Source organism: Monodelphis domestica, chromosome 5 (assembly GCF_027887165.1).
Source record: "Monodelphis domestica isolate mMonDom1 chromosome 5, mMonDom1.pri, whole genome shotgun sequence".
NCBI classification, from domain to species: Eukaryota; Metazoa; Chordata; class Mammalia; order Didelphimorphia; family Didelphidae; genus Monodelphis; species Monodelphis domestica.
The window spans coordinates 13,170,885-13,456,370 of record NC_077231.1 but is presented as its reverse complement, the minus strand read 5'-3'; the positions used below and the strand labels follow the sequence as shown (position 1 = coordinate 13,456,370).

The 285,486-nt window shown below is 45.2% G+C and overlaps 6 protein-coding genes and 1 long non-coding RNA gene across 27 annotated transcripts; 4 read left to right on the top strand and 3 right to left on the bottom strand.

The window, feature by feature from the left end:
• Nucleotides 1-36,294: 36,294 nt before the first annotated feature.
• NUP50 (nucleoporin 50) lies at nt 36,295-61,413 on the top strand. 2 transcript variants are annotated; one of them, XM_007502591.3, is made up of 8 exons: nt 36,295-36,499; nt 50,219-50,297; nt 51,612-51,695; nt 54,440-54,638; nt 55,760-56,425; nt 57,092-57,173; nt 59,671-59,789; nt 61,039-61,413. In XM_007502591.3, exons 1-8 carry the CDS (start codon nt 36,468-36,470, stop codon nt 61,239-61,241), a joined length of 1,464 nt encoding a protein of 487 aa, XP_007502653.1. In that variant the 5' UTR covers nt 36,295-36,467; the 3' UTR covers nt 61,242-61,413. The 2 variants fall into 2 exon arrangements, with proteins under 2 accessions (XP_007502653.1, XP_001363984.1); XM_001363947.4 differs by lacking the exon at nt 36,295-36,499 and adding an exon at nt 49,480-49,761.
• Nucleotides 61,414-65,146: 3,733 nt separating this feature from the next.
• On the bottom strand, nt 65,147-104,594 carry KIAA0930 (KIAA0930 ortholog). 4 transcript variants are annotated; one of them, XM_056797634.1, is made up of 10 exons: nt 103,982-104,594; nt 77,050-77,207; nt 74,300-74,407; nt 74,091-74,168; nt 73,184-73,285; nt 72,534-72,674; nt 71,363-71,557; nt 70,694-70,856; nt 70,242-70,397; nt 65,147-68,353 (listed from the first exon to the last, which is right to left on the bottom strand). In XM_056797634.1, exons 1-10 carry the CDS (start codon nt 104,196-104,198, stop codon nt 68,313-68,315), a joined length of 1,359 nt encoding a protein of 452 aa, XP_056653612.1. In that variant the 5' UTR covers nt 104,199-104,594; the 3' UTR covers nt 65,147-68,312. The 4 variants fall into 4 exon arrangements, with proteins under 4 accessions (XP_056653612.1, XP_056653609.1, XP_056653611.1 ...); XM_056797631.1 differs by having other exon boundaries at nt 74,300-74,404; nt 103,982-104,446; XM_056797633.1 differs by lacking the exon at nt 71,363-71,557 and having other exon boundaries at nt 103,982-104,448.
• Nucleotides 104,595-120,186: 15,592 nt separating this feature from the next.
• LOC103106277 (uncharacterized) lies at nt 120,187-139,590 on the bottom strand. Its single transcript, XR_008911963.1, has 2 exons — nt 139,089-139,590; nt 120,187-122,096 (listed from the first exon to the last, which is right to left on the bottom strand). It is a non-coding gene; the product is annotated as an uncharacterized LOC103106277 (long non-coding RNA).
• On the top strand, nt 128,485-132,679 carry UPK3A (uroplakin 3A). Its single transcript, XM_007502600.3, has 6 exons — nt 128,485-128,566; nt 129,070-129,225; nt 130,716-130,995; nt 131,152-131,234; nt 132,118-132,250; nt 132,520-132,679. Exons 1-6 carry the CDS (start codon nt 128,515-128,517, stop codon nt 132,677-132,679), a joined length of 864 nt encoding a protein of 287 aa, XP_007502662.2. The 5' UTR covers nt 128,485-128,514.
• Nucleotides 136,632-150,464, top strand: FAM118A (family with sequence similarity 118 member A). Of its 12 annotated transcripts, none has more exons than XM_007502596.3 (10): nt 136,632-136,805; nt 140,714-140,769; nt 141,396-141,648; nt 142,194-142,286; nt 142,384-142,605; nt 143,547-143,723; nt 146,089-146,374; nt 149,754-149,786; nt 149,997-150,080; nt 150,190-150,464. In XM_007502596.3, exons 1-10 carry the CDS (start codon nt 136,731-136,733, stop codon nt 150,207-150,209), a joined length of 1,299 nt encoding a protein of 432 aa, XP_007502658.1. In that variant the 5' UTR covers nt 136,632-136,730; the 3' UTR covers nt 150,210-150,464. The 12 variants fall into 12 exon arrangements, with proteins under 12 accessions (XP_007502658.1, XP_056653603.1, XP_056653604.1 ...); XM_056797625.1 differs by having other exon boundaries at nt 140,633-140,769; XM_056797626.1 differs by lacking the exon at nt 136,632-136,805 and adding an exon at nt 137,582-138,777 and having other exon boundaries at nt 143,547-143,675.
• Nucleotides 150,465-155,204: 4,740 nt separating this feature from the next.
• SMC1B (structural maintenance of chromosomes 1B) lies at nt 155,205-232,396 on the bottom strand. 5 transcript variants are annotated; one of them, XM_056797622.1, is made up of 25 exons: nt 232,140-232,395; nt 231,729-231,917; nt 228,888-229,000; nt 227,884-228,087; nt 214,483-214,721; nt 213,991-214,249; nt 210,036-210,176; nt 208,608-208,690; nt 205,445-205,652; nt 203,244-203,429; nt 188,923-189,102; nt 184,187-184,333; nt 180,506-180,643; nt 178,474-178,590; nt 177,197-177,303; nt 172,884-173,025; nt 168,948-169,093; nt 167,281-167,434; nt 166,297-166,461; nt 166,055-166,211; nt 165,791-165,945; nt 164,267-164,418; nt 157,040-157,109; nt 155,865-155,975; nt 155,205-155,495 (listed from the first exon to the last, which is right to left on the bottom strand). In XM_056797622.1, exons 1-25 carry the CDS (start codon nt 232,375-232,377, stop codon nt 155,220-155,222), a joined length of 4,077 nt encoding a protein of 1,358 aa, XP_056653600.1. In that variant the 5' UTR covers nt 232,378-232,395; the 3' UTR covers nt 155,205-155,219. The 5 variants fall into 5 exon arrangements, with proteins under 5 accessions (XP_056653600.1, XP_016281036.1, XP_056653602.1 ...); XM_016425550.2 differs by having other exon boundaries at nt 166,297-166,398; nt 232,140-232,393; XM_056797623.1 differs by having other exon boundaries at nt 155,232-155,550; nt 232,140-232,393.
• Nucleotides 232,397-261,368, top strand: RIBC2 (RIB43A domain with coiled-coils 2). Of its 2 annotated transcripts, XM_007502603.3 has the most exons (7): nt 232,397-232,757; nt 233,835-233,916; nt 235,288-235,632; nt 237,137-237,255; nt 247,293-247,487; nt 257,554-257,720; nt 261,217-261,368. In XM_007502603.3, exons 1-7 carry the CDS (start codon nt 232,629-232,631, stop codon nt 261,296-261,298), a joined length of 1,119 nt encoding a protein of 372 aa, XP_007502665.1. In that variant the 5' UTR covers nt 232,397-232,628; the 3' UTR covers nt 261,299-261,368. The 2 variants fall into 2 exon arrangements, with proteins under 2 accessions (XP_007502665.1, XP_007502667.1); XM_007502605.3 differs by lacking the exon at nt 247,293-247,487 and having other exon boundaries at nt 232,399-232,757.
• Nucleotides 261,369-285,486: the final 24,118 nt, after the last annotated feature.

The following is a 285,486-nucleotide window of genomic DNA, read 5'->3' as shown; positions in this document are numbered from 1 at the left end:
AACACAGAACAGATCCCTCTGTCTTCATGAGAGGTCTCTTACAATAAAATCAAACAGTTAAGAAATACAAATAATATAATGACCTCATCTGAAAGGCCTATGGCATTTCACAAATGCAGCTTCCAAAAGCCACCCTATTTTATTTTTTAAATTTTATTTAATTAATTTAGAATTTTTTAATGGTTATATGATTCATGTTCTTTCCCTCCCCTCCCCCCCCCATAGCCAACATGCAATTCCACTGGGTTTTACATGTATCATTGATCAAGACCTATTTCCCTATTATTGATAATTGCACCAGGGTGATTGTTTTGAGTCTATATCCCCAATCATATCCCCATTGACCCATATGATCAAGCAGTTGCTTTTCTTCTGTGTTTCTATTCCCACAGTTCTTTCTCTGGATATGAAGAGTGTTCTTCCTCATAAGTCCCTCAGAATTGTACTGGATCATTGTACAGCTGCTAGTAAAGAAGTCCATTACATTCAGTTGTGCCACAGTGTATCAGTCTCTATGTATAATATTCTCCTTTCACTCTGCAGCAATTCCGGGAGGTCATTCCAGTTCACATGGAATTCCTCCAGTTCATTATTCCTTTGAGCACAATAGTATTCCATCACCAATATATACCAAAATTTGTTCAGCCATTCCCCAATTGAGGGGCATCCCCTCATTTTCCAATTTTTTGCCACCACAAAGAGCGGGGGTATAAATACTTTTGTGCAAGTCTTTTCCCCTTATAATCTCTTTGTGGTATAAACCCAGCAGTGGTATGGCTGGATTAAAGGGCGAGGAGTCTTTTAAAGCCCTTTGAAGTCACCCTATTAAAAAAAATTAACACAAATCTATTTCGTCTGCCATCTGATTGAAAAAGAAAGAAAAGAAAATCAAGTCTCATAACAAACATACACAATGAAGCAAAACAAACTCCCTCAATAGCTGTACACAAAAATTCACCCTGTCCCAAAGTTCATGCAGTTTTAGATGCCCTTTGGGAAAGCCTGTACATATGTGTCATTCTGCACCATAAAACCATAACCACTCTGTACAGGAGAACACATTTCAGTCCTAGTCCTCTGCAATCATGAATAATCACTGAGTTCCTTTGAAATTGTTTGTTTTTACAGTCTCATCACTCTCCCTGCCCTCTGCATCAGTTCAGACAAGTCTTCCCTTGGCTCTTAGGGATTATCTCCTTCCTCCTTTTTCACAGCACACAAGTTCACCTTCACATTCAGAACCATGATTTCTTCATCAGCTTCTTAATTGATGGGCATCTCTTCCACACACAAAAAGGACTACACAATTCATGGAGTTTCCCTGCAGATCCACTCAGATTGGATTAGAAGTATCAAAGACTCATGAAAGGGGAAGATTTGGCTCAAAATCTAGAACCCAGGAATTAGAACCAAGATTGTTGGTTAATTTCTGTGCATTCTGCTTTTTCTGTCATGCAATGTCCTTCCAAGGGAGTAGAGGCTAAAATAAAATGACAGGCATAGGAAGGTAGCTGAGAACATGGGACACAGAATGTCAGAGCTAGGAGGGACTCCAAGTAATAAAACATCAGAATTTAAAAGAACCTCGGAACATATAATGTCAAAACTGGAGAAGTCTTAGATCAGAGAATGTCAGAGCAGAGAGGGAGCTTAGAGCATAGAATGTCAAAACTGGGAGAGATCCCAGATTATGATCTCTGATTCTGTGGAACATCAGAGCTGGAGAGGACCTTAAAACACATAATATTCAGTCTGGAGAACCCTTAGCACAAAGAATGTCTGAGCAAGAAAGCAGTTTAGAACATTCTAGGAGAGACCTCAGCACATGGAATGTCAGAGCTGGGTGGATTCTTGGAGACCAATGAGTCTTTATTTTTTACATGAATACTGAGAGGTTCCTTTCAGTTTTCCCAGGCTGTGCTTGCTTTTGACTGAATTCATGTAGAGACTCAAAGCCCCAGAATCCAAGGAAGCTACTGAGTGACATTCTGGGACAGACTTCACCGTGCCTTGCAAAGGGAACCTCTGAAGGCAAAGGTGCAAAGTATACTTCCCAAGGCTTGGCTTGGGGCTCTTATACCACCCTAGGAGGAAGAGCCCTAAGTATCTGGGTCTTATTTGTTCCTAGAATGCCACCGTGTACCCCTGCACTGCAGCAAGGAGGCAAGCCAAGTGGTCACCTCTAAACCTATTCCTTTTGGTTTAAAAAACTAATTCCTGTTCCACTGCAGTGACCTCGGGAAACAGATCACAGAGAAAGTAGATCTTAGTTACTAGTAGTCTAGTGTGAATGAGTGATTAGGGTTTGGTCTATTTTAACAATAAGGTAGCTAGGCTGAGCAGTGATAGGCTGTGGGCTGGGAAGTAGCAAATTAAAATCTTGACTGAGACACTTAACTAGCTATGTGATCCTGGGCAAATCATTTAATTTCTATGTGCCTCAGTTTCCTTATTTGTAAAGTGGGAATATAACAATAGTACCTGCTTTCTAAAGTTATTGTAAGAATCAAATGTGTTAATCTTTGAAAAGTACTTTCTTGGCAAATTTTTGTTCAATATTATTGTTATTATTATTACCTTTATGTTGATTTACAGTTTACAAGGCCTAGATATTTGATGATCTCTCAATACTTCAATAGTCCTGTAAGGTCAACTTGACCACTTGTATAGGGTAGAGAACTAAGGCCTAGAGAAGAGAGGGAGCTAACCTAAGATTCTGGTGACAAAAGCAGTACTGAAGACAAGGTTTCTCCCATCAAAGTCAAGGCTCTTAGCACAGTGCCAGGCACATAGAGCAGACCTGACAAATTTGACTGCCTGCCTACCCTGCCTCTCTGAGGAATTAGAATTTAAAACAGTCTGTGTGTGTGTGTGTGTGTGTGTGTGTGTGCACATGCATGCATTGGGGAGTAGAAAGGTAGCATCTTATTTTAATTAAATTCACCTACTGAGAAAACTAAAAGACAGAAACAAATGGGATTTTCCAAAAATGTCTACTTTGAGATTAATGCTTGTTACAATAAAATCAGGCCTCTCAGACAATTCTTGTTGTTAAACTATGAGTTATGTTAAACTACGAAACTAGAGGAGAGAGAACTCTTTCCAGCATCTCTGGAGCTCAGGCAGGGCACAATGGGAGGTGCCACTCAGAAAAACTGAATGAGAACTGTCAAAGCTAAAAGGAACCTCACAGATAGTCTAGTCCAATCCGCTTTTTACAGAAGGGGAAACAAAAGCCCAGAAAGGAACAAGGCTCAGCCCTAGTGTTAATCAAGTGACAGGGCCAGGACATGAGCAGAAGTCTTCCTACTCCCAGCCCAGCACAAAGCACTCCTGTTTCTTCTAATTCACCAACTGTTTGGTGTGTCCAAAGACTGAAAACCTGTCCAAGAACTGAGAGCTGCAGAGGACCTCAAAAATTCTTGAATCCAATCCCCTCATTTGATAGAAGAAGGAAATCCAAAATAAACATGGGCAACACACAGGTATAGAAAGACAGAGGAAGGCAGAATGTCACTGAAGGCTCAAGAAAGGAATTCCAATATACAGGAGCTATATTCATCCTTAGGCACAAGTTTTCTATAGTTTGAGCCCATTTTTCCATGGTTCCATATGTCTTGTGCCTAGATCTTGGGGGAGGAAGGTTTCTTTCTGTATCACCTTAGTAAATCCTCTTCTCTCTCTAAAAGCTCATTGAAGAGTGGCTCACTGGCTTAAACAGGAATCCCACCCTTAAGTGACAAAATTCATCCCCAACCCCTTAGGGTTACTCCCTAGGGCCTGAAGGGGAATAACAATCAATGTACCCTGGGAGGAATCCAAGTCAAGCATGTGAATTTGAGTACAGGTTAGAAAAGTGACCCTTAGAAGGGACCTGAGTCATTCTTCTCTGGCCACCTCCTCACCAGCTGTTTCTCGTCTAAAATGGATCCATGAGCCACAATCAAGTCAAATCCACCATCATTCCCAGGTGAGATCTGAAACTCTTCTCCCCTCTGAACATCCCACCAACACTTTCCAGACCAAAGCATGGTCCCCGCTGTGGGAAGTGTCCTCCCATCTGGACATAAACTCTGGGAACATAGGCCCTGCCTTTATTTCTGTATCCTCTTTGTTGTCACATCATTAGTGCTGAACAACTCCCCTTTGGTTCCTTTCCTTCTCTTTATACAAGTTCCCCCATTCCTCCTCCAGAGAATTGTTTCTGTTTGGGCCACATTTCCATGGTGTTTTAAGCATGACAAAAGGCTTTCTTCAAAGGCAAAAAGACACTGAACATACTACTGTGCCAATTTTGCAGCTTAGGGTCCAAGAGGATGCTTGGTGTTTGTTATGTCCAATACCTCCCACTGCTCATTGTGAGGAGGTTTGTTTCATTCTCCTTTCTCAATTCTCAGCCACATTATCCATTATATTTTCTCTTGTCCTCCCTTGAATGCACCTAAGTAGTGAAGTCTCCAAGTATCAAGAAGTCTGTACGGGATTGGTTTGGGGAATTTTGTCAGATGCCTCATAAAGTGACTATGCCCTCATCCTCTAGGGAAGATGTTGGTTTAGAAGTGACCAGCTTCCTACTGGGTTGTTTTTATTCATCATGAACTCACACAGGGTAAAATGAAGATACTTCTTAAGGCCTTGGGCTACCACACTGTAAAAATCCCAAGCAGTTATGGGAGCACCCAGTGCTGCAGGCCCATACTAAAGTTGAGAGTAGGGGATATTGTTTCTCAAACTCCATCCCACAATGGATAAAATATCTTTGCTAGAAAAAAAAAACACCCCCTAGTAGGCCAATCCATTGCAAGCACTTTCCCTTTCTCCTCTTTTTCTTCTTGAAGGATGATGGGAATCCCAAAAGCTGTAACCATCCATCTGACAGTGTGACCTATAAAAAGACTCCCAGATGATGTGTTTAATGAAGGCTCCAGAATGATCAGGAATGGGTTCCTGGAGGAGGTGACCTAGAGACAACCTGAGAGGTGGGACAACTCCTCTGAAGTCAGAGGGCCTATCTCACCTCAGCCATAAATTACCTATGTGACTTGTGCAAGTCATTTATCTTCTCTCAGCCTCATTTTCCTCACCTATAAAATGAGCAGCTGGACTGGATGGTCTCTGACATCCCTTCTAGCAATAGACACGAGATCCTTTGAGTAGTTGAGTAGGCTGCTCTGCCCTGCAGGTTCTGTCTGCCTGTGGATGGGCTCCGAGTGCTTCCTGACAAGAGGAGACCTGTATTTGGAATGACAACCTGGGCACTAGCCCGAGGATCCCTACTGAACCCTTTCCCCATCAGGGGCACTGTTTACCCAGTGTCCTTTTCTCCTCTTCTTCCACTTCAAGGACTATGAAAAGCCCAAGAGTTATAAATGTGCCAAGAAGAAGCTTGGCAGCTGGTGTTCCACCTGTCTGCGAGTCTCAGCCAAAAGCCCAACAAGGAGAAAAAAGGGGCTCAGAGCTGCCTAAAGACCTGTTCGAGCAATTAGCCTTGTGTGTGAACAGAAGAAGATCAGTTTTTCAAGGCCTCTGGCTCTCTTTAGTCCCTTCTCCTGTCCTTTCTACTCTCTACTCTCTACTCTCTCTTCTCCTCCTTTCCATCTCTCCTTTCCCCTTCCATTTCTCTCTCTTCCTCCTCCATGTTTCCCACTCTATTCTCTCTTTCTCCCCTCTTCCCTTCTTTTTCTCTTTTCCCATTTCCTGCTTTCTGTCCCTTCTCTCATTTCTTTCTCCTCACCTGCTCCTGCCTTTCAATCAACCACCAAGCACATTAAGGACTTACTCTGTGCCAGACACAATGCTAAGCACTGGAAACATAAAGAGGACAACAGAAGAGGCCATAAAAAATCCATACTAAATTAGAGATTCATGGAAGAGTCACCATGTAAATAAATAGGTGCCTAGATGATAGGTGCCAAGGAGAAGGAAATAAACCTTAGAGGGACAGGCTAAATCAAGAAACTGGGGAACCTGGGTGGCCTCCTGTAGAAGGTGACATTGAAGATGAATTGGGAAAGAAATCTGTATATCTAAATAGGGAGGGCAGAGCATCATAGGCATGGTAGACAGCTAGTGCAAGACAGAGAGATGGAGCACCCTGCAGAAAGAACAGTAAGTTGGCTAGTACACAGATTGCACAGAGGGGCATAAGGCTCAAGGATATTTGAAAGGTAGAAAGGGGTCAGGTTACAAAGAGCTTTTCACACATCAAACTAGCAAGAAACTTTTTTACTGACAGAAAAAAAATAACAAAGTTCATTTGGAAGAACAAAAGATCAACGATATCAAGGGAAATAATGAAAAATGTGAAGGAAGGTAGCTTAGCAGTACGAGATCTCAAACTATACTATACAGCAGTGGTCATCAAAATCATCAATTTGGTACTGTAAAATTGGACTTGAACTCTAGACTTCAATCCCCACAATTCCTTGCTCCACTTCCCCAAAATGCTTTGTAATCTCATGAAAATTCTAAGGTGGGCAAGATTGAGAAGGTATTTAAGCTGATTACAAAGACGTGGCTCTTGGGACTTCCGTTTTGGAGCAGAGGCATCTCTTCCATGATGTGAGATTACCTTGTCTAGGCCACTCTGGCCTAGGCACGTGTTTTTTATCTTGTCTTTTCTTTAATCCTTAATCTTCAATAAACCTCTAAAAATATAATACTCCTTGCAGGGAGAAACTAATTTCTATCTCCCATAGACTCCCCTAAATTTTAACTGTTACAGATGGTGACCACTAGATTGGATGAGAACTTTTCAAATTTTTTAGCCTAGATAATGATTTTTTTAAAGCCACGTTTCTCCAAGATGCTCTTTAGAAAACCATCTTGATCAGCTCCTGCCTGCGGCCCTCTCCGGCTCCTGCTTCTGCTCCTGCTCCTGGCCTCTCACCTGGTGCCCGAGCTCCCGGCCCTGCTTGTCTGCGCTCTGGCTCCCAGCCCTACCTGTCTGTACTCCAGCTCCCGGCCCTACCCACCCTGGCAGTCTGTCTCTCACCCATCTGGCCTCTGACCCAGCCGGCTCATCACCCAGATCCTTGGAGCAGATCGCTCAGGACTCATTGCGACCAGCTGGTAACAGTATTGGCCATGTGGGCGAAGGGGAGAGAATAGAGGGAAAGGAGAATGAGAGGGAAAGGAGAACGGGTAATTTTCCCTTAGGCTGACCTCCATGTGGATGGGGGCATTGACCACAGGGGGTTCATAGCAGGGGAGAGAGAAGAAACAGACTTTTCAAACAGACTTTTAAGCAATGGGCTGTTTAAAAGGATACCTTTTATCCTTTTGGTTCTGGTAATAGCATTGACTTCACCTGCCTGTCCGGGAGAAGATTCAACTAACTTTGAAGGGGCAAATGGGTGGCTAAGCAAACTAAGAGCCAGGCCTACAGACATGCGGTCCTGGGTTAAAATCTGGCCTCAGATACTCCCCAGCTGTGGGGCCCTGAGCAGATCCCTTAACCCCCATTGCCTAGCCCTTACCACTCTGCCTTCTGACAATAGACATTTAACTGGATAAGAACCCAAGGAACTTAAAGACTGGAGGCTATATTTTAAGGCATTTCAGACTCCAATGGTTCATACAAATCTCTGTATTCTATTGCATTTTTCCTGATTGTTTTGTTATGGTTTAACTTTGTGATGTTAAATTCATATGTTACTGGATTCAATATTATACTCTTACACTGAAGGTTGATTGAATTTATTTTGAATGTACTGAGTTTTAAAATTCTGTTGCTTTCCCCCTATAACTGCTGAAAAAATATTAGTGATTAAGCCCATATATGAAAAAAGTTTTTCTATTTTGCCTTTGTAAAATTGTCATAGAGATAGATGGACTCCTTCAGAACTGGTTATAATTGTATAACAACCTTGGAAAATTTAATATGCTAAATATCTCAAATGATTTTAAGGGTTTTTTAAATATGATTTTTGTAATTTTTTTTAACAATCTCTGGTTATTTTTGCCTGCCCCTACCACAAGGTAAGGCCAATTGTAGCTGAAGGGAAATACATTTTATAACCTCAACCTTCCCACATGTGAATGGAAATTGGGCAGTTAATCTCAGGGCATTTGTATCCCTATAAGCCTCCAAGAAAAAGGAGCATCCCTTTATTTATACTCTTCAGCTCACTACTTTACTTGTACCAGAGTGATATATAGATTTCTTGATTATATTCTTAACCCAAGATGAGTTTTACTTTGTTTTAAAAATATGTTTAATTACCAAGGTTGAAAGATTGCTATGATTGTAAAAATTGTGACAAATATCCATCAATTCATAGGTTTTAAAATGCCATACAGCAACATGTGAAATATGAAAAGTGTGTTTGTTTGCTATTGTAATTAATTGGGCTATTGAGAATTTTGGGGATTTTGATAACTACATATTTGTATTACTGTATTTTTAAAGATGAAAAATTGTTAACCTTGTTCAATTCATTTGCCTTCTACTCACAGTGAGCATGGCCAGAAATTAAGAGGAAATGGATCTCATTTTTGGTGAGAAAGCCTTGCATTTTATATTTTCTTAGCTGACACAGAGTGTCAATGATTATAAGCTATATTTTTGAATTTTTAAAGACTTTTATTATATTTTTCTTACATGTGCAATATACTATTTGTTTTTTTATAATTTTTTTCTCTCCTTTTTATATTTGAAGCACATGTCACCAGCATTAAGATTTTCTTTAACATTTTGATTTTTCAGTGCTACAAGTTTAAGATACATTTGCTAATGCATGCCCTAAAAAGCTAGAGACTAGTTTGATGCCACTAATTATTTAAATAAATTATGGGACTTTGCTTAATGATTCTATCTGATTCCAGGACAAGATATACACACAAGAGCCATTGCACAGAGCCAAAGAAAAGCCAATCCAGGATGGATTGATGCACTTCTAGGCCAATACAAAGGTCTTAAACCTAGTGTGAAGACTCCAGGTTACTGTGTTTAACATGTTGTAAAGACATAGGCTTTCCTTGTGTTCACACTCACTCTGAAGATACTCACAAGGAGTATCCCCAGACTTGGCTCCTACTTGGCTCATAATCTGGTCCCTTTTCTGCCTCTCATAGTGTGATACCTTTCTGTAACAGTCCTGGCTACTGACTGGGTAAATGCATCATTGCTTAGATCATTTTGATTGGGCCCTGATTCAAGGACCTGTTATAGATTTATTTTTCTTTTACTTGGAATTTTTACACATAAGACTTTGATAGTCTATATTTTCATCCAGAAATTTTTCTTTTTTTATTTCAATTTTTCTGATGTCTTTTAATATCTCTTGCCAATTGATTCATATACCTCATACCTCAGCCATGCATCCCTAAGTGATCCTGGATTTGTCAATCACCCTCTTAACGGGGGGGGGGGGGGGATGTAAAAAATATCATTATTTAAATTGCAAAGTTTAAATTCCTTTTGAGAAGAATTTTAGGTAAAGAAGATGCTACCTCTCTGAATCGAGAACTGAACTGTTGGAGAAGCCACCATGAAGAATCTTCCAGACCACAAGTTGCACAAAATTGAACTTTGGGTGTAGTTGATTGAACATTTATTTGTATGTATACTTTTATGCCAAAGGGGACTGCCCCCTAACTGGCTTTTTGTCAATGCGTTTCAGCAATTATTGTTTTTGTTCTTTTCTTTTCTTTCTCTTATCCTCAAATTATTGTAATCTTTAAATTGATTATGTTTTTATGATACTTTGGGGAAGGACTTCTTCCCAGAGGATCAAACAGGGGAATGTAAAATTGGACTTGAACTCTGGACTTCAATCCCCACAATTCCTTGCTCCACTTCCCCAAAATGCTTTGTAATCTCACGGAAATTCTAAGGTGGGCAAGATCGAGAAGGTATTTAAGCTGATTACAAAGACGTGGCTCTTGGGACTTCCGTTTTGGAGCAGAGGCATCTCTTCCATGATGTGAGATTACCTTGTCTAGGCCACTCTGGCCTAGGCACATGTTTTTTATCTTGTCTTTTCTTTAATCCTTAATCTTCAATAAACCTCTAAAAATATAATACTCCTTGTAGGGAGAAACTAATTTCTATCTCCCATAGACTCCCCTAAATTTTAACTATTACATTACTGGCTAAGAGACAGAAAGGAAGATCAGTGGAATAGACTTTTGGTAAGTAACCTCAGCAAGATAAACCCAAAGATCCCAGCTTTTGGAACCAAAAATCCATGATTTGACAAAAACTGCAAAGAAAACTAGAAGACATATGGGAGAAATTCACCAAGTTAAACTCAGAATCGGTGAATGACCTGAATATAAAGAAGGAAACTATAATTAAATTAGGTGAACACAAAATAGTATACATGTCAGATCTTTGGGAAAGGAAAGGAAAGATTTTAAGACCAAGCATGAATTAGAAAAAAAATCACAAAATGTAAAATCAATAATTTTGATTACATCAAATTTAAAAGGTTTTGTACAAACAAAACCAATGCAACCAAAATTAGAAGGGAAGCAACAAATTGGGAAACAATCTTCATAACAAAAATCTCTGACAAAGGTCTAATTACTCAAATTTATAAAAGCTAAATCGAGTGTACAAAAAATCAAGCCACTTCCCCAATTGATAAATGCACAAGGGATATGAATAGGCAATTTTCAGATAAAGAAATCAAAACTATCAATAAGCACATGAAGATGTGTTCTAAATTTCTTATAATCAGTGATTAGCGCCCAAAGGGCTCTAAAAGACTGTCTGCCCTTTGATCCAGTGCTATGGCACTGCTGGGTTTGTACATTTGGCTGAACAAATTGTGGTATATGTTGGTGATGGAATACTATTGTGTTTGTGAACCTTAAAAATTCCCAGACCCTACTTCATAAGATTGGATTAAGACCATTCTCCATTTGGGCAGTGAACTCTACTTAGATAAAAAATGTGAAGACCTCTACTCCACCCGTACTTAAGCCTGCTTTAGGGGAGAAAACTCCTTGCTGAACAATGAAAAGTACTTAAACCCATACTTAAGCCATGCCTATTTTTAGAACTAATACAAAGGGGTGCTAAGTACCTATAAAGGTCAAGCAACTTGTGAATTTACAAGGAACAAAGAGCTGAGAAACTTACTCAGAGCTTTCCTGGTGTGAATTACTCAAAAGTTCACACCTTCTTAGGTGTGAACTAAGAATGGTCTGTCCTTTGAAAAACGTCAACTGTAATTGGTAGATGTAAGAATTTAGGGGAGGTGACAAAGAAGAAAATGCCCTTTAAAAGGGGACGAAAAGCTCTCTCTGGAGAGTCAGCTGGGAAAGGCTGTCTTGAAGGGTCTCTCTCAAAACTCTCTCAGGGACATTTCAGATTGTGGATTGAGCTGGTGAAGGCAGCTGAGATGGAGTTGGCCTGGTGTCACCAGAATCCTTGCTTGGACAGATCTTGTGGTGAATGATTAAGATATAAGGACTGACTGATCTGGGTTGGCCAGGACTGGCCAAAGCCTGCTTATCCCTTTCTCATTATTCCCTCTTTTTCTCTCTCTCTTTCTTTAATTCCTCATTGTATTAATTAATTAAAATCTCTATAAAACCCAGTTGACTTGGGTATATTTCATAATTGGGAATATTTCCCTGGCGACCATCTCATATATGATTTAAAAACAAGACACTATAGTGAAAACATATTTTCTGTGGTCACAATTTACTCACCCACTCTTATATCTACTGCTGGGATTGTACCCCAAAGAGATAATAAGGAAAAAGACTTGTACAAGAATATTCATAGCTGTGCTCCTTGTGGTGGCAAAAAATTGGAAAATGAGGGGATACTCTTCAATTGGGGAATGACTGAACAAATTGTGGTATATGTTGGTGATGGAATACTATTGTGCTAAAAGGAATAATAAAGTTGAGGAATTCCATGGAGACTGGAACAACCTTTAGGAATTGATGCAGAGCGAAAGGAGCAGAACCAGGAAAACATTGTACACAGAGAGTGATACACTGTGGTACAATCGAACGTAATGGACTTCTCCATTAGTGTCAATACAACGTCCTTGAACATTCTGCAGGGATCCAGGAGAAAAAAAACACTATCCACAAGCAGAGGACAAATTTTGGGAGTAAAAACACCATGGAAAAGCAACTGCTTGACTATAGGGGTTGAGGGGACATGACTGAGGAGACTCTAAATGAACACCCTAATTAGAGGAGACTCTAAATGAACACCAACAAAATGGAAATGGGTTTGAATCAAGGACACATGTGTTACCCAGTGGAATCATGCGTCAGCTCTGGGAGGGGTGGTGGGAGGGGGGGTAGGAAAAGAAAATAATCTTTGTTTCCAAGGAATAATGTTTGAAAATGACCAAATAAAAAAAATGGGGGGAGGCAAAAAAAGAGGATGATACTAAGAGAAACTTGAAGGAAGAAGAAAAATAGGATAAATTATACCACATAAAGAGGCATGTGAATGGGAAGAAGACAGTGGTAATAAGTAATACTTAAACCTTACTCTCAGTAGGATCCATTGAGAGAACATTCAGATCTATTGTGGTGCAGAATTCTATTTTACCCTACAGAGAAGTTGAAAGGGAATAAGGAAGGGGGAGTGGGGTGGGGAGTATTAAAAGGGAAGGAAAGGTTGGGGGGTGGGGGAAGGTGATTAATAGACCTTAAAGAGAAGTAAGAAGGGAAGAATAAGGGAGGGGTTGTGAAGGAAAGTAAAATAAGGGTGGGGAAAAGGGGGACTGATAAGGGTAAAATAAGGGTGGGGAAAAGCAAAACATTGGTGTAGAAGGAAATAGTGAAAGAAGAAAGGGCAGGATTAAAAGAGGAAATCAGAATGATGGAGAATACACAGATGGTAATCAAAACTCTGAATGTGGATGGGATGAACTTACCCATAAAATGGGAGCAGATAGCAGAGTGGATTAAAAACCAAAATCCTATCATATATTATTTACAAGAAAAACATATGAGGAAGGTAGACATATTAGGTAAAGGTAAGAGGTTGGAGCAGAATTTATTGAGTATAAGCTGAGAAAAAGAAGGCAGGAGTTGCAATCATGATATCTGACAAAGTCAAAGTCTGATTAAAAGAGATAAGGAAGCTAATTATATCCTGATCAAAGGCAATATAGACAATGAAGAAATATCAGTACATGTATGCACCAAATTGTATAGCATCCAGAATTTTTAATGGAGAAACTATTGGAGCTAAAGGAGGAAATAGATAATACAACGATACTAGTGGGAGACCTCAACCTTCCTCTATCAGATCTAGATAAATAAAAAAAAAAAGAAGAGATGTGAAGGAAATCTTATAAAAATTAGAGTTAATAGATATATGAGATATATGAGGAAAGGTAAATAGGGATAAAAAGGAATATACTTTCTTTTCAGCATCACATGGTATGTTCACAAAGACTAACCATGTATTAGGGCATAAAAACATTGTAAAGAAATGCAGAAAAGCGGGAATAATAAATGCATGTTTTTCAGATCATAATGCGATAAAAAGAGGCAAATCAAAAATTAATTGGAAATTAAATAATCTGATTCTCTAAAACTGGTCGGTTAAAGAACAAATCATAGAAACAATTCATGATTTCATCGAAGAAAATGACAATGAGGAAACAACATACACAAATTTTTGAAATACAGCAAAAGTAGTATTCAGGGGAAAATTTATATTCCTGAGTGCCCATATTAACAAAAAAGAGAAAGAGATTAATGAATTGGGCATGCAACTAAAAAATGCAGAAAAAGAACAAATTTAAAAAAACCTCTGATAAAGACCAAATTGGAAACCCTAAATATCAAAGGAGAAATTATTATAATTGAAATAAGACCGGGAACTTGTATTTTTTTTTTGCAGTCTTTGTCTCTGGGGACATTTTATTTTATTTTATTTTATTTTATTTTATTTTATTTTATTTTATTTTATTTGGTTACAATACTCACTTTATTTACCTTCCTTCCCTCCACCCACCTTTCCCGCAGCCAATGTGCAATTTCATTGGGTATTACTTGTGTCCTAGATCAGAACCTATTTCCATGCTGTTGTTTGCACTAGGATGTTCATTTTGAGTCTACATCCCCAACCATATCCCCTTTGACCCATGTATTCAAGCAGTTGTTTTTCTTACTCCCACATTGTTTCCTCTGAATGTGGATAGTGTTCTTTCTCATAGATCCCTCTGGGTTGATCAGGAGCACTGCATTGCCACTAATGGAGAAGTCCATTACGTTCGATTGTACCACAGTGTATCACTCTCTGTGTACAATGTTTTCCTGGTTCTGCTCCTTTCGCTCTGCATCAATTCCTGGATGTTGTTCCAGTCCCCATGGAATTCCTCCATTATTATTCCTTTTAGCACAATAGTATTCCATCACCAACATATTACACAATTTGTTCAGTCATTCCCCAATTGAAGAGTATCCCCTCATTTTCTAATTTTTTGCCACCACAAGGAGCGCAGCTATGAATATTCTTGTACAAGTCTTTTTCCTTATTATCTCTTTGGGGTACAATCCCAGCAGTGCTATGGCTGAATCAAAGGGCAGTCTTTTAGCACCCTTTGGGCATAGTTCCAAATTACCCTCCAGAATGGTTGGATCAATTCACAACTCCACCAGCAATGCATTAATGTCCCAACTTTGCCATATCCCCTCCAACATTCATTACTTTCCTTTACTATCATGTTAGCCAATCTGCTAGGTGTGAGGTGATACCACAGAGTTGTTTTGATTTGCATTTCTCTGATTATTAGAGATTGAGAGCACTTTTTCATTGCTTATTAATAATTTTGATTTCTTTAACTGAAAATTGCCTACTCATGTCCCTTACCCATTTATCAATTGGAGAATGGCTTGATTTTTTGGTACAATTGATTTAGCTCTTTGTAAATTTGAGTAATTAGACCTTTGTCAGAGGTTTTTATAATGAACATTGTTTACCAATTTTATTGCTTCCCTTCTAATTTTGGATGCATTAGTTTTGTTTGTACAACCCCTTTTTAATTTGATGTAATCAAAATTATTGATTTTACATTTTGTGATTTTTTTCTAGCTCTTAATTGGTTTTAAAGTCTTTCCTTTCCCAAAGATCTGACAAGTATACTATTCTGTGTTTGCCTAATTTGCTTATAGTTTCCTTCTTTATATTCAGGTCATTCACCGATTCTGAGTTTATCTTGGTGTATGGTGTGAGATGTTGATCAAAACCTAATTTCTCCCATACTGTCTTCCAGTTTTCCCAGCAGTTTTTATCAAATAGTGAGTTCTGGTCCACAAAACTGGGATCTTTGGTCTTGTTGAGGTTATTTACCTCTGTTCCACTGATCCTCCTTTCTGTCTCTTAGCCAGTACCAAATTGCTTTGATGACCACTGCTTTCTAGTATACTTTGAGGTCTGGGACTGCAAGTCCTCCTTCCTTTGCATTTAATTTCATGATTTCCCTGGATATCCTTGATCTTTTGTTCTTCCAAATGAACTTTGTTATGGTTTTTTCTAATTCAGTAAAAAAGTTTTTTGGTATTTCAATGGGTATGGCATTAAATAAGTAAATTAGTTTGGGTAGGATTGTCATTTTTATTATCCTACCCATAAGCAATCAATGTTTCTCCAATTGTTTAGATCTACTTTTAATTGTGTGGAGAGTGTTTTGTGCTTGTCTTCATATAGTTCCTGTGTTTGTCTCGGCAGATAGATTACTAAATATTTTATATTGTCTAGGGTGATTTTAAATGGAATTTCTCTTTCTAATTCTTGCTCCTGAAATGGGTTGTAGATATATAGAAATGTTGATGACTTATGCGGGTTTATTTTGTATCCTATGACTTTGCTAAAGTTGTTGATTATTTCGACTAGCTTTTTGGTTGATTCTCTAGGATTCCTTAAGTAGACCATTATATCATTCACAAAGAGTGATAGCTTCGTCTCCTCCTTGCCTATTTTAATGCCTTCAATTTCTTTTTCTTCTCTAATTGCTACTGCTAGTGTTTCTAGTACAATGTGAAATAATAGAGGTGATAATGGGCATCCTTGTTTCACTCCTGATCTTATTAGGAAGGCTTCTAATTTATCTCCATTGTAGATGATGTTGGCTGATAGTTTTAGATATATACTGTTTATTATTTTTAGGAAAGGCCCTTCTATTCCTATACTTTCTAGTGTTTTCAATAGGAATTGGTGTTGTATTTTATCAAAGACTTTTTCTGTATCTATTGAGACAATGTGTGATTTTTGTCAGTTTGCTTGTTAATATAGTCAATTATGTGGATGGTTTTCCTAATATTGAACCATCCTTGCATTCCTGGTATGAATCCTACGTGGTCATAGTGAATAACCCCTGTGATGACTTGTTGGAGTCTTTTTGCTAGTATCCTATTTAAGGTTTTTGCATCTATACTCATTAGGGAGATTGGTCTATAGTTTTCTTTCTCCACTTTTGACCTGTCTTATTTTGGGATCAGTACCATATTTATGTCGTGAAAGGATTTTGGTAGAATTCCTTCTTGGCTTATTTTGTCAAATAGTTTGTATAATATTGAGGTTAGTTTGTTCTTTGAATGTTTGATACAATTCATTTGTGAATCCATCTGGACCTGGGGATTTTTTCTTAGGGAGTTCTTTGATGGCTTGTTTAATTTCTTTTTCTGATATGGGGTAATCTATTTCTTCCTCTGTTAGTCTAGGTAATTTATATTTTTGTAAGTAATCATCCATATCACCTGGATTCCCATATTTTTTGCCATATAATTGTGCATAATACTTGTTAATGATTGCCTTAATTTCCTCTTCATTAGAGATAATGTATCCCTTTTCATCTTGGACACTTTCAATTTGGTTTTCTTCTTTCCTTTTTTTAATTAGACTGACCAGTACTTTGTCTATTTTATTTGTTTTTTTCAAAGTACCAGCTTCTAGTCTTGTTTATTAAATCAATAGTTCTTTGGCTTTCAATTTTATTAATTTCTCCTTTGATGTTTAGGATCTCTAATTTAGTTTTCATCTGAGGATTTTTAATTTGTTCACTTTCTAGTTTTTTTAATTTGCATGCCCAATTCATTGACCTCTGCTCTCCCTAATTTGTTATTATATGAACTCAAAGATATAAATTTCCCCCTGAGTACTGCTTTGGCTGTATCCCATAGGTTTTGAAAGGATGTCTCATCATTGTCATTTTCTTCAATGAAATTATTGTTTCTATGATTTGTTCTTTGACTAACTAGTTTTGGAGAATTGTATTGTTTAATTTCCAATTAATTTTTTATTTACCTCTCCATGTACCCTTACTGTTATTTTCATTGCATTGTGATCTAAGAAGGTTGCATTATTTCTTCTCTTTTGCACTTCTTTGCAATGTTTTTATGCCCTAATATATGGTCAATCTTTGTGAATGTACCTGCTGAAAAGCAGGTGTATTGTGAATTTGTGAATGTGCTGCTGAAAAGAAGGTGTATTCCTTTTTGTCCCTATTTAATTTTCTCCACATATCTACTAACTCTAATTTTTCTAAGATTCCATTCACTTCTCTTACCTCTTTCTTATTTATTTTTTGGTTTGATTTATCTAGTTCTGATAGAGGAAGGTTCATGTCCCCCACTAGTATAGTTTTTCTATCTTTTTCATCCTTGAGCTCCACTAGTTTCTCCTTTAGAAATTTGGATGCTATGCCATTTGGTGCATACATGTTGAGTACTGATATTTCCTCATTGTCTATACTGCCTTTTATCAGAATGTAATTACATTCCCTATCTCTTTCAACTAGATTTATTTTTACTTTGGCTTTGTCAGATATCATGATTACAACTCCTGCCTTCTTTTTATCAGTTGATGCCCAATAGATTTGGCTCCATCCTCTTACTTTCACCCAATGTGTATCTACCTTCCTCATGTGTGTTTCTTGTAGACAGCATATGATAAGGGTTTTGGATTCTAATCTACTCTGCTATTTGCTTGCGTTTTATGGGTGAGTTCATTCCATACACATTCAGAGTTATGATTACCAGCTGTGTATTTCCCAGCATTTTGATTTCTACTCTTAGGCCTGATTTTCAGTCTCCTAGGAGCAGTCAGTTTGTGATTGGTAAGGAAGGGTTTTCAGAGGTCTGAACTTCTGCTGCTTCTAATCCACCATCTTGACTCTACCTCCTGGGAGCTTGTATTTTGAAAAAATAAAATAAAATAAAGTACTGGTTAATCTAATTACAGAAAAGAGAAAAGAGAACCAAATAACAGTACCATGAATGAAAAGGGTGATCTCACCTCTAATGAAGAGGAAATTAAGGTAATTATTAAGAACTATTTCACCCAATTATATAGCAATAACTATGGCAATGTAGACGAAATGGATGAATATGTAGTAGTAGTCTCTCAGTAACCAAGGATGACGATTGTCTTTGTGCGCTTTCATCTGTGATGTAGATGAGCATGCACAAAGACACTTGTGCATGAAGGAGATTTAAGTGGAAGAGTCGATGCACAGAGACAGTCCCACTCTCTCGGCGTTGGAAGCCTGGGTCCATTGGCATGAAAAGTCGTTACACCTGGAGACTTCCTCAGCTGCATTGGATGGCCGTGTTGTCTTTTGTGCTCCAACACGCCCTAAGCACTCCACAGTGCTTTGCTGCGTTGCCCTCTCAGCAGTTGAACCTTCTTATTGGTTTCTCTGTCTGTTTCGCCGAAGCAGTCTTCACATGCTGGGTGAGCAAAGCCCTAATTCACCAGGGGTCGACGACCCGATGGCTACCCTCACAAGGTTTAGCTGGCCTATGGAAGCCTTTGCCCAGGGTGTGGCCACTGCCACATGCTAGCAGCTACTAGGAGCCACACGTGAGAGCTGGGTGTCAGGTGAGTGTCAGAGGTTGGAGAGTTGCCCTGGGAGGGCATGACAAGCCCTCCATACCAGAGATACTACTCCTCCCTGAGCACCCCATACACCCCAGATGAATATCTGGATGAATATTTACAAAAACATAAATTGCCTAGATTAAAAGAAGAAATCAAATACTTAAATAATCCCATATCAGAAAAAAGAAATTAAATAAGTCATCAAAGAAGTCCCTAAGAAAAAAATCACCAAGGCCAGCTGGATTCACAAGTGAATTCTATCAAACATTTAAAGATCAGTTAATACCAATACTCTACAAACTATTTGACAAAATAGGCAAATTTTGAGAAGCCTACCAAATTCTGTTCATGATACAAATATGGTATTGGTTCCCAAGCCAGGAAGACCAAAAAGAGAGAAAGAATACTATAGACGAATATCCTTAATGAACATCATTGCAAAAATATTAAATAAAATCTTTCCTTTCCCAAAGATCTGACATGTATACTATTCTGTGTTTGCCTAATTTACCTATAGTTTCCTTCTTTATATTCATATCATTCACTCATTCTGAGTTTAACTTGGTGTAGGATGTGAGATGTTGATCCAAACCCAATCTCTCCCATATGTCTTCAAATTTTCCCAGCAGTTTTTATCAAATAGTGGATTTTGGTCCCTAAAGCTAGGATCTTTGGGCTTATCATAGACTGTCTTGCTGAGGTCACTTACCCCAAGTCTATTCCACTGATCCTCCTTTCTGTGTCTTAGCCAGTACCGTATTGTTTTGATGCCCACTGCTTTGTTTGAGATCTGGTACTGAAAGGCCACCTTCCTTCACATTTTTTTTCATTATTTCCCTGGATATCCTTGATCTTTTGTTCTTCCAAATGAACTTTGTTATGGTTTTTTCTAATTCTGTAAAAAAGTTTTTTGGTAGTTCGATGTGTTTGGCACTAAATAAGCAAATTAGTTTGGGTAGGATTGTCATTTTTATTATGTTAGCTCATCCTACCCATGAGCAATTAATGCTTTTCCAATTGTTTAGATCTAGTTTTAATTGTATGGAGAGTGTTTTGTACTTGTCTTCATATTGTTTCTGTGTTTGTCTTGGCAGCTAGATTCATTAGTATTTTATATTGTCTAGAATGATTTTATTTTATTATTTTTATTATATATTTTTTAGAAAATTTTAGTCAATTTAGAAAATTATTCCTTGGTTACAAGAATCATATTCTTTCTCTCCCTCTCCTCCCCTCATCCCTCCCTATAACTGATGTACAATTCCACTGGGTTTTGCATGTGTCCTTGTGTCTAGGGTGATTTTAAATGGAATTTCTCTTCCTAATTCTTGCTGCTGAGATGTGTTGGAAATCTTTAGAGAAATGCTGATGACTTATGTGGGTTTATTTTGTATCCTGCAACTTTGCTTAAGTTGTTCATTATTTCTACTAGCTTTTTAGTTGATTCTCTAGGATTCTTTAAGGAGACCCTCATATCATCAGCAAAGAGTCTACATTCCCAATCATATCCACATTCAGAGGAAAAACTATGGGAGTAGAAACACAGAAGAAAAACAACTACTTGATCACATATGTCAATGGGGAATATGATTGGGGATGTAGACTCTAAATGATCATCCTAGTGCAAACATCAACAACATGGAAATAGGTTCTGATCAAGGACACATGTAAAATCCAGTGGAATTGTGTGTATGCAATGGGAAGGGGTGGGGGAGGGGAGGGAAAGAATATGATTCTTGTAACCAATTGACTAATTAAATAAAATTTTCAAAAATAAAAGAAAATAAAAGAATCTATTGCCAAGATGAACCTAAGCAAAAAGGATTTTAGCAACAGAAATCCACAGTTCTATAGATATCATTAGCTTTGGAAGAAGAAATCTAAGCTTATTAAATAAAGAATTAACACATACTAAAGGTGTAAGAATCAACTAACATTCTAGAAACTTTAAAAAAGAAAGTTCTTGTCCCCAAAATTCTTGCTCTCTGTCCAAAGGTTCAACATCAGAAACTGATAAAATTTTTCAGAGGAAATGTCATTCAAGAAGTAGTCTGACCATCTGCTTTCCTGCTGCACCCTAAGGACCAGGGGGTCTTTCCATCTGACTTACAGCCAACACCTCCTATATGTGTTGTCTCTTCCCATTAGAATGGGATTTCTTTGAAAGCAGAGACTGTCTTACTTTTCTATTTCTCTGCCCAAATATTAGCACAATTTGCACATGGTAAAAGTTTAATAAATGCTTCATTCATTTGCTCACTCATTCAGAGATTTGGAGTTTGGAAGCATTTATACTGAGAACTGATTTGGATTATTTGAGTTGAGAGGTAGACTTGAGTCCTGACTAAGGGTTTTGAAAAAGACACTCAGTTTGCAAGAAAGCAGAGTTAGAGAAAGGTACCAGGATGACTGAAACTGAATAGCAACATCAATGTCCTCATCCCTAACCAGAACTTGACAGACTAAAGCAACAGTCAAGGGAAAAAGAGATGGAGAAAACTTGAAATGCAACAGGGAAGGGAAATTTTGTGGTGAGGCATCAGGTGTGGTGAGGCAGCATCTTGGATCAAAAAATCAGACTTTAGGCTACAAGTTGTCATCGCCCCTTTCAAGATGTAGGGAAGTTCCAAAAGGCAGACTTCCCTCCAACTTCCTCATCCTTAGTATTAACCAGTAACAAAAACTTATATAGTAGTGATAGCAAACCTTTTAGAGATGTTGTGACAGGCCTCGCCCCCATCCCCCAGACTGAGTGCCATGCCCCTCCCCCCCCCCCCACTAAATGTCTGGAGCATCCTGCCCCACCTTGGAGGGAGAAAGCACTCCCATTGAGCTGCTGGGCAGAGGGGCAGGTGATATGAGGAATTTCCTTAGCAAATGTAGAGGGGACAGGGCCATCTCTGCCGCCTATGAGCTTCCCACCTATGTGCTCTCATTGGGTTGCTGGGCAGAGGGGTGGGTGATGTAAAAAAATGTTGTCAAGTGTAGTGGAGAGGAGGAAGGAAACAGCTCTGCCTGAGTCCCTCTCCCTTTCTAGTAATGAACTCTGGGTTGAGGGAGGGCAGCCAGTTGTCCACAGAGAGGGCTCTGCATGCTATCTTTGGCACCTGTGCCATAGGTTATATAATCTTTCCATTCTCTATTTTCCATATACTGATTTTGCTTCAAATATAAAGAAGCTTAGGGTCAGTTATGAAAGTTTGTATAGTATACTTTAGTCCATAATGAAAAAAGGTGAATTGAGGAAGCCAGAAGTTGGTTGGAAATACTCAGAACTTAAATGAGGGCAGAAAACTCAACCTTTATCCAAAACTTCAGGGTTCTTTGACCTGGGAAGGGCCCTGAGGTATTTTGCTTTTATTAATAAATTTTCATCTAATGTAAACTCCATAAATATCAGAGAAAGGCATTGCATGGACTTGCTGGCCATTGAGTCCATGTGTTCCCTTTCTTTGCTATTTTATGGAGGTTATATTAGATGAAAAATTGGTTAACAAAGTATATCCCTAGGATAAAAATGAGCATAATTATTTTAACAGAGTGTGGCTGATTAAATCTCCAAACTTCAAATAAGATAGAATGGGGGAAGGGATATGATAACTCTGATAACTAAAGAGATGGTCATATATCCTAACTCCACTGAGAAAATAGATGAAGCCTGGGAGGACTCAGCTTTACCCTTTCCCAGAAGGGAGAAAAGGAAATAGAAAGAATCTAGTACCCTCCTGCTAAATCTATCCTCCACAGTGTTGCCCATTGCTGTCACATATTTAAAACCTATTAATATTTGTAGCTAAGATTGCACACATAGATATAGATATGTATATACATTGCATAGAACAACATAAAAATTATGTAGGCAAAGTTCATGTACTGTAAAAAGAAAGTTTTTATTTGGGAATAAAGTATCATATGAGTAATATAAAATGAACCCTAAATTATATCTTAATTTACTAACTAAAAGGGATTTGATAGAGATGAAGTGGGAAAACAACAAAAGAAGAAGGTAAAGGGAAGGTGATGGCAATCACAAAGGCAACAATTCAACAATGATAAAAAGGGGGTTCAAGTTCAGAGAAGTCCAAGTTTTAAAAGCCTCAAGGAAACAAACATAACTTGTTTTACTTTATAGTTTCAATCATTGGTGGAGCTACTGAATAAAGTTTTACTAAAAGTTACATGGACTTCATTCTCTCTGGCCAACACAAAGAAAAAAATGGAAAACAAGTCAAATTTATTACTCATAACAATCAGTGTTCATACCTTTGAACCACTACTCAACCTATACTCCAAAGAGATCAAAGAAAGAAAAGATCCATGTGTACCAAAAAGGGTGGCCATCAATTGGGAAATGTAATGTGCAGATGTAATGGCAGATTGCACTGTAAGAAATAATTAAATGAACAGTTTCAGAGAAACTTAGATTTGAATGAACTGAGCAGAATCAGAAGGACAATTTAAACAATAATGTTGTAAAGAAGAACAACTTTGCAAGACTTGAAATCTCTGATCAATGCAATGACCAACTATTGTTCCAGAGAATAATGAGGCATGTTACCCAATTTCTGACTGAGTAGTGATAGACTAAGGGTGCAGAATGAGACATACATTTTCAGGAACAATCAGTGAAGTAATTTTTTTACTCTGTTATAGGGGCTTTTTCTGTTGTTTTTTTTTTCCTCTGAGAACTGTAATGGTTGGACAATAATTTTATGAAATTATGTGGTCATCAATATTTATTATATCTTGAGTCAGAAATTTATTTACAAGTATTTATAAATAGAGAGGAAACAATAAAGAAGAGAAATGTGAGGGGGATAGAGAAGTTATCTATCCTATCAACCTAAATGTTTTGCCCCAGGCAGAGATTAATTAGCTCTCAACCAGGAAGGCTGGTGGTAAGTAACTATCTACCTCTTCCAAGATGGAAGCTAGTCTCTTAGGAAACTAGGAAAGTAGTCAGCCTTTCACTCACCCAACGAAGTAATTCAGTAGTCAGAGTCTAAATTGAAGCCAAGCTCAAAGCCCATAATCCAAGCTGCAGTCTCCAACAAAGCTCCCTTGAAGACTCACCCCAGTTAGAAAACTATCTCCAGAAGACAATCTCTTCAGACTATCTTCTCAAAGACAATCTGTTCTGAGGGAGTTCTGGCTTGCTTTTATGGTAACTTGTCTCCTCCCCTCTTCACAGGGGCCAATCACAGTTTCCAAATTGTCTAGCACTGCCAAGGGAGCAGTGTCTGTGGAATCAACTTCTCACCTTTTGAAGGTCAATTTCTCATCAAAAAGATTCACAGTTTGTGGAAGAGAGAAATTGGGAAACATGCAAAAGGCAGAAGCAGTGGCTGAGTGGTGACCTGTCAGTCAAACAAGAGGTTCTGATTTGGAATGTCACCAGGAAAACAGTTGAAGGTAAAGCCAACGGCTAACTGAATTCTGGGTTCTCCTGGTTGCCTTGTACCAGGGAAGGAAGGAGCTCATTTCTCTCTTGGACTTTGAAAATGAAGCTGGACATAGCCTGTGACTTTGAAGGCAGAAGAAAAAGGAAGGACAATAGTCCAGAGACATCTCTTTGACTTGCTCTATTCATGATAGTGACTGAACTGCCAGAGCTATTAATCATTCCTCTCAATTTGAACTCTATCCCAATATCCTCCACTCTATAGTATAGGGAAATCCCCAGCCCTCTTACCTCCATTCTCTATCTTTTCCTGTCTTCTACAAATACACCCTTACTTAAGATAAAAGGAGATAAAGAATATTTCATTTGAAAACATCATTAACTCACCCTGAGTGATTTAAAAGGATCAAGAAGAAAAGGGGGAGGGAAGATGAAGAGGCTGAAGAAGAGGGAAGCTGGGAGAGAGGGAGGAAACAGGAGGAAGGGAGAGTAGGCAAAAAGAAGATAACTGCCTGATTTATTAGTTTTCATTAACTTCAAATATAGTCCCTTGTTATTATGTATTACAAGTTTCCTGATTGAACAGTTTCTAAGGATGTGAACTCTTAAAAGAATTCACAAGTTTCTGACTGAGTTTTTAAAAAAAGGATGGAGGGGCTGTGGCAAAGTCAGGACATTAATGCATTTCTGGTGGAGTTGTGAATTGATCCAACCATTCTGGAGGGTAATTTGGAACTATGCCCAAAGGGTGCTAAAAGACTGTCTGCCCTTTGATCCAGCCATAGCACTGCTGGGTTTGTACCCCAAAGAGATAATAAGGAAAAAGACCTATACAAGAATATTCATAGCTGCACTCTTTGTGGTGGCAAAAAATTGGAAAATAAGGGGATGCCCTTTGATTAGGGAATGGCTGAACAAACTGTGGCATATGTTGGTGATGGAATATTATTGTGCTCAAAGGAATAATAAAGTGGAGGAATTCCATGGGGACTGGAACAACCTCCAGGAACTGATGCAAAGTGAAAGGAGCAGAACCAGGAAAACATTGTACACATACACTGTGGTACATTTGAATGTAATGGACTTCTCCATTAGTAGCAATGCAGTGATCCTGAAAAACCCAGAGGGATCTATGAGAAAGAACATTATCCACATTCAGAGGAAACACTGTGGGAGTAGAAACACCGTAGAAAAACAACTGCTTGAATACATAGGTTGAAGGAATATGGTTGGGAATGTAGACTCTAAATGAACATCCTAGTGCAAACACCAACAACATGGAAATAGGTTCTGATGAAGGACACATGTAATACCCAATGAAATTGCATGTCAGCTGGGAGGGGAGGGTAGAGGGAGGGGAGGGAGGGAAATATTATGATTCTTGTAACCAAGGAATAATGTTCTAAATTGATTAAATTAATTAATTCAAAAAAAAAGGGAAAAAAGGGTGGAGTATCTCCAAGTATCTTACTGGCTTCTCACCTAGCACTAAGTAGGGGTACTTAAGTTAATGTTAACCAAAGTGTCAACTCCAACTAGGCAAAGAGAATAACGGTTCCCTTTTCACAAGTGTAAACTCAGAATAGACAAAGAAAACAAAGAATTCCCTTTCACAAATGTAAGAGGGAAGGATTAGAGGAGTTAGGGGAAGGGAGAGAGAGGGAGATAGAGACAGAAGGGGATGGAGAGGAAGGACAGAGAACTCATTAAGGCCTCTATTTTTTTAAACCCTTACCTTCTCTCTTGGAATCAATACTGTGTATTGGTTCCAAGGCCGAAGGGCTAGGCAATGAGGGTCAAGTGACTTGCCCAGGGTCACACAGCTGGGAAGTGGCTGAGGCCAGATTTGAACCTAGGACCTCCTGTCTCTAGGTTTGGCTCTCAATCCACTGGGCTACCCAGCTGCCCCTGAGGCCTCTATTTTTTAAAGAGAGTAAAGAACAGATGGAAGGCCAGGTAAGCAGGATGGCTTTGAAAGTTATAGGTTTATCATATTACATAGATTAAAAGGAAATCCAGCTGTCTATAATAGAGATCTACATTTTGGTGCACAATCCTCTTTTTCTGATCTACTCTCTATAAATATATGCCCATTCTATTTTTCTTGTTCAGTCATTTTTTCAGTCATGTCTGACTCTCTGTGACCCCATTTTGGGATTTTCTTGACAAGGTTTGCCATTTCCTCCTCCAGTTCACTTGACAGATAAGGAAATGGAGACAATCAGGATTAAGTGACTTGCAAATTAAGTGGCTGAAGTCAGATCTGAACTCTCAGGAAGATGAGTCTTTTTACTTTAGGCCCAGAACCCTATCCACTGAGACCCCTAACTGTCCCAACCATTCTACTTGATATTTGTTAAATATGGAAGAAAATAAAAAAATTAGAATCAGGGAAAAATTATAAACATCAATGGTCTAAATTCTCTTATTTTAAAGCATTACAGATTGGATGGAGGAGCAAAACCCATTAACACTGCTTTTAGGAGGTTTGTTTAGCTATCTGAATGTGTCTGTAGTAAGCTTAAAATAAAGAGGTTTATCTTGAGGGAGAAATCAGAAATAGGACTAAACAGCAGCAAATAATATACCACTTAGATACTGTCAACTAGAAAAAACACAGAACTATTAAATAGTCAAAATCACTCTTTAATCAAGGGAAAAGGGGTTAGTGCTACTAAGTGCGACAACAAAGTTGCTCCCTGAGACTGCACCAAGTCTGGAGGCCCTGGTCACTGACCCCTGGGAGTGCCACCGACTCAGGATGGACTCCAAGGAACAAAAGAATTTGGGGAACCTATATACCATTTGGGGAGTCCAGGAACAGGGAAAGATGATTGACATCACTATAGCTACAAGGAAAATGGGAGTGTTCAAAATACACTGACAGGATATAATCAAGCTTGGGAAAAGAATCATAGCTAGAGGCTAGGGTGTAAGAGAAGGGGCTGCTTACAATAGATAATAAAGGATGGTTCCTGCTCAGGTGTGGATTTTCCTGGGAAAGGTTCTAATACAATAGGGGAGACTACCTAAAACAGAGAGGGTCCTTAGCATATGCTCATCTCACCCAACTAGGGTTGTCATTTCCCTGAGGGTCCCCCACTCAGTCTGAAACTTCTAACATGGGATTCCCTTCAGGGTAGATTCCCATGGAAATAGGGAACAAGTACAAGCTTTGGGGTCTCCAATATGGGGTTCATCAGATCTCACTAGGTAACAAATTTGGGATTCCTAGATTCCATGTTGACAATACCTGAAGGGAGAATTATCAATAATAGAAGAAGAAGAATAAAAGGGGGAAAGAACTATTCTTTTTGCTCCTGATACCTTTCAACTGAGATTATGAGTTTTCCCACAATGCTGGCAATGAGGAACATTTTTCACACAAGAATTTCTCAGAACTCTAAGGATTCCCCCACTTGATCCAATCCCAGCCACTTAACTATGAGTGAACCACAGTGAATCTTGTTTCCATTTAGAAAAGTCAGTTGTATAGTGTACAATAAACCCAAAGATCCTAGTTTTTAGGACAAGAACCCATTATTTGACAAAAGCTGCTGGGAAAATTGGAGTAGGGAAGAGATTAAGTTTAGATTAACATCTCACACCCTATACCAAGATAAATTCAGAATGGGTAAGTGACAAATATAAAGAGGGAAATTATAAGTAAATTGGGTGAACACAGAATAGTATACCTGTCACATCTTTGGGAAAGAATTTAAGACCAAGCAAGAGATAGAGGATATTAAAAATATAAAATGAATAATTTTGATTACATTAAAAAATTTTATACAAACAAAACCAATGCAACCAAAATTAGAAGGGATGCAACAAATTGGGGAAAATATTTATAACAAAAATCTCTGACAAAGGTCTCATTTCTCAGATAAGGAGCCAAGTCAATTGTACAAAAAATCAAATCATTCCCCAATTGATAAATGGTCAAGGTACATGAATAGGCAGTTTTCAGATAAAGAAATCAAAACTATCAATAAGGGGACAGCTGGATAGCCCAGTGGATTGAGAGCCAAGCCTAGAGAGGGGAAGTCCTAGGTTCAAATCCGGCCTCAGAAATTTCCCAGCTGTGTAACCCTAGGCAAGTCACTTGACCCCCATTGCCTAATCCTTACCACTCTTCTGCCTTGGAACTGTGAAGATTGGATTTAGCTATCTCCTGATTGTAACAATGAAGGTACTTAGCTCTTCTTTTATTAGGAAGATTGAATTGTAATCCACAATCTATTTTTAGATTTTAATCCCCAAAAGGTGGTAACTCAGTATTTGAAGTAGATCTACCCATTTTAATCTACAAAAAGGTGGTAACTCAGTATATCGATGGCAATGCTAACTGACTGTAGTGTTCTTAACTAGGTGTGTGGAAAAACCTGGAAAAAGGAACCCTGCTAGAGAGAGTGATTGTATTAAAGTTTTAGCCTTGTCTGCTCTGTCTTTTCACCCAGAAGAGTTAATTGGATTAAAATTTTTAAAAGGACCACATCCAAAAACCTAAAAAATTTGGTTAGAGCCAGTATACAGCCAAACCAACAACTGGCTTCTCAGTAAAATAACCAAAATTGGACAAACATTGTTCTTTGCATAATCCCAGAGAACATATGGCAATGGTTTAACTCCACACTGTTCCTGGGTGTGATTGTAATTGTTGGAGGTGCAATGTTGTATCTATTTTTCTCTAGGAGAGACATGGAAAATACCATAAATATGCTGGAAAATCAAATAAGTAAATCAGTGGAAGACTCAGAGAAAGAAATTGAAATTTAAAAAGAAAACTGAAAAATCAGGGAGAGATCATAGCCCCTTTGTAGGAATCCACAGATAAATCAATATCATGCCTTTAACGTGGCAAAAGATGCCATGTAATGATGATCTGTAAGAACTGGCTATGGGAAAAAATAAATAATAACAACTTTAGAAATAATAACTATAGAAATTACTATAATAATGATCATAGAAATCATAACTTTAGAACTGATAGAAATAACTATTATGACTATAGGAATCAAAATTTTAGAAATAAAAATTATAGAAATAAAAATTGGGAAAATGATAACTCAAACCAACTAACTCCACAACAGTATAACTTAAGTAGAGCTCATCCAAAAAATACTCAGGGTGCTACTACCCCTCCATGTGGGGCAGAAGTTGGTGCCCCTTAGACTCTATTGTTTTTGTTGATATTAACCCCTTTCAGTTTTGTCTCCCCTCCAAATAGTAGCAAAGAAAAAAGAAATGGATTGTTTTAATACAGTACCTCTGTGACTGATTATACCTTCTGTTGATAATGAATAATTGACTATATTGATTGTATTAACTATTGATTATGATAAGACTTCCCTATTGATGGATCTGTACTATTTTATTGTATTTTATTTGTGCCATACAGTATTTTATTTTTTATTTCTCTCATTTTTGCATTTGAAGCACATGTAATTGTATTGAAAATATTTTCTTTTAACTATTTTCAATTTTTGCAATATGCTAAGATATCCATTTGCTTAGCATAAAAATGCATACCCAAAAAGCTTTGGAAACCTGCCATTTATTGATAAATATTATGGGTCTGTGATTTATGATTGCGTCTGATTCTAGGAAATAGGATAAAAAAAAAGGAGCACAGACTTTATCTACATAGTGCCATAGAAGCACAGATTTAACCTGAAAAAGTGCCGAAAGATCACCCAGGTCAAAAGGAAACCAATCCATGTGGGATTTAATTCTTCGCCAATATGAAAGGACTTGAACCTAGTGTGAGACTCGAGGTTGCGGCACTTGACATATGTTAAGATGCAGGACTCCTTGAACCACACTCCTTGTAAAATACTTTCTAAAAATTGGCTAATCTGGCTCCCCTATCCCTGAGAAATGATGAAATGATCAGACTAAGGAATGACACTTCCTTTTTACAAAAAAATCTAATCTTTTTTCTCCTTATATTATGGCAACTTCCTGAAGTCCTGACATAATGGGTAAATACAACATTATTGCAATTTTTCCCCAATAGATTTGTAGGACAGAAATTTACTTTAATTGGACCCTAATAACAAGGGCCTGTTATGAATTTATTCTTTTTTAATTCAGAAATTTTACATACATAGTTTTTGATATTTTGATTCTGATTTTGACTTTTTATTTCTGTCAAAAGCTTAATTATTTCCTCTATTTTTCTTTTATGTTTTTGTTTTTTTTCTTTTGATAATTGACTTATACATCCATAACTCAACCACTTTGAGCTGATCTGGGTGTTGATAAACACCCTCTTCAGGGGGGATTGTATTGTACTTTTATTTTAAAAATCCAAGATTTAAATTTTTGATTGAGAAAAATTTCAGGAAAAGAAATTTGCAACTCCTTGAATCCAGAGAATGAAACTCTTTAAAGAAATATGCTTAAATACTATTTAAAAAAAAAAAGAAAGAAATATGCTTGCAGAAACCTACACTGCATCAAGAAGATCCAGAATGAACTTTTGGGTGCAATCAATTGAACAAAAGGAGACTGAACATTTAGTGTACATGTACACTTTTATGCCAAAGGGGACTGCCCCCTAATTTGGCTTTTTGTCAATGTGCCTAGCAAAACATGGGTTTTGCTTTCTCTCTTTTCTATTTCTCTCTAACTATTGTAATTTCCTCTTAGAAAGTAAAATATTGTATACATCTGTACTTAGAAAGTTTTAGGACTACAAGTCCAGTCCAGTAGTAGTCTCTCGGTAACCGAGGATGACGATAGTCTTTGTGCGTTTTCATCTATGGTGTATAGATGAGTGTGCACAAAGACACTTGTGCGTGAAGGAGATTTAAGTGGAAAAGTCGATGCACAGAGACAGTCCCACTCTCGGCATTGGAAGCCTGGGTCCAGTGGCACGAAAAGTCGTTACACCTGGAGACTTCCTCAGCTGCAATGATGATTCTGTTAAATGATCAATGGGGAGACTAGACTCCCAATGATCATTGGGGGGCTTGTGAAGCTTGGATTTAGCTATCTCTTGATTGTAACAATGAAGGTACTTAGCTCTTCCTTTATTGGGAAGACTGAATTGTAATCCACAATCAATTTTTAGATTTTAATCCCCAAAAGGTGGTAACTCAGTATTTGAAGTAGATCTACCCATTTTAACCACAAAAAGGTGAGAAACTAACTACTAAAGGTGTGATATAACCAAAAAAGGTATAATTTAACCAAAAAAGGGTGTGAACTAAAGAGTGGGCAGTCCTGGAGAGAGCATCTGCTATGATTGGTAGATGTGAAATTTAGGGGAGCTGACATAAGAGAAAAAGATCTTTAAAAAGAGGACCACAGAGGCCAGAGGAGGATATTCGAGCATTCAAGATTCATGACAGAGTGAAGAAGAAGAGTCACTCAGAGGAGAGACTGGAAGAGGAACGGGACCCCTGGAGTAGCTCATGCAGGGAACCTCAGACTGCTTTCCTTTTAGATGTTCACCATTGGTGAGTTGAGGGTACACCGTAGATGAAACTGCACAAAGACAATAGTCATTCTCGGTCACCGAGAGACTACCACTACTACTACTACTACTACTACTACTACTACTTCTATTGGTGAGTGAAAGGCTTACTTAGAGACCCTGCCTCTCTGGAGGTGTAAACCTCCAGGAAAGGCCCATCATCTTGAGACTCTTCCCCGATTAGGGCCTTAGAATTTCCACATGGCTCGGAGGAATCTGGAGTTCTCTCTCTCTCATTCCTTAAATTTTCCTCTATTGTAAATAAACTACCATAAATTCCATTTACTTTAGTAATTCATTTTGGGATTTAGAAATTAAATCCCTGGTGACCACCAATTAATTATTTCAGTCCAACCACATAAAAATTTAACAGAACCAATACACAGTATTGATTCCAAGATGGAAGGTAAGGGTTTTAAAGGGGAAAAAAACTATCAATAAGCACATGAAAAAGTGTTCTAAATCTCTCATAATTAGAGAAATGCAAATCAAAACAACTCTGAGGTACCACCTCACATCCAGCAGATTGGATAATATCGTAAAGGAAAATAATAAATGTTGGAGGGGTTGTGGCAAAATTGGGACACTAATGCACTGCTGGTAGAGTTGTGAATTGATCCAACCATTCTGGAGGGCAATTTGGAACTATGCCCAAAGGGCTCTAGACTGCCTGCCCTTTGATCCAGAAAATACCATTGCTGGGTTTATACCCCAAAGATATAATAAGGAAAAATACATGTACAAAAATAGAAACGTCAGTTGTTAGACCATAGAGCAACTCCCTGTGTGTTCTATCTAGTTAGGTTTGAAGATGACAGCAATAACTTGAGATTCTGTAGGCCACCTGAATTCAAATCGAAACTTCCTAGAGAAGTCAATTGCTCATTTAGAGATGATTATCCTACATGGAGGTGACTCAACTGTTCTCATAGGCAAGGCCAAATTATCAATCCATGTGCCTTTTCTGAAACAGGAGATTGGCTGCAAATTTTAACATTCTTTTAAAAGAGGGTACTAGAGAGACACAGGCAGGTTGAGTATGGGTGCTTTTAAAGGCCAAACAGGGAAGGGTATGAATGCATGATACTGGATGGGATTCACAGGAGCATAGAATGCCAGAGTTGAAATGGTCCTCTGAGATGGGACTCATCATAAGACTCATGCATTAGCCAAGAAAAGCTAACAAGCTCCCAAGCTATGAAAACAGAAGATCGATCTCTGGAGTGGTCACTTCTGCTTGGGATTCAAGGAGATGACCATATAAGAGTGATTCCCTGCTAGATGCTCCAGATGTTATTGGGTAGTATTATGCTGATTATGTCAAGCCACAGAGTACAACCAAACTCTTCTATGGCTGGGCAACCCCAACAAGAAAAATCAGTGCCTCAAATAATGCTTCACCCATTATAGGTAATAATAATCAGTCTAGCGTGCATCTATTATCTGACTTGATCCTCACAATAATCCTGGGAAGTAGATTCTAATATTATAATCATCCTCATTTTATATCTTGAGAAATTAAGGGCTGACAGAGGTTATATGACTTGCCTAGAATCACCCTAAGCTAGTGAATATATGAGACAGAATTTGAACTCTAGTCTTGCTAACTCCAAGATCTCTGTCTACTGCAACTTAAACATTCTAACTTAAATATTCACTGGAGAAAGAAAAAAGATAAGGCTCCTGGATTAGCACTGTTACCAAAAAGCAGTCCTAGTTCCAAGCCCAAATGCCCATGGGGCTCAAGTCCCAAGTCCTCTGGCTTCTCCAGGTTTCTATGTTAGGCTGGCTTGCTGTCCCATCCCACCTACAATCCTGGATCTAAGGTCACCACAGCTCTTGTGTAGATCACCCTTGTTATCTGAAACTGAGGACAAACAGTGGACCAGCAACAAACATACTCAAGCCTATTTCTCTGAGCCAGAATACAAGAGATGGAATCTATTTCAGTTCACAGAGTCCATGCTCCATGCTGGGCACATGCCAAAAAGAACCTACTTGAAAGGTGGCAGAAAAGAGAAATATAGGCTCATTGTGACCACTTTTAAAGATGCCAATCAGGACCATCAGGGAAGCTCTCCCTACCCCTCTGGTAAAGGTTTTATATCAGCCTAACTGAACCTGCTCCAAAGGTCCACCCAAGTTACACCTTGTTAAGAGTGGGGCTACAGTAGCCTGCTCATGGTAGTGCTGTTATTTGCCCCAGTTTCCCAGGGTGGCCCAGCAAAAGCCCCCTCTGACTTGTCAGAAGCACAGAACTTCCAATGCTTAGCACCATGCCTAGCACAAAATAGGCAACATAACAAATGCTGGATGACATAAGATTCCCAAAGCAAAGTCATTAGCCCCTGAGACCCCCGTCAGTAATGGAGATGTCTCCTACAAGCTGGCTTCCCCTTGGCTGGAACTCACACTCCCTCTCCCCAAAATAAAATCCTAGAACTCTGCCAAAAGAAGGCATTGTCCAGTGAGGGAGAGGCCAGAACTTCTCTCCAGCACCATCTAGTGGTTCTCCTGGAGGAGCTTCAGAATAGCACACAGAAGAGAACACATAGACTTACTTGTCTGTTGCTAATTGCATCCTAAGGACCGGATTCCTTTCGTTGGAAGGGAGAAGAAGGGAGCATCTCTCAACAGACAAAGCTGAAATATTATAAGGACAGAATGTCTTTGAGAGGGTAAAACCATTGGGTGAGGCTGTGAAGAGATGATAAAAGCAATTTAATTCAGGAAAAAGCAATCTGTCCTGGGAGTGGTAAGGAAAGCTCTGAAAAAGACAGGCAGTGGGAGAAGAGAGTTTGGGGTCGAACTTTGTCAGTTAATGCTGGGCCCCTCCATTCTTTAATCTTGTCTCCTCATCTCTCAAATAAAGGCCCTCCCAGCTCCATCATTTGGAGCTATCAAGAAAAAGTACCTTTTATAGAGTGAGCACTGTGCTAAGTGTTAGGAATACAAAGAAAATCAAAACAGTCCAGCTCTCAAGGAGCTAACAGTCTGATGGGGGAGAAGTCAGGCAAATAGCCATGTATGTAACCCATCAGAGATCAACTCAGAGGAGAGATCTTGGAATTAAGGAATCAGGGAAGGCTTCTTTTAGGGTAGACTTTATCGGAGGCTCAAAGAAAGCAAGGGAAGTCAGAAGGTGGAGACAAAGGAAAGAGGGCTGGACATGGGGGCCAGTCAGGGAAAATGCCTAGGCAAAAGACAGAGTGCCATGTGTGAGGAAGCTAGTGTAGCTGCATCACTAAGCATTTGGAGGGGGAATAAGGTGTATCAAGATAGGAAAAGGCTAATTTAGTAAGGGCTTTAAAAGGATTTCATATCTGACTATAAAGGTGATGAAAAGTCCAATGACATTTATTAACTAGAAGTCCATGATCAGATCTGCCCTGTAGGAAAGTCAGTGGCTCTGGGGCCCACCAGAACAACTCTAATACCTCAGCCAGGGGATAGGCCTTCAAGTACTTGAAGTTCTCAGATCCAATCTCAGGTCTCTTCTCCAGGCCAAATACTCCCAGTTCTTTGAGCCAGTCTTCATGTGACAAGCAAACCATTACCATTACCACCCTGCCCTCCTCTGGACATTCTCCAGCTTATCAAGGTCCATCCTACCATGTACTGTCCAGAACTAAGCCCAGTATTCCTTAGTATGACCAGATGCACAGCACCTTTGTCAAGAGGATTGTCTCAGGAGACTGGCTAGCTAAGAGCACAAGAAGACTCTGATTTAAGGCCTGTTTCCATCACCCAATGTATAGGCTTTATGTGACTTTTCACAAGTTTCTTATTCTCTAAGCCTCAGCTTCTTGATCTGCAAAAGAGATGGTTTGAATTAGATGCTCTAGATTAATTGTCTTAAGTTGGAGAGGGAAGTTATGTAGGTCAGTAGATAAAGTGGAGAGGGGAAGTCCTGGGTTCAAATCTGATCTTAGCCACTTCCTAGCTAGCTAGGAGTCAAGTCACCTAATCTCAGTTGCCTAGCCCTTAACACTTTTCTGCCTTGGAACTTGTATCACTTCTAAGACAGAAAGATTTTTTAAGAATCAGTTGGAGGAAATGGGGATGATGTTTGGCCTAGAAAAGAACACTTGAGGTTGGAGGGAAGGGAGTGACTCCAGATGTTCAAAGGGTTATCTCACAGAGAGGTCCTATTTCTCCCATTTGGTGTGTTGACAGAATTGGGCCCATGAAGAGACGTTGCCAAGGGCAAGGAAAGCTCTGTATCAATGGGAGATGGCCCAATATGGGATGGAATGCCTTAAGGGTTGATGGTTCCAGCTTTCAGGAACATGTTGCTGCTCATGCCCACATCCAAATAAGACTGGGTGAGTTCTAGGCAACTAGAACTCCAACACTGGAGATTTCGTAGCTCTGGTTAGACACAGTGTTAGGGAGACAGCCAGGTAGGGTATTCCCTAACACAGTATTTATGCAAGTTTTCTGGTGACTACTCTGTCTAATACTGGGAAAGAGCCATGGAACCTGTCCCTGCTGAAGCCACCATCAGGACTTGGTCAAGGTTACCAGGAAGCTGGCAGCAGCCATTGTGAGGTACTGCCCGGGTCACAATAGCACTCCTTGATATAGTGTTTTCAAGGCTCAGGACTGGCTTCCTCATGGACCAACCTACAACATTGAGCTGAAGAATCTGCCTGGAATGGTGAGGGGGCCAATCAGCCTAGCCAATCAAAGATCTCTGAAGCAGAGGCAGGCCCATTCCATGAAAGCATCCAGCCTGCTATGAACAGCGCCACCCAGCAGCACCAGAAATGAAATTTAAACTGAACTTAAAATATACCAGGTAAATGATTGCCTTTCTTTCCCTACCCTAAGAAGGCACAGGAGTTTGTGGTCCCTCCCAGGATCCTCCCAAATGGCAGCATCCTTCCTTGATCAGAGACTAAAATTTGTGTTTCATTGAAACCTTAAGGTTCACTGATATACTTTATAATTTGTTTATTTAGTTGTGTTAAACTCTCTGTGACTCCCATTTGGGGTTTTCTTGGCAGAGATACTCATTTTACAAATGAGTAAACTGAGGCAAACAGGGTGAAGTACTTGCCTAGGGTAGCTGAAGCCAAGATCTGAACTCATGAAGATAAGTCTTCCTAACTTCAGGCATGGCACTCTGTCCATTGCAGGGATTGTATCAGAGCAGGGAACAGATAAAAAGCTTCCATTGTAGAACAGGGACAAAAAAGAGAATGCTATCTAAGTGGGTCTACTGCAAAAGAACAAAAAAAAAACAAAACTTGGCAGTCTTGGGTTGTCTTTGGATTCTCATTTTGGGTCCTACCTGTGATGTCACTCCAGTGGTTCAGTCCAAGGGCCCAGTTTTCCCAAATTTCACATCAGAGACTAGGCACTGGCTAAGGACTAAGAGTTTGGGGTCTGCACCAAGAAAGTCCTAAGCCCCAACTGCCCCCCTGGCTCTCAGTCCTGCAGGTCCAGGGCTGAGAGGAAGAATGGGATTGTGGTGGAATGAGCCTAAAATCTATATTCCAAACTGGCTAGAGTCTGGCCTCAGACACCCAGAAATACAAAGGCCATCCATATGTTGTGTCACTTACTATGTGCAGAGAAGCCTTAGGAGAACCCTAAGGCTGGGGCTCAGAGGATTTAAGGTACATTCCTTGCTCTCCTGAAGGTGACACATATATACTATGGAGGATAGGGGAAGGAGGCAGGACAGAGAGGTCAGAGGCCAACACAAATAACCAAGATCTCTAGTGATGGTGGATAATATATACACCCATGCCTAAATAAAAGCTTTGTGTTGTCTCTGTAGGCCTGAGGGAGGCATTTTGTTTGAGTTAAACCCTTGGAAAAACCAGGGAAGGCTTCCCAAGGAGGAGATGTTTTTTGTTGGGATAGACAAGGAAGGTCAACAAGGCCTGTGGTATGATGGGGTCCTAGGAGCCCAGACCTTGAACTGGAAGGAACCATAGAAAGGTTATCAAGCCCAAAACACTACCCACCCACCCCCATTTGGCAAAGGAGCAAACTGAGACTCAGGGAAAAGATGAGTAATCTGGCCAGGGTCACACAGCTAGGAAGTTTAACAAAGGCAAAGAAGTACAGCCAGCTGCCTGACTAGAGATAGCCTTAAATGTCTAGCAGAGGGCCAGTATCAAACAGTGGTGGAAGAAAGAAGAATCCTAAAGATGCTTTAACAGAGAAGTGTGACCAGAGCTATGAACAGGAAAGATTATTCTGCTACTAGTGGTATGAGAGATGGATCTGCTCACAACTAGCTGAGCTTAGCTGGGCTGAACTGGATTGGATTTGACAAGGATGGACTGGACTAGGAGAAACTTTCTGGAGGTGAGACTCAAGGGGGACCTCCAAGGACAGGCAGGAGTGGTTAGAAATGTAATGAAGGGGCAGCTAAGTGGCTCAGTGAATAGAGAGCCAGGTCTAGAAACAGAAAGTCCTAAGTTCAAATCTGGTTACTATGTGATTAAGCAAGTCACTTAAACCCCCATTGCCCAATCCTTACTACTCTTCTACCTTAGAACTGATACTTAGAGGATGAGGGTTTTGTTTTTTTTAATTTTGATTAAAAAAAAATAGAAATCTAATACTTTTCTTGAGAGAGAAAGCCACATGTGAATAAGGATAGAATACATGAAGCCCAATTGCTAATGGAGCTTCAGTGAATTTCATTCAGATTCATACTGTGTTTCTTTTTGGCTAATGGATGGCCTGATAGGAATAGCCCCCATTTTCCAGATAAATAGTAAGCCATAACAACTTTAAATTACTGTTGTGGTCTATCAGGTGAAACAAAGTAAGTGGCATATATAGTATAACCTGCTGACCAGCAGCCTTTATAATAAAAGGAAAGATTAGCTAATTAGACCTTGAGGGAAGAGCTGAAGCCAAGGGAATGGATAGGAATAGAGCCAGACACCTACGCAGTTCAAACAAAAGAGCGGGCTACACAGAGAGCCATCTAACTTTTCAGGGACACAAGACAGATAGATAACCTTGATCAACAATAATACTTGAGTCAGGATGAGGATAGAGATCAGCTGAGAGAATAACCTCTGATAGCTTAGAGCTTGCACTCTAAGTACAGATCACACTGCCTTGAGGTTAGGAGAGTAAGAAAGAAAGGTCTTTACAAAGAACAAGGAAGCTCCATTAGAGAAGTGGTTCCTGGCTTGAGGCCAAGTTCCAGGTAGGAGAGAGAGAAGGTAAAAGAGATAAAGAGGAGGGCTCTCTGTGGGCTGCTTGTATTTATTAACATGATGATGTAAAAGATATGTAATACATATTAATGAAGACACAGTGGATTGCTATTGGTTCAGGTGTAAAATTACAACAAGTTTGAGGCGTGGATTACCTCAGCCAGGTGAGCACAAAGAAATCTGGATTCATGCCACAATCTTAAGAATGCTGGGATCAAAGGTCAATGCCTTTACTGCCATGCGCAGGACTGACCATACGTTTCTCAACACAATCCTTACAGATTAAACATCTACCGTATACCTATACATGGGTGGACTGTTACATATAGACTTCACCCAGGTGATTGGAAAAACAGTCAGGCATCATTATTGTGTCTGTTGCTGTGCACACTTCCTCTGTGTGTGCTAAATGGATGCAAGTATGTGTTTTACACCGCACAGGGAAATGTCCTGCCTTGGGACCACTCAGCTCTATTACCTAAATAAGGTGTGTCTTGAAAATGAACTAAATATGTACTCTGGGCCAGGAGGGCCAGTGGGGGCAGGGGGCCAACATCCTCCCTGTTCTCCAAAACTTACCACTGAGCCTTCAGCATAGCTCTAGAGAGTTTGGACACAACTAGGAAAGAGATCTGTATCATTGAGGATTTCTACAATGCCATTTTGACTTATCTTTCCAGTTTGCTTGCATATATATGTCTTTTCAGCTGTCACCTCTTACCTCTTTGCTCTTGCACTAGTTGTCCCCATGCCAGGTCCCCATCTTGACCATTCAAGATCTTTCTTTTCCTTCAAGACCCATTTCAGGTGCTAGCTCTTCCATGAAATGTCCCTGATCCTTATCTGCCCCAGGGGCAAATGATCTCCCTTCCTCCTCAAATTCTCCAGGACCCAGGGCTGTTGTGTTATGACTTCTTCTTCTCCCTCCTCACATAAGCTTGGATTTAAGAGAGCCATAGGATATTAATGCCCTAAGATTTATCCAGGGCTTTCTCACATTCCCTGAAAGGAAGATAAGGTGAGCATTGTGCCCATTTTAGAGGCAAGGACTGGTCCCAACATTACACAGCTAAGAAAGGGTGAAAATGAGAGTTGAGGCTAAGATTACCCTGACCCATGTACAACCTGTAAAGAAGGGAAGAAAGACCATCCTTAGCTCCCTTAATTCAGGACTCAGATTGGACATAGTGATATTTTAGCCTTAGTGTCCAGGATGCCAGTTGTCTTTCTTTCCATTTATTGGCCCACCATTGTACATATCACTTTCCTGGTTCTATGACTGTACTCTTCATCCATTCATCAAAATGTCCTCTACTGTCTCTGAATTTCCTCCAGTAAGCATTTCTTACCAAGTGTGGATTAGCCTATGAGGCATGCTTAAGAACATGCCCTTACCTTCCCACTTCACTAGTTGGAATGTCCTTCATTCAGCCCATCCTCCTCCTCTCAGGCCCCTTGATCAAGGGTCAGTCATGACTTCTGCCACCCCTTCAGACATCTTCTGATACCCAGCTACCTCTTTTGGTGGGAGCACTGAATTAATCAAAATTAAATGCCAGTATGGTGTTTCCAAATTATGGTTCCATAGAACCTACATTAACTAATAGGTCAAATAACAATAAGTTAAATAAGCATTTGTAGCAAGCATCATTTTTCCTAATTTCTCATGTCATAAAAAATTCCAACCTCCTCTTGAAGACATACAGTGACTGAGAATTCACTACTTCTTGAGGAAGCAACAACAGAGCACTGTAAGATTTGTATGGCACTCTATGTGTTTTCTCATTTGATACTTAGACAATGGTAGGAGAAAAATGATATGATTATCTCCATTTGACAGATGAAATCACTGAGTCTCTGTGAGTAAGAGTTAGAGGCAGAATTTGAACTGTTCATGACTCCAAGTCTGGCTCTTGATAGACCACATAGTTACCACTAATTTCACTCTGGAATAGTGCTCATGCTTAGAAAGTCATATCCTCTCAAAGGTTTCTCTTCTCCACACAGACACTTGTCAAAACAGCCCATGTAGGTGGGGCAGGAGATTGGCTTTTCCACCATGTTGGTTTCCTTTCACTGAATGTTCTCTAATCTATTAACATCCTTCCTAAAATAAATGTCCAGAAACTACTACAGTCCTCCAGGGGTGTTAGTAGAGAGGTCTAACCAGAAGGAGAGGGCCTCTCCTTGCCTCTTTCATTCTGGGCATGATTCCTCTTTTAGCACAGTCTAATATTTGGCTGTCATTGCCCACTGTTGACTCACATTAGTCTTCTGGTCCACTAAAACCTCCAGATGAAGTACTGTCTGGCCACACCTCCTTTTGTATTTGTAAAGTGGCCATGTATGAGACTTGTCATTCTTTCCTCCTAAATTATTAGATTTAATCCAATGCTGAGATGTTGGAGCCAGACTCGGTCATCTGACATTCTAGCTCTCCTTCCCAATTTTGTATCCTTTGCTGACTTAATCAACATACTATCTCAGCTGGCTTCCAAGTCATTGATAAAAATGTCAGATCACCATAGATCCCTAGGACACTCCACTAGAGACACCCCTTCATGCAAACCATCTCCTTTCTGCCACATCAGAATCATTGCCAGTCATAACCTTCCCATCTGGTTGGCAACATTTTCCATGCTGATGGTTGATTCAGCATCATAACCACAGAGAACAATAGAAAGCAGGAACAGACTAGGCAGGGGTTTAGGAAGACCTGGAGACCTTGGTCTCCAATCTTAGCTTTAACCCTTTCTCTCTGATCCTTATCCTAAAATGGACCCAATGCTCATCCCACCTTCCCCTCAGGGAAATTTAGAAAACACCTGATAAACCCTAGAGCTTTACCATCTTGGGGATTCTTATTCCCTTCCTCCCTCCCAGAAGCCTGAGGCTTCCACCTGAGACATCCTAGAAGCTTCCAATCTCCACCCCCCCCCCACCATAGGATATGGATTTCCTCCAAGCTCCTGAGGGTCAGATCGCCATAAAATCCACTCCTCTGAAGTGGTCAGTGAAGAGTAGCCATCCCTGGCTCTTCACCAGAGAAATATGCCTGTAGGCATCTCAAAAGAAGGGGCCATTTTTCCCCCTAGTACAATGTCTGACCCAAAGGAAGCACATTTTTTAAAAGTGAGCTATTATTAGTGTAATTTGAGGAGTAGAATAACACAGTTTTAACAGAAACAATTGGACTTAGGAATGGACTCTATAAACTCTTCTATACATCTGTAGCCAATGTGAAGCTGAATCTAGCTGCTCAGCAAAACTGAGAGAAAAAAAATCTGCTTTTTCTGCCTTATAACTTGATCAAAGACCAAAAGAGACTTTACTATACACAGATAATGGGTGAGGATGAAGTTCCTTCCCTTCTTCCAAAAAAACCTTCTTCAAATCAACCCAAGCTACAGCTCTCTCTCTCTCTCTCTCTCTCTCTCTCTCTCTCTCTCTCTCTCTCTCTCTCTCTCTCTCGTTCCTTGAATTCAAAGCACTTGCTGAAAGTTCTAGTAGTCAAAGCCTTATCTTCTAATGGTATGTAACATTTTTGTCTTATCATTTAACCTTTTTTGCTATGGATACTTTGCTTCCCCTAAGCTCTTAGAACCAAGTCTGACACCTCTTTATATTCTTCATAATGCCATGTATGCAAAAGTCAATAGATGAAAATTTGTTGATGTTGCTGAGGTTCCTAAAGAAAGGGATCACTTCTTGATGAGAGAAATCTGTAGAAGTGAGACCCTGAGTCTTATTCTGCTTGGTCCCAGAGGGCAGAACTAGGAGCAATCAGGGAAGATGTAGGGAAGTATATTTTATGGGAGCTGTCCAAACCTGGCATTTGCTGCTTCCTAAGATAGTGAGTTCTAATCATAGGAGGTGTCTAAGGGCAAGCTGAATGGCCATAGGCAGGTAAGGTATAGATGGAATTCCTGGCCATGTACAGAGTAGGCTGAGAGTTTCCAAGGTCCCTTTTAACTCTGAGGTCCTGTGATTGTTTCTAATAACTAAAAAGGGCATCTACCTCTCAATATAGCTAGAAGGCCAGCCCTACTAGTCTCCTAGGTGCTCTAGGGGTGGGGACCTTAGGGTGGATAATCTAGAAGATGAGCAGGGCTCAGCTGGAGCACAAAAAGAGTCCAAGCGAAGATGTATTTATTTGCCTCCAAAGATCTACATTCCTCCCCTTCTCTCCACTCACATAAACATCCTCCTCATTTCAGACCTTGTCACCACTCACCTGGACAACCACTGTCACCCATTCTCTAGTCTAGTTTCAGTCTCTCTCATTTTCCATCTATTCTCCACAAAATTGCCAAGTAAATATTTCAGGCCCCAAGATCTAACTATGTTCCTTCCCGTTCAAAAATCTTGACTGAATGGCTCCCTACTGTCTGGAGGATAATACAAAGTGGAATAATAAAGTTCTCTGGCATCTGGCTCCCACCTGCTTTTCCAGACAACCTTTATTCCTTTCTACCAGACAATGACAAATTGTCTTCCCCAGTAGAGGTAGGCTCCTTGAAGACAGAAACTCTGCCTTCATTTTGCTTGGTATCTTCAGCACTGTGCTCAATGCCCAAAATGTACACAGCATGATGTAGCAAAAGTGGTCATCCTAGATTCAAATTCCAGTCCTATCACTTAATCCCCATGTGACATTGGGCAAATCACAAACTACCTAGACCTTAGTTTCCTCATCTTTTAAGTGAGAAGATGGCCTTTGAAGTCCTTTCCAGATCTAAATTTAAGATGTTATACATGCTTTAGAAATTTGCAGATGGCATAATGCTGGGAGGGGTAGCTAACAGGCTAGAAAACAGAATCAGGATCCAGAGAGAACTCAGCAGGCTGGGATACTGGGCCAAATATAAAATTAAATTTAAAAGGGGGAAAATAATACAAGTCTTGCATGTGGGCTCAAAAAAACAACTTCATTAAGTTCAAAATAATGGAAGTATTCTGAGCCATTTATCTGGAAAAAAAGGATTGGGGGTTTGATTGGACCATAAACTAAAGAATGAGTAAGCAAGGTGAAATGCCAGCCAAATAACTGAATGTGATCGGGGGCTTCATTAAAAGAGTGGCAAAGTTGCCAAGAATAGGGAAGGGAGAATCCCACTGACCCTAGTCAGACCCCTATCTATCCAGATCTAGCTGGGGTGTGGGTACTATAGCTTAGAAAGAGAATCAGGAACAAACCCTTTGAGAAATCCAGAAGAGGGAGATACAAGGATGTTGATTTCTGATATCACAACATAAGATACCCAAGTTTGTCCTACAAGCAGCATTTTTCATCACTTTGGGGTGCAAGAAAACAGCTCCTTTATTCTCATCTCTCCAAGGATTTGCAAACTCTTTTTATGTGTATAATGCATTTTCTATTTTTTGGCTTAATTGAGATGGAGAAAACATCTATGTAGATGTTGTTTAGTTCTTCCAGTAATGTCATTTGGCCATTAGCCAAACATTATATATTTAACATACCAACAGTAAAATTAATGTTTGTAGGTGGCTTCCAACCATGTGATTCTCAGCACTAGAGTCTGCCCCCTTTTCTAGCACTCCGCCTCTGCTGCTGTGGCAGCAGAAGGGGCCACCTGGGCTCAGCCAAGGCTGCTTGGTATTTTTATCAATTTCAAGGGCTGCCTCAGCCAAAAAGCTCTTCCCCTCTAGCAGCCTGCCTTCTGGAGAGGAGACTCTCAAAGCTTCAACAAAGGAATCCTCAGAACAGTAACTCAAAAGCTTTCATAGCGTAGTAGAAGAATCTTCACTGGGTTTGTACCATAGTGGCAAACATTGGAAAAATTAACAGGGTCCTGGACACCCCAGTCAGGAGAGCTTGTATGCCTGATGGGGATTCTTGGTGGAGGTGTAAGGATACAGTAAGTTGTTTTTTAGATAGCAGACTACATTTCCACAGCCACCGACTGTTTTTAAATATGTTTTATGAATACTTTTTTGGTCTTCACATCACATTTCCCACCCACCTCTACAAAGCTGAACTCTCCTTTGTGATGATGAAGTGATTCAACAAAAAATATCTTAGGCAGAAAGCTTGTCTGCCAATGGCAATGCCAGCACTTCCCAATGCTCCCCCACCAACCTTCATTCTCCATTCTTCAGGTTTCAGTCTCTAAACAACTTTCTCATCTGAATTGTTGTGGTCATTGTACATCTTCTCATTCTCCTGATTCTTCATTCTTCATCACTTCAAACCAGTCTTTCTCCCTTCCCTTGAAGTTCTCATGCTGGTCATTTCTCACTGCCTTGAAATTTTTTCCTTTCAATCACTGGTGGCTTTTTGGGCATTCCTTAATGGATGGGCACCAGCTATTTTTTCCATTTTTCTTTGCTTCTGCAACAAGACTTGCTATCAATATGGTGGAATATATTGGACCTGTATTTCTTTCTTTGCCTTCCTTATACCCAAAAGGAAGATTTACATGAGCCCTCAGATCTAGAACTAGAATGGATTTTGGAAGCTATTGAGTCTAACCACCCCATTTTACAAAGAAGGAAACAGAGGTACAGGAAGGTTAAGGGATTTGCCCCCATGGTCAAGATAGATAGCACATATCTAATGCAAAATGAGAACTCAAGTCTTTCTGCATTCAGTTCGAGGTCTGACTGGACACAGGGTTCAGGACTCTCCTTGGACAAAGGAAAAAGGGATGTCCCAAAGATAGGCTAAGATGATCCAAGTTTCTATGATAGATGTCACAGAGGTTGCCCTGTTCTCCAGTCTACCAATTAGCATCCCAAGGAAGGTAAATTGGGAGACATCTGCTGATACCAGGGGCCACAGAGGACATCAGACTTCAAGTCCAAAGAGCTGGGGAATGCCACTGGCTCAGAATGCCTGAGGACTCCTCAAGGAGATCAAGTCACCCAGGAAAGCTGCTATATGGATGTGACCTGGATGTTGCCTAGATTAGGAAGGACATGAGTTAGTCTAGTGGGTCATTGATCCTGGGTTCTAATAGTCCAAGACCAGAACTTTACCTTCTTTCCTGGCCATTTCCAAACCATTCTGATAGTTGATAGTTCCCCTTTCTGTACCGTTTTCCCTCCTTAGAACATTATGTCTTTAAGGTCAGGAGTTGTCTGGCTCACTTCTATGAGGTTCTCCAGTGCCTCATTCAAAGGAAATGATTAGTAATGCTGTTTCATCCATTTATTCATTCTCTTAGATGGGCATTATAGCTAGATAATGATCTTACTCCAGAAGTGAACAAAAGGCTAGATTGTGCAGGGGGACAAATTTGACATTGGCCACAGTTATCCTAGTACAATGTAGTAAAAACCCACTGGTAAAACCTTCGCTCTGGCCAGAATGTGAGTCATAGACCACCATGGGCTCAGAGGGCTCCTGATGGATGGCCCAGGACCCAAAGGACAATGAAGAGATCTCTTTCAAGGGTAGAATCAAGTGCCAAAGGCTCTGGCACACACTCCCTCTCCTCCAAATGAGGAAACTAAAAGCTAGCCAGGGAAGGGAAGTGACTTCTTTGAGGCCCCAGAGTACTGGCAGGGACCCAGACTTCCCATCCTTGACACTGGACAATCACTTTCCCAAAATTACTGCAGAAGAGAAGAGAAACTGTCACTACCTCTCCTCAGCCTTCACTGTGGCCTGGCTCCTTAGGCTACTATACTTCTGCGAGTTTGGGAAGAAACAGAATTAGGCCGAGCTCAGAAACTTACCAACTCTGTGACCAACCCTGACTGGATAGTCACTTCACCTGTTTGCCTATTTCCTCATCTGTAAAATGGGGATCATGATAGCCCCAATCTCCCAGGATTGGTGCAAAGATCCAATGATATAATAGGTAAAGCACTCTAGAATCTTGAAAGCATTTGATAAATGTTAGCACAATTATTTTTTTTTAAACATTATTTTATTTGGTCGTTTTCATACATTATTCACTGGAAACAAAGATCGTTTTCTTTTCCTCCCCTCCCCTTCCCCCCCCCCCCCCCCCCCCCGCCTTTCCCTCTCCCATAGCCGACGCATGATCCCACTGGTTATCACATGTGTTCTTGACTCGAACCCATTTCCCTGTTGTTGGAATTTGCATTATAGTGTTCATTTAGAGTCTCTCCTCAGTCTTATCTCCTCCAACCCTGTATGTTAGCACAATTATTAAAAGAGCAAATCTCTTTTTTTGACCAACAACAAATAAAGGATCTTTAATCCTTTCTGTCTCAGCACTTTACTACCTCCTATGACCTTAAGAATGTTAGGTAGAAAGATTAGACAGGATGCAGATGTGAGAAATTTCCCTCTGGGTGGAGGGTGTTGGGGTATAGCAGGGAACAAGCAAAGAGTAAAGTAGTAGTCAGAATGGAGAGAAGGTGGGAGTGGTTGAAGGGTCTTCCAGACCCTGCCTTGGGTGCCCTGATTATCTGTTCCAGCTGAGTTCACTTCTAATTTGACCCAGAATCCTAGTGTTTAAGGGAATACCAGTTCAGAGCACCCTGGAAACTGCCCAAACCTTAGGTTGTGCTTGGGCACAATTTTTCTCTCCTGTCTCAAAGGCCACTGCCCTGTGCTGAGTCATGCACTCACTAGAAAGTGGCCTAGGGAGAGGCTCTGGACCCCTGGAAGCCTCTGTAAGAGCCTAGAGCAGTTCTTTCTGGCACTTGAGAACCCATGGCCCCTTTCCACACATACATAAAACAACCCAGAGCTGTGGACATGGCTATAAAGAGGCATCCATAGTTTCAAAGATACAGAGTCTATCCATTCCTGTCAATTCCTGACGCCTGGTCTAGATTGATTGTGCCCAGGATAGAGAGAGCGGAAAGGCAGGAGGTTTGTTCTCCACATTCCTCCTTCATAGAAGCTCAGCCTTCAGGATTCCATAGATCTTGGAATTTAGGGGTCAAACCCAAACTCCTCTGCCAGTTTTTCCTTGGCCCTGTGCACCAACGTATGAATCTGTTCCAATATCTTAACCTAATCATACCTTGCATCTTTGGAGAAACAAATTCAGTTAGAACCACCAGGCCTACAGAACGGGAATGCCCTCAAGCAAAAGCTGCTCACCAAAAAAAGGATGAATATGTAGAATCAATTTTGATTTCTCTAGAAAGACTGAGAAATAAGATTTTTCTTTAAAGTCCTTTTCTAACAACTTGGAAAAGCCCCTAGGAAAGGTGAATCATGTTGGGGGGGGAAGGGGATAGCTTAAACAAGAGCACCTCTGGTCTAAATGTTATGTCTAAATGTAAATATTTGTTAGAATATTGATCTAAGGGCCATCTGCTTCTTCCACACCTGAAAGTAATACAACTAGGCCACTCAGTAGTAAATACTATTAAAACCCTGCCTCCTATTCACTTTGGATTCTGGGAGAAGTACAATCTCATTAATTCCTGGAGGACTGTGGTTCTGAGAAAAGACCTTAATTCAAATCCAGCCTCAGAAGTTTGCCAGCTGTGAGTCTTTCGGCAAGTTACATAAGCTCTGTTGGCCTCAATTTCTTAATCTGTAAAATGGACATTACAGCACCTCTTTCGAAGGATTGTTGTAAGGATCAAATGAAATATTTGTAAGATGCTTAGACCCTAGAAAATTCTATATAAATGTTAGCCATCATCATTATTATCATTGTTCAAAATTTCTATATTTCCTGAAATCTTCTCAGGGCAGGGATTCATCAGAGGGCACCAGGAGGTCTAGGCCAAGTGAAACATCTCTCTCTCCAAACTAGAAACAAAGGTAGAGACAGAGATTGATGGTAAATCAGTTAAAACTGTTTCTGTTCTTCTAAATATCAGAGTACACATTTTTATCCACAATTCCTTCAACCATATGAATCCCCTCAGAGGTAGTAACGGGCAGGTGTCATTTTCTGTAGCCATTCACATAAAATATTTGTGGCTAAGCTGGGATATCTTGAGGGTCCAGGGACAGAGGGTCTGTCTCAAGGTGGGCAAAGTGGCCTGAACCATATTAGAGTCCTGTAGAAACTGGTGAAGGAAATCAGTGAAATAGAATAGGGCATTTGATGGTGAACCTTTTAGAGACCAACTAATCATCATGAGGTCACAGGCAGAATTATCATCAAAGATAAGGTGGCACCAGGGCTCAGTGTTCCCATCTGAAAGTGGTGGTGGTCCCCACCCATCCTAGGCGTTTTTAACTTTGTGCCTCAGTTTACTTCCTAGAAAATGGGCTTTTGCGCGCAAGGAATCGTCTGGGGGAAAGTTCCGGGGCCAAAAGCTGTCCACGGTGGTGCTGGAGGGAAGGGGACCGGGCCACTAATTCTTTTACAGTAGTTTCCTAGCACTAGGAAGTTGAGCCCCGAATCACCTCGGGGGTCCGGGGTCGGTCTGAGAGACTTACAGCTCCCGCTTCCTCCTCGATATCCGGTTCCGCCCCAAAGTTCCGGGCAGCCGAGATCACATGGATTCACGCTGACGCACATACGCCAGCACGCACGCCTTCCCGCCCTTCCACTCAACTTCCCCCTCCGGCGCCGGCTTGCAGGGAGGAGGCTGGCCTCGTGGCGAGCGGGAGGCCGTTGGCGGCCGTTGATGCGCCTGCGCAGCGTCGGGTAGTGGGAGGGGCGCCTGCGCAGTGAGGCCGGAAGGCGGCGCCTGCGCGTCAGAGGAGCCGACGCCGCGGCTGCCGGACGCGCACCTTTCCCGGTTCCGCTCAGCTCGCTCGCGCCCCCGCCCCTCCCCCGCTCCCGAGCTCGGTGGCCCCCCCCTCCACCCCGCCGGCCCCATCCCCACTTCGGGGGCGCGCACGCTATGCAGGCACGCACAGCGGTCTCCTCCGGCTGAGGCGGCTTAGCGGCGGAGGCGCCCGGGGCGATGCTGCGCAGCCAGGCCCGGGGAGCGACGTGGAGCCACCCGGCAGCAGGTGAGGCCGGCCTGGGCCAATGCAAAGGCACGGTGGCCAGCCCTGGGGGTGGAGCGGGGAGGAATCCGAGACTGGGCCGGGAGAGGCCCACCGGGGGCGAGGGCCTGTGGGAATGAGAGGAGGAGGTGGCAGGGGCCTGGGCGTCCATCCTGGACCCTGCGAACCTGAGGGAAAAAGGAATAGAGGCCTTGGAGAAGGTTGTGGGCTACTCCCAGCGGGAGGCCCAGACTAACAGTGGGTGGGGTGTCCATTGGGTGGGAAGGGCCCCAGTTGTGTAGCTGGGAATACTTGAGGCTGGGCCGGGACGGAGCCCTTTGGGAGCGCCTGCTTGAGAAGCTTTTCCCAGGCCTTGGACCTTCTCCTCGTAATCGGGCCTCCCCCCTAATACGTTGCAAAGAAACGAGGGGCGGTGTGGGGAGCCTCCAGGCTTTTCTGACTCCGGTGCGCTCTCGTTTAGGTACAAAAAAATGGCCAAAAGGAACGCAGAGAAGGAGCTGACAGACCGGAATTGGGACCAGGAAGATGAGGTGGAGGAGGTGAGTGGGGGCGGGGCAGTCGGAGGAGGGGGCGGGGGCAGCAGCAGAATGTAGGCTAGGCCTGATTCTCTACTTGTGAATTTCGGGAAGTATTTATGGGAGTTGTTGGATTTTTTTCTCTGGCTACAAGGGTCCACATGTGGATTCCTAAGAGTCAGACTGGCGCGGTTTCTGGCAGAGCCTTCGGGCAGATGCTCAGGTTTGAAAGGTTTCCTTGGAGAGAGGAGTGAGCTGTCCTAGAGCAAGAGTAGACCACTTCAGGAGGGTGGTGTTTGCGCTCAACCAGACAGAAGGCTGAACATCTTGTGGGCCTTTTATGCACCAAGAAGGCCCATGATAAGGAGAGAGGATTCTTTCCATTGACTGAGCACTTTTTGGTGTCATTGACCCGGGGAGGGGGGGGGGGTGAGGAGAGTTGAGATATGGCTTTAAATGATGTGTTGGCTAAGCTGCCTCTTCTTTAGGAGCCCAAAGTCTCGGGGCCTGAGCTCTTGGCCTGGCACCCAGATGTGGTGGCCACTATGAGGAATGATTGGTTTCTGTGTTGCCTTTATAAGGACAAAGAGGCATATGCTAGCCTCATCTCTCTTCCTATGAACTAGACTCTGACCAGAGGGGTTGTTCTGTTTGGTGTGTGGATAGACAGTCATACCTGAGCATCCTTTCCTGAAACTCTAGCAGGATTCACTTTTTAGGAAAGAATTGTAGACAGCTTTGTTCAGGAGTGGGATCCAATGTGGGACTGGAATCCAGAGCCCCTACTCAAACCTCAGAGACCTCTCTGGGCTCCTGTAAAATGGTGGGCTGAGTTAGGACCCCAGGGTTCACCACCCTTTGGTGCTTGCTTTTCAGCACTGCTTATCAAGTGATCCAGCATCCTTAACCTCCACGTTTGTTTGTCCTGGTGCTGGCTCAGTCAGTATTCCTCCGGCATGTTTGGCTGGCCTCCTCATCCAAGCAGAGGTGTTTGCTGTATCAATAGGCCTCATTTGTTGGGAGAATATCAGAATTGGTAGTTGGCATCTTAGCATTGAAAGCTGCCATTTAGGGTCATGATGGAGTTTGAAGCTCGGAAGGGAATTTGTTAGCTGGTGCCCTAGGTCTTGGGGGACTTCTCCTGGCTCTGGCTTTAGAATCAGTTGGGGTCTTGTCCTCAGTGTCAGCTGCAAATGTGGATTCTTTGTTTTAAAATGCTTTGGAGCCCTGGCTACCATGCCCTTCCCAGAGAATCAGGGGGTTTCTGACATCTGCATGTGCTGTGGATGGCTATTGGCACTCACCCATCCCCTAACTTCACATTTATCATCTCCCCAGGTGGGCATGTTCTCAGTGGCCAGTGAAGAAGTCTTGAAGAACAGAGCTATCAAGAAGGCAAAGCGTAGGAATGTGGCCTTCGAAGTGAGTTTTCTTGGTAAAAAGCCCCTCCTCCCCCAGGAAGAGCTCACCCACAAATAGTATTGATGGTATCCTGGCAACCTCTCCCTGCCTTGAGCAAGGTTGGAGGCACAGGACTGGAACCCAGTCCTGCCTGTCCTCCATCAGCCAGGCCTCTGGGCAAACATTGGAGTCAATGATGGGGTGGGCCTCTGGGCTTTTCTCCAGTACCTTCAGGACCAACCCTTATCAAGGAAGAGGAAGAACCTTAAAGAAGTCCTTGTGCCATTACAGATGGCTGGTTTCTTTATGATCTGTTGGTTGAACAGTCCTTTCCACTGGCCAAGTGCTCTGGGAGAGCATATGTACTCATTGCTTCCCCATCCCTACTTCCAAATGGTCGTCCTCCTTACTTAGAAGCCTAGTAAATGCTGACATGGGGGCCCTGTTTCCAACTATGAGAGTCTTGATTGTTTTCTCCCCTGGAGTTAACCCACTACCCCCTCCTTCTGACTGGGGACCCTGGGACAAAAGGTTTCACTGGGACTCCTTTAGAACTCTGCTCACATCTGCCTTGGCCTCGATTTCCTTTGTTCATAACAAATGAGGTTGGGTTGGATAAGTCACCATTTGGCCACACCTGCCCTGTGCCAGGAGGCAGGCCACAACTCTTAGAGTTGATCACTCCTTAGAGTCATGGGGTTATTCATGGTTGCTTCCCTTGGAGTCATTGTGGTACAGGCTCCAGTTTCCCTGAATTCTTCATCTTGGTCACTTCTCAGAGCACAGGGTTTCTAAGAAAGGGCATGGTTCGTTTAGCCATGGCTGACTAGTGGGCACCCTTTGCTTCCTAACCATTGCTAGCTAGTTGCTCTTTTCAGGAGTTGATTCTTTTTATTTGGATATCATCCAGATTTCCCCTACACCCACTCTCCCCTCAGAGGGGGGGGGGGGTACTCAGAACATTTTTGAAAGAAAAGGAAAAGAGAACCAGTCATCATGCTGAAGTTTTGCACCCCAAGGCCTCTGCCATGAGTGCGAGATGTCATCATCTGCTCTTTGTCTTGATGACATTCAGTCTGGGGCTGGTCCTTTTATTTCCATTGTTGCTCTCATGGTTTTCCTTGTTTCTGTTGCTCTGTCAGCTTCTGTTGACCTCAGTTCATGGAGGCCACTCCAGGTGTCTAGGTTGTCTTAATCATTTCCTATGACATGGTGATATCCCTAGGCAACAGAAGTGGACTGTTTCCAGCCCTTTACTATTTTGAATAGAAATTCTACAACTCTTCTTCCCTAAACTCCTTTTATGTTTCTAGGCTAATTTCACCTTGAACTAGAATGAACATTCTTGCTGCAAATCCTTGGCTGTTTTTTTGGGGCAGCGCAAGCTGACATGTCCTGGGATGGTATCTTCACAGTTTCCTTGGAAACCAGCTCGTAGGCTAAAATGTTCTTTGTCTTAGACTCTCTGTTACCATTATGGACTTTGACACAATGAATTTGACGCGATGTTAAATACTCAAACCAAGACAGAGAAAAGAGGATGGTGGATGTTGAGTGCTAGGATGTCCCACCATCCCCTGGCTCACAGGAGCTAAGGGACATAGGTATCCTGGATTGCCTCCACTGCAAACCTAGATTAGAGTCTAGGCAAGCACTGTAACCCTGTGCCTCTCAGCAGAACTGGCTCTTGGCTTTTTTTTTTTTTAAGATGGGATTCCCATCAGTTCATTACACCATTGGACTCTTAGCTTTAGACTATTAGCCTGGCAAGGCTAAATTCCTTTGTTGCCCCTTGGCTGCTGCCTAGCTGGCATTTGGGGTGTTTTTCTTGGTGGGGATAGAGTTGCTATTGCCTTGGTGTTGGGAGAAGGTATCCTTGGGGAACCCTCCAGGTCCTACCAGCCCCCAAGCTGTGAGGTTGAGGTTTAGCCATTGAACACAGACCCCATGGGATACCAGAAAACAGCCAGGTTTGGGGACTCTGTTTTTGTCAGGGAAACCAATGGTGACAATGGTGTTATGACAGGTGAATTTCCCTGTTCTCAATTTGGCTATATGCTAAATATTCTGAACAGCTGGTTAGTAAGTGAGCTGAGGTGTCCAAGAGAGAGGGAGGGGGACCAGTGGTTGGCCAGAGGCATGATTGAGCCCTGGCTTCTACTTTGCCCCTTTTCAGACTATGAGGGGCCCTCTATTGACTTGCACATCAGAGGTGTTTGGAATACACAGAATGCCCAACACATGTTGTCTCATTGATGCCTTATAAGATGAGAAGGCCACCAGGAGCAATTCACATCAGAGGTGTAGGAGTTGCTTTTGATATCAAGGGAAAGATTTGAACTCAAACCTTCTTGACTCAGGCCTCTGCTCCATACATTGTTCATTATTCTAGATCTGCCTCTGTTTCGTGGAAATGGCAGACAGTTTGGAGGAAAGGGACCCTGGCTTTGGATTCAGGATACCCAAGTTTGTCCTTGTTTATAGAGAGACCGAATCTGAGGTAGAAAATGGGGCATGGAACATCACAGCAGACTTCCTAGAGGAGATTGTACCTGAGTTGAACCTGGGTGGAAGAAGTCAAGGGGAGGAGAAGTACCTCCCTCCCTATGTCAGAAACTAATAATGTGGTATGGGTAGGGTTAGACTGTATTGTTAGCCTCTGTCCTGTGACACCTGGGGTTGAACGGTGCCAGGCCTGTAGACTTCTCATCTGTGCTCATTTTAACTGGCAGCCTCTTATGGAGTGCTTTCTGTTTGTCTTTCAGTCTGAAAGTGGAGGGGCTTTTAAAGGATTCAAAGGCTTGGTTGTACCTCCGGGAGGACCAGGAGGAGGAGGAGGACTTGCTGGCTTTGGCAATGGCACCAGCATCAAATCTCTGGAAGGCCTGTCCAATGGCAGTGGCCTGTCTTGTGCACCTACCCTAGCCACTGCCAAGGCCCCATCAGAAACAAAGGTGACCTTTGGTAAGTGTCTGCCCTTGGGTGTTAGAAAGAACACTTTAGCCAAATGTGGATCCAAGGATATTATGGCCAAATCAGTTTCCCTTTGAGCAGGAGCCAAGAGCAGGTTGGAGTGAGCATTGGGAAACAAGCTACAGAACTTGTTTTTTTTTCTTTTTTTCTTTACAGCAAGAAAAGGACAGAGCTGTTGGGGTACCAGTCTGGGAGGGGAAGAGCAGATTTTAACTGAATGATGCCTTCATGGCTAACTTGATCATTTCCACACTCCCTTCCATGACTTACATGGTAGGATTTGGCGCAGTTGGGAATTCCTTAGGACATTTTAACTCCTGAACCCTTTGGTAGAGCTGAGCTCTAGCAGATGGGGGGACAGCCACCTCTCTATCTGGTGCTCTCACCCCAGAGTCTCCCTGGGGTGGTCACTTCCAGGCTGGTAGCTGCTGACAGGAACAGGAAAAGGGTAACTAGCGCCTGGGCTTTGGCTTATAAGGGTGAGGGAGGGGTCTGAGATGTGTGGGTTTGTCCCCATTTAGACATTCTGGGCAAAACAAGTGCCAGGCAGGGAAGCATTGCAGAGGCAGTGGGACCCCAAATTTCCTTGTTTTCTGTTTGTGAGTCCTTCAACTCTGAGGAGGAAGCCTTTAGAGGAAATGGAAGGGAATGGTGATTAAGCTCCATCTAAAAGAAATCATTGAGCAAATTCAAAGGGAAATGCACAGCACCTCAAGGAGATTGTACCTGAGCTATTAGCTATCTAGACCCTTCCATTCCAAAGTAGTTACCTGAACCTTCCCCCAGTGAAGCAGGTGGTCAGTTTGGGGCATCCATTGGCCAGCTTAATAGTGTGCAGCCACATCCAGCCTGCCTCAATAGACTTTCTCTTGGCAAGAGTGTGGCTGATAGGGCCCACTCAGGAGCTAGGGAGAGGTCAGAGCATTGTCCTGAGGGTGCCCAGATAGGAAGAGCATTAGCCTCTACCATCCCTCTCTTCTTGGCTGGGGTCCACATGAAGTCACTTTTGGATGGGAAGGGTCGCAGCCACTGCCAAAAGTGAGGGAAACCATAAGTATGAAATAAAAGGGCACAAGCATACTCTGCTTCAAAGATCTCTTCTTTCTGAACAGGCCGCATCACAGCAAATGGCCCTGCGGCTCCCTTAGTTGGGGACAAGAAGACTTCCAACCCCAAGAGCAATGGGGACAGCCAGCAGCCCTCGTCCTCTGGCCACAGTGTACAGGCCAAGGGTGGCTGCAGCGCCAGTGCCTATCACAAACAGCTCGCTGCCTTAAATTGCTCCGTGCGGGACTGGATCGTGAAGCACGTGGACACCAACCCGCTCTGTGACCTGACACCCATCTTTAAAGACTATGAGCGCTACCTGACGAGCATCGAGCAGCTGCCTGGCAGCAGCAGCAGTAATGATGGCAACCTGGAGAAAGAAGCCAGCAGGCAGTCCCCAGGCACCCAAGCTGGGCCACCACCCCAAGATACCCCCTTTTTGTTTCATCCAGACAAAGCTGAGGGGGTGGTTGAAAAGAGGGTTGATGTGCCATCAGAGAAGAAACCGACCCCGGCCTTAGGAGTAGCATCCACTGCCTCCTTCCACTTTGGCCGCAAAGTCGATAGCTCTGTTCTGGGTTCCTTGAGCACTGCCCCGATGGCGAATTTCTCTTTCTCTTCTGGAAACGTGGGTGTGTTTGGCACAGACGTGACCCAGGCAAAACCTGTCTCTTCCTTCTCCCCCAAAGTGCTGGAGAGCCATCCAGATGGGTCTGCTGGAGAGTACAAAGGTAACTGAAGGGTCTCTCACCTATGCTAGGATTGGGAGTGCTCAGGGGTCTTGGCCTACCTGCTCCTGGTAAGCTGGATAGTCCTAAATGATGCAGTATGACGAGTGCCCTCTGATTAGATGGAACTGTGGATGGCGGATGATGGGACAAGGGAGGACCAGGGGAGTCAATCAGGTTGAGATGATGCCCTCACTTAGTCACTTTTATTTGTACTGGATTCAAGTCTCTAATCCCCTCATAATCCTTTCCTTGGCCTGAAATGGGGTTCCCCGAGTGACCATCAATTGATGTTCACCTTTTTGGAGACCCCCCTGACAAGGCACATGGTCATAGATGTGAGGGAAACAGCAAGTCACTGTTGCTTCCTGGGCTTTGTAATTTCCTATGGAGAAAAAAAGATTTCCAGAGTTTTCCTGAATGGTTGTCCATGTGAGACCATGTGTTACAAGCATGGATTTTGGCCTTTCCAGAGTTAAAGGCTAGATATTGGGAAAATGGAGAATGTATGTCAATGTTAAAGGATTTTTCAGAGAATAACTTGGTATCCAGAGCCTTCTTAGGAAAGCCCTAAAAGAGCCTGGCTAGTCAGTTAGGGGAGCCCCCTGTGGGGGCAGGGATGTGAAGATTGAACCAAGCCTCATTGGCTAATTGTGGGTTTGTCTTAAGGTGGAGAAGAAGAAGAGAGTGAGGAGCCACCCAAAGCAATTGTGACTGAAGTCAAAGAAGAGGATGCCTTTTATTCAAAGAAGTAAGTTTTGCCTCACTCCTTCCAGAGTGAGGGGGGTTGCTGGAAAGGTATAGCCAGGTCACCAAGCACATAGGTAGGGCCCTTGAAAGAATGGGGTTGGGGGGGCTTCTGTTTGTTTTGGGAAAAGAATGTATCTGTGTTCAGAAAAAGACAAGCACTTCTTGTGGGCTTAGACTTGCATCTGTGAGGCTGCCTGCAGCTATACTTTATTGGCTCCAAGATAAACCCACTACAGCCCCCTGGAGGCTCTCACTTGGCCTTGATAAAATTTGTCCAACTGAATTGTGAATGAATGGACTCCATTTGGGGACTGCTTAAAGAAGCCACTCACTCCTCTGGCCTCCCAATTGCTATAGGGGGTGGTATCCTTGGGTTTGGAGGGGCCTGCAGCCTTGATTCCAGGAGGGGGGAGGGATCTGGAGGTTCCTGATTTTATAAATAAGGTTCAAGGGCTAAGTGAACTGAGTCAAGGGTTCTCTTCCCTGCTGTCCTCAGTCAGAAGTCTGAGCTCCTTTGGAAAGGGACTCAGAAGAGGAGGTATCTCCAGATAACATACAGCATGGATTTGAAGCAAAGGCTCCCGTGTGAATCCATGTCCCTCTCATGGTCCTCTGTACAGTAGAGGACCACCAATCCCCTTTCCATTTCAAAGTTGTAAAAACATGTTTTTTTGATTCTCTGGGTCCAACTACCTTATTTTACAGAGGTGGGTAACTGAGGCCCTGGCAGATTATGTGTCTCTCCAAAGTGTCAGCACTGGCAGGAAGTGACCAGGGCCTCACACTCCAAACCCAATCACATAACCCCAAGTTAAGTTGGGCTAAAACTTGAATAGACTAGTAATGTGTCAAGTTGCTAGGCATGATGAAAATAAGGAGGGAACAGGAAAAACAAGGATTCCTTACAGGCTCCTCCATAGTCCTTCCAGTCTCCCATCTTTTGGCCTGCCCAGTGTCACTGCCTCCACTGAACCTTTGGTGGTAAAAAGGTCCCTGCTTTTAAGTAGCATTTTGGACATTGTGATCTGGCCCTGGCCAATGATGGCTTTTGATGGTCTTTTCTCAGTTCTCCTTTGTAAAGACCTGCCTGCAATGCCCTGACCTCTCCCACCTCTCCTTTTCTTGGATCCCCTTCCTGTACCATCCAGACCCTTTCCCCCCCTTCTTCCTGGAGGCCTCATGAATTCCTCCCAATTCACTTATCTGAATGTATATGATGTCAACCCCACTGTCTCCTTTGAGCTCCAGTCTTATGCATCATGCCTATTGGACCTCTTAAATTAGATGGCTTTTCTGGACTCAGCAAAGTCACCATGTCCAAAGCAGAACTTGGGATTTTTGTCCCCAAAGCCACCACTGCCCTTCCTCAAAAACTCAGGACCTTCCTGTGCTCTTCCCTCTCTCAGCACCAGATCTCACTGTTCCTCCTCCAGTCTTTCCCTCCATTGCTGTCACAGAAAACCCCTTCTGCAGGTCCAAACACCCCACTTGCATTGACCTCTGCCAATTCTGATCTCTCCTCCAAGCAGCCCCATGGGAGGGAAGCCCCCAGTTCCTAAAGTGCATCATCAACCTCTGGGGTGTTTTTCCAGAAATCCTTATCCTTTCCTTCTGTCTAGGGGTGTCTCTCTCCTGTATCTTGCCTCTTCCAACCTGCTCTCAAATGTGTTTGACTTTGAATTCCTCACTCTGGTCTCCAGATTTCCTCCTTGGTCTGTAGGGTTGCTCTCCCTGAGTTCTCTACCTATCCTCTTTCTCCTACCATAAAGATCAGTTCTTTCTCCCCTCCCTTCCCCCCCCCCCCCCCCCCTTTTGAGTACTTGGACTACAGCTGAAGGCCCTGTGCCTTATCCCTGGCCTCTGTTATATATCTCCTCGGATTTCCTGGGCATCTCTCCAATTATTGCTCCTCTCTGAGTCAGGCAGCCCCTTGGGGTGTCTGTGGAGGTGATTTTCTGCCTTCTCCAGAAGGCTGAGCCCCTTGGATTATATTAGCAAGTCTCCATGCCAGATCAGCTTGCTCCTGCAGCCTTCTAAAATACTTGATTGGCCAGGGGGCAGTCCTATGTAGATGAGGGCTGCATAGCCAGCAGCAGAAATGGCATCAGAGTAAAGATGCCCACTCCTGTTGTACTTCATTCCCTTGCCCTTGGTATTAAATTATGTCTTCTCCTCAACCATATTTTGGGTTTTCTTGGCAAAGATAATGGAGTGGTGGAGTGGTCTTCCATTTCCTTCTTTAACTCATTTTACAGATAACGGAAACAAATAGGGTGAAATGACTTGCCCAGGGTCACATAGCTAGTAAGTGTCTAAAGTCACATTTGAACTCAGATCTGACTGACTTCCAGGCCTAGAACTCTATTCACTGTGCTGCCTTACTCCTTTTAAGGATGAGTTTCTTTTTTTCTGCCTTTTAGCTCTTAGGGACCCTCTACCTTGGCCATAAGAACCTTTAGAACAGTAATAGAGCGTGGTTTTTATTGACTCTTCCCCAGGTGCAAACTCTTTTACAAAAAAGATAATGAGTTTAAAGAGAAGGGTGTGGGCACGCTGCACTTGAAACCGGCTGGCAATCAGAAGACCCAGCTTCTGGTTCGAGCTGACACTAATTTAGGTGAGCATTCTGAACATAGAACATTCGGTGACTTGATGGGTGGTGGGCTTGCCATTGTGATTTCATTGTATTTGAGAACAAGGATGGTGATGGCCAGTGGCCTGGGCTGTAGGGATAAACTGGGCACCCCTTTGGCTAGAGCACACTGGCCCCTGTAGTGCACCTGACCTATGAGTCAGTTGGATGGAATGGGAAAAGCCTTGATTAAACCCACACTTCAGTTTGGGGAATGGCGGAGCATGATTGAAATCTCCATGGTGTCCCTGGGGCATCGGGCAGAGTCTAATGGCTGCAGGGGTGGCCAAAGGCAGCTAGAGCTCCAAGGCCCCCATTCCTGATGGGTCTGAGGGGAGGACCTTGTTGGTAGAGGAGCTCAGGCCTTTTGGGCCCAGAGGCATTATACATGAGGACTGTCTCCCAACCAGCCCCTCCCTTCAAAATGACTTACTTAGCACTTCATCCCTCACTGCAGGGGCATTGACTTTGGGTGCCTCCTTGCTGTCCAGGTGGTAGGCAGGATTGTCAGAGTCTGGTCTGAGGATTAATTTTCCTTCTAGCCTTCTGCACTGGCTGACCACACTGAGTGTCCCGGTGGTCTCCTAGGGGAAGAAGCCAGATCTTATTTGCTGAATTATTTCCTGATCCACCTGAGGAACAGATTTGAGTTTCAAAAGTTCATTTCCAAGTCAGAACCCATTTTTTCCCCTAAAACAAGTTTGAATGTAGATCATGGGTCTTCAGGAAAGGCTAAGCCTAACATCTCTAAATTTGGGGTCCAGGGAGTGATTCCTTCCCTTGGATATGTGGTAAAAACCAGGTGTTAGGACTGCCCACTGTATGAAGACCGACTCAGGAAGAGGTCACATTCTGGGTCTTGGCTTCAGGACAGAAGTGGGAGACCCTGGCACGGTCTGCCACCAATGCCAGTGCTCAGCCGTGGGAGGCAAAGAAAGGTTGGTCTGAATGGTGGAGATCCTCAAGTGTCCCAGGACCCCAGGGCTTCTAAGCAGGTTATGGGGAGTGAGGTGTATGACCATGGTTTTCTTCTCAACCCCCACCTGGAACCTGGGGCCAGGACAGCCCTTCCCCTAGGAGAAGTTGGGGGCACATGGCACCGTACCTCAGGAGGCAGGTGAGGAGCATCCAGGCCAGGGCTTTGTCGGTCAGGGTGAAGACGGCCATCAGTCCCCTGACTTGGGCTTTTGGTCAGTGGAGCATCTCATGGCCCCCCTTCTCTGTTCATGCACAGGGAACATACTCCTGAATGTCCTGGTTCCTCCCAACATGCCCTGCTCCCGAACTGGCAAGAACAACGTGCTCATTGTCTGTGTTCCCAACCCGCCCATCAGCGAGAAGCACGCTGCCATCCCCGTGACAATGCTCATCAGGGTCAAGACCACAGAGGACGCCGACGAGCTGCACAAAATCCTCCTAGAGAAGAAGGAGGCGTGAAGGAGCAGGCAGGGGCCGCGGGGGCCACAGAGGCCCACGAGACGCTGCTTGTTCTCCCTTCGACCTATTCCTTTTATTCTTAACTTTGTACTTGGACATTCTCAGAACTTAGACATATTCTGAAAGGGTTTGTGGGGGAAAGGAAGATGGCCAATAAAGAGCTTTAACTGAATGGGGAACGGCGTCGGGAGAGTCTGTCCCCTTGCTTCTCAGGAAGAGGAGCGGAGCGGCCTTCGGGGTCCCTTGGGGCCTGGCGGAGGGTGACTCGCACTCGGAGCTCACTCTCAGGTACGTTTGTTTGCTCGTGTCTCCGTGTGAGTGCAGCTTCTTAAGTCTGATGGCTTCTGAGGCAAGACCCATGCGAGTTCTATCTGTAGCTGGAGGGCTGTCCTCTTTGAAGCCTTGAGCCACACTTGTAGGAACAGAAACCTCTCAGCCAGACTTACAGGCCCCGGAGTGGGGAGCAACCTGGTAATAGTTGTGTTGTGTCCTGACATCGTTCTCCCCCCCCCCCAATAGATGAGAGGTGCAACTCAAGGACAGGATGTCCAACACGATCTGTGGCACCCTTGGAAGTCTTGGTCTTTGGTTGCAGCCCAAGGGGGAGCTCTTGGGGCTGTTCTGGTGTCTGTGGCAGCCCCTCCGTTCCGCCTTTTTCTCTTTCTGTGTTACTGCATTGTCTTTAAAGGTTAGTGCCCAGGGACTACCGTGTATTCTGAGTCGGTAAATGCTGTGGGCCCAGGGCTGCACAAGAGCGGCCCGGACAACCCTGGGCCCAGGGTAGAGGTGGCACCAGATGAGGGCTTGGTCGAGGTGGGCTGCTTCTGGGGGCCTTTCCCGAGTTTCTCATTTCCTTCCCCTGAAGGGAAGCTTCGGCGTAGATGATGGCCGTGTGCTCTTGATCACGCTTTGTCTGCTGTGTTGTGGGGAGGAGATGGCACCTCACCCCCAGACATCTCTACCTAGGGATGCGCCCTGGAGATGGACATGGTCCACGGGAAGACCTCTGGGCTGGTTGTGGGGGATGAGGAGCTTCCATGGGGGGCCTCTGGGAAGCATGTGTCTGGTTTTTCCATTAGTGGATGTGATGAAAACTTGCTTTGCTGGGCTGTTAACATGATAGAGAAATAAGCTGATTGAGGGTTGTGCCCATGGCTGCCGCCAGACTTTGGGGTGCCATAGCCCTAGACAAGATGCCTCAGCTTCATCTCCCCGATGGGTTGTGTTTAAACAGCTGTGTGGGGCAGGTTCCTTGTCCAGAGAAAACGGAAAACTTCAGGCTTTTCAGTGAGCTGTCCTAAAGTTTGCCTAGATTGCGAGTTTGGAAGTTAGGGGTTTGTGTGTGTGTGTCAATAGGTGATCTTCATCTCAGCGTGTGAGCAGCCACAGGAGGTGAAACAGGTCGAGTCATCATCCAGTGTTTGCCTGGGTTGCGTGTTGGCTTGTGATGGGACAGCCAAAACAGCCTTGTCACACAAGGCATTTTCATTTCTCAATGTTGTTCTTTTAGAATCGGGCCATGTACAAGCCGATGTGTGGGCTTGTTCTTGGTCTGATTGGTAAGGGCCCATGGGTGTCTTTAAGGGAATTGATTTGTACATGCCAGCCAGCCCTCTTGTCTTTTGTGGTCCTAGGCTGCGTGCCCCAAAATTACCCATTGCAGGAGGGTGGGCAGGCAGACAAGAATTACTCTAAGGGAGAGCAAGAGAAGAGGCCCTTTGGCATGGAGAAGCTCTGTCCAGAAACAACCCAGCCTGCCCAACGCACCTGGAGGTGAGGGGGCAGTGCCCCTAGGAAAGGGATGGTCTGGGGTGTGTGACTAGAGGCTGCCTACCCAGTTTATGGCCCTGTAGGGACCTGTTTCTGTTCTCAGCCAGAGAGGAGGATGGGAGGATGGTACAGGAGGACTCTAGGCAGGCCCTCGACTTTTCTTTTTCAGTGAGCAGCAATCCCTGGGAAGACTCTAGCTTCCAAATGGGACCCTGGATGCTAGCTCACCCATTGCTCTCAGTTTCCAGTTTTCTGTTTTTAACACAACAGATGGGAGATCCTTTCTAAGACCAACATGCTTGGACTGTCCACTGTCTTTTCTTGGTTTGTATTGCTCTGAATGTTCCCCCTGTGGAAGTGTAACAAATCCACAAATGTGAATAAATGGCAAGTGACCAAAAGTGAGCTGTTTGACCCCTTTGTTTTTCATCGCTTCTCACTGCCCTTGCCATCGCTGAAGGCAGCCAGGACAGAGAACTAGCCCCTGAGGAACCTGGCCCTAAAGGGACAGAGAGGGCTCTGGGGAAGCTTGGTCAGTGCAGTAGCAAAGCAGCCTTTTGTCCCACCAATCAAGGGAGCTCAGGTGCCTTTGGCTTGCACCCTTCCTTGGTCCACTCTTCTTAACCTTAAAACTCTCCCTTTCTTTTTGCCTCCTCCTACTGCATCCCACAAAGTTGATGTCTTATTTAACATCTGAAAAAGTGGAAAGTGAAACCTTTTGAGGAGAAATCTGCTTAAGTAGTTGATTATCTTTGGTACCAGCTAAAAACCGCAATGGCTCTAACTTTCATAGGAGCCAGATTGTTGAGCAAGGGGAATTCTGAGGGTCACTTTATCAGTACCCTGGGACTAAGAAGCTGATTGGACAGGGGCTAGGGCAGGTTCTGTGCTCACATGTCCTGTCGAAGACCTTGGGGTTAAGGGGGCCCTCCCTCCTAGCAGCTTATTCAGAAGATTCCTGTGTGCTTCCACTGTCCCAGTAAGACTTTCCCTCCTTTAAGCCCCTTCTTTGTGGGTGCACAGAAGAACAAAACAGGAAACTCTACTTTTCATTACTGAATACATTGGACCTTCTTTCTGCTTCGTTCTTTAACATGCCCAGAACACATCTTGCCTTCCTCTCAAGTGCAAGCTGACTGACCCTTGAAGACACGTCTCTCTCCCTATTTCCCAGCTGCCCCTTGACACTGCCATGTTTCAAACTCAGAACAGGAAAGGGGTGGAAGTGGGTGCTCACCATGTGAGCCTGTAGCCTTTGACTCGCAGCTGGAAGCCAATCTGGCTAGAATGTTAGGCCCCGTTCAGTGGCTACATGACCCTTGCTTTGCAACTAAAAGGATCTTCAGCCTATCTCCCCCCAATTGGGAGTGTTCTTGGTGGTCCATCCCACAGACACCCAGATGCTACTTCTCCAGAGCCCTGAAGCTTTGGCCTCCATTTTTGCCTGCCCAAGACTGGTGTAGTACTTGGGCAGATTCCAACTCTAACTCTACTTCTGACTCAAGAACTTCTGTGCCTTAGCTTCCCCTGGGAGTTTATAGGAATTCTAGTATCGCATCACCTACCCAGAGCTTTGTTTCCTTTGTAATCCGGAGCATTTCATGAATTCAAAAATATGATGGTGAGAATGGGTCCGTAAGACTTCACCAAATTGATTTAGAGGGGTCCAGGACATTCAAAAAAGGTGAAAAGCCCCAAACCCCTCATTTCTTAGGCTTTATTTGGAAAATGCTGCAGGATAACTGAGATTTCGTTTAATAGCAAAACAGCTTGGGTAGGTCTATTTCCACCCCCAGACAAACCTTGTTCAGTGGTACCAGGACCTACATGCCAAGCTCAGCAGGATGGCAGGGCTGGATCCCATCCCTGGCCATCGACACAGGAGGATGTGATGGGATCCTAACTCTTCTCATCCTCACAACCAGACAAGAGGCTACCAAGTGTCTGGAGCCTGGGGGGAAGAGCTTCAATCTGTGATTTGAACCCAAGCTTCAGGGCAGAGGACAGATGTTCACAGTGACTGACTAGCCTTTCTTAGGAGTCCCAGAAGATGGAGCATGCATGGCGAGCCCAGTGTTGGAGGTCACCTTTTGGTGGAAAACTAAATAAAACACACTGACACACAGAGCAACACACCCATGTCACAGTCAGTGTAATCCAACATTGTGAATGCAAAAACATGTTTTCCAGACAGCAGGGAGGCATAGAGGGAAGAAAGCCTGGGAACAGAGGTTCTTCCAAGGGTGACGACTCAGACACAGAATCAGGAAATACACAGACACGGGATATTTACACCTTCCCAGCCCGTGGGGCCCTTTCTACCAGTGAGGGGTGCCTTGCCCAGCACACTGGATGCTCTTCCTGGGGGGGTTCAAACTGCCTCGAAGGCATAGAAAACTGTAAACACAGACTGACCAGCTCCTATCTGCCTGGGCTCCAGGCCCTCCTCAGGCCCATCTTTGGAGGCAGGGGCTCCTGTCCCCTGCAAGTACCTTGGGAGACTTGATCCCTTCTTGGAGGAAAGCAAGTGAGGGGACTCCTTGTCTTCATCTCCCCAAACTGACCGCATGCCTGGGGGCCACCTCCTCTCTTTTCAATGGAACAGCTGATGGAAAGGTCAGGAGCCGGAAAGACAGCCATGGGGCCCAATTCCAGGTCATTTGGCAGGAGAAAACATCCAAAGGGGTAGCGCCAGTCAGCAGGCAGTTGTGAAAGGGGATCAACGTACCAGACCCTCCCAGCCACCAGCCCCAGACCTGGGCCACTGACCAAAGTCCCTGGGGCACACAGTAAGCGCATAATATTGGTTCTCCGTTTGTTCCTCATTTGTGCAGCCCAGACCTTCATTCCCAATTTGGTGTCTAGCTAGATGTAAAATGGGGGTGGAGCATTCTCACTGTGATTGACCTTCACCTGGAGGCCCAGCGTCATGGCCATCTGCTGGATGGGGCTCCTGGGGGGGATGCAGGCCACAGATGTTGGGCCCCTCTCCATCTCCACAGAAGACCCCACTATCTGTCCTCAAGGTGAGTCACTCTTGGCATGGGACCCTGGGAGACTGGGGAGCACACAGGACAGTGGGCCACCCCTGCACCTCTCAAACTGGGCCTCAGTTTCCTCAGCTGTAAGATGATGGTCTTGAAGGACCCTTCTGAATGGAATCTGACAGGAAGGGAGAAGTCTTTCAAGAAAGAAAGCCTATTCTGCTGCCTGCTGCTATGAGGTTCTTGTTCTTGGCCGTTAGGTGTTCAGGGCCCTGGGATGGTCGGTCTGAATTCAAGCTGTGGCCCAGACTTCTCCTCAGGAAATGCTGCTCTCCTTCAGGAAGCAGCAATTAGGGTGTTTTTACTCCAAGTTCACAAAGTCTCTAAAAAAAGGGAGGCGTTCAGGAGACCCTGGGCCCCACCCCCCCACCAAGCAGGGGCTGCCTCTAGGGGTTCTCATTTCCTGGAGGACTCTGGTTCACTGGGTATCTTTTGTGGTACTTAAGGCAAGAGCTCGAAGGTGTCCTGTGGTCTCACAGAGCCCCTGGGGAAGCTTCCTGAGAGGACAGCATTTAGAGCTGGACTGACTCACACAAGGGAATGCAGATGGGATTTGAACCTAGAGCCCAACTGGGGCCTCCTCCTGGTAATGGTAGTGCTGCTCTAAAATGCTGGTGGCGTGTGCATTTCCTCCTGTATGCAGCTGGACCCTCTGCAGGACCCAAGCCCTTCCCACATGTGGCAGTCCCCAGGAATAGGGAAGAGTCCCCATTCTAGGCAGCATCTGAAACCTCCCTAGGGCCAACTCTTCGGAGAAGCAACAGGAGCTCCCAGATCTTCCCTTAGAGCTTCTTTGGACTTGGGAAGCCCCTAAACTTTTGGCACTGGGCTCAAGATGGTGGCATGCCTTTTAGCTCGACTATATACCTCGATGGGTTTCTGATGGATGTGCCCCTATAAACTGCCTTCACTCCAACCCCTAAACCAAAGTGTGGAAGTTGTCATCCCTGGGAGTGAGCTGTTTGTCATCCCTCTCACTTTACTGACACCCCATGAGGTAGGTGATTGGCCCCATTTTACAGATGGGTAAACTGAGGCACCAAGTTCAGTCATTTGCCTGTGGTGTTCCCAACACCTGCACTAAGGTCAGTTCCTGGAATCATTGGGCACATGTCACCAGCAGCCCCCACCCGGCCTGTACCCCATGCTGGCTCCCAAACTGGCAGCAATGGAGGAAGGTCAATCTGGAGATTTATTCCAGATAGATCTGGGGAATACCTGCCCCCACCAGGACAACATAATGGGGTCCATGGTCAGGGGGACCATGGGGATCTACTTTGTGTAGGGTCATGGATGACATTCAAGCCTTGGCGCTACAAGAGAAACAACAGAAATAAAAATTCACGCTTCCTCCATTGAGCTGTACTGATGTTCCCTGGCAACCCTGCCTAGGCCAACTTCACCAGTTCCCATCATGCTTCAGTGCATGGGACCATTGTAAAGTCAGAGTAAAGAGAAGTCCCTAAGTACATGGCAGGAGCCCCCCCCCCCCCCCCAGCTCTGGCCTCCAAGTCTGACCTGCAGCTCCTGGGGATCCCCACTTGGGAAGGGCTAGAAGACAGCAAACCTGGCCTTTTCAAAGGCCATCATCCCACTGGTCACGTCCCACCTCACATTCCACTCTCCAGGCCCTCATGCAGTCCTTGCCTGGAGTGGGCAGAAGTTCTCCCAATAGGTGGTGGGGATTCTTTGGCTGGAAGCAGGAGGGGACTGGCTGTCCAGGGAACTCCCTCCCACAGAGCACTTAAAGGGGCCACCCTCAACCTGGCCAGATTCTGGCCCCAGGGAGGTCTGGGCAGCAGGAGAATCCCGTATCTACTCCTCCCTTCGCAGAGCCACAAGTCACCAAAAGCAGGAGTCCAGGCCAGGCCTGGGAGGCCCTCGATGGGTTCAGCCAATTTGTTCTCATCTGGTAGAAAGTCAACTCTGTAGCCAATTGTCTGAAGCACAAGGACAACATGGCTTCTCTCACTCTCCTGGCCCTTTCTGGACCCACAGCCTTGACAGGGCATCCTGGGCACCCATGAGGAGCCAGGGGGATGGGAAGGAGAAAGAGGCACTTCAGTTTGGGTGGCTGGTGTTCTCGGAGAGGCTTCCCGGGGGCAAGCCTGGGCAGGCAGGGGCAGATGCTGGACTCCGGACTCCAGGTGGTGGCGGTGGTGATGGCGATGGGTGTCACAGAGAACCACAGCAGACAGGCACTTGCACTTGGCAGCAGCACCGACCCAGGGCAGTGCTGGCTCTCCAGGGCTCGCTGCTACGTCATCAGGATGGGTTTCTGCCGAACTTCCAGGATGTCTGCAGGAACATGGCAGGGAAGAGGGAGTAGGGGAAAGAGGAAAGAGGAAGGGGAGGGAAAGGGAAGAGAAGATGGGGAAAAGGTGATGTGAAGGAGAAAAAGAGGATAAAGTTGAGATAAAGTAGAAAAGGAAATGAAAAGAAAAAGGAAGAGGAGGGAGAAATGACGTGAAATGAAGGAGGAGGAGGAAAGTGAAGAAGGGAAGCAGAAATGAAATAAAAGGGGAAGAGTGAATTAATGGGAAAATAGGGAGAAACAGAAAGGTGAGCATAGGAAAAAGTGAGATGAGGGAAAGCAGAAATGAAAGATAGGAAAGGAAGAGAAGCAAGAGAGAGGAGGAAGAAAAGAGGGAAGGAAGAGATGAAGAAAAGGCCAGAGGAGGAGCCCGAGAACAAGACAAAGGAGAGGGAATGGGGAAAGGAATGGAGAGGAGAGATCCAAGGGGGAACAAAATTAGAAAGTAAGTGAAGGGGAATAAAGGGAGGAGCAAGAGGAAGGGAGGAGGGAAGAAGGGAACAAATGAGTGAATAGAAGCATCCCTCTAATATCCTATAGCATCTTGAAGGAAGTTCACAGGTTCAGCAAACCCAATTTTCTGTCAGTATTCCTGGGGGCTGTTCCCAGTCCTCTCCCACCCTCCAGGTACCCCATACCACACTTGGCCCCTCTTTGGCCACCCCTCGATAACCCCCTGCCCCAGACCTGACTGGTCCTCCTTTCCCTTGGAGCTTGACTCTTTAAGGGCTGATCAGCTCTGTCCTGATGACTTCAAAGCCTTATGTCCATTGTTGTCCTGGCTCTCTTCCTGCCTCTAATCTCATCCTTCTCCAATCTGACTTCCACCCAACTGGCAGTCACCGCCTCCAACCACTGCTCAGTTCCCCTGACTCTCCTCATCCAGAGTCTTCAATGGATCCCCACTGTGTGCAACAGGAGGAAATTTAAGGCTGCTCAGGCCACTCCAGGGTCCCCTCTGCCGGGCCCCAAAGACATTCTCTCTTCACGCCCAGGAAGAAGCATGGCAGCCACCGGGCCCTGCCTCTTTTGCTTCTTAAGATGCTTCCCAATGGCAGCTCAGCCAGTCCTAGCTTGTGTGACCAGGCAAGTGGCTGGTCCTCTCTGAGGCTGTTGCCCGCTCAGAAGGAAAACAGACATCCTGGGTTCCTGCCTCTAACCACTAGCTGTCAGGGACCTCCTGGAGTCCAGGCCCCTCCTCTTACAGATGAGGAAATGGCTCGCCTTGTCTCCGGCCATGCTGTATGTGAATGAGGTGGGATTCAAACTCAGATCTTTGCCTCCAAATCCAGGGCTCTTTCTACCATATTCCTCAGACTGATTCTCCAGAGCACCTGGCCAGTCCCTTATCCACGGGATTGCCCTTCAGCTATTCAGAGTCCCCCACTCTTCTAGGCAGCCTCGGGCCCTTGGCCATCTCAGCCACTTTTCTCCGGGATCCACAGTATATCTGTCTCCTTCCACTGCGGTTGCCAGCTGTGAACCACTGCCCAGGGGTGTGCTGGCCCTACGCCCTCTCCATTAGCCCCTGCTGCCTCGGTTCTCATTTGTGCAAAAGCGGGCCCTGTGGAGCCCGGGCGCTCCACTCAACTTCCTTCCACGCCCCTTCAGACATGCACCCTCAGGCCACAGGAATGCTGCACCTCATCTTGGTCCAATCGGGGAGGTAGTTATTGTTCTTGGGTGACTCCGAAGGAGCCGTTCCCCTGCCAGCATCTCAGTATCCTCCCCTCATCTGCTACACTAGTACGTACAGGGGCACATGCGAGAGGAAGCAGTGTAGACGGGATGTGAGGCCTGAGCCCGGGGGGGGGGAGGGGGGTAGGACAGGGAATGGGAGCAGTGAGCAAGTGAGCAAGCAAGCGAGGCTACCTGTTAAAATCCGATGCAGGGGCAGCGTGACGTAGGTTAAGTGTGCATAGAGGAGGAAGTTCCCGTCGGCCCGGTTCAGCTTGAGCCACGAGCCAACCAGGGAGCGGCCCGTCCCGGACAGAGACCTCGACCGCAGGTTGGTGGCATTGTGAAGGTCTGCCAAAGAGAGAGATAGGCAGACAGGGAGAGAGACAGGAGGAGGGAGAGGGACAGGGAGACGGAGAGGAAGAGAGATAATGAGACAGAGACACAGAGAGACAGAGACAGAGAGAATGAGAGACAGAGACGGAGAGAGAGAGAGAGAGAGAGAGAGAGCAGGTCAGGCAGGGCCGCCGCCGGGGGTGGGGGGGGGGGGGGAATGCCTTCATGGCCTCATGGCCCTGCTAGGAAAGTGGAGGCAGGAGGAGGCCCGAGCCAGGCTCCTCTCTTACTCCTTGTGAGCCCTCCCTCACCCTCGCTGTCGTCGTCCCGGAAGAACTCTTCGCTGTCGTTGGCCGAGTGGGACTTCTTCATCTCTGCGATGCGGTTCCGGGGCACCTTGCGCTTGAGGGAGGGGGAGAAGAAGGACGGCCGGTTGTTGCGCTCGGGGGTCGGAGGAGTGCTGAAGGACGTCACCTGGGGAAAGAGCAGGTTGCATGGCTCAAGCTTGGGCCGGGAAAGGCTGCCCCGTGCCCGGCTCGCCCCCAGGATTCTTCCTGAAGCAGGCAGACAGCATGCGATTCAGAGGCGAAGAGCAGTCCCTGCCCGGGGCCTGGGCGCCATCTCACAGGCTGCACGGCTCCCCCGGAACACACACACGTGTGCTTGGGTGTGCCATGCGTCACGTGACAGACGCCCCTACACAGACTGTGTGCATGAACACATGTGTGTCCACCTGCCCCACACGTGCACCGGCATTCCGGCACAAGCGGCCCCACTGCCTCGGAAGCACCTCAGGGCAACCCTGGACAGGCTCAGAGCAGAGCCTGTCCCAGATGAGCCTTGCCCGTGCCTCACCCCCGTCCCCAGGTCTTGGGCCGACACTGCACTGCCAATCTGTGGTGCTGCCCCGTCCCAGCAGCCTCCCCATCCGGCGCCCTGTGCTCGGGCTCCTCCTCCAGGAAGCCCCCCGGCCTCCTTACTCTCTCATGCATGGGGGAGGCTGGATTGGAGTCCTCCTCGGTTCCGTACGGGGACGTGTCGCCAGTGGAGACACGGCTGACCGCCATCTCCGCATGCCCCTTTCCCTGCGGCCCCTTCATTCGCACAAACTCCATGTTGTTGTACTTGTAGAAGCCAAAGGACATGCGCTGGGCCATCTTGGCTGCCACACTCACCTGCCGGACACCAGAGCATCACCCACCGGCCAGCCCTCCCCGCATGGACGGCCTTCCCAAGAGGAGACGTTCCACTCCAAATCAAGCAGTAAGTCATGGGTAAGAAAGGGAAGGCCAGGGCCGGGAGGGGACCTAGAGCAGGGGTGTCAGGGCCGGGAGGGGACCTAGAACAGGGGTGTCAGGGCCGGGAGGGGACCTAGAACAGGGGTGTCAGGGCCGGGAGGGGACCTAGAACAGGGGTGTCAGGGCCGGGAGGGGACCTAGAACAGGGGTGTCAGGGCCGGGAGGGGACCTAGAATGGGAGTGTCAGGGCCGGGAGGGGACCTAGAACAGGGGTGTCAGGGCCAGGAGGGGACTTAGAACAGGGGTGTCAGGGCCGGGAGGGGACTTAGAATGGGAGTGTCAGGGCCGGGAGGGGACCTAGAACAGGGGTGTCAGGGCCAGGAGGGGACTTAGAACAGGGGTGTCAGGGCCGGGAGGGGACTTAGAATGGGAGTGTCAGGGCCGGGAGGGGACCTAGAACAGGGGTGTCAGGGCCGGGAGGGGACCTAGAACAGGGGTGTCAGGGCCGGGAGGGGACCTAGAACAGGGGTGTCAGGGCCGGGAGGGGACCTAGAACAGGGGTGTCAGGGCCGGGAGGGGACTTAGAACAGGGGTGTCAGGGCCGGGAGGGGACTTAGAATGGGAGTGTCAGGGCCGGGAGGGGACCTAGAACAGGGGTGTCAGGGCCGGGAGGGGACCTAGAACAGGGGTGTCAGGGCCGGGAGGGGACCTAGAACAGGGGTGTCAGGGCCGGGAGGGGACCTAGAACAGGGGTGTCAGGGCCGGGAGGGGACCTAGAACAGGGGTGTCAGGGCTGGGAGGGGACCTAGAACAGGGGTGTTGCAGCCTGGGAGGCCCTTCAGCTGAGCCCCTCTGGCTGTGCCACCGCCTCTACTGTCTCCCATCCCTGACCCCCTTTCCCCAAAGGCCTTACCCGGTTGTCGTAGACCTTTTTGAGGGCCTCGTATCGGATGGAGCCCTGGAAGATGACGCCCTGGAAGGTGTCGCTCTTGTCACTGGCCACGAGCTCCACGCAGACCATCTCGCCTTCCCCCACAGTCATGTCACAGAAGACCTGCGGGGCAGCGAGGAATGAGGGCCAGGGGAGGCACCGGAGGCCGCTGCATCCCCGTCCCCGGAACCCAGCTGACCTCCTGTACTCAGGTTGTGTGTCTCGGAAAGGGGGACGGCCGCCCCTTGTGACTGACAGGTGCTATGAAAGGCCTTTCCCACACACATGCATGCCCGGGCCACTCTCAGCACAGGGTTCCTGAACATCCCACTTACAAATGGGCAAATTGAGACCAGAAGAAATAACTTTCACTGGTCTCAGACCGTGGCAGAGGGGATAGCTATACCGACAGAGACTGTGGACCAAGAGCAGAAGGGACCCCCTCCTCGTACAGAGAGGGAAACTGAGGCTGACAGGGCTCAGGGCACTCTCCCCAAACACCTCCTCTGCTCTCTAAGTGGCTCACAGTCCATGCATTTATGAAGCACCAGCCGTGTGCAGAGCTTCAATGAGATGCCTCCTTGCCCAGCAGGGGCTTCCGGTCACCTCCCCAAGCTGGCAGGGCCACTCACCTCCTCAAAGTTGTCAATCATGAAGAAGATGTTCGGGTAGCTGATCTTGGACTCCTCCCCCTTGCTGTCCATTGGGTGTTTGCTAGGAGACGCAAACACTCGCTGAAAGACATTTTCAACAGGCTGAGTGAGGAACATCCAGAACCCACCCACCTGCCAGGGCCCACCCACCAGGACCTGCCTTGTCCAGGCCCCCAGGGAGCAGCAATGTCAAAGCCAAAATGGCATTTGTATGGAGTAAGGAGAAAGGGGGGACAAGGAGGAGGAAAAATGAGAGGAAGAGAAGAGGCGGGGAGAAAAGAAGAGAAGAAGGAGGGGAGAAAAGAAGAAGAGAAGAATGAGGGGAGAAAAGAAGAGAAGAAGGAGAGAAAAGATAAGGAGGGGAGAAAAGAGGAAGAGGAGGGGAGAAAAGAAGAAAAGGAGAGAAAAGAAGAGAAGGAGAGGAGAAAAGAGAAAGAAAAGGAGGGGAGAAAAGAAGAGAAGGAGGGGAAAAAAGAAGAGGGAAAGAGGAAAAAGAAGAGGGAAGGGGAAAGAGGAAGAGAGGGTGGGGGACAAGAAGAAGGGGGGAAGGAGAAGATCCCCAGAAGGACACGAGATCCTGGAAGTATCTCATTTCTTGCCGTTATTTCCAATGTATGTCTGCAAATACTTTAGGAAAGCAGTTTGTATTCAAGGGGGGGGCTTACATTTGGGCCAATTCAAAAGACCCTCTTCCCAAAGAGAGAAAGAAAACTAGTCTAAAGCCAAATCAAGTGGTTTTGGATTATCTGGGGTCTCCACTGCCTTCAATTGGACCCTGGAAAGCAAGAGAGCAATCCTGGCCACAGCCAAACTCGGAGCTGATAGGCTCTGGTCCCTCGTAAGCAGCCCTGAGCGCTGTGCCCAGGACCCTCCCTGGGAACCTCACCTGGGATTTCTTCTTGTGGATGTGAATGTCGCCTCCATCGGAGCGAGTGCACACGGCACACGTCACCATGTAGTCCAGCTAGAAGTTGAGGGGGAGGGGCAGGGCACCATCAGCGAACCCGCCCTCAGGCCTATCACCCTCAGCCTTCCCCGAGGGGCCTCCCCCATGCCTCCCCCTCCCCTACGTGGTACGCTCATGGGTGCTCGAACCTTCTGCAGAATGAGATTCAGGCAAACGCTCTCCTCCCAGTCAATGTCGGGTTCTCCAAGGCCAGGCAGCTTCTTGGAGTCCCGTCGGTAAACCTCTACATCTACCTGCTGGGTGGAAGCCAGAGGTCCCGTGAGCCCCCTGGCCCATTCCCTCAGGACCCCGCTCCCTCCCATCGGCCTCCACCCTAAGGAAAAACCTCCCAGAAGGCTCATCCTCAGTGGGAGGGCTCTGGGGCCGGGGGGATTCAGGATCAAGGCAGAGGATCAAGGCCCGCCATGATGAGACTCCCTCCTTGCATGAGCTTTCTCCCATCAACAAGGGGGCAAAGTGCCTGGGAACATACAGGAAGAACTCCAGAAATGTGCCCCAACCGTCTAGCAGAGCAGCGGGCCCTTCAGGGAGCCCCAGCCCACCCAGGACTTGAAGGGAAGCCTGAGACAGGCCTCAACCCTGGGGGGCTGCACCTGCCCCCTACAGTAGGGCAGTCTGGAGTGGAGAAAAGGAAGTGGGAAGGGCAGGGAGAAACAAAAGCCAGGGGGTCCCTCTTGGGAAATGGCCTGAATGCCCATAAAATGGAGACTTCTGCCCTTTCTCTCTGAAGGTCCTGCAGCAGCTGTCCCCCATGGCTGGGACCAAGGGCACCCAGATGATCGCACCCAGAAGGCAAAGGACAAGTCCAACAGCCCCATTAAAAGGGATGGGCATACCGGCTGACAGCATCCCAGCTTGGCCCCAAAGAGAGGCAGCCAGGGGTTCTTTTATTTAGCTTTAATTCTTTATTTTGGGGTGGGGAGAAGGGGGGAGGGAAGAGAGTTCAAAATGAAGACAATATTTCAGACAAGATATTCTGTAGTTTTTCTAAAAATAGAGTTTAAATCCTCCATCTTGTCCTCAATGCCAAACGCTCCATCTCTCCCCACCCCCAGACCCTCCTTTCCATAGGAGCCCCAAGAATGTTCCTAGTCACCAGCTGCCAGCAGGGGGCCGTGCCATTCACCAGGTCCCTGATGGAAGAGACCCCAGTCTCTTCTCCAGTGGGAGAAGAGAGCTCAGAGCCACCGAGGCTGGCACCTCCTTCACAGGCTCTGGGGCGGGCATCCACTCAGGGCCCCTGGGACGGCGTCTGCTCCCATTCCCTTGCTTGGGGGCCAAGGAGGAAGTGTGGGGAGAGCCCCAGGCCTCGAGGGCCTGGTGGGGCCACATCTCAGGAGGGGAGGCAGCAGCAGACTCATCGAGGGCAGGGGCTGACTTTTTCCTCTTGGGGTATCTCCAGCACTCAGTTCGGTGCCCAACGGGACAAAGGCTCCCAGAACGAGGCCGGGGGAGGGCAGAAAGACAACGTTAAGCCCCGGGTAGAACTGAGCTGCCCAGGGTGGGTCCCGAGGACTTGAAGGGCCTCCTGCAAGCAGGGATAGGAAAGGGCTCCCACAGGCACTGCCCGCCCAGGTTCCCGAGAGGTGATGGGCAGAGCTAGCGGGTGGAGAAAATGGCTTCTAAAGGCGAGACCCAACTCTTGTGGCTGCAGATTGGAAGCTGAGGGAGCCCCCCATCAGCGGTGGTGAGCTTCACTCCTCAGAGTGGCATGTGGGGCGGTAGGCCAGGCAGCTCTCTACCTCTCTCCCGCATGTCCCTCTCTACTACTACCGCTACTTGGAGGTAATAAAATGACTAGCAGCTTCATCCTTTAACTTTAATGATTGCACGCCTCCAAAATTAGCCTCTCGATCTCGGCGCCATCACATAGGAACGCAAAGACTTCTGGGGACCTCAGTGTTTCTCAGGGCTGGACCAGATGGCCTCTGACAGCTTTAACATTCTGTGGCCCCCATTTTATAGGTGAAAACACTGAGGCTGAGTGGCCACAAGCAGACCCCAGGAAGGGTTTGATGGGAGGGGAGGGAATCATTATCTCCCAGGGATTTGTTTTCATTTCAGAGATTCATTTTTTATTTGGGAGATCAGAAGTCTTGGGTTAAAAATTCTCTCTCTGACTCTAATTCAAATCAAAAAGCATCCACCAAGGGGACACTCTGTGCCCAGGCTGTGGCAGCATCCACAAAGACAAAAACCAATCCCTGCCTTCGAGGAGCTTCCAGGCTCCTCTGCTAAGGCTACACAAGATCCTTTCAAGAAGGAGCAGATCCTCAAAGCTGAGAGAAGGTAGGGCAGAGCAGAGGTGGGGAGGAGACAATTCCAGGCCTGGGAGAGGAAGAGCTAGCCAAGCTTGTGCCTGGAATGAGAACAAGGGAAGGGGCCCAAGCAGAAATGGGTAACTGCCCAGGAAGGGAGGAGCTCAGGGGGACTGTGGAACGTGGCTGGGCTTTATCCTGAAAGGGAGACCTGTTGGCTGGAGGAAGGATGGAGAGGGAAGAAGCCGCAAGCAGGGAGACGGTCACTGCAGAAGTGGATGAGAGCTTCTAGGAAGAAATGGTGGGTACAGGGACGCGGTAGAGATCAGGCCATGTGCTGGGGTCGGGGCTCTGAAGGGAAATGGGGAAGAGTCCAGGCAGAGAACTGGGTGCCCCATTACAGACCCAGATGGGAGCCAGAGCTGGGAAGGCCATTCAGGAAGCAAAGAGCGATGGAGTGAGTAGATGGGGCCTCCCTGGGTGGAGCCTGCTCCCTCCCCTGTAAAACGCAGCCAACGTGGCAGGCAACAAAAGGCCAGTCTCTGCCTGGCGGGTCTGGGATGCAGCGACTGCATGGAGGGGCTAGGTCCGCTGGGGAGGGACCCCCAGTAGCCACTCACCTTCTTGCCCTCGTCACTGGGGCTGTCACTACTCGCCACGTAGGAGAGCTTCCGGCGCACGTAGAAGAGCATGTCATCCTGCCTCGGAGCCCATTTCTCCATGAAGTACGTGGAGAACATCCAGGTCCAGAAGACAATGCGGTCATCTTTGAAGCACCCTGGGGAGGAGAGAGAGGGAGAAGGGAGGCTGAGGCTGGGACGAGGCGGGGAGACAGCAGCGGGGGACCAGAGAACGAGGCTTGCACGTGCTGTGACAGGAGAGGGAAGAACCATCCTGCCAGTCAAGGGCCTGAGGGAGAAGAAGATAGGGCAAAAACCCTTTCCCACTCTGGGCTGCGATCTCCTCCTCTGTAAAACTAACGAAGCAGGCTAAGATCAAGATGTCCTTAGAGCCTGGCACAGATCTCCCATCTCAGAAACCCCAGTAGTCTCAAACACAAGCAGTGGCTCGGAGTTAGGAAGGCCTGAGTTCAAATCCCACTTGAGACATCCTGGCTATGTGACTTTAGACAAGTCAGCTAATTAAGTCAACTAATTCCTTGTGCCCCGGGTGGCCTTCTATGGCTACGAGTTACAAATTGTCCTTAGGGCACCTGCCAAGAGTTTCCTCAATGGGAGTTTGGATTAATCTTTTCTGGGTTTTTTAAAAACAGGATCAAGGAAGAAAGAGGGAAAGAATCAGGAGAGAACAAAGAGGATAGCATGGAGAAAGGCAAGAGATTCAGGGTAGGAAGGAAGGTTCAGGAAAAGGAGAGCAGAAGGAGACTTGGGGAAAAGGAAAACAGCGGAGACATCACGAGGACAGGAAAGGACCCACCACCATTTTGGGGGGCAGCGATAGCTAGAGAAGAGCAGCTTCCGTTGGGTCTGGACTGAGACCCAGTTCTGAATCCCCTCCCCCACAAGGCCAGGCCAGCATGAAGCACTCTGAAGGCTTCCCGAGAGGCAGCTGGAGGAGCCTTTCCGTGGGGAGGGCAGAGTTGAACCCCATCAGGAGCAGAGGGGTCTGGCCCAAAGCTGTTACATCCTTTAACTGACCCCCATCCCAAGAACTGGACTAAACAAAGACAAAGAAAACCCTCGTGAACACAATCAAACTGGGGCAGAGGCCCATGACCACCTCTTTCCAAATCTGATCACCAACCACAAGCTTCTGGGACAGAAAATGATCCTTCCCTTGACTAAGCTCCTTGCTGCCATTCACATGACCTCGACAGAGCCTCACAAGCCCTGGAGGAGAGATGGGATGTAGGGATGATTGTCCCCATTGTACAGATGAGAGGAAGGGTGAACAGACTGTCCTCATCCCTTGGGAGCATGCCTCTTCACATGAAAAAGATCTGGAAGTCTCAATGGACTGCAAGTTCATTAAAACTCCCCAAGTCAAAGTCCTCCCCAAATCCTCAGGGTGGACCTAAAGCATCATGGGAGGCCTCAGAGGTTTCCCTTCACTGGCCACCCTCAGGGGGAAGCTGGGAGATGCTGCCCTACAGATTCTGAAGGAACTCTGTGAAGGCTCCAGGCTTCCCTCTCTCCCCATAGCTGCCAAACCAAGGTCTGATCATGTCCCTCCCTGGCTCCATAAACAGTGGGGGCTCCCTCTTGCCTCTAGGGACCAATTCAAGTCCCTGAGGCTGGCATTTGAAAGCCCTGACAAGCACAAGCACCGCGCAGTGCTCTGGGACTCATTCCTTCCATCCCACATTGTGGTGAAGCTGCCAAACTACCCATCCACTGCCCCCCCCCAATTTGGCATTGCATCTGTTCTCAGCCTGGCCTGGAATGCCCTCCCTCTGGGCTCCATTGCCCCTGCTCCTCCTCCTCCATCTTCCCTCCTCCCCCTCCTCCTCCTCCTCTTCGCCCTCTCTTCCTTTCAGATTCGGCCCACCTGATGCTGCTGCTGAGGGGCTACTCTGTAAGTCTCCCATCTCTCAGCGTCTCCTCAGTGACTGTGCCCTGGGGGTATTCTCCGCTGGCAGGAAGGAAGGGCTGCCTCCCTGGCACAGAAGGAGGTGCCATCCTGGCCTCGACATCCTCGAGGCCTAGCCCAGGGCCTGGTACACCTGCATGATGGCAGATCCATTTCTGGACCAGAACATGAGGGGCCCCTGAATAAAAGCAGGAGCAAAGGAACTCTCGGCCCTGCCAGGGGTGGGGGGGTCTCCATGATAGACCCAAGGGCCACAGAGACTTGGGCCCACAACTGGCTGAGGGGGGAGGGAACACATGGGGCCGGGGCAGATGGGGGGAGCCTGGGGACAGTCACAAAGCAAGGGCCCCCCACAAAGATGGCACTTGTTCCACCGTCCTCTTGAGACACACCCCTGTCCTGAGTTCCCTGATCGAAGGCCCCTTCCAACCCTGGCATTATTGGTCCTAGGCCCCTCCCAGCTCGGACATTCTCTGATTTCTCCCCCAAACAGGCCCAAGCATTCAAGCCTCCCTCATTTTTCAGCCCTCGTCAGTCATCTCCCACATTCTCCCAGTTTTCCCATCGGCTCTTCTTGGGGTTTCTCACAAGCCAAGGCACACACTTTTTTCCTTTCCTTCCCTCTAGTCCCAGCCCAGTGAGATCTTACAGCTCAGTGCCCAGTTAGGGCTGATAAAGGCAGCTGTGACATAGTGGTCAGAGCCCTGGGCTGGAGGCAAGAAGAGCTGCGTAAAGACCCAGCCTCCCATCCTCCTTAGCTGGGTGATCTTGGGCAAGTCACTCTGGCCTTTCTTCACTCGACAAAAGAACCCCCTGGATACCCTGGAGAAGGAAATAATAGCCAGCCAAACTCCATGGTGGTCCAACAAGAGCAGCAGATGAGGAAGAAGGCGGACATCAGGGAACCCAGGGGCTATCCTGTCTCTCACTTTACCAAGGCTCAGAGCTGGAAAGGATCCACCTGGGGTCCCACAGGAAGTGACTCTTAATGGACCCTTCTTAGGGTTCATGACTTCGGTGTTTCTGTGACTCTTGAGAACCCCAAGTTCATTCTTTGGTGGATCAGGGATCCCAAGATCTGGTCCTCGACACCCATGCAGCTCCCTGGAGGATTCTGTCCCCTTCCTCTCAAACCACCCATTTATTTACAAAGGCTCTCGTCTGCGCTGCACAGGATCACTCATGGCCTCTCCCAACTCCTCTTCTCTTCTGGGCTTACATGCCCAGATCTTGACAATAAACATCTCTGGCAGCATTTCTCTCTGGGAGCCCACAGGCTGCGGCCGCCACAGACCCTCCCTCACCTCGAATTTCCCTTTCCCTTCAGGAGGCTCCCGGACCGTGTCCAGCTGCACAGTTCTGCCAGGAGACAACAGGGGTAAAATGCCTGAGCTTGCCGATCCCGGAAAGCCCAGTTCACTCTGGCCCAGTCCAGGCTCTGCCCCGGGCTACGTCACACAGACTTGGTGACTTCCTGAGGGATGGTCGCAGGCTTTCTGCTGAAAACTTGGTTTCTGAGCTGCCTTCATAAGTCTCTCCCGAAGAACAGAAGCTCCCCGAGGGTGAAAGGCCCGGGCTTGGCAGAGGGCCTGGCACACACTCACAGGCCCAAGGGCAGGGCCGTCTGTGGAACGGCTCCTTCTCGCTCAGAAAGCCTGGGAGACCCTGGCGCTGGGCAAACATCCTCGGGAGGGTGTCAGGCAGGTGGCATGAGGCCTCCATGATGGCCTCACTCTCCCACACTGAATCTTACTTCCCATCCAGATTCCCTGAGAATTCTGCCAGCCCTGGAAGACTTTGGGCTGAACTCAAACCCGGAAGTGGAGTTGGATTTTCTCTTTCCTGGTTCAAGTCACAGCCTGGAACAAGACCGAGCTCCAAGGACACCACCACAAAAACATGGGGAACCCCCCTTGGAGAGAGAGATGCTCAGCTTATGTAGGTCTAGTGGCTGACGAATTGCATCAATTAAGTGGTCTGAATAAGTCAGCAGCTAGACATGGGAAGTGGGCCTCCTGGGAGCAAGGAGCAGCCCTGCCAACAGTCCTAGGGAAGACGCCTCAACATCCCCGTGCACTCTCCGCTTTTCTCCAGGCTGACAGAGAAGTGACCCTTCCCCTTCGCCAAGGACAGCCTGGACTCCTCCAACGGCTTCTTCTACCTATTGGCTCTTTCCCTGCTGCCTTCAAATAGGTCCATGTTTTACCTGTGGTTAAAAAGCCTCCACTAGACCCAACCACCCTTCTAGGCAGTTTTCCTACGTTTCTCCATCAAATTTCTCCCAGAAAAACCTGTGGAAGCCTCCAGCCAGCTGTGGCCACATGGACACATGCTCAGTCAACTCCAGGGGCTTCATATTCCCCCAAGAACCAACCGCAAACTCCTCTGTTAAGCCTTAAAAGCCCTTTAAACTCGGCTCCAGTTTCTTTTCTCAGCAGACTCAGTAAAAGCCAGCTAAACTGGTCTCCTCCATGTCTCTGCACTTGCCCTGCCCCACCCCCAGAATGTGTGCAGGTGCCACCTTCTCCATTAACACCCCCCATGCCACCCCCTCCTAGACACGCCCTGCTCTCCAGTCAAGTTGCTCCCCATCACTTGGGTCCCAGCTCACATGATTCTCTCCAGCCAAACTAGGGACAATACAAATGGTGGAAGGAGCCCTGGGTTTGGCATCAGCTGTTCTGGGTTCAAATCCCAGCTCTGCTGCTTGATGCCTTGGTTACCCCGGGTCTCCTGGGCCTCCGTTTCCTTTTCTGTTCAACGAGGGGTTAGATACAGTAGCCTATGAAGTCCCTTCTAGCCCTAAGGCTAGAGCCCCGGAATCCCTGAACCCAACACCCCAACCTTCTGTTAGCAAGTTTTTCCCTGGGTCTAGAGGTTCATCTTCTCCATCCTTCACTTCCTTCAAGGCTCTGCCCAGGCCCTCTGCCCCCAGTTGTTGGCTCTCTCTCCTACTTAAATGACATTCCTTTCTTCTAACATCCTCCTTCCCCTCTCCCTCCTCCCACAGGAGACAAGCTCAGGGAAAGCAGGGATTGTGCCCAGGACAGTGCCGGGCACCCGGTACACTCGTCACCAAAAGAGCTGTGAGGACTTCCTGGCACGGGGGCCCATTGCCTCCAGGCTCTGGCTCTGCAGAGGGGGTTGCCATCAGCCAAGAGCTACTGGGGATGGAGGGCAGGAAGGCTTCCTTGGCCAGTGCTGAGCCCACCTAGGCCTTCCCTTCTCACAGCTGCACATCTCAAGGTCAGACAAAGATTGCTCTGTGCTTTGCTGCTCACTCTCTCAGCCTGCCAGCCCAGAGCTGAAGGGACTCCTGTCTTCTCTGAATGGAGCCTTGGATGCCTGGAGAACAAAGAGGACCTCTCTCGGGACACAGGAGGGCCCTCTCTGCCCAGCCCCTAGACAGCCCTGGCCAGGGCTGCGTCTCTCACCCAAAAGCAAGGCGAGGGAAAGGGAGACCAGTGGGAGGCCCTTTCCAGTTCAGCCTTCCTCCTACAGGTCTTGGAAGAGCCAAGGGAAAAGCTTCCTTACCAGGCAAGCATCCTGATCCAATGATTTAGGGCTCACGATGGCTGAGCCACATGAAGGCACTCTATAGAGTCCCACAGGCTGGCATCGGCTCTGTAAATGATGACCATGCTGAGGCTGCCTGATGGGGGGGGGGGGTCACTTTATACTGTCCACTGTCCATCCAGGCACTCCTTAGTGTTTCTCAGCCCCCAGCATTCCTGACAAGGGACTTTCTCCCTCCTCTATAACATGAAAGGGTCATTAGAGAAGGCCTCTGCAGTCTCTTCTTGTACTAGAGGCCTGTGAAGCCCAGGGGACCTCTCTGGGGCACCAGACACACCAACAGAGGAGGACGTGTGCCTAAGATCCAGGGCCCAGGGGGAGAAATGACCACATCTGGCCCACATCCTGTGAGCGGAGATCCCCCTGCAGAGTGCTGGCGCTCCAGAGACCCCAGGAAGAGCCTCCTCCTCTCTGTCAGCTTTTGGATGGCTCGGCTTCCCGGACAGCCTAGCCTAAGTCCTGCCTCCTGCAGGAAGCTTCCTGGGGCTAGCCTGTTGGAGGGCAGAATCCCAGGCCCGAGGGCCTAATCCCGACTCTGCCTCTCACTACTCATGGGACCTCGGACAAGCCTCTTCCCTCCTGCCCACACTACAGTTTTTGAGGGGTTGGAATGGATAGTCTCCAATGTCTAAGTGAGAACACGGAGGGACCACAGGTGGCACGCCCTTCATTCTAGAGAGAGGGAAACTGAGGCTTCCAAAGGCACGTGGCTCCTGGTCCAAACCCACTCACCCCTCCACCGAGTGCACAATCAGTACTAGCCCCTCGTGCCAGGGCTTCTCCAGCCAAATAGGCAGTGAGTGTTAAGAAGTAGACAGGGAGGGTGGAGAGTCTCTGTCCTTGGCTACAGCTGGGGAACTGCCTTCCCACCCTACCACAGGCACACAACCATATATCCTTATTGCCTGAAACAGCTACAGGCCCCCAGCCCCAACACAAAGCCAGAAAGGTCAGTAAATAAAGGCTTAGCAATTGTCTAACCCTAATCCTTCATTTCTAAGCCCTCAGGTTGCCAGATCCATGGTGAACACAGCGAGATAGCATGAATCATCACCCCCATTTTACAGAAGAGAGGACTGAGGCTCAGAGAAATCTACCCTGTGCTGCTGGTACTGGACACTTGGGATAAAAATATGAAAAATGACCAGACATCCTCAACTCAAGGCGCATATGAACAAGTTGGGAGATGCAAAAAGACCAGGCAAGCAGCCTCTGGGACAAAAAGAGCTCCAAGGTAGGCTCAGGGGCCTTCCTGGAGGAGGAAGCATTCATGCTGACAAGATGGGCCTCAACTGGGTGTAGACTAGGGGTTAGAGGATAGCATCTACTCCAGGATCAGTGGGTAACCTGGACCAATTCTGTGACAGGACAAGGCTGGGCAAGAATAGGAGAAGGAAAAATGCCATAAATAATGAAGGGAACTATAGGCAGACCTTGGAGATGTTTCAAGTTCTGTTCCAGCCTGCCACAATAAATAGAATCTTGCTATAAATGCACACAAATTTTGTGATTAGCCAGCACATATCAAATCATGTTTATACTATTATACTGTAGTCTATTAAGTATGCTATATCTACAAAAACAATGTACAGACCTTAATTAAAATATTTTATTGTTCAAAATACTTTTATTAAAAATACTAAAGTTAAAAAAATACCTCATTGCTAAAAATGCTAACCATCAATATTATTGTGCTAAAAGGAATAATAAACTGGAGGGATTCCATGTGAACTGGAACAACCTCAAAGAAATGATGCAGAGTGAAAGGAGCAGAGCCAGGAGAACATTATACACAGAGATGGATACATTGTGGCACAATCGAATGTAATGGACTTCTCTACTAGCAGCAATGCAATGAGCCAGGACAACTCTGAGGAATTTGTGAGAAAGAATGCTTTCCATATGCAGAGAAAGAAAGAACTGTGTGGAACCAAAAATGCATTAGAAAAATATATGCTTGGTCAAGTAGCGTGATTAGGGTTTTGATGTTAAAGGATTGCTCTACTGCAAATATGAATAACATAAGAAATATGTTTTGAACAATGATACGTGTATAACCCAGTGGAACAGCTTTGGGAGGGTGGAGGAGAGAGCCAGGGAGAGGGGATTATGAATCATGTAACCATGGAAAAATATTCTAAAGAAAAATTAAAAAGAAAAATAAATTTAAAAAGAAAAATATATTTGCTAGTTAAAAAAATTCTAACCATCATCTGAGCCTTCAGTGAATTCTAATCTTCTTGCTGGTCAGGGGTCTTGCCTCGGTGGTGATAGCTGCTGAAGGCTGAGGTGGCTGCTGCAATTTCTTAAAATAAGACATGAATGAAGTTTGCCTCACTGATTGGCTCTTCCTTTCTCTTGAACACTTGGAGGACATGATAGGGTTATTACTTGGTCTAGTTTCAAATTGTGTTTCAGGGAAAAGGAAGGCCCTATTTGGTGGATATCAACTGGGTTTTTGGGAACCCCAAGTTTGCCCCTGAGAACCTTTCCAAAGGAAGTCCCAGACTGATCTGGTTCAGATGGAACAATAGACCTTAAAGTACTTAATGATCCCAGTTTAGGCAGGACTAGTAGACAGTCAAATGTTAAATACCCTTTTAGTCTTACAAGTTTCCCCCATAGTAAGTAAGTAAGACCAATACCTGTGCAGGAACCATCCTTTTAGTATCCATTATAGTAGACCACTCCCAGATATACCCCAGCCCCTGACTACAGCCTCTTTCCCAAGCCTGCTTACAACCTGTCAATGTATGTTTGTTGCCCTGAGTTCTCCAAAGTATATGAGATCCTTATGTTTACAGTTCTTCAGAGCAGGGTTTCTCCCAGAGATACTGTTCCCAGAGTCCCAGCTGAATATTGAACACTATCTCTTTCCTGACCATTTTAGGAGTTCTGTGTTTTCCCAAGTTGACAGTGGACACACACAAACATTTTTAAGTTCACCATCTTCTATGGACACTCCAAATCAACTACATCAGATAGTCACTGATGATAGCTCACCTTAACATACAATAATGATGGGAAAGTTTGAAATGTTGCAAGAGTTGCCAAAATGTGATATGGAGACCCAATGTGAGCACAAGATATAGGAGAAATGGTGCCATAAAGTGCAAACAAAAGGAGGTATGCCTGCAATGGGAGGGCCAGTGGAAAGGTAGATCTCTAGAGGGCCTTAAAGGCTAAGATCAGAAGTATGAACTTGACTCTCTGAACTACAAATGTAGGTGGAGACAGCGACTTAAAAGATGACTCATAATTTCTTTAAGATTTTAGAATACAAAAGCTATCTGTCAGTCTAGTTACAACCCCATTTGGCCATCTGAGCTCAGTTCCAAGAGTCTCCTAATAAGGAGAGGCACAAGTCTTGCCTGTCACCTCTTCAGGACAGGGGGCATGTTTCACAGGAGAGGGGAAGGGGTAAGAGAATACACAACAGTTGTCTTCAAATACTCCTGAGCAATTTGGGGTAAATGACCTCAGCAATCTAGTGTTTGATAAACCCAAAGATCACAGATTTGGGGATAAGAAGTCATTATTTGACAAAAAGTTCTGGGAAAATTGGAAAGCAAAGAGGCAAAAAAATCCTCAAAATGATTTAAGCATAAACAAAAAATAAACACAAACATATGGTCCATATGATTTAAACATAAAGAGTGATATTATAAGTAAATTAGGAGAACATAGAATACTTTACCTGTCATATTTGTGCAGCAGGGACGAATTTATGACCAAACAAGAAATAGAGAATATTACAAGATGTAAAATGAAAATTTTGATTACCTTAAATTTAAAAGTTTCTGTACAAACAAAACCAATGCAACTAAGATTAGAAGGGAAACAACAAACTGGGAAAGAATTTTTATAACAAATTTCTCTGATAAAAGTCTCATTTTTCAAAGAAAAAGAAGTCAGTCAAGTTTATAAGAATCCTAATCATTCCCCAATTGACAAATGGTCAAAGGATATGAATAGGCAGTTTTCAGATGAAAAAAATCAAAGCTATCAATAATCATATGAAAAAAAATGCTTTAAATCTCTATTGATTAGAGAAATGCACATTAAAACAACTCTCAGGTACTCCTTACACCTATGAGATTGGCCAATGGCAGTAAAGGAAAATCATAAATGTTAGAGAGGATGTGGCAAAATTGGGACACTAATGCATTATTGGTGGAGTTGTGAACTGATCCAAGCATTCTGGAGGACAATTTGGAATTATGCCCAAAGGGCTATAAAACAATGCATACGTTTTGATCCATTAATACCACTGCTAGGTCTGTATCCATGAGAGATTTTTAAAAATAGGAAAGGACCTGTTTGTACAAAAACATTTATAGCTACTCTTTTTGTGGGGGGCAAAGAATTGAAAACTAAAGGGATGCCCCTTGGGGAAAAGCTGAACAAATTGTGGTAGATGACGATGATGGAACACTGTTATGCTTTAAGGAATGATGAACAGGATGTTTTCAGAAAGAACCAGAAAGACCTATGTTAACTGATGCAGAGTGAAATAAGCAGAACCAGGAGAACATTATTGACAGTAACTGCAATATTGTAGAACAATCAAATGTGATAAGACTTTGCTACTAACAGCATACAATGATCCAAGACAATTCTGAGGGACTTCTGAAAAAGAATGCTATCCACCTACAGAGCAAGAACTGTTGGAGTAGAAATGCAGGTGAAAACATATTATTTATCACTTGTTTATTTGGGTATATGTTTTGAGGTTTTGGTTTTATAAGAGTATTCACTTACAAAAATGAATAATATGGAGGGGTGTAGAGGCAGTGAAAGTTCAGACCACTGAAAACCCTTTCTCACCAATTAAAAACAAAATGCTCCTAGGGGACTGAAAACCAAAGCTAACAGGACAAAGCTAAAAAACCCTCCTGATGGATTCAACTTAAAAGGCACACCCCCAAAAAGCCTGAATTAGAGAACACTCAGGTTTAAGAGGAAGGAAAAAGGAAGGTCCCAGGACCCCTCCCCCCACCTACAGTACTGAGCCCCCAGCAATGGCTGGAATCTCAGCAAGTGGGGGGTGGGGTGGGGGAAGGGCACTAGTCTAGAGGGAGTACATTGCGGGCAAAGCTGTGCCAGGCTCAGGGATTTGAACAGAGGTGGCGGTGAGGCAGGTGGAGAACCTCAGAAAAGGCAGCCCAATCATAGCTGAGACACTCCATATTGCCCTCCCCCATTCCCGAGGTTTTGGCCTCAGGGCACATCCAGCTCTGCAAGATCAACTACACCCTGGGTTTAATCTTATCAAGTCTTCAGAGGGCAGGGAAGCTCATGCTCCAATACCCCACCCACACAGACTGCTCTGAGAGCCTTGCTGACTAAGCTCTAAGGATGAAAGTTGACAGAAAAGTTCAAATCCACAGATCTAGCACATAATGAGAGGAGCAAGACTACAGGCAACTACGGGGGGGGGGGGGTGGTGGGGGTAAATATGAGCAAACAACAGAAAAAGAAAAAAGGATCTGGCCTCAGCCACTTCCTAGCTGTGTGACCCTGGGCAAGTCACTTGACCCCCATTGCCTAGCCCTTACCACTCTTCTGCCTTGGAGCCAATACACAGTATTGACTCCAAGATACAAGGTAAGGGTTTTTAAAAAAAAAGAAAGAAAGAAAAAGAAAAAAGGAATCACAGTTGACAGCTTCTATCCAAGCAATGAACAAAGAGCAAATGTAACAGAGGAGGAACAAGAAACACCAAGCAAAAACACAGAAACTCCAGCCAATTGGACACAGACTTTGGAAGAACTCAAAATACAATTCAAAACACAATTAAGAGAGGCTGAAGACAACTGGGAAAAGAACTTAAAAAGCAAGATAAGTCATCTGGAAACAGAGGCACTTGAACTAAAATGATAAAAATAGTGTCTTGAAAGCCAAAATTAATCAGCTTGAAAAGAGGCAAAGAAAATGAAAGATAACCTCCAAAGAAAATCAGACCAGAAGGAAAAGGACGACCAAAAAGTCAGGGATGAAATTCAGTCTTTAAAAATCAGAACACAACAATTAGAAGCAAGCGACTTCACAAGGCAGCAGGATACTATAAAACAAAATCAAAAGAATGAAAAAATTGAGGAAAATATGAAATACCTTATTCACAAAACAGAATATTTAGAAAGTCAGCCCAGGAAAAAAAAAATCTTAAGAATCATTGGTCTACTGGAAGACCATGACAAAAGAAAAAGCCTGGACATCATCCTACAGGAAATTATCCAAGAAAATTGCCCTGACATTCTAGAACAAGAGGGGAAAGTGGAGATTGAAAGAATCCACAGATCACCTCCTGTACTTAATCCCCAACTGACAATACCCAGGAATGTTATAGCCAAATTCAAGAACTAACAGACCAAGGAAAAAAATATTACAAGCTGCTAAGTAGAAGTCATTCAGATACCATGGAACTACAGTGAGGATAACACAGGATCTGGCTGCATCTACACTGAAGGACCAAAAGGCATGGATATTCCAGAAAACAAGGGAACTAGGTCTACAACCAAGAATCAACTATCCAGCAAAACTGACTATATTCTTACAGGGGAAAGTATGGTCATTTAATAAAATAGAAGACTTCCAAGCATTCATAAAGAAAAAACCAGACCTGAACAGAAAATTTGATGCCCAAACACAGAACTCAAATCATCAAAAGGTAATTAAGGGGGGGGGGGAGGAGACACAATAAAAACAAACAAACAAAAACAACAAAAAACTTTTTTAAGGGACCCAATAAGGTAAAATGATATGTATCCCTACAAGAAAAGAGGATGTTGGTAACTCTTAAAAATTGTTATCACCTGGGTAGTTAGAAAAATTATACTTAGAGGAAACAGTGACAAACTGTATAGGATGAAATGCCAAGAAATAAATATGTATGTAGATAAATGTATGCATAAATATATGTGTGTGCATATATATATATACAACTAGAGTTTTTAGTAAAAGAAGTTAATACTAAGAGAAATGGGAAAAGAAACAAAATGGGGTAAATTTATATGCCACAAAGGAGCACAAATTTCTAAAGGAAAAATTAGTGGAACTCAAGGATGAAAATAGATAGAAAAATTAGACTAGTGGGCGACCTGAACCTTCCTCTATCAGAACTAGAAAAATCAAACAAAAAATGAATAAAATGGAAATGTTTTGCATGATAATATATGTATAATCCAGATTGAATTGCTTATCTGCTCCAGGAGGGGGGAGGGAAGAAGGGAGGGAGACAATGTGGATCATATAACTCTGGAAAACTTGTGTGGAAATGTGTTATTATGATTAAAAAAAATTTTTTAAGTGGGAATAACACCCACCCTCAACTATCTTACTCTAAGAGGGAGGTAGGAGAGTAGGGAGAATAAAGGAGTGAGAGAATGGAGAAAAAGGAGAGTGATTTGTGGAAGACTGTCTTAAAAACAAAACATCTGTGAACAGGGAAAGGATTGGAGAAGAGAATAAACAGAAGGTAAATAAGATGGAGGGAAATACACAATTAATTAGTAATCATAACTGTGAATGGGATGAATTCACCCATAAAACAGAAAAGGATAGCAGAGTGAATTAAAAACCAGAACACCACAATATGCTATCTCCAAGAAACACATTTAAAACAGGGAGACACTTGCCTAGTAAAGGTAAGAGGCTAGAGCAAAATCTACTATGCCTCACCATACCAAAAAGTTTAAAAAAAAAAAAAAGCAGGGGTAGCAATCATGATCTCAGACAAAGCAAAAGTAAAAAATTGATCTAATTAAAAAATAAAAGAAATTACATCATGATAAAAGGCACCATAGACAAAGATGCACTAAATGGCATAGCAACCAGATTCCTAAAGGAGAAATTATACAAGTTACAGGAATAGATAATAAAACATTACTGGTGAGGGATTTTAACCTTCCCCTCTCAGAAGTAGATAAATCCAATGAAAAACATAAATAAGAAGTTAAGGAAATTAAACAGAACTTTAGAAAAGCTGGATATTAGACCTCTGGAGAAAAATGAATGGGAAGAGAAAAGAAATGGATTCATAAGATCTAGTTAGACCAGGACTGAGGCAGGAAGTAGGAGACAGGTACAACATAGAAGAGGGAAGAGAGGAGGATGCCTGCTCAGGCATTTAAGAGATTAACTTGAATTTATTTCATTTAATTTCTTTTTATATGATTTAGTATAAAACTAATTCATCTTGTATAATCCTTTAAGTAGTACATGTAGCTAAATGTTAGAAAGGCTAGTCCCAGTTTTTAATTAACTGTGTATAAGCATATATATGCATGTATATTATATATATACACACAGACACATATATAAGTGAGTTGGCTTAAGAGGGACTGTTACAAACCTTCTTGTGTTAAGCACACATCTTTACTATCTCCTGATTCTAGATAAAGATAACAGAAGCAATTTTAGTCAATTGTAAAAGTAGGAATAGTATTTGCTTTTCTAGGAATTTATGTCAATAACAGAGTCCTCATATTTTATGACTGAGAGGGACAATTCTGTTTACCTTCATGACTCTTCTTAAGAGTTATTGTCTGAGGCTATTAGTTTATAAGATCAATATGCTTGGACTTCATACTAGAATTTATGAACTATTAACTAACATACTTTGAGTATGTGGGTTTTATTAATCAATGATTTGCTTCAACTGTCAAAAGGCTATAAAAACAACTGTGAAAATCCACAAGAGATCTTTCATCACAGACTGGGAATGATGGGACCACTAACTATTTGCCCACAAATAAAATCAGTTTTTCAGATTAGAATTATGGTCCAGGTATTTCTTCATTTTTTTACAAAGAGGGAAGAGAGGAGGATGCCTGCTCAGGTATGGGGTGGACTAGACAATCTCTGAGAATCTTGGAATAGTGATGAACAGTCAAGATGGTCTTCTCAGGAGGTGGTCAACTCTCATCACTAGAAGTCTCCAAGCAAAGGCCCTTTGGGATGTTGTACAAAAGAATGCCTATTCCATAGCAAAGTTGTCCAGGGGTAAAAACTGAGGCTCATAGAGAAGAAGGAACTCATCAAGGTCACTAAGAGCCAGGACTCAAACCCAGCCCCAAGACTGGGCCGTACTCTCTACCTCTCTTGGCTAATCAGGACATCAGCACTTCCAGTTATGAGAGTTATGAGCCCTCCAGGGAGGCTTCACTCAGGGCAGGCAGGTTGAGAATCCATTCTAGAGGACCTGAGGGACTGTGGAACATGGAAGGGTCTTTGGAAATTATTGTTGATACTTGATACAGCTGGGGAAGCTGAGATTCCAGAGGAGAAATGAGGGAATGGCTTTTCTAACATCCAATCAGTAAGAAGCAAAGCTGGGACTTAAAACTAAGTCTCCTGGCTCCCAGCCAAGGAAGGGTCTTTCTACCACACCAGTTAAACCTGAACTCAAGTCTCCCTTCTGAAAGTAGAAAGCTGGAGCCAGGAAGGGCCTCCCCAGCATCATTCTCCCACCCTGTGCTGAGACTAAGAACAAAGGTTAGCTAGACTGGGCTTATTGCTTTCTCAGCTTAGGGCCCTGGCATGATGACAAAACCAGCCCATCCCCAGACCCCAGAATCCTCCTACAACCACTGTTGAGTGAGTTGTAACTCACTCTAACCAAGGGACTAGGAGTGATCTGGGGTGACTCTCTGGGCCTCAGCTTTCATTTCAGTAAAATGGGGACCACTCTGAGTGAGATAAGAGCATTGTAATCCTTCAAAGGCTATTTTCAAGGAGTGCCATTCTTCCTATCTCAAAGTCGGGGTAGGGAGAGGGCAGTATATCTTATCCTGAAATAGTTGGGCTCTTATGTTTCCTGGGTAGTCCCTTCAATATAAAGATAAGGGGAAAATTGATGAGGTCCAGACCCAAGGCCCCAGATGCCATTAACAATGGTGCTAGGATTCAAACTGAAGATTTCTGCATCCCAATTCAGGCTAGTCACTCACTGGAAAGACAACTGCAGCTTCCATTTCTAAGGTCTTCACAGCTCCCAAGCACTTTCTTCTTTCCAAGAGCCCATGAGGCAGATCATGCAAAACTGATCATACCCTTTCCTAGAGGAAGAAACTGAGCAAGTCAACCTGTAAAGCAATGGCAAAGCTTTAGACAAGGACCCAGGTGTCCTTCCTTCCACTTTGCTACCTTTATAGTGCCTACCCTCCACTAGCTTTCAGTCTGGCTGGGGAGGTGAGGCTGTTGTGGAAGGACTGAAAGGAGGAGGGGAAGGACTGGGTAGCAATAACATTCTAAGTGTAAATGACGGAAACCCAGAATTAGGACTCCACTCAAAGAGTGGATAGGATTAGGATCAGCAGAAAGGAGGAAGAGCAGCCTTGAAGGCAAGAGAGGCCTGAGAGATAGCAGGTCTGTCCTACCCTTCCTCAGGCTGCTCAGGTGCCAATGTGACTGAAAAAATCCTCCTGAGGGCAACAGTACTCAGCGAACTGAGAAGCAGAAAGAACTGAAGCAGGACATCAACTTGTTTAGGAGTCTACCTCTCCTGAAGCAAAGGGAACTAGTGTTCTGGTTAAGGCTAGTGCTGTCCTGCCAAAAAATCACTTAGGGTAGAGATCAAAGTTGATAAAATGTGAATTGTCCAGGATGGAAGGAGATCAAGACACCTTTGAGGCTCAGCTCATTGGAAAACCAGTATCAAAGGAGAAGGAGTCAGAAAGTGAGTGATAAGGGAATAGAGAGGGAAAAGGCTGAATTCACCAAAGATCTCAGGAGAAAGAAAACTTAAGACATTGAACACAAGCAGATAAACCAACAGGGAAGAGAGAGAAAAAAAACATTTTATGGCCTGCATAGGAGAAATAAATACAGTAAAGGAACAAAAGAGAAAACAACTGATTGAAAATGCAGAAATAAAGGACAATCTGAAAGAAAAAGAGAAAACACAGAACACATCAAAAGAAAACATTATCTCCATATGAACCAAACATGTCTATGTCAGAAATAGGATGTATAGAGTTGATTTAAAGATTATAAGTTAAACAGAAGGACCCAAAAGTTAAAAAAAAAAAGCAAAACCCTTAACAACAGAATGCAAGAAAATCATCCAGAACTTCTAAACAAAGAAAAGAAAATACCAATCTAAAGAATCTACAGATTATATCTTCAGACAAATCCATAATGTAAACAAAAACAACTTTGAAAGATTTCAGCACTCTTGATTAAAGCAATTAGGAGAGGTAATGGTAGAATTCAGGAATACAAAGAGATATGTTATCAGGCATAAGATCTTTTAATAAAGAGTCCATAACCAAATAAGAGATAAAAAGTTCATAGGAGGTAAAATGGATAATTTTGTAAAATTAAAATGTTTTTACACACAAAAAAACCCAATATGGCAAAAATGAGAAGAAAATTAGGAAACTCAATGTGGAAAAAATCTTTGCAGCAAGGTTCTTTTTTTATATACTAGTGCCTTTCATTTCTAAAATATATGGAGAAAGGTCATTCTCAACTAGTAATCGATCAAAGGATATGAATAGGTACTTTTTAAAGGAATAAATCCAAGTTATCAATAGCCATATAAAAATGCTCTAAATTATTAATAATTAGAAAATGCAAATTAAAACAATTCAGAAGTTCTATATCATATCTATTAGCTTGGCTAAGTTAATAAAATGCCAAATGCTGGAGGGACTGTGGGAAAACAGGTTACATTAATGTATTGGTGGAGCTGTGAACTGGTTCAGCCATTCTGGAAAGATATTTGAAATTTTCCCCCCAAAACTATGAAGCTGGGCATACCCTTTGGCTTAGGGACGCTACTACTGGTTGGAACTCCCCAAGATATCAAACAAAGGAGAAAAGGGCCCATATCTACAAAGATATTGATAAAAGCTCACTTTGTGTTGGCAAAGAATTGGAAACTGAGAGGAAGTCTATCGATTGGGAAATGGCTATGGCATAAGTTATGGTATGTGAAGGTGATGGCATACTATAGTGCTGCTGTAAGGAATGTTACAGGGGATGGTTTCAGAGAATCCTGGAAAGACTTGATACCCAAGACCAGACCAGCCCCAGAGGGAAGAGAAGGACTCAGAGGGCAGAACAAGACAGATCCTCTTGGACATGACCACAGAGGGAATTTGTTTTGTTTGACTATATGAATTTGTAAGAGAGGCTTTGCTTTTCTGGCTCTCTCAATGGAGGGAGATGAGAGGGAGAGAATAAAAACCTGAAAATAAAATTGATTTTAAAAAATTCATAAAGCAAGGGAGCAGCTAAGGGACTCAGTAGATAGAGAGCCAGGCCTAGAAACAGGAGGTCCTGGGTTCAAATCTGATCTCAGATACTTCCTAGATGGGTGTTCCTGGACAACTCACTTAACTTAACTGATACTTGTATCGATTCTAAGACAGAATGTAGTGTTTGTTCTGTTTTTTAACCTATAATGTGAACTGGAATGACCTCCAGGGATGGATGCAGAGTGAAAGGAGCAAAACCAGGAGAACATTGTACACAGAGACTGATACACTGTGGCACGTAATGGACTTCACTAGCAGCAATGCAATGATCCAGGACAATTCTGAGGGACTTATGAGAAAGAACTGTGGGAGCAGAAACACAGAAGAAAAATAACTGCTTGATCACATGGTTCGATGGGATATGATTGGGGATGTAGACTCTAAACGATCACTCTACTGGAAATATGAATAACATAGAAATGGGTTTTGAACAATGACACATGTGTAAACCAGTAGAATTGCTCTTCAGCTCTGGGAGGGGGTGGGAGGAGGGAAGGAAAAGAACATGAATCATGTAACCATGGAAAAATATTCTTAATTAATTAATCAATTTTTAAAAACCTATAAAGCAAGCCCTACAGAAATGTCAGTGGTCACAGATCTCTGGGAGGAGAAGTGTTAAACTCAGCCATGAGCATCCGCTGCATTCCAAGGCCAGGAACCTCACACCCCTCCTTCTGCTGGGTTGGGGGAGGAGAACAAACAGGCCCAGGAACTGAAAACTCTGAGTCAGGCCCACTCATCCCACTTCCTGTACCTCAGCATCTTGGGGAAGTCAAGGGCCTCTCATGCTTTAAAAATGGGATGAGGTGGCTAGAGGTCCTGGCTTCAAATCTGACTTCAGACATTTCCTGGCTGTGTGACCCTGGGCAAGTCATTTAACCCCAATTGCCTAGCCCTACTGTTCTTCTGCCTTGAAAATGATACTTGTTTTGATTCTAAGGACAGAAAGGTAAGGGATTAAAAAAAGGGGGATGAAGCAAGCCCCTCTAAAAGAGGGTTCACACTGAGAAAGGTCCCGTTCACACAGCTCCTGACAGACTCCTCCTCTATTAGATCTCTAGTGGGCAAGAATCTCAAAGAGAATACCTGTCTGACCACCTCATTTTACAGGGAAGGAAACTGAGGCACAGAGGTACACAGGTGAGATGACTTGTCCAAGGTCATACAGCTAGGAAAGGGGGTAAGGAGAAGGACTCCAAACCCAAGCCAGACTGCATATCCAGGGTCCTTTATGAGCTACTATAGCTGAAAATTTCATGGGGTAGGGGTAGAGAGGGGGAAGGGTGGCATCTCTGGGATGACGAGTCCCTCTCCAACATCCCTGCTGGTCCTTCCCATCCCCAAACTGCACAGAAGGCCTTCAGAGCCTTCAAATGGAGAGCAGTATTTGGGCCTTCTAGAATCAAGGGCTACTCCATGACGTGGGTTCAAAAGAAGGAAGCAGAAGGGGGATGGTCACATCTTTATGATTTTTTAGATTTAGGAAAGTCCCAGAGAGGAAACATCCTTGGTTCTGGGGCTAGGGCTAGAACATTTCTATAGAATGGCCAAATACTTCTCTCTGCTCTCATTCTTAGATCCTTGAAGCAAATTTGAGAAGGAAAGCCTATTTCACAGATGGAGTCAAGTCACTGCAGCCCAGAGCACAGGCTGCCACCCACTCTATGCAAGGTCCCCTGGATTCAGCCTCCCAGAACTGACTGAGCCCAGAAAGAGGGAGAAAGGGAGGAGGAAAGGACCTGGCTTCCAAGGAAGAAATGGAAATAAACTGAAATTTCCCCATCTCTCATCCCACATGCCTTCTCTCTAGTCAAAGAACGAGAGTGTGGAAGGACCTTCCATTTCCCAGTGGAGGAAAAAGGGCCCAGAGGAAAAGAAGTTTGTTCGAAGTCACAAGGTCACACTCAGTGTTTGAAGAAAGACTTGAATGCAGATCCTCAGACTCCAAGATTATTAGTTAAAAATAAAAGCCTCCTCCTTGTCCAAACTCTAAAGCTTGTTATCCTCTGTGGAGAGACTCATGAGAAAAATAGAAGCCCAAGGTCACTTCTCCAACAAGTGAGAGTCAAACCTGAGAGGCTTGGCAGCCTAGTGTGCCAAGAGAGAGGCCATCTGGGCAGTGGTTAGTGACCTGTCTGCCATTGTCAGCCCTCTGGGCTTCAGGTCTCTCTTAGCAAAGGAGGGAAATAGACTAGATCAGGGACTCCCAATTTGGGGTTGGTGAATTACATATTTTTTTAAATATTCTGCTAATTGTATTTCAATAGAATTGGTTTCCTGTATAATTTTATCATATATAGATATATAATATAAAGGGGTGTATGGGGTGCTCAGGGAGGAGTAGTATCTCTGGTATGGAGGGCTTGTCGTGCCCTTCTAGGGCAGCTCTCCAGCCACTGACCCTCACCTGATACCCAGCTCTCACTTGTGGCTCCTAGTAGCTGCTAGCATGCAGCAGCGGCCACACCCTGGGCAACGGCGTCGACAGGCTGGCTAAACCTTGTGAGGGTAGCCATCGGGTCGTCGACCCCTGATGAACCAGGGCTTTGCTCACCAGCATGTGAAGACTGCTTTGGCGGAACAGGCGGAAGAAACCAATAAGAAGGTTCTACGGCTGAGAGGGCGACGAAGCAAAGCACTGTGGAGTGCTTAGGGCGTGTTGGAGCACAAAGGACAACACGGCCATCCAGTGCAGCTGAGGAAGTCTCCAGGTGTAACGACTTTTCGTGCCACTGAACCCAGGCTTCCAAGGCCAAGAAAGTGGGACTGTCTCTGTGCATTTTTCCACTTAAATCTCCTTCATGCACAAGTGTTTTTGTGCACACTCATCTACATCACAGATGAAAGCACACAAAGACAATCATCATCCTTGGTTACCAAGAGACTGCTACTACTATATATAAACATGAATCTGGGAAGTCTAGGGTGCTAGACTTCACCAGCCATACTGCCTAGTGGACCCAGCCCTTGGAAAAAAAAAGGGGGGGGGTAAGAAGGCCCAGGCTATCGCTCTTTGTGGTGGCCAAAAATTGGAAAATGAGGGGATGCCCTTCGATTGGGGAATGGCTGAACAAATTGTGGTATATGTTGGTAATAGAATACTATTGTGCTGAAAGGAATTATGTGATTAAATGTGCTTAAAGGGATTCCATGTGAACTGGAATGACCTCCAGGAAGTGATGAGTGAGAGGGAGAGGAGCAGAACCAGGAGAACATTGTACACAGAGACTGATACATTGTAGCACAATCAAATGTAACAGACTTCTCTACTAGCAGCAATGCAATGATCCAGGACAATTCTGAGGGACTTATGAGAAAGATACTCTCCACATTCGGAGGAAAAACTGTAGGAGTGGAAATGCAGAAGAAAAACAACTGCCTGATCACATGGGTGTATGGGGGTGTTATTGGGGATGTAGACTCTCTAAATAATCACCCTAATGCAAATATTAATAATATGGAAATAGGTCTTGATCAATGATGCACGTAAAACCCAGTGGAACTGCTTATTGCCTACAGGAGTGGGGTGGGAACAGGGGAGGAAAAGAATATGATTCATGTAACCATGGAAAAATATTCTAAATAAATTGATTAAATAAATTTTTTTAAATCAAAATGAATAAATTAATTTTTTTTTAAAGAAGGCCCAGGCTAGATTATCTCCAGGACCCCTTCTAGTTTGGAATTCTAGGGCCCCCACTCTCACCCAATAGACTGCCACCAGTCATTTGCCATTCTATGGGAGAAACAGATTTCTGCAGCAGCGTAAACAAACTCTATTTAGGCTTTCAGTGACTGTCTGATTCTGTCCAGTCCTTGAGTCCAGGGTCAAGCTCAAGGGGATTGATTCATAGCATTCTTGGCCATTGCAACATGAAAACCCAGCTGGGCCAGTTTCCAGCTCTTCAGCCTGCCTCAGGGCCCAGGGCCCTATGGACCCAGTCCTCCCAGAAGGAAGAAGCTTGTTCATTAGATGTATTAGGAGCAATGGTGGAGGGGCAGGCCTGAAAGGATCTATGAGGAAGGGGAAGATGGTGAGAGAATGTCTGAACACCAGGTCATACCTGGGAGAGACTTCAGAAGGCACTGAACCCAACCCTACCCTTTATAGAAGAACTTTGACTCAAGGGAAAGGACTTGTCACACAAGTTAATAATAGAACCAAGACTTGAACTCAGATCTTCAGTTTAACTGAAGCTGCAAGGTACCCCAAAGGAGATATATAGATGGTACCATATGCCAGGTGGGACGGATGGCCCACCCACTGCCACCTTGTCTCCTCAGACTCCTAGAAATGAAGACAGCCAAGGACTGTGGGCCCCTCCTCTGGACCTAGAACTGGCATCTGCAGAGAAGGGCCACCAGTCTCACCCCCTCCATGCCAATGGTACTGCCAAGTGCCACCACTACTTCCTTCTGCTGACCAGCATTTCCTGCAGGTGCTGAGGCCAGAGCCCAACCTCCCTAGTTGCTATGGCTCCTGAGGACCCAGTGAGAAAGTGCACCAAGGAATCCCACGGGACTTTATCTGTGGTAATGCCCTAAAGGCAAGAGGCCTTGTCATAAGAGGTGGTGTGAGGCCCTACGGATGAAGGAGCTCCAGATCCTGCAGAGGGGCTCTCCAGGAGGTGCTCTCTCCCCTTGAGAAGAGGAGCTGTGGGAGGCAGAGCTTTGCTGCCTGTATTCCCAGCTTACATAGTCACCGGCCATCAATGCTTTCTCATTCATTTCTTCTGACTACCAGAGAAGAGAGGGACCAAGCAGCAAGGGAGGTGTCTGAACCAAAGGGACAAGGACAGTGCAGGGTGACTCCCTCCCTTCGAGAGGCATCTCCTGTTATGCTCCTTGCAAAGCAGGTCACCAGTGCCTGGGGTCAAGGAAGGTACCCTAGGAAAGAGGCCAAAGACCTGGGTTTGAATCCCAGCTCAAAGATTAGATGGAAGCTCCAGGAAGGTTCAGTGGGCTCGGATCTAATCTTGAATGACCATGAGCAAATTAGTCTGGGAACCAGTTTCCCCATCATAAGGAGCATCTCAGACATCTGCTGAAGTCATGACAGAAACAAGGGGAAACACTTTGGAAGGGTCTGCTGGAGTCTGGACCTGGGCTTCATTCCTGGCTGGGAAGTACCCAGGGCTCCTGTCTAGCCTAGCTCTGCCTCCGACTCCCTAGCCTTAACTGCCTCCCTGGAAAAGCTGCCTTCCCTTTCAACTCTATTCTTGGCCTCTCAGTCTTAATCCACTCTAGTGTGAGTTAGCCCTTTCTTTTCTTTCTTTCTTAGCACAGATATGGCACAGAATAAGTGCTTAACCAAGGCTTTATCTAGCCATCCATCTCTCACAGGTGCAGGCAATGCAGGATGTCAAAACTGCCTCTACCAAGAGACTGGCAGCTTCCTGGTAATTTACCATGTGAAAGAGTTCCCCAAGGCACCAAGAGGTGAAGGGATTGACCTTGAGTCCCACAGCAGAGGCAGGACTTCTTGTTCCAAGGCAGACCTTCTGTCCACTGACTATACCACCCTGCTCTAATGGTTCTCCTCTGTGGACCAGGATGACCTAGATCAGCTCCAGGGAAGGTTCCCCTTCTCAGCCCAAGCTTCATTTCTTCTCTTTTGTGGCTAAACAAGGCATTGACAGTCAATACTTTCCACTTCCTCTCCTCTCTTTCTCCCTTAACCTCTTAAGATCTGGCTCAGACTTCATTATTCCACCCAAACTGCTCTCTCCAAAGTTACCAAGAGTGTCTTAGTGGTCAAATCCAATGGCTCCTTCTCAATCCTCATTCTCCTCAAGTATGCAACCTTAGACACTATCATTCACCTTCTCCTCCTCAATATGCTCTTTAGGTTTTTGCAAGACCTCTCTTCTGGTTCTCCTGCCTCTCTAACTGCTCTCTCTGTCTCTGCTGGATCCTCAGGGCTCTGTCCTGGGCCCTCTTCTCGTCTCAATTTTTCCTACTTCACTTGGTGATCTCGTTGGCCCCCATGGATTTAATTACCCTATCTCTGTGTCAATCATTCTCAAACCTTCCTTTCTTGCCCCAACCTGTCCACTGACCTCCAGTCTCTGGTCTCCAGCTGCCTTTCAGACATCTTGTACTAGATGCCCAGTTGACATCTTATGCTTGGCATATCCAAAACAGAATTCTTTTCCCCAAAACACTTCCCCATTCCTAACTTCCTGTAGAGAGCAACACTATCTTCTCAGGCCTCTGGACTTGCAACCTAAGCACCACTGTGGACTCCTTACTCTCTCCTATCTTTCCCCTTCCCTATGTCTAATCTATTGCCATCCCTCATTGCTTTTATCATTGATATCTCTTGAATATGCCCCCTTCTCTTCTCAGACATTGCCACCATCCTAGATTACTGCATCAGCTGCTAGGGGTGGAGGGTTCTGCTTCCCTCAGTTCTCTCACCACTATAGTCTGTCCTCCACTTGGCTGCCAAAGAGACCCTGGAAAGCATGGGTCTGACCACACCATGCCCCCGATCCAACACTTCCAATAGCAAATATAAAATCTTCTGTTGGGGATCCAAAGCCCGTCCTAACCTGCCAGGTCCTCTTCAATCCAATGTCCCTGGCCTCCTGGCTGTTGTGTGAATGAGACTCTCCATTTCCCAGCTCTCAGCGATTCTGTCTGGCCATCTGTGCCCCCGGCCTGGAATACTTTCCCTTCTGGTCTTTGTCTTCTGCCTTCCCTCTCGAGCTTCCTTTAAGTCCTGGCTGAAATCCCAATTTATTCTCTAACCCCTCTTCCTTCTAGGATGTTGCTCATTTGTTCATACTTGCTGGCTTCTGGTCTGTACCTTCAGCCTGGGAATTCCTCAAGGACAAGGACTCTTTTGTCTTCCTCTACAAGCCCAGCCTTTAGCATGGCACCTGGACCCAGAAGACACTTAATAAATATCTGACTGGCTGAGAGAGGAGAGAAATGGTCCGCTCTGACAGCTGTATTGTATCTGACAGCAAGGAAGCCAGAAGGTAGAAAGTGGAGGCAAACTCTAGGATTGGGAAGGAGCACGCTCAGCCCATAGGCATGGGCAAGTTACTAAGAGGGAGGGAGGTTGGGAAAAAGAGTTCTGCTTTAGGTAGGTTGAGATTGGGATGCCTGTACACACCTGGAGGGTGAGACATCCAAAGGCTGGCTGGTCTAGGATGGGAGCTCAAGCAGGAGAGAGGCTGGAGCTGAGGTAGCGAGCAAAAGGGAGAGCTAGCTCAGATGGCGAGGGAAAATTCCAGTATGTGCTGCTACTGTCTATCTATCTGCCAGGGCCTTCCACACAAAATTCAGACTCCCCATCTAAGCAGTCAAGCTCCAGCACAGGTTGGCTTCAGCCTACCTTGGAAGCTTCATCTGACCCCGAAGGTCCTAACAAAACAAGAGCCACATTCTCTCCTGAAAGCCCCACCTTAGTCCTAGACCTGTGCTATCTCAACCTGCATCGCTAACATCCTCCAGGCTCTAAATCCAACCCTCATTTTTCTTTCCCCATCCCTCCCTCTCCAAAGGCCTTCCGCAAACATTCACTCAGGGCCTCCAAGATGCAGCTCAGGACATTCAGAGACAAAGAAAGAGGCAGCCCAGGGGGGCCCTGGGGAGCTCCCACTCTCCTGGGCCTGGTAGAGAGAGGGCACACCTTCTGGGACATGGGGAGCTGCAAAGAAAAGCTCTCGGATCATTTCAGCTGGGGCCTCAGGAGTTCAATCTCCCTGGAGGTGGCAGGCTATTCCTCCCCTCCCCTCCCCCTCACTAGCCTGGAAGCTCCTGGGGGTGGAGGGGGGGCTGTTCCAGGGTCTTGGTCCTGGCTGGCCACCCAGCAAGGGGCCCCAGACTCTGCTCAGAGGTGGGGCCCGAAGTAACCCCAAACACAGCATAATCTCCGCCACCTCAACGAGCTTCAGTGGATGCTCTACCCACACCCACCAGGCAGGCCTTTCTGGCCAGACCGCTGAGCCCCAGGCCCTCTTCCAAGGTGTCAAGCTTTCAAGCTACAATCGTGTTGGGGAGGAAGAGAATCACAGGGATTTCCTGGCTCTTCTGAGGGCAGGCAGGGAACCCCTCCAGGCTGGGCCTAGCTCTGGCTGCACAGGAAGGCCCAGTGACTATCTACAACTCTCTGGGGTGTAAGGGGCTCCCTCCCAAGAAGTTCGACATTGGGCCTCCACCGCCAGGGCTCAACTGGGGGCTGGGGCTCAGAGGAGGTGAAATTTGCCCAGTGCTGGGGCTCCCTTGAGAGGCTGCCTAGGCCAACCTCCTCCTCTGAAAGAGAAGAAAACGGAAGGCCCAAGAAGCTGTAAGATCCCACAGACAGGCAGGAATGGAGAGAGGATTTGAACTCAGGTCCTCTGACTTCCAGCTCCCTTTCATTGAACCTGGGGGCGCTTTCTATACTCCCTCACCACATGCCAACTGTGGGTAGGGAAGGGGGACGTCTTTTCCAGAAATCCCTTTCTCCTCCCACCCACCATTGAAAGAGTCTAAAGCGCTGGGATGGAGGCTGAGGCTGAGCCTCCTCCAGGGCTCCGAAGGAGATGAAGTCATTCACCTGAGTGGGAGGGGGTGTCTGACTCATGAAGTGTCTGAGGAGGTGAGAGGCCTGGCTGGGGGTGGGGAGGAGGGATTCCCTCTTCCTCTCTCCTTTCCTCCCAGAACCCCACCCGCATCTTTAATCCCAAGGGCACCCAGAACAATAGCCCAAGTGCAGGCCATCCCGGGGCACCTGGCGGCTCGACCCCAGCCCCGCTCCCAGACACAAAGGGTGGACAGCCTCCGGGGCCCAGCATCTCCAAGGGGCTAGGCAGCTAGCCGAGGCTAGCGCGGACCCCTCACCCCCAGCAGTCCCAGCTCTGCAGCCCGGCCCTCCCCAGTCTGGGAGACAAAGGCAGCCAGCGCGTAGAGGGCTCCCAGGAACAGCCATGGGGATCTCCAAGCACCTGGGGGCATTCTCCCTGCAATCTCCAAGCACATCCAGCTCCCTGACAGCTGGCCCCATGCTCGCTGCTCTCCCGGTTCAGGAACAGGGACAAGGTGGGGAGGCTGGGGGGGGGGCACTTTAGAAAACGGCCTCTCCCCCCACCTTTGCCTTCTAATGAGCTGGCTCACCTGCAAGCTAGCCTGCTGATGCCCCCCACCCTACCCCGGTCCCTGCCCTTACCGAGGCCGCTGATCTCCTGGCGAAGGCTGAGGCGCCTCCGTTCCTCCGCGATAGCTCGAAGCATCTGCTGCAGGGAGCGGTCGCTGTCACCGTCGCGAACCCCGTCACCTTTGCCACCGCCGGCCCCCCGCCCCGCCGCCGCCGGCGGCGGCCCCTCCTCCTCCTCGTGGCTAGGCTCCGCGGGCCGGGCCGGGCCGGGCGTCCGCGACGAAGCCATGGGCTCATCGCAGGCGCGGGGCCCGGGGGAAGGGGGCCCCAGAGGAGGGGGGCCCGAGAGGGAGAGGGACCCCCGGGAGTGCCGAGAGGGGCAGGGTGGCTGGGCTGGCCGCCGCGCTCTGGGGAACCTCCGGGGGCGTTCGCGTAGAACGGCGTCCGGCGTCCGGTGTCTGGCCCGACCAGGGCCCAGGAGCGGCTGAGACTGGACCGGCAGCGCCCCACTGAGGGGGAGGGGAAAAGGCAGGAGGGAGGGGGAGCCTCCTCCACCCCGCCCCTCGGGCTCCACCCCGCCCCGCCCTAAGTTCGTCTCCTGCCCACTCTGCGCCTGCGCCACGATAGTAGGGCGGGGACACGACAGAAGGCCGCCCCTCTGTCCCCGCCAGCCTCGGCCACCTGCCCCGCCCCCACGCCGATGCCCACGGGTTGTCGGGATTGCCTCTCATCCTGTCCTAGCTTCCCCTCCTCTGCACCAGGTGTCCGCTGGGCCTAGCTCCGCCCATTCCTACTCCTGTACCCCCGCATCGCGGTCATGGGCCTCAGTTTATCCCGCACGGAAAAGCGAGCATCCGCGCGGATGAATGCGCTCCGCGATCCCTCCCCCCCGCATGGCCTTAGAGGCTGCGTAGGGAGCGCTTTGCTTCTGCGCTGATACTAGCATAGTTATTAGGATACAAAGTTACTGTCCTAAGTTGCCGGGATAGTTACTTCCCCTCTGACTCTTAGGATCTGCGAGGTCGCCCCTCCCCAGGCCCAAGTTTCCTCTTCTTGTACTGCTTGGCCTCCAAGGTCTCTTCCAGCTTTAGACTAGGAACCTACGAGGAGTGGCTGGTTGATCCTTCGTGAGTTTCCCTTTCCCCCTGAGAAGAATGAAGAGCTACTGTCCCGGTAATGCCACCGGGGGTGCCCCAGGGCGTGTTTGGAAGGGGCTCTACCGAGGCGCAAAGACCTGGCTTTCCAAAAATGAGGCTAGAAACGAATGGGTAGCCTATCCAGTCCTGGGTCCCTAGGCTGCTTGGTCTCAGTTTTGGGACCAGTGGTTTTTTGGGGTGTCGAGGGCCTTCTTTGGGAAAGGCCCCCCAAAGTGCTCTCTGAGTCAAAGGAGAACTTGAAAATACTTGAGACAGTATCTTCTTGCAAAAGCCAATTCTTTTCCTTTTCTCATTGTTCAGTGTGGAGATGGCCTTGAACTTTGGATTCCAATAGACCTTCAGTTTTTCAATTCTGTCCTAACCTCTGGAGGGAGGGGAGTCTGGCCATGGCCTTCTGAGGCTCTAGGATGGCTGCCTTCCTTTCCTTCTACCTCTCCTCTTCTTCAGGCAGGCAAACCAACGCCATCCTTGGGACTGGAAAAGCCTGATGATCACATGCCCTCTAACTCTACTCACAATCCCCATGACTCTGAGTCATAGGAGGCCTGGGTCAAAGCTTCCTTTCCTGCCCAGGCCATACCCCCCCTTATTAAGGGTTGCCAGGTATTTGGCACTGTAGTGGGGAAACAATTATAAGCAACTGGAAGGATCTCGAAGAGAGAAAGGTAGTGCATCTCAGGAAAGTGAAGGGCCCCATCCTTTCTGGGCTGCTCAGCCCAACCCTTCCTGGGGCTCTTATTCACAAATTGCCCTTCTCAGTAGGTCTGGGTCCCCTCTCCCTCCCCCCACCCCAGAGCCCTGAGAATACTTGAAATACATTTTCTACTGGATTTTCTGTGTACATGTGCCACCCCCATAGAAGGAGCTCCTGGGGCCAGGGCATTCCTGGCATGCCTCCGTATTCCCAGGGTCTGGCACTCAGGAGACATTTAATAAAGCTTCATTGACTTGAATTACATTGCATAGTTGTGTGACCATGGCTCCAGAGACTCATCACCAGGGCAGAAATGGTGAGTGGGTGAGGCATCCCGCCTGATTGTCTGCTGAGATGCAGAAGCCAGGAAAACATCCAGGAAATCTTGTATTATTGGTTTTAGTCAACCAGTGCTAGTAAAAGCAGACTGTGGGCAGGGCCCTCTCTCTGCTGGGCAGTTGGAGGCAAAGAGATGAAAAACAGCCCAGGCTCCACCCTCAGAGAGCTTCCTTGGCCTTGGAAGGTGGGATCTGGACCCTGCTGAAGAGAGATATAAGGTGGGGTGCCATTAGTCAAGCAAGCCATCCAGACCAGGTTCTTTGACAATGTGAGGGAGAAAATGCTTTCAGTTAGGGAAACTGAGCCTTGAAGAAGCTAAGGAGTCTGAAAGATAGAAGGAGGGAATGGCATACCGGGGATGTCTTTGCAAATACACAGAGTTGGGAACCAGCAGGTAGAAACCACCTGGCTGGAACATAAAAGGGGAGAGATGGGAAATGTCTGGAAAACTTGATTGTTTGCATTTTATCCCTAAGACAATAGGGATCCCCTGGAGATATCTGAGGAGAGAAGGGACAGGTCAGAGATTTGGGAAGATTCTTTTGGTCCCTGAAAAGATGAAGGATGAGAGTGGAGAGAAATGGAAAGCAGGAAGCCCAGGGAGAAGGCTAGAGCAACAGCAGCCCAAGTGAGAGGGGTGCCTCTTCAAGTGGCACGAATTGGAGCAGTGAAGATCTTGGGATCCTAGAAATGGAGCGGAAAGAGCTCCAGAGGCCTGAAGAGCCAGGATTTGAGTGAATCCTGTCCTCTCAGCTACATGGGCATGTGGTTTCCTTCCACTTGCCTTGTCTTTATATCTCACTGGTCTCCTCGCAGTGCTACCTAATAAATGTTTATGGATTGGAGGATATTATAACCCACCTCCTCTACCTCACTGCTCTCCCCTTTCCCTTTTCCCTCCCTCCCACCCTTCCAGCTGCCTCTGGAGGTTCTTAGACCCCTTCCTATGATCCTGTCCCTCCCACTGCCACTCAGAGCCCAGGCTCCAGCTGCTGGTGGAATGGTGGGAAAGGAGGATAAAGGGATGGCTGGCAGGATGGGGAGATGGTGGGATGGAAGGATGAAGGGATGATAGGATAAAGGAATATTGGGATAAGCCCTCAGCACCCTCAGTTCATTTTTGTCCCTTTAAACTCTAGGACAGTCAGACATCCCAAGGGGAAGGAATGAGCACAAGGGGTAAGTGCTGCAGGCCTGCTCTGGAAGCGGCCATCCAGGCTCTGGTGACTCGGGCAAGCAGAGGCAGGGATGAAGGAAGCTGCTCTCCACTGAGCTGAGAGTCAGCCAGCCAACCACTTTCCCACCAGCAAAAAGAAGCCTCCCTGGCTCAGGGTTACATCTCTTGTGTTCTGGGCTCTAGGAATTGTCTCAGAAATGAGTATCTGATGTCTCTGAGTGGCCCTCCCACCCAGGATACATCCTTCCTCACTCCAGAGTACCCTTAATACCTTCTCTCCTCTGCACAAAGTACTTACTGACCAGCATCGACACTCCCTACCCTAGCATTCAAGGGCCTTGGGCCCTTCATTCTCTGCCTCTACCTACCCTTCAGCTTCATCTCACTGTCCAAGACCCTTCTTCACATACTCTCTTTTCCCACCAAATTAGGTTACATACCCTCCCTGCCATTCCCATTCTTCTTGCCTTGCCTTTTCCCATCTCCATACCTTTGTCTACTCTGTCTCCCAGAGTGCTGAACTTCCTCTTCCCTCAAGGCCTTCCTCCTCCATAAAACTAAGGCTAATAGGGAGCCCTCCCTCCTCCAGCTCTCCCTGGCATTTGGCCTAGCTGCCTCCTGCCCCTTCAGGCCCCCTCCTTTCTATCAGAATTCATCATGCCTCCTTCCTGTCCCCCACTGGCCTGGCAGCTCCCTGAGCAAAGGAGTTGGGTGCTCTCCACCCTTCTATTCTCAACACTAAACCTGGGCTCTCATCCAGGATGGGCTCTTCTTAAGATTGGGGGAGCCGATTGGATCTGGGGAGGACCAAACTTCTGGGAAGAACTGAACTGAATCCAAGGTGAGACCTGGGATTCTCAGAGCTCATCTAGTCCTGCCTCCCGTGCCGTGTAGGACTCCTTCCTCCAGCATCCTTAAGTGTCACCCAGCCCCTGTGTGAACACCTCCAAGGATTAAGAGCAGCCATCTTTTGTACAGCTTCCCTTAAAAGTCTAGTAAGAAAAGAAGGGTTCAGTGGATGGAGAGCCAGGCCCAGAGACGGGAAGTTCTGGGTTCAAATCTGGACTTGGATGCTTCCTGGCTATGTGCCCCTGGGCAACTCACTGAACCCCCATTACCTAGCCCTTACCACTCTTCTGCCATGGCACCGATAGTATTGATTCTAAGGCTGAAGGGTTTAAGGGTTTAAAAAATGAGTAAGAAGTAAACCAGCACTCTCTCCCCCCATCTGTCCCTTAACCCTACTCTGAGGCAGAATGCTTCCTTTTGTTCTCGTTACTACACAGGTTATTTTATGAAATGATTTTCTCATTTTTCCATCTTTTTTTGGCCTTTCTGTCCACGGGTATCCCTCCCCACTCCTTTCCCTTGAGCTCCCTCCCTTGTAACAGAGACAAAGAAAATGGTGTAGGGAACGTGACCTAGAAGTACATGCTGTATTCCATACCCAGAGTCCCCCACCTCTGGAAAGAAATAGGGCAATGTCTCAGCTTTTCCCGAGGCTGAAGAAATCGACTGACCTTCCAAAGTCTCCATTCCTATTCTTCCCATTTGTGGCTGGGTAGCCTGGGCTTCAGAGGACACGGCCCCAGGCTCTGCCCTGCTCCCCATGTCTCTAGCATCCCCCCTAAGGTGCTGGGAGAAGGGGATTGGAGTGGGGAACTTAAGAGACCAGGGGGACCCCAGGCTGTGCTGGAGATATGGAGGTCAAGTGAAATCCCTGAGGGGAGAGGCTGGCTTAGAAGTCTGGGAACTAAGAATTCAGGCCCCCTTCCTGACCCTGCTGCCTTCTTGCTCCGGATCCCTGAGAGGCCTTGGCAGGACTGAAGACGGGCTCTCAGAGCCTGGCCTGAGTGACCTCGTGCCCATGGCTCCCTAGGCACCCAGGGCCCTTGCCTCAACAGCCCAGCCTTGATTTTCTCCTCTGTCCAGTGACTAGAGTGCTGGTGGTTTCCTAGCCCAGGTGGGGTAAAGTATTTGCTCCCCTCCTTGGGGCTCCTCTAAGAACACTGCCCATCCCATCCTTCCTTGGCCCCATCACCTTGTGCTTATTTAGGCCTCCCTGGAAGCTTCCTGAGGGAAGGCAGGACTTTTATACTCTTGGTGTACCATCAGCACCCTGAGCCAGTCACTGTGCACTCAGCCTCAGTCTTCTCCTCCGTAAAATGGGGTTACTCCTCTTTTCCCTCCCTGCTGGGCCTCCCATAGGTGCCAGAGGAATGGGAGCTGAGGTGCTGCCCGATGGGGGGAGAGGAGTCACTTCCCTTATTGCAAGGAGCTTTTTAAAGAATGACTGTTATGTTTGTGCCTTCTTTACTTCCCTCCTCAGAAAGCCTTACCGTGCAACAAGGAATAAAAAAGATTTCTTAAGGAGTGGCATTGGGCTGTGCCGCCACTCTCCCTCCACCTCTTCTGCCACAGAGGAGCTGCGGGGCCCTGGTCTGCTGCCTCCCCAGGCCTGCCTGGTCAAGGACGCTCTGCTTGGCTTCAGGAGGCCTAGCGGGAAATGAAGCCAGCTGAGGCTTTCCAGAAAGGAGGTTTTGAAAACAAGAAGTGAGCCAGAGGGCCCCGGGCTGCAGCTCCCCGCTCAGACCAGGCCTCTGGGTTCCCAGTTCTCACTCTGTTCGAGGCCCCAAGGGGAAAGGATTCTAGCTCCAACCAGAGTCCCAAGAGAGTGATCCAGCGGGGTGCCTTTCAGCGCTGAGATTCAGTAGAAAATCTTTCAAGATCAAGCAGATGCACGTTTGCTGACATCCCAGGGGAGCTGGCAGGGAAATCACTCACTCTGAAATCACAAGACCTGGGTTCGAATTCCTATGAGGGCCTCCGTTTCCTCACCTGTAAAATCAAGGGGGTTGAACTGGAAAGTAAGAGTTCCAGTGTCTTGTCCCATCAGCCATCCCCTGGGAGTCAAGAGCAGGCTGTCCTGACACTTTCTGAAATGCAAGTGTGAAGGTTGGCCTAATTAGGGGCTGAGCTCTGGGGCCAGGCAGCTAGTCAAATGATACCCAGATGACCTCCTTTCTGAGATGCTGTGGAGACGGTTCCTGCAGGGGAATGCAGGTTGGACTGCTGGGCTGGGGAGGGAGGGAAGAAGGAGAAGGAGGAGGGGAGGAGGAGGAGGTAGAGGAGGGGGAGGAGGAGGAAGGGGGAGAAATGAAAACAAATGGGAAGAGGAGGGGCAAAGGAATGAGGAAAACTGCCTGGGAAGGAGCTCTGCCATGGAACTGGAGGCTGCCTGGATTCCAGGCCTCCCTCCCCACCTCCACAACAACGCTGCTCCGGTGGAAATCCCGCCCCCCCCCCCCCCCCAGGCTGGCCCTGGGTCCAGCATCCAGAGGCCGTCAATGATGCCGGCTGCTTCTGGTCCTCTCCAGTGTGGCTACCTGGTGACATCAGTGGCGGGAAAGGAAGGATGAGCTCATATTCCTCTTTAGAGAGACAGACCCCCTTTTGTTCCTCTTCTCTGCAGACTTTCCAGAGTTGTCAGCCTTCCCTTGACCACCGGACAGAGCTCAAGGGGCTAAAAGAGGGCTGCTGTGTCCCACCTAGGCTCCCGCTAGGACAAAAAGTGCCGTAACATGGGGGCACCCAAACTGGACCACCTGGGGGTCGCAGTCGCAGAAGCTTCTGAGCCTCCGTTGACTTCTTCACAAATGGAGAGGACTGGACTAAGGCTGCCTCCAGGACCAAATTCAGAAATGTAAGCAACAGAAGATGTCAGAGCTGGAAAGGGCCTTCCCGGTCCTCTCGGCAGCCCCCTCCTCTACTGCCCTCAGCAGGGGAGTGACTAGCCTAGGACCACAGGCCCTCAGACACAGGGAGGAGAGCAGGCGGCTGGAGGCAATTTAAATTCTCTGCCCAAACACTCTGGGCTCCATTCCCTGCCTGGTCCAGTCCAGCCCCTCAAATTGAATGAGAGCATTGATAAAGCACTTAGCACAGGGCCCGAGACACAGTAGGTACTTCAGGCTCCTTCCTGGACTTTCTTGGCCTGGGCACGGTTTCCTTTTTTAAACATATCTCAGCCCCTCTGATCCATAACATCCAGGGAAAACAACTCGATCATTGAAGATTAAAAGCGGTTGATGGCACCAATAAAGGCTGGAGACCCCCAGGTACCCTGGCAGGCAGGGAAGGGGAGGAAACCTGCCTGTCCCAGCCACCTTCCCACTTCCCACCCTTGACCTTGCCCTCCTTTTTGGGCTTTCTGTCCCACAGAACAGGAGCCGATTCTTAGCACTGGCACCCAGCACTTGGCACACAGAATAAGGGCATTTTCAGGGGTTCCCACCTAGAGTTTCCTGCCCTGGGCACAGAAGCGAGGGAGGGCAGGACCTCAAGAAGTCAACTTGGGTCGCTAGGATGGGAGTCTTCATCGTTGGTTAAATGGATGGATTTTATTTCATAGCTGATTATTTAAAACATGGACATTTCACAGTCTGCTTTCAAGCAATTTGGGCTGCTTTTTTGTCTTCAGACTAACTAAGCCATGTACGTAAAGACACTAGGAAGGATGACCATGTAACCTCGAGCAAGCTTCTCTGGGCCTCAGTTTCCTCCTTTGTAAATGTAAAACAATGGGATTGCAAAGGTTCCATATAACCGCATCATCCCCTATTCTGAGTCCATCCCAGCCCTGACATCCTTTATTCTAAGGTCCTTCCCAGCCTTGCTGTCCCATTTGGCACTTTTTAGTTCAGCCAGCTTCCAAACTTGTCCCTCCACAGCCCTGAATTTCCATTTGACAGGAAGCTGAAGGGACACATTGATCTCTAAGTTGGGAGGCTGCTGGAGTCACCTCGATTTGTCTGCTGATTCCAGGCCTGATCTCCAACCTATTTCCCATCAGGGCAGAACCAGTCTCCTGTGGCCCTTCAGCTTCTCTGCCCTCAGGTACATCCCATTTGTTCCAGGTCTCCCATACAGCTTCCTCTCCCTAAAGTTGGCCTATTCTGGCTTGGGGGCCCTGATTGTCCCACCTCTGCCATGCTATGTCCTCGATTTCTGGGTGATTGCTGAAGCATGTGATGGCCCCAGGGGAAAACTTTATCCTCCCCCCCACCCCCAATCTTGGGTGGTTGGAGCAGGGCTTGGGTGGCAACAGTAGCTCTGGGGACTGGGCTGAGAGCAAGGGCAATGGAGGGTGGGCTGGGGATGCTGCCCCTCCCAGGGTTCTTGGGCTTCCCATCCCCTGCAGGCAGTTGGTGGTGGCCCTGAGGAGGAAGGTGGGCTTTTGTACTGTGCCTGCTCCACTGGAGAAGCAGGGCCAGGGCCTGGGCTATTCTGGGGGTTCTTCGGTTCAGGTTGCTGGGCTGCCTCCTTCAGGCCCCAAGAGGAGAGAGTGGTCCAGGTGGGAGCAGTGGTCCTTCCTCTCTGGCCTATGCTACCTCCTTCTCTCCTGAAGAGGAGGGCAAAGTCTTTGGACTCCTTCCACATCCTTCACTTCTATAGTTGGGGCTGCCTAGAGAAGATTTTCCTCCGCTCTCCAGTAGAGGGCAGCCCAAATCCAGCACTAAACTGGAAGGTGCGGTCCTCACAACCTGGAAGTCTCTTGGCCCCTTCCATTCTCCCCTTCATTGAACACAGGAGGAAACTGAGGCTTATTGAGGGATAGGGACTAGACTTCAATCACCCAGGGATGAGCCAAGATTTTAACCCAGATGGACCCAGGACAATAAGAATATCCTTGGGAGGAAGGAAGGAATCAGGGGGAAAAGAAAGTCTTGGATGCTTAGAGAGACAGTCACCAAACTCCACTAGAAAACCCCTCTGACACACAACAACTGGCCATTCAGCCTCTGCTTGCACATCTTCAGGGACAGAGAACTCACCACGGGGGACAGCTGGGTGGCTCAGTGGATGGAGAGCCAGGCCTAGAGATGGGAGGTCCTAGGTTCAAATCTGGCCTCAGACACTTCCCAGCTGTGTGACCCTGGGCAAGTCACTTGACCCCCATTGCCTAGCCCTTACCACTCTTCTGCCTTGGAGCCAATACACAGTATTGACTCCAAGACAGAAGGTAAGGGTTTAAAAAAAAGAGAGCTCACCACCTCCACAGGTAGTCCATTCCACTTTGGATCAGTCCCCCTTTTCCCCTCCCTTGATATGTTTCCCTTTTTAGTCCCTCCCCTTTTGTTCCCTCTCCCTCCCCCCTCTCTTTCCCTCCCCTTTTGTTTTCCCTCTCCCCTTCCCCCCCCCCTGGTTTTCCCTTCTCCCTACCCTTGTTGGGTAGGATAGAATTCAAGATCCCAATGGATCTGGATGTTTTTCCCTCTCAGAGTTGATTTCCCTGAGAGTAAGGTTTAAGTAAAAACTCTCTTCCTCTCCTGCTTATAGGAGTTTTCTTCCTCTCCCCTTCCCATGTGAATCTTTGTGTGAGAATGATTATTCTATTTGGTCTTTCTTTTCCCCCTATTTACACATTACATTTCCACCACCTGTTAGTATACATAGATTGATATAAATGTAGTCCTTATAGAAGAGAGTTTGAGTAAAAGAAGAAGATAACATTTTTCTCCTTTTCCCTTTCCTTCATATTTACCTTTTCAGGTATTCCATGCTCTTTGATTTTCGATATCGAACTTTCCACAGAGCTCTGGTCTTTTTGTTGCAAAAAGTTGGAAGTCTTCTATTTTGTTGAATGCCCATACTTTCCCTTGGAAGTATATAGTCAGTTTTGCTGGGTAGCTGATTCTTGGTTGAAGACCCAGTTCTCTTGCCTTTCTGAAGATCATGTTCCATGCCTTACGATCATTCAGAGTGGAACTTGCAAGGTCTTGTGTGACCCTGATTGGCATTGCTTTATATCTAAATTGTCTTTTTCTGGCTTCTTGCAGGATTTTTTCTTTTGTTTGAGAGTTTTGGAATTTGGCAATTACATTCCTGGGAGTTGTCTTTTGGGGGTTTAGTGTAGAGGGTGTTCTGTGAGCTCTGTCAGTGGCTGTATTGCCCCCTTGTTCTAGAATCTCTGGGCAATTTTCTTTGATTATATCTTGTATCACGATGTCGAGTTTGCTGTTTATTTCTGGCTTTTCTGGAAGTCCAATTATTCTTAAATTATCTCTCCTCCCTCTATTTTCCAAATCTGTCATTTTGTCAGTGAGATATTTTATGTTCTCTTCTAATTTCTTGGTCTTTTGGCTTTGCTTTATTAGTTCTTGCTTTAAAGCCTGGTTTTCCTTTTTACTTTGGTCAAACTGGTTTTGTAGATGCGTAAATTTCTTTTGCATTATTTCCCACTTTTCCTCCCAGAAGGCTTCCATCTTTTTGATCATTTCAGATTCAAATTCTTCATGGGTTTGTGGAGAGTTTCCATTTCCTTTGGAAGGTTTCGGAGCATTTGCTTGTGTTTCCTCTTCTATCTCCTCTGTGTCTTGTATTTTTGCTCCATAAAATGTGTCCAAAGTCGCCCCCTTCTTCTTGTTTTTTTTTTTTTTGAATTTTGGGACTTTTGTGCTTCTGTGGAGTTTGCCATCTCTATCTGAGTGTGTGTGTGTGGGGATTAGCTTTTCTTATCTCTGTCTTGTGTTCAGAGGTTTTAGCCCTAGGCAGATTGTCTGTTCTATGCAGTTGTTGTTCTGTGTTCCCGGGAAGCCAGGAGTTGCTGGTGTGTCCCTGTTACTGCCCTCCTCTCCTTGGCACCCTCCTGATGCTTCTCCGTTGCCTTACTTCCACGCTCTAAGCCTAGCTTGGCCCTTGTTCCTGTGCCTTAGCCAGCCAGCACCTGCACTCTGTGGGGGGAGGGGCCACGGCTTCCGGGAGCTCCAAGGGCTCCTAATGAGATTAGCTTTCCCTGGGTTGAATTTAGTATGCCTTGAGGCAGGGACTTTTTTCGTGAGACTCTGATGGGAGGATCCAGCCAGGGGGCTACAAGCTCCCCCCTCTCTCTCTGTTTCCCTGCTGTCTGGGTGCCCCCTCGACTGGGTCAGGTTGTTTTCGGGGTGTGGCCTTCAGAATAGCTGGCCCTGGGGTCCTTTTGTCAGCCCTGCGGGTTACTGTTGTTTCTGAAGACCCTGCTCTCTGAGGGGGAGGGGCCGCAGCTTCCTGGAGCTCCGAGGGCTCTTCCCAGGGGGTTACGAGCTCCCCCGTCCCTCTCTTTTTCCTTGCTGTCTGGGTGCCCCCTCCACTGGGTTAGGTTGTTTTCTGGAAGCGGCCTTCAGAATAGCAGGCCATGGGGCTCTGAGGTTGCCTCTGCTGCCTCGGACTCGGACTCAGCGCTCTGGGTTGGGGGGGATGGGTCCTAGGACCTTCCTTCTGCCTACCCCTTAGGTCTGAGTGGTCTTGGGTTCTGGCTTTTGGGGGGGGGCATACCTTTTGATCCAGGTCCAGGTCCAGGAGGAGGACTCCTGGGGTCTATGCTGTTGATCGTTTTGAATTTCGGTGTCCTAGGAGCATTTGGTTTGAGATCGGTAAGGAAGGGTTTCAGGAGATCTGGACTTTAGCTTTCTCTAAGCCGCCATCTTGACCAGAAGTCTCTCCATTCCACTTTGGATAGACTGAAATGTGAGGGAGTTAGTCCCTCAAATGAGAAGCAATTATTAACTGTCTGGGAAATTTTCCCTTAAATCAAGCTGAAATCTGTCTCCTTCTAATTCATTGCTGACACAGGCTCTCTCCTCCATGGTCAAGAAGAAAAGTGAATTCCTTAAGACTGTGATGGAGAACCTGTGCCACACATGCCAAAGATGACACACAGAGACCTTACTCTGGTGTTGCAAGGAAGGAAAAGGAGCTGAAGAAAGAAGAGAGGAGTTTCTCCAAAGCAGAACAAGGTATTGCTAGGGATCCAACCTTCTCTGTTTGTGTCTGTGGGGATGTCTAGGGCAGTCCCATATGCTGGGCTGGGTTTGGGGGATGAGGGGAGGGATGTTTTGCTCTCAGGGTCCCAAACTCTCTGATGCCAGCTTGCCTGGAAGACACAGCTTGGAAGCCCCCAGGGAGTCTCTGGGATGGAATATTTACGAGGCCCAAAGGGGACAATGGGGAGAGTTGGGAACAAAATAGAAAAAGTGAACCCAATTTGCTTGGGGGTATCTGAAGTGCTCTGTGTTTGATCAGGTCATTTAACCCCCTGGACCTCCTGCTGTCCCAGGACTCTGGGCTCTCCTCTCTGTAGGGTCTTCTTATTAGAGGCACCCTAAGCTTCCTGAGCCCCAAGGAAGCTCATGATTTATTCATAAGAATATGAAATAGTCAGTCAAGAGAAAGACTGTGGCAATGGCGGGGCAGGGGAAGGGGAGGAAGTGCCTGCCTCAAGTCTCTTCTCCCTCTTTATCAACCTCCACTGAGCCCCAAAAGCCTTTTCCTGAAGGGCATGCAGGACTGATCATGTCTCATACATATAAACTGCAGTGGCTCCCTGTGGCCTCTGTCTGGCCTTCAAAGCCCTTCAGAACCCTGCCCCCTCCTCCTTGTCAAGGCCTCTTAGCCCAGCCTCGCCAGCCCAGCACACACTCTGGGATCCTGTGCCTCCTGCGTCCCCACCTCTCTGGCTTCCTGCAGGGAGCTGTTCCTGACTCCCCTCCATGCTGGGGCCTCCCTCCATTGGTTATTTCTACTTTAGTCCATCCATATCCCATTTGGACTTGGCTGTTTGTTTGCTATGTCCCTCATTCCAGTGGAGCTACTGGAGGTCAGGGACTGGTTCGGGCCTTTCTCTGAGTGCCCACACTTAGCACAGGGCCTGGCACATGCTAGAAGCTTTCTAAATGCCTGCTGCCTGAAGTCTGCTACAATGAGCGTGTGTGTATGTAGGAGAGTATATGTGAGTGTGTGACTGTGTATGTATGGGGTGGGGGGGGGAGCATCTGCAGCGTTTCTGATGACACCCCAAAGGAATGAATATCTCATGGTGAAAGTCCAGGAACCCTGGGGGCTCTTTGTGTTTTTCTATGGATGTGGCTGTCTCCTCATCCAGCCCAGGCAAGAGGCTCCCTGGATAGGTTAAAAAGTAACAGAGAAACATTCCAGGCAGCTGAAGCACCTGAGCTAGACCAAGGGAAGGGTCATGGTGCTGAAGGGCAGATCAGGGAGGGGACAGTGGGACAGGGCCCTGGGGCATAGACTTGACTCTCCGAGCAGGGAGGGTCCTGCAAGCATCTAGTCCAACCTGTCTGGGCCTCTCAGAAATGTGCCACCACCACTGCCTCAGGTAGTTTGATCATGGAGAATAGATAAGGCATCCCTGGGACAACAGGGAACTTTGAGCTGGTGAAAACCTTTTGGGGTTGGGTTTGACTTGGTCTTAATGGGGAGGGATCTGGGCCTGCTGGTGGGCTATAAATGTGATTTACCTACCCCTGATGATCTAGCACCTCCTTTGGTCTAATAGAGCCTTGACAGAAAAATGAAGCTATCTAGAAGTGACCTTTGAACTGTTAGGTCCAGGGGGGGCCCATCAGACCCTTAGGACCCTCCCTTCACAGAGGAAGGAGCCGAGCTTCGGTCATACTCATAACAAGGTCACAGGCGGAATCTAAATCCAGAGCCTCAGACTCCAAAGTCAGTTCCTTCCTGTAAAAATGAAAATTAATAGACAATAACTCCAAATATTATATTTTATAAGATTTATTAAAAATCACTAGAAATAAAGGAATTAAAAAGTAATTATCTAGCAAAATGAAACCATGTGCCCAAGCTAATCTACCTGCTCAAAAGGGCCTGCTCCCCAAGAGCCACAACAGGAAGGAAAGAGGAAGCTAGGTGGAAAAAGAGAGAATTTATATCCTGCCTATGTCAGTCAGTAACAATAGGAGGAGAGTGGGGTGCTGGGTAATGTAGTTCAAGAGTTCAAGATTTCTAATTACACATTTCTCCCTTTGATCATTTGGGAGACCAGTCTCCCCAAGGGATTATTTTAAATATAATCAACTTAAAACTCTAAAGATTTTTTTTAAACCCCTACCTTCCCTCTTGGAATCAATATTGGGTATTGGTTCCAAGGCAGAAAAGTGGCAAGAGGGGGCAGTTGGGTAGCTCAGGGGATTGAGAGCCAGGCCTAGAGATGGGAGGTCCTAGGTTCCAGTCTGGCCTCAGATACTTCCCAGCTGTGTGACCCTGGGCAAGTCACTTATCCCCATTGCCTAGCCCTGACCACTCTTCTTTTTTTTTTTTAAACCCTCACCTTCTGTCTTAGAATCAATACTGTGTATTGGTTCCAATATTGGTTCCAGAACCAATCCAAAATTGGTTCCAGAAGAGTGAGCACACCTGAGACTGCTCCCTGTCAGCAGCTTCCTTGGTGATGAAGAAAAGCTTTTTCAAAGGCTGCTAAGCCGGAAATGAGAAAGGCCCCACTCTGAGAAAAGGCAGGGTGCATGCTCTTTCCCCATAATGCTCTAGGGGAGCAGGCCTTGACCTGGCCACCCTAGGGCTACACAGTGCACACCCTCTTGGGTCCAATCTTTCCTCATCCCTCTGACTTTGGAAAGGCCAAAGGGCCTCCTGAGGTCCCTTCATAGCAGGGTCTGTCTGCTGGGAATAGGCTGCTTGGTGCTGGGCACCTCCAGGAGCACCCTTGGCTGGAGCTTGAACGGCCTCTCCCTAGGCCTGAAGGAAGCACCCCCACCCCCCACCCCACTGTGGGAGCTGGTGAGGCTTCAGGGAATAGAAACTGATTATAGTAAATTAATTAGTGGACACTGAGGAGGTATCAACTGCTTCAGGGCTGTTGGGGAGACATTAATGAGGCAGATGATTTGGAAAAAAGCCGCCGATGGGGCTCCTGCGTGTTAGGCTTAGGAACTTCCCCACCTCTCAGGGCATTAGGGTTAAACTCCAAACTCTGGAACCCTGAGGAGGAGCCTGAGTCCAGTCAGATGGCAGGCAGCCTTCGAAGGACAGGGTGGGTCACTTGGGGTGAGCAGGAGTTAGCTCCCTGAGTCTTACACAGAACCAGGACTGAGTGGAAGTGAAGGAAGAGAGCATTCTCATCCTCCTCTCTCTTTTCAGGTGTGCTGGACTAGGCCAGACCTAAGGAGGGACTCCCAGGAGAAGCAGATCTGAAGGTCTTGCCAAGGTGTTGTGTGGCTGCTTACCTGGTGAGCTTGAAGCTGACGTGTGGGCAGCCAGAGCATGCCCTGGTTCCCTGGGAGGTGGGAGAAAGGGATGAAAGCCCTTTGGGTGGATTCGATGGGTGTAATCACTCAGGACACACAGGCATGGATGCACTGCTCTGTGCACCTCATGAGGAATTTGTGGACTCACCCATGTACTGGAATATCTGAGTCCCCTCCTCGTAGTCTCTCTCTTCCTTCCCTCCCAGCACCCCAAGGATGTCCTGGCTAGTTAAGCCTATGAACTGAGAGAGATGGCAAAACAGGGTTTATGCGGGATCACACTGAAAGATTCCTGTCTTGGGAGGGTTCTGTGTTCTCTGGCAGAGGCTGAGAGGCTCTCGGGGGTCCCCAAGCCTATGCTTCCAAGGACTGTGCTACAAAGGGGAGGGTCTGGGGGAGAAGCAACATAAGGCACTGGCCCACAATGAGAGAAGGTCAGGGAGGTGCAGAAACTGTCAGGCAGGTGCTGAAGGACCCCACGGCAAGGCGATACAGCAGTTCCCTGCTGCTCAGGTCAGCCTGGGACAGTGAGGTGCCTGCAGGAGAGGCTTCCACGGCCTTCTCTCCCCTCCATGCAGGTCATTGCTATCCTTCTTTCAGGCAAAGTCTGCTGCTTCATCCTGAGGTCTCCCCCTGAGCCAGCTAGATCCCCCCAGACTCTGGATGACCTCATTCCAGTGTAGACAGGCTGAGGCCATGCTGGCAGATTCCTCTGAACACTAAGAGCAATGCTGGTATCCCAGGAGGAGCTGGGCACAGCAGAAAATATTTACCCGCCTCCATTTAACTAAGGAGGAAACTGAGGGCTGTTATGGTAGGATTTGGGGTGAGGAAAGAACAAGAGGGAAACGTAAGTAAATTCTGATTTATTGTTTGGGAAGGGTAGGAAGGAATAAGGGTTTAGGAATACATTTATACTTAATTTAAAAGCCAATATCTAACTTATACAAGAATATTCATAGTGGCGCTCTTTGTGGTGGCCAAAAATTGGAAAATGAGGGGATGCCCTTCCATTGGGGAATGGCTGAACACATTGTGGTATATGTTGGTGATGGGATATTATTGTGCTCAAAGGAATACTAAAGTGGAGGGATTCCATGTGAACTGGAACGACCTCCAGGAAGTGATGCAGAGTGAAAGGAGCAGAACCAGGAAAATATTATACACAGAGACGGATACACTGTGGCACAATCGAATGTAATGGACTCCTCCATTAGTGGCAATGCAGCGATCCTGAACAACCTGGAGGGATCTACGAAAAAGAACACTATCCACATCCATAGGAAGAACTGTGGGAGTAGAAACACCGAAGGAAAACTACTGCTTGATGACATGGGTCAAGGGGATATGATTGGGGAGGTAGACTCTAAATGATCATCCTAATGCAAACACCAACAGCATGGAAATAGGTTCTGATCAAGGACCCAGGGGAATTGCGCATGGGCTACGGGAAGGGTGGGGGGAGGGGAGGAAGGAATAGAATATGATTTTTGTAACCAAGGAATAATGTTTGAAATTTACCAAATAAAAAATAAATAAAAGCTAATATTTATAACTAAACCATATTACTAAGGTAAACATTATCTTCCCAATATCCAAGTCTCACACCAGGAGTCCAATCAAATAAGGCCAGGATTTCAAGTTGGCAGATGTCCAAGTAGGTCCAGAGATCTTCTCACTGATGCTGCCAGCAGCCAGATCCAAAACCTCTTTCCTCTGCTGGTCACATGGAAAATCCTCTTCAAGCCTTAGGTCCTTCCAGGAGAGCAGACTCTGAGGTGAAGCAACCGTTGGGCAAATAGAATTTTCCCAGATCCCAAGGCTCAGGCTCCCATGTGACCCTAAGTCACATTCTCCTGTCAATCATTCTCTAAGAGTTGCATCTCTCAGTTTTTGTAAACCTTTCATACTTTATCACAGGGCCAAGGAGAGGAAGGGGCTTGCTAAAATCACAAAATGGTGTCCCACTGTCAGAAGAATAAACTTCCAACTACTTTGTCTGATGCCCAGGGCCCTCAACAGTTGGGTCCCCAATTCCCTTTGGGACCTGATTCAATGGTACTCACTTGATCCCTTCTGGGCCAGACTGTTCTCCGGGTCTTGCCTCTCTCCCTGCCTTTACACACAAAATCTCCCCCTTACCCTCATCTGAAGCACAGGACATTTCACCAACTTTAGGAAGATCCTATTCTGCACAATGACTCAAACTCTGCCCTCATGGGCTTAAAGTCTGCTGCAGGCACTGCCCAAGGTAAGGGGGGAAGGGGCAACAGAGAGATGCCAATAAGGACTCCAGGCAAGATATTAGTCTGGCTGGGATGGGAGGAATCAGGGAAGGCTTCACGGAAGAGGCGGCACCTAAACCGAGCTTTGAAAGGTCGAAGAGGGGAAGGGAGGACATTTTTGGCATGGGAAGGGTGGAGGGTGGTAGCCTATACAAAGCAAAGACATGGAGATGGCCTGTTAAAGTCAAAAAGCAATTGGGTTCGATTTACCTGGAACAAGAAGAAAATAAAGTTGGGAAGGTGAGTTGGAGCTAGATTATGGAGGGTCCTAAATGCTGGGCTGAAGAGTTTGTATCTTATCTTAGAGGAATAGGGAGTCCTGGAAGATTCATGAGCAGGGGAGTGATATAATCAGGCCTGGATTTTGTGAAAATCACTCTGGCAGCTGAGTGAAGAATGCATGGGAGAAGGCAGAGACTGCAGGCAGGGGAGAGTTCCCCAGGGGGGAGGCTGTCCAGTGGTCCTGGGCCAGGCAACTGTGGGGAAAACAAAGAAAGAGGTTACACAAAATGGGGTAGAGTGGGAGATGATATAGATGCGAAATTAAGATTTCACACCTGACCTGATGTGGAGGGTGAGGGAGAAGGGAGCGTGGAAGCTAGTCCCAACATTCTGAGAGAATGGAGGATTACCCCTTCGGTCCCAATGTGGATATCCTAACTTCCTACAGGGGCTGTTGTTTTCGGGAAGAAAGAAGGTGGAGCATTCACATAGTAAACCAAAATCCACATGAGAGGGCGATGGGGTGGGGGGTGGGGGTGATTTTGTTGAATTGTTTTTCTGTTTACAAAGGAGGCTCAATCTGGAAAGTCTGTGGGTCTTCCCAGAAATGCTTGCGATTAAAAAAAAAAAGGAGGGGTAGAGGCAGCTAGATGGCTCAGTGTATAGAGAGCTAGGCCTAAAGATAGGAGGTCCTGGGTTCAAATCTCAGCTCAGATTCTTCCTAGCTGTGTGATCCTGAGCAATTCATTTAACCCCCATTGCTTACCCACTACAGTTCTTCTGCCTTGGAAATAAAATGCAGTATTGATTCTTTGAAAAAAAAAAATACTTTGAAGGTAAGGTCTTCTAAAGAGAAAAAACAGGTGGCATTTTACACACACACACAGAGGAGGGCTATATATGGGAGTGCAGTATTTAGGTGTAGTATATTATGTGCATATAATATACATATATACAATATCAATATCTATTTAAAGCAGTTAGTTGGTTTGAACCAGAAAGAAACTCCAAGGAAAGCAACATTTCCTTTCTGCATCTTCAGTGCATGGAAAAGCAGGCTTAGAGTGGGAGTGGGTTCTAGTCACATACTCAAGCCCCCATCTGTCATTGGCCTTCGACAATGTTAGTTTTTGATGGTGCCCAGTTCTGGAGTGGCTATAGAAGCCCCATCCAAGGCTAGGTGACTGTGGACACAGTGATGGGACCTAGTCTCCTGCTCAGGCTAGGCATCAAGACCCAAGCCTTGTACAACCTTGTACAACCTGTGTCAAAACCAGGATCTCTTCTCTAAGATCTGTGATAAGTGGTCTGTCAGCCTTACCACAGAGACCTTCAGTGATAGGGAGCTCTCTCTCTCTCCCTCCCTCTCTTTCTCTCCCTCCCTCCCTCCCTCTCTCTCTCTTTCTTTCTCTGTCTCTTCTCTGTCTCTCTCTTTCTTTCTGTGTCTCTGTCTTTGTCTTGTTATCCTCCCTCTGCCTCCTCCCTCTCTTTTTCATTAATTATTTCAGTTATATGTAGAAATAATTTTTAACAATTTAACCATTTTTTCAACATTTTAGGATTCAGAGTGTCTCCCTCCCTTCCCTTCCCCTCTCCCCAAGGCGATGAATAGTCTGATCTAGGTTATACACATACTTTCATGCAATATGTATTTCCATATTTTCCTTGTCATGACAGAAGACACATATCACACACACAGCAAAAAACTCATGAATGAAACAAAGTGAAGGATAGCCTGCTTTGACCTCCTTCAGATTCCAATCTTTGCTTTGGCTGTGAGGCATTTTCATTATGAGTTTATCTTGGAAACTTGTTTTGCTGATAATAGTCAAGTACTTTCACAGTTGATTATTGTATCATATTTCTGTTACTGTATATATTGTTCTCCTGGTTCTGCTCATTTCACTTTGCATCAGTTTGTAGAAGTCTTTCCAGGTTTTTCTACACTCATCCTGTTCCTCATTTCTTAAGGCACAATAGTATTCTATTACAACCATATACCACAAAGTGTTCATTTCCCAAGTGATAGACAACCCCTCAGTTTCCAATTCTTTGCCACTACAAAAAGGAGCTTGTGTCTCTTGAGGCTGATGTTCCCCTTGGGGAAGTTTTTGCTTCTCTCAGCCTTAAATTTGCCTCTGTAACGTCCTTCCACATGGGTCTTCTCTTGGTTCTTTCCTTTGGGGCCAAGCACACCATGGCCAATCTCTCCTTCCCCATGATCCCTAGGCATAATTAATGGTTCTTCCTAAACCTTTTCTTTTCCAGACTCAGTGTCCCCTGTTGCAGGCCCTTCTCCTGGCTATCTTTCTCTGGAAATGCTCTGGTTTGTCATTCTGACCCTGGAATCCCAGCAATGAGCTTGGGACTGGGGGAGGGTAGGCAGAACCCCTATCCTCCGATTTAAAGTCACATGGAAAGTGGGGTGGCTACACTGAGCTTGTGGTCCATTATGACCCCAAATCTTTTCCACAAGAATGGTTATCTAGTTTTTCCTCTCCCATCTCATCCATGTGACTGTGATTATTGGACTGCAGGTGAAGGATTCAATAGGCCAGGAGATCTATGGTTTATGTGGTATGTGGCCCTGGGGCCTGGGTCATCAAGGCTGCCAGATCCAGTCAATAGGAAGAAATTCCTTTCTAATAACTCAGGTCCTCATTCCAGAGACAGACTAACAGGTCTGGTGTTGCACAACACTGCAAGGCTTGAGGCCAAGTTTTCTGACCATCTGCAACAGGCAAAAGCTGCTCTTCAGAGGAGAAAGGATGCCCAGGAGCAGGACTCCCTTGGGTAAGTGGCTTCCATGAGCCAAGCCTCAGTGTCCTCCTCTGTAAAATGAGGTGGCTGATCTCTAAGGTCCCCTCCAGCTCTGACATTGTGTCCTGTTGGGAATGGTGGTCTCCCCTACTGCCATCACTCCCTGCAAGGGCACTACTGAGGCAGGCAGCCCCTAATGAATTGACTGCCTTTAAATACACAAGCACATTTTTGAACATCTGAAGGAGCCTTTCGATTTGTGTGAATGCGTGAACTCCCCCTGGGATCCGAGTGGGTCAGTCCTCTTGCCTCCAGTCATTGCCAACAACCCCTCCGTGATCCTTAGCCATGGGTACCTCATGTCTCTTGTGCTACCTTGAGGTTTACATGTTCCTTCTAGACGGTGGGCTCTGTGAGGGCAGGGCCTGGGCCTTGTTCAGGTTAATTTAATTAATTTCTATTAATAAACGTTTGTTAATTGATTGATATGGCTTCCCCAGGCTGGTAACTGGAGAACTCAGACACCCTTTAATGGAACCGTACAGAAGCATGGTGTTTGCTGGTGAACTGTGGAGTCGAAGCCCTCATTTCAGAAATCAAATCCACAAGCAATTATCAAACATCTGCTGGGTTGTAAAAATACAAAAGAGGGGGCAATGGCTCAGTGGATTGAGAGCCAGGCCCAGAGACAGGAGGTTCAGGGTTCAAATCTGGCCTCAGACACTTCCCAGCTGTGATCACTTGACCCCCATTGCCTAGCCCTCACCACTCTTCTGCCTTGGAACCAATACCCAGTATTGATTCTACGATAGAAGATAAGGGTTTAATTTTTTAAAAAATAAATACAAATACAAATACAAACAGAAAGAAAGATGGTCCCTGCCCTCAGGAGTTGATATTCCGATGGCGGCTGAGAGGGGGTTAGAGAAAGTCACACTGTGGAGGAAGTCAGAGTGAGCACAGTCTATTGTCTGAGGGATACAAACTGGAGCCAAGTTGGCCTGGGTGTCCACAGTCCTTGAAGTGGGGGTTCTAGAAAGAGGGAGAGGCCCTGGAGGGTGCTTTTAGTGTGAGAATTCCTCCAGTGTTGAAGGGAGAGCTGAGAAGCTTCTGGGGCATAGAATGTCCTGGGGAGAATGTCCAGAATCTGCAGCACAGGAGCAAGATCCAGAAAGGTCCCTGGTCAAATTAGTGAAAGGACAGCCTGTTCTGTACTGCTCAGGAGGATCTCCCCAAAGCTCAGTATCTCTGCTTTATTAACCCTGAAGGAAAAGAATTTAGGAACCTGACTCAGACCCCTCCTTCCCAATCTCTACCAATACATGGCTTCTTTTTTCAGAAGTACAAAAATCCCTTTCAAATAAAAGAAGTCACTCAGGGAACCTGATCAACTTTCAAGTGAGGGTTTCAATGGGCTGAGACACTTAGGAATCTGAGAAGAGAAAGCCCTGAATGTTTCTAGAGTAGGCAGTAGAAACAGAGAAAAAGAAATGTTGCCTTTGAAGGCCCAAGAATCCACTGTCCTAAACATAGTAGAGGTTTATTAATGAGAATGATAGCAATACTAAGAATATAGAGACAGCAGAGTACAGGGGGAAAGAGGCTGAATTTAAAGGCTGGGGACCTGGGTTCAAATCCCCACTAGAGTGGGGTCTTTATGTTCCTTGTGACATTGGGGAAGTCCCTTCCCCTCTTAGAGTCCTCCTCAGTAAAACAAGTTGGACTGCATGACCTATTAGGGCCCTTCTGGAACAAGACCCTGAGTGTTGACTGGGTGTTTGAGTTTAACACTATCAAGAGAATGGTGACAAACTGTCACCCTTCACAGAAGCCCAGTTTTTACTAAAATTAAAAGAAATCAATTCACTGTTAGCATAGGTGCTGGCTTGGCCTTGGATCCCAAGGAAAGCATCAGAGAGGCCAGGATCTCACCAATGAAAGGTTGTTTATACATTTGAGTCTGCTTTGACGGATATTTCTAAGAAGATGTTGGCTATCATTTTGATTTTTTTCTTTAAACTCTTATAGTCTACCTCGGAATGGATACTAAGTATCAGTTCCAAGACTTCAGAAGACCAGTAGGACCTAAGCAATTGGGGTTAAGTGACTTGCCTATGGTCACAGAGCTAGGAGGTATCTGAGGCCAGATGTAAACTCAGAACCTTCTGTCTCTAGGTCTGGGTCTCTATCAATTGAGCCACACAGTCACCCCAAATTTTCTTAAATATATATATATATATATATATATATATATATATATATATATTCTTTACATATTTGGGAGAGCAGAAGATAAAAGCCAGAAGGAACTTTAGAACATGGAATATCAACATTGGGAAAGATCCTAGAACAGGGGATGGCAAGGCTGGGAGAGGCCTTAGAACAGGAAAAGTTGAGAAGGGTCTTTGAACAGGGATGTCAAAGTTGAGAGGGGTTTGAGAACATCCACTCTAATCCACAGCCAGTAGGCACCCAACACAGTATCCAGTTAGGGGCTAGGGGTTACCAAAAGAATAAAATAAAACAATCCCTGCCCTGGAGGCCCTTACCAACTACTGGAGGTAGGCAAACACCGATAGAGAAGCCTCAATATATTTATTGGAAGTGAATGCAAGCTTGGACAGCTAATTGGGGGAAGAGAAGAAGGGTTCCTATAAAACTCTGATGGCGAACCTATGGAGAACATGCTGAAGATGGCATGTAGAGACCTCTTTGTGGGCCCACACTGCCTGCCATAGTTACCAGAAAGGCAGGACTCCACAGAGCTGCTCCCTTCCCTCTCTCCACCATGCCTCCTAGTCCCTCTGCCCAGCAGCCCAATTAGTGCTTACTCCCTCTCCTGAGTGGAGCACCCAGACCAATCACCTCCCTTTCTCCCACCCTATTTGGGGTAAGGTGGAGAGCTGGGATGAGTGGCAGGGTGGGATTGGCATGGCATGCAGTCTCTAAAATGTTTACCATCACTGCTATAGGAAGTCAACTATGAGAGTCTTGAAAAAAGTCAAAAAGAGTAGACATTCCAGGCATGTGCCAAAGCATGGGGGCTGGAAGGAAAATGGCAAGTTCAGAGAACAGCAAGGGAGCTAGTATGACTGGATCTAGGAGTATGGGGTGGGGAATGTACAGTAATCCTAGAAAGATGGGTAGAAGCTAGCTTATGAAGGGCTTTGAAAGTCAAGCTCAAAAGTTTGTATATTATCCCAGGGACACTAGGGAGCTTTTGCAGGTTCTTGAGCAGGCCAGGGACACCAATCAATTAACATTAATCATTAATTAATCATTAATTAATTAATTAATCAATTGTGTCTTTGTGCCAGGCTCTGTTCTAGTTGGGGGGTAGGATGACAAGACAAACAACATGAAATAGTCCCTGGAGCTAATTTGGTGGAGTTGTAACATTATTTTGGCAGCACTGTGGAGGATGGATTAGAGCAGGGAAACATTGAGGAGGAATGGAAGATTAGTGGAGGCAGAATGGAGAGGACAACGATGCTGGTACCACCAGCCCCCTTGAAAATTCAGTCTCTTAGAGATAGGATGTCAATCCTGGCCTCTAATCCCAGGAATGACTGTGCACTGACCTGCCAAGATCACCTTTGATATTCTTCTGATAAGTCAAAGGCAGATAAACATATGGGGGGATGGGGGTGGGGAGACCAGAAATATCTGTTAGAGCAGTTCTCCAGTCACCTTTCCTCTCCTCTCTTCTTTCCTTAGACACCAAGGCACCTGGACCCAGGTAAGCAGAACCAGGGTGGGACTGTTTGCAAAGCCCTGCCAAGGATGAGGGCACTGATTGGTTTAGGGGTGGGACTGGGGCTGGGCAAGCTCTAGGTCCACAAGGCCTCCAGAGAGAAAAACCCACTACTCTATCCATCTGCTTTCAGCCACATCTTCCCCAGGCACCAGGCTATGTGTCCCCTTTGGACTGCGCTGGCTCTGGGCTGGTTGCCCCTAAGCTTGGGTAAGTGAGTACCCTCTCTCCCTTCTTAGTCCTCAAAAGTCAGAGTGCCAGACTGGGGAGTCCTAGAGCCAACAAGGGTTCTGAGTATGTGTGGGAGGAATATCCACAGGAAGTTGAGGGCTTGCTTTACTGCAGATGAGAAGGCTGAGGACCAGGAGGGCAAGTCTCATAGTTGAACCACCTTTTCCACTGTCTTATGGAATGCCAGAGATAGAGGCTGGGGAGTGGAAAGGGGTGCTTAGAGCAAAACATGGAATATGGAACCTGAACAGAGACCCTGTCCCATAGAGTCCAAGGTGGAAGGGCACCAAATTCAGGGTCAGAAAAGACTCAAGTTCAGATGTTGCCTCTAGTATTCCCTGGCTGCGTGATCCTGAATAAGTCTCTTTGCTGCTCTGAGCCTCAGTCTCTCCAGCTATAAAATGAGAGGGTTGAACCCTGGCCTCCCAGGGTTCACTGGAATCCAAGCTTCCCTGATCCTCTCCCCCATTTGCCACCCCCAGCAGTAGACCTGGAGCCTCAAATGGCCAGTATCACATTTGCCACAAATAACCCTACCTTGACCACCATCACTCTGGAGAAGCCCTTCTGTATGTTCAATGCCTCTAACCTTGGGAATGTCTCCTATGAGGTCAACCTGTACGTGATGGAGAATTCAGGTGAGTTCAGTTCTTTTGTCCTGGGGGCTAGGGTCACGAGGGACCTTGAAGACCAGAAGAGCAGGGGCCTTGCCCAAGTTTACAGAGGTGATGGCTGAGTCAGACCCAGAATCCAAGTCTCTTGAGTGAGTCTTGATTTTAATTTTTCTACTCTACTCATCCCCAGTTTGGCCCAGTATCTGCCCAGGAAAAAAAGAAAGCAGGGGGATGGCCTCGGGTTCCTCTCAGAAGAAAGGGAAGGAGAGTAGGATAATCCAGGTTCTGGACCTCCAAGATTCCAGGAAGCTGGACTCAGGGCCTAAGGATAAGACATTCAGGTGGCCAAGGCATCTTTTCTGGGTAGCAAGACCTGGGCATCTAGGCTGACCAGAGGTCACTACCTCCTAGGGCATCCCCATGCTCCCTTTGCCCAGATCCTGCTGTTAAGGTTAAGTCCTATTCTAAACATTGTCTTTTTGCAATTTCTTTCCATAGTGGAGGCAGGGTTAGGATGGGTGTCTTCAAGTATTTTAGGTGTCCTAGTCAAGGAGGATTAACCTTTTTCTGCCAAACCTCAGACAATAGAACTAGGTGAAGAGGGGGAAGATTTGGGGAGGCAGAAAGACTCCCTAACAATCACCTGAAAATGGCCTGGATATCCTCAGGAGATAGGTCTTTATCCCTGTAAGTAACTAAGAAGAAACTGGCCAACCACTTGGAAATGCTGAATAGATTTCGGTTAGACAAGGAGAAGCCTTCAGACACGATTATCCTTAGCAGTATTTGTGGTGGCGTTTGTGCTTTTCTGAATCCTTGTTTTTAGCAGCAGTAGCAGTACAAGTCTTAATCAGTCCAAGGCTCTGGGTCCTTGTTAGTCCTCCTTGGCAGCCACCCCTCACCCCCATATCAGGTTGCTCCTATTAGATTCATTCCTTTATTGGGATCATCCCTTGCTGTAGCCTATAGGTAAAGATGACCTGATGAAGGCATGCTTGCCTTGCATGTGAGCCAGTGTGAGGGATGCTGGATTTGTAATCTGAAGAGACTGGGAGCCAGGTCTTACCTCTGACACTTACTTGCTTTTGGGACCCTGGGCAGTTTCAAGACCAGAGCATCAGAGATTTAGGGCTGGAAGGAACCTCAGAGATTTTTGGAGTCCAAGCCCATTAGTTCACAGTGGAGGAAATGGAGGCCCAGACCTCATCAGATGTCATCCCCAGGAAACTTCAGAGGCTGGAGTCAGTCAGATTTCTCTGAATTGCTAGGGTAGAGAAAGTCCACATCTGCCTTACAGGGCCACTGTGATCAGATAAGGAGCATATATGAAATGCTGCATAGATGCCAGCAATCTGCAACCTTCTCTATGCTGGGGGAAGTCTCAGAATGTCTTGCTCTTTCCACTCTGGTAGAGAGGGAGGACCCAGGTGAAGTAATGGACTAGCTGCTGTCCACAATGAAGGTCCTGATCTCGACACTAATAATGAACCTCCCACGGGGGAACTGCTTTTCAGGAAGTGTTAGATATGCGGTCATCAAGAACAATCGCAGCTTCCCAATCAACAGCACATTCCAGGAGACTGCAGGGGGCCAGAGGGCACCATACAAGGCTGCTTCCTTCATCCTGCCCCAGTGTGGTGACCTGCCCAACCTGGATGAGGCTGGGGATGTGAGCAAAGTAGCTGAGATTCTGAGTGCCTACCTGGTCAGGGTTGGAGACAATGGCTACTGCTCACTGAATCCTAACTTCAAGGGCACCTGCAACCCACCTCTGACAAGGGCCACAGAATACAGGTTGGTGAGTTTTGATTTCCCCTGGAATCCCTAAGTCAGAATCCTGGGATACTAAAGCTTCAATGCCCTCTCAAGTCCCTCAATCTTCTAGTCCCCCTCCTAAATTCTGTTGACCCCATAATTCTCCTTCATGACATCTGCTCTTTCTCCTTTCAGGTTCAAATATGTCTTGATCAATCCATCAAGTGGTTTTGTAGAGGATCAAACCCTCTGGTCTCAGCCAATCCGGACCAACCAGAGTAAGTGCAGGGGTGATCTGAGCTTGGGGTAATTGAGGTGATGGGGCCTCATTCCATTGCTCTTTCTTTAAGCTCTAGATACCCCATCCTGTGCAGTTCGAGTTTCATTATGTCCATTTGTCAAAGGATTAAACGGAATCTGTGAAAGTTTAAGGATGTGCTTTGGGTGACAAGGTCTTAGGGAGTGAGTGCCCTAGCAATAGGGAGTGGATGGGAAGTGGGGGAGTAGGCCCCTGAGATAGAACATTTCTCTCCCTCTGCTTTGGTTAGGGAGTCAGTGTTCTGAGTGACCCTGGGCAAATGAACCTCTTGGGGCCTGTACAAGATGAACCTGAGAATCTCTTCTGGCTTTCACACTGGAAACATCAAATCTTTAATTTGAAGAGGCTGGCACTGCCTGAAGGTTCCCCTGCCAGAAGCCAACGGGTGTTAGGTGGCTTCCCCCCTTTTAACTGAAATTAGATTTCCCTGAGTTAGGGGGAGGAAAACCCAAACTGAAGTTTATGAAAGCATGTTGCTGTCTCCCTATTTTTTTATTCAGGAAAAAGAACTGTGGCTTGAGAATGGGTGACTGTGGGCAAGTCCACTTCTCTTGATTGGTTTCTCCATCTGTTCTAACAGGGATGTGTTGGGGATGAGATAGATAAGAGGTAGATGAGAAGGGGGCACAGAACATCAGTAGAGACAGTCTGTCAGAGCTGGGTCCAAGCTTTCATTTTTTCTGAGGCATAGGGAGAGGAAGAAGTATCAGAGGCTGGACCAGGATTCTTAGATCTTTGCTATTCAGTAGCCTGGCTACTGTTCAGAGACACTTCCTTCACTCCTCCCTGCTCTCCTCATGAAGAAAAATGTTTAATGAGCTCCCTGGTTTCCCTTTTTCCAGTTTCCCCCTACTTGGAGATTGACACATGGCCTGGCAGGAGGAGTGGAGCCATGATAGTCATCACTTCCATCCTGAGCACCCTAGTATTCTTCCTGCTGGTAGGGTTTGCAGCTGCTGTCATCTTCAGCTTTGTGTAAGTAGCTTCCTTAGTGAAAGAAGAAAAGTTCAGGGCTGGGCCCAGGGAGAATGTCACACATGGTAGTGGGCCTACAGTGTAGTAATTTCCTGTTTTAATTCTTGCTAACCAGGTGAGCAAGGTTTGGTTGGTTCTATGTCACTGAAGATCAGTAAACCCTCTCTTAATCTAGTACCCTGGGACAAAATCCTTGTTACCTCACCCTAGTTATGGCTACCATTTACTTATGGATTTCTATTTCTGTCCTGTGGATCTCTTTGGCTTAGGAGTATGGGGAGCTCAGACTTAGAGACACAACATGAATCTCAAATCAGCCAGGAGGTGGTTCCAAAAGCCCAGGGATCCTCGGAGCCTTCCTATTCCTCTGTGAACCGGAGGCAGTCTCTGGACCGAGCTGAGGTCTATTCCAGCAAGCTCCAGGACTGAGACACTGAACTTATTCTGATAAAGTGTGTGCGTGAGTATATGTGAATGAGTAGGTATATGTATGTGTGTGAATGCATGTAAATGTGTGTCTATGAGAGAAAGCACATATGATTGGATCTTTTCTTTCCCATTTCCTCCAGGCCTGGGGGTGAAAGTGGTGGCACTCAATAAATGCTGACCCATTGACTTGACCCAAGTTTAAATATTCTCTTGGTTTTAATCTCATCTGCTGGTCCCAGGTCTTGAAGAGTACAGAGTAGATTCTGAATAAATTGATCCATTGGGGATTTCTGGTTAATTAAGGCTTCACTCACCAGGCATTAATTCATAAGTGTGTGAGTTAATGTGTCCCTCATCACTAGAGGTATTCAAGTAAAGCCTTTCCACATCACCTGCTGCCTCCTGGGCACCATCTGGTCACTCTAAATACTGGACAGAATTGTCTAGTTGCAGACCTTGATTTCTCTAAATACTGTCGGTTCTTTCAGAGGTAAAATGTTTTGTGCCTCTTCTCCAAAACTGCCTCTAAGGTCAGTTTGCAGAACTTGCCCAAGGTTGTCCTGAGGGTTGGTGCAAGAGCCTGAACACGAAGCCCAGGTCTTTCATAGGCCATGCAGGATGCAAAGTTGGGGAACCTCAGTTTGAAGCCTGCTCAGTCTGCTTACTGATCTTAGACACATCCCTTCCCTTTTTCTGGTAAGAACAAAGGGATAAAACATTCCCTGCATGAAGGTGAGAAAAGTCATCTTCTTCCCTTCTCTGCAGAGGTGGGAGCCTCTAGGAGTAGACCACTGCCAATACTGGATGACATGCTTCCCCCTCAGCCCCTTCTCTTTCTTTTTCATTACAAGGATGATTCTTAAGGGGAAGGATCAATTTGGAAATGAAGATCATGTGAAAACAAGCCAGTTTAGAAATGTTACAAGTTTGCCAGCCCAGGCTCTTCAGGGGCTCCCCCTTCCACTGAGGGCCTGGTCCCTAAGGCCCCTCCCAGCTTTCAGGCAACAGGCCCCCTTCCTTACTGGGAAGATGCAGGTGGTTAGGTCTCCCTCCCTATTGACTTACTCCCACCTTCCTGAGAGGAGCTGCATGGAGGCTGGCTCCTGCCAATAAGAGACAGGTAAGCTGGGAAGCCAGTAAAGATGTCAAGAAAATGAAGGAGAGCCCAGACTTTGACCTTGGGTCCCTGTACTTCCTTTTACTATCTACGGGACTGCTGTTCACTTCTCAAACTGGCCTGATGAACACCCCAATGGCTGATGTGACCCAGGATTCAGCAAACGTTCATCTTTCACAGGAGATAAACAATAAAGGCCCCTGGATGCTTCCCTCATTAAGGGACAGCTGGCAAAACTGAAGCCTTCAGCAATTTTCCCCTGGGGTGCTACAGTGGAGGTTTAATGAGCAGAAGAGAATGTGAAAAAAGGGAGTCTACCCTCATTTTATTGGTTTCCAGAATCCCCTGCATCTGAACCCTGTCTGCACAGTGTGTCTGGGACTGTGTGGTGGGAGGATACAGAGCAGAAGGTTCCCTAATGGAGAAGGCAGTTGTTAAAGTGCCTAGTCCCCTAGACCTACCTAATAAGGCCAAAGAAATTGGGGGAGGGCAGTTGAGGGGATCAGGAAAGGCTTCATGGAGAAGGTGGTATCTGACCAGAGTTGGGAAAGAAAACAGGGGTACCCAGAGATAGAGGGGAGGAGGCAGGCATGTCCCTCCAACCGCCAATAAGGGCAAAGATGCAGAGACTGGAGATGGAGCACTGTGTGTGCAGAACAAGGAGGGGAACAAGAGGCAGGGTTGAATAAGGTATAAGCCTAGAAAGGAAGGAGGGGGTTTCGAATGCCAAATAGATGTTTCTATACTTGAACCCTGGGGCCATAGGGAACCCTGGAGTTTATGAGGTGGTAGGAGGAGAGGGACGGCCAAACATGACCCACCCTTAGGAAGATCATGTTGGTGGCAGAAAGGCGGATGCACTGGAATGAGGAGAACCCATTTGGGCTGTGCCACAATTCAGTTTGGGGCATGTTAAGTGGATATGTCTATACCTCTACCTTGACTAGTATAAACCTTAAAATTTCTTAGACTTATAAATGTTGGAAATTTCACCATTGGGAAATTTCATACTTGAAAAATTTCCTATTGATTGGAATGTGAACCCCATTGGCATGGGAGGGTCATTCTCCTCCCTTCTTAAGATTACTTTAGGACAGAAACTTTTTGCTGAACAATGGAAAGGGCTTTGACCTATGCTTAAGCATAGAACAGGAATTTCTTTGAGTCATGATTGATTTTAGAATTGATACAATGGAGATACTTGGAATGACAGAACCAAGTCTTGGAAACTGCAATCTCCACCGTACTCAGTCCTAACAGGATTTAGGAAGGGCTGCAGCATAGATCAAAATTTAATTATTCCAATCTCTACCCTACTCAGGGTAACAGGATTTAGGAAGGGCTGTAGCAAAAGATCAAGATTTAATTATTTGAGAATATGACCTCCAACAGACATGTGCAAAGCCACAGACCTCTGGGCAGTCCTGGGTTAAGCTAGAGCCACCATTGGCACAGGGAAAATGATGGACAGTGATTGGTAGATGTGAGAACTGAGGGGAGGGAACTTGGATGGTTTCCTTAAAGATAGGGGGTGGGTGGGAGAGTTTTTGGCTCTGAGTGGTTGGAGAGGTGCTCTGAGAAGCTTGCTCTGAAGGAAGCTGGAGGTGGAGGCCCCGGAGACTGTTTCTCCATTTTGGTCACGTGAGTAATAGGGACTGATCTCCTTTCTTTGCCCCAGCTATCTAAGGGCTTGGGCCTTTTGGACCAGCCTAAACAGAGGGGGTATTTAAGCCCTATTCCCTTCTCTCCCCTTTCTCTCTCTCTCTCTCTCTCTCTAATTCCTTTCTTCCTCCTGTTTGTAATTAAACTCTATAAAAGGTTGACAGCTGACGAGTTTTCATTTAGGAATTACATAGCTGAATTCCTTGGCAACCTTAAATTAATATATATCAGTCTTTTAAAGTGATTTCCTTGTCACACTAGGCAGTAGAAGATTTAAGACTGAAGGTCCCAAGAAAGGTTAGGGCAGGACAATAGACCCGAGTTTCATCTAATTTTAGAGATCAATGAATCCCCAGGAGCTGAGAAGACCCCAAAAGTGAAATCATGGAGGAGAGAAGAGGACCCATCACTTAGGAATGGGAGCTCCCAGCTCCCTGCCCTTGAGGAGTTCAAGTTCATCAGGCCCAGATGAACTTGGGGGTCACTAGGGATCAGGGCTGAATCAATCACAGTGGGAAAGAACAGACTTCTGGCCTGGAGGCAAAATTCTCTTAGTTTCAAAAGCCAGAAAAGAATGGATTCTGTGAAGGGTTGACATAGAAGTAAACTAAAGTCCCTTTCAGTTCAGGATGAAGGACAGGGAGTGACAGACTTTAAACCCCAAGACCTACATTCTTTCCAAGCCTCCACACTGTTTTGAGTATCTTGGGGTATCTTGGATCTAGCAGCATCAAGTGTGGAGCCCATGCTGTCCAAAGATCATGGGGTACCCTGTCCCTCAGCAATGACTGAGGAATATGGGATGCTTTTGGTATTTGTGTGAGAGATGCCCCAGAATCCAGGAGCTCCTGAGGCGTGCTTTGGAGCTGGTCTTCAGTAGGAGATTTGGAGAGCCAAGGGAAAGTTGGATGGTATTTCAGACCCTGGGCTTGGTACATGACAACTAGCCTTCCAGGTCTTGGGGCAGTGGCTTCAGGTGAAGAAAGGGAAAAGACTCAAACCCAGTGATGGAACCTTTTGGAAAATTTTAGGGAGCCCTGTCATGCCCCACCCTACCCTGAGACTGTGTGCCTGTGCCCCAGCCCCCATTGTGTGCAGTGCCCCACCCACTCCTGTGTTGGGGCCAGGGCGGGGCTTCAGGCTGGCTTGGCCCCTGAAACAGGGAGGCTCCAGCACCCCACCCCCTACATTCAAGCTGGCCAAGACAGGGGCCTGCAGGTGCCCAGAGAGGTCTCTGCGTGCCATCTTTGGCACTAGTGCCATAAGTTCATCATGGCTCTAACCACTAGAGATGGCAGAACAGCAGCAATTCCACTAACCACCAGAAGATGGAAGCCACAAGCAGAGGTGTAGCCCTGATGTAGCTTGGGGGAAAGGGCCATTTGGGGGTTCTTTGTTGTAAAGAATTCAGCAGCCTGGGAGGGGAAGGTGGGAAGGTTTCTTGGTGCCTGTATTCCCTTCCCCCTCCCTGCTGCTGCTAGGTGTCCTTGCTCTTTCTCACCTACAGGGTGGAGTCAGGATGATGGGCTCAATCTTAAACCTCTCCCAAATGGCTGGGGCCCTGAATTCCCTATTTACTGAAGAGTCTTCTGATCTTCTCCCCTCTGTCCAGGGCTTGCCTGGGTTCTGGGAGATATCAGGGGTGCTACAGCCCAGGGGTCCCCTTCTGCCCTCCTACCTGGACAGCAGTGTTCTCTCTCCCCTGCCTCCTCACTTTTTCTGAAGGAAAAGGCCAGTGACTGGGCTGAAACAGGGGCTGATTCCCACCAGGTCTTCAGGGATAGTCCTAAGGGAGAGACTGACCTAAAGTTTCCTTAAAGGAGAATAGCCCATCCTGGGGTTCCAGGTCAGGGAAAAAAGGTTCACACACAGGAGGATGGGGGTGTTGTTGGCTTAAGGCTGACACTCCCGTGGTACACGAGAAGGGCTTGCCCAAGTGAGTAGGGAAGCTAGAGCAAATCCAGGTGGGCACCAATGCCCAGAGTGCTTGGTAAGGCACTAGCAGTCCTGGTCTTAGGGACAATTCCTTCCCATCCCATGCTTTCCAGTTTCCTGGGCCCCTAAAGGACCCAGCTCCTGTGCCCTGACTGGCCAAACTGGGATAAGATGGTTGGTTTTGTTGGGCCAGAGAGGAGCTGACTTTGCCATCAGAGCTTTGGCTCTGATCCAGACATAAATTTCTATTAGGATGACTTCTGAAAAGACAAGGGAGGTAGTATAATAATGCCTACCACCCCCCTTTAAGTGGAAGCACATCCAAGATCGGGCAGGGGCAGAGGGGCATTGGGCTAGGATGGAGGGGCTTGTCCCCACTAAAGAAGCTCTCCCACAAAAGACTTAAGGGGGGAGGGCATCCACAGCCCTTTTCGAGGGAATGCCTGTGCAGACTGGCATCTTCTCACATGCCACCCTTGAGCCCGTAGCCCTCTATCTCTCGCCTCCCGGCCTTTGCCTCGGCCATTTTTCCTGCCAACCCGGGTCACACCCAACTCCTGCCCGGGGTGCTTCCACACCTACCCACCTTCTTCACCACAGCCCATAATGACTCCTTTCCTCCAAAAAAAAATGGAAGGGCGGGGCGATTTCTATTGCGTTTTAAGAGTATCTCCTCTGGACCTGGCGAGGGTGTAGGGTCAGCCCGGGAAGGTTGCATGAGATCGGGGGCAAGAGGGCTCGCGGAACTTTCCAGTGCATGGAGCGATTTTCCTGCAGGAAAGCTGGGAGGACGCACCAGCCTGGGTGCATTGGTCGCGGGCAAGAGTCGTTTCTCATCCCTCCTTCCGGGTCCGAACGGTATTCGGGTGGCGCCTGCGCAGGGAGGGAGGACAACCTGCGCTTGCGTGGAGACCGGAGACTCGAATAAATGAGCGCGCGCCTGGGCCAGCTAACGTTTTCCCGGTCGGGCCGTTGCGAGAGCGCGCGCGCATCTTTGCTCTCTCCGGTCCTCCTCCTCCCCTTCGGCGCGGGCCCGCACCTGCGCGTCATAGAGACCGCGAGCCTGCCCGTCCCACCTAACGGTCTTTTCCGAGAGAGTGAGGGTCGCGCCTGCGCGTGAGTGTCTCTGGACGCGCGCCTTAGCCCCTCACGGGGAAGTGCGCCTGCGCGGGGCCCTTAGCGGCGCACACCACCCCCACCCCGGTTCCGCCCTCACCCCGGTTCCTCCCCCTCCCCCGGCCGGAGGCGGCAGATGTGGGGCCTGGAGCGCCTACCCCAGGAGGTGGAGGACGAGGAGGAGGAGGAGGAGGAGGAGGAGCCGGAGCCACCGCTGCCCCTGGTGCCGAGGGGGCCCCGGTGTGCCCCGCTGCCGCCCCCCTCAACGGTGAGTGAGGGGCCCCGCCCCCTCCCCTGGGCCCCGCCCCCTGGGGGGAGGAAACTGCGCAGTCTTCGTCCCCATTTTACAGGTGAGGAAACTGAGGTAGGAGGAGCGGGGAGGCCTGGGGGGATGCCTGTCCGGGTCTCAGTGTGCTCATCTGTAGGATGGGAGTGAAGGGGGAGGGGGTAGGAAAGCCCTGGGAAGCACCGGTGGGCCTCAGTCTGGGCAACGCTCAGAGGAAGGGTAGACTCGTAGACTCAGCTCCCTCCCCCCCCCCCCCCCCCCCCCGTCTCGGACTGGCGCCCCTAGAGACTGACCGCCACCACTGTTGGGTGCAGAAGCCTGCCTCGATCTCTGGGGTCTCCTGGAGGAAGCTTCAGCCACAGAGTCCGAAGAGAGATACTCACCGCTGTCTCCTGCAGCGGGGGTGGGTGGGGTGGCCGTGGCCCCTCCTCTAGACGCAACCCCTTCCGGTCTGGGCCCCTTTAGGCTGAGGAGGACAGGGAGAATCGGATCGGGGATCACGGATGGAGGGAGAACTCGGGCCCAGGACTCCTTCCTTTCATCCATTTGGTTTTTCCTGTGTGGATGGTGATGGGGCTGTCATCTGCAGACAGGGGGGCCTTTTCTCTAAGGAAGGCCCCTCCCCTGTGGATGGGTCCTCTAACACCATGGCAGAGAGTCAGCAAGCATTTTTTGAGCGTCTGCTGTGTGATAGAAGGCTCTTAAGGATTCCAACATAAGCAGAGAGTAAAGCAGTCCTATGGGGCCAGGGTGGAGATCAGGGGGGGACTTCCTCCCATAGGACTGCCTTACTGGCAGAAACCAGCCAATTAGAAAGCTACAGGAGCTGAGAGGTTCCTGGTAGAGAAGATTCTGGGGGTACAGACTGGAGAAGAGCATTGAACTGCTGAGCCTGATGGGCATTGTCAGAAGATCCCTTAACAGCAGTTCTGTCTACCAAAGCCTCATGTGCCAGTCCAGAGCCTAATCTGATAATGAAGGTGTCCAGATCTTATATTTTCCTGCCTTCCTGGCAACTAGGTGACCAACTCAGTTGTGTGCAGTTTGGTATAGGAACGTGGGCAAGGGTGGAAGTCTCCGTGACACAGGTTGGCAGTTCTTCAGGCCCCCCTGGAGCCTTTACCAAGTGCAGGAGGGCAAGAGTGAGAACCACTTGTTGGCTCTCATTTCTGGGGCTCCAGTTTCCTTACCCTAGACATGTAGGCTAGATGAAGTTGGGGACTATCTGCTTCTTCCAGCCTGCCACCCTGTGTCTGGCCTTTGGTAGGTGGGCTCAGAGCTGGTTGGATTAATCTGAATTCATAGCCCTCAGCTTCTGTCTCCTTGAACCTAAAGATTCAGGGGAGATGGGCATGAACAGACTGTTTGAACAAAGTCAGAGAAAACCAACTGTGGGATGCTGACTGTTCTTAGATTCAGTTCCTTCCAAGAGCTGCTTAAAGGCTACTTAGTCCAGCCTAGAATTGAAGTAGAAATGTCTAGTGAAGACCTCTTTTGGGTACTAGACACCAAGGGAGCTCAGGCTATTGTCAGACAGCTGGAATGATCAGGAAGGTCCCGCTGCTGTCATGGAACCTGAAACTGCCCTGTTACTGGCATCTCTGGGTCTGCCTTTGGCTTTCTGAGGCCAGAACAGCCCTAGAGAGCTGTTCTGCCCCTGGGCCTTCCTTTCAACCCTATTTCCACATGAAGGGTGGCTGGAGCCATAGGCACTGGCCTTGCCCAGCTCTCTGAGCTAGAGCCAGGAGTGGGAAAGCTTTTGTATAGTGGCTCATGTGTAGGCATGAGGTGTCCTGGAGGGTTCTAACTTAAGGGAGACCTTTGGGTTCTTTTTCAGCACCTGGAATCATTTGGAGACCATCAGGGTGAGGAACCTCTGAACTTGGCAGAGTGTCTGATGGATTTTTCCTGTTCACAGGGTTTACAGATGGATTCAGCAGAAAAGACAACTAATAGAAGTGAACACAAATCCAGGTAAGAGATAAGAGACCTTCATGTGGTCGGTCTCCTCAGTAGCCTTCTTACTCTCCACAGGAAGAAGCAGCTGACATATGCATGTAGCATTTCCCTTTAGCCACTGTTGCTTTTGAACAGCTGTGTTCCTTGTCCCCTGGAAAAATGCAAAGTGGAAGGAAAGAATATCCCTGGAGAATCACTATACCCCCAGGTCCTCTCCCTCCCGTGGGCCATCTGGCCTCTTCTTCCCTCTCTGAGGCCCTATCCAGGGTGTCAGAGGAGAGAGAGGGGCAAGGAAGGAAAAGATGGTTGGAGAGAGTGGGAGTGTAAGGAAGTCCCAGAGCAGCCCAGAAGGCTTGCTATCAGGCATTTCAGTCCCAGCAGTTGCTAACAAAACTCATCTTCTTTTTCATTTATTATTTTACCAAATTGTTGAGCTACTTTAGATATATAACTCTTCTGCTAGGCCCATGGGACTGAAGTTGAGGAAGATGGGCCCCTGATCTGCAGGGATCTGACTGTCCAGGAGGGAGAATAAGTACCCCGAGTGGAAGGGATTTCATTCCCAGTGTTTTCATTGCCATTTATTGGCATGGGCTGGCCTCAGGAAGTTAGACTTACCGTACCCCTTCTTTTCCCTCCAGGAAGTTTTTAAAAAGTCTAATAAGGAAGCAACCCCATGACCTCTTGCTGGTCATTGGGACAGGCGTCAGTGCAGCTGTGGCCCCTGGCATTCGGGCCCTTCGCTCCTGGAGGAGCTGCATCGAAGCCGTCCTTGAAGCAGCGGAACAACTAGAGGTCCTGCACCCGGGAGATGTCGCAGAATTTAGAAAGAAAGTGAAGAAAGACCGAGACCTGCTTGTAGTTGCTCATGACCTGATCCGAAAGATGTCACCGGTGAGGCTCAAGTGTGGGCAGGGAGGACCAAGGAGAGTGGCAGCAGGTATAAGGTCCCTTTATCCAGAGCCCAGTGGGTCCCCTCCCCTCCCTTGGTCCTCAGGGACCCGCCCAGGACCCGTGATGCTATTGGTTTAGAGGGAACTCCTAGCTGAAGAATTGCTCCTATTGGTGCAGGTCAGCACCTCCCCTGCCCTTATAGGCTCAGATTGCTCAGGCCTCCAAGGGTAAGACATGAGGCCTGATCTCCATAGGCAACTAGACAAGGCTGCTTCTCATTAGTAAAGAAAACTCTTTAAAAACAAAACCTAAAAGACTGGAGGTGGCATTAGTGCCTGTGTGAGAGAGAAGGAAGCTGGAAGTCTAGCTCTGCTCCTTCCCAGAACTGGGTCAGTCACCCCAAACCTTGCTTAGTCTCCTGTGGGCAGTAAGGAGAGCAAGGCCTGCCATGCCTAGCAGGCTGACCTTACACTCAGGGCTGTGTGCAAGTCCCTAGTGAAATGTTAGCTTGCTGTTCCTAGCCACACGTTTTCCATTGAATGAAGGATTCTGGGATGCTGCCTGGCATGCCAAGAGGAGCAGTCTATTCCATGGAGAGAAGGCGGGACTTGGAATTGGCTCCCAGCTCTGCCCAGGAGGTCAGACTCTGGCTGGATGAGCTGGGCAAATCCCATGGCCTTCTCTGAAGAGTCAGAATCTCTGAAGTTGTGGTACTTTCTGCCTTTGCTTCCATAGCGCACGGGGGATACCAAACCCAACTTCTTCCAGGACTGCCTGATGGAAGTCTTTGACAACTTGGAACAGCACATTCAGAACCCCACAGTGCTGCAGTCCATCCTTACCCTAATGGAACGTGGGACCATGGTTCTTACCACCAACTATGACAACCTTCTGGAGATCTTTGGCCAACAACAGAATAAGCCCATGGAATCTTTAGATCTGAAGGATAAAACCAAGGTAGGAGAGGAACAGCTCCCCTGGGACCTGTGCCCAAGCTGTTGTGGGCAGAGGGGGCTCTGGATTATGGGCAGGGAGGAATTGAGGTAAAGGACCAGCTCCTCTGGGGTTAGAAGCATCTTGGCCCGAGTTGGGCCTATTTCTTTAGTGCTCCACAGTCTGTCCACCTGATACTTTCTTCCCTAATGGCCTATCAACTTAGCATTTGGGGGAGGTGACCAACTGCTTCTCACATAGTCAGACAGGGTTGCCAGCTCTCCCAGAACTCTTCCTTTGGGGAGGAATTGGATGTAAGCTATGGAACAGTTCTACATAGAAGGTAAGCTGAGACACAGGTTGGTCAGGGACTTGCTTTGGGGCCCATGACCAGTCAGAAGATTGAGACTAAATCTGAACCAAGGGCTTACTGACTTTGCCACTCACTCCCCGAACCCTAACATATTACATGAAAAGAGGCTGTTAGGACAATCAGATTAAAGCACTGAATCTTTAATGTTCATCCTACCACAAACTCTTCCTGAGGACCTAGATGGGATATCCAAGAGAGATGACAGAATTTTGCTCAATGGCCTTGGCCTCAGACACCCTAGAGGTCTTTGAGCAAGAGTCAGTCATTGTCCTTTGCCATAAATACACTAAGTGTAGGTATATTTTCATTAGTATTTCACCTTTCTGACTGCCTTGGAAGACTGCCTTGGTCCGATCACCTATGGAGGCATGAGGGAGGTCTTGGAGGGGCTGACTGCCTTTTCCGGGAGATGCTGTGTGGGGTGTGCCTGTTGGGGGCAAGTCTCTAAGGCCTATGATTCTGGAGTGCCCCAACAGCCTTACTGTTGGTAAATAGGAGTCAGGATGAAAGCTGGCGTTTGGGGTATGAATGAAATCACTGGAGTATTTCTATTCTGAGCCAGGGTGAAGATTAAACCTGGCCTTTTTTGTAGGTTCTCCAGTGGGCCAGAGGACACATGAAGTACGGAGTTCTTCACATTCATGGCTTATACACAGATCCTTGTGGGATGGTTTTGGATCCTTCAGGATATAAAGATGTGACTCAGGACCCAGAAGTAATGGTATGCTGTCAGGACCAGCAGGGACCACCTGGTTGGGGGTCCCGAGGGGTAAGAATGCAGACGGACTCAGGAGGGCTGGTGGAAGTCTGGTGGAAGTCAAGTGGCCAGTGGCTAGTTTATTGAAGAGGGTGATGATACTTATAGGAAACTGACTTGCTACTATATTTAGCAACCAATCATACTGAGTTGCTACCCCAAACATATCCATCCACATGGTTATAGGCAATGTTGGAAGTAACGGACAACCAATCACAGAGGTCTTGAGGAGGTCAATGCATCCTGTCAGGGTATTGATCTGTGGGGACAATCTCATACTGTGATTGGAAGATCTTGACATATGCAAATGATGTTTTCTCTCCAAGCCCAAACTTGTCCAAGCATGTCTTGGTTCATGTCCATGCCTGCATGCCTTAGTTCATCCCTAGGTCACTTAGACTTAGTCAGTGTACTGTGGATCCTTACTTAGTGGGCTGTCAGTATGCAAGACCCTTCTGGTCCCTGGTGGGGGTGAGGGGTGTTCCTCCTCCAGTGGCAGCTCCCATCTTTGGCCTGTGATGGTCACCAGCAGCTGTTGGGCTTGTCTGAATTGCATGTGCCATGGAGTCAGAGAAAGTACCTTCTGATATTACATACTCCTTTGTGTGACACTGGGAGAGAAGACCCTTTGCTCATTTTGTAGGCCTCAGTTTGAGGGTTGAGTTAGGGATTCTCTGAGGGAACTGCCACCTGTTGAGCCTTTAGCTTTGTGTTTCCAAGGCATCTTAGGCCGGACCCATCTGGTGTGCTGAGAATTCCCCTTTTCCATAGAAGTGTGTGGCCTTTGCAGCTGGACAGTGGGGACAAGGAGAGTTAAAGCAGTCCTTGAGCAGCATTGTCTGATAAATTGTCTTAAGATCACTCAGCCCAGAGGAAGCTGTAGAAAGGCTGGCTCTTGAGTCAGAGGGGGAGCAGTGCAGCAGCCCTGGCTTTCCAGGCCAAGCGTCCAGGGAAGCTGCTAATGGACAGTGCTGGGTGAATGGGCTGTCTTTGGTGGTTCTCATGGATGCTGGCCATGCCCTTCCTGAGGGCCCATACACAGCAGTGAATTCCTCAGAGCCTGCTCCTAAAGTGTTAAGTCCATCACTGTTTTGGGTCTTTCTCCCTCCCCCATTTTGTCTGCTCAAGGGGTCCTAAGGAGGTCAGCCTTAGAGGCTCATGTGACTTTTTGGTTGGCATTTTGCTTTCTGCACTGGTGCTTTCTGGCCCAGTCTCTATGTTTTTTCTCCTCATAGTTTTTCTCCTCCTATGTTTTTCTCCTCATAGTATCTAACTTGGGCATTTACCCAAGTATATTTTTGTTCCTTTACTGAGTGTGTTTTTTCTAAAATTGAATTTAAGGACCTTCAAGAAATTTAAGATCTAAAAAAGTCTCCCAAACATGATTAGCTGGCTTTTAGCTCTCCAACCCTGTCCCATATACAGGGTTCTGGGAACTCTTCTTCTGGGCTGTGTTCAAGGTCCTGACCATGTCTGAGCCATTCCTACTTGTTTAGATATGGAAAATGAGGCCTTTTCTGGTGTAGTTTTCTTGGCTTTGGGCTACTTACTAGGTCAGGCTAGGTCTCTGATGGCCTCCTGCTTCTTAGGGGGTCTTCCTCCTCCCTCTAAGTGCACCATCAGGGGGATCCTAGAGAAGAACTTGGAGGAATGAGTTTAAGTGAATTGGTCCAGAACCCCAAACAGTGAGAACCCAGAGTTTGCAAGCATTCATAAAGTGCCTATTGTGTGCATGCCAGGCACTGTGCCTCAAGACCTAGGAAGTAGCTTAAGAAACACCCAGAAGCCAGAAGGACCTCGGCTTCCACTGGATGAGGTAGTAAGTACAGAGAGCAGTTAGTACAGAAGGACACAATGGAGTTTCCTTGTTGCAGATCTTGGCAAGTTAGAGGAAGGGGCCACGGGGCTCAGTTAACAGAGGAGAAAGATAGGAATAAAGGGGAAAGGCCCGTTGAGAAGAAGTGGCTATGATCCATTCTTTCAGTAAACATTGATTAAGGGCCTTAAGGTGTGCCAGGCACCTGGATCTACAAAAAGCAGCAGAAGACAACCCCACTCTTAAGTGGGAGACAACATGAAAACAAAGATATGCGGCAAGCTAAGTTCTGGACTGGATAACCAGGAATTGTTAACTGGGATGTGGGGGTGGGGTGGATACCAAAATGAAGAGGAGCCAGGAAGGCTTCCTATAGGGACTCAAAGAGGGCCAGGGAGGTCAGGAGAATATTTTTGGGAAGCCAAGAGGCTAAAGAGCTTGTCTCTGGCAATCAGATCCTAGAAGGCTCTGAATCAGCAGAGGGTATTTATCCCTGGTCCTGGAGGCTCTGCTTGGGAACTTGGGCAGGCACACACTCACGTTGCTGCTGCTTCTTCATAGGAAGTTCTTCAGAACCTGTACCGGACCAAGTCCTTTCTGTTTGTGGGATGTGGTGAAACGCTGAGAGACCAGATCTTCCAGGCCCTCTTCCTTTACTCGGTCCAGGACAAGGTGGACTTGGAGCATTTCATGGTGGTACTCAAGGAGAACGAGGACCATTTCTTCAAGCACCAGGCTGATATGCTTCTGCATGGCATCAAAGTTGTCTCCTATGGGGACTGCTTCGACTACTTCCCAGAATATGTGCAGGACCTTGCGACCCAGATCTGCAAACAACGAAGTCCAGGTGTGTGTGTGTGTGTTGGGGGGGCAGGGGTGGTGGCATTTGTGGGAAAGCTCAGGGGCCCAAGGATGTGGCCCTGAAGATATCCCATGGGGTTCATGAGGTGGTCAAGGTAGGTGAGAACAAGGCAGAAAACACCAGCTTGATAGTAGAAAACTGGAAAGGAAGCAAATAATGGACTGTGGAGAGGAACATGGGAAGCCATGAGTCTTATTTCCTGCCCTCTGACTCCCAGCAAAGGGATATATATGCTCCATTCTTAAACCCTGCTTCCCCTTGTTCTCTTCTCTTAGAACAGTCCTCTTTTGATTCCTTCCTTTTTAGCCCCTTGCTACTCTGGCCTCAGTTATGAACCAAGAGAAGAAAAGGGAAAGAAACCCTTTGTAACAAATCATCACAGTCCAGCAGGGTGAGGAGGGGTGGGGGGGTGAGGAGTTCTTACTTGGTCTCCTAGACCCAGATGCTGTCCTGTCCTCTCCTGTCCCCTTCTGAGGACCTGGCCTTAGCAGCTCCCTTCATTTAAGTGTCCACCCTATGCCCTAGTTAATGATGCTTATTTATTCAATCCAGAGCTTAGCTTGCTGTGTATCTTGTGTGTTTTTTGACCTTTTATAGACTATTCTCCTGGTTCTACTCCTGATCTAAGATCCTTGTCTTTGTTTCAGGTGGTACTCAAATAGTCCCTCAATATTCCTCTGTCATAGCTGGTTGAACCATTCTCCAGTTGGTCCAACAGGCAGTCTAAGGCATCTCGTAACTTCCCCTTCTGGGATAGAAAATTTGCTTGACTTCCCTCCCCAAGATAATTTTCTCTCTTCCCCACTTAATACCTCTACCCCCTTTCCCAGTCCTGGCAATCCCAGCCTGTTTTCCTGACCCATTTGCTGCATTTTCATGCCAAACTCTTTCACTTATAAAACAATCTAATGCCTTCCTATTGCTCAATTAAGAACTTTCTAGGTTTCTCTGGATTCTTGTATCAGAATGTCAAATTCCTGCTTAGCTCTGGTCTTCTCATTTGAAAAGGCCTCTCCCATGCAGTATTAGTACTCAACTTTGCAAGAATGATTACATTTTTCTTGATTGTAGGTTCTCTCTCTCTTTTTTTCCTTTTAGGATATGGTCTTCTCAGAAAGATCGACCTTAGTTTTTAGTCCAAGGTGCCCAGATCCTGTGTCATCTTGGCTGTGGTTGCTTCTTTGGGGGTGTTTTTTTCTCTGAGATTTGGTCCTTACTTTTCCTTTTAGGAATTGATCTGTTTCTCTTGATTTCCCCTTTGCCTTCTAGGTCTCATTGATTTAAGCACTTTAAATTGAATATTTCTTGCAATGTAGTGTCTAGTTGTTGGTTTTTTTTACTAGTTTGTAGGAATTTCAATGATAAAACGCTTTACTTTCCTATCAGCTCCAAGGCAGAAGAACAGGAAGAGCTATGCATCTGGGTTACATTGCTAGATAGAAAGTGTCTGAAGCCAGATTTAAACCCAAGACCTCCTATCTCCAGGCCTGTCTTTATCTTCTGAGAGTATCCCCTTGGTTGCCCTCTGGAAATCAGGTTGGGTCTTGGTTGTTGTTTCTGATGTCAAGCAGAACTTCAGTTTCATTCTCTCAGAGGGACCTGGGTTCCCTTTAGGTTCATCCTCTGGTGGGGGGGGGAGGGGCTCTGTTTCTTGGGTCTCTTAGAAACTGCTTAGTCTCCTCTTTCTCCTCCTATCTCTTATGGATAGTCTTTTTGGCCCATAGGTCTCTCTGTATGCATCCCATCATTGAGTGTCTCTCCTTTGGGGATCTCTGGATTTCTCCCAACTGATGTTCTGAGTTGTGATTGTATGTCCAGACCCATCTCTGCCATGTGCTTTGGCTGAGGCCATTTAACCCAGTGTGACCTGGTTCTTGTGGCCTTCAGGATCTTTGTGATTTGGGTGATTGTCTCTTCAAGGTCTTCTTGACTGTTTTGGAGCCTGTGGGTTTGGGGGCCTGTTGCCAGCCTCTTGTGCCTAGTAGGTGCCAAGTGTTCATTTTCTGCCTTTCTCCCCAAAGGCAGCCAGTCTGGGAGTCTTGTACCCCAGATGTGGAAGACAGCATCAGACTCAAGGATAGGGCACAGGATAGGAGAGAGGTGTAAGGGGAATGATATGAAATGTGTTATCTGAAGATTTTTTGGATGATAAGCTCAGAGAACTCTCAGTTTGGAGCAGATAGCTGCAAGCCAGCTGAGAACCTTGCCAAAAGTTCTGCAGGGGCAGGAGGTGCAGATATGAGGTTCAAAGCCTGGGTCCTTGTTGTCCTTAGGACCACTGTTGAGTCCAGTTCCTCCCCGCCTCCCCCCCCAGTCATTGGAAAATGAGATTGCTCTGGTGGTCTCTTGAGACCTTTAGGGCTTTGCTCCAGCCATGAGCATTTCTGAAGTCATTCTCTTTTAAAAGAACCATCCAAGCTTTACTACTGACCCATCTGTTTGTCTCCTCCCTCCCCCAACTGAGGGCCTTCTTTGGAACTCCAAAGTGGGGCTCTGCTGGGCCATTTCAAATTCCTAGGAAGGTATAAGAGGAAGGACCATTTCTAAAACACCTACTGTGTGCCAGGAGGGCATGACCCAGCTAGTTGAGGCTGGATCAGAACTCCAGTTTCTCTTTGACTGCACTTCTGGGGTGCTCTGGGTTCTGTGGTACTCCTTGGTCCTCTCACTTCTTAGGGAAAGGAAGAAGGGGGTGGACGGTTTGTTTGCCATCTTTAGGGTAGATTTTTGTTTGCTCAATAATAGTAGTAGTAATACCAATGAAGCCCTTGTGTTAGGCCCCCAGCTTCTCTCAGTTGTTTGTATCAGGGGTTCTTTCTTTTTAGTTTTTATCTAATCCCCCTCTCTTCTTCCTCCAGAGGCAATGCTTGTGCTCAGAAACTCTGGTGGGCCAGAGGGGTCCCTATTAGTAGTAATGCTTTCTGGAAAATCAATTGTACCTTTTTATCAGCTCTTGGCCAGTGGAATTGTCCTGTGGCCACTTTTCTGGTTTGGGGGAGCAAGCCTCAGTCAGCTCCATTTGACTCAGTTTGGTTCTTTCCCGACTTGTAAGGGCCGTTTTGTCAGCAAATACTGTTTAAGGTCCTTTTCCCAGCCTGACCTGTGGCAGGGTCCAGAGTGAGAGACCAGATCTCTTAGTTACCTCCGCTTCCTGGGAGAGCTCTTTGCTGGTTGAGAGCCTGCTCAACTGGGAGAACCTTCAGTGGGTGGCCTGTGCTCTTGCTCTCTCTTTCCTCTGTCATTCCCCCCTTCTCCCCCAGTCCTTCCTATCCCTTGAGGTGCTCTTGGCTGGGGCCTGAAGGGACCAGGTGGCCAGAGAGGCTGGGCTGCTGTTGGCTCATGGGATATTTCTTCTCACTTGTAGATGCTGATCGAGTGGACAGTACAACATTATTAGGTAAAGAGCATCCCTCTGGGCCTGGGAGGAATGTTGGAGCTGGGGATGGGAAAACATGGGAATAGGGCCATCTTCCAAAGCCCCTATGATTGATTGTCCTCTGCCTCCCCACAAGGGGCTATGTTTGAGGGGGCTGGGGCCACTGTAAGGTCTTCTAGGATGGCTCCTCCTCCTCACTGGATGGGGTCTGTGTGGGTCTGTGCCCCCCAGGGAATGCCTGCCAGGACTGTGCCAAGAGAAAGCTCGGAGAATACAGCATTGATGTTCCCAAGAGAATCCGCCAGTCAGATCCAGGTGTGTATCCTCTGGAGTAGGGACTTGGTGGGGTGGGGAGGGGGCCTTGGGTCAGTCTCAGCCTATCTCCAGGACTGGCTGAGCCCTATGTTTGCTGTGTCTTTGACAGATGACTCTGGAGGGTCCTGAGATCCCCAGACTCCCAGAGACCTGTGCCTGGAAAACCAACCTCTAAGCAGCCACAGTGCCGGACCCACACTCAAGACACCGACACCGGAGGGCATCACCTACCCCGCCAACCCTAAGAGAGCCCCAAGGAGTGTGGCCGGGGTGGGGCCACCTCTCTGTGCGCTTAACTACTAGCAATCAACATTTTTACCTTTTCAGGTATACTTGGAAAGAACTGAAGGACCACTGTCTCAGGGATAAAGTCCAATGATGGCCTCCCTGTTTGTGAAGACCCTTTTTAAAGGGGGGGGGTGGGGGGAGATGGAAGAATTGCCCGTGCGCCCCACTCCCCGTCTCCTACTCAAAGACCAAGGAAGAGACTGAAGACCCTCACCTCAGGCCTTTCTCCTTCAGACCTGCCAACTCCTATGGCTGCAGAGGCCTTAGAAAAGGGTTTATTTTGTAAATGAGAAAAGGGCCTCAGGGCTGCAGGCAAGCCTGGGGGAAGAGTCTTCCTTAGCATTAGGCAGAACAAATTGGGTGCCATCCCAAAGAAGCCCCAGGGAGGACCCTCAATGTCACACTCCTTTGTACCCTAAGACTCGCACAAACGTCGTTCTCTCTGGAGTAACTGTAGGGCCCAATTGGGGAGTGGCTGGAGGGGAGAACCTACAAGGCCTGGGTCAAATGGGGCAGGTAGAACTTTGCCAAGGGCCTGCACCACTCTAAACTGAGTAGACCTTGATTGGTATCGAGGTGCCCTGTCCTGTCCTTGGCCTGGTCTGGCTCGGCAGGGGAGACTCCCAATGGACCATTTCCTTCAGCCTGAGGCCAGTCAACTCCTGCCTGCTCTGCAGCTTCCTCACTTGCCAGGGCAGCAAGGCTGCTTTCCCCTTGCTGGGAGATGGGATGGGATGGACTAAGCATCTGGCTGAGGAACCCTAAGGGAAGCCAGGGAAGCGAGTCCAGGTCATTTCTTTGGAAGTCTGGTCACTGCATCTTTCATGTCTCTGGTCAGTGAAATAAAGCTTGAATGAGCTTGGTGCCGTGGGCAGCGCTTGCTTCTCTCGCCTGGCAGGCCCATTCTAGCAAGGACTGCTGCATGGTCTGGGAAGGGACAGTGTCCTCCTTGGGCAGAGCCAGATGGGCATCCTCCACTCTCTATGGGGTAGGATGATTTCACAGCTCTAGGGACCCTCTGAAGTTAGTAACTCATTACTAGAAGATGCTGGGGTTGCCCTGAAACCCCAGTGACATTTGAAGACCCAAAAGAGGCATATTTGGAATCATGCTTGCTCATTAGGCCTGATTTAGAGGGTTCAGTAATCCAGCAAATATGTTCCCAACCTTAAGAAAAAACTGCAGTTCACTATTTTGGGGAGAAGAATCCAGATAACTGGGGTTAGGACCTCAGATTCCAGGAAAACCAAAAGGTCCTCTTGGAGAGTAACTTCCAAATCCATCCACCTTTCATCCTTGAGGTCCTGATTACAACTTCACTCTATGGCAACATGGCTCTTCCTCCAGTCGAAACCTGGGAATCTTGAGGTTTGGTATTTGCCCTTGACACTGCCCGAGCCAGACTGTCCACTGACACAGCTGTAGGAAAGCCAAAGCTGTCCTTCTGACTTCCCCTTTTTGTTTGCTTCTCTTTCCTTCACACTCAAGCTGACCTGTGGGCCTTTCATGTCATCTAGATACCATGCTTGCTTATTTGGGGCAATGAACATATGATTCTTGGAGGGTTGGGGGTACTGACAAGATCTAATCTCACTTTTGCAGCCTAGCAGCCATAAAAATCATTAGGGTTTTCCCCTTGTTCCTGCATCTCCTGGGACATTCTAGTTCTCCGGCTATACCTACCGCGCAACCATTCAATACTCTTAAGCAAAGCTTACTTGGTCTGTTTAATTTGAAAAACCCCAACCCCATACCTTCTGTGTTAAAATCAATATCCAAGGCAGAAAAGTAAGGGCTAGGCTAGAGGGATTAAGTACTTATCCAGGGTCACGGAGGAAGTGTGAGATTAGATTTAAACCCAGGACCACCTGTCTCTAGAGAGTCCTGGCTCCTCTAGCCATTGAGCCACGTAGCTGCCCCTTCGCCTCCACTGGAGCCAACTTTCTATCTCCTGTGCAGATGAGAGTCACCATTCAATCGCATATCTTCCCAAGTAGGATTAGAATCTCTGGAAATGGCTCCAAGGGGGTCTTACCTGCCTTGTGTCATCAAATCTAGTGGAGAGGTTGCTGCCTACTTTACCCCTTGGGTTAGAACCAACAGATTCCAGAAGGGGGAAGATGCCACCAATGACTGCAGTTGATTTAAAGGGTCAGAGAATGTTTCAGGAATACTAATAGTATTTTTTTTCTCTGCTATGACAAGTCTTTCAGCTGAATTTTTGTTTTAAACCAGACTTTACAAATGAATGTCATCTGCTCCCCGGCTCTGGGAGTTCTCCTTCATTCCATGCTTCCTCCTGGATCTCCTTTGGCACACTATTTTTGCTAAGTTTGGCTCTTAGTAAATGTGACCAAAGAGATCTGTGAGCTGCACTCACACAAAGGTGGTGGCTTGAGGCTTCTGTAGGAGGCTGTCCTTGTTCCATAAAGAGCCTTTTCTCCTGTTTAATCTTTTTAACCTGGTGACTCTTCATAAATGAATTTTAAAAGTTCACCAAGTAAGAAAAGCTAATTCCTGCCATCTGTCCTCTCCATCACCACCCAATCAGACTATGAAGGGAAAATGCTGCTTGCTTTATTATATACAAAAAGGGGAGAAAAATCCCTCTTCAATAATGGGGCAGCTGGGTAGCTCAGTGGATTGAGAGCCAGGCCTAGAGATGGGAGGTCCTGGGTTCAAATAAGGGCTCAGACACTTCCCAGCTGTGTGACCCTGGGCAAGTCACTTGGCCCCCATTGCCTAGCCTTTACCACTCTTCTGCCTTGGAGCCAATACACAGTATTGATTCCAAGATAGAAGGTAAGTGGTTTAAAAAACAATAATGGGATAGTGATGTTTCTAAATATTTCTATCTTAGAAATAGATTCCCTCCATCTCCCAGGCCCTGAACTCTCCACAGAATATAGACCTTTAATTCTCCTCAGGCTTGGGAGAATGGCGACAACGGAGCCCACACCTGAATCTTCCCTGATTTGGGGCTTCTCTTCCACAGGACTATCCACCTGAGAAAAAGTCAGAACTACTGACAAGGGAGATGAATGATCACAGGTCCCCCACGGCCAACTTCCCACTCTGGGACTAGCAGGAATTTTCACAGAACCATAGAGCTTGCCAGGAAGGGTCCTGTATATACTTCAGGGAGTACAGGAAAGGGCTTGAGTCAGAGGATGTAGTCAGAGGAGGCATAGAGCCCAGAGAGAAACTAAGACCAAAAGGGTACTTCAGTGGACTGGTTCAGCGAATCCTGTCTAGGTGAGCTAGCAGAGGGCTGGGAAAGTTAAGTACTTTCTTACCAATTCATTGTTCGGAGTTCTTGGTTCCATCCAAGTAAGAAAGCAGTGTCAGTGAAGGGAATAACTAAGAGGCCATCTGGACTGGACAATGAGGAATATACCCAGGCTCTAGTGCCAACAGGGTTCTGGCTTCCTTGCTTGGAGACCTTGGGGGGATGTTGACTGGAAAAAAACCCAGAACTACTAGTCACTCTTTAATCGAGGGCAAAAGGGGTTCAGTGCTAGGAGGCCTCGACACAGAGTGGCGCAGGACTGCACAGGGTCTGAGGATTGGACCCTGGCCACTCTGGTCACTGACCCCTGAGAATGCCAAAGGTAGGAGAATGACAATTCCGAGGAGCCATTAAAGTTGGGGAGCTTAAATACTTTTCTAGGTGAAACCTGGGGGCTTAGGGTGAGAGAGGGACAATTGATTGATTTTACTGTGGTAAGAAAGGAAAAGGAGTTCCAGACAAGAATAACAGTGAAGGGGCTGATGCTTTACAGTGGATAGAAAAAGGGAAAGATCCAGCCCAGGGCTGGGCCACCTTGGTAAAGGACTTTAGTCTAGGGGGACAAAAGAGATACTTAACCTCAGATGGGATTAGCTGTTTCCACCCAAACTATCAGGATGTCTGAGACCAGTGAAGTAGGACCTTCCCTTCGGGAGAAAACTCCTATGACAAGGTCAAAACCTGGGCTTTCCACCTCCCAACTAAACTGGGGACTTCTAGATTCCATATAGACAGGGGTTCCAGAAGAATCCAAAGGTTTCTTAGAAAACCCATCTGTGTGGAAAATGTCCACCAGGGCCCAAGGAGTCTGGGAGTCTTGGCCTTCACCCTAAAATCTTGGACACCCCTCCAACTAGTGAGGTAAAAAGGCAAAGGGAAATTGAGGCAAGTTTTCTGGAGCAGGTTCTTACCAATGAAAGGTGTTAACAGGGTGAGACTTTTCTTTTCCATTCCCTTCCCCACCCCAGGTGGTTCAGTTGGACTGAAAATCTATCCAGCCCCCAAAGGAGGGGTGGGTGAGTGGGTGGGGCCTCAACTGGGATAGGTGGGCCTGGCTTCCCTGGTGGCCAACATTCAGGAATGTGGATTGCTTCCCCTAGGAGCCCAGCCTCCACCCAAGGGCCCAGCCCAGACTAGTTCTTGGGTTTCCAGGGTAAGTGAGGCCTTTAGGTGGGCCCAGGAGAAGTAAAAAAAATGAATAGGATGTGTTATTCACTGGGATTATTAATCAGTATGATATTCATTTTCCTCATTACTATTCTAATGTTATATATTATAAATTAAGATTTCAAGTCACATGGCTAGGATCTGGTACAGGATTAGAACTCTCTCCCCTGCCCCACCTAGTTTCCGGCCTTCAGAGAACATCTTGAGCCCTTCTGGCAACTCAGTGGGGACATTTGTAGAAAGAAGCTAAGTGCGGTGTGTGGCCTGGGTGGGGCCTTTAAAGGACTGCTTAAGAGGACCTAAAATTTAAGCAGAAGCTCTGGAAACTTGAGGGCCAAAGGAGGTGCTGGTGCTCCCTGGCACCTCACCTCGGACACACTCGACATTTTATAAAATTAACTATAGAATGAAATTCTGCAAGAACATTTATTTTCTACAAACAGATCAAACAATGTCAGAGGTGAACTCGATTTCTTTCCCCTCTCCCGGAGGAGGCAACTCCACACCTCTTGTAAACTGAGCAAGACTTTGCTCCACCCATCTTTCAGAAGGAACGCAAACCTGGAGCTTCCCCCCAGAAGCCCTGTGCCCAGTGGGGGGGGGTGGGGGGCCCTAGGTGAACCTCGAGCGGTTGTCTCGGCGCCTGCTGCGATGTTCCCGGGTGTCACTGTCTGGATACAAAGACAGGTCCAGGGTCAGGACTCGGCTGAACATGCAGTCCCCTTGCTAAAAGGGAAACAAACACTGGTTCAGAGGGGCCCGGTGGGGGATGTGTGATCCAAGTAATTTCTTCCCTAACTCCCCTCCCACTCCTCCCAGTTGTATATCATTAGACAACACTGAGGCCCAGGCTCAGGGATGGCTCCTGACTCTGGTCAGAGGCTCCCCTGACAGCTTGGCAGGGATTCCACATGCTCCCAAGGGTGGGGGCAATTACGCGCCGCAGGGCAGGACTCTGGCAAGGGAATGTGGGAGAGCTGGAGGCAGAGAGCAGTGGAGAGAAGGGCCCCAGAAGGGCATCTTGGGGGCTGGTACCTCACCTCGGGGTAGATGCCGACCAGAGCATCTGCTTTAGAGTAGAACTCCTCCTTGAGGGAAATGATGATCATCTGAAACTGCTCTCGGGTCTGCTCCCGGATGTAGCTGGACACCTGCCACAGCAAAGCAGCACCTGGATCAGACTTAGGGCCACTGCCAAAGCTGAAGCCTCTAGGCCAGACTGCCTCAGGACCACCCAACAAGGACAAGTCGAGAGCAACCCCTGCTGCTGCTTTTATGACGATGACCTTGGTAGGAGGGGAAGCTATCAGGACCCCTCTCCAGCTCAGCATGCTTGCCCATGCTCACTCACCCTTTGTCTCACACACCCACTGCCTTCCACTGGTCGCTGGGGCAGGGGGGCTGCTTGGCTCACACAAACCACATTTCTGTGGCAGATCCCAGGATGAGCCTGATTGTTTCACAGCAGGAGGCAGTGAAGCCCAATCCAGGGAGCTGCCCTTGCAGGCCTGGATCTTAATCCGTTTTAGCTTTTGTTACCCCTGCTTGACATATGAAGTTAAAGCTAAGAGATGGGTCTGCCTGGGTCAGGCTCTCCCTGCTGGCCAGCACTGAGACCATTTTAGTGTGATTCATACCCCAAATGTGGCTGAAGCCACCACTGTATCAAGCTGGGGTTCCTTGAGGCCTTTCCTACGCCTGGGGGACACATGGGGGCTCCAGCAGCCAGCTCATCCTTCCATGGCAGAGGGCAAGAGGAGGAGGGGAGGGGGGGTCACAAAAGTTTCCTTGTACAATGGTCACTTCTGCCTCTATAAACACACTCTTCTCTAGAAGAAGATAAACAGGGACCTTGAAGCCTAGGAAACTCACGGATCATGCTGAAGGTTGGGGGCAGGGGGGGTGGTCAGGAAATACTTCCTGATACTGGGTGTCTGCAAGTGCAACTAATTGCCCTGGCTGGCTGCTGGTGACTTTCTTCCCAGTGGAGGAGCCATCTGAGGTGCAGTTGGGGCTGGCTGTGAAGTTCTATGCTGGCACTTCTCATCTCTGAGGCCCTTTTATGGGAAGACTATGGATGGGCTTCACCAAAAAGAGTAAGGGTTACTTCCCATCAAGCCAAGGCCCCTGGCAGTGTCCTCCCCTTCTAAAAAGCGAACTCCCTGCCCTTCTATCCTCCAGCTGGCACCCCAAACTGATGGGCCCCTAGACTCACTTTGCCAATGTTTGTGTTGTCCAAGGCCGCATCTACTTCATCAAGGACAAAGAAAGGTGCTGGGCGGAAGCTGAAAGAGAGATTGGTGTCAGGTGGTGGGGTGGGCAGGCTCCCATGCCAGAGTTAAGGAAGCAGCCCCTATTCCTGGTGCTTCAGCACCAAACCATTCACAGTGCCTAGCCCCCATCCCTAAGGAACATTTGTAGATTCCTGAAGCCTTGTGGGGTCAATGCTTGATGGAGGAACCAATCTGCTATGGGCCAAGCCAAAAGTAAACAAACAGTTTGGTTCTAGCATTTCTCAAGGGCCTACCATATGCCAGACTGACCATGTTAGGGTTTGGACACAAAAGTGAGATGCCCGAGTGCCAACCCAGCTCTGGCTGCCGTTACTGATGCCCTCTCCTTGGAGCAGCATCCTCCATCCTCAGGGACCAAGAGATGTCACCTCCCTGTGGTGTAGGTGAGCACCCTTGCTGGGCTGCTCTCTCGTGAAGTTCAACAGAGACATCATGAGGCTGTGACTTGGTTTGTTCTCCCCATTTATGTAACATTGAACATTGTCCCCAACTGCCCTTAACTCCTCCTTCCTCCTGCTTCTTTCCAAGATTCATCATGGCTTTTCATCCTCTTTGTCCCTCCTTCCTGTCAGGGGGTTTCTGTCTTACATGGGGAGGAGGGATGACAAAGGGTCCATTTGACATCTTACACCAAGTGCCTACATTCCTTCCCCGATAAAATGGGCCAGGTATGGAGGTCGGTGGCCCCTGCCACTGGTAGATGCCTGTCTAGGCTGCCCAAGGAGGGGTGCCCCTACCCAGATTCTGTGCCTCTGTGTGGACACTGAGCCCTTGAAGAGCCCCTACAGGTTCAGTCTTGCTATAGAGGTAGGGAGGACTCTGGGAGGCCCAAAAAGAATGAGCTGCAGTGGCATTCTGGGGGCTGGTCCTATACAACCCAGGGAATAGCCTGGACTTTCCCTTTGGTCTTGTTGGCCATAGTTTCATCTGGAACTTTTGAAGAGTTTTGCTGGGGTGTTTTATGGGAAATCTGGGCCTGGCCCCCATCTTTCACATTATCCCATTAGCCAAAACAGAACCCGGAGTCAATCCCAATCATGTGGCCCATCTGTCACAAGCTATGTGAAAGCAGAAACTATGTCTTGTCTAAGTTCTGAATTACCGCTGCCAGTCATGGACAATGGGGTGCCCCCTGGCAGGCAGGCAGCCTACTTTTCCTGATTATCCCCCAAAGCATGGAGGATGGTGGCGACAGAGAGGAAAAGAATGAGGGGAGACAGACAAGGACTGACCTTGGACCCCACTAAGGTCAATAATCTTGAATATAAGCTTTTCCTTCTGGCCATACTGAGTGAGGGGTGGGAACCCTCAGAAGTTCTGTGTTCATGGCTGCCCTAGTTTCTGGCCCTGGACCACCTAGCAATTGCCCAGAAGAAGCCTTGTGCCCAGAGAATCATTGTTGACAAGGCTGCTCTCTATGGAACAAGAGTGGGAAGGGGAGCCCCTTGGCCAGCTAAGGCCTATCCTTTATTTTTATTTTATTTAGTATTTTTAAAACTAATTTTGAATATTTTTCCATGGTTATAAGATTCATATTCTTTTCCTCCCTTCCTCTCACCCTCCAACCATATTATTGATGTTTGCACTATGTAAACCTTAAAATTTCTTAGACTTATAAATGTTGTAAATTTCACCATTGGGAAATTTCATACTTGAAAAATTTCCTATTGATAGTGGGAACTCTATTGGAATGTGAACCCCATTGGCATGGGAGGTTCCTCCTCCTCCCTTCTTAAGATTACTTTAGGACAGAAACCTTTTGCTGAACAATGGAAAGGGCTTTGACCTATGCTTAAGCATAGAACAGGAATTTCTTTGAGTCATGATTGATTTTAGAATTGATACAATAGAGATACTTGGAATGACAGAACCAGGTCTTGGAAAATACAATTTCCACCCCACTCAGTCCTAACAGGATTTAGGAAGGGCTGCAGCAAAGGATCAAGATTTAATTATTGAGAATATGACCTTCAACAGACATGTGCAAAGCCAAAGACCTCTGAGTGGTCCTGGGTTAAGCTAGAGCCACCATTGGCACAGGGAAGACATGGACAGTGATTGGTAGATATGAGAACTGAGGGGAGGGAACTTGGAGGGTTTCCTTAAAGGTAGAGGGGTCTGAGGACTGAGAGGGGGTTGGTTGGAGAGGTTTTTGGTCTGAGAGGTGATGCTTTGAGAGTTGGCTCTGAAGGAAGCTGGAGGTGGAGGCCCCTGAAACTGTTTCTCCATTTTGGTCACATGAGTAATAGGGACTGATCTCCTTTTGGCCTTTTGGCCCAGCCTAAACAGAAGGGCTATTTAAGCCCTATTCCCTTCTCTCCCCTTTCTCTCTCCCTCTCTCTCTCTATCTCTAATTCCTTTCTTCCTCCTGTTTGTAATTAAACTCTATAAAAGGTTGACTTCTGACTTGAGTTTTCATTTAGGAATTACATAGCTGAATTCCTTGGCGACCTTAAATTAATATATATCAGTCTTTTAAAGTGATTTCCTTGTCACAACTAGGATGATCATTTAGAGTCTACATTCCCATCAACCCATGTGATCATGCTGTTGTTTTTCTTCTGTGTTTCAATTCCCAGTTCTTCCTCTGAATGTGGATAGTATTCTTTCTCATGAGTCTCTCAGAATTGTCCTGGATTATTGCATTGCTGCTAGTAGAGAAGTCCATTACATTTGATTGTGCCACACAGTGTATCAGTGTCTCTGTGTACCATGTTCTGGTTCTGCTCCTTTCACTCTACATCACTTCCTGGAGGTCGTTCCAGTTCACATGGAATCCCTCCAGTTCATTATTCCTTACAGCACAAAAATATCCCATCACCAGCATATACCACAATTGTTTAGCCATTACCCAATTGAAGGGTATCCCCTCATTTTCCAAATTTTTTGCCACCACAAAGAGCATGGCTATAATATTTTTTGTACAAGTCTTTTTCCTTATGATCTCTTTGGGGTATAAACCCAATAGTGGGATGGCTGGATCAAAGACAGTCTTTTAGCGCCCTTTGGGCATAGTTCCAAATTGCCCTCCAGAATGGCTGGATCAATTCACAACTCCACCAGCAATGCATTAATGTCCCAATTTTGCCACATCCCCTCCAGAATTTATTATCTTCCTTTGCTGTCATGTTAATCAATTTGCTAGGTATGAGGTGGTACCTCAGAGTTGTTTTGATTTGCATTTCTCTAATTATAAGAGATTTAGAACACTTTTTCCTGTGCTTATTGATAGTTTTGATTTCTTTATCTGAAAATTGCCTATTCATGTCCCTTAGGGCCTTTCCTTTAAAAGAGTAGTATCTGTAGCACTCAGCACAGTTGCCAGGCACACAACAGGTGTAGTAAATATGGACAGACAGCCTTTAATGACATTAAGGAGAATACTTACAAAAACCTTATTGACCACCTAACTGAAGAGGGCAAAGATAGCCCTTAAAAAAACCAAAAGGGCTAAAAAATGGGAAAGGACCCATTTGTACAAAAATATTTATAGCTGTTCTTTTTTGTGGTGGCAAAGAATTGGAAATTGAAGGGATGTCTCTCGATTGGAGAATGGGTGAGCAAACTGTGGCATATGATGGTGTTGGAATACTATTGTGCTGTAAAAAATGATGAACAAGATATAGTTTTGAAAAGAACTGGAAAGACCTATGCACACTGATGCAGGATGAAACGAGCAGAATGAGGAGGACCACTGTACATAGTAACTGAAACATTATGGGATCATCAAAGGTAATAGACTTTGCTACTTAATAGCAATAGAACGATCCAAGACAATTTTGAGGACTTATGAAAAAGAATGCTATCCACCTCCAGAGAAAGTATGAATAGAAATGCAAATTAAAACACATGATTTATCCATTTAACTCTGTGGCTATATGACTTGGGGTTTTATTTTTTTAAGATTATTTAGCTACATATTTGATAAAAACTGCTGGGAAAATTGGAAGACAGTATGGGAGAGATTAGGTTTGGATCAGCATCTCATACCCTACACCAAAATAAACTCGGAATGGGTGAATGACTTGACTATAAAGAAGGAAACTATAAGCAAATTAGGTGAACACAGAATAGTATACATGTCAGATCTTTGGGAAAGGAAAGACTTTAAAACCAAGCAAGAGCTAGAAAAAAATCACAAAATGTAAAATCAATAGTTTTGATTACATCAAATTGAAAAGGTTTTGTACAAACAAAAACCAATGCAACCAAAATTAGAAGGGAAGCAACAAACTGGGAAACAATCTTCATAACAAAAACCTCTGACAAAGGTCTTATTACTCAAATTTATAAAGAGCTAAACCAATTGTACAAAAAAATCAAGCCATTCTCCAATTGATAAATGGGCAAGGGACATGAATAGGCAATGTTCAGATAAAGAAATCAAAACTATCAATAAACACAGGAAAAAGTGTTCTAAATCTCTTATAATTAGAGAAATGCAAATCAAAACGACTCTGAGGTATCATCTTACACCTAGCAGATTGGCTAACATGACAGTTAGTAAAAGGAAAGTAATGAATGCTGGAGGGGATGTGGCAAAGTAGGGACACTAATTCATTGCTGGTGGAGTTGTGAAGTGAGTCAACCATTCTGGAGGGCAATTTGGAACTATGCCCAAAGGGCGCTAAAAGACTGTCTGCCCTTTGATCCAGCTATAGCACTGCTGGGTTTGTACCCCAAAGAGATAATAAGGAAAAAGACATGTACAAGAATATTCATAGAGGGCAGCCTCTGCTTGCACATCTTCAGGGACAGAGAACTCACCACGGGGGACAGCTGGGTGGCTCAGTGGATGGAGAGCCAGGCCTAGAGATGGGAGGTCCTAGGTTCAAATCTGGCCTCAGACACTTCCCAGCTGTGTGACCCTGGGCAAGTCACTTGACCCCCATTGCCTAGTGTAAACCTTAAAATTTCCCAGACCCTACTTTATAAGATTTGGATTAAGACCATTCTCCATTTGGGCAGTAAACTCTACTTAAAGCAGGAATGTGAGAATTCTACTTTACCTACTTGGGTCTGCCCTAGGGGAAGATAAAGTTGTAAACTCTTTTCTGAACAATGAAAAGTACTTAAACCCATACTTTTCTTAAGCTAAGTACCTATAAAGGTCAAGTAACTTGTGAATTTACAAGGAACAAAGAACTGGAAAACTTACTCAGAGCTTTCCTGGTGTGAATTACTCAAAATTCCACACCTTCTTAGGTGTGGGCGGTCCTTTAGAAACATCTACAGTGATTGGTAGATGTAAGGACTTAGGGGAGGTGACAGAGGAAATTTTGCCCTTAAAAATAAGAGCTCAGGGAAGAGCTGGGAAGTCATTCTGAAATATTCAGATTGGAGAGTCTCATTCTGAAGGAGAGCTCCTTGAGGAGCTCCTGTGAGGGGCTCTGTCCCTCTGGGGTAGGAGCTCTGGAGGCTCTTGAGAGAAGCCCTTTGAAACAACCTCTGGCTGGAAGACTCTGAGGAAGGACGCTGGCCTGGTGTCATTAGAATTCCTTACTTAGACAGATCTTATGGTGAGTTATAAAAAACTGACTGATTTCTCTTTTAAGACTCAGGTCTAGGCCATATTGGCTTGAGGCCTTCATACTTATTCCTTTCTTACTCTCTCTCTTTCTTTGATTACTCATTGTATTGTTAATTAAAATCTCTATAAAACCCAATTGACTTGGGTATTTGAATAATTGGGAATATTTCCCTGGCGACCACCTTATATTTGATTTTAAAACCCAAGACACTGTAGTGAAACATATTTCTGCGGTCAAATTTACTCACCCTCTCTTATATCTATCACAATTTATATCTTCCACTATTTTAATCACTACAGTTTAAGACCTCAACCGTTTTAAATCTCACAGCTTATGGCTCCCACTCTTTTATCTACAACAATTTAAGCCCCACAACTAATTTAAATATTACACTAGCCCTTACCACTCTTCTGCCTTGGAGCCAATACACAGTATTGACTCTAAGATAGAAGGTAAGGGTTTAAAAAAAAAAAGAATATTCATAGCTGCACTCTCTGTGGTAGCAAAAAATTGGAAAATGAGGGGATGCCCTTCAATTGGGGAATGGCTGAACAAATTGTGGTACATGTTGGTGATGGAATACTATGGTGCTCAAAGGAATAATAACCTCCAGGAAGTGATGCAGAGTGAAAGGAGCAGAACCAGGAGAACATTGAACACAGAGACTGATACACTGTGGTACAAAATCGAATGAAATGGACTTCTCCATTAGTGGCAATGCAGTGATCCTGAACAATCCCCGAGGGATCTATGAGAAGGAACACTATCCACATTCAGAGGAAACACTGTGGGAGTAGAAACACAGAAGAAAAACAACTGCTTGAATACATGGGTTGCGGGGATATGGTTGGGGATATAAACTCTAAATGAACATCCTAATGCAAACACCAACAGCATGGAAATAGGCTCTGATCAAGGACACATATAATACCCAGTGAAATTGCGAGTCAGCTACAGGAAGGGTGGGGGGAGGGAGGAAAATAATATGATTCTTGTAACCAAGGAATAATGTTCTAAATTGACTCATAAGTAAAAGGAAAAAATTATTTGCCTTCAAATTGAGTAATATGGAAATGTGTTTTGCTTGATAATACATATATAACCCAGACTGAATTGCTTATCAGCTCTGGGAAGGGGGGTGGGGGGAAGGAGGGAGACAACATGAATTGTAGAACTTTAGAAAACTTATATGGAAATTTGTTATTAAAATAAAGGGGGGAAAAAGGGCTTCAGGACAGCGTTCTAGAGTGAAAAGAGGTAGGAGCCCTGGCCTGGAATCCCCAATCTTCCCCTTATAAGCTATCCAAGTCCCTTGACCTCTCTGAGACTCAGTCTTCTCCTTTGTAAAGTGGGGATAATAATAATGTCAGCACCACTCATCTTGCTGGATTGCAATGAAATTTCCTTTTAAGTTTGTCAGAGTCACAACTGTGAGCTTGGATAGTTCCTGTGTAATATGGTTAGGGCCCAGACAGGCTGATTATTTGGCAGAAATGATTCAGCAGTTGTTCAAATGATAAAATCATGACAGAAAAATAAGCATGCAGCTCTACTACTGCCATGAGCAGAGAGAAGCCAAGGCAGTCTGGATTAGTTGGGACCAGCTACTTGACTCACCTGTGCACAGCAAAAAGGAGGGCCAATGCAGCCACGCACTTCTCTCCCCCTGATAAGTTGTCCATGGGCATGAAACGCTTCCCAGGAGCCACACAGTTGTAGCTGATCCCTTCCAGATAAGGTTCTTCAGGGTTCTCTGGGCTCAGAAAGGCCTGAAACATTTTTTTAATCAGGTTTTTTTCAATGAACAAAAGTCCGTCTTCCTGTCTCTCCCTGTTCCACCCATCCCTGGAAAAAATAAAAACCAAGAATGAGCAGCATCACTCAATATCAAACTCTCAAAAACTGGCACAAGGAAAGTGCTGACTGAGCAGCAAGTGGGCATGGAATGGAGAAGAGAACATAACAGAGAGATGTCCTGTAGGTCCTCTGCACCCAAACTGTGATGACTGATTATGAGGAGTTGGGTGGAGGAAGGAGGGAGCTACAGGTGGATCAGGATGCTCAGGAGAGAGCCTGGGTGGTGGAAGTGGTGGTGGGGTGTCACTTACACAGAGGGGGTAACTGACCCCCTGGAAGAGGATCTCACCGGAGATCCCTGGGATCCACCTATGTGTAGGGGAGGGGAGAAAGAACCTAAGAAGGTTAGGATGAGGAGGAGGATCAAGAGACAGAGTTCTAAAAAGCCAGGTCACGTATGTCCAGGAGCTTTGGAGTGGAGCTCCAGGAGACGCCAGGGCCTGCTGCTAGAGGTGGAGAATGTGAGCTCAGCCAGGCACAGGGACATGGTGAAAGATAGAAGGGCCTGGCACATCAGGGTCCATGGGTCACAGAGAGCTAGACACGACTGAACAACAGCAATAACAAATTTGCTCAACCCTAGCACTTAGCAAGGTGTCAGGCACAAAGCAGGCCTTGAGTACTCTGGGCACCATCCCTGCTCAGGCTGCAGGGAGTCATCTGCTATTGTGGCTACTTTGGCAACATCTTAATTTTGGTATTCTTTTGCTGGGCTGAAACCTTATCAGAATGAATGAATGAATGAATCTCCTTCAGGATTTCAAGTCTCCAAGGACTTCTGGAGATGATCTCACTTATTCATGAGCCCCAGAAAGGTTCTTCTGGTGGAAGAGGACTAGGAGAGCTCAGAGGCATCTCCCAACCATCTCTGTGACCTTGGGGCTCCAGGACAGCTACCCAGCATGGCGGAGGCTGGGGATCCCCAGACCTCCTTCTTGGCCAAGGTCACTGGGTCACAGGGAAAGAATGACACATACATTAAGGAATCATTGACCCTCACCCCAGGGCATCTGCTCTTCCTTCTAAGTGCCTAGAAGGTATCCAATGAGAAGAGCCTGAGAGGTCCCTGCCCCCTCACTTTATAAACAAGGAAACTGAGGGACAGATGATTTCTAGGGCTCAGAGGCAGTAACTGAGAGAGGACAGCAGACCCAGTCTGACTTTATTTCCAGAAAATAGGCTAACTACTGTCTCTTGGGGGTCAGACTACCTGTCTGGACAGTGTGGGCCCAATGGGCAGCTGCATTGGCAGAGAGAAAAGGTGGGGAGGACCGGAAGCCATACCTGGGCACTGTTGTTCCTGCAAAGTTTTTTGTAGATCTGATCAATGGACACAGAGACGTGCTCAAAGCACTGGCTGAAGAGATCATATCGTTTCTTCTTTACCTGCTCAAACTCCTGCCTACAGACCCTTGCCTCCTTCCTGCTGGCCTCAAAAGCTGTGAGACAATGAAAGGTCAGCCAGATTTGATCCCCAAGGGAACTTCTCTCCTTACCCACCCCAGAAGGAGGAGGACTTTCTCTGATCAGGGCAGGCCCCAGTCTTACCATCAATAGACTCCTGGAACTTGTCTCTGACATTCTGCAGGTTCTGCAGGGCCCGAAGGTTGGGGGCAGTGGTCTTCAGGAGAATGTCCTCATGTGTGGCCAGCTGCTGCTCAAGGAGCCCCAGCTGAGCCTTGATCTCCTTATCAGACTGCAGATCCTGCAGTGGCAGAGAAGGTCAGGTGGGCCCTGCTGCAGCCATCCAGGGTTTGAGTCTCACCCTAGCCCAATGGTGCTTCAGTTACCTTCAGGTCTTCAGCAAGGCTGCTGTAGTCTATCTGTAGGGCCCCTTCTCTCTCATACATGGCTGCCACTGTGCTTTGTGTGCTCTCAGCTTGCTCTCCGAGCTGAAAAACAGATCTGAGGGAACTCAGGCCTCTTCTTTCAGACCAAGTCCTTCCCATTTGGAGCTGTTGGCACAGGAGGAGCCCAGGGCACAAGCATGACAGAGAGCCCAGTGGGGGACAAGACCAGCAGGTGGCATCACCAGCATTCAGTCTGTGGGAGTCCCCAAACGAGGGACCCAGCCCAAAAAGGACATTCGAGAAGCACCAAGAACCTTCAGTCATAGAGAACTGACCATTCCAGAATGCCTCCCATGACAGGGACCTCACTACTTCACATTGAGTTCATTTTGTTTTTCCTTCTATTTTCATGAAGTCAAATGGGCTTCTGGGACTCTGTTCTTGACAGTATTAACAACAATAAAATGTCCAGAACTCTGTTTCCAGAGTTTCCATGACACTTCTCAGATTCTAAGAGGAGAACCAAACCCAGCTCATCCTTTCTCATTCCTCTGAGAAGCCTGTGGTTGTTGAGGCAGGAGAGAGGCAAGGACCATAGGGTGTTGTTCCCAACTTTGGTGTCACCCTTGGCCTGTGCAATATCTCCTGCTGGACAAACCCCCCTGCCTTCACTCTGCTACAAGCCTGGGGTTGTAAAGCAGAGTTCAGGATCTTCTGTTAACTGTGGTCCAATGGGTACAGAATATATCCTAGGCAATTGGGGTTAAGTGACTTATCCAGGGTCATATAGCTAATGTCAAGGAAGGGCTCAGTGAGAGCCAGGATACTTTTGAGGCTTCCTGGGGCTGGACAGCACACTCTGGAGAGTAGAGGGCCACAGGGTCTCCTCTAAGCCCACATTTTGGTGCCTACAACAGGCAGGCCACAGATGTGGGATATTTTAAAATAACCCTAACAGCCCTCAGTTTGCTGAAGCTGCCATACCGCCACTTGGATGGTCTCGTCCAGGGAGCCGGCCACAAGGGCAACCTCGATGTCCTGCACCTTGCAGCTCAGCAGAATGTTGTGCTTCTCCAGCCGCTGCTGTTCGAGGGCCGTCTGGACAGCTGCCATCTCCTTCTGCATCTTCCCCACCTCCCTGCAGAAGGCACAGTGCACATCCATCCATGCACAAGCACATACATGCATGCAAACACACAAACACATACGCACATGCAGGAGATCATTGGTCAAGAGGAACCAGTCAGTCCCACCTCAATTTAAGCTCCAGAGGAGCCTCTCTCAGGGTCCTGGTTCTTTTCTTCTGGGTCAGCTGGACCTCATCTAGAATTCTAAGGCCCCTCCTGGACCAGTCCCTGCTAAAGGCCATGCCCTCATCCCTAGCCCACAGAAGAGGGACATGAACTCAGGCCACTGTTGGTAATCAAGTGAAAGAGCAGCAGGACTGGCACCAGAAATTCGAGGGGGACAGGAGGAGAGGAGTCTTTCTATGGCCCAAGCTATAAAGGCTATGCCCCCAGGCCACAGGAACTACACCAAAAGCCCAGGACAGACAGGTAGAGGGACAGATGTAGTCACTATGCCTAAGGGAGGGGGAGCCCATAGAGCTCTGCCCTGAACTCTGTAGTTATTTGTGGGAGATTGAGACACAGATTGCCAGATGTTCATAAAGATCCCTTTCTAAGAAGCTTCTTCGGGCTGGGAGGAAGTGATATCCATATCATCAGATGCCTAAGAACCAGTCATATGTAATGGAGACAAGGAGGGAAGCATTTGTTAGGCACCTAGTATATGCTAAGCCCTGTGCTCAGAAGCCCTGGCCATTCCTTGCTCTCCTAGAGCTCTACAGGGAGGGTTCCTGTTCAGAACAGGTTAGATGACAGAGGGAGGGAGATGGGGGTTGGCATCCTGCAGAGAGTGGTGATCCTGTGCTCTCCAGAGGAGGCTGAGCCCTCAAGTAAAGTAGTCTAAGGGATGATCTGGGGAAGGATCTCCCCAATTGCCTAGCCTTTGCCATTCTTTTGCTTTGGAACCAATATGTAGTATTGATTCTAAAACAGAAGGAAGCCAAGAGGCCAAACTGAGGAAAAAGGGAAGAGTATTTCAGATATGGAGGATAGCTAGGCAACTGGGGTTAAGTGACTTATCCAGGGTCATATAGCTAGGATCTGTCTGAGACCAAATTTGAACCCAGGACCTCCCTTCTCTAGGCCTGGATCTCAATCTACTAAGCCACCTAGCACTCCCCCTGATTTTTCTGAATCACAGTGCTTTCTTTCCTTTTCAGATTTTCCCCAATTTGGTCTTCAGTTATCTTGTTGTCTACACATTAGGCCACAAACCCCTTGAGGGCAGGGCCTGGGTTTTTGTTTTTTTGTTTTTTCTTTCTTTGTATCTTCAGTGCTTGGCACAGGGCCTGGCACACAGGAGATGCTGACTTGAAATTGTTCCCGAGAACAAAAGCTATCTCAAATGGCAGGTGCTGTCTCAGGAGGAGATGGTTCTCCCTCCTTGGAGGTCTTCAAGCAGAAATACATAAAAAAGAAACAGTCGACGTTACTTTGAAATGTCCAACTGCCTGGAAAACATCTGAAAACTACCCCTGGTTTTGTCAAGCTGCAAAGCTTTGTGTCTAAGTAGCCAATAATTACCTATTGCTGATCAAAAATTTCTTTCGAGCTTCCTCCACCTGGCCCTGTGCCTTTTCAATGCTAACATTCTGAGCAACACACACATCCTTTAGTTGCTGCCGTTTGGTCATGAGGTCATCCACAACTTGTAGGCAGTTTTCTTCCACCTAAACAGAGAAAAGGGCTCAGTGAGATATTCTTCTATATCTATCTTAGTCCAACATGCCATCTTCTCCTTAGCAATATATATTATAGCAATATAGCCCATACCTGAGATGAGAAAAATCATCTCTGAAATCATACAGAAGATTCTAGGCCTGCATATTCTCAGCTCTAGTTCCCAGAATGACTTTGTTCATGGGCAGGAGTTGGAACTAGGCCCAATTTCACTAGTGTTCCAAAAGAATTCTTGGATACATGGGGACTCTTTCCATAGATGCCTGTCAGTGCCCCACCTATAACTTTCAGTCTGAGAGTGATCTCGGATACCCAAGGCCCAGTTAAGTTGACAGTGGCAACCTGACCACCAGCCTGTACTGTGCTTTCTCATTCCAAAGTTGGCCTTGTGGCCAGTCTCTTACCATACTGCCACATTCATCTGACAAGGGCAAGCATTCTGAAGATGCCCCTCAAAGGGGTCACTGTTCTGTCAAAAAGATGCAGAACACAAAAGTTTGCTCTGGTTCTTTTATGTGGGCCTTTAAAAAAGATTGGCTTTTATTTATGTCAAAAGTCAAATATAAAGTGCAGATATTCATTATTATCTACCCCTGGATGGGCTGCCACTACGTAAAATTCTGAAGGCTTTACTGAGATTTTGAAAAGAATTATAGAGGTATAACTTGAAGGAACAGCCAAGATTTTCCAAGAAGCCAAGTTTTTAATCATTTGTTTAGATTCAAAGAATTTTAGAACTAGAACACACTTTACAATTCATCTCATGCAATTCTCAAGGCTGGTGAACTTGCCTTGGATACTCAAATACATTATTGAGGGAAGATTTGTGACCAACTGGGAAAGGAAAGTGATGACACAAAGCCAGAGTGCCTTTATCAAGAATATCTCATGCTTGATTAAACTCTTTTTTATTCTTGACATGGTGAATCAGGAGGACACACATCACAGACACAGGGTTTTTAGCAAGGTATTTTGGCTTTCCTCTGGGAAAGGAAGGGGAGAAGCAGTACAGACAACGCAGCTAAACTTAGAGGTGGTGGAATGAGTCAAGGAGGAAGGAAGTCTATAGTGGAGGGTTTCAGAGATTTATCCCTGGCCTGTGCTTCTGAACATTTTTATGAATGGCTTGTAAGCCTGACCACCAAATGTTCAAATGACATGAAACCCAAAAGGAAAATTCAACAGTGGGATGAGTGAATCCAGGTCCAAAATGATTAGAGAATACCAAATTGGACTGAACCTAACAAGATGAAACTGACTAGAGATCCCAAGTTTGGATTCCAAAGGTCAACATCATCGGTACAGGATGGTTAGACCAGAATTCATTTGAGAAAGACAATGAAACTCATGGTCAAAGGAAATAACTAGCTTAGAGGGAACAAAATAAGAGAAACTGTAGACTACAGAGAACTGTTTTGCTTACAAAATTATTGATAAAATTAACCACCCAGAAATGACTCCTATATATCAAGATCATCAAGGCACCTTTGTCCAATTCCATTTAACCAAGTCCATGCTATGGCTGTTGCTGGACCTACAAAGCCAAAAATGACACCGGCTCTGTCTGCCCTCAAGGAACTTATATAATACCTTATAAGTCTTGTAGGAAGTCACAGGGTCACAGATAATATCTTGTGAACAGTAAACAGTAAGGAGGCCTGGTCAGTTTTACTAGATCAGAAGATTGCATCAAAGTCAAATGAAGAGAAAGGCTGGAACCAGACTGTGAAGGGCTTTGAATGCCAAACAAATACTTATGAGCTCATCCAAAGTTAGGGAGTTAAGAAGTCTGCTGTGTCGTACTATGGTTTATTAATCAAGGCCCAGAGATCATAAAAGACAACCAGCCCTTCAAGGTAGCCCATGTGAAGCTCTAATTGTCAGCACATTCCTTGTTCCTGACAGATGTGCAGGCTGCATGCACTCTCTTCTCTGACAGAATGCAAACTCATTGAGGGGAGGGCTGGTTTCATTTCTGTCTTTGTTTTCTAGCCTGCATTCCCTGGAATGCTTATTTCAGACCTAGGTCTTCTGAGCCCTGGCCTGCTCCATGTGCTCCCAAAGCCTCTGCTCTTTAAATTTCCCTTCAGATGAGCTTTCCCTTCTCATACTCCTTCCACCCTGGCATGTTCACAGCTGTCTGGCTCTCCACAAAGACATAGTATCTATCCCCTGGCCCAGGTACACAGTGGTGGCAGTGGCAGTGACAGCAGCCACAAGAGGACTGGGCATACTTTTTGTCCATCCCCCTCAGGCCTTCCCTCTGTCCTCTTGCCTCAAAGGTCGTGCCTATCAAGGGCCTGATGACAATCATTTGTTGACTTTTATTCACGCTCTCCTGCCTTCTCAAGGCCTTTGGTACCCTATCCACTCAGGATCCTCTCTTCACCTCCTTTTCTCCCCTGATACAAAGATGTCCTAGCAGCATTATAGGCTATTACCTAAAGCTGGAAACACACAAGATCAACAGGTATGAGTAACACAAAGAAACCAGGAAACCCTCTAGGAATCTGTTTTTCATGTCTTGCCTCTGTTGCTGGCTGATCAGATAGCATAGCTGCAATAGCCTCCTTCTTGGTCTCCCTACTAACTGTACCTTCAACCCATTCCCCATACAAATGCCAAAGGGTTTTTCCTAATTCTGGTTTACCTCACTCCCATACTTAATAAACTCCAGTTATTACTTCTGCAGTCAGTCAAAAAGCAGTTAATTGGGGGGGTGGGGGTGGCGGCAGCTGGGAGGCTCAGTAGATTGGTCTAGAGATGGGTTCAAATCTGGCCTGACACTTCCTAGCTGTGTGACACTAGGCAAATCATTTAACCCCCATTGCCTAGACCTTACTACTCTTCTGCCTCAGTATTGATTATAAGATGGAAGGTAAGGTTTAAAAAAAAAAAGGCAGTTAATTCACTTAACTGGGTATTAAATATAAACTCCCCTGATTGGTATTTCAAGTCCTCCAAGGCCTGGCTCCAGCCTAACTGTCTGGCCTTCATGAATGCTTTAGTCTGGTCCAACAAACTTCTTGCTGCAGTGCTCCCAACTTTGTGCTTCTGCAAAGACTGACCCAGTCAGTGCCTGGAAGCATCCTCTCCTCACTCCCACCTCACATTTCCTTAACAGCTGCTGGGGCCTTGTCCCACGAAATGACTTCTTCCTTAGTCTGTGTAAATATCACATGATTCTTTCTATGCTTTTGGGTCATGCCAATGGCTTCCATGCACTAGAAGCTCCCAGAGCCTAAATGAAGCTGGCTGGCTGATGCAGAGTGAACAGAGGGCTGGGGGTCCTCCACCACTTATAAGCTCAGTCAGAGTAGAGAAAGCTAGTGTGGTCTCTCTTTGAGACTGGGGCTTCCCTTCCCCTGTGATAAGGCAGAGTGTTGTGTGTTGTGTGTGCTGGGGGGCAGCCTGCAGGGTGGGGTGTGCCTTTGACTTCACACTGCACAGAAACTGCCCCAGCTCTCTTAAGGGGCCTGAAAGATAGACCCTGTGGGGTAGGGCAATGGGTGAAAAAGGGGAAGAAAGGCCAATTGAAGGCTCAGTGGGAGGGAGTACTTGAAAGCAGATGGGTAGCCTTAGACATTACAAGTTTTACCCTGCTTGATTTGGGGCATGGGGCTAGAGGAGGTGGCCAATGAGATAATTGAAATTCTATTCAAAGCCCCATAATGGCCTTGACAAGTTGGCTCTCTTCAGTGAAAAGCCCTACCCAACCCCCTGTTCCACTCCCCTCACCATCCCCTCCTCCAGCTTTCCCAGGAGCCCAAGAGCCATCACCTTCTTCAGACTCTCAAGGTCTTCTGTATCTTTGACAATGGCTTCTTTCAGGGTTGTGACCTTATTGGTTTTCTTCTTCAGCTGATTATGGCTATATTCCAGCTGAATGTTGAGCCGAGTCTTCAGCTTCTCAAACTCGAGCCTGGGGAGACAAAGGATGGTGGCATGGAACTACTCCCTGCCACCATGATGCAAAGGAGTAACAATAACTCTTGCTGCTTTGTTTTTGATTTCACAGGTCCTCTCAGCAGCTCCACATCTGATATCCTGGGAATTGGAGGCAGGGGTCCCACTACATTAACTCCCAGATGCCAGGAGGAACACAAAGACCCAAAACACCTGAAGAGCTTGTGCAAGTGAAAGCATTCAGGATGATGGTGGTGGTAGGGGGTTTGAAGCTGGAAGGCTTAGCTGGAAGATGAGCATCTTGGAGGAAATCTAGCTAGAAGGGCAGGCTGAGGTCACCTTGAACAGGGAGTCTGGAGTTTTATCCAAGCCATAGAAGCCACCAGAACCCTCTGAACAGGGAGGGAAATGGTGACATGTGGATCTTAAAGCCTGGGAGGAAAAGAGAGGCTGAAGGCAGGGAGCCTGAAGAGCCTAGGGCAGAAATCCAGGAAGAGACAAGCTCTGCAGGGAAAGAGGAATGAGATAAGGGAGAGGCCTTGAGGACCTCCAGCCTGGGCTTCTGTCCACCCTCTACCCTGCCATCATTCCTCTTTACATGCTGCTTAATGATGGGACTAAGCCTATCCCAAATTCATTCTGTAATTTCACGGGGGCCTTCACAGCAACTAGGCAATCATTCCCTAACCCATTCTCTGTAGGACCCCATGCCCCACCCTCTCCTATCTGGAGTCCTCAATAGCAGGGTCTGAGGCCATTTCCCAAGAGCTGTCTCTCCCCACCCTTACTTCACAATCCCTTGACTCTGGCCTCAGAGGCAGCCCCTCTAAACCTCCCCAGGTAACATATACTCTTTCCAGCATGCCCTCCAGGCCCTCTTCTCCAGCAGATTGCCTCTACTCTTGCCTCCCTGTCCACTGACCTCACTCATATATTTCTCTTTCTGGTACCCACCCAACTACATGTACCAAATGGACAGGTTGGAGGCCTCCACTTTCCCTTCTCACTCTCCTTAACCCCTTGACAGCTGATTCCCAGCCTCACCATTTAACCTCCCAGTGACCATAGAGGGCTTCATCTCAATTCTCATCCTTTCAGATGCCTCATCCATTTATCCCCCTCTTCCCTCCTGGCTGGCCCTACCGCCATGGAGCTTTGGAACACTATGCATTTCACATCTCCTGGCACAGACATTTATTAGAAGAATGCACCAAGGGATCCTCGTGCTTTTCTTCAGTACTCTTTTTCCTGGTGTCCTGGGCCCAATGACCCTCTCTTTCTCCCCCCAGTTTGAGCCATTCTCCTCTTGTTTATTTTTATACATTTCACACTGCATGTCCTCTTGGCATGTCAAGAGCAAGTGCTGCATGTAAAGTGGGCCTGCTCCCTAACCCCTTTTTGTTAAAGGCAGCACCTTTCTGCTGCCCAGCGTCATTGACCTTGGACTTCTGAGCAAACCTTTCCCAACCTTTCACCAGTCCATCCTCCACCCCCAATTCAGGTCCTTTTCACCTCTTGCCTAGACTCCATGAAGAACTTCCTAGGTCATCTCTCCAATCCAACCTCCACAAAGTCACCAAAGAAGTTTTCCTCAAAGGGAAGGTCTGCTCATGCCCTCTAACCCCTTAATAAACTCCAGAGATTCTATGTTGCTTCTAAGATAGCCTATGGGTTGACATGGAGTGTTAGAGAGCTGCCTGTCTGGCTGAGAGACTATGGTATAGGAGACAGAGAGCTGGTTTCAGAGCCAGGAAGCCCTGGGTTCCACACCAACTTTTCTGACTCACACCAACTGTTTGACTTAACTTCTTGGTGTTCTTGGAAGCCATCTTAGTGTGGAAGTTTCCAAGAAGGTGCCACTGCCCACCCAGAGGATCCTGAGCCATCTTCTTCCCAAGACTCCCCTCTCTATGTTGGCTAAGTCCTCTAGACAGCCATCTCATGCTACCCAAACAGGTCTCCAGGGACCCCTTAATGGCCTCTTCCCAACCCTCCACCTTTCTTGTCCTCTCTGTGGCCTCATGCTGTGGACCATCCTCTTCACTTGAGCTTTTCATGAAACTGTTCTCTCCTGGTTCTCTCCCTCCTTGGAGCCCCATCCCAGGCTCCATTACTAGGTTTCTGTCTGGGTCACACACTAATCAGGGGTCCCTCAAGGCTCTGCCAGGATCTTCTTGCCTTCTCCTTTGACATTCTTCACTTGGTGAAGCTCTTGGGGATTCAATGACCATCTCTGTGCAGATGATTCTTAGATCCAGCCCTCACTTTTTTCTTGAACCCCAAAGCTCCAAAACTGAACTAATTTTCTTCCCACTTCCTAACTTCCCTATTGTCAAAGGTTACCCCATTCTCCCATTGATATGTTACACACCTTATGTCAGGCTCTCCACTAAGCTGTCCAAGTGATCTTCCTAAAGCTTGAGTCTGACCATGTCACTACCACCTCAATCAATTTTGGCAGTTCCCTGTCACTCCCAGGACCTTTGGTTGACCTTTGAAGGCCTGCCCCACTGGGTCTCTACCTCTCCTTTTTCTACTTTCATCACTGTATCCCACCCCAATAATGGCCAATCTTCTGATCCAACAGGCCCTCCTGGCTGTTCCTTGTACAAAAGACTCTCTATGTCCAGATTCTGGGCATTTTAACTAGCTGCCCGTGTTTTTCCAATTCTCTCCCTCATTTCTATCTCCTAACTTTCCTCAAGCCTCAGCTAAAATCTCATCAGTTACAGAAAGCCTTTTCCAATCCCCTTTAATGCCATTTGTCTTATAAAAATCTCATTTGTACATAGTTGCCTATGTGGTATTAACTCCCCATTAGAGTGTGAGTTCTGTTTTTCTCTTTTTCTCATCGTGGTCAGTACAGGGCCTGGTATATAGCAGGTACTTAATTGCTGCTTTCTTGCCTTGCCTATCCTATCCTATCCTACCCTGCCTGGCATTTGACACAAATTTGCCCCTTTCTATCTCTCACATTGTCAATGTTTCTGATTATGTTAGGCACAAAGAGGGAAAGCCTGAAGCAGACAAGTTCATATTAAGTGCAGTAAATATTATGAACAATGGATATAGTGGAATTATCTGTATGTAGGTTTTATTTGAATGCTGGTGGATATGGAACAATTTGAAGTCATTGTTCTAATGAAATACAAGTACAGCTGACATATGAAACCAGGAAAACACATCTTTTAAATGAAAAGCACTGGGTGAATCTAGTGCTAAGTCTTTTCTGTTGCCAATAGCAAACTACTTTTCTATTAATGGAGAATTCATGCCTTTCAAGTTTAAATATGACAATATTTATAAAGATGTGGTTTTGAAGGAATTATTTAAATTCTTTTCCTAACTTTCTTTGTCTTCAGGTTAGATTTTCTAGCATGCACTCTATAGTAATGACTGTGGGATTCAATTTTGGAGTGTAGTAGCCACATTAATTATTGACTCTGATCTTACTGAAGCCAACACAGTACTTGCTGCTGGGTTTTTTCTTCAATGATAAATAAAATATTTACAGAAAAAAAATTGCAGTGAGGTATAAGAAGAGCCAACTTCTTGGTTATTTGAGCCCTCTCAAAGGGAACTAGGCTACCCAAGAGGGAAGGGGTTTCTCACACAGAGGCTGGGCAACTCCTTTTCATCTATTAGCTAAAGGGGCTTCCTTTTCAGGTCATTGCACTGAAGTGACTTCGAATTCTGCGATTAAGGGCATCAGGACCCATGTTGGCCTTGGCAAAGACAAGGATTCCTCTTAGCCTGGTGTTGAGCCCTCAGTACTCAGGGGTTAAGTCTCATGTTTCTCCTTCCCCTCCCACCACCTGAAGGTTGTTCTACACTTAACAGTGTAGGGGCCTCCTCTAAATGATAGGCTTGTTTATACATATAATTTAGTTCAATAATCTCTTGCTGACATCCTATCATTCTTGAGACTTCACAAAGTATTGTCCTTACAAGGACCCTCAAAGGAAGGTAAGTGTCAACAAGACCATTCCCTGCAGGTGAGAAATTGGATTCAGAGAGGTTTGTTGACCATAACAGAGCTTAGGTATGATCAAGGGTTCCCTAAGAAACCCAAGGAACCCAAGATTCCAAAATGATGCTTCTCCTTCCCACTGCCTCCAGATGAGACTGTCATCCAAGATTTCTACATAGATTTAGGTAAATAAAATAAGGGGCAAATACCAAGGTACCTCTTTTTGTCAATTTCTTGCTGTTGTTTCACTTGCTGGTTTTCATATTCGCGAATATTTTCTACGCCAATTTCTTCACAAAAGTCATGGAAAATTTCATCTTCTACCTTAAATGATTTGTATACAATTCTGTTTTAGAATACATTGTGTATAAATAAGGCAGTTTCAATAAACAATTTCACTCGTTATCAGATGTGAGACTTTGCCAGAAAAACATCAGATCTAGCCCTGCATCCTATGGTTAAAGGTGACAAGAGCTCATTCTTCCTTGAATTTCATAATATCCCCTCAGCCAGATCCCAGAGAAGGAAAGAACACCAATATATCTGGGTTGACACTAGAGCCCATTATGAAAATTACTAATATCATTGAAAGGATTGGCCAAGGGAAGGAAATTGCAGCATGAATTTGTGCCAGTGACTTCCCTGGTCATTTATAGTGTCTAAGAGATGCCTAGGAACATGAGGAGGTGACTTCCCCACTTGGCCTGGAGTCAGGAAGAATCATCCTCCTAAGTTCAAATCTAGCCTCAGGCACCATGTTTGCCTCAGTTTTCTCATCTGTGAAATGAGCTGAAAGAGGAAATGGCAAACCATTCCAAGAAAACCCCAAATGGGGTCATGAAAACAACCAAACAATAATGACATTGATACTTATCTCTCCCTGATAGAACACCTTTCTTAATTACACACACACACACACACACACACACATTTTAAATTAACAAGGATTTGATTCTCTCCTACCACTGAGGAAAAAGAGAGGGGAATCCTAAAAATAAGCATAGCTGAGAGCAGCTGGGTTGCTCAGTGGATTGAGAGCTAAGCCTAGCTAGAGGTGGGAGGTCCTAGGTTCAAATTTGACCTCAGACACTTCTTAGCTGTGTGACCCTGAGCAAGTCATTGAACCCCCACTGTCTAGCCCTTACCTCTCTTCTGCCTTGGAACTGATACACAGTATTGATTCTAAGACAGAAGGTAAGGGTTTAAAAAAATGCATAACTAAAGCAAATCCTTGCCTTGGCAAACATGAACAAAACTATTTCTTGTTTTATAGCTTGAGCCTAGCTCTATCAGGCAGTAGGTATCTTGTTAGAATTTAAACTCCTCAAGGCCAGGGTCTGTTTCATTCTTCTTAGCTGTATGTCTAGCACCTAACACAATGTGTAGCTGCCAGAAGGTGTAAGTGCTGGTTGAAGGATTTCCCTCTTCTTTTCCCCAATAACACATAAATACATGCATCTATACTATTCCATCCAAGTCCATAAGACTTGTCACCTTATCTATCTTTTCTTGAAAATCTGTGATTTGTCGGATTCTTTTCTCAATGCCATCACTCAGCATCACGTACTGAGATTCAATGTTCAGTAATTCACTTTGGAGCTGGGACTGTTCCTAATTGTGAGAAAGAAGATGATTTTGACACGGTTAGTCCTCTAATTGGCTCAATGTTTGTATGATGAATCCAAGCAGCATGGGGGGTTCATAAAGGGGATGAGCACCAGCAAGGAGGGAAGCTGAGGGACAGTGCAAGACTGCAGCCTGACAAGGAGGTTGGTCTGTTGAGCAGAGATGGCCAAATCCTGGATGATGATGGATGATGAGGTAGTCAGATGAAGCAATTTAAATAAAACTGGTTTCGAATATAAAGTACTACATATCTGTAAGTATTGTCATCATTATTAAAAGGAGACACTAGTGATAGTGCTGTCAATTGTCAAGATGACTGCTATGGATGAGATCATTGATGGAGACTTGGGACTCAATGTTTAAATGCAAAAGTCTGAGAAAACAGCATTCCCTAGGGGCCTGGAGGTTCAGTCTGCTAACAAAGCTGGAGAGAGGTGATGGTGCAATTTAGATGAAAACCAGAGCCCGAGGTCCTCGAAAGACCATGGCCCTGGAGAGCCTAGACCAGTGTTCATTCCTCACAATAACAGATAGCTATCCAAACTCAAGGTTCAGTTTTACTGAGTTATTTTAAAAATGTAACTGTGAATCTGCATTAAGTCTCTCCTCAGTGAGGGAAAGAATGATGACTCAACACTTGGGGGTAGGGGGGAGGCAGCTGTCTACATGGAGTTTGGGGGAGGAAAGGGGCTTTTTCTGGCTTCTAGCTCCTAGATAGTAAAAAGCACATGAACTTTGGTGAACCTTTTGAGTTTGAGTGCCCAAAGGGCAAATTCAAGCTGTCTGTGAATCCTCCTGCCCCCATTATCCAAGAGGGCAGAAGGAGGAACCGCTTGCTTTTGGGCAGCTGGACATGCAAAAAATGTCCTCCAGCACTGGGAAGAGGGGGAATGGAGCAGCTCCCCAAGCTCTGCATGAATACCAATAAATCACCATTGCTGTCTAGGATCCAAGTTCCCATCTGCCCCACCAGAGACCCATGGGAATTTCTCCTGGGATGAGAGAAGGGTTTCTCTCTCTAAAATGAAAATATCTCATTTCTGTATATTGCCTGGTAAGTTACATTATCAGCTCAGATTTTATATCAGCTTGGCTAAATGGGTATTACCCATTCACTGTCTGTGATGGTCTTTGAGTAACTAGTACTTGGTAGGAAGGCAATCAAGATTCTGGATATAGATTGAGCCTTCTCTCCTTGTTAAGGGTTAGTGACTAGGAAAGGGACTTGAATTGAATAGTTACTGCCCCAATACTTTGGATAGGGAGTGTCAGATAAATGGTATTCATTTTCTAAAGAGAGAAGAATGGACCAGCCTCATTGTACCCATTTGTGGCTCTCCTCCAGATAGGAATCAAAGACTCCCTTAGAGAGAGGTAAAGGATCAACCCATGTGGACATTCACAAATGGGTGACACTGCTCCCTACAATAGATGCCTCATTCCCTACTTTGGGTCTTACACTTCCTATCTACTAAGTTTACCACCAACCATTGGAACTTTAAATGAATTCTAAAATGAGGGAGGCCTGTGTCCAGTTCTAGGCTAACAAGAATGTTAAATAAGAATCAGGTTAGACAGCTGGGTGGAATTGTCCTGGAGACAGGGGAAACCATGGCCTTCAAGTACCTGAAGAGTTTAGGGAAGGAAGAACTGGACCTATTGGGCAGGAAGCTGCTGCTGATTGATCTCAGAGCCCAGTGGAAGGAAACATTTATATCATGGGGCATGGAAGTGGGGTGAGCTTTTGAGGCTGTGAATTACTATCTCTGGAGGGCATTAAGCATAGCCTCAAGGGTCACTGGGGAGAGATGTGGAACAGAGTTCCTTTTTGGCTCAGAGTCTATGGTAAAACAAACGTGACTCATTTAAAAACTGAACGAATGTCTTCTGGCTGAATTACCTTGTTAAAACGAGCAAGATGCTTCTTTTTAATTGTCTCCAGTTCATTTTGAGAATATTTGAGACGTGTATGAGTTCCTTGTACCAAAGCCTGGATTTGTTTCAAATCTGTTTCTTTGCGTCGTATTTTCATTAAGTCCTAGAAAAGAGGAATGTAAGGAAAAGTTACCTTGCATTTTATACTACTGTGTTTCAGTGTTTTTCCCATAACCTCAACTGTTATTAAACACACACACACACACACACACACACACACACACACACACACACACACATATACTCCAAAAGAATAAACCACCTACTGGGCAGTTAGAAATACATGGTAACCCTTCTGAGTCATGGGTCATGCCAATCCCAGCTTCAGAGATGAAGGGGGCTTCAAGGCCACCAAGTCTAGCCCCTTCCTCAGACAAACATCTTCTTTCTGATATTCTCCACAAGGGACCATTCAATATGATGCCATTTGAAGATTTCCCACAGGAATGCAGGCAGGAAACTGTTCTGTGGATGGATGGCATCAAGGGCTGTGAGGTTCTTCCTTGAACTTTGGCTTGCTGGTCCTAATTCTGCTTTTTTGGGCCATGAGGAACAAGTCTCCTCCTTCTCCTCCATGAATACCTTCACATAGCTAAAGACATCCAACACAGCTCCTCCTAAGGATTCTCTTCTCCAAGATAAATATTGCCATTTCCTTCACACCTGACTGATCTTTTTGGAAACATACAAATGATTACCCAGGTAGATTATGGTCCTTGGCCTGAGACAGGATGCTGGTATGGGATTCCAAAGGCAAAACACTGAAAGTAGCTCTACCCTTCAAGGGGCTTTCATTCTCCATGGGGGAGCTATCTAAGACACAAGACAAGCCTGTTCAGGGTTGTAAAAGGCAGCTTGAAGAAAGAGAGAATTCTTAGAGCTGACATTTAAAATTGGAAGAGAGGAAGCTGAGCTGGGTTTTGGTGGAAGCCCATATAGCCAACACATTAGTGTGGAGAGAAGAGAAGGGGGTCAAGGATAACTGAATCTTAAAAATTCTCATACCCTACTTCATAAGATTTGGCTTTAAGACCATTCCCCATTTTAAACAATGAAGGAACTTAGATCAGGAATGTGAAACCTCTACTTAGATCAGGAATGTGAGACCTCTACTCCACCCCTACTTAAGCATGCTTTAGGGGAAGAAACTCCTTGCTCTGAACAATGAAAAATACTTAAACCCATACTTATAGTAAGGCAAAAGTTCTTAAACTGTGCCCCTATTTTTAGATCTAATACAAAAGGGTGCTAAGTACCTATAAAGGTCAGGCAACTTGTGAATTTACAAGGAGCAAAGAGGTGAGAACTTACTCAGAGGTTTTTTTCAGGTGTGAACTTAATCAAAAGTTTAAGTCTACTCAGGGGTGAATTTAGAATGGTCTGTCCTTTGGAAAAATGTCTACTGTGATTGGTAGATGTGAGGACTTAGGGAAGGTGACATAGGAGAAAATTCCCTTTAAAAGAAGGTCAAAAGGTGGTCTCGAGAGATTTAGCTGGGAAAAGCTGAATTGGAGGAGGCAGCTGGTGTCTCTCTGAACACTTGCTTGGACAAATCTTGTGGTGAGTGGATAAAAGACTGACTGATCTCTCTCTTAGAGTTTTCAGCCTAGGCTGGTCTATCCCTTTTTCTCATTATTTCCTTTTTTCTCTCTCTCTTTCATTAATTCCTCATTTGTATTAAAATCTCTATTAAACCCAGCTGACTTGGGTAGATTTAATATTTGGGAATTTTTCCCTGGCGACCACCTTATATTTGATTTAAAACAAGACACTGTCTTGAAACCATATTTTCTGCAGTCACAATTTAAGCCAACCACTCTTTTATCTGTAACAGTTTATGACTCCCACTATTTTAATCATCACATAACCCTGGTCACAAAACCAAGGAGGAAAGATCCTGGAAGTAATAGGATCAAAAGAGAGTCTGAGGAGGTGAGTACAACAGAGCTGGCAGCTGCAGAGAACCCAGGCAGATTGACTAAAAGCCTTTAGGCTCCCTAAGTGGGAGCTTTTTCAAAGCTTAGCGAAGGCTACTTGGACATTTAGAATCTACCTTTAAAAAGTGAGTCACACCCCCAGTGATGGAAAGTCAGCTTTTGGTGCCCATCCTTGATGCTCTTGAGGTCTAATTCTCACAGCAGTCTAAGCCCTCCTTAGACAAACATCCTCTTTCTGATATTCTCCACAAGGGACCAGTCAATATGATGCCATTTGAAGATTTCCCACAGGAATGCAGGCAGGAAACTGTTCTGTTTTCAAGGAAGGAAGGAAGTACTAGACTATCTCTTGTTGAAGGTGGGGCAGTAAAAAGGGATTTGTGATTAAGCAAGGTGCCCAACTTGATGGTCCCTTCCAATTCTTGGATTCTCCAAAGGACACCTTAAGTTAGGGGGAAATATGTGCAGTCACTTAACAAACAATTAAGCACCATCAAAAGTGATTATATCTAGTTTGGTATCCATGTATTTCTAAATTATAAATCATGGGGCACTGGAAAGAGGCTGGCCCTAGAGTCACAGGACCAGGATCATAATTAGGAGGCAGTTGGGTAGTACAGTGGGCAAAACATCATGCCTGGAGTCAGAAGGACCTAGCATCAAGTTCCATTTAACCATTTCCTTGCTGGGAGACTCTGGTGACTAGGCATTTAACCTCTATCTGCCTCAGTTTCCTCATTTATAAAAAAAGTTTTAAATCTATGATCCTATGTTTATATATAAAATTATACCCTGAAGCAGCTAGGTGGGGCCAAAGTGGTTAGAGTTCTGAACCTGGAATCAAGAAGACCTGAATTCAATGTCAGCCTCATATAGTTCCTAGCTGTGTGATTTTGGGCAAGTCATAACTTTGCTATGTTCTGAGAACAAAATGAGATAAAAATTGTAAAATACTATTAAGATACTAGTTGTTGTTGTCATTATTGCTCTGTTATTCCCTATGTTACTCTGAACAAATACTTAAGCCTCAATTTCCTCATTTGTAAAAACAAGGGGGCTGAATATGACTGACCTTAAAGGTCTCTTCCACGTCTAAATCCTACTTCTAGGGGGCAGCTGGGTAGCTCAGTGGATTGAGAGCTAGGCCTAGAGATGAGAGGTCCTGGGTTCAAATTTGGTCTCAGATACTTCCTAGCTGTGTGACCCTGGGCAAGTCACTTAACCCCCATTGCTTAGCCCTTACCACTCTTTTGCCTAGGAGCCAAATCACAGTATTGATTCTAAGACAGAAGGTAAAGACTTTAAAAAAAATAAAAAATAAATCATATTTCTAAAATAAAATGAAAATTCTGATTATATATTGACAAAGGTAGTTTAAAAAAATCTATTTTAAGTTAATAAAACTTCTTGGAAAATACACTGGAATTAGACTCCAAAGTACTGAGTTCCAGTCTTTGATATACCACCCAGTCTAATAAGGCCTCCCTGAGCTTCAGTCCCTTTGCTGGATGAATAGGGATAAGAACAGCTGCATCACCTATTTGTGAAGTAAGTACCTGTCAGTTATGAAGAGCCAGAGTTGAAATGGAGCTATCTATCAAAAGCCAATGATCACTATTCACTTGGGTGGCACTGAGGAAGCCAGCCAGAAGTCTCCCCAACAATGCTCTGGGTAAACATCCTCTTTTAGTATGAGCACACCCACTTACCTTTAACTCCCTGATGAGCTGGTCTCGTCTCTCCTTGAGCTTGTTTATTTCCTTTTCATCCCAGCACCTTGCTTTGAGTTTTAAGTCACTTGATCCTCCAGATATTACTCCAGATTTCAAAAACAATGTTCCATCAAGAGCCACCGTCTGTGAATTCAAACTGATTTCAGCTGGTACAAGTTGTCTTGACAGGTAAATATTTCCAAAGAAAACATGTAGAGACAGTACAGGAGCCCCTGTTGGCCTTCAACAGAAACATTAGAGGGGAAGGCTGAACCCAGGTCGTCAAGTTGGCTTTCTGCAGAAACAGCAGGAGGCCTTTCACCACAAATTCAATAAATTAACAGAAAACAGGGAGCCAGAGTCAAATTCACATTCAAAGGCAGGAAGACCAAGGTGGAATGGCTTTTCTTCTTCCTTATGATGCAACTCTTTGTTTAGATACAACTTCAACACTTACAGCTAGTCTGTTTCAGGGCATCTAGGTGACTCAGTGGATAGAGAGCCAGGCCTGGAGGTGAGAGGTCCTGGATTCAAATCTGATGTCAGACACTACCTAGCTGTGTGACCCTGGAAAAGTCACTTAACTCTCATTGCCCAATGATGGCAAACTTTTAGAGATCAAGTGTGCAAACTGCAACTCTCACACCTCATGTGAGCCCCCTGCCTTACCCCAGACAGGGGAGGAAGGAAGTGCTCCCATTGGGCTGCTGGGCAGAGGGGTAGGTCATGTGAGAAATGTCCCTCAGGAGAACAGGGAGAGGAGGAAGGGAGCAGCCCCTTCTGTGCCACAGGTTCACCAACATGGGCCTAGCCCTTATTCTTCAGCCTTATAATGTAAAGATTAAAATTTAGGGGAGACTGAGGCATCTGAGGCAGGTAGAAATTAGTTTCTCTCTGCAAGGATTATTATATTTTTTAGAGGTTTATTAAAGGTTAAAGATTAAAGAAAATACAGAATAAGAAAAAACACGTGCCGGGAAAAAAAATTCTCAATCTTCTGATTTAATCTTTATAGCTAGTGCCTAGAATTTTTTTAAACCACATCTGTCCAAGATGCTTTTTAGAAAACTATCTTGATCAGCTCCTGCCTAGGGCCCTCTCCTGCTCCTGCTTCTGCAGCCTCTCACCTGGTGCCCGAGTTCCCGGCCCTGCTTGTCTTTTTTTTACCCTCACAAAGCTGTTGATCAGCTCCTGCCTGCCGCCGCCATCCTCTTCGGACAGCCGCTTCTCCCGGCCCCACCCTGGCTGCCCGCTCCACTCAGCCCTGCTTGTCTGCACTCTGGCTCTGGCCCCGGCCCAGTGGACTTTCTCTCGATCACCTGGCCCACCTGATTCAACCAAGATTGTTATCACCTGATGACCTGCCTGCCCAACAAACCCAGTTCCTTGGAGCAGATCACTAGGGACTCATTGTGACCAGCTGGTAACAGTATTGACCACGTGGGTGGAGGGGAGAGACAGAGGGAAAGGAGTATGGGTAATTTTCCCTTAGGCTAAGCCTCCAAGTGGATGGGGTATTGACTCCACGTGGACGGCCGGCCTGGGCTCCATGTAGACTGGGGCAGGAGGAGGGATCATATCAGGGGAGAGAGAAAAAGGGAGAGGAGAAGAAACAGATTTTTGAAGCAGAAACCTTAATAGCAATGGGCTGTTTAAAAGGATACCTTTTGACTCTTCTGGTAATTTCATTGACTTCACCTGCCTGTCAGGGAGCAGACTCAGCCCAAAGATTCAACTTTAACTTTGAAGGGGCAAATGGGTGGCCCAGCGAACTGGGAGCCAGGCCCAGAGACAGGAGGTCTCTAGTTGAAATCTGGCCTAAGACACTTCATGGCCATGTGGCCCGGAGCAGATCACTCAGACCCCATTGCCTAGCCCTTACAACTCTGCCTTCAGACAATAGGCATTTAAATGGATAATTAATTAAAAGAAAAAAAAAACACACCCAAGGAACCTTAAAGACTGGAAAATTTTAAGGCATTTCAGACTCCAATGGTTTATACAAATCTCTGTATTCTATAGCATTTTTCCTGATTGTTTTGTTTAAGGTTTAACTTTGTGATGTTAAATTCATATGTTACTGGATTCAATATTATTCTCTTACACTGAAGGTTGATTGAATTTATTTTTAATGTACTGCGTTTTAAAATTCTGTTGTTTTTTCCCCTATAACTGTGCAAAAAGAAAATATTATTGAATAAGCCCATATATGAAAAAAACAGCTTTTTTCTATTTTGCTGAGGATAGATGGACTTCAGAACTGATTATAATTGTATTAACACCTTTGGAAAATTTAATATGCTAAATATCTCAAATTATTTTAAGAGTTTTTAAAATATGATTTTTGGAATTTTTTTTAACAATCTCTGGTTATTTTTGCCTGCCCCTACCACGAGGTAAGGCCCATTCTAGTAGCTGAAGTGAAATACATTTTATAACCCCCAACCTTCCCGCATTTCTAAATATGTTAATGGAGTTGGGCAGTTAATCTCAGGGCATTTGTACCCTTAAAAAGCCTCCAAAAAAGGAGCACCCCTTTATTTATACTCTTCAGCTCATTACTTTACTTGCATCAGAATGATATATAGATTTCATCTTAACCCAAGATGAGTTTTTACTTTGTTTTAAAAAATATGTTTATTACCAAGGTTGAAAGATTGCTATGTTTGTAAAAATTGTGACAAATATCCATCAACTCATAGGCTTTTAAATGTCATACAACTTATGTGAAATATGAAAGTGTGTTTTTTTGCTATTGTAATTAATTGGGCTATTGAGAATTTTGGGGATACTGATATCTACATATTTGTACTACTGTATTTTTAAAAATGAAAAATTGTACTATTGTTCAATTCATTTGCCTTCTACTCACAGTGATCATGGCCAGATATTAAGAGGAAATGGATCTCATTTTTGGTGAGAAAGCCTTGCATTTTATATTTTCTTAGCTGACACAGTGTCAATGATCATAAGCTACATTTTTGAATTTTTTAAAGGTCTTTTATTATTATATTTTTCTTGTATGTGCAATATACTATTTCAGTATTTTTTATTTTTTTATTTTTTCTCTCCTTTTTATATTTAAAGCACATGTCACCAGCATTGAGGTTTTGATTTTTCAGTACTACAAGTCTGAAATGCATTTGCTAATGCATGCCCTAAAAAGCTTGTGACTATAAAAATGATGCCACTAATTATTTAAATAAATTATGGGACTTTGCTTAATGATTCTGTCTGATTCCAGGACAAGATATACACACAAGAGCCATTGCACAGAGCCAAAGAAAAGCCAATCTAGGATGGATTGATTCACTTCTAGGCCAATACAAAGGTCTTGAACCTAGTGTGAAGACTCGAGGTTACTATGTTTAACATGTGTTAAGACATAGGCTTTCCTTGTGTCCACACTCACTCTGAAAATACAGACGAGTATCCTCAAAACCTTGGCTCCTATAATCTGGTCCCCTTTTCTGCCTCTCATAGTGTGGTACTTTTCTGTAGTCTTGGCTATTGGCTGGGTAAATGCATCATTGCTTAGATCATTTTGATTGGGCCCTGTTTCAAGGACCTGTTCTAGATTTATTTTTCTTTTTACTTATAATTTTTTCACATAAGACTTTGCTAGTCTATATTTTCATCCAGAGTTTTTTCTTTTTTTCTTTGGATTTTTCTGATATCCTTTTTATATCTCTTGCCAATTGATTCATATACCTCATACCTCAGCCATGCATCCCTAAGTGATCCTGTTTTTTTAATCACCCTCTTAATGGGGAATGTAATATTATTATACATGTAATATTATTTAAATTGCAAAGTTTAAATTCTTTTTGAGAATAATTTTAGGTAAAGAAGATGCTACCTCTCTGAACCCAGAAACTGAACTGTTGGAGAAGACATAATGAAGATGCCTCCAGACCACAAGCTGCACAAAATTGAACTTTGGGTGTGGTTGATTGAACATTTGTATACTTTCATGCCAAAGGGGACTGCCCCCTAACTGGCTTTTTGTCAATGCGTTCAGCAATTATTGGGGTTTTTTTTCTTTATCCTCAAATTATTGTAATCTTTAAATTGATTATGTTTTTATGATCCTTTGGGGAAGGACTTCTTCCCAGAGGATCAAACGGGGTGGGGGGAGAATGTAAAATTGAGATTTGAACTCTGGACTTCAATCCCCACAAGTCCTTGCTCCACTTCCCCAAAATGCTTTGTAATCTCATGGAATTCGAGAAGGTACTTAAGCTGATTGCAAAGGCTTTTGAGAGCTCTCACTCTTGGACTTCCGTTTTGGGGCAGACGTGGCTCTTTCCATAATGTAGGTGAGGTCTTGTCTAGGCCTCTGTGGCCTAGGCACCACATGTTTCTTATCCTGTATTTTTTTTAATCCTTAACTTTTAATAAACCTCTAAAAAAATATAATACTCCTTGCAGAGAGAAACTGATTTCTACCTGCCTCAGTCTCCCCTAAATTTTAATCTTTACAATAACTAATACTTAGTATTGATTCCAAGATGGAGGGTAAGGGTTTAAAAAACAAAACAAAAAGAAATTTATGTGCTCTGAAGATTAAATTTTGTTTCCTCAGTCATTTCATCATCTCCCCCACCCCCCAATTAGCTACTCGGGCCCATTGAAGGCCATGTATAATACATGTATACATATAATGCACACATGTGACACCCAAGCAACATCCAATCCCAGTTCCCAGATCCAGGCAGTCTGGTCCCTCTCACCTTCAGCCGCTCAGGCCCATCGAAGGCCATGTGCCGGGCTTCTTCTACAGTCTCACACACAAGCCCATTGCCACACACAAATTGAATGACTTTCTTTAGCTGTGGAAGTTGTGTCTGCACGACATCTATTACCATTTTGGAGCCTTTCATCTCCCTCAGTCTTTCATTGATGGGTTTGATCTGAAAGATGTAATAAGGCACAATGCCATGCATGGTGGGCATCCCCAAACAGTGACAGTCTTGGTAAGCAGAACCCAATGTAAAACAATAGTTGCATGAGGTGAGGTGGAAGGAGAAGGCAATACACTACTTGTTTTGTTATTTTAAGAAGAGCAGATAATCTCCGGAGGGCTCCCAAGATCATAGAGTCACAGGTTGGGAGTCGGAGGGACAGTAAAGGCCATCTAGATCAAGCCCCTCATCCCACCAAGGAGGAAGCTGAGGGCCAAGTATTCAAGAACCACCCCACTCTGTGTTGGGCTCCAGGCTAGAAATGAAGGCTACAAAGCCAGAATCAGCACTGGGCCTATAGGGTAAGTGCTTAATCAATGCTGGTTGACTGACTCATTCACTCGAGAAGTTTCTAGTCACCAGGTCAGTTAAATCTAACAAAAAAGTCAAAGTCTAAATGGACAGTGATTTGGAAAAGCCTAAAATATGGGTGAGATCAGTCAAGTCCAACTGAAAAAGGCTTTTGTGCTGAGCTTTGATGGGAGAAGGAGAAAGACTATTCCAGGCTTGTTGCACAGGCTACAATGAATGCCCAGAACCAGGAGGGGAAATGCTGGGTGCAGGGTCAGTCAGGAGACTAGCCTGGCTGGTGCACACAATGTGTGAGGAGGAGACTGTAATCAGCTTTGAGTCCTTCATTCCATTCATTCCACAGCCTGAAAGAATGAATGAATAAACCAAATATCTAAGAGACTCTACTTGCTGCCAGGAATGAGCCAGCTGGGCCAAAGCATGAAAGGGTAAGCAGAGGACAGGGCTGGCCTAAAGGCTGCAGGGAGATCGAGGCAGGTAAGGTGACCAATTCAGAGACAACTGACCAGAAAGAGGATATGTAGGCAGATGAGTGGGTTGAGGGGTAATAAGATAATTAAAAAAAAAAAACATTTTGAACATGCTCAATTTGAGATGATTCTGGGACAACCTGGTGAAAATTAAAGTCCAGCAGGCAGCAGAACTGATTTGAAAGGGCAGGAGCCAGCTCTCAGTTCTAGGCCTCAGTGACACTTGGCTCTCTCCAGATGACAGTGCATCCCTGGTCATGCTTTCTAGGAGTTATAACACCTGCCCTCCTCACCCTGACACCTGGTCCTAGAGGGGTTGAAGCCTCCGAGTTCCCCAAGGCCATTTGCTGACTCTAGCAATCCCTCCTCCTTTGAGGTGACTTTTAACCACATTTTCTATGTAATCTAGATCCTGGTGGCTGGTACCTTCTGATTTTTTCTTAGAGAGCTCAGTGCCTGGCTCATCATTTCCTTCTCCATCCAGTCAGGAAATGAGATTCATGCAGATACTCCTCTTGCTTCTCCTATTCTGGTTTCACCTTCTGCCCATCCCAATCATCCTCACCCTTCAGGTAACTAGACTGACTCTACACTGTCCTCTACCCAAAAATCTCTTGCTTCCTGGACCTTCTGTCATTCATGCCTGGACAGATCCAAAGCTGACTCTGCTAACTTGAGCCACTGGTCTACTCTGCTCTTGCTGAGACAATGAAATGAACTATAGCAAATTAAGTAAACATGCTGACTAGCTCTACTTCTAATTTATTGATTTCTCTGGGTTCTCCCTACAGCAAGGCAATCCCGTGACTCTTCCCTAATTGGTTCTTCATCCCACATACACCATAGCTGTCCCAACTTCTCTTCGCCCTTCAAGCCTATCTCTACTTCTGGGATAAAGACTTAGCCTTAAACATTGCTAATATATCAAGAGCCACTCCCTACAAGCCCATATCCATACCACACTCTCCTTTGTTCTAGCTTCTATTTCACTCTCTCATGCCTGACTAAGGCCAACGCCCCTATACAAGCTCTTGATCTCATCTTCTCCCATATACTCCAGCAGATCACTCTGAGCATTAATCCTCTCTACCCAGGTCATGTCTTTCATCCACAAGAAGGTGAACCTTTTAGAGACAAAGTGCTGATCTCACCCCTACCCCCAAGACCAAATGCTTTGTCCTTCTCCAGAGACTGAATGTCACATCCCTCTTCCAACCTTGCCCCCTCAGTACTGCTCCCTCCTTACCCCAGACGGGGGAGGGAGGAAGTGTTTCCATTGGGCTGTTGGGCAGAGGAGCAGGTAAAGTGAGTAATGTTCTCAGGTGCATGGAGAGAGGGAAGGGAATAGCTCCACCCTGAGTTCCTTTGGCTTTCTTGTAATGAACTCTGGTGGGCAACTGCAGGTGTGCTTACAGAGAGGGCTCTGTGTGCCCTTTTTGGCACACATGCTATATAGGTTTGCCGTCACTGCATGAGACCTTACCATCTCCTCAAACTACCATCCAAAAGTTTTTCTCCTTTACTCAAATTTCTAGAAATTTCTATGCATACTGTTGCCTATAATTCCTCAACTCTGCAATCTAGTTTCCAATCTATTTTTTAAAAGCACAGAGCTTTCTTTTATTCTTTTAATTTAGTTATAAATTTTCTCCTCCCCTCCAATGAAAAGGTTAAAAAGGTCCTTATTATAATACACATGCATATACATACAAACATATATCCATGCAGAACACATTTCCATATTATCCATGTCCCCCTATGTTGGTCCTGCCCCCTCCCACAAAAAGTAAGAACAATATGTTTTGATATGCACTCTGAAGACTTCTGGTCTAAGATGGCTGCAGCTCTTCCTACTACCAATCACAACAAAGCATCCCAAAAGGACAAAAATCAAAATCAGACAAGGAAAGAAGCTTTACTGTAGGGTGTAATCTTGAAGGTAGGAAGAATTTGGGCATCTCCACGCCATAAGGGGGTAACATTACACCTACCAAAGTGTGAGCTGATCACCCACACATATACCAACTATGGAACCAGAGTTGGAGCAAAGGCTAGGGCAATCTCTAAATTCTTGGGAGCTGGCTGAGGGCACCACAGTCTTACCCTTGAGGACAGTGAGAAACCTTAGGTGTGAAACTTGGAACCTGTGGATCGCGGGAGCTGAGATGGCACAGAGACAGCCTGACCACAGCAGATGCCACAAAGACTCAAAAAATAGCCTCAGGCCAAAAACCACTCTGTAGCTTGCCACATCGAGTACTGCTTGCCCTCCTCACTCAGACTTCTGGCTGAGAAGGGAAGATAAAACTAAAACCACAATGGCCATCAACACCCAAGAACTACAATCCACAAATACCAAAAAAAGTTAAGATACAACAGAGAAAGCCTTTGACATTGGATAACTTCTATGGAGAAAAGGTGCAGAGTATGGAGGTGACAGCAAATAATGACAAACAAACAAACCCATCCAAACTTAAAAAAAAAATGGAGATTAGTCACAAGCACCCAAGGAACTCAAATTGGAGTTTAAGAACCAAGTAAGAAAGATGAAGGACACTTCCGGGTAAGCATGGCTGCAATCTAGACGCCACACGCTTCCTCTCCCCGGCACCGAATGAAACAGACTACATCAAAGGAGCATAAAAATCACCTTTGGCGGAACAGGACTCCCCAGTATCCCACAGAGGTGAAGGTACGCGGGGCTTGAACATTTCCACACTATAATAAGAAGGAGGAAAAGCTTGCACAGAAAAGTGAACTGAGCCGCCCTTCCCCCACCTCACCTCCCCCACCAAACCAGAGTGAGCTACCTGAGCGCTCACCGGGACAGCGAGTGAGTGGGGAATGTCTCTGTCTGGGGGGGGGGGGGCACTCCAGGGTCCTTGGGATCTGGGGACTGCCAGGAAAAAACGTCTCAGGGCGGTTTCACTGGAGAACCTGGCGCTGAGCACGGGGGTCAGCGGAGCTGTACTTGGGGCGGCTGTGCTGAACATCTCCGTGGAGCTAAACACCAGTGGCAGACCACGCGATGATTATCTGGGCGGAGCTGAACACCTGGGCAGTGTGGCTGTGATCAGGGACCCAGCGCTCTAAGAAACCTCGGAGGCTGGGAAGAACTAGTCTGAAGCAACCAGAATTCACAGAAAAACCGCCCATATAACCCAGAGCCCAGACCAAAAAGGAAAGGGGAATAAAAACCACCAAAGGGATGGCTCACATGGCCCAAAATCAAGCCTCCAGGAAGAAAGGGAAAAAAGTGACTATTGAAAACTTTTATGGTGGAAGTACCCAAGGAAAAGAGGAGAATGAGGAGGAAACCCCAAAAAAAATCAGAACATGCCTCCCAAAATGGAAACTATCAACAAGCTCTGGAAGATCTCAAACTGGAACTTATCCAAAAGATGGAAACCTGGAAAGAAAAATGGGAGAAAGAGATCAGCAGTCTGACAGATAAGACTGCTCAATTGGAAAAAGAGCTCGAAGCATCCAATAGAAGGGCAGACAAAGCTGAAAAGCAAAACGAATCCCTAACGACCAGAATTAAACAACTCGAAGAAAGTGAGATGATAAAACAGCAAGAATCAATAAAGCAAACCCAAAAAATTAATGAATTAGAAGAAAACATAAAATATCTCACTGAGAAGGTCACCGATCTGGAAAACAGAGGGAGAAGAGGAAACCTCCGAATTATCAGTCTCCCAGAAAAACCAGAGATAAACAATAAACTCGATATTATTCTACAGGAGATTATAAAAGAAAATTGCCCCCACGTTCTGGAGCAAGGGGGCAAAATAGAAATAGAAAGGATTCATAGAACACCTTCTATACTAAATCCCCAAAAGACAACCCCTAGGAATGTAATTGCCAAATTCAAGAGTTTCCAAGAAAAGGAGAAAATTCTACAAGAAGCCAAGAAGAGGAGCTTCAGATATAAGGGGGCTCCCATAAGGATCACACAGGACTTAGCGGCTAACACACTAAGAGACCGCAAAGCATGGAACACAATATTTAGAAAGGCAAGAGAGCTGGGTCTCCAACCAAGAATCAACTACCCAGCAAAACTGACTATATACTTCCAGGGGAAAGTATGGGCATTCAACAAAATAGAAGATTTCCAAGCATTTACTAAGAAAAGACCAGAACTTGGAGTGGAAAATTTGATATCCAAGCACAGAAAGCAAGAGAAACATGAAAAGGTAAATATGAAAGAAAGGGAAAAGGAGATAAATCTTATCTTTTTCTTTAAGTCAAACTCTCTTCTATAAGGACTACATTTACATCAAATTATATATATTAATATGTGGGGAAAATGTTTTGTGTAACTCTCATAAATTGTAGCATCATAAGAGTAGTTAGAAGAAACATGCATAGGGAAAGATTGGGGCATTAAGAAGATTTGGGGAAAGTGGGGGCAAAGAAAGGAAAAAGGAGGGGGGAACCATCGACAATACTAAGATTTACTTCAAGAAATAGGGGGGGACTTAATAGAATAATCTTTCCCATATAAAGATACACATGGGAAGGGGAGGGGAAGAACCCTCATATGAGAAGGAGAGGAAGAGAGCGTGAAGTGGAATTACTTAAACCTTACTCTCAGTGAAATCAAATCTGAGAGGGAAGAACATCTAGATCCAGTGGGATCCTGAATTCTATCTTATCCATTAGGGCAAGAAAGAAAGGAAAATTAAGGAGGGGGAGGGGGAGGGAGTATAAAAAGGGAGGGAAGGAGAGGGGGGAGGGGATGGGAGCATAAAAAGGGAGGGGCTAGAAAGGGAAGCATCTCAAGGGAGGGGACTAGGGGGACTGACCTAAAGTAAATCACTGCTTCAAAAGGAAATAGCTAAAGAAGAAAGGTCAGAACTAGGGGAAGATATCAAAATGCCAGCGAATCCACAAATGACAATCATAACTTTGAACGTGAATGGGATGAACTCACTCATAAAACGTAGACAAATAGCAGAGTGGATTAGAACCCCAAACCCTACCATTTGTTGTCTTCAAGAAACACATATGAGACGGGTTGCCACTCACAAGGTTAGAATTAAAGGTTGGAGTAAGACCTTTTGGGCCTCAACTGATAGAAAGAAGGCAGGAGTTGCAATCATGATATCTGACAAAGCCAAAGCACAAATAGACCTGATCAAAAGGGATAGGGAAGGTAAATATATTCTGCTAAAAGGGAGTATAGACAATGAAGAAATATCACTAATCAACATGTATGCACCAAATGGTATAGCATCCAAATTTTTAATAGAGAAACTAGGAGAATTGAAGGAGGAAATAGACAGTAAAACCATATTAGTGGGAGACTTGAACCAACCACTATCAAATTTAGATAAATCAAACCAAAAAATAAACAAGAAAGAGGTAAAAGAGGTGAATGAAATCTTAGAAAAATTAGAGTTAATAGACATATGGAGAAAAATAAATAGGGACAAAAAGGAATACACCTTCTTTTCAGCACCACATGGCACATTCACAAAAATAGATCATACACTAGGTCATAGAAACATGGCACTCAAATGCAGAAAAGCAGAAATAATAAATGCAGCCTTTTCAGATCACAAGGCAATAAAAATATTGATCGGCAAGGGTACATGGAGAGCCAAATCAAAAATTAATTGGAAATTAAATAAATAAATAAAATCAGATAGTTAGAGAAGAAATCATAGAAACAATTAACAATTTTGTTGAAGAAAATGACAATGGCGAAACATCCTTTCAAACCTTATGGGATGCAGCCAAGGCAGTACTTAGAGGAAAATTCATATCCCTGAGTGCATATATTAACAAATTAGGGAGGGCAGAGATCAAGGAATTGGAAATGCAAATCAAAAAACTTGAGAACGAACAAATTAAAAACCCCCAGAAGAAAACCATACTAGAGATCCTAAAAATTAAGGGAGAAATTAATAAAATCGAAAGTGATAGAACTATTGATTTAATAAATAAGACTAGAAGCTGGTACTTTGAAAAAACAGACAAAATAGACAAAGTACTGGTTAATCTAATTAAAAAAAGGAAAGAAGAAAAGCAAATTAACAGCATCAAGGATGAAAAGGGGGATCTCACCTCCAATGAAGAGGAAATTAAGGCAATCATTAAAAACTACTTTGTCCAACTATATGGCAATAAATATACCAACGTAGGTGATATGGATAAATATTTACAAAAATATAAATTGCCTAGACTAACAAAAGAAAAAATAGTTTTCTTAAATAATCCCATACCATATCAGAAAAAGAAATCCAACAGGCCATCAAAGAACTTCCTAAGAAAAAATCCCCAGGGCCTGACAGATTCACCAGTGAATTCTATCAAACATTCAGAGAACAGTTAATCCCAATACTATACAAACTATTTGACATAATAAGCAAAGAGGGAGTTCTACCAAACTCCTTTTATGACACAAACATGGTACTAATTCCAAAGCCAGGCAGGCCAAAAACAGAGAAAGAAAATTATAGACCAATCTCCCTAATGAATATAGATGTAAAAATCTTAAATAGGATACTAGCAAAAAGACTCCAGCAAGTGATCAGAAGGGTCATCCACCATGACCAAGTAGGATTTATACCAGGGATGCAGGGCTGGTTCAACATTAGGAAAACTATCCACATAATTGACCACATCAACAAGCAAACCAACAAGAACCACATGATTATCTCAATAGATGCAGAAAAAGCCTTTGATAAAATACAACACCCATTCCTACTAAAAACACTAGAAAGCATAGGAATAGAAGGGTCATTCCTAAAAATAATAAATAGTATATATCTAAAACCATCAACTAATATCACCGGCAATGGGGATAAACTAAATCCATTCCCATTAAGATCAGGAGTGAAACAAGGATGCCCATTATCACCTCTATTATTTGACATTGTATTAGAAACACTAGCAGTAGCAATTAGAGAAGAAAAAGAAATTGAAGGCATTAAAATAGGCAAGGAGGAGACCAAATTATCGCTCTTTGCAGGTGAAATGATGGTCTACTTAAAGAATCCTAGAGATTCAACCAAAAAGGTAATTGAAATAATCAACAACTTTAGCAAAGTTGAAGGATACAAAATAAACCCACATAAGTCATCAGCATTTCTATATAATTCCAACACAGCTCAGCAGCAAGAACTAGAAAGAGAAATCCCATTCAAAATTACCTTAGACAAAATAAAATACTTAGGAATCTATCTCCCGAGACAAACACAGGATCTATATGAACACAACTACAAAACACTTTCCACACAACTAAAACTAGACTTGAACAATTGGAAGAACATTAACTGCTCATGGGTAGGACGAGTCAATATAATAAAAATGACCATCCTACCCAAACTCATCTATCTATTTAGTGCCATACCCATGGAACTTCCAAAAATTTTTTTACTGATTTAGAAAAAACCATAACAAAGTTCATTTGGAAGAACAAAAGATCAAGGATATCCAGGGAAATAATGAAAAAAAATACAAAGGAAGGGGGTCTTGCAGTCCCAGATCTCAGACTATATTATAAAGCAGCGGTCATCAAAAGAATTTGGTACTGGCTAAGAGACAGAAAGGAGGATCAGTGGAATAGACTGGGGGCAAGCAACCTCAGCAAGACAGTATATGACAAACCCAAAGATCCCAGCTTTTGGGACAAAAATCCACTATTTCATAAAAACTGCTGGGAAAATTGGAGGACAGTGTGGGAAAGATTAGGTTTAGATCAACACCTCACACCCTACACCAAGATAAATTCAAAATGGGTGAATGACTTGAACATAAAGAAGGAAACTATAAGAAAATTAGGTGAACACAGAATAGTATACATGTCAGACCTTTGGGAAGGGAAAGACTTCAAAACCAAGCAAGAATTAGAAAGAGTTACAAAATGCAAAATAAATAATCTGGATTACATCAAATTAAAAAGTTTTTGTACAAACAAAACCAATGTAACCAAAATCAGAAGGGTAGCAACAAATTAGGAAACAATCTTCATAAAAACCTCTGACAAAGGTTTAATTACTCAAATTTATAAAGAACTAAATCAATTGTACAAAAAAATCAAACCATTCTCCAATTGACAAATGGGCAAGGGACATGAACAGGCAGTTCGCAGCCAAAGAAAAGTGCTCTACATCTCTTATAATCAGAGAGATGCAGATCAAAACAACTCTGAGGTATCACCTCACACCTAGCAGATTGGCTAACATGACAGCTATGGAAAGTAATGAATGCTGGAGGGGATGTGGCAAAGTAGGGACACTAATTCATTGCTGGTGGAGTTGTGAATTGATTCAACCATTCTGGAGGGCAATTTGGAACTATGCCCAAAGGGCGATAAAAGACTGTCTGCCCTTTGATCCAGCCATAGCACTGCTGGGCTTGTACCCCAAAGATATAATAAGGAAAAAGACTTGTACAAGAATATTCATAGCTGCACTCTTTGTGGTGGCCAAAAATTGGAAAATGAGGGGATGCCCTTCAATTGGGGAATGGCTGAACAAATTGTGGTATATGTTGGTGATGGAATACTATTGTGCTCAAAGGAATAATAAAATGGAGGAATTCCATGGAGACTGGAACAACCTCCAGGAAGTGATGCAGAGTGAAAGGAGCAGAACCAGGAAATCATTGTACACAGAGACTGATACATTGTGGTACAATCGAAGGTGATGGACTTCTCCATTAGTGGCAATGTATTGTCCCTGAACAATCTGCAGGGGTCTAAAAAACACCATCCACAAGCAGAGGATAAACTGTGGGAGTAAAAACATCGATGAAAAGCAACTGCTTGACTACAGGGGTGGAGGGGATATGACTGAGGAGAGACTCTGAATGAACACTCTAATGCAAATACCAACAACATGGAAATGGGTTTGAATCAAGAACACATGTGATACCCAGTGGAATCGTGCGTGGGCTACGGGAGAGGTGGTGGGAAGGTGGAGAGGGAAGAAAAGAAAATTATCTTTGTTTCCAATGAATAATGTTTGGAAATGACCAAATAAAAATTAAAAAAAAAAAAAAAGAATTATTTTGCCCAATTATATGGCAACAAATACGGCAATCTAGGTGATATGGATGAGTATTTACAAAAATATAAACTACCTAGATTAACAGAAGAGGAAATAGAATACTTAATCTCATATCAGAAATAGACATTGAACAAGTGAAATAGTAAAGTAAACTGAGGGAAACTGTTTCTTTTGCAATGACTGCTGTCCTCTGGCTTGTGACTAGAGAGCTGCTACAGGAACCTGAAACTGCTTACTTGAAATGGAGGTAGGAATGATAAATGCTGAGGGATGTTGATACACAGAGATGCTGGTACACAGGGGAACTGCTTTGGGGAATGCTCTGGGGGTTGCCTACTGATCCCTACTGATGGCTGATAGATCAGTATATCTTTCTAACCTCCTCTCCCTTCATTCCGTCTCTTCTCCAGCCCTCTCCTCCCTTGCCTCCCTCACCTACCAATTCTTCTTGAAGCCTTTAGTTTCTTCCCTCTCCCTCCTTGAGTAAATTGTAAAGATATTCTTTTCCTTTCCTTTTTCAAGTCAAGGGGCTTATTGTGATAACAGGATGGGAAACTGAGGTTAGAGGGATGATGTCCCTATTCTAAAATGAGGATTATGAGGGCTTGGGAAGTCACAACTGTGATAGAGGGATAGTCAGAGATGGACGACAACAGCTTTTTAAAATCTTTCTTCTTTACAAAGTCAGCAAGGTATCTCAGCTTAATTTCTGAAGCCCTCCCCTACCATCCCCCCCCCCCCCCAAGGGTCCTTCAGTCTGAGACAACTCCTCAAGAGAGAAAACAAAATCCAAAATCTCTCCTTCAGCCTGGCTTGTCTCCTTTCTCAGCTTCAACACCAGAGAGAAACAAAGTTCAAAGTCTCTTCTTCAGACTGGCTTTCCTCCAACTTTTGGTCAGTCAAATCTCAGAGGTTTCTCTCTTGATCAGAGCTCCTCAAAACCAAAAAAAAGCTCCTCAAAAAGCTCCTCAAAAGTCAGCCCTACAAGGGTCCTTCAGCCAGGTTCAACCTTCTGTAAAAATAGACTTGAATCCAGGACTTCAATCCCCACAATTCCTTACTCCACTTCCCCAAAATGCTTTGGAATCTCACTGAATTCTCATGTGGGCCGAGATCGAGAAGGTATTTAACCTGATTGCAAAGGCTTTTGGCGCTCTTTTACTTCCGTTTTGGAGCAGACGTGTCTCTTTCATGATGTGAGGTTATCTTGTCTAGGCCTCTGGCCTAGGCATGTGTTTTTCTTATTCTGTATTTTCTTTAATCCTTAACCTTTAATAAACCTCTAAAAAATATAATACTCCTTGCAGAGAGAAACTAATTTCTACCTGCTTCAGTCTCCCCTAAATTTTAATCTTTACACTTCAGAGAAAGTGACTCCAAGTCAAGTCCCCTCCCCCGGTCGGCTCTACTGCCAACTCCTGGGAACATTCCATTTTGGAAACACCTTCTTGATTGACAGGCAGGTCCCCAGCCCTGGTTCTTGCATCTTGCCTTACAAGTTCTCTCTCTCTCCATGCCTCTACCACACAAGCCATCACAGAACTCCCTAAGGAAAAAAATCTGGATTCACAAGTGAATTCTATCAAACATTTAAAGAACAACTAATCCCAATACTATACAAACTAATCAATAAAAATAAGCAAAGGAGTTCTTCCAAATTCCTTTTATGACACAAATATGGTACTGATTCCAAAGACAGGCAGACCAAAAACAGAGAAAGAAAACTACAGACCAATCTCCTTAATGAACACAGATGCAAAAATCTTAAATAGGATACTAGTAAAAAGACTCCAGCAAGTGATTATGAGGCTTATTCCCTATGCTCACATAGGATTTATACCAGGAATGGAAGGATGGTTTAATATTAGGAAAACCATCCACATAATTGACCATATTAACAACCAAACCAACAGAAACCACATGATTATGAATAGATGCAAAAAAAGCCTTTGACAAAATACAACACTCATTCCTACTGAAAACACTAGAAAGTATAGGAATAGAAGGGCCTTTCCTAAAAATAATAAACAGTATATATTTAAAACCATCAGCAAGCACCATCTGAGCTTCCCTATCACCATAGCAGTTGTTTTTGTTTGATCACTTTTCTAGCCTATTACTTGACTTTGGACTTTTATGTTAGTGTTGGGCTCAACTCATTTTGGGGGTGAATGGCAGATGTCTGGCCTGAGTTTGTGCCTTTTACAGATCAGTCTGGGGGTCCACAAGTTTTTAGTACTTCCAAGGTGTATGGTCTGGGGGAGATTTGTTCCCCAGCCTCATGGTATGAGATCTGTAAGTTCATGATCTGGTTTGGGTCTGTTAGCTTTTGTGTCGCTATTTCTGTAGACCACTGCTGGGCTGTTCTGGGAGCCCACTGGGAGGTTCTATAGGTTCAAAGCAACCAAATTGCTGGCTCCCCTTTGGTGTTGGTTTGTTGCCCTGGTGATTCCACTATAGGCTTGGGTGTGGGAATAAAAGTTAGACCCGAGTCCACCATCTCCACTTGCTCCTTACTCTGTAATACAACTCAGGTCCAGTTGACTCAGGACTGCTTCTCTCCACCCTGGATCCTTGATCTGAATTTGGGTAACTGATGACACAGCAATCAGCTGACACCTGTCCCTGCTCCCCATGCTGACTCAAGGGTCTTCTGGGATCTCTTTCTACCTTGGGACTTCTAGCCCTGGGTTTTAGTCTCAGCCCCTATATACTATCTAGAATACTCTCCAATGCCCCTGTCCAGCCCTCACCTCAGACCTCTGTGCCTATCTTCCTAAACTCTCTTGGGTGGGTAAAATCGATTCAATATAACTTTTTCTTGATTTTCCCAATCAGACTTCAGTATGGCCTATTTTCTAGGTTGTTGTAAAGGGGGTGTATTTAGTGAGCTGAGAAAATATTGACTCTCATTCTGCCATCTTGATTCTGCTTTCAATAATTCCTAGTTTCTAATCTCATAACTAAACTAACACATCTTTTCCCAAAATACTCACTGATCCTCTTTAAAAGATAAATTTTTATTAATATCTTTTTAAAACATTTGACATCTTCATCCATATCATGTTCCTCAATTGTGGATATAAGCCAAAACTCTGGGCCCTCTTGGTAATTTCATCAGCACTCGTGGGCTTATTTGCCATCTCTACAAAGATGATTCCAAAAATTCTATTTCTTGACCTACAGACAGCATCAATTGTCTATTGGATATCTGAAAGCTGTATTAAGGGAATCTCAAGCTCAAAAGGCCCAAAAGAGAACCTCTTTACAGTCACCTAGGTTCCTAGGCCTGCATGCAGGGAGGATGTCTCATTTATCACCATCATATCCAAGATGAAGTCAAGTATCTTGCTATCTCTACAATCTCTTTTATTCCCTCCTTTTCTCTCCATTTTCTCTGGTTACCATCCTGATGGTGAGATCATCACCTCTTACCTTGACTAGTTTCCCTGCCTCAAACCTCTCCCCACAATTTCTCATTTATTTTCCATACTGCTAGCAGCAAAGAGAAAGTCTGATCATATCACTCCTCTATTCAATCAATTTGAGGGTATTATTTATGGGACCAAATATAACTGTTCTCTTTGGCATTCAAGCCTCTGCACAGGCTGGCCCAACCTCCTCCAGCCTTATTGTTCCTTTTTGTTTATTCTGTAGTCTAACCAAACCAGTCTTTTTATTGCTTCTTGTACAAACCCTTCCAACTCCCATTTCTAAATGTGCCTTTAAACTACCTCTCTCCAATGCCTGGAATGTATTCCCTTTTCACCTCCAAATGACTCAACTCAAATGTCACCTTCTACATGATACCTTTCTTGATCTCAATTGTTTATGTTTCTCCCAGCCCTCCAAAATAGGATGTGTCTATTTTATATTTATATATGCATGCAGATACTGTCTCTCCAAAAAGAATATAAAGTCCCTTGGAAGCAGTCAATTCATCTTTGTTTCTGCATCTTCAGGACCTGGCATTTAGTTGGTGCTTCCTGAATGTTCTTTCAGTGAATGAATGTTGAATAAATAATTTCTGCTCAAATACAAACAGATATTTAAATGACCTGTGATGTTCCTTCCTAACTTATATGTTCTCTAATTCTATGAAAACCCTGCCCCAGCCTGCCAGGCTCTTGCAATACAACTGGGCAGCTGGGCCATGCAAAGATTTAAGAGTCTGTGTGTCCTTCCTTTGAGGGCATCCCAGGTGCGGCACAATACAGAAGAACAATCTTTCAAGGTCATCTCAAAAAATATATTCCATTTTTATCTTGATATACATAAGCATACTTACATCAAGGTAATCCAGAGCAAGGAATGTCTCAGGCTCAGCTCTTTCCTCTTTCAGGAATCGGATGCAATCTCTTGCTACTTTTTCAGAAACTACAACAATAGCTACCATGTACCTGCCGAAGAGCTTGGTCACAGCAAGCTGGTACTTCTTATGTATAGGATGACATAAATCAAGCAGTCTGCCATACTTTGGTAGGTCCAAAAATAAGGAAGAAAAGCACACAAACATTTGTAAATGCCTAATTTCCTTCAGCTTAATAAAAAAACACAAATATCTCATTTTCAAAAACCAAAGAACCCCCTTGACTTTACTATGAGCAGACATTTGCAAATAGCACTAGTGTCTTGCATTACTTTAAGTGCCATAAAATATACAGAAAGGCAGGCCTCAAAAGGTGACTCTAATCATCTCTGAAACCAATGTTTCAAAAAATCACCTAAAATTCCATGTTTTTTTTTAACCTTACATTCTGTCTTAGAATCAATACTATATTGGTTTGAAGGCAGAAGAATAGTAAGGACCAGGAAATGGTGGGATGCCACGGTCAGGGTCCAGCCCCACTTGCTACTCCAGGGTTCCTGGCAGGTGGCGAACCATCAGTCAAAAGAAATAACATAAAATAAATAACAAACAGAAGACAGCTTAATCATTACGGCCATGGGACTGCTTTGCATCCCTGAGCTGCTCCATATTCCTAGGCTTGGGATTTATTTTTATATCCATATTCTTGGCATGCAGATACACAAAATCAAAGAGAGGTAATTGGAAAAGTGATACATTAACTTTTAACAAATCACTTGATTAACATTCTGTATTTTTGTATTGTGATTACAGACAGAATACAAGATAAATGATTTCATCACAGGTGGCTTACTAGGGAGTTTGAGTTACTGATTTGTGTAATTGAGTCACTGAGGCATATTGAAGCTTAGTGTACCTGTACTGTACCTATATGTATTGTATGGGCCTCTATGATTGATTTGTGTGCTGGCTTCATGAGAAAGTTTTGGGCTTGGCCTGTAGCTGCGGCTTCACTGGGAATTATGCACCTAAATAAAAGTTAACCCATGATAGTCTTTTGGGATTGGGTTTGAGGGTCTGATCTTTTGGTGATGTTTTAGGGAATTAGGGTATATGTGTTTTGCTCTTGCATTATTTCTTTTGAAACTAGGGGGAATAATAATCATGTCAATTCATAGGTAAGGGGCATTGATGAAAGAGGTCATGCAAGGGGGATAGAGTGGGCAGTCACAGCTTGCCAAAGACCACTCTGTGGTCTTCCCAGCTACCACGCCTGACTCTGTCAAGGCGTCGTGGACTGATGGCCCCCAGCAGTGGGATCTCACAGTTAGGTGTGTCTGAGGCCAGATTTGAATCTGGGACCTCAAATCTCATATCTCATTAAAAAAAAGCTTATTCAAGCTGCTCAAATTCTGAGAAGTCCAAGAAAACATTCCAGCAAATGATTGCTGGAGTTTGCCAACAGGGATCACCTTAAGGGAAACAATCTGTGGCTTTTTCTCTTTTATATTCAAGTTCAAATGATCTACATCCATTCCCTATCTGGTGGTGTCCTCCAAGGCCTCATGATGAGGCAACTCTGAGTTCTCCATGGCAATGGAAAGAAAGGTACAAGTTTCTGCCTGGCAGGCTCCACAACTGCAAGAAAAGCTTCACCAAACAAGAGACTGGATCTATCCAGTGAGACTAAGCACACAATACTGCCCAGAGACTCTAAAGTCACTGTTTCCAGGCTAGGCAGATGGTCTGATGTGGAAACTGTGATTTCCACATAGCGTAAAAATATTATTATTTTAATCTTCATTTTTACAATAGCTACCTTTCTTTTTTAAACCTTTAACTTCTATCTTAGAATCAATACTGTGTGTTGTTTCTAAGGCAGAAGAGTGGTAAGGGCTAGGCAATGGTGGCTACATGACTTACCCAGAGTCACCTAGCTAGGAAGTATCTGAGGCCAAATGTGAACCCAGGGCCTGTCTCCAGACCTGGCACTGTGTCTACTGAGCCATCCAGCTGCCCCTCCATATCTACCTTTTGATCAGATTTGTTTTCCCCCACTAAGCAGAAAGGATATTTTAACTATTAATGAGCTCACCACCTGATCTGATTTGACCTTAATTAAACATTTGGCATCAATAATCTAATTCACCCAGAAAGATTAAGTCAAAGTTTCTAATTACCACAGACTCAGGATAAAGCCTTTTCAGGAACTCCAGAACCTCAGCTTTCTTTTGTTGCCGCTTGCCCTCATGGTGATCAATGTGTGCATTTTGTAATTCCCCTCCAATACGACTCAATTCGCTGTTCACTTCAGCCATTCGGACCCTAGACTGCTCAAGCTCCTCAGAAAGGGCTTCTTCTTGTTGTGTCTTCTCTTTCAAACAATCACTAGATTCCACAAAAGCACAGAGGAAATGCAAATGGAGATTCCATTATTTGCTATCATCAGGGAATATAGGGAGTCAGGTTAATTATATAGTCATTAAAAGTGGGTTGGGGTTTTTCAGAGAAAGAATACAAAATAACCAAACCCAGATAGCATCATAGACTTAGAAATCATGTCCGAGGGCATTTAATTTCAACTGAAACAGTATCCCTGACCTTGTCTTATGGCATCACCTGAAAACCACCAATGAGAAGGATTCATTATCTTTCCAACTTGGGATCTCTCTGATTGTTAAGAATTGTCTTGTTTTATTTCCTTTCATTAATACCAAATTGATCAAAACTTAAATACTCTCTGCTAATCTAGAACTACACTCCAAGAGTTATGACAGTAGGCATACTCTTTGACCCAGAGTATAATTAGAATTTGCTCCCCAGGACTCTAAATTCCAGCATCCCATTTACATATCTATGTAACCGGGAAGATATAAGTTTTGTGTAGCTCCTCCCTCTGGTTCTTTTCCTGGGAATGGGTTTGTGAAGGTTGGGGGAGAGCCAGGCAGGAAAGGTTTACTCATGTGATCATATTTAAGTTTGGACTTTGTTCTTTTATTTCAAGTGATTACTAATAAATCTTATAAAATATAATACTTGGAGTTATTGGATATTAATTTAAATCTAACACCAGCAATACCACTCCTAGGTCTATATCTCAAAGAAATAAAAGAAGAGGGAAAAATTGTTTTTGTAAAAAATCTTTAGAGCAGCTTTTTTTGTGGCAGCAAAGAATTGGAGATTGAGGGGATGCCCTTCAATTGGGGAATGGCTGAACAAGATGTAGTTTGTAATTGGGATGAAATATGATTGCACTATAAAAATTGAGGGGGCTGGTTTCAAAAAAGCTTGGGGAGACTCACATGATCCTAATGCAAAGTGAAGTGAGCAGAACAAGAATATTATACAGAGTTAACAGCAATAATGTAATGAAAGACTGGGAAAGACTTGGCCACCCTCATCAAGACAATGATCCAAGACAATTCCAAAAGACAAATGATGAAAAACACTCTTCCCCTCTAAAGAAAGACTAATGAGCTCTGAGTACAGAGTGAAGCATACATAACTCATTTAGTGTTTCTTGTTTGTGTTTTCTTTTGCAACATGGCCAATGTGGAATTATGTTTTTGTATTGCCTTACTTGTAAGATCAATATCATATTGTTTGCTTTCTCAAGAGGAGGGAATTTGGAATTAAAAAATTTTAAAAATACTGATGAAAATTTAAAATATGTAATTGGGAAATATTTACTAAGATAAATTAAAATATACTAAAAATTTTAAAAATTTAACTGTAATTACTCTTTAATGACTAAAAAGGCACTTTATTTCAGGCCTTCCAATGCTCCAGAACTGAGTTCAAGAGGTTCTAGAATACCTTCCTCCCAGACCCTTCTTACCCATATCAACTTTTTTGCGGACATACTGTTCTCTTCTGAATAGAATTGAAATACCTTGAGGACAGGGGTTGTTTCATCCCCACCATGGAAGCACTTAATGAATACTCATTGAAGACATGAAGCAAATAATCAGTGTAATTGAAAATCCAAAGGTAGTAGGATTTCTAGCTGAAAGAAGGCTTAAAAGTCCACTGCACTGAGTAGCAGCATAGTAAAAAAAGCACAGGATCTTGGTCACTGGATCTGGATCAACCCTGATGCTACCAAAAATGTGTTATATGACCTCAAACAAGTCATTTAACTTTGCCAAGCCTTAATTTTTTTTCTCTATCCAATAAGTTGTGGTGAGAAAAATGCTCTGTAAACTAGATAATGCTATAGAAATAGGCACTTCACAGAAGTTTCTTGTTATGGCATGAGAAGCAGAGTAGTTGGGACAGCTTTGGTGTTAAGAAGTCATGGGTTTGAATCCTGTTTCTAACACATTTTGCCTGGGGGACCAACTGCAAAGTCTTTTTACTTCTCTGGGACTGAGACCACTCTCCTAAGGCAGCTGATGGGTAATAGTGAAGTGAATTTTCACACTGGGAGTGCCCCCCCTCCAACTGACAGCCCAAATATGTCTGATGGTAGAGGCAAAGTGAGATAGAGCTAGCCCTGGAATAAGGAAGCCTGGCCCTGCCTTTGACCCTGACAGGAAGTGGGAATCATTGAACCTGGTAAATAAAAAAGCTGGGCATTAGCAGAGGGAGCTTCCATAGGAGTACCCCAGTCTGATGAAATTCCAGAACACAAGAAGGAAATAGCTTTTTAATACCAAGAGTCAGAAGTTTTGAAACTGTCAATCTTTGAACTTTCATCTTTCTAATACCAAAGACCTCAATAATTTGTTTCTTGGTGGTATCTTTTCCCCCCAAGCTGAACATGAATACTAAGAATTTGTCCTCAACTCTTTAATTTAAAATCCTTTTTGCTTATTACTGTCTAGGTTGTGGTTCTTTTCTCACTTATGAAACATGACATGATTCAGTAACGACCCTGAAGGATCAATGAACGAATGAACATGGGTTGACCCCTGGAATTGTTCTTTACAGCCTATAACACTGTGCATCTCTCTTGAAACTCACACTAATCTTTGGATGTGCTAAACTCCATTTCACAGATGAGGAAAGTGAGGCTTAGGGCCTTATGACACAAGGGCATCCAGATGATGAAGAATGATATCAAGATTTATTCATGGGTTTCTTGACTCCAAATCAGAACTCTTCCAATGATTCTTCCTATTACCCTAGACCTGCCTCCCTAAGGAAGAAAAGGATTCTAATTCCTCCAGAAAGCAGCTACAATGGGGCTTTCCCCAACATTCTGGGGTGGAACCTCTATTTTCTTTCTGTTGTAAAGGAAATAAAAAGGCACAAAAGGAAAAGGCCAGGATACTCCAGGGCTGCTGGACAACCATTACAACTTTGACCAAATAAGCAAATGATGTTTGGTTCTATACCCACATGCATGTGCTGGTATACTCCTCCAACTTCTCGATGCGCTTATTATGGTCCTCTACCTGTTCCTTTACTTGCTTTAAATTTCCCTAATAAAAAAAAAAGCAAATGGAATTTAAACTCAATCATGGGAGTTATTGAACAGCCCTTAGATCAATGGCAGGCCTGAATTGTACTGAACAAGCTTTTGGGAAGCTTTTCCAATTGACTTGGGAGCAGTTTCCATTTCCTCAGTAAAGGATACTGCCATGTCTACAGGTATAACTCAATTCTGAAGTCTTACCTCTTTTTAAGGCTAACTCTCTTCATCCCATCCAAGGGCCGCTCCAACCCCCAAAGGCTTTCTCACATTCTGGGCCCTCTCTCTTCATTCTCCAGCCTCAAGTCCTCCACATACCTCAGCCTATACTTTCTATTCCAACCCCAGTAGCCATGAGTCATGTTTTCTTGTTTCTCCTCCTATACTCTTCCCTACATTTAGAGCAAAGATTCTTAACCCAGGAGCCCTCAAATTATTGGCTTTTAAATAGCATGAGAACTTTATTTCAAGTGAACTGATTTTCAGCATCCTATGTATTTTATTTTACACATTTAAAATTTTAATTCTGAGAAGAGTTCCATCCACAGGTTTCATGCCTGATTGTCCATACACCCAGAAGAAAAAGAATCTTTGGGTCTCCACAGAGAAAGTAATTTTAACTATTATATAATTATTCCCATTAGTGTCTTTGATCTAAATCCTGGGATTTCAGAGTCCTTCAGGTAGGGAAGGCCCTTTATTGAGATTCCCCATACCCCTCTCTACCACAAGTACTCTTTCCCTCCTCTCAACTCTGAGAAGGATACCTTGACCATTATTCTAATTACTTGGGCACATACATGTTTTCCCTTCCCTATGAGGCTGAAAGTGTATAAAAGATAGGAATTGGTGTTAGTCATTTTTTGTCTCAGCAGAGGGAACAAGACCTGCACACAATAAGTCCACAAGGGCTAGAATCTTCATTGTTGTGGGAAGTGTTCACACAAGTAAAATTATAGATCTTTGAAATCTTTAAGTATGAACTCTACCTACCTACTGGGCTGAACCCATGTTTGATGGTTTGGAAATCAAGACATATTTTATGTTAGAAATGAAGGATAGTTAGATTAAGAAGTTAATTCCAAAAGGCATCCTAATCACAAGATCCCTTAGCAATACTCTAATAGCCTCTATACTGTCACCAAGGCAAAAGAGTGTTTTCTACCTTTCCCTGGATTTTGAGCTGACTCTCAGCAGCCCCATCTGCCACCCCCTCTCTGAAAGCTCAACTGTGCTTCTGGGTTTTCCTGGATCTTAGTAACAACAAGTGGGGTGGACTCAGCAGGTAGGTCTGGCACCAGTTACAATGGAGGTCAGGGGCTGGAGTGAACACTTCAAGAACAGAGCTGCCATACCTGGACTTCTGCTCGCCTCCTGTCCCCAAATGCCAGTCTTTCCTCATCTGCCCTTTGCTCCCACTGCAGCTTTTCCAGCTGCTGGGTCATGGTTGCCACTTTCTTGATCACTTGTTCCTTGAGCTCCTTGTACTGATCCAGCTGGATAAAGAGCATTTAAACATGGCTCACTCAATGAGAGACAGGACAGGAAATTGTCACAGTGTAACATATTTGCCTAGCAGGCAAGTAATGTTATAAAAAATGAATACCATATATAGACTGTGCAATTATTGGCAAACTTCACCCAATGAAATAGTGCAGACATGAAATGAATGTTTCAAGAGATAGGTCCAACCACAAATTAGTTTGGATATCTCAAAAAGTTATGCAAAACAAAACTCTAAAGTCGTTGCCAACATCCCCTAAAGATTGGCCAAACTCTGTGGCCTTGGGGAGTGAAAAATATTGTGCCAAATGAGATGTAACCTAGAAATCTATAGTCCTTTCTATGTGTCTAAATATAAATACTTAGATGTAGAGGGAGAATCTCCATAAACATTGCATGCACAATCATTTGGGCATTTGGGCATATTATGTTATGAAAGATTATACACAAAAATAATGTTGAGAAAGAAAATCACAAAGAAAACCTTTTAATTATTCATATAAATGATAAGTAATCAATTTAATCCAAAATTTTTGGATTAATTCATCACATTACTGTGTGAATTGATTTGTTTTTTCCTTTGTCAGTTAAACAATCATCTAAGTTTCTATATAGCCATGAGAAAAATTTTCTCTACATTCACAAGGAGAGAACAGCTATAATAAAGAGTAAGACACTAATTCTCTGCAAGACTTCATTTGGGAGATGGTGGAGTAGGGTGGGAAGCTTTCTGATCTCCCTAAAACCCCCTCATAAACAACCAAAAATAACTCCATAAAATCAGTATTAAAAAAGGCAAAAGCAGAAGAGTATGCAGTGAAGCTGAACAGCTAAGAACAACTAGGGAGAAAAGGTTTCTAATTTCCCTAGCCTCGGTCCACAAAGCAACAGAGGGTAGGGTGGGTTGAGGGGGTGGTATCATGATAAGCAACTTTGACTTGTTTGCTAAACCAGGGTAGTCTGCATGTCCCAGGCTACAACTGGAATCTGTATCCACAGGTGAAGGGCCCTGGGAACAACTGTGTCTACTGTGGAGGAGAAATGAGTAGAGGAACTACCATGGAGAAGGGGATGATAGGGTGGAGGGCTGGGAGTACTAGAGCCCAACTCTCCTCAGACCTGGGATAAAGAAAGAACAGAACATACACCACTATAAGGGTAAAAATTTCCTTAATATACAGAGAAACAGGAAGGGAGGTGGATGGGATAAGGGAGGGACTGGGAAGAGAGAGGACAAGGAGATAAGAAATGGGAAGGAAAAGAGGACTATCTAGAAGGGAGTACATTTCAAGAAGTAGGGAGGTAAAGATGAAGGGATAAAGAATCAGGAAGTAGGAAAGTACAGGAGGAAGCTGGGTAGTTCAATGAATTGAGAGCCAGGCCTAGAGATGGGAGGTCTTGGTCTCAGACACTTCCTAGCTGTATGATCCTGGGCAAGTCATTTAGCCCCCCATTGCCTAGCTCTTACTGCTCTTCTGACTTAACAGAAGGTAAGAGTTAAAAAAAAATGAAGTAGGAAGGCATAGTTGGAGGGTAAGGAAGGGATTTGGGGAAAGGTGGATAGAATAAGAAATAAAAGATAAAGAGGATAAGGGATTGACCTCCAGAAAGGTGGGCCAATTTGGAAGAAGGATAAGGATGAATTCTCACATGTGAAGAAAACAAATACAAGAAAGGATCAAAAACTAGGACCTGACAATGTAGTATTTACAAGAAACACTAAAAATGAGAGGTAAACATACAATAAAGGTGAGGGGCTAGAGTAAAATATACTATGCCTTGGCTGATCTAGAGAAAGCAGGAAAAGTAGTCATGATCTCTGACAGAATTGAGGCTAAAATGGATAAAATTAGAAGGCATGAATAGGGTAACTATATCATGTTGAGGGGTATTACTATGGATAATGAAGCATTATCAATATTAGACCTGTATGTAACAAGTGTCATAGCATCCGGATTTTTAAAGGAAAAATTAAATGAGATACAGATGGAGATAACAAAATAATAATAACAATGGTCTTTAATTTTCCCCTCTCAGAACAAGATAACTACCAAATAAATAAATAAATACATAAGAAGCTAAGGAGATGAATAGAACCTCACATGAGATAAATAAGATAGATATCTATCTGGAGAACCCTCACACACCTGCATTAGGTTCACAGTTGATCTAAGACTGAACATATACATAATCTAAACATAGTTTCTGGTGGGAAAACAATGACTTAGAGAGTATAAATATTTTGCAAAAGTCTTACTTTAACACTCATCATATTATGGAGGCAATCCTGCAATACTGAGGGGTTGTGGCATTGGAATAAAAGTTCCACTAAGTATGACCAAGCTGTCAAGACTTGGAAAGCCTATGGTCCTGGCAACAGATTGTGTTTGTGGCCTAAGGACCAATCTAGTAAAATATGGTTCTGGTTTAGGCTTTAAGTGATCAAATTAAATTCATGGAAAAACAGGTCTAATATTACATTGCTATAATAGCTGTGAATTCTTTTTTTTTTTTAAGAAAACAAAATGGAATTATATATTAAGAGCCACAACTGTTCATGCTCACTGACCTGGAGATCCATTACTAGAGGTAGGCCCTAAGGACATTATTAAGAGGGTATAAAAAGCTGTGTTTGTATGAAAATATTTATGGAAGCTTTGTTTATTATGACAAAATAAGTAGAAACAGCACAAATGCAATGATTGGGGGAAAAGGCTGAATAGATTGTGATATGAATGTAATGGATTATGTTATTGAAATAACAAAAATTGGAAGTATAAAGAAAATAAGGGAAATATATGAAGAGACAAAGAGAATAATACATTTGTACATCAATACAGACAATCATTAAAAAAAAAAACAACCACGGGAGCAGCTGGGTAGCTCAGTGGATTGAGAGCCAGGCCTAGAGATGGGAGGTCCTAGGTTCAAATCTGACCTCAAGACACTTCCTAGCTGTGTGACCCTGGGCAAGTCCCTTAACCCCCATTGCCTAGCCCTTACCACTCTTCTGCCTTGGAGCCAATACACAGTATTGACTCTTAAGACAGAAGGTAAGGGTTTAAAAAAAAAAACAGTCACAAAATCAAGAGAAAAAAGTATCCAAAAAAAAATCCAAAAGGAACGGAAAAGCAGAGGATATTTATATTAGCATACATATATAATTTATATATTTTTAAACAAATTGTTAATGTGGAGTTTGTGGTCTTGCACATCATCTTTTTTATGCATTTGTTTAGTCAAATGTTTTTTTGGTTGTCGCAGTAGTGAATATAAAAACACAAACTTCATTTGGCAACAAAAGTGAATCCTGTTAATATCCTTTTCAGTTCCTGAATGACCCCAACATAGATTTATAGAATATCCAAGATTCAAGAAACCTAAAATGCTTCTATCACCTTATATTACAAAGAGGCCTCAAAGTCAATATTCTTATCAATGGAAAAATTAGGCATTAAAAAAAAATTAGCTGAAGTAGCTAGGTGGTTCAGCAGATAGAAAGCCAAGCCAAGAGATGGGAGGTCTGGGGTTCGAATTTAGCCTCAGACACTTCCTAGCTCTATGACCCTAGGTAGTTCATTTAACCCCAACTGCCTAGTCCTTATCACTCTTCTGACTCAGAAAAGATACTAACTATTGAATCTAAGACAAAAGATAAGGGTCTAAAAATAAGTAAATAAATTAATTTAGTTAATTGGTATATACTGCTATATTAAAAATATTACAAAGGCTATCATTTCTCTCTTGATTTTCATCTAATTCCTGCTCCGTTTTTTCTCCCCACACCAGTAAACCCCAGATTCTTACCTGGCTGGCTTCCAACTCGATGTCCCTCCCACGACGCAGCCTCTCTTCTTCAACCTGCTTTTCAAAATTCCTCCATGTCCTGTCTAAGTCCCACAGTTCTTTTTCCAGAGCTTGGATGTCATCTTCTTGCTTGGTGCACTGCTTCTCACTGACTCGGATGGCCTTCTTGGCAGTCTCTAGCTTCTTGAGGTGGTGTGAGGTATTTTCTTTGGCCTTGATATACTGGGGCCTCTTCTGGTTCAGCACAGCTTCAAGAGCCCTAGAACAGAAGTGATACTTCACTTGCTTTCTGTGGATACCCAGGCTCAGGAGAAAGGGGGAAGGTCAAGGTCAAGTATACTTTCACAAGCAGCTTATTCCACATGGTAACCACTGCCCAAGGACCCTGCTAGTCATCATGAATGAGCTGTGGGACCCTGGACAAATTGCTCACTCCCTTTTGTGAAATAATGACATTACCTCCTTGCTAGGACACACACACATGAGACTTACTTCATCTCCTTCTCCATCTGCTGCAGCTCTCTGGTTAGCCTGCCCAGCTCTTTTTTTCTGGTCTTCACTATGTTTTCCTCATCAGAAAGGGATTCTTTGGTGAGAGCCATCTCCTTGTTCATTTCATCTAATTCACTTGACAGAAACTGAATTCTTTTCTCATTGTGGTAAAGCTGGAAAAGCTGTAGCTGGATTTTCTTCTCTTTCAGGTCCTCGAGGAGGGCCTGGTAGCGGTCAGCCTGTTCATGGTAAAACCAGGAGGCCTTGGGTAGGCCAGAATTGTCTGCTGCCCCTTCCCCAAGGCCTGCACCCCAGGTGATGCTAGCAAGAAATAATACTTTCTTTCCATGCATGGAGGACACAGGGCACTTGGGCCCCCGTTTGCTGCACCTCTCCTCTTCCCAATGTTCCCTTCTTGTTCACCACCACCAGCATCACCAGTAACCTCTTTCATAACTTTTGGCCACTACTGACCCTCACTTTCCCCCAGTAACTGACTTTCCAGCTCCTGTTATGATCCTGTAACAGATGCCCTGTCTTTCTAAACAAGAAGCCAGAGGGAGCTAGGTGACTCAGTAGACAGACAGACAAGCCTAGAGAAAGATGGGAGGTGGTCCTGGGTTCATATCTGGTCTCAGATACTTCCTAGCTGTGTGATCCTGGGCAAGTCACTTATCCCCATTTGCCTAATTCTTACTGCTCTTCTGCCTTGAAATACTTAGAATTTATTCTAAGACAGAAGTTAAGTTTTTAAAAAACAAAGAAACAAGTGGAGGCTTGTAGCATTCATTCCCTACTTATAACTACTCTGTAAATAGAGGGCTCTTGGAGTCTTTAGGCTCTAAGAGTGGGTAAACACATTGTCTCAGTTTAGAGAAAGTACAGAGCCAGGAAGGGTATCATCTGAGAGCTAAGGAAGGAAAGAACATTCTGATGTAGGGAGTGACAAAGAAATTGGCAGAGGGGAGGAAGTGCTGGGGAAGGGCCTTCCAAGGATGAGAGGAACCACTAGAAATGAAAGGGAGCAAAAGATAGACCATTTGGGGCCTGGAGAGGGAAGGATTACAGAGAGAGATGAGCCATCCTGCTAGTGACAGAAAGCCCTTCCATGATTTGGTTGTGGCCAGTGGGAAACCACTGAAGATTTTGGAGATGACAAATAATTCTGTCAATCCAGAGGAGTAGTAAAGCTGGACAAGAGAGATTGCCAGACAGCAAGTAGGAAGACCCTTGAGGAGGTTCAGGGTAAGACATAGGAATGTGAACAGGGTGGGGGAGAGGTTTAAAGGAGGGAGACTGGATGCAAATGATATTGTGGTGCCAAAAGCAGAGTCTACTAGCTGTTAAATAATTTTACCAGGCTAGAACACTGGGTGGAAATGGACACAATGGAATGATATAGAGACAGCAATCAAGTGAGCTCTGGGCTAAAACCCTCCCTCCCATCCTCCCACCCATTGGGAATGTACAAAGGTGACCCTCTCAGCTTCATGATATATGGCCTCTGGTGCTCCAGAAAGGAGGACCCCTGCCTTTACTCAGTTGAGAAGAACATAGGTAAACCAAAGAATGCCTAGGGCCATCAAGGGTCTCAAGCTCATGCCACAGGAGGGTGTCCTGCAAAAGCTAGAACAGTGAATCTGGGTCAGAGAAGAGTAAGGGGAGATAGGATTCTTGGCTTTTAGACTTCACTCCTTCACCCCTTCTTCCTTCCTCCCATTTCACAAGCTCGATCACTTCTCTCCAGCCCCTTCTTTCTGCTTGTTGGCACCATTACAACAGGCCTTTCTCATCTCTCACCCAGAATAAGGGGTCTCCCACTCCTCCAACTCCAGTTCCACCCATTTGCCAAAGTAAGATTTCTAGAGCCCAGCTCTGAGTGAGTCACAGACAACTCACAACACCCATCCCCAAACCCATACTCTCTATTCTCTACCCCCACATGAACACTGAAAGCCGTGTTCTTGCCTGGCCAACCATGACACTCATCCCCACACACCATAGTCCAGCCATCACAGAACAGACACTATTTCTCACCTTTATCTGCCAGGACACCAGGCCTTGCCTCTCATGCCTATCATCTGAGTCCCTCAAGACTAGGCTGAAACCCAAGGCATTTCCAGATCTCCCCAATGCCGAGAGCCTTCACCACCCCAACTGCAGGCTGCCTTGTGTCTGCTATATGTCTCATCAGTACCTTTTGGTGGACTGTCAGCTTCCTGAAGGCAAGGAGTTGTGTCTTCCTTTGTTTCTGTATCCCTGGCCCTCATGAACTTGGTGAATGCTTATTGGCTGGCCAAGTGACTAGTAAGGTTACCAGAGTCAGAGCTAGGAGCTACAGGCACATGTGGGAAATTCAGGTATCTGATAAAAAGCCCCCCAGAAATAGAATGGACAGCCTGAGGAAGGAGGAGCCAGAGGACCTCTGGCTTGGGCTCTCTAGCAGCTCTGAGGGAGCCGGACATTGGCTATATCAATTAAAATTGTGGGATTCTCCAATTGCTCTTAAGGAGAACATAGTTGTCTTCTTTCTTCAAAGATATTACTGACCAAACTCAGCCTCTGTAAGTTGAGGGAAGTCCTCTGATAACACAGCCATCCTACTGGGGTCCAGTCACGTTGCCAAGAGGCACCTAACAACCAGAGGGAGCTCTTTCACTGCAGGAGTCTGTTGGGTGGAGGTGGGAGTCTCCAAAGGAAATGTACATGGCCCACATAAAAGGGGACCATCCCGTCATGGAGATGCTTAAGACCTGAAGGCCACCTTCCCTTCCCCTCAAGGTCCTGGGAACCTACCTAAAGGTTCAGTTCTAAGTGTGGGGAATGGCGTCCCTGCTCCAGGAGCTTGTGCCAAAGGGATCCCTGGCCAGAAACTGCAGCCATCCCAGTAGGGAAGGTGGGAAACCAGATGGGAATTAAGCTGTGAGCTTGACTCCGAGACTGAGAGTATGAAAGGGATTATCATTATCTCTACCACCTCTATTCCCTACTCCCCACCCAGAATGAATTCAGTCTTACTTAATAGCTAGGTGACCCATTTGCCTCAGTTTCCTCATCTGTAAAATGGACACAATCACAGCACCAACCTCTTTATGCTGTTGTGAGGATCAAATGAGCTAACATTCAAGTAAAGTGTTTTATCCCAGGGCTAGGTAGCAGCTTGTGAAATTTAAATTTAACTCTCACCTGATTGTGAAAATGAAATTAATTAACTCTCCCCTGATTGTAAAAATTAAATTGTAACCCCTGCCCATTTTTAGAGCTAATCACCAAAAGTATAAACATCCAATATAATCATTAAGTGGGAGGTCTGTGACCCATGTGTGCAATAGTGGGTGATGAATCAGAATCAAATGACTGCCTCCTGGCTAACTCTCCTTGCCTGGGTTGAGCCAGGAGCCGGGAGTAAATTACTTAGTGCTTAAGCTAGATATCTTACCCTAACCTCTCTCTGATTTTCTTTCTACATTTTGTAAATAAATTGTAAATAAATCTCTTTGGAATAAATTAAATTCCTGGAGACCCATATTTTAAAACCATCCAGTCCAACCTTTTTCATAAAATTAACCCCTTTTCCCTCCTCAGAAGCCACTCACTTTTTAAATAACCCAACCTAGCCTTGGGATCCCACTACCATGGCTCTAGAGCTGAAAGGAGAGAGACTGGCCCACCCATTGTATAGACAGAGGAAACTGAGGACCACAGAAGTGATGGGATAGGATTTGCCTAGGGTGCCTAATAGGGAGGAAATGGCAATCAGGGATTCAGGGACCCCATCTAAGCTCCATTCAGTGTTGGTAAAATAGGTTGTCAGAGCTGGGAGGGAGCTTAGAACAGTGAAGATCAGAGAGGCGGAGCCAAGATGGCAGAATAGCCTCTATGACTGGGAACATGGAAGGTTTGCTCCTCCTCTGCCTATATCAGCCTGCTCCCCAATGAAAAAGTAGGCTTATGGATCAATCACTGCTGAAGGACAAGTGACATAGAAGCCCCAACTGAGAGCAGGAGGGAAAGAGAATCAAGCATTTGTGAGGTGTTTAATTTGGGCCAGGCACCAAGCTACAAGCTTTATAAAGATAATCTCACTGGATTCTCACAAAAACCCTGTGTAGGTGCTAGTATGATCCCATACCATAGCTGAGGAAACAGAGGCAGACAGAGGCCAACTGACTTTCTGGGGGTCCCATAGCTGCTAAGTGCCTAGCTAGGCTCTGTTAATCATAGCAGCAGTGTCTACGGAGCACTTGGTCCTTTTCTGACCAAATTTTTATTCTTTTTTTTTTTTTTAGGAAACCTATTCTCATAGCTGTGGGGAACTCCCTACAAAATGCAGATCTGAATGTGATTTCACTTCTAATGAAGAGGAAATTAAAGCAATTATTAGGAGTTATTTCACCCAATTATATGACAATAAATCTGATAATCTAGGTAAAATGGATGAAAATTTATAAAAATATAAATTACATAGATTAACAAAAGAGGAAATAAAATACTTCAATAATCCCATCTCAGAAAAAGAAATTATACAAGTCATCCATAAACTGCCCCCTGTAAAAAATAGACTTGAACTCTGGACTTCAATCCCCACAAGCCCTTGCTCCACTTCCCCAAAATGCTTTGTAATCTCACAGAATTCTGAGGTGGGCCGAGATCGAGAAGGGATTTAAGCTGATTGCAAAGGCCTTGGTGTCTCTTTTTGGACTTCTGTTTTGGAGCAGAGGCTTCTCTTCCATGATGTGAGGTTATCTTGTCTAGGCCTCTGGACTAGGCATGTGTTTTTTCTTATTCTGTATTTTCTTTCATCTTTAACCTTTAATAAACCTCTAAAAATATAATACTCCTTGCAGAGAGAAACCAATTTCTACCTGCCTTAGTCTCCCCTAAATTTTAATCTTTATACCCCCCAAATTCCCTGGACAGGTGAATTCCATCAAACATTTAAAAAACAATTAATCCCAATGCTGGACAAACTATTTAGCAAAATAAGCAAAGGAGTTCTACCAATTTTTTTTAATGACAAAAATATGGCACTAATACCTAAGCCAAAGGACCAAAAATAGAGAAAGAAAATTATAAATCAATCTCCTCAATGAACATAGATGCCAAAATCTTAAATAAAACACTAGCAAGGATTATTCACTATGATCAGTGAGATTTATACCAGGAAAGCAAGGCTGGTTTAATATTAGGAAAACCATCCATATAATTGACCATATCAATAATCAAACCAACAGAAAACAGAAAACACATGATTATCTCAAGAGATGCAGAAAAAGTCTTTGACAAAATACAACGCCCGTTCCTATTGAAAATTTAAAATGCATAAGAATAAAAGGATCTTTCCTCAAAATAATAAATAATGTTTATTTAAAACCATAAGCAAGTATCATCTGCAATGGAGACAAATTAGAAGCCTTCCCAGTAAGATCAGGAGTGGAGCAAAGATGCCAATTAGCACATCTATTTTTTTTTTTTAAACCCTTACCTTCTGTCTTGGAGTCAATACTCTGTATTGGCTCCAAGGCAGAAGAGTGGTAAGGGCTAGGCAATGGGGGTCAAGTGACTTGCCCAGGGTCACACAGCTGGGAAGTGTCTGAGGCCAGATTTGAACCTAGGACCTCCTGTCTCTAGGGCTAGCTCTCAATCCACTGAGCTACCCAGCTGCACATCTATTATTTAACATTGTACTAGAAACACTAGCAGTAACAATTAGAGAAGAAAAGAAATAGAAGGGATTAAAGTAAGCAATGAGGAAACTAAATTATCATTTTTTGCAGATGATATATACTTAATCCTAGAGCATCAACTAAAAAGCTAGTAGAAATAATAACTAGTAAAGTTGCAGGGTACAAAATAAACCCTCATAAATCATCAACATTTCTATAGAATTCTAACAAAAATCAGCAACAAGAGATAGAAAGAGAAAACTCCATTCAAAATCACTCTCAACAATATAAAATATTTGGGAATCTATCTGCTGGGACAAACACAGGGATTATATGAACACAACTACTACAAAACACTTTTCACACAAATAAAACTAGATCTAAACAATTGGAAAAACATTAATTGCTCATGGGTAAGCTGAGCTAATATAATAAAAATGACCATCCTACCTAAATTAATTTACTTATCCAGTGCCATGCCTATCAAGTTACCAAAAAAACATTTTATATAACTAGAAAAACTATAACAAAATTAATCTATAAAAATAAAATGTCAATAATATCAATGGAATTAATGAAAAAAAATATGATGGATGGTGGCCTAACAGTACCAGATCTTAAATTGTACTATAAAGCAGTTATCTTCAAAACAATATGGTACTGGGTAAGAAATAGAAGGGTGGGGATCTGTGGAATAAACTAGGGGTAAATGACCTCAGCAATCTAGTGTTTGATAAACCCAAAGACAAAAACTGCTGTGAAAATTCGAAAACAGAAAACTTTAGTTAAATTAGGTTTAGATCATTATCTCACACTCTATACCAAGAAAAGGTCAAAAATGGGTATATGACTTAAACATAAAGAGTGATATTATAAATTAGGGGAACATAGAATAGTTTACCTGTTAGATCTATGTTGAAGGGAAGAACTTATGACCAAAGAAGAGATAGAGATCATTACAAGATGTAAAATGAATAGTTTTGATCAGATTAAATTAAAAAAGGTTTTGTACAAACAAAATCAACACAACTGAGATTAGAAGGGAAGCAACAAACTGGGAAAAAATGTTATAACAAGCTTCTCTGATAAAAGTCTAATTTCTCAAATATATGAAAAACTAAGTCAAATTTATAAGAAGCCAAGACATTCCCTAATTGATAAATGGCTAGGGAATATGAATAGGCAGTTTTTAGATGAAGAAATCAAAGCTATCAATAATCATATGAAAAAATGTTCTAAATCCCTCGATTAGAGAAATGTAAATTAAAACAACTCTGCGGTACCACCTTAAACCCTAGCAGATTCGCCAATATGACAGCAAAGGAAAATAATAAATGCTGGAAGGCATGTGGCAAGACTGGGACACTAATACATTGCTGCTGGAGTTGTAAATTGATCCAACCATTCTGGAGGGCAATTTGGAATTATGCCCAAAGGGCTTTAAAAGAATGCATGCCTTTTGATCCAGGAACACCACTACTAGGTCTATATCCCAAAGAGATTTTTAAAAAATGGGAATAGACTAATTTGTACAAAAATATTTATAGCGGCATTTTTTTTAGGGGCAAAGAATTGGAAACTAAAAGGATGTCCTTCAATTAGGGAATGGCTGAACAACTTGTGGTTTATGATGATGAAATAATATTGTGCTATAAGGAATGATGAATAGAATGATTTCAGAAAGAACTGGGCTGACCTACATGAACTGATATGGAATGAAATAAGTAGAACTGGGAGAATATTATAAACAATAACTGAAACACTGTGAGATGATCAAGTATAATAGACTTTTGCAACTAATAGCAATGTAATGATCCAGGACAATTCTGAGGGACTTATGAAAAGTAATCCAATCACTTAAAAGGAAAAGATATGGGAATGGAAATGCAAGTGAAAACATGATTTATCATGTGTATGGGTATCTAATTTGGGGTTTTGGTTTTATAAGATTATTGTCTTACAAAAATGAATAATATGGAAATAGCTTTTGAGTGATAATACATGTATAACCCAGTAGAATTGCTTATCAGCTCTGGGAGAAGGGAGGGAAGAGGGGAGGGAGACAACATGAATCATGTAACCTTGGGAAACTTATGTGTAAATTTGTTACTAAAATAAAGATAAAACGAAAAAACATAAAAAGGTCTCATTTCTCAGTATATAAAGAACTAAGTCAAATTTATAAGAATCCAAGTCATTCCCCAAATGACAGTCAAAGTGACATGGGCACTGTACCCCAGAAACCCAGGCCAACTATTATCAGGGAAACTCCCTTGCCTTTGCATCCTTGTGACTCTTAACCTAGAAACACCCAATGACCCCACCCAAGGTCCTGAGTAGATTTAAGGTGGACAAAGAAATGAATCTTTATGCCTCCAGGCAGACCCCAGTCAGATGACCACCTCACCCCACCAAATGCCTGAGGGACTAACATTCTGGTCATGTCCACACCAGGACATAGTATCTAAAGAGTATATAAACTGATGTCATCTGGGGGACAGCCTCTGCATCCATGCTGTCCCCATGGAGGAACAGCCTCTCCATTCATGCTGTCCTCCCAAGGAACTGCTCCCCATCTTGCTGTTCCACCTTGTAATCCTCCTGGCCACTCTCAACATTACTCTCTAAATTAATAAATCTCTTTTTGTTTTTAAGCTAAGTTTTAGAGTCATTGCATGCTTGCAAAAAGCATCCTTCCTGAACTCCAAAGGTTATCCTTCCTGCCCATAACAAAATGATATGAACAGGCAGTTTTCAGATGAAGAAATCAAAGCTATCAATAATCACTTGAAAAATGTTCTAAATCTCTTTAGATTAGAGAAATGCAAATTAAAACATCTCTGAAGTTTTTCTCACACCTATCAGATTGGCCAATATAATATAATATAAAGGAAAGTGATAAATGTTGGAGGGGATGTGGCACTATTGGGACACTACTACATTGCTGGTGGAGTTGTGAACTAAATCAACCATTCTGGAGGGCAATTTGGATTTATACCCAAAGGGCTATAAAACAATGCATACCTTTTAATCCAGTAATACCACTACTGGGTCTGTATCCCAAAGAGATTTTAAAAAATGGGAAAGGACCTGTTGGTATAAAAATATTTATAGCTGCTCTTTTTGAGGGGGAAAAAATTGGAAACTAAAAAGATAGCCCTCAATTGGAGAAAGGCTGAACAAACTGTGGTATATAATGGTGATGGAATCCTATTGTGTTATAAGGAATGATTAATAGGATGATTTCAGAAAGAGCTGGAAAAACCTACAAGAACTCTTGCAGTGTGAAAAAAACAGGACCAGGAGATCATTACATACAGTAACTGCAATATTGTGGAATGATCAAATGTGATAGTGACATGGGCACTGTACCCCCAGAAACCCAGGCGAACTATTATCAGGGAAACTCCCTTGCCTTTGCATCCTCTTGACTCTGAACCTAGAAACACTCAATGACCCCCCTAGGGTCCTGAGATGTTTATCCTCTTTGATTGTCCTCCATATTTAAGATGGACAAAGAGATGAATATTTATGCCTCCAGGCAGACCCCAGACAGATGACCACCTCACCCCACCAAATGCCTGAGGGCTTACCACTCTAAGTCATGTCCACACCATGACAGCAACTGTTGTAAAGAGTATAAAATCCCCAGAACTGATGTCTACTGGGGGACAGCTTTTTCATCCATGCTGTCCTCATGGGGAACAGCCTTTCCATTCATGCTGTCCTCCTAGGAACTGCTCCCCATCTTGTTGTCCCACCTTGCTATCCTCCTGGCCATTCTCAACATTACTTTCTAAATTAATAAATTTCTCTTTTTGTTTTTAAGCTAAGTTTTGGAGTCTTGCATTCTTGCAAAAGGTATCTTTCCCGAACCCTAGGGGTACACATCTGAACCCCATAACAGTAGACTGTTCATAATAGCAATACAATGATCCAGGACAGTTCTGAGGGACTTATTACAAAACATCTATCTCCAGAGAAAGAACTATTAGGGTAGAAATGCAGGTGAAAATATATAATTTAACACTTCTTTATTTGGGTATATGTTTGGGGGTTTTGGTTCTATAAGATTATTTGCTTCAAAAAATAAACATGGAAATGTTTTGTATGATACACATATAATCCAAATTGAATTGCTTGTCAGCTCCAGGAAAAGGAGAGAAGGGAGGGAGACAATATAGATCAATGATGGTGAACCTAAAGCATGTGTGCCAAAAGGGCATGCTGAGCCCTATCTGTGAGCACACCTGCAGTTGACCACCAGTTCCTTACTAGAAAGCCAGAGGGACTAGGAAAGGAGCTGTTTCCCTCCCCCCTCTACAAAAATTTGAGTACATTCCTCATTTCTCCTGCCCTTCTGCCTAGCAGACAAATGGGGACAAGTCCTCCCTGCCTGGTCTGGGGTAAGGCACTGGGAGGGGGGTTGGGGCAGGTTTCACATACTTCATGAGTCTGTGGTGAAGATGATTCCTGTGGTGAGGCTGGAGAGGAGCTAGGTTAGAGGGGAGTGTCAACATGGAATCTAGAAGCCCCCAAACTTGTAGCCTAAAAAGATTTAATGACCCCCAGTTTACTTAGCTTAAAGGTAAAAGCTCCAGGTTTGACTTTGTCACTTGAGAGTTCCTCCTTGAGGGAAAGGCCAACTTCACTAGTCTCAGACTGACTATAGACCTTAAGGTAGTTTAAGTGGGGATGGCTAATCAGGTATTGTATATCACTTTTTGTCCCAAAGGTTTCTGCCCTTAGGTCAAAGTCCTTTACCAAGGTGGCCCAGCCCTTGGCTGGATCTTTCCCTTTTGGGTCCATTGTAAAGGATCAACCTCTCACTGTTATTCCTGTTTGGAACTCCTCATTTTCTTTTGTTACCATTGTAAAGTCAATCAACTATCCCTCACACCTTTCCAGTTCCCCTAGAAAGGTATTTTAGCTTCCCAACTTTAATGGCTCCTTGGAATTGTTCAATTTAGCATGGTTGGTATTCCCAGGGGCCAGTGACCAGAGCAACCAGAGTTCAATCCTCAGAGTGTGTGGTGCACAGTTTTGTGTGGAGGCCCAATTTAGCACTGTACCCCTTTCCTTAATTCAAGTTTTTCTATTTAATAGTTCTGTGTCGTTTTTTTTTCTTTCAGTTAACAGGACCATAGCTCACAGCTTGACCCATTGCCTGTCATCACCCACCACTCTGCCCAGTAGCCCAATGGGAGCACTTCCTCCCTCCCCTATCTGGGGTAAGGAGGGTGCTAGGGGGAAGGAAATGGGGGGGGGATCCTGCACTCAAATCTCTGGGGGGAGGGATGGGCATGGCACTTGGTCTGGGGTGTAGGGTAGGGGTAGGGGCAGGACCGACACTCCATCTCTAAAAGGTTCACCATGTGTGGTTTTAGAAATTAGTGTTATTCTCACATTATTAATAGTTATTAATATCTAAAAGTTGTTATTCCCCCCCCCCCCCATAATTCTTACAAAAGCTTTATAGCTTTCAGTGAGCATATCTGGGAATTGCCCCAGTCAGAGTCCCAGGCTGATGGTTTTAGATTCTTTAGTACCCATGACCAAATCTTAAGTACCTATCTTTTGTCTTAGAAGATTTCTATGGATTATTTAAACTTCTAACAGGAGGTCAAGCCCAATGGCTAGAATGATGCTCTCATCAGCCTCTCCTACATAATCCAGTCCTGAACTACTCCCCTCTTCTTATCTGTCTCCAACTTCCAGATCATTTCTTTGAAGAGCTGATTTTCTTGGATGTATCCATTATATAGCTATTCTTCAATTTCTTCAAGATGTTAATTAGCTTGAAGGTATTAATTTCATTGTAAAGTCAACACTCTGTCTCCAACTATTGTAAAATGTTATAATCCTTTCTGGGAGACTAGATTACATCAAGATTCTCCTATAAACAGGAGATTTTTCTGTGAACTTTTGGGCATTTGTCTTGGGTCAATAACTTGTGGCAGTGCCCCCTATTTTCTCTGTAACCCCTTGGGAGCATCTAGACAATGTCCCTCCCCCCAATCTCTCATATTTTAAATGATTAATTTCCATGTTCATACATTTTTATTTTTATTTGTTTGTATCAGCGTGGAATCTTATAGTTTAGAGGGATTTCGTGATCTCCAGTTCACCCCAGGTCTGGATCCCCTTGTTTTCCTTTCTTACCATTGTAAAGTAAATGGACTGTCCCTCTCATCCTCAGCCCCCAGGTTTCACCTAGAAAGGTATTTAAGCTCCCCAACTTTAGTGGCTCCTCAGAGTTGCCATCTAGCATGGTTGCACTCCCAGAGTCCAGGGTTTATACCCTGAAAAAGCTGTGGTGCCAGACTCTTGAGTAAAGAATTAAATATACTAGACTTATCCCTATCCTGATTAAAGACTTGTTTTTTCTGGCTACTTGATAGTTCTGTGTTATTTCCAAGTTCACATTTGTTTGTTTGTTTGTTTTTTAAACCCATACCTACTCCAAGTCAAGGCAAAAAAGTGGTAAAAGGGCTAGGCAATGGGGGTCAAGTGATCTGCCTAGGGTCACACAGCTGGGAAGTGTCTGAGGCCAGATTTGAACCTACGACCTCAGTCTCTAGACTTGGCTCTCAATCTACAGAGCTACACAGCTGCCCCCAGTCAGACATTTTTTAATAAGTGGTAAAAGAGGCGAACTTTGAAATTTCCCTAAATTTCCACTCCATACAACCATCACTGATATTGATCATATGACTGGAAACTTTATATGTTAATTTGTTATTAAAGCAAAATAAAATGCAGATCTGTAATTCAACCCTACTTTTCTCAACCTGAGACCAGCTTTCCAGACACCTGGCCTCTCAGATCCAACTCTAATGGTCACTGGGAAAGGGATCTGAAAAAGGAACCTATCTGGAGGGCAGAGGGGGTTGGTACCTGCCCAATAGGCACAAGTCAGAGAAAGGTAGAATTTGGCTTGACTTAAGAAATCACTCTTTAACCAGCAGGGAGGGTTGGGCAGCCTTTAGTCCACAGCTGGATATTGGGTCCTCCAAGATGCTATATTAGTCATATCTACTTGGCTCTAGGGTAGACAAGATGACCTCAGAATACTCTTCTAACCCTAGGATTCATCAACTTTTATGGCTGAAGAGAGCTAGGAGAAGCTCAAAGAAGGACATGGGATCATGGAGACAAAGAATAGAGTATTTCCAAGAGTATTGTGATAGTCAGATGTTATCAAAAAAAGTGAGGAGGGCTAAAGCTATCCATCAGACAGCTAAGAAGTCTTTTAGCTGAGGTTTATGGAAGGCCAATGGTCAAAATAACTGGAGAGCCTATTCTTTGCTGTGTGTCTGTTCATTAGCTAGTGTGGGAAACAGAGACAAGTAGAAGAGATGGTCTTCCTACTCTGCAGGAGCTGACAGTTTACCTGCAGGGTGTAAACTCTGGGCATATGTCTGTCACTGTACAAGGCACCAGCCCCTGCTCCTGGAACACAGACATCTAACACACATGCACAAGGCATGGATCCAGAGTCAGAAATATAAACAAAGGGAAAAGGGTCTGGCCTTAGAGGAAAAGAAGGGCATGGTTCAGGTGGCCAGACACCCCCCAGAGAAAAGGTCCTACTGGAATTGTCTGTCCTCTAGGAAGGCTTGTTTGCTCCGGAATCCCGCCCCCCCCCCCAAGTCTGGGCAACAAATCCAGCACCAATTCTCCTAATCTCATAAGGAGGTCCGAGATTTAAATGGTTGAATCTGCACTCACTCACCTCTTCTTTCTCTAATTTGGCATGTTTGCGTTCAGCAGCCACATTTTTTTTCTTATTAAAATTAAATTGGGCATCCTCTTCAGCTTTCTGTACCTTTTTCTTCTTTTTCTCATATTCATCAATAAGCTCTTTTGAATTGCTAATTTCTTCAAAAAACTGAGTTCTCTCTTTGGGCTTTTTCATTGAAATGGATTCTACAGTGCCCTAAAATAGAATGAGATGCATGAGTCAGAAAGTGGGCCTATAGGTTAAGTGCCAAGCACCAAGGATACAAAAGAAGGTCCTGGCTCTCAAGGAGCTCAGTCTAAAAATCTGTAAACCACTGTCAGTACAAGTTACACTCTATGGGTCCAACAGAAGGTAACCCAGGAGGTAGGCTGAGGGAGAAGCCAGGAAAGGCCAGAGGGGTGGTAGAATATAAACAAGTGGAGGGAAGGGCATTCTAGGTATGGCAGGCAGCCAGTGCCCAGGAGATGCTGTGACTTCTGGGTAGGAGGATCCTTAGGGAACCAGTGTTAGGACCCTCAAAGAAGTACACACTCAGAACTTCCTGATGACTTTGGTTTGAATATGGATAATTTCTCAATATTTAATAATTAATAATACTTCCCCACGACCCTTCAGTTGAGCCTTCACTTGGAGTAAAGGAAAACTGGAGCCCAACCTCACCAAAGCCCTTGCCCTGAAGTGCTCTGTACCCCCAACAAGCAGAGGCACAGATGGCACTATGTCCTTCATTCCCAGCAAGAGGAAGCATGGGTGGCATTATGCCTTGTACCAGTGGAAAGGAGGGATGCAGATGGCATTGTGCCCTGAACCCCCCAGCAAGAAGGGGCACAGGAAGCATCACCTCCTCTAGGCCAAGCTTGGGATTTCACTTATACCATACTCCCCTTCCTTGTAGCTTACTTTCTAATTATACTTCTGTAGTCACTCTGTTTTCTTGTTTCCTGGTAAATTCATCCTTTTAAAAGCAAGCATTGGGATCCCTTTTAGCTATTTACCTGAAAAACGAGGCAATTCCTAGCTTTGACAATGATGCCAATTTTTTCCAACTCAGCTGTGTAGGCAGAACGACTGATAGGATTATCATTAAAATGAAATTCTGATGACCCTCCTAGAAGAAATAGACTGAGTTATAGGCAAGGCAAACTAAATAACCCATACTTGGTCTAAGAAAGTATCAAAGGTTTCTATAAAATCAGTCATATTTATGAGTACCAATGGCCATTGATAGTGAGATGACAAATCACTCAAGTATAGGTAGACCACCACATCCAAAGTTTTCTCTGATTGAGTCTCTGATTGCCCAAGTCTTTCAAATGTGTTATCAAAACTTGAGGAAAACAGATAACTAAATCTCAGCTATGCCTGGAAGCTAAAGACTGGGAGGGATGAACCCATGAATTCAAGTATCTCACTACAGGGAAAGTTTGTGAGGTTAAACTTGGGGCTGTTCCTGGTGGTGAAGGGGAGGGAAAGTGCTTCAGGCTGTGGTGGAAAGAAGCCTGCCTTGGAAGGAGGTTTGGACAGGAGTTTCTGTGGCTGTATGGCTGTGTTTATGCCTTTTCAACTAAACCATGGGGAAAAGGGTGAAATCAAGTATGAAAATGTCTCAAGAAGATAGCCCAGGAAGGATGCTATAATCGAAGGATGCTTGGACAAAGATCCAGGGATCCTGTACAGACTTAGTACTGGAAGTGACCCAAGGGCCTTTTGCTGTATAGATGAGGAAAAAGTTAAACAGGGTCGGATGGCCCCATCTCATCAGGGAGGAAGATGTGCTTTGGAGAGGTGAAACAAGGATGTGCCAAATTCTCTTGGAGATTTCTCACCATCCTCAGCCAAGGACACAAAATATAGAGGTGGAATGAGACACCATTACCTCAGTCAATAGCACAAAGTGCCAACTATATGCCAGACATTGTGCTAAGCAGAGACAAAGTAACATCTGTGAAATGGATGGCACACTGGACACACAGGGGCCAACACTCATTTTCCCCCATCCTTTAGCTTGGCAAGGCTGGGTTCCACCAGCTTGATGATAACAAATGACCAGAGGCTCTCATGCATAATAAATAACCTTCCCAGGGTGCTTTATTTAAGTTAGAAAAGAGATATCTCATTTGAGAATTGTAAGCCTGTGACAGCTAAGAAGTATATGGCCAAGAAGTGCACTGAAGGCCAGTGGTCAAAATGTTAATAAATAATGGGAGAGCCCACTCTTTGCCAAACTGTGTGTATGTTTGTTAACTACTATGGGAAACGAACAAATGGGAGAGATGATCTTCCGATCCTTCAGGAGCAAAGTTTACCTGGGGCGGGTAAGCCTCTGACATAAGTCTTATTACTGTACTAGACACCAGGCACAATAAGGCAGCAACAAGCAGTCCCTGACCTCAGGACACCAACATCTAACACATCTAAGCACTACTTGAACCCAGATCAGGAAATGCAAGCTAAAGCCAAAGGATTTGGTCTGAGAGGGGAAAGAGGTAGGGTTCTGCCATCCAGAACTCCCCTAGGGTTTACTTATTGACCTTGTTCTGCCCAAAGCACCCAGCAAAGGGGGATAACAATATCTCTTGGCACTACCTTACTTCCCTGGAGCTTTCCCCAGGGATTCCTCACTCTTGGGTCTTTTTTTTAAAATATCATTTAATGTGTATAGGAAAGGTAAAATGAGCCCAGTGTCATATGGCCTGCCCTGAGCAAAGAAATCCTGTGGGCTCAGTCTCTGGAACCATGACAACTCCAACATTTGTCCTATAAGAGAAAAAGTAGTGTGCAGATGGAAAATTTGCAACACCTGAGCTACATTCCCAGCATCCTTTAAAGTGTCCTCATTTTATGTAAGGATGCTTAGGAGATAAATTTGGCTGAGACCCACGCTGTGGGGCTCTTTTATTGGAGCTTGTGCTTTTGGTAAAATACTGCAGGTGTGTCTCTGGCTCTCTTTGCTTTGCTCACTTGACTGAAAGAACCTTTTTTCTTTTCTCTTTCTTTTGATTTATTATTAAAAATCCCATGTATTTTTAAATACTAGGAATATTTATTAATTTTTACACCTACAATAGTTTCCCAAATTTCAATCTCAATGGACCACCAGTGGTGTTTCCATTAATACTGTTTCTCTCATTTGTCTTTGGGCCCACTTGTTACGGAGGGTTATTTATTTAAAAATGTTTCCATTTAAGGGCCAAGTGTCTGTAGGCAGTGGGGAGACCTTTCCTTCAGAAGGATGTCGGTAATAAAATGAGGATGGCTAGATGCCAAAGCTGCGCATCAAGAGCTGAAGGGAGTGGGGGGTGGGGAGGAGGAAGAGGAAGAAGGAAAAGGAGGATGGAGAAAGAGAAGTGGGAGGGAGGAGGAAGAGTGGGGGTTAAGGAAAGAGGAAGATGATGGAAAAGGAAGGTGAGGTAGTAGGAGAAGGGGGAGGAAGACTATGAAGAAAAGTGAAGGAGATGGAGGAGGAGGAGGGTTAGGGAGGAGATAGAAGAGAAGGATGAAGAGGAGGAGGAGGAGGAGGAGGAGGAAGAGGAAAGGGAGAAGGGAGAGCAGAGGAAGAAGGGGGAGGAAGGGGAGGAGCAGGGGGAGGAGCAAGAAGATGAAGAAAGGTGGGGGAGGGGGAGGGGGTGGAGGAGGAGGGCCCTGCGGAGGAGGGGGGAGGACAGGGGAGGAGGGGTCAGGGGAGGAGGGGGCAAGGGAGGAGGAAGAAGAGGAAGAGGAAGAAGAGGAAGAAGAGGAGGAGGGGGATGAAGGGGATGAAGGGGAAGGGGAAGGGGAAGGGAGATGGAGGAGGAAAGGTACGAGGGGGATGGGAAGGTCTGAAGCAGGCGCCGCACCCCGGATGGTCCTTCGGAACGTCTTTTCCTCGCCGTTGTCCTCCACATATACTGCCAGTACGCTGGCCGTGGTGGCGGACGGGCGGCCCACATGTGCGCCGTGGATCAGCTCCTGCAGGCTCTTCACACGCAGGTTGCTCGTCCTTTCACCCATCACGAAGCTCAGCGCATCCATCACGTTTGACTTTCCTGGTGGGGGAGGTGCGTGCGTCAGGTCACCAGGGTGTGCCTATACTAGGCTCTGACCCGCCTCGCCACCCCATTCCCACCCTGGGGTGTCTCTCTGCCTCAGTTTTCCCTCTCTTTTAACTATAATTATTACTATTATCGGAGCTCCTGCCCCACCCCCTCCCGGGCCCGGCCCGCCCCCCTCATCTCCAGGCTCCCGTGCGCGGCCTCCCTGGGCGATACCGGAGCCGTTGGGGCCGACGATGCATGTGAAACCGCGAAAGGGCCCGAGGACCTGGCGGCCGCGCCACGACTTGAAGTTCTCCACGAGCAGCCGGTCCAGGCGACCCATGACGGCGGCAAGGGAGGAGACCCCCGGGCGCGTCGAGGACGCAAGATGGCGGCGGAGGTAAGCGCGGGAAGGAGACGGCAGCGGCGTCGGAGGAAGGAGGAGAGAGGCAGAGGGGAATTCTCGCGGCATCGCCTGAAAGGCGTGCGCGTGCGCAGGAATAAGTTAGTGTGTGTGTATGGGTGACGCACACGCTCTGACCTCGCCTGCCGTTGCCTAGGAACCGAGTGCGTGCGTAAGTTGCCAAGGGAACGCAGGAGCATCCTCCTCCCCTCTCCTCCCTCCCCGGACTCCCTGATGCTCCCACTGTGCTCACGGGCTTTCTCGGAGTCGGTTCAGTCAAGGTTGGCCCCTCGGCTTTCGGCCCCCACCTTCTGCCCAAGATGCCTGGGAAGTCCCGCAGCGTGGTGCAGCTCCAGGACCATAAGACAGCATTCGCCTTGGCCAAGAGGAGGCAAGCTGAGGTTTTGCTGCAGAGCCGACTCTTCAATGCCAGGGAGCGTCTGATGGGGGTGAGCACACCAGGGATGGAGGGCGGGACCTGCAGCCCTGCAGAGTGGGGAACTGAGGCATGCGGGCAGAGACCCAGCTCTGCAGAGGAGTAAGCTGCTGCAACAAAGAACCTTACAGATTAAAAAACTTGGGCACAAGAAAAGCAGGTCATTTGCCCAAAGGCATAGATTCCTAGAGCTAAAGCTTCAGGAACCTCAGAAGCCTTGGAGAGTGGGAATGAACAAGGGGGACAATGGTTGGAATGGGAGGAGCAGAAGCCCAGGCTTTTCCAAGGGGTCTTCTTGGGAGGGAGAGCATTTGGTTACAGCCTGCTTGTTGGTCAGGGAGTCAGTCAGCAAGCATTTTTTTGAGGACTTACCAGAGGCCAGGTACTGGGCTCAACCCTCCAGACAAAAAAAATGTTCCAAAGAGCTTGGGGGATGGGGTATTGTTGTCCAAATGGGCAGCCTTGAAATCCTACCAACTTATGTGAAATATATCCAGTGGGCCAACCATGGGGGCAGTGTGCCTCTCCCTGGACAGCTTTTTTCTGTCTTTGCTGTCCTGCTGAACATCAGGATTGGACTAGACCCCCACTTCCATGAGGATGTTAGATTGTTACTACCCTCTGCCCCCAGGACCTGTAGGACCCTGCTCAAGCCCCTTAACTCCTTGTGGCCTCCATTTTCTTAGCCATAAGATATATATCATAACCCCTAAAGTCTTTGCTGCACTGGGAAGAACACACTCCTAAACTGGGGCAGCAATGGGACTCCAGAAAGAACTGGCCTCAAGGCCAGGAAAAAGCCTGGAGTCTATAGGCTGGAGCCTTTCTTGGGTGATCTGTCCTTTACCTCCTGGATTTGGGCTTCTGAAGTCAGGGTTTAGGCTGGATGTTTTCCAAAGGTCCTCAGGCCAATGGCCCAATAGAGATTTGTAGTTATCTCTGCATTATGTCCTAAGTTGAATTACCAAGAGGAAGAGGAAGGAGTCTCCACTGGGTGGTAAAAGGAAGAAAACTGGCAGGCTTTGGTAAGGGGAGGGGTTCCTATCAATGGAGCCAGATGTCTCATCATTTTTAAATCGTTTTCAAATAGGGAGATTATGAAGCCTGGAAAGCTCAGGTTCATGATCGGAAAATTCAAGATGCGACAGAAAAAGGGAAGCATGAGACAATTGGTAAGTTGCTGCTCAGAGGCTATTGAAAGTCCACTCCCTCTGCTGCTCACTGACAGACACAGCATTCCTTCCCCCCAACTGTAACCTTGGGTGAATTTTGTATCATCCTCCCTTTAAATGGTTCAGGCTGAATTTTGAGTGCTATTGATGCCTTTTGTTCCTGTGCATCTGCCATTTCCAAACATTGTGCTTCCTTCCCAACACATTCAGGGAGGCTGGAGCTTATATACTCTTCAGCACTCACTGCTATCCCCTTCTCCAAAGAAAGCTTCGTAAACCCATTGACTATCATGACCCAAGAAATGTTAGTCACAGAATCAGAGTTTCTGGAGTGGGCCCTGCTATTTCCCAACAAAACCATGTGTTTAAAGGCAGAGGAAGAAATGCTCAGAACAGGCCCACTCTGGTAGGGTGAGAAGGAAATATCCATCCACAGCAATCCCACTTCTGCCTTTACTGGGACAAATGGCCTTGGCCTCAGGGAACATCACCTCAGTCTGGGCCACATTTTATGTCAGAAGCTGATGCCCCCTTTGTTTGACACATGAGAAAATTGAGGCCCACAAAGTCTCCTTGTGTCAGAGATGTAGAGTTGGAAGGAAGTTGAGGGATCCCTAGATTCCAACCCCATCCTTTTACACTCAAGGAAACTGAGACCAGAAAAGGAAGGAACACTACTCCAGCTGGGTCCTGAGTTACACAGTTTTTCTCTAGGACATATTCCTTTAAAGAGTCTTAATACTGCTGGGCTCTGCCTTAGTAAGGCCAAAGGGTCTCCAGTCATTCAGAATACTTCCCAAGTGGAGTGGCAAGCCGCCAGGGGTCAATAGGCAGTGACCTAGTGGCCAAGGGTGTATCCCTAGGGGTCATCAGGCAAAAGTTGGATGACCAAAGTGTTGCCCTTAGAAGCCAGGTGGCCAAGGAAGCACCTCCAGAAACCATCAAGCTATATGACCAAGGGTGAGCCCTTCTTAGTGTTTGTCAGGCAGAGGCTGGATGGTGCCAATGGCATCAGGATACCTATGTGATAATCATGGAGCCTCCCAACTCAGAGTCTCTGTGAGGAAAGACTCTGGGATTATTTCTGTCTTTCCCCTATATTTTCTTTCTCCTCTACCTTCTATTTAGGAGCCCTTGTCCTGACTCAAGGTCTTGTCAGTCCTGTCTGGGGGAGAGTTCCCAGTGCACATCTCTAGTGCTAAGCAGGGATCCTCCTCCATCTGCCCTGGGTTGCTGGACATCTCCCTGGGATCTCTCCTGGGAATCTGTACCTCAGCATGTCCCCAGTCTGAGCTCCCATCCCTCATACCCCTTTCCAGCCCAGGCTATTGCCCTTGGGTTCTGGTCCAATGTCTGTGATGCCGTGCCTAGGAGCGGAAATGAGGCAGAATGATCGGATTGCATGTATCCTGGAGGAGCGGCAGAAGAGGGACAGGCAGACTCTCCAGAAAGCCATTACTGACTTCCGACAGACCTTCCAGAAGCCTGAGAGTCGCCGGGAGTTTGACCTCTCCAACCCCCTGGCTATAAAGAAAGATACTCGACCCAGCATTTTGGTTGAGGTCCAAAAGAACAGCATCTCTGGGATGCAGAAATTCATGGGGGAGGATTTGGGCTTCAAGGAGAGGAAGAAGGCCCAGCAGGAGCAGAATAGGGAGTGGACCCTTGAGCACCAGCACTTGTGGAATAATGCTCTCGCTGACCACAGATTAGCAGGTATGTCCAGAGCCACCATCTCATGCTCTCTAAGTTGGGGAAGTCCTGCCTCTGTAAACCATGAACTGAGGAAACCTGGGCCCCAAGCCTCATTGGCTTCCTCTGTGAAATGAGGGAATAGTTCCTTCTTTAGCCTGCGAAGTCCTAGAGAGGCCTGGTCCACAGTTGCCTGATGAACGTTTGTCTGCTGATTGACCATTGGAGGGTGAAGTTTAGTCTGTATGCTTGGTGCCTGGTCCTTAGAGCCTGGGGCCAGGTGGGTGGTATCAGGAGGAGGGAGCATTTGAAGTGTATTGATTAAAATAGTGGAAGATATAAATTGTAGTAGATAAAGAGTTGGAGAGTAAATTGTGACCTCAGAAAATATGTTTTCACTACAGTGTCTTGTTTTTAAATCAATATATATAAGGTGGTCCCCAGGGAAAAATTCCCAATTATTAAATATACCCAAGTAAGCTGGGTTTTATAGAGATTTTAATTCATACAAATGAGGAATTAAAGAAAGAGAGAAAGAGAGAAAAAGGAAATAATGAGAAAAGGGCTATACCAGCCTAGGCCGGCATGAGCCAGCCTAGGAAGAGAGGGATCAGTCAGTCTTTTATCACTCACCACAAGATCTGTCCAAGCAAGGATTCTAGTGACAGAGTCTCCTCAGAAGGAGTTCCAGCCAGAGTCAGCCTCCCTGAGACTGTCTCAAGAGACTGTTTTTTTGCTCTCAGATTTTCATCTCCTTATAAAGGGAATTTTCTCCTATGTCGACTCCCTAAGTTCTCCCATCTACCAATCACAGTAGACATTTTTCAAAGGACAGACCATTCTCAGTTCACACCTAAGAAGACTAATCTTTTGAGTAATTCACACCTGAGTAGACTAGAATCTCTGAGTAAATTCTCACCTCTTTGCTCCTTGTAAGTTTACAAGTTGCCTGACCTTTATAGGTACTTAGTACCCTTTTGTATTATATCCCAAAATAGGCATGGCTTAAGAACTTTTTGTCTTACTATAAGTATGGGTTTAAGTACTTTTCATTGTTCAGCAAAGAGTTTACAACTTTATCTTCCCCTAAGGCATGCTTAAGTATGGTGAAGTAGAGTTCTCACATTCCTGATCAAGTACCTTCACTGCCCAAATGAGGAATGGTCTTAACCAAATCTTATGAAGTAGGGTCTGAGAATTTTTAAGGTTCACAATCCAACCTTATGAAGTAGGGTCTGAGAATTTTTAAGGTTCACAGAAGGATCCCTTGGATCTCCTCCACCTCATCTCCCCTTCTCAGCTTTTCTGCATCCTACTCCAGGCTAACTTGTTGAGTGGCCTTCTTCCATTAAATCATTCTGTGATTTCATATAGACCCTCCCAGCCTTTAAGCCAAGAGAACTCTGGGCATCGGCCTCCTTCTGTGAAGTAAAATGGGCGCAACAATCCCTGCCCTGAGTTTACCTCCCATACTCCTGGGAGGGGAGTGCTCCTGAATACTTCCATCATGACTATTCCTTTCTCTCAGAGGACATCTTCACCAAGAGCAGGCTGGAGTTTGACCAAACTGCCATGGACCTTCAGAAACTAGAACTTGCCACTAGACGAGCAGTGTGTGCAGTCGTTAAGGACTTCAATAAAAACCAGGTGAGCTGACCTTTGGGCTAGGGGAGAGGCCAGGGTGACACAACCCCTCCAGAGACCTGGATCCTTTGGCCAACAAGGCAGAAGAGTAGACACTGTCCCTCTTCCTTGTTGCTTCCTAAACCACCTCAACTCAAGAGCTGTGTGCTGGATGTAGGTAGTAGTAGTCTCTCGGTAACCAAGGATGACGATTGTCTTTGCGTTTTCATCTATGATAGATGATTGTGCACAAAGACACTTGTGCGTGGATGTAGGTAGAGAGGGGCTAAGACACCAAGAGTCTCAACAAGGGCACAGTCAGATGAGGGAGGGCAGAGAAAGCTGAGGTCTCTACATGTTCCATCCTGCTGGAGTCTCTGCTGGTCCCCTCCCAGTCTGTGCCTTCACTTACCACAAGCAGAAGAATCACATCTACTTTCTGCTTTCCTTCAGTTCTGCTTCCTGGGAGGAAGGAAGAAGGAGACATTGGGCTGTGATAGCTCTTGGCCAGGAAATTAAAGGACAGAGGACACTGAGGCAGGGGCTCCATTAGAACTGCAGGAATGAGGACTGGCATCTATCTAAGGACTAGTTCTATGCCCCTAGAAGTCCTTTGGGGCATGGCAGGAGACTGAGAGCTTTGAGATCCAGGCCTTAGGGCCAAAAAGTGACTATCAGGGAACAATGAGGAAAATGAATGGAAACAAAGATCTTAGGGGAGGAAGACTTGGTTAAAGAAAGATCTTGGGTCCAAGCAGGTAAACCAACGGGGAAGAAATTAGTAACAGGAAGGACAAGGCCTCCATGTGAACTTGACATTTCTGAATAACTTATTGGAACCTCTGAGGCTGTGAACCTTTGCAGTCCTAAGAGAATAGGGCCCAGCAGTGCACTCTGGAATGGTGATGAGGAGAAATGAGAATTTATAGATTTCCTTGAGAAGCAGGACACTCCTAATTCACAGCCCTTCCAATCTATGGCCTTCCCAAGGGAGCAGGGCACCCCTATAGCACATTCCAGAATAGCACTGCAGAAAAATAATTCACAACCCTCCCAGAACAAATGTGGGTAGGATCCCTGGAGTCAGCCAGACTGAGCAATCTGTGGGCTTCTACCCAGTCATCCTGACACATCAGAGCCCAGGTACAAGGGGCAGGAGGAACTGTGGAAACAGTTGGGACCCGTTTAGACTCAGGCACATTCTTCTGATCCTTGAATTAGGCTCTTTCCTTTGCTCAAATCCTCTGTTCCTCACCAACTTTGGTCTACTCTCTGGACCTTGGCCTGTCCCCTCTGACTCCTGGCTTGATTAGCTTGATCTGAAGCTGTCAGACAACCATATTATATAACCATGTATGACCACCCAGAACAAGAATCTGTGAAAGGATTCATTTCTGCATCCTTAGGGCTGATGAATACAATCCCAGGCTGCTCCACCTAGAGAGGGGCAACAAGTCTGGTCATCAAGATGAGCCAGGCACTAGTTCTACCTCTGACTGATCCAGGCAAGTCCTTGAACTTTTGAGTCATGTTGGTCTGCATGGTGGGGAAATGGTCTCCTCTAGGCAGTTGAATGTGGTCCAAGTGCCCAGATATAGGGGCATAAGGGAAGGATCAGCAAGAGATCTAATGCTGCTGCCAGGTGTGTTTCTTCTTCTTCAATAAGTCTGAACTGTGACAACAACTATGATAGCACTCAGAGGCATTACAGGGGCCCAAAGGAAGGAGAAGGGAATGAGAATCTATATGTCATTAACTGTGTGCCAGGCACTATGCCCCCCAGAGCTGAAGATGGATGGATGGATGGATGAAGGACCAAAGATCCCTTTCTGGACCTCAGTTTCCCAATCTCTCTGCCTTCTAATCTCAGAGGAGCATAGAAAATGAGGTCCTTCAAGCCCCAGCTGCATCGATGTGGATTGGTAATGTTCTTGCAAGAGAAATGAAGATCCCCGTTGGAGTCCTGGGACCCCAGCTTGCCCTGGTGCCCAACCTAGCCTTGGAATCCCACCACCATGGCTTTAGAACTGAAAAGAGAGAGATTGGCCCACCCTTTGTACAGACAGAGGAAACTGAGGACCACAGAAGTGATGGGATAGGATTTGCCTAGGTGCCTAATAGGGAGGAAATGGCAATCAGGGACTCAGGACCTCTGACCCCATCTAGGCTCCATTCAAGGTTGGCAAGATAGGTTGTCAAAGCTGGGAGGGAGCTTAGAACAGTGAAGATCAGAGAGGCAGAGCCAAGATGGCAGAATAGCACAGGAAATCTAGAATCCTCTCAAATTAACCTTAAAATAATGCCTCAAAATGAGTAGTGGAGTGACAGAACAAACAATGAGATGGAGGGAAGTAACACTTCTACAGAAAACAACTTGGAAGGTAGGCCAAAAATGGTCTATTTTACTGAAAGCAAAACCTCCCCAAGAAGTACAAGCTACCCTGCCTCCTTTCCTACTACTCTATGTTCTGAACCTTAGTACAAGCCAACTTTGAGACCCCAAGACCCTGCCAAAGCCATTAGCAGAATATCCAACATCCACCCCTTGAAGTTCTAAGCCCTAGCCCAAGCTTGAAGTGAGGCACAAGTAGTCCATGATGCCTGACCCATTCAAGCCTAAAAAGAGGACCAGAGCCCCTGCTTATACCTGTAGTGAGACCCCAAGCTCCATCACAGGGCAATCCACAGTATACCAGACTGGTGTAAGCCCAGAATAAGGCTCTGAGCCTCTGCCCAAGCCAGTGGGGAAGACCACAACCCCAGCATAAGGCAGTCCCTGCCTGACTGGTGCTAGCTGAAGGGGAGACCCAGAGCCCTGCCCAAGTCTGCACTGAGGTCCCAAGCCCCAGGACAAGGGAGTCCACCAAGATGAGGCACCAAATTCCTACCCAATCCTGCAGTGAGGCTCCAAGCCCCAGTTCAAAGTAGTCTAGAGTGCACCTAACCTATATAAGCTCAGAATGAGGTCCAGAGCCCCTACCCAGGCTTGAGGTAAGGCCCTGAGCCCCATCACAAGGTATCTTACAGTGCTTTGATCCTTACAAGCCATCAGCAGTCCCTAGAGGAGACTGAATCAGTAGTGGAAAGTGGCTTTCAGAGCTCAAAGCCCACCATCGTACCTTTTTAGAAGAACTGAAACTTGCAGAACCCCAGAACTAGAGATGAGGGTAACAGCAAGGAAAAACTGAAGTGTCTCTACCCTGAGGACAGAGGCCACCTTTAAGATGAAAATAAATAAAACCAGGAAAATAAGCAAAAACAGCAACACACACCTAACTATAGAAAATTTATCATGGAGACAAAGAAGAGCAAGGCACAGACTCGGAAGGGAACAATGATATCAAAGCAGCACCAAACTTCAAATTAAAATGGAGATTGGTTTAAGGCTCTGGAAGAGCCCAAAACAGAATTTAAAAATTAAGTAAGAGGCAGAAGAAAAATGAGGAAGAGAAATGAAAGTAATGCAAAAATAAAATAATAGCTTAAAGGCAAAATTGGCCAAATAGAAAAAGAGGTACAAAAATACAATGAAGAAAAGAGTTTCTTTAAAAGTAGAAATTAACCAAATGGAAAAGGAGGATCAAAGGCTCTTGGAAGAAAATAATTTCTTAAAAAATTAGATTTGGGCAAAGAGAAGCTAATAACTTTATTTGTTTTGTTTTTCTTTTTTCCCTCTTTTTAAAATTACCTTTTGATGATTCTCTTGAGTTCTGTGCTTAGACATCAGGTTTTCTGTTCAGGTCTGGTCTTTTCTTTACAAATTCTTGAAATTCTATTTTGTTGAATGACCATACTTTCCCCTGTAAGAATATAGTCAGTTTTGCTGGGTAGTTGATTCTTGATTGTAGACCTAGTTCCCTTGTTTTCCAGAATATCATATTCCATGCCTTTCTTTTTTTCAGTGTGGATGCAGCCAGATCCTGTGTTATCCTCACTGTGGTTCCGTGGTATCTGAATGACTTCTTGGCAACTTTTAATATCTTTTCTTTGGTCTGATAGTTCTTGAATTTGGCTATAACATTTCTGGGTGTTTTCAGTTGGGGATTAAATCAGAAGGTGATGTGTGGATTTTTCAATCTCCACTTTTCCCTCTTGTTCTAGGATATCGGAGCAGTTTTCTTTAATAATTTCCTGTAATATAATGTCCAGGCTTTTTCTTTTGTCATGGTCTTCTGGTAGACCAATGATTCTTAAATTGTCTCTCCTTGAATGATTTTCTAAATCCTCTGTTTTGTGAATGAGATGCTTCATATTTTCTTCAATTTTTTTCATTCTTTTGGTTTTGTTTTATATAGTGTCCTATTGCCTTGTGAGGTCACTTGATTCTAGTTGTTGTATTCTGGTTCTTAAAGACTGGATTTCATCTTTGGCTTTTTGGTTATCCTTTTCCTTTTTGGTCTGATTTTCTTTGGAGGTCATCTTTCATCCTCTTTACCTCGTCTTTCATCTCCTTTTTCTCATCTTTCATCTTCTTCACCTCATCTTTCATCTGCTTTGCCTCATCTTTCATCTTTTTTGCCTCATTTTCCATTTGGTTGATTTTGGCTTTCAAGACACTATTTTCTTGTTTTAGTTCAAGTGCCTCTGTTTCCAGATGACTTATCTTAGTTTTTAAGTTCTTTTCCCAACTGTCTTCAGCCTCTCTTAATTGTGTTTTGAATTGCATTTTGAGTTCTTCCAAAGCCTGTATCCAATTTGCTGGGATTTCTGATTTTTTCTTTGCTGATCTCTCCCCCTCTGTTTCGTTTGCTCTTTGCTCATTACCTGTGCAGAAGCTGTCTATTATAATTTCTTTCTTCTTTTTCTGTTGTTTACTCGAGTTTACCCCTTCTTTGCTCCATGTATTTGTCTGTGCTCTTGCTCCTCTCATTTTTTTTTTTGGTTTTGGGGCTATTAGTCTCCCTCTTGGAGCTTTGTCAGATCTCTTGGTACAGTCTCTAGGGGAGGAATGTTAGCCTCCTTGTCCTCTGGAGGCTTTTGATCGGAATAAGTTCAATTGGGTTGTGCTGTATGTGTTCTGAGGCTGAAGACTCCTGGAAGGCTGGGCGGTCCAGGCTCTCTCCAGTTCTCTCCAGCTGCTTCTCCAATGTCCACAAAGTTCCCCAGTGCCTTTCCCCTCCCCGAGATTCCTGTCCTTGCCAGAGGCCCTGCACTCTAGGTGGGGAGGGGTCCTGACCTCCCTGAGCTTTGAGGAGTCTTGATGGGATTAGGTTCAACCTGGTTGGTCTGGATGTGCCCCGAGGCAAAAACCTCCCAGTGAGACTGGATCCAGATGGAAGGACCCAGCCTGGTCTCTCCCTGGCTTCCTCTCCGCTATCCATGTTGGACGCTCCGAGCCCGACGCCCTGCTGCTCACAAGGTAGACCCTCCAAACCAGCACCATTGCCCACCCAGAGGTTCCCACTGCTGCTGGGGGCTAAGCCCTCTGGGTTGGGGGGGAGGGGTCCTGGGACCTTCCCTCTGCCTTCCCCTTAGACCCGAGTGTTCTCAGATTCCAGCTTTTGGGGGGCGTACCTTTTGATTTGAGTCCAGAAGGAGGGTTCCCCACCTTTGTCCTGTTGTTAAGTTTGAATTTCAGTACCCTAGGAGCATTCAGTTTGTGATCGGTAAGGAAGGGTTTTCAGAGGTCAGAAATTTTGCTGCTTCTAAGCCGCCATCTTGACTCCGCCCCAAGCTAATAACTTTATGAGACATCAAAATCAAAAGAATGAAAAAATAGAAGAAAATATTGAATATTTCATTGGAAAATAAATCCAGGAGAGGCAATCTAAGAATAACTGGACTATCTGAAAGGCATGATTAAAAAAAAAAGACTAAAAATAATATTACAAGAAACTATGAAAGAAAACTGCCCTGATATTCTTGATTAAGAGGGTAAAATAAAAATGGAAGGAATCTATATGATTATTCCCTTACAAAAATGAATAATATGGAAATAAAAAAGGAAGCATCCACAGATCACCTGCTGCAATAAATCCCCAAATGACAACTCCAAGGAATAATATAGCCAAATTCAAGAATTCCCAGGCCAAGGAGGAAGAAATGATTCAAGTAGCCAGAAAGAAATAATTCAAATATGGAGTTACAGTCAAAGATTACATAAGAATTAGAAGCTTCTACATTACATGATCATAAAGCTTAGAATATTATATTCTGGAAGACAAAGAAACTAGGCTTACAACCAAGAATCACCTACCCAGCAAAACTGAGTATATTCTTTCAGGGGAAAATATAATCATTTAATAAAATAGAAGATTTCTGAGCATTCTTGATGAAAAGACCAGACTCAAATAGAAAATTTGGTATCCAAATATAAGACTCAAGAAAAGCATAAAAAACTAAGTAAGAGAGAAAATGTAGGGGATTCAATGAAGTCAAACTGTTTAGATTGCTACTTGGAAAGATGATATTTGTAATTCTTAAAATTTCTATCATTATCAGAGTAGTTAGAAGGAGTATAGGAGTATAGAAGGGGGCTGTGTCCCCTCTCCAGTACTATTCAACCTATTTTTCACCCAAGTATTATGACATGCTGTGATGGATCTAGACCTGGGCGTCTACATCAAATACCGACTGGATGGCTCACTATTCGATCTTTGCTGCCTGACTGCAAAAACAAAGACAACAAAGAGACTCATCCTGGAAGCTCTCTTTGCAGATGACTGTGCTCTCATGGCCCACCAAGAAAATCATCTTCAAACCATTGTGGACAGGTTCTCCACCTCAACAAAACTGTTTGGCCTGACTATCAGCCTCAGCAAAACAGAGGTGCTGTTCCAACCCATACCAGGGAGGCCAACGAACCAGCCGTGCATTACAATCGACAGCACGCAGCTTTCTAACATCAATACTTTCAAGTACCTGGGCAGCACCATTGCCAACGATGGGTCCCTAGACCACGAGATTAATGCCAGGATCCAAAAGGCCAGCCAGGCACTCGGGTAGCTGCGCTCCAAAGTCCTCCAACACAGAGGTGTAAGCATTGCAACAAAGATCAAAGTGTACAACACAGTGGTCCTCAGTTTGCTCCTGTACGGTGGTGAGACATGGACACTGTACTGGAAGCACATGAAGCAGTTGGAGCAATTCCACCAATGCTCCCTCTGGTCAATCATGAGGATCCGATGGCAGGACCGAATCACCAATCAGGAAGTCCTTGACAGAGCCAACTCCACCACCATCGAAGTCATGGTCCTTAAAACCCATCTACGATGGTCTGGACACGTCATCCGCATGGACCCACAGCGAATACCAAGACAGATATTCTATGGTGAACTGTCAGCTGGACTCAGGAAACAAGGCCGACCAAAGAAAAGATTCAAGGATCAGCTAAAGTCCAACTTGAAGTGGGCTGGCATTACACCAAAGCAACTAGAACTTGCTGCCTCTGACAGAAGCAGCTGGCAAACCCACATTAACCATGCCGCCGCCACCTTTGAAGATGAGCGACATCGATGTCTTGCCGCTGCGTGTGAACGCCGACACCAGGCCACAACCGCAGCTCTCGTAACAACTGGCGTCCCATGCCCCATGTGCCACAAACTTTGTGCCTCAGCCTTTGGACTCCAAAGCCACATGAGAGTACACCGTAGATGAAACTGCACAAAGACAATAGTCATTCTCGGTCACCGAGAGACTACCACTGCTATATTATAGTACAGACAGAAGGCATGGAAGTAAACTGTTTAGGATGACATGCAAAAAAAAAAAAGAAAATCAAGGAGTGAAAAAAAGGATTGCACTGAGAGAAAAGGGAAGAGAAATGTAAAATGAGATAAATTGTATCACTTAAAGAGGCATGCGTGCACACACACACACACGCACATACACAATTTCAGTGGAGGGAAGGAAGAGGGTAGCAGACAATGTGTAAACCTTACTCGTTGGAATTGGCTCAGAAAGGGAATAACAGTCTTACTCCCTGGGTTATAGAATCCTATCTTACCCTACAGAGAAGAATGAGTAAGTAAGTAAGATGGAGAGTAAGGAGGGGAGTAATATGAGGGAGGGGGAATTGGGGATTAGGTCTAGGTGATTAAAAACAAAACGCTTGTGAGAAGGAACAGAGTGAAAGGAGAGAGAGCAGGATCAAATGGAGAAAATTAGATGGAGAGAAATTTACAGATGGTAATCATAACTGTGAATGTGAATGGATGAACTCACCCATAAAATGGAAGCAAATAGCAGACTACATTAAAGAAGCAGAATCCTACAGTATTGTTCACAAGGAAGATATTTGAGTTAGGGAATCACACAGAATAAAAGTAAGGAGACAGAGCAGATCTATTGTGCTTCAGTTGAAGTAAAAAATACAGGAGTAGAAATCATGATCTCAAACAAAAGTGAAGCAAAAATAGATGTAATAGATCACCCATTGAAGTAATTCAGTACTATCTATACATATCAAATGGTATAGACCCCAAATTTTTAAAGGAGAAATTAAATGAACTTTAGGAAGAAATATTCAGTAAAACTATACTAATGGGGGGACCTTTAGCTTTCTCTCTCAGAACTAGATAAATCTAAACAAAAAATAAGCAAGAAAGAAGTAAATAAAGTGAATGAAATTTTTGAGAAATTTAGGTATAATAGATCTCTGGAGAAAACTGAATGGGGACCAAAAAGGAACCAAATACAGAAAAGCAGAAATAATAAGTACATCCTTTTCAGATCATAATGCAATAAAAATGACAATAAGGGTCTATGGAAAAACAAATTTAAAATTAATTGGAAACTAAAAAATCTAATTATAAGAAAAGGTGGATCAAAGAACAAATCATAAAAACAATTTCATTAAAGAGAATGACAATAAGGAGACAACATAGCAAAATTTTTGAGATATAAGCAAAACACTACTTAAGGCAAAATTTATATCTTTGAATGCTTCCATCAATAAAATAGGGGGAAAAAAACCCACAACAAATCAATGACTTAGGCATGCAACCAAAAAAAACTAGAAAAAGAACAAATTAAAAATCCCCAATTAGACTGAATTTTAAGTCCTAAAAATCAAAAGAGAAATTAATAAAATTGAAAGAGAACTATTGAACTAATAAGACTAGGAGTTGGTTTTATGGGGGAAAAAACCCAATAAAATAGAGCATTGATTAACTTGATTTTAAAAAGGAAAGAAGAAAATCAATAATCAAATTGTCAGTATAAAAAATGAAAAGAGTGAATTCACCACCAATGAAGAGAATATTAGAGGTATCATTAGGAGCTATTTTGCCTTAATTATATGACAATAAATCTGACAGTCTCGGTGAAATGGATGAATATAAAGTGCCCAGATCAATAAAAGAGGAAATAGAATTCTTCAGTAATCCCATTACTGAAAAAGAAATTGAACAAGCCATCAATGAACTCCCCAGGAAAAGAAATCCCCAGGGCCGGATGGATTCACGAGTGAATTCTATCAAAAAAATGATCATTTTAAAATAAAAAGGGAAACAGACTTTTCTGTGCCCAAAGAGAAGGGGTTCTAGCTACCATGAAGGAACTTGAGGGAGAAAGAGATACAGGTTTGGTGCCTTGAGGTTTATAGTCCTTAGTCTCAAACCTAGTGCTTACCAGTTGAGTGACCTTGGACTAGGTACTTCCTTATCTGTAAAATAAAGATGATCAATTTTCTATACCTGTCTCACCATACTGATTGAAATATAAAGTGTTCTAGATCAGTGCAATCTTGAAAGCAGAGGCTGTTTTTGTTTGTCTTTTCTCTCTTAGATCCTCAGCATCTAGCATATTGCCTGGCATATAAGAAGTGCTTAATAAATTTTAGTTTGTAAATAAAAACAAAACCAAACCAGGGAATGTTGGAGCTGTGGGAGGAGGGGCCCTAGAACTGGGAATGTAGGAGCTGGAAGGGAGCTTAAAAGAGGAGATGCCAGGACTGGGTGGAGCATTAGAGCAGAAAAGGTCAGGAATAATGCTTCCCACAGCATTTCTTCCCATTGTCCATGTTTTTGGTAGATAATTGGCAGAGGCAGGTTAGGACCCCAGGCCTTGACCTGGGCCTTTCATACCCTTCACAAGGCTGCCTGGCTTTTGGCACCTTTCAGATTCTTGAAGCAGTGGAAAGGAGAAGGCTCGAGCGCAAACAGGAAGAGGAAGACAATGTGACAGAGATCTCCAACACCCTGCAGAGTGACTTCCCCTCCGAGACCTCCCACCGGCTTGGCCAGGGTAGGAGGTGGACCAAGGAGCAACTTGAGGAGATCTGGCTCATCCAGAAGCAACAGGTCCACGAGAAGCAGGTAGCACCCTACCACTTTTCTCTGCACTCTTTCCCAACTGTGCCCCCTCCTTGAGAGATCAGACAGCTCAGGGGGCCCTGGAAATATTCTCACTCCCTGGACCTGCTTCCTATCTGAGCCTCAGTTCCTCTATTTGCAGAAGTGGTACCTTAGCCCTGATTCATTTTCTCCTGGAGTAGGTGGGACCAGGGCACAGATCCATATGAATGACTCAATTGAAGTAAGCTCTATGGCCAGGATGGAGGCCACAAGGTAAGTGCAGAGGAAGGGGCACAGCCCCACATAGCCCAAGAGGATCAGCTATGATTCTCTCAGGGTCTAGCTGGCTTTGTGGTCATCTCTTCCACTTTTCCTCCATCTGTCAGATGATGTTCAGGACATCCTGTTTGTCTCCACCTCTTTTGGCCTATATGTTTTTTCTTTTTTTTCTGGTGATCCCTTTTCTGATCTGATTCCTCTTCCTCTCCTCCCCCTGCAGAAGGTTCTCTGTGCCATGTCTGCTCTGTTCATGCTCCCAATTGCCTGCAAAGTCCAATTTAGCCTCCTTTCCTTGATATACTCATGCCACTTGCTATCAGGTGCCATGACCTCTTTGGCTTCATCCTTGATTTGTACCCACTTTCCCTCCATACCAACTTATGAAGCCCCTGACTTCTTCCTTGTTCAAAGTCAAGTACCCTTTGGAATGGAAGCAGATGGAGGAACTAGACCAGGCTGGCTAAGGGTGAGGAAGGAGGAAGGAAGGGAGAGAAGGAGGAAGAATAGGCATTTGGTTAATATGATGCTTGAATATGTGCTATGGAAGAATCACATCCAAGTTTGTAGCAGGGTCTCACCCCAAGAATGGGAGACTCAAACTTTGTTCAATCCAGAAGTAAGAAAAGAATTTTATTTGAAGAAGAAGAGGTTTTAAGTAGTATAAATGGCCTCAAAGTTGGTGGGGTGGTCTGGGGGTTAATCAGATAGCCTTAGGGCTGATGGACTGGGGAGGGGAGAAGGCTAATAGAGTAGCCTTCCCTGGAGCTGATGGAATATCAGCTCTCCAGGTGGGGAGTAGTAGTTCCATTAGCCCAGGGATGATGGAGTAGCCCCAGAGCTGATGGAGCAGGCCCAGGTGGTAGATTTCATTGCCCTGGGCTGATGGAATAGCTCAGTAAGTAGTAGAGTAGCAAACCCCATCTGTGGAGTAGCAATCCCAAGTGTGGAGTCACTACCTGAAGTGTGTATCAGGGTTTGCTTATTTATTAGGGTTTGGGAGCTGTCATCTTCCATTCCAGAGAAATCTCTTCTCCTGAAAAACCCTTGAAAATGGGCATGGCAAAATTCAGGTGGAGGTGTGTTTTGGGGTTTGACACATCCTTATGAAACATCATAGGAAATAAGGAGCCATGTACAGGTTTGGAGGATTGCCAGAGTCCCCCAATGTTCACTTTGTCATCATTTGTCAGTGTAGGAGAAGTCTTGCTGTCCTAGAATGGGAATATGAAGAGAGGGATGCAGTAAGGTCCTAACAGTTCAGAACCAAGGTAAATAAAGAACAATATGAGTAATTAATAAAACAGATTAGACTTATGGCCCAGTATAGTATATTACTGTACCAGTACTAATGATTAATGCTTGCAATTTATGCTTGACTAATGCTGCAGTTTATGTTTAGTTAGTGCTAACTGTTGAGAAATGCAAGATTTCGGAATATGAGGGTTTCATTTCTATTACTACCCATTCCCCATCTCCATCATATAGGCTCTTGATCAAGAGGCTCTTGTCAAGGATGACTCCCAGGATTTGCTCTTCATAAAGCAATAAAAAAACAAATTTGCTTTGAATCAGGATGGTGGGGAGAGGGGGAACTCTCTATCTGTGTAAGTCAAGCCTAAAGCTGAGAGGGGAACAGGCTCAGCCCAGGAGGCAGAGAATGAGGGTGGATGGGAAATTCCTAGGAGATGGAGAACTTTCAACAGCCAAAGCTTCAATATCCCTGTCCAAAGTAACCAATATGGATGACAGATGGACTGGACTAAAAATCCTATTCCAAGCAGGGCTTTTGGCTTGGTAACTGTGGCCAAGAGTTGGTGGGATGGGACCCAGTGGTGGCATGTCTCATACCTCACTCAGGAGGAACAGAAGAGATACAAGGATAGTAGGGACAGAGTAGCATTGTGTATTAAGAATCTCCAGCGAGACCTCCTTAGAGATTGTCCTCCAAGAGCTTCCCTTCTCCAGAGCCTCTCTCAAGAGATTCTTCCCAAGTAATCCTCATCAGAGATCCTCCAAAAGGATTTTTTTTCTCAAGAGATTCTGCTTTTTCTTATATAGGAGTTTTTCTCCTATGTTACCTCCCCTAAGTCCTTACATCTACCAATCACTGTAGATGTTTTCCAAAGGACTGCCCATCTGAATTCCTGCTAAGTCGACTAATCTCCTCAGTAAGTCTGAACCAGAAAAAATGCTGCTGTGTCGACTAATCTCCTCAGTAAGTCTGAACCAGTGAAAACACAGCTGAGTCAACTAATCTCATTAAGAGAAAACTTGCCCGACCCTTTTAGGTAACTAGCATCTCATTGTATCAATTCTAAAAAACAGGCATGGCTCAAAGAACTCCTTGCCTTATTATAAGCATGGGTCCAAGTACTTTCATTGTTTAGCAAGGATTTTTCTCCCCTAAAGCAGTCTTAAGTATGGGTGGAGTAGAGGTCCTCCCATAGCAAGGATTTTTCTCCCCTAAAGCAGTCTTAAGTACGGGTGGAGTAGAGGTCCTCTCATTTCTGATCCTGGTGAGTTCTCACATCAAAATGGGGAATGTTTCCCAGTAGGGAATTTGTTCCAATGGAGGATTCCTCAATGTGGAAATTTTTAACATTCACAAGTCTGAGAAATTTCAAGATTTACAAAGGCCACCTTCCTTTGTTATTTTTTTTTTCATTATTTCCCTGGATATCCTTGATCCTTTGTTCTTCCAAATGAACTTTGTTACGGTTTTCTCTAATTCAGTAAAAAAAAGTTTTTTGGAAGTTCAATGGGTATGGCACTAAATAGATAAGTTTGGGTAGGATGGGCATTTTTATTATGTTAGCTTGACCCACCCATGAGCAATCAATGTTTTTCCAATAGTTTAGGTCTAGTTTTAATTGTGTGAAGAGTGTTTTGTAGTTGTGTTCATATAGTTCCTGTGTTTGTCTTGGCAGATAAATTCCTAAGTATTTTATATTGTCTTGGGTGACTTGAAATGGAATTTCTCTTTCTAATTCTTGCTGCTGAACTGGGTTGGAGATATATAGAAATGCTGATGATTTATGCAGGTTTATTTTGTATCCTGCAACTTTGCCAAAGTTGTTGATTATTTCGACTAGCTTTTTGGTTGATTCTCTAGGATTCTTTAAGTAAATCATATCATCCGCAAAAAGTGACAGTTTGGTCTCCTCATTGCCAATTTTAATACCTTCAATTTCGTTTTCTTCTCTAATTGCTACTGCTAGTGTTTCTAGTACAATATTAAATAATAAAGGTGATAATGGACATCCTTGTTTTACTCCTGATCTTATTCAGAAGGCTTATAGTTTATCCCCATTGCAGATGATGTTTGCTGATGGTTTTAGATATATACTGTTTATTATTTTTAGGAAAGGCCCTTCTATTCCTATACTTTCTAGTGTTTTCAATAGGAATGGGTGTTGTATTTTATCAAAGGCGTTTTCTGTATCTATTGAGATAATCATGTGATTTTTGTCGGTTTGCTTGTTAATATGGTCAATTATGTAGATGATTTTCCTAATATTGAACTATCCTTGCATTCCTTGGTATAAATCCCACCTGATCATAGTGAATGACCCTCCAGATCAGTTGTTGAAGTCTTTTTGCTAGTATCCTGTTTAAGATTTTTGCATCTATGTTTATTAGGGAGATTTGTCTATAGTTTTCTTTCTCCATTTTTGACCTGCCTGACTTTGGAATCAGTACCATATTTGTGTCATAAAAGGAATTTGGTAGAACTCCCTCTTTGCTTATTATGTCAAATCGTTTGTATAGTATTGGGATTAACTGTTCTTTGAATGTTTGATAGAATTCACTAGTGAATCCATTCGGCCCTGGGGATTTTTTCTTAGGGAGTTCTTTGATGGCCTGTTGGATTTCTTTTTCTGATATGGGATTATTTAAGAATTCTATTTCTTCTTCTGTTAGTCTAGGTCAGTGGTTCTCAACCTTTCTAATGCCGTGACCCCGCAATACAGTTCCTAATGTTGCAGTGACCCCAAACCAAAAAATTATTTTGGTGGCTTCTTCAAAACTGTAGTTTTGCTATAGTTATGATTCAGAATGTAAATACCTGATATGCATCATGTATTCTTATTGCTACAAATTGAGAGGCTGAGAACGCTGGTCTAGGTAATTTGTATTTTTTATAAGTATTAGTCCATATCGCCTAGATTCGCATATTTATTGCCATATAATTGGGCAAAGAAATTTTTAATGATTGCCTTAATTTCCTCTTCATTGGAGGTAAGATCCCCCTTTTCATCTATGATACTGTTAATTTGCTTTTCTTCTCTCCTTTTTTTAATTATATTGACCAGTACTTTGTCTATTTTGTTTGTTTTTTCAAAGTACCAGCTTCTTGTCTTATTTATTAGTTCAATAGTTCTATCACTTTCAATTTTATTAATTTCTCCCTTAATTTTTAGACTCTAGTTTGGTTTTCTTCTGGGGGGTTTTAATTTGTTCCCTTTCAAATTTTTTGATTTGCACATCCAATTCATTGATCTCTGCCCTCCCTAATTTGTTAATATCAAGGATATGAATTTTCCTCTGAGTACTGCTTTGGCTGCATCCCATAAGGTTGGAAAGGATGTCTTGCCATTGTCATTTTCTTCAATGAAATCATTAATTGTTTCTATGATTTGTTCTCTAACTAACTGATTTTGGAGCATCATATTATTTAATTTCCAATTGATTTTTGATTTTGCTCTCCATGTACCCTTACTGATCATTATTTTTATTGCCTTATGATCTAAAAATGTTGCATTAATTATTTCTACTTTTCTGCATTTCTATGCCATGTTTTTATGACCTAGTGTATGGTCAATCTTTGTGAATGTGCCATGTGCTGCTGAAAAGAAGGTATATTCTTTTTTTGTCCCTATTTATTTTTCTCCATATATCTCTTAACTCTAATTTTTCTAGGATTTCATTCACCTCTTTTACCTCTTTTTTATTTATTTTTTATTTGATTTGTCTAAATTTGATAGTGGTTAGTTCAGATCTCCCACTAGTATAGTTTTATTATCTATTTCCTCCTTCTATTCTCCTAGTTTCTCCATTAGAAATTTGGGCTATACCATTTGGTGCCTACATGTTGATTAGTGATATTTCCTCATTGTCTATACTCCCCTTTATCAGGATGTATTTACCTTCCCTATTCCTTTTAATTCGGTCTATTTTTGCTTTGGCTTTGTCAGATATCATGATTGCAACTCCTGCCTTCTTTCTGTCAGTTGAGACCCAATAGGTCTTACTCCAATCTTTGATTCTGACCTTGTGAGTATCTACCCGCCTCATGTGTGTTTCTTGAAGATAACATATGGTGGGGTTTTGGCTTCTAATCCACTCTGCTATTCGTCTATGTTTTATGGTTGAGTTCATCCAATTCACATTCAGTGTTATGATTGTCATTTGTGAATTCCCTGGCATTTTGATATCCTCCCCTTATTCTGACCTTTCTTCTTTTGCTATAACCTTTTAAACCAGTGGCTTACTTTAAATCAGTCCCTCTAGTCCCCTCCCTTGTTATGCTTCCCTTTCTGGCCCCTCCCTTTTAGTTCCCTTTCCCTCCCCCCTCCTTCCCTCTCTTTTTGTATTCCCTTCCCCCTAGCCCCACTTAGTTTTCCCTTATCCCTTACCCCTGTTGGATAAGATAGAATTCATGATCCTAATGGATCTAGATGTTCTTCCCTCTCAGAGTTAATTTCATTGAGAGTAAGGTTTAATTAATAAGAATTAGCACTCTTTTCCTCTCCTTCTTATAAGAGAATTCTTCCTCTCCCCTTCCCATGTTTATTCTTGTGTGACAAAGATTATTCTATTTAATTTATTTCTATTTCTTCAACTATATCTTTGTACCATCGTTGATCCCCCCTCCCTTTTTCTTTTTGTTTTTTTTCCCCTCCAAATCATGTTAATGCCCTGATCTTTCTCTATGAGTGATTCTTCTGATTACTGTATTAATGCACACAATTTTTGAAAGTTACATATAACATTTCCCTCATATGTTAGTATATATGTTTGATCTAATTGTAGCCCTTATAGAAGAGAGTTTGAATAAAAGAAAAAAAAAACACTTTTCTCCTTTTCCCTTTCTTTCATATTTAACTTTTCATGTTTCTCTTGCTGTTTGTGTTTGGATGTCAAACTTTCCTCTGAGTTCTGGTCTTTTCTTTGCAAATACTTGGAATTCTTCTATTTTGTTGAATACCCATACTTTCCCCTGGAAGTATATAGTCTGTTTAGATGGGTAGTTGATTCTTGGTTGAAGACCCAGTTCTCTTGCCTTTCTGAATATTGTGTTCCAGGCTTTGCGGTCTCTTAGTGTGTTTGCTGCTAGGTCTTGTGTGATCCTTATGGGGGCTCCTCTGTATGTGAAGTTTCTCTTCTTAGCTTCTTGTAAGATTTTCTTCTTGGCTTGGAAGCTCTTGAATTTGGAGATTACATTCTTGGGGCTTGTCTTTTGGGGATTTAGTATAGAGGTGTTCTATGAACCCTTTCTATTTCTATTTTGCCCCCTTGCTTGAGAACATCAGGGCAATTTTCTTTGATGATTTCTTGTAGTATGGCATCGAGATTTTTGTTTATCTCTGGTTTTTTCAGGTAGACCAATGTTTCTCAAGTTGTCTCTCCTTCCCCTGTTTTTTTGGTCCGTCACCTTGTCAGTGAGATATGCTTTCTTCTAATTTACTAATTTTTTGACTTTGCTTTATTAATTTTTGCTGATTTGCAAGATCATTGTCTTCCAGTTGCTTAATTCTGATCTTTAAGGACTGATTTAGCTTTTCACTTTGGTCTGCCCTTCTGTTTGAGACTTCCAGCTCTCTCTCCAATTTTGAGTTCTTGTCCTTCAGGCTGTTGACCTCTTTCTGAATTTGTTCCCATATTTCTAGCCAGAAGGTTTCCATCTTTTGGTTAAGCTCCATTTTGAGTTCTTCCAGAGCTTGTGGATAATTTCCATTTTGGGGGGCATGTTTTGATTTTGTTTGAATTTCATCCTCTTTTTCCTCTGTAGCCTGGGTTTTCCCTCCATAGAAGTTTTCAATAGTCACTTTTTTCTCTTTCTTCTTGGAGGGTTGATCTTGGGCACTATTAGCCATCCCTTTGGTGGTTTTTCCTTTCCTTTTTGGTCAGAGGTCTGGGTGTTATGGGCGGGTTTTCTGTGGATTTAAGTGGTGATGTTTTTTGCCTCAGGCTGGTTCTTCCCTGACTCCCGCAGTTTGTTAGTGTGCTGGCTAGCCCCCATGTTCTGTGGTCTCTTCTCTCCTGTGGGCAGGAGTCTCCTGTAATACTGCTCTGAGGGGTAGTTCCCTGGTAGCCCCTGTCAGTTTCCAAGGACACTGGCGTGCCCCCCCTCAGTACAGTGAGGAACGGAGCTTTGGCCTCAGGCAGTTTCTACAGTTTCTAGGGTCTCCACAGTGTTCGCAGTTTGCAAGGGCCCCACAGTCTGGGCGTTCTCCAGTGGGCAGGGTTCTCCAGTGAAACCACCCTGAGGGTAGTTCCCTGGCAGTCCTTGTTATATCCCAAGGACTCTGGTGTGCCCCCCAGACACAGAAGCTCTTCACTCACTTGCTGTCTCCTGTGAGCGTGCTGGCCCCTACTCTGGTTCCATGGGGGAGGTGGGAGTGGATAGTTCAGTTCACGTTTTTGTGCACGCTTTTTCTCCTTCTTATAGTGTGGAAATGTTCAAACCCCACGTGCCTTCGTTGCTGTGGCCTTCTGGAGAGTCCCCCCATTCTTCCAAGGATAATTTTTATGCTCTTTTGAGGTATTGAGCTATTTTGTTCGGTGCTGGGGGAGAGGAAGCAATTCGCATCTAGATTGCAGCCATGTTTACCCAGAAGTCCCCACTTATCTTACTTTTAAGATTCTTTTCCCAGTTGTCTTCAGCCTCTCCTAATTGTGCTTTGAATTGTATTTTGAGTTCTACCACAGCCTGTATCCAGTTTTCTGGACTTTCTGTGTTTTTGTTTGGTGTTCCTTCATCCTTCTCTGCTCTGTTTGCTCTTTGTTCATTGCCTATATAGAAGCTGTCAATTGTAATTTCTTTTTTGTTTTTCTGTTTTTTTGCTCATATTTACCCCTTCTTTACTCCCTGCAGCTGCCTGCCCTTTTGCTTCTCTTATTTTATTTATTTTTTTTTTGTGGGTTTGCGCTTTTCTGTCAGCCTTCGCCCTTCGGAGTTTTTTCAGTAAATCTCTCAGTGCAGTCTGTGGGGGAGGGGTTTTGGAGTTTGAGCTTCCTTGTCCTCTGGAAGCTTTGATGGGATGAAGTCCAACAGTCTGTGGGGGAGAGGTGTTGGAACTTGAGCTTCCCTGCCATCTGAAAGCTTTGAGGAGATTAAGCCAGGCTGAGTTGCAGAGCTCGATGTGCCCTGAGGCCAAAACCTGGGGGAGTGGCAATATGGAGTGTCTCCACTGCTGCAACTAGGTTTCCTGTTCTGCGCTCTGTGCTTCTTCTCTAACTTCTTTTCCACCACCTGTTTGATGCTCTGAGTCTGGCACAGCTTTGCCCACAAGGTACACTCTCCAGACCAGCGCCTTTGCCTGCCCAGAGATTCCAGCTGCCATTGGAGGCTTAGCTCCCTAGGTGGGAGAGGGGTCCCGGGACCTCTCTTCCTTCCCCTTAGACCCGAGTGTTCTCGAATCCAGGCTTTTGGGGGCTACCTTTTGGTACCCTCCAGCAGGAGGGTTCCTTGGTTCTGTCTTGTTGTTAGGTTTGATTTTCAGTCCCCTAGGAGCATTTAGTTTGTAATTGGTAAGGAAAGGTTTCAGAGGTCTGAACTTTCGCTGCCTCTACGCCGCCATCTTGACTCTGCTTATCTTAGTGTTTCTTGAAGAGCTATAAAATTAAAATTCTATATGCTTATTTTTTGTTGTGGAGACTTCTTATCAATGATGATTTCATTACTTTATTCTTATAATTCCAAATTGATTTCCAAAATGGTATCATTTCACAGATCCACCAACAATGTACCAGTATACCTATTATATCCCACCAACATTAAGTATTGCCATTTTTGCAAATTTGCAAAATGTGCAGTAAAACGTTGGGTGTTTTCATTAGCATTTCTCTTATTGTTAGAGATTTTAAGAATTCTTTGATGTGTTTATGGATACTTAGCTGTTCTTTTGAGAATTGCTTGTTCATATCCTTTGATAATGACATGTCTATAACACTTAGCATTAGTGACCGTTTAATCTCTTCTTGAAAGATGTTGGAAACCATCAGGTTACTGCTATTGGGGGGTCTAAGCAAGCCCTGGATATTGAAGTAACAACAATAGGGACTTCGAGGGATTCTGTGGCCATCCTTGAGTTATGCTAGAGGAAAGGTAGTTTTCAGAGGTGAAGTTAGGCCCAGGAAGGCAAGGATGTTCTCTAGGACAAGCATCTAAGACTCAATCATACTGTGTTGAGGAAGAAAGAGCTGCTGCCTGAGGAGACTGGGGTGCACAGGAAGCCCTTTGACATGTTCTTACTGCAAAAGGGAGCAAATAAAATGAAAGCCAACACCTTGGACCGGCACTGTGAGGATATCATCAAAGTCACTGAAGAAAGAGGAGTAGAAAAGATCTTCTCAAGATCTGTGGGGGTTTTGAGAACTTTTAACTAGTTCAACCTTTCTAGTCGAGAGTTGAGGGGAAGGGACTGGTTCAAAGTGCCATCACTCAAGGAGAGGGGGACTAAGCTGGGCTTCAAATGGAACATTCTTTCTACTGCCCAGCCTAGCCTCCTTGGTCATATCTCCTTTTCCTATGGGTGTTGGATGTCTGGGATAAACTGGCCCCAGCTCTCATCTCTCCCTGTAGAGGCTACAAGAGGAAGAGAAGCAACGAGACTTTGATTGGGACCGGCAGAGAGTCCAGGCAGCTAGAGTCAACATTCTGTTAGAGAGGAAGCAGCAGCGGCAAAACCGGGAGCTCCGCAGGGATATGGATAACAAGAACTTGAACTTGGCACAGGAGCATAAAAACCTGTGAGTAGGCAAGAGGGAGGCATTAACACATATGTATGTCTGGGGGATGATCTAGAAATGCATACATGCAGCTATCCCATCCTTCCAGCCATCCATTCATTCATCCATCCTATCCATCCACCCATTGGTACCTTCTAGGCAGAGAGGGACAGAGACTTGGGGGTAGGGTAGAGATAATGGGCAAAGTGCACAAGAGACCTGGCTTCTGACATGAAGGCTAAATCACTTATGCCGATAGAGCCTCAGTTCCTATAAAATAAGGACACTTATAATACCTCCCCCTCTCCCTTCCTCTTGGGATTGTTAACAATAGAGTTAAAGGTCTAGAGATGAATCAGCTGGAGGTCCTTGCCCTCAGGGGGCTTACAGTCTTAACAATGGGCAAAAGAAACCCTTTTAGTGTTTTTCATGTGGTTTGGGGCCATCTGACCCCTTTATACTGGTAAGAAAAGTCTAATACTTTGATATTAAAAAATTAACCTCAAGACAAGATTGGGGAAGGGGAGACAAAAATCCTCATTAAAAAGTACTGAGGATCCTGTGAACTCCAAGCTACATATAAGTCTATAGAGTAATGTTAACCTACCTCCCCTCCAAAGACACTTCTGAGATTTGGGGCTATGGTAAGAGAGAGGAGGATCTGACTAGATGTCATCTAGAGAATCCAGTTCAATTCTGGGCACCTCACTGTATGTGAAAGGAACTGACAAGTATGTTTTCTGAGGATAGTGATGTACCTGGAGACCTAGGAATATGGGTATCAGTAGAAGGAAGTAGAGTTTTTACCTTGGAGAGAAAAGCCTGGAGGGGCCCCTAAATCTGGGTCTTCTGATGCCCAACCCAACATTGTCACCATTGACTTTGGTAAGGACTAGAGGGTTGGATTAAATACCCCCTCTAGGATTCTGTGACCTCCAGCAACAACATATGAATCGGGCAGATGGGTCAGGAGGGTCCTAGGAGAACTTCTAGCTAGTCTAGGGGGCCCAGTGGAGAGACAGAATTACTTTTGGGGAAAGGGATTAGTCTTGTAGTGCTAAGCCCTGAGGGTGGAAAGGAGCTGAGAAGGGATTTGTCCTCAGGCTGGAGTGATAGTATGTGCAACCCTCCCCCGCCCCCCCCCCCCCAACACACACACAAACACCCCTGTTAAGGGGAAAGGGCTCAGCTGCTATGGTTGTTTGAACAGGGTTACTGAAAGAAAGGTTCCCATGGAGATGGATAGATACCTTGGGAAGAGGACTTGGTCAGTCTTCATCTTGACCATAGTGGTATGGATAGGACACTTTCAAAGCATGAAGTGAAAGGCAAAGCAGATCATAAGGGAAACCAGTTCTCCTGGAACATTTCAAAACAAAAACCTAGTTTACTGCCTCTGGGTCCCTGGATTAATTGTTCTCTAAAGTCTTTCTAAGCATAACAGTCTCTGTTCTAGGCTCCATGGTCTCTCCCAGCTGTTACATTCTTTGTTCTGGGCTCTAAGGTCTCTCTTAGCTCTGACATTCTCTATTCTAGGTTTTCAGGCCTCTCCCAGCCCTAATATTCCCTGTTCTAGGCTACAAAGTCTTTCCTAGCACTTGTATTCTTTGTTCTAGCCTCCACAGTCTCTCCCAGCTCTAATATTCTCTTGGGCTCCCAGACCTTTTCCAGTCCTGACTCAAGTATTCTGTTATTTTTATCTAAATTTCAAGGTAGTAATTTACCAAGTGGACTCTGTAGATATGACAGGAACCTAAAAAAAATACTAATAAACTAAGAAAAATCAGGGCAAATGAATACAATCGCTTAAAAATTGAATGTTGAACTGGGGTGAATTGAGCAGAACCAGGAGAACATTATACATAGTAACAGAAATGCTGTGGGACAATCAAAGGTAGTTGACTTTGCTACTAATTACAATGCTATGATCCAGGACAGTTCTGAGGGACTTAGAATGCTATCAACATCCAGAGAAAGAACTGTGGCAGCAGAAATCCAGAAGAAAACATATGATTAATTTATTATATGGCTATATGATTTGGGGTTTTGGTTTTAAAAGATGACTATTGCAAAAATGAATAATGTGGAAATAGGTTTTGAGTGATAATATATGTATAACTCAGTGGAATTACTTGTCAACTCTGAGAGAGGGGAGGGAAGAAGAGAGGGAGACAACATTAATCATGTAACCATGGAAAAAATTTAAAATTAAAATAAAAAAGACAACAATATTTTAAAAATGAAAATTGCATGTTAATTCTTTTTCTTAAGTTTAATGAAAATTTTTTTCATTTTATCTTTATTGCATTCCAATAACAAATTAACACATAAGTTTTCCAAAGTTACATGATTCATGTTGTTTCCCTCCCCTCTTCCCTCCCTCCTCCCAGAGTTGATAAGCAATTCAGTCTGGGTTATACATATATTATCGCTCAAAACATATTTCCATATTATTCATTTTTGTAAGAGAATAATCTTATAAAACCAAAACCCCAAAACATATACCCAAATAAGCACGTGATAACTTAAAAGTTCTTTTTCTAGATGTGGATAGCATTCTTTTCCCCTCAGAATCGTGAAGGGTTGTTACATTGCTGTTAGTAGCAAAATCTATCACATTTGATCTTCCCACAGTATTTCAGTTACTATCTATAATGTTCTCCTGGTTCTGCTCATTTCTCTTCCATCTCAGTTCATGTAGGTCTTTCCAGTTCTTTCTGAAACCATCCTGTTCATCGTTCCTTATAACACAAAAGTATTTCATATACTATAATTTGTTCAGTCATCTCCCAATTGAGGGATATCCCTTTAGTTTCCCATTCTTTGCCACCACAAAAAAGAGCAGCTAGAGATATTTTTGTACAAACAGGTCATTTTTTGGTATCTCTTTGGGATACAGACTTAGTAGTGCTATGGCTGGATCAAAAGGTATACATTCTTTTAAAGCTCTTTGGGTATAATTCCAAATTGCCTTCCAGAATGGTTCGATCAATTCACAACTCCAACAGCAATACATTAGTGTCCCAGTTTTGTCACTGGATGTTAATCCTTGAATTATCCAATATCCCAAGGTGAGTCCCTAAGTCTGATGACATTAGGGAAATCCAAAAATACCCATTTCACTGGAAGAATTTTTTAAAATCCTTGCCTTTTTCTTAGAATCAATACTGTGTATTGATTCCAAGGAGAAGGTGTTAAGGGTCAGGCAATGGGGGTTAAGTGACTTGCCCAGCATCACATAGCTAGGAAGTGTCTGAATTTGAACTCAGGATCTACTGTTTCTAAGTATGGTTCTTACTCCACTGAGCCACCTAGCTGCCCCCACACTGTAAGAATTTTGAAACAAATTTAGTTGAGCTTAGAGGGAGGGAAAAGGCTGAACTATCCTCCAGGTCCTTGCAATAACTCCACATAATATGAGGGTATTTTAGTTTCTGGTTGGTCGATTTGTATTTTGTTTGCCCTTTTCCAGAAAACCTAGCTACTTGCTCATTTTCTCTGGTTTGTTTTACTCTAGGAATGATTATCTTAATGAGGAAGTCTACAGAAATTGCCCCTCTGAGCAGTATTTCACCCAATTTAATACAACTAGTAAATAAGGAAGAAAATATAGCCACTAATGTTTTGGTTTATGTATATTGGAGTTTAATAAAAAAAATTTTTTTTAAATCTTATCTGTTCCTTTGCTCGTATCTCTCCAGGCTGGGACTATCCAAGCTGTACTGTGGCCTGGGGACTAGTCTCCCAAAACCTCAGTGGGCTTCCTGGAGAAGCTTACTTTCTCCTGGAGACTCAGGAGACTCAGGCCTGGAGCTCAGCCTCCTTAGCACCAGAAACACTATGTTAGAGGGACCGTGGGTCCATGTTAGTCAAATAAATGAATGGAAAACTGAATTAAGAGGTTCTAGTAGCCAGAACCCAAAACGAGTCCCAGCTTCGCCTCTCTTCCCCTGTGTGACTTGTTCTAAGGCCCCTCCCAGCCCAGACTTTTCCTGTTTTAATAGATTCTCCTCTATCCCAGCTTGCTCTCTTTTCTCCTTCCTGGGGTACTCTTGGCAACTAAGGGATGGGGTTTGGATGAGAAGACCACAGACTCCTATGTTCCTTGAAGGAAGCTCAGAAATCATCGGCCCCCACCCCCCATTTTGTAGTCCCAGGGATGGGCAGTGTCTTGTCCCAGGTCTCAGAAATAAGACATGGCAGCCAGAGTCTGATTGCAGCAGCCCTGTGCCGTGATGGCCAGCAGTATGTGGCACAGTGTTCTATGGGAACCCATCTGTGGGCCTTTGGAACCAAGAAGATCGAGTAAAATCCTTTCTCCCTGTAAGCACCCAGCCCCAATGCTCAGGTTATACCCCCAAGATCAGCCTCAGTTCTTGACAATGTCCTGTTTAGCTCTAGGGCCTGCCCTGGGTGGGTCCTGGGACCAGCCTGTGCCCCCCCATGGGAGGTGGGAGGTAGATGTGCTCTGCTCTGCTCTCTGTCCTTCCCCCGCTTCAGGGGTCCTGGGGTTCAGCATTAATTATGAAAGGATTCCCAATGTCTGGCATGGGGCCTTTGGCTCCAATTGTGTGATTCTAAAGCTTCTTGAAGCAAAGAGAAAAGCTTGGAATTCTTCGGGCCTGAGGTAAGCCAGGACCCTGCCCAAGTGGTGTTCTTACCCTTGGCACGTCCATGTAAATGGAGCCTGTGTTGAGAAGGACTTTCCAGACACTGAAGATGATCTTTGGGGGCAGCCCAGCCTCTCCTTTCTCGTCAGCCGCTCAGGGTGTGTTGGGTTCAAGTTCTGGCTGAAGTGCTTTTTAGCAGCATATCCTCGGGGACAGGGGCCTCTCAGACCTTCAGAAAAATGGCCAGAACAAAAACGTGGCTATCTTAGGGGGGCTGCCTGAATCTGATATGATCAAGCACTGTTTGGAGATTGTCATTTGTTCTTTGGCAAGGAACCAGCCCCTGCTGGCCCTGGGTCAAGCTTTACCACTAAGATGCAGAACCCCTTCCAGGTCATGTCTGTGCTTTGGATTCATTGTTCCCTTGGAGGATCTGGCCCAGATCCAGGAGGCAGGATGGTTCTTTTCAAAGGGATCTGGAGGCCATTCTTCCCATTTCGCTCACATTGTCTGGGTGGGACCCCAGGCTTGGCCAGTCTCACACATAAGTGTGGAAATCCAGATGGTGTCCATCCCAGATGCTTTCAGGAGCTATGGGGGAGAGGAAGGCTCCAGGCAGCCCGTGGAGAACTGCCAGGCCAGTGACTCCCCATGAGTTTTAGCTCAAAGGCCTTTTGAAGAACCCAGTATAGAGAGTGGCAACTCTACAGTAGGCCATCATGGTCCCAGTCCTTGAAAGGGGCAACAAAATACTAACCCTTGAACCTATGGCCCTTGTTCTACGGAGGCTGCTTCTGTGTAAACTGTCTCTGGCAGTTACCTGGGGGGAGGAGCCTCTCTCAACCACGTCTAACAGGTGAGCCTAACAGCCTTAGACAAGGTAGGAGTGGGAAGCAGAAGCTGGGACCTCACTCTGCCTGACTTCTCTCAGGGTCTGAAGCAGAAATCCCAGACGGATGTCTCTGGCACTGCTGAGGCACTTTAGAATGCCTTCAGGAGGACTTTGGGGCCTGGGAGAAGCCTCTGCCATAGTTCAGAACCAACTTCACATCCTGGCTCAGACCATTTCTAGCTGGGTGACTTATCTCAGTTTTTCACCTATAAAATAGGGATAATTATAGCATTTCTTTCACAATGGGATTTTAAGATTTAAGTGAAATAATATAGTAAAACACTTTCAGACCTTAAAGCTACAGAAATGTTGGTTACCACAATTGGTTTTGTTATCTCACACGTGACTGGATATAGAATGGCAGAGCTGGAAGAATCCCTTTAACATATAATTTCTGAATAATGTTCTAAATTGACTAAATAAAATTAAAATAATAAAATAATCTCATGCGCAATTAAAAAAAAATAAAGTTGGAGAACAGCTAGAATGGAAAAAAACCCAAACATATCATTTCAGCACTGGGAAGGGCCTTAGAACAGGAGGTGTTAGATCCGAGAACATAAAATGGCCTATCTAGGAGAACTTTTAAACCCATTAAGTCTTGGGTTATCCTGACTGTGGCTTCCTCTTCCACAGACAGCCCGGAAGAGACACTTGCTAAAAGAGGGTACCTTGCAGAGGGTCACAAACAGCCTTCTTGGCATCCTCTGTGTGGGGGAGGAAGAAGGAGAGCTCTGCAGTGCTCGAGATGACTTTGTTTTGGTTGCGCTGCAAATTCAGCTTTGATTGCTGGAGCAGGGGAGGATCTCTGGATAATAAGAACCAAATGTTGTCTGTGGAAATAACTGGAAATGACCCTTCTGTTGAGCAGTCGGCTGGGTTTGAGGAGGCGAAGAAGAGAAACAACCCACAGAGACGCTTTCACCATCAGTCACTGCATGGTGGCGCAACATTTGGGTCTACTTGGCTTCCCCAACCAAACAAAGATGGAACTGGAGGGTGGTCTGGTGCTATGAAACCTTGATTCAGTGACGTTCTAAGCCAATAGAGTTCCTAGTGCTCTGAGGTGCAGAGGGAATGATCCAAAGAAAAAGCCCTTCCTGGGAACTTGGGTAAAAATATCCACCCAAACCAGTAACTTCCTTATACTTATTATTATTGATCCATGGCTTGTCAGAACTAGGAGGACCATTAGAGGGATATCAGGACTGGGAGAGGCCTTAAACAGAGAATATCAAGGCTAAGAGAGGACCGAAAGCAGGAAAGGGGGCTGAGGGGCTGAGAACAGGATGGCAGAACTGGGAGGGGGCTGAGAACTGAGGATGTCAGGGCTAGCACAGGCCTTACAACAGGGGATGGCAGAGCAAGTGGATGGGGAAGCAGTGAGGGAGGTCACCTTCTAGTCTTCTAAGGACTTTAGTCTCTTGACCTTAGCAAACTCTGCCTTGGATGGGGCATTTCCTCTGGCAATGCCATTCCTACCCATGAAATATCCCTCCACTCACCTACCCAAGTGGGAAGGTTTGATGCTGAGCTCATCACCTCTCATTGCTGTATATCAGGTCTTTTTTTTTTTTTTAAACCCTTACCTTCTGTCTTAGAATCAATACTCTGTTTTGGTTCCAAGGCAGAAGAGTGGTAAGGGCTAGGCAATTAAGGTTCAGTGACCTGCTCAGGGTAACACAGCTAGGAAGTGTCTGAAGTCAGATTTGAACCCAGGACCCCCCATTTCGAGGCCTGGCTCTCCATCCACTAAGCCATCTAGCTGACCCCTCAGTTTTTTCTATGAAGATGAGCAGGCTGGACACTGAATTTTAGGGTTACATAGCTTCCCTCAGGCCTTCTATGATCCTGGGAGTGGACTGAATCAATCCAAGAAATTACAAGAAAAACTCACCAGGACTGGGAAATGTGAAGAGAAGAAACATGCAGAAGAGTTGGGGCTCCCTCTGATTTAGAGAATTCTAAGTATTGCTCCATAATTACTAAGACTGCTTTTCTGCTGCCATCAAATATGCCTACATCTCCAACATCTCTGACAATGCCTGGCTTGAGAGGACCTTAACTAGCGGGGAAGAAATAGAAGTGAATGCTCTCCTAGTCTTGGCATTCTCCTCACTGAGCCCTGGAGAGCAGGCTCAGGTAAGGACTAGGGCTCAGGAAACTTGGTTTGGGGTTTTGTTTACCCCCCATAATTGTGAGAAGTAAATTATTTGGGGGACATGATCCCAAGCACCCTTGTGGTAGGACATAGGAGTCACCGAGTCAGGACTCCTGGATTCCCTGTCATTGTGGGTGTCCGGAGGGTCAGTCATTGTGGCCATCAAGGGAGGAGTGTGTTCCATTTAAAAAGTGAGCTCAGGAAGTAGAGTGGCCTTTTTGTTTCCACCTATGAACAAATGGTCAGGATAACCCAAGACTTAATGGGTTTTTGCTCTTTCTTGGCTTCCTTAGCTGATCTGGTCATCTCTGGGGAGCCTGGTTTAAGCTGGCTAAATGGAGTATCAGATCTATCCCTAAGGTTAGAAAGGCTGAGATCTCTCTCTCTCTCTCTCTCTCTCTCTCTCTCTCTCTCTCTCTCTCTCTCTCTCTCTCTCTCTCTGCCCCCTATATCTTTCTCTTTCTCTTTCTTTTCTTTCTTTCTTTCTTTCTTTTTTTTACTAATAAACGCTTAAAAGATTCATTTTCAATTATAACAGGTCTTCTTTGTAGCCTTGACAATTTTATGCACTGAAAACACAATTCTGGAAAGGTTTAGTTCATGGACTTTGCCAGACAGATGCCTAAGGGGTCCTGGACACCAGAAAGGTTAAGGCCCTCTTTCTTGTGTTTGTGCCAAGCATGGCCTATGGCATGAAGGGTGACTTCCATTAATATACATTGAATGGAATTAGACTTGGAGTATAAGAGAGGAAGCTCCTGAGTCTAAAAGTCAGAGGACTGCCTCAGAATTGGGAGATGTTGGTAAGTCCTGTCCCAGCACATAATGGTCTTGTGCTCCAGGTAACCGATTAAGACTGTGAGATGCTGCTCTGCTTCAGGGGATGCTCTCCTTCTTGGGAGTGTCCTAACTGGATGAAGCTACAGGTGTGTTTAAAAGCCCCTAAATACTGGAGGTCCCCTTCCCACTCAGAGAGCAGGATTTGTGCACTGTGGCAATAACAGCTCCCATGCCAAAGGGCTGTTTTTCCTTGTCCAACATTCTAGCATTTTCTCTTCCATGAAATCAAGATGGAATTTGTTTGGCCTGGTCCTGGTTAGAATGTGTGAGGGATGCTGAACTTGCCACAAAAGAATGTGATGGCCACGGCTATTGTCAGATCCCACATGATGGATGGTACGTCAGGCATCCCAGTTCTCACCTGGTCTCAATTAGCACCCACTCTAGAGGAGGAGAGAAGTTCTCTTTACTGGAGAGGGCTGACCAAGCTTAGCCTCGGGACACTTTGGATTGGTAACAAGGAAGGGTGGCTGGGCAGGGGAGCCCAGTGTTGGGGAAGGGTTACTGGGCTTGATTTGGGTGGGAAGCCACATCTTTGCATTCTATTGTAGGGGCTCTGGTTGTTTTCTTTGGCACCAGAGGCTCCCCATCCATTCTCCCTCTCTCATGTAGAGGGTGCCACCCTTTGACTTGGTTTCAGGGCTGGGCTGGCCCACTTTACTGACCACAGAGTTCTGATGGAAATTCATGGACATACTACACAGACTAAAATAGCCTTTGCTGCTCAGAGCTTGGGCTGGGTTTCTCTTTCCCTTTTCTCCCCAGGTGATCTATTTGTTTCTGTCCTGTTCCATATTCCTTCTTCCCTAGCTGGGAAAACCATCAAAACCCCTGAGGTTCCTGAGCCCATTTCACTCTAAATAAAACAAGTTCCATGCCAAATAATGACCTTTTAAAGGATTTTATGTGCAAATGGAACAGACTTGGGCCTATTCTTAGAGCTGGACGCTTGTGCTGGCTCTGTGGCTGTTCCTCCTCCTTTTCCTTGGGTCCTTCTTTCATTTTTCAGAGCCTTCTCAGAGGCATCCGGGGGCAGACGGGCAGTCAAGTTGGGGACCAGAGTTCTTGTAGCTTTGGCCAGCTATGGACTGTTTCACTAAGCTGGGAAGGCAAAGGGGTCAGGAGAGGGGAGGCTGGGGACAAGCTATGGGTCTTCAGTCTGAATTCAGACAGGCTCATTACTAGACCCGCCACAGAGGACCCAGCCACTCCTGGGACATTTTGGTCTTGGGAAGTATTGACATAATGAGGCAAGTCTGGCCCGATTTCTTTAGCCTAACTTGGCCAGACCATAGTTCAAGTTGCTATGTTGCAGAAAGATGCCTGGACCTGTGGCCAGGAGACAGAATCCATGTGTCTATCGATGAGGGGAGTGGAACAGATGATCTCTGAGGTCCTTACTGGTTCTTAGTCTAGGGGTTCAGAAAATGGCTTTTTAATGAACTGTAAAGCCCAGAATAAGTGCCTGGGATTGTCACTGTTGACATCAAAGATAAAAGAATCATAACATTTGAGAACTGGAGAGGACTTGAATGACCACCTGTTCTACCCTTTACTCCCACTCGCTATTTTACAGAGGAGAACACTGAGGCCCAGAGGGGAAGGGAGGACACTGGACCACCAAATGGTCTCTTGGGTCCCTTCCAGTTGTAAATCTTTCATCTGAACTTACTCCTCCTAGCAAAGGGAGTTCAGTTTCTCTTCCACACTAAGGATATGGACCCTCGCTGATACCCGGGTCTTATGCTACTAGCCCCTGGACTCACCAAATTGCCTCACCTCATGGCAACTAATAGGACTGGAACCTAGATCTGAGAGGAGGATCCAAGCATATCCTTGGGCCTCTTCTCACCGACTTCCCAGCTTGGTAGGCTCTACAGGTGGAAGTGAAGGGGGCTAACAAAATCTGTGGGGATTAAGAAGAGGGACGTCACATGTTGGCAGTCATTTTCCAGATGAGGTAACTAGAATCTAGAATGGTTTAAAGGACTGGTCTGAGCTCACACACCTAGGAAGGGGATGAAGACGTGGGTCCCAGACTTCTCCCAAAGTTTTGTTCCCAGGCCCTGGGTTGCCCCTTGAGACATCTGGGTTTGCCCAGCTTTCCCCCACCTTTTGATGCATACTTTCTGTTCATGCTCTTAAAAACAGAACAATAGGAGCCTATACAGGGGTCTCCCTCTGATTCAGGGGCAATTATAGGATTGGGGGCAGAGCACTGAAGCTGTGGCTGATCTGACATGACTGTGAGATTTAGTGTTCTCTGTGCCCAAGACCACAGGCAGATCAAGCTATTAAAAGATAACCTTGACCACATGATCATTTCCCAACCAATTCTCTGCCCATGCCTCCCCTCCCACAAGGCACACAAAATATATTCTACCAGAAACCATATTTCATATCAATGATAACATTGACCCTTAGGTCTGACTGTGAGGCAATGACTCTTAGACCATCCCAGTTCTGTTGGGCTTCCTGGCTCATTTTATCTACATTCTTGCCCTCATGGTGTTTGGGGCACACATATCTTTCTCAGGCGGGCCACAAACAGGAATTGAGGTGAGCTCAAGAACCCTCAGCACCCCAGGATTCTAGTTCCAAGTGTTCTCTCTCTCTTTCTTGCTCTAAATCTCATAAACATACTCATTGCTCCAATCCCCATACAACAGCCAGTGAAAGTCAGCCTAGGCTGAGGCCCTGGCTCTGCCTGCTCTTACCTAGTGTCTGAAGGCAGCTTCCAAGGAGAAGGGAGGCTGACGTTCTCCTTGTGCCAGGCAGCAGCAGCCTCTGGGCTCCTAGTTCAGTACAAACTCCCCCCTCTCCCCATTTTATACTGTCTCTGCTTATCTTTCCTCCTTTGCTGACCCCTTTTGACACCCTATTGTGGCATGAGGGAAGGCCTGGGGCATAGGCATTGGCATAGAGAGGCATTGGCATAGAGAGGCATTGGCATAGAGAGAGGGCCAGTGGAGTGGGCCAACAGGGCATGGCAGCTTGGGAAGTAGCAACTGAGTTCTGTGTGTGTTGGAGAGGGAGAGAGGAACAGAGGGAAGAGTTCCTCCCTCCCCACTCCAGTGAAATCATGGCCAGACCTTGGAAAAGGAGATATTTACCTGTTTTAACCCCCAAATATCTTTGGAAAGTTTGGGCTATGATTTTATTTTTTTCCATTTGAATTAGTTTATTTAGTCAATTTAGAACATTATTCCTTGGTTATAATAATCACATTATTTCCCTCCCTCCCCTTCACTCACCCTTCCTCGTAATTTCATTGGGTAGTATATGTGTCCTAGATCAGAACCCATTTCCATGTTGTTGATGTTTGCACTAGGATGTTCATTTAGAGTCTACATCCCCAACTGGGATATGTTTTTTAAAGTTATTGCTTTTTCTGGATCTATTTTGCCTTTTTAAATCAGTTGATTGTGCTATACTCTGCCTCCCAGATGCTGGTCCAGGCCTTTATCACTGCCCATTTGGAAGACAGTCTCCTAGTCAAGATCTCTTCCTTCTAGGAAGCCCAACATAAGCTTCTAGATCAGAGAAAAGGGGGTTGGGGGGTTGGTTGAGAATGTGCTTCCAGAACAGATGGAATGCCCTCTTTCCTCCTACCATTAATTTGCTGTATAACCTTGAAGAAATCACACCCTTTCCCAAAGTCTCAGTTTTAGTCTCCTTAAGATGAGATAGTTTGACCAGGTGGAAAGATATCTGTTCTCAGCCTCCATCAGGTTTGATTTCTGTGTTCTAAGGCCTCTCTCAGACTCTAAGACCCTTCTTAGTTCGGACCTTCTCTGTTTTAGGTCCTGAGGTACCGTCAAGCACTAAAATTGTAGAGAGACTTTGTCTATAGTTCCTATTCCCTCCAATTGTTTGTGGAGAGGGGTGGGGGAAGAATTCCTTCTATTTTGGTTCAATTCCCCTCACCTGATTTGAAAACTAGGAGCTCACTCAGACCTCTGCATTCATTCATTATTCACCCATCCTAAGAAAGCCAGGAAAAGCAGCAGCATTTAACTAAGATAGAGATAAACAGTAAGGGAACCAAAGTGTCAAGGGACATGTGTGTTCTGGACGAGTGAGGGAATGTGAGTCTGCCTCCATGTGCCTCACAGGGAGGCCGGATTTGTTCTTTCTTAAAAGCCTCTTCCCCTCACCCCATCCTTCTCCTAGAGTCACTTGGATTTTTGCCAAGAGAGAGAAGTGGGAGGTTGAAGCGAGAGGCAAATCTTCTGCTCTTCCCAGAGGGAGGGGGTACTGGGCTAAAATCATGTCTATCCTCTCACTCCCTAAATGTTATTAGTTGGGGGAAATCACTGCACTCCTGAGTACTATCCCTTAATGGGAAAGGGGTGCCCCACATCCAAGGTTGGGCTCCCTTCCCAACCAATGCTAGTTGCACAATGAACACATGTGGCAAGTAGCAATTACACTCATTTATCCAAGCTAATAGACAACAGAAATCAGAGAAGGCAAATAGAAGGGGCTGGGTGCCAGATAATCCAATAGGAGTGAATTCTCCCATTGAGAGCAAGATAGCTCAGCCAAGAGAGGGGATCCCAGATCTCACCCAAGGGGAAATTCCCCAGTCTGGAGTGTAGCAAACTGGTGACAGGGACATGATGGAAACCGTAGGCTCCTCAACATGTCACCTTTATCCGGGAATTCTTCTCTCCCGTCAGGAACCTAAAGGGAATCTAGAAACTTTTGTAGCCATAAAACCAGAATCTCTCTTCTCTCAAGCTCCCTCCAATCCAACCCTCTCTCAGGTAAGGAGCATCATCATTCTCCACCAATGAGGAGGGTCTTATTCAAATAGTTTTGAGCTGAGAGCTAAGAAAGTAACACTGATGTGACTGCCGCGAAGGCAGGTTGGTGTAGGGATGTTGCCAGGTGTAGACAAGAGCTTTGCAACAAGCCAATCAGTATAGGCATAGTGGACTAAGGACTTTCCCTCTTTGGAGACTTCAAAGAATCAGGCAAAAATAACCTGAAGTTACCCCAGGGTGTTCAGTTTAGCATCTCATTAGCATTGTGGTTTATTCCCCTCCCCCCCAATAAGATTCACATGGATAACATAACATCAATTCTCTGGGAATGGCAGGGCAATAACTGCCCAAATGACCTTTTCCTTAGTAACTAAGCAAAATAAAAGGCATTCCTGAAAACCTCTCTGGGCTCTTCCTTTCCATCGCCAAACCACTCCATTGTACTGCAGCCACTCCATAAAGAAGGCCATTCCTCCACCTTCCTCCTTCTCTCAATACAGCTTGTTCCTTCACCATGGAGATTACCTGAGTCCTTCTTTGGGCCAGACCTTAATCTCACCCCTCAAAACCAATTACAGCCCAATGAGTATGCTTTTGTTCCCTCCTCTCTCAACATCCTTGGAGGAACCCTCTAAAGACTCATGCCCTGAGATGGCAGAATAGGGTGGGAAAACTGCAGAGACAACAGCCTCAGAGTTACTGTTTGATAACCGTTCCTAGAAGTATCCCCTCTCCCATTTCTGAACCTCTTGTCATATTGCTAGACTTGCCCTGACAAGTCTCAGCTTTGGATTTCTGCCACCATCTGCTGCCTTTGCTCTACCTAACAAAGCTGGGAAAAAGTCATGAAATGAGGGCCCTCATTGCTACAAGGCATTGTATAGCCCTCGAACTCTCTCCCATTCTCCACCACACCTCTTCCAAAGCTCCCATGAAGGCCCCTGCTACCACCTTCAGTGGAGATCTTTGCCTCTTATCTAACAGAAAAAAAAATGAGGCCATTCACGGGGAGCTCCCTCTTCCTCATCTCCTATCCCTTAAGTGCCTTCTGCTCCTCTCTCCTCCTTCATTCCTGCCTCACACAGACCTGGAGACTTGTTCTGGTGATTCCATTTATCAGACTGCCCCCCCCCCCCAGTAATATCTCATCCCTACTGCTTTAAAGTATGCCTATGTCTCTCCCATTCTAAAAAAGCCTTACTCGACCCATCCATTCCTACTATGATCTTTCCTATCATTCATGGCTAAATTCTTTGAGAAGGAGGTTCTTCTACCTTTCTTCATTTCCACTCTCTTAACTCTCTGCATCCTGGCTTCTGAACTCATTCAATTGAAAATCCTCTCTGTAAAGTGACCAATGAGCTCTTAATTGACAATTCCAATGGCCTTTTTTCAGTCCTTATCCTTCTTGATCCTGTCTTTAGCTTTTGACACTAGGCATCATTCTCTTTTCCTTGATAGGTTTTTATGATGCACTCTCCTGGTTCTCCCCTTTCATTCCTGGATCCTCCTCCAGATCACACCCTCTAACCATAGATGTCCCTCAGGGCTCTGTCCTGGGCCTTCTGCTCTTTTCCTCCATACTACTACCCTTGGTGCTTTCATTAGCTCCGTTGGATTTAATTAGCATTGCTATGTTGATGATTCTCAAATCTACTGACCTGTCCATTAAGCATCTTAGACTCAACATGTCTAAAACGAACTCATTATTTTTCCTTTCAAATACTCTCTGAGACCTAATTTTATGCCTTTTGTTCAGGAAACACCATACTCCCAGTCCTTTAAGGTGTCATCCTGCATTCCTGTCTGTCTGTCTGTCTGTCTGTCTGTCTGTCTCTCCCCTCCCTCCAACTGCCATATCCAATCTGTTAGCAAAGCCTGTCCCTGCTGCTATCCTGATATGATCCCTTATCCCCTCATAGCTGAACTATTGCAAAAGCCTGATGGCTGGTCTTCTGACATAAGTCTTTCCTCACTCAAGTTCATCCTCCGATTGACTGGCAAAGTGATTTTCTGAAATTGAAGTTCTGATCATGTCAACTCAACTGCTTCCCAATTGCCTATAGGAAGATCAAATATAAAATCCTCTGACATTCAAAGCCCTTCATAGCCTGCTCTCCCCACCTTTTTAAGTCTTCTTATTTCTTTGGGTTTTTAAAAACGCTTTCCTTCTATCTTAGAATGGACACTGAGTTCCAAGTTCCAAGGCAGAAGGGTGGTAAGGCTAGGTAATGGGGGTTAAGTGACTTGCCCAGGGTCACACAGCTAGGAAGTATCTAAGGCCAGATTTGAGTCCAGGACCCTCTGTCTCCAGGGTTGACTCTCTATCCACTGAACCACTAAGCTGCCTCAGTCTTCTTAATCCCTCTCTCCAACTCCATGTACTCTTTCACCCAGGGATACTGATTATTTTTAATCAAGATTCTCCATCCTTTAGCTCCAGGCATTCTCTCTGGCTGTGCCCAGGTCCTTAATGTTCTACTTTTTCATCTCTACTTCCTGTCTTCCTTGGCTTATTTCAGGTCCCAGCTAAAATACCACTTTCTAGAGGAAGCCTCTTCTAGTCCCCCTTAATGCCAGTGCCTTTCTTCTGTTGACTCATTTATCCTGTATGTAACTTGTTTACAGAAAATTGTCTGTGTGTTTTCTTCTCATTTGATTGGGAGCTTCTTAGGACAGGGACTTTGTTTTTGCCCTTTCTTTATATCTCTAGTGCTGTAGTACTAGTACAGTGCCTGGCACACAGTAGTTGCTTAATAATTGATTCTTGACTGACTGTCATCCAATAGCTCCCAATACCTAGAGAAGCTCTTGGCTTGAAGAGTGTGGCAAAGTGTCTGTCCAGGAAGACAGTGAGCAACCAGAGCCAAGAGGAGCAGGGATCTAGCTCTGCCTCAGATCCATTTTGGTTGGATGACTCACAAGTGAGCTGGGCAGCTCACAAGTTATCTGTGCCCCAGGCAGCTCTGGACCACTCTAAATTGCAGAGCAGAGGATGCTGTGAACCCATATTGATGAAAACACAGCTCTAGTTCTCCCCACCAACCCCAATTATGGGCCAGTCAAGCTGGCCTCTGGCTCTTCCTTGAACTTGGTCCTCTATCTCCTGCTTCCATGCCTTTGCATAGGCCATCCCCCATGCCTGATATGAACCTCCTCCTTACTGCCATCTCTTAGATTCCCTGGCTCCCTTTCAGTTAGTTCATCAGTTTATGGGACCATGGGAAGCCTCTACTGATCTTACCACTCCTCCATCCTTCTCAAACATTTCTAACAAAGATAATGGTAACAGCTGCCTTTAGAGAGGTTTTAAGGATTTATAAAGCATTCTGTATGTGTTATTTAATTTGATTCATGTAGGTTTCTCCATTTCTCCCACCAATAGGAGATAAGCTTTAACAAGGCAAACATAGTTTTCTCTTAAAGAAAAAAAGAATAGCTCAAATTTCCTAAATCTTTAGGATTTACAAAATACTTTAAATGTGTTCTCTAGTTTGACCTTCATAACAATGCTGGGAGGAAGAGGCTGTTATTATCCTCCTTTTACAATAGAGGAAACTGAGGCAGGCAGAAGGAAGTGGCTTGCCCAAAGTCACACAGCAGGGAAGGGTCTGAAGGAGGCCATATTTGAATGTGGATCTTCCTGATTCCAGGCCCCACCGTGATGCCACCAGCTGCCATTAAAAAAAACCAAAACCAGAACTATAATGCCATTGGAATGGGTAACTCTCAGGGAGGACATTTCCTCCATTAATGAGCAGTGGCCCAGACAGGAAAGGGTGAATGATTTGCTGAGGCTCCTACAGTCAATATGTCAGAGGCAGGATTTGAACCCAAGTGTGGCTGACTCTAATCAGGTTCATTCAAGTCATGTTGACCCAACCTTGGACAAAGTAGATGCTTCATAAGTGATTGTATGAATGATTTGCTCATCATGTGGCTTTGGGCAATCATTTACATTTTTAGAGGCTCTGTAAACTGGGGATGTCAATGAGCTGATGCTCCCTTTTGGGACTGACTAGCACCGGCCGCCTGGAGAAGTCTCTGTCCTTCCCTCAGGGGCTCCAGGCTCTGGCTGGGAAAATGAAGCCTGTCCTGGGGCAACTGGCCACCTCAGGCACCCAGCTCTGGGACTCAGGAAGTCTTGTGCAGAGGCCAGATGCAATGAAGGAAACAAGTGAGCTGGTGTAAGTGCATCAAGGGAAACTTTTTCTTTCTCTGTAAGTGGTCTCTATGAAAACAGCCTGGAGAGGACAGAATGGAGAGAGCCAGGTTCCATCCTCAACTGCCTCTTCCTGTCCGAGTGACCTTGGGGTAGTCACTGTCTGTTTCCCATCCTGAGGCAGTGGAGAAAAGTTTGTTCCCAGGTGAGCCACCGGGGTAGGAGCTCTTTGGCCAAAACAACTAAGGGAGATTTGTCTCCTTGGTGGGTGTGGAGGGTTGATAATCTGCCCCAGTCAGCAGACAGACGGGGAGCCCACCCCAATGACATCACGGTTCTTCTGAAGTCCTGAACGAGTCCAACAATCATTCTTCACCTCATTTAACAAAGGCTTATGGGATGAAGGAGCCAACTCTTAGATGGGATGCTTCCAAGAAGGCCTCCTATCTTTATGACCTGTTTCATTTTCCTTCAAGATTTTAAAAGTATGTTTAGGAGTTTCTCTGGCATCAGGCAGAGGTCATAAGAACACATGCATGGTGATGGAAATGCTCAGCAGATGGTCTCTATCTGGCAGGGTGGGGAGTGGGGGAAGCAGCTTTATTAGAGTAGTTTTTGTCTCCACAGTGATGAAGTGTACACCAGAAACCCTGGAGAACTTGTGTACTTTCTTTGGGCAGAATCCCTGGTTCTTGGGGAAGTGTGGGTGCTGCCCAGGGTGTCACAGTCAAAGAGCAGGTTTGGGGATTGAGTCTCCATGGCAACTCTTTTCCACCAAACTGTGCCACTTGGAGACCTGCCACTTGTCAGGAATCTGGCAATCAGGAGCTGACAAAGGACTTTTAAAATGTTTAAATCTTGTTTTTAGCACCATCTCCTCCATGGGCTCACATAGTCAGGAACAAAGCAGTGGAGCCCAACAGGCCCTCTCTGAGAATTTGCCAGGGTTTCTTTTCATGAAATTTTCTCTGTCTCTGTCTCTGTCTCTCCTCCGTTTCTGTCTCTCTCCTTCCATTTCTCTGTCTCTGCCTCTCTTTGTCCTGGCCAAAAATACCGATGAAACACTATTTATTAAGATTGTGGGACTGGAGACTTTTTTTGAGACAGAAGGAATCTAGAGGTCATCTGCTTTAATCTCACTTTTTACTCAACTTGTTCTAGTCACCCAGTAAGGGTTCACAAAGACCAAAAGGACATTGTACCTTTTGCACTGGGATAGATGGGTAGATTCTGTTACCAATCTGAGGGGAGTGACCACCACCAATGCTTAGCTCCTGGACTGTAGAATGAGACCTGGTACTGCTGCTCAGCTCCCAGGAGCCTGGGAGTGGGATGCAGGTGGGGAGCTGCCACGCCTGGAGCTAGCCCCTGCCACAGTGGAGAGAGGCTAGAATACACTACCTTCTACCACTACAGTGTTTGGGAACATGGCCAGCCAAGCCAGGGGCTTCTGCATGCCATCTTTGGCACTTATGCCATAGGTTTGCCATCATGATCCTAAGGGAATGGATCTGCATCCTTACCTTGCTGTAGGTAGGGAGGCAGAATCTTCCATCCCCTTTCAAAACCTTCCTCTGCCAGCATTACTCAGCATCCTTACTTCCTTGGCCATTCACTCCCTTCAGATTTTTTCCCCAGTCCAGATCCCGATGGCCATTAACTACCCACCCCCAGAACACTGTCCTCTTTCATATTAGGGAAGTTCAGTCTATACAAGGTTCTCTCTCTCTCAGACACCTCCATTTTTTAGTTCATCAGTCTATGCAATCCCTGTGACCTCCTTCTCCAGTTCTACTTCAGCTCCACCAGGAGATGATCACATCCTGGATCTTGCCATCACAAAAAGCTACTCCACTTCCACATTCATGAATTCTGAAATTTCTTGATTTGATGAATATTTCTTTTAATTCAATTTCTCTCTATTCTTTTTTTACTTTTACATTTTAAAAATAAAAATTCATAAATTGTATTGATACCTTTTTTTACATTGCCAAAATTTTCTCCCAATATCCCCTCCCCACAAGAGCCTTCTCCTACATTGAATATTTTTAAAGAAAAAGAGAGAAAGAAACCAGCAAAACTGATCAATATATCAGACAAATCAGAATATCTCTTTTTCCATAATAGTAGAGCTCTCAGCTCCCCAGAAGAGTTGGGGAGGCAGCAGTGCTTCTCTCTCTCTCTTTCTTTCTTTCTTTCTTTCTTTCTTTCTTTCTTTCTTTCTTTCTTTCTTTCTTTCTTTCTTTCTTTCTTTCTTTCTTTCTTTCTTTCTTTCTTTCTTTCTTTCTTTCTTTCTTTCTTTCTTTCTTTCTTTCTTTCTTTCTTTCTTTCTTTCTTTCTTTCTCTCTCCCTCTCTCTCTCTCTCAAAACAGAAATATGATGTTAGAGAAATAGGACGACTAGGCTTTATAAAAGGAACAAAAAAACATTCCTTTGGTTTTACAACCATTGTGAAATGTTAACTTTTCAACATAGATGTTTGTTTGTGTTTAAGGGTCACTTACTGGATGTGTAACCAATAATACCACTCCCTACTGCACCATCCCCCAGCCCACTTTAGAAGTCAGTTTACAGCACCCTCTAGAGACTTATCACCCTCCTTCACTCTTGTCTCCTTTGGGGGAGCAGCATTCATCCAACACCTCCAGTTTTTCTCTTGCTCTCCTCTTGCCTGAATGCCCCTGACCTTAATCTTGGATGTCTACTACCTATTGGGGTTTCCTGCCAGAACTCAGCTGATGGTCATGTGGTAGGAATACATCCCTCCTTGTTCGAACTCCAGCTAGGATGCTGGTGGTGCACTGACTGAAACCCAAGGGTAGAACTTACCCTCTAATTAGCATTGCTAAGCTCAACACTAGAATAGTGTGTGGAGGAAGGAGGCCAAAGGGTCCTTCCATAACAGAGATGGGCCCACAGCTTTTAGAATTCCTAAACAAAAAGGGTTTTATTTTAATCTGACAAGAGAAAAGACTCACAGTTGCCAATGGGAGCAGCTACCATCATCTGGATACTTACCAGCTGTTCTGTTTCCCTAGGGAACAGAAAATGGCTTTCTGCATAGTCGAGGAGAATTCATGGAGGACTTCTGGCTGCCAGGCTCATTTATTAGAGTGGGAAGTGATCACCACCATGGCTTGTTTACTTGGGTTTTCTCAATGAATACCCACTCATGGGGGATACTTGTGCCTCTTGCCAGGCCCCAGTGTTGCCTGAATTCAAACCACTCCCTTTCTGGCATCTCTCATCCCCATACTGCTCCTATCATGGATGACTCCTGGGTCCATGGGGTGACAGTCTGCAGGCCCTCCCCTGTTATTTGCCTCTGATTTGTAGAGTCCAACTAGAGGACTCAAGACCATCCCTCCTGAATATTATCTTATTTTCTCTGACTCAGGGTTCAGTCCTGTTTAGATGTTTTAGGAGCCCAAGATATCCTGCGGGGCAGCCACCCTGCCTCCTGTCTGTCACTCACCCATTTGATGGAGACATTATCTATGCCTTTGTCCAAATCTTTGATGAAAACGTTACAAAAGCAGCCAGCCAATAAACATTCACTCATTAACTGAGTGATTCATGGCAGAGTGCCACAGACAGATCTCTGGGGCACTCCACTGGAAACCTCCTTCCAAGTGAATGTTGCATTCCTCTTTGAGTCTAGTCATTCACATCAGTTCCCAATGCACCCGGCTGATTGGATCTCTAGCTCATGGGAGACGGGACTTCTCCAGCACTCCTCTGATCTGGCAATCTAATAACGCCACAGAGGAAATGAGGCTGGTGAGTTCAGGCTGATGGAGCCTTCTTCATCCTCCTTTTCCAGATGTTCAGGAGCCATCTCTAATGATGCCTGCCTGGGCAGAGGAAACATGCGAAAGGGGAAGCATTGAGAACTCTTCCAAAAGCTGCATTGGAAGCACTTCCCGAGCGTTTGGACATGGGAGGCAAGTTGAGGTGCCTGAGCCCAAGGCGGCCCAGGAGGCTGGAGGTGAACAGAGGAAAAGAAGAAGGCCAGGCAGAGGGATGTATTTGGGGTCAGTTTTTGCTGTAGTTTGGTTATGCAGAGTTTGAGGTGCTGGGGGGTATGGAGGGAGCTGAAATTGCAAGGCTGCAGCTTCGGAGAAGGTTGCTGCTAGAGTCAGAGACATAGGAGTCCCATGTCCATGGCAAATTGCTTGTTTGACCCAGAGGACGCGATACATGGTAAGGAGGAAAAAGAGGGAGAAGCAAGGAAGGGCTACATTTAGGGGATGGAAGAAGGAAGGGAAGATGGGCAGGAAAGACAAAGTGGGTAGATTGCTAAGCTTGTAGTTGGTCAGGAGACTGGCCTTGGACACAACCTGGATGCATGGCCTTGAGCAAATCATAAACTTCCAGTAATCAGGTGGCCAGAGTTAGAGCAGGGGCTAAGTGGCATTAGCAGGCAGTTCCCAATAAGGGTCTCCTGAGATCCCTGAGTCTTGGGTCTAGACATCCCCTTCTCCCCCTAAAATGAAGTGACATCTGAAAGGCCCTTTTTAACTGGCCCATTCTCTAAGGGCTAAGGGTTCTGGCCTTAGTACCCTCATGGAAAGAAGAAAGAGAAGGGGCAGTCAGAAGTATCCACACTGCACCCAGGTCAAGGAGGTTTGGGCACAGACCACTGGATTTGGTGACTTCCCAAAGCATTCTTTCAGTTGAGTTGTCTTGGCAGGAGTCAGACTGCAGAGAACTTGAGGAGAGAATGGGTCATGAGCAAGGCCAGGCCAAGGATGGAAAACTTGGGCCCCACCCCCTAGTCTCCTATGAGAAAGATTTGTGGATATCTCAGCTCCAGGAAAATTCTTGCTGGAAGAGGACCCAGGATGTGTGGGATTAATGGGAACATCCACTAGGTCTTCCCTGCATGAATACTCCCATTCCTGAAAGGGAGTCTCACACACCCATAGAAAAAAGAAGGGAAGTAGGAGGGCCCACTTTGGGAGGGGGGAGAGAGACAGAGAGATAGAGACAGACAGAGACAGAGACACAGAGTGAGAAAGAGAGGGAGAGAGGCAGAGACAGAGAGAGACAGAAAGAAAGGGAAAGATCAAGAGAGACAGAGAGAGGGAGAGATAGAGATAGGGAGAGACAGAGAGAGAGAGGGAGAGAGAGACAAGGAGAGAGGGAGAGACAGAGGGAGAGACAGAGACAGAGACAGAGAGAGGCAGAAAGAAGGGGAGAGATAGAGAGAGAGGGAGAGACAGAGAGAGAGAGAGGGAGAGAGACAGAAAGAGAGAGAGAGAGACAGGGAGAGACAGAGGGAGAGAGAGAGGGACAGAGACAAAAAGAAGGGGAAAGATAGAGAGAGACAGAGAGAAGGAGAGATAGAGAGAGGGAGAGAGACAGAGACAGAGAGAGACAGAAAGAAGGGGAAAGATAGAGAGAGACAGAGAGAGGGAGAGATAGAGAGAGAGAGGGAGAGACAGAGAGAGAGAGGGAGAGAAAGACAAGGAGAGAGGGAGAGACAGAGAGAGGTAGAGACAGAGAGAGAGAGGGAGAGAGAGACAAGGAGAGAGGGAGAGACAGAGACAGAGACAGAGAGAGGCAGAAAGAAGGGGAGAGATAGAGAGAGAGGGAGAGACAGAGAGAGAGAGGGAGAGAGACAGAAAGAGAGAGACAGAGACAGAGAGAGACAGGGAGAGACAGAGGGAGAGAGAGAGGGACAGAGACAAAAAGAAGGGGAAAGATAGAGAGAGACAGAGAGAAGGAGAGATAGAGAGAGGGAGAGACAGAGAGAGAGGGAGAGAGAGGGAGAGAAGAGAGACAGACAGAGAGAGACAGAGAGGGAGAGATAGAGACAAAGAGAGGGAGAGATAGACAGAGAAAGAGGGAGAGAGAGACAGGGAGAGAGGGAGAAAGACAGACAGAGAGAGGGAGAGACAGAGAGAGAAGAGAGACAGAGAGGGAGAGATAAAGAGGAAGAGAGAGACAGAGACAGGGAGAGGGAGAGAGAGACAGAGAGACAGAGAGAGAGTTAGTTAGTTGCTCTTTGGACCACAGGCCTATGAACAATTGCTGGGCAAACAGAGGGGCCAGCTGTTCCCTATTATCCAGGCCAGTGGGAAGGAAGGCGATGGTCTGGATCTCAAGCAAGGACTTAGATTAGATTGTGCTGTAAAGAATTCGCTGGCTCTGAGGTATATAGGTGTAGGGAGGCCAGCTTATTTAGCAAGGTCATGGAACTCTCTTTTCTGGAGGCCTTGAATTGTAGACAATATTCTCCCGAGCTTAGGCAGGGGGCTAAGTGGAATCAGCTACAGGAGAGGAAGCAGGACCAGCTTTGGACTCGGCTTTCCATATCTTCTCCTCAGTCTCTCTTGTTGCAGTTCAAACCCTGACTGGCCTAGGGCCCCCTCATCTAACTTTCCCCTCACTCTTTGGCATCCATCTCCCTGCTGCCCCCTTCTCTTCCCCCACCCCATTGCGTGGCTGCTCAAGTTTTGCATAACTGAATTCAAGGACTGATTTCTCTATCGCGCAGTTTATCCAACTTCTAAAGCCTGGGGCTTCGGGTGCCTCCCTCCAAAGTACTCAGTGGATTTGCGCCTGGTTTTGATTCCTTTTCTGTCTAACTCTGGCGAACCCTTCGTGGATGAAGAATGTGGGTTCTCTTTCCAAAGGGACAGCCCCATTAGCCTTGATGTGGGCCTCGATCTGCCTGCAGGGGGATTCATTGTAAGTTGAACACAGAACAAACTCTATCAGTCAGCAAATGGAGCAGCTATGAGGATAGATACTCCATAGATGCCTTCACTGATTGGTTGCAGAGGATCATGGATGTAGGTTGCTAGGGACATCAGAAGCCATCTGGTCCACACCCTCATTTTACATTTGGGAAAACCAAGGCTCAGAAAGGGAAAGTCATTTGTCCTGCATGCAGCCATAGGGTGTTGCATTCAGAGTTGTTGGGTTATAACCCTTAAAGCAGCAAACAGATAAGAGTCATAATGATGGAGCTATTACAGTGAGAGGGTGGGATCCAGAGGTAAGGGAAGTGGATCTGAAGTCAAGTGACCTTTGCCACTTACCACCTCTGGAGGCAAGTCACAACCTCTCTGGGCCTCAGTTTCCCCATCTGTAAAATGAAAGGGTTGGGCTATCTGCACCTCCCCCCCCCTTCACACTCAAGAGCTCTATTGTATGAGGCAACATAGCCTTGTGAAAAGAGTGCTGAGTCAGGAAGACCTGGGTTCAAATTTGCCTCTGCTACTTATTAGTTAAGTGACTTCTTCTGAGTTTGGGATTCACCCACTATCCGATAGAAGGTCAGTGGTATTGTCGCATGGCAGTGTTTACACCCATCAACAAACCCCAAAGTGATTTTTAGTGACAATTACATGGCTTCTTTTCATTTTTTCCTCTCTATACTTTGTGGAATTCTATTCCATAGACAAGTTGGCCCCTCAAAACTGACCCTCTAACTAGTCCTTATCTAGGGTTGGACTTTGGTGGGCTTTGAGATCCCTGTTGCCCAGTTGGCAGTCTTTCAGTGAGGGGAGGGGGCCTACCACACTTCATTGTTTGGACCTTCGCAAGGGAGAGAGTAGAAAGAGTGAAGCTGATTTCTGGGGGGGGGGGCAGGGAGGGAGAAAGGATGGCTGCCAACAGGTCACCACCCTGGGAGCCCTGAGAGGTCCTTAGCCTCAGGGAGCAGAGGGAAGGGGGTAGTGGCAGGGTGGATCTTGTCTCCCTCTTCCAGCTGAGGCCTGGATGAGTCCATGCCCAACGCTGGCCTTTTGTGTAGGATTTGAAGCTGGCAGATCCCTCCCATGAGAAGGTGCACATGCGTGGGACCGGCAGGAAAACATGGATGTGTTCCAGAGCTGCTCGTGACTCCAACAGCAAAAGGGTTTGTTCCCGGGGCTTTTAGAAGTACTGGGAGGCACTTACCACACAGGCTGTGCCAGCTTTGGGCTTCCGTGGTGGAAAGCTCACCCTAAGCCTCTGTTCTAGGGCTCCCTCCAGAGCTCAGATTCCAATGTAGCAAGCATGTAGAACCTATTTCAATTCAATTAAGCGTGTATTAATTAAATGCCTATTTTGTGTGCATGGGCAGCCAGGTGGCTCAGTGGATAGAGAGCCAGGCCTGGAGATGGGAAGTTCTGGGTTTAAATTTGGCTTCAGATACTCCCCAGCTACGTAAGTCACTTACCCTGTTGGCCCAAGTTTCTTTATCTGTAAAATGAGCTGGAGAAGCAAATGGCAAACAACTCCAGGATCTTTGCTAAGTGGGGTCCCAAAGAATCAGACATGACTGAAATGACTGAACAACAAAAAGCACTGACTATGTGCCAGGCACTTTGCTAAGCACTGGCTTTACAAAAAGAGGTAAAAGATAGTTCCATCCCTCAAGGAACCCATAATGTAACGGGGAGGGGGACAGAGGCAACATACAAACATATGTATGTATGTATGTATACAAAGTAAGTCATATAAAAAATAAATAGGAAATAACAGAGGGAAGGCATTGAAATGAAGAGGGACTAGGAAGGGCTTTCTGTAGGAAGAGAAATTTGGGACTTAAAGGAAGCCAAGGAGGACAGTATTCAGAATGGAGAAAGGAGAACATTCCAGGCATGGGGGGGGGGGGGGAATGAATGACCAAGAGAATACCCAGAGCTGAGAGATGGAACCTTGTTTATGGAATAGCCAGGAGTCACCGGTCACTGGACAAGGAAAGTACCTGTCAGGGAATAAGCCTGGAAAGGGAGGAGGGGGTATGTTATGGAGGGCTTTGAGTTCCAACTAGAGCATTTTGTACGTGCCCCTGGGAGTGATGGGGAGCCGTGGAGTTTATGGATTAGGGTAAAGGTTAGAGGCAGGCAGACCCCTAGCTACTATTATATTAGTCCAGGCAAGAGGAGATAAGAGTCTCCACCAGAGTTGGGGCAGCATGAGAGTACAGAAAGGGGAGATGCTGCAGAGTAGAAATCGCCAGGCCTTGATGCCATGTAGGATGAGGGTGGGAATAAGAGATAGTGAAAAGACCAGGTGAGAGACTGGCAGGATGTGGGTACCTCATACAGTACTGGGGAAGATAGGAGGGGGATAGGGTTCAATTCATTCAATCCATGGGACCTGAGCTTACCAAGTGAAGTAGTTTGGAGGGCCAAGAGAAGAGGGCCCAGGACAGAATCTGAGGGATACCTGTATTTAAAGGGCATGATCTGGAGGACGATACAATAAGAGAGACAGAGGAGCAGCCAGAGAGGTAGAAGAAAAATGAAGAGAGAGGAGTGTACTGAAAACCCAGAGACAAGAGACTGTTGGGGAGAAGAGTGTGACCAGCAGTTCCCAAGCCTGCAGAGAAGTCAAGGAGAATGAGGACAGAGAAAAAGTTACTGGATTTGGCCATTAAGAGATTTCCGGTCATTTTGGAGAGAGCAATTTCAGTGAAACAGTAAGGGCTGATACCAGATTGTAAGAGGTTATTAAAAGGACGAGAGGAAAGAAAGTGGAGGCCCTGATCTCAGGTCTCTAGCAGGAGGAAATGAGCTGGTAGACAAGGGGGTAATGAAGATAAGTTAGAGAGTGAGGGTGACACATTTGGAGGAGACAGGATGGAATGTGAAAATGGGGAAAGGACCTGAGGAAGATATGGGGCAATGTGGTGATCTCTCTGATGAGAAGTGGTGGAAGGAATTCTAATTAAGGTCCAAGACAAGTTACCACACCAATGAGTTGGGGCTTCATTGAATTAAGGGATAAAAGAGGGGGCCAGGTTTCCCTTCCATCTGCCTCAGCATTTTTGGTCCTTCTCCATCCTTCCGTAACTTGTCTCTTCCAGGCTCTGTCCTGCCCTGTTCTGGCTTCCTGTCCTGCTCCTTTGGAATCCAGGGTCCCTGGAGCAAAGATGGCTACCCAGAGTCCCGAATGAAGTATTTCAGTTATGTTTTAGTTAACTTTCTAGAATTCTCTAGAAAATGATCCCGTCCCACCCCCTCCATTTTGCCTGTGTGCTTACTCCCTCCCCTTCTGGGTTGTAATTGCTAAGATAGGTATGGGTTGTTAACCAAAGCATAAGAGAAAAAGAGAGACTACTGGGCTTGGGGGTCAGAAGTTGAAGGCTGAGAGCCAATCATTGGCTGTCCCACCTTTAGGGAGCTGTGAGAGACAGTCAGAACTTGGAACAGCCTATTCCTGGGGTTTTTAGTCAATTCAAATGTTCTCTGGCTCAATAAGTCCTCATCTCCAGCAAATATTTGTAAGGGCTGGAAGGGGGAAAAGGGTGAGAGGAGAGGAGAGGAGAAGAGAGAGAGAGAGAGACAGAGAGAGAGAGAGACACACACACACACACAGAGACACAGAGACACAGAGAGAGAGACAGAGAGA

Excerpts from the sequence above, each read along its gene's own strand:
- NUP50 (XM_007502591.3), top strand. The coding sequence starts at position 36,468 with ATGAAATTTAAACTGAACTTAAAATATACCAG. Across the intron at positions 57,174-59,670 it reads GATGCCTTTTATTCAAAGAA|GTGCAAACTCTTTTACAAAA; the intron begins GTAAGTTTTGCC and ends ACTCTTCCCCAG. Across the intron at positions 59,790-61,038 it reads TCGAGCTGACACTAATTTAG|GGAACATACTCCTGAATGTC; the intron begins GTGAGCATTCTG and ends GTTCATGCACAG.
- KIAA0930 (XM_056797634.1), bottom strand. The coding sequence starts at position 104,198 with ATGGCTTCGTCGCGGACGCCCGGCCCGGCCCGGCCCGCGGAGCCTAGC. Across the intron at positions 73,286-74,090 it reads TCCACAAGAAGAAATCCCAG|CGAGTGTTTGCGTCTCCTAG; the intron begins GTGAGGTTCCCA and ends AATGTCTTTCAG. Across the intron at positions 70,398-70,693 it reads CCGGGACGACGACAGCGAGG|ACCTTCACAATGCCACCAAC; the intron begins GTGAGGGAGGGC and ends TCTCTTTGGCAG.
- UPK3A (XM_007502600.3), top strand. The coding sequence starts at position 128,515 with ATGTGTCCCCTTTGGACTGCGCTGGCTCTGGGCTGGTTGCCCCTAAGC. Across the intron at positions 129,226-130,715 it reads GTACGTGATGGAGAATTCAG|GAAGTGTTAGATATGCGGTC; the intron begins GTGAGTTCAGTT and ends ACTGCTTTTCAG. Across the intron at positions 130,996-131,151 it reads ACAAGGGCCACAGAATACAG|GTTCAAATATGTCTTGATCA; the intron begins GTTGGTGAGTTT and ends TTCTCCTTTCAG.
- FAM118A (XM_007502592.3), top strand. The coding sequence starts at position 138,646 with ATGTGGGGCCTGGAGCGCCTACCCCAGGAGGTGGAGGACGAGGAGGAG. Across the intron at positions 146,375-149,753 it reads CTGCAAACAACGAAGTCCAG|ATGCTGATCGAGTGGACAGT; the intron begins GTGTGTGTGTGT and ends TCTCACTTGTAG. Across the intron at positions 150,081-150,189 it reads AATCCGCCAGTCAGATCCAG|ATGACTCTGGAGGGTCCTGA; the intron begins GTGTGTATCCTC and ends TGTCTTTGACAG.
- SMC1B (XM_056797622.1), bottom strand. The coding sequence starts at position 232,377 with ATGCCGCGAGAATTCCCCTCTGCCTCTCTCCTCCTTCCTCCGACGCCG. Across the intron at positions 229,001-231,728 it reads GTTCCGAAGGACCATCCGGG|GAGGGTCATCAGAATTTCAT; the intron begins GTGCGGCGCCTG and ends TATTTCTTCTAG. Across the intron at positions 210,177-213,990 it reads TCGAGTTGGAAGCCAGCCAG|CTGGATCAGTACAAGGAGCT; the intron begins GTAAGAATCTGG and ends CTCTTTATCCAG.
- RIBC2 (XM_007502603.3), top strand. The coding sequence starts at position 232,629 with ATGCCTGGGAAGTCCCGCAGCGTGGTGCAGCTCCAGGACCATAAGACA. Across the intron at positions 235,633-237,136 it reads CGCTGACCACAGATTAGCAG|AGGACATCTTCACCAAGAGC; the intron begins GTATGTCCAGAG and ends CCTTTCTCTCAG. Across the intron at positions 257,721-261,216 it reads GCACAGGAGCATAAAAACCT|GAATGATTATCTTAATGAGG; the intron begins GTGAGTAGGCAA and ends GTTTTACTCTAG.